Here is a 288358-nt window from a genome sequence, read left to right as displayed (position 1 = left end):
ACATTGATTCTATCAAATCATCTAAACACATTTAGCCTGCATAAACTGCACGTGTTCATTCAATGAGTAGAGCTTTTCTCTTTCTTCAATGCCTCGAGTTTAACGCTTTAATTCAATGAAACAACCTGCATGCATTCATTCATTGATTCATATTTCTATCATTGATTCCAATAATCAAATGCAATTCATTGATTTAATGGTACAATCTTCACTCATTTGTGGAGTGAATTTAACTGCATTCATGCAATTAATGAATCAAACTGCAAACATTCATTCGATGAGGAACATTGCAAGTCCTATTCCAATCAATCTAGCTTTGCCATTCATTCAATGAAAGAAACTGCACGCGTTCATTCATGCAAACTGCATGCATTCATTAAATGAAACGACTGCATGTGTTATTTCAATAATTACAGCTTTTCTTGTGTATTCAATGTCTCGAGATTAGCACTTTCATCCAATGAAACCAACTGCATTCATTCAATCATTGAATCAAACTGAAATCATTGAGTCAATGAATCAAACAGTATAAATGGGTTCAATCAAACAAACTTAACTCATTTACTTCGTGAATCAAACTGCGCCCATTCATTCTATGAAAGTCACTGTATGTCTTAATTAAAATAGTCATTCTAACTACAATTATGAACAAAACTGCCCGTCTTATTTCAATGCGTAGAGCTTCTCTCATTCATTCAATGTGTCAAACTCACCTTTTCATTTAATGAAACAAGCTGCATTCATTGAATCATTGAGTCAAAGTACAATCATTGATTCAATGAATCAAACTATATTCCTTGTTTCAATGGAACAAGCATAACTCACTTAGTTACTGATCCTACTGCACTCATTCATTCAATCAAACAGACTGCACATGATAATTGAGGTACTCTCATTCGTTCCAAGCCACAATCTTAACGCATTGATTCAATCAAACAAACTGCACACATTTTGTCCATGAAACAAACTGATTAAATGAAACAGACTGCACGTGTTCATTCAATGAGTAGAGCTTTTCTCTTTCATTCAATGCCTCGACATTAAAGCTTTAATTCAATATAAAACCTGCATTCATTCATTGATTGATTCATATTCAATCATTGATTCAATGAATCAAATGTACGATTGATTTAATTGTACAAACTTCACTCATTTGTGGAGTAAATTTAACTGCATTCATACAATTAATGAATCAAACTGCAAACATTCATTGCATGAGGAACACTGCAAGTCCTATTTCAATGAATCTAGCTTTTGCTATTCATTCAATGAACGAACAGTCCACGCTTTCATTCAAGGATACAAACTGCATGCATTCATTAAATGAAACAGACTGCACCTGTTAATTCAAAAACTACATCTTTTCTTGTTTATTCAATTCGCGAGTTTAACACTTTCATTCATTGCAACCAACTCCATTGATTCAATCATTGAATCAAACTGCAATCATTGAGTCAATGAATCAAACAGTATTAATGGATTCAATCAAACTTAATTCATCTAATTCGTGAATCAAACTGCACCTATTGATTCAAAGAAATGCACTGTTTGTCGTGATTAAAAGAGTCATTCTAACTACAATCATCAACCAAACTGTCCGCCTTAATTCCATGCGTAGAGCTTCTCTCATTCATTCAATGTGTCAAGCTCACCACTTTCATTTAATGAAACAAGCTGCATTCATTGAATCATTGAGTCAAAGTACAATCATTGATTCAATGAATCAAATTATATTCCTTGTTTCAATGGAACAAGCATAACTCACTTAGTTACTGAATCCTACTGCACTCATTCATTCAATCAAACAGACTGCACATGATAATTGAGGTACTCTCATTCGTTCAAAGCCACAAGCTTAACGCAGTGATTCCATCAAACAAACTGCACACATTTTGTCCATGAAACAAACTGATTAAATGAAACAGACTGCACGTGTTCATTCAATGAGTAGAGCTTTTCTCTTTCATTCAATACCTCGACATTAAAGCTTTAATTCAATTAAACAATCTGCATTCATTCATTCATTGATTCGTACTCAATCATTGATTCAAAGAATCAAATGTACGATTGATTTAATTGTACAAACTTCACTCATTTGTGGAGTAAATTTAACTGCATTCATACAATCAATGAATCAAACTGCAAACATTCTTTGGATGAGGAACACTGCAAGTCCTATTCCAATCAATCTCGCTTTTGCTATTCATTCAATGAACGAACAGTCCACGCTTTCATTCAAGGATACAAACTGCATGCATTCATTAAATGAAACAGACTGCACCTGTTAATTCAATAACTACAGCTTTTCTTGTTAATTCAATTCTCGAGTTTAACACTTTCATTCATTGCAACCAACTCCATTGATTCAATCATTGAATCAAACTGCAATCATTGAGTCAATGAATCAATCAGTATTAATGGATTCAATCAAACTTAATTCATCTACTTCGTGAATCAACCTGCACCTATTGATTCAAAGAAATGCACTGTTTGTCGTGATTAAAAGAGTCATTCTAACTACAATCATCAACCAAACTGTCCGCCTTAATTCCATGCGTAGAGCTTCTCTCATTCATGCAATGTGTCAACTCCTCCATTTTCATTTAATGAAACAAACTGCATTCATTGAATCATTGAATCAAACCTTATTCCTTGTTTCACTAAATAAGTGAGGTATGTTTACTTAGTGAATCCCACTGCACTCATTTATTCAAAACAAAAGACTGCACATGATAATTCCATCAGTACAGGTTCTCTCATTCGTTGAAAGCCACAATCTTAACACATTGATTCTATCAAATCATCTAAACACATTTAGCCTGCATAAACTGCACGTGTTCATTCAATGAGTAGAGCTTTTCTCTTTCTTCAATGCCTCGAGTTTAACGCTTTAATTCAATGAAACAACCTGCATGCATTCATTCATTGATTCATATTTCTATCATTGATTCCAATAATCAAATGCAATTCATTGATTTAATGGTACAATCTTCACTCATTTGTGGAGTGAATTTAACTGCATTCATGCAATTAATGAATCAAACTGCAAACATTCATTCGATGAGGAACATTCCAAGTCCTATTCCAATCAATCTAGCTTTTCCATTCATTCAATGAAAGAAACTGCACGCGTTCATTCATGCAAACTGCATGCATTCATTAAATGAAACGACTGCATGTGTTATTTCAATAATTACAGCTTTTCTTGTGTATTCAATGTCTCGAGATTAGCACTTTCATCCAATGAAACCAACTGCATTCATTCAATCATTGAATCAAACTGAAATCATTGAGTCAATGAATCAAACAGTATAAATGGGTTCAATCAAACAAACTTAACTCATTTACTTCGTGAATCAAACTGCGCCCATTCATTCTATGAAATTCACTGTATGTCTTAATTAAAATAGTCATTCTAACTACAATCATGAACAAAACTGCCCGTCTTATTTCAATGCGTAGAGCTTCTCTCATTCATTCAATGTGTCAAGCTCACCTTTTCATTTAATGAAACAAGCTGCATTCATTGAATCATTGAGTCAAAGTACAATCATTGATTCAATGAATCAAACTATATTCCTTGTTTCAATGGAACAAGCATAACTCACTTAGTTACTGATCCTACTGCACTCATTCATTCAATCAAACAGACTGCACATGATAATTGAGGTACTCTCATTCGTTCAAAGCCACAAGCTTAACGCAGTGATTCCATCAAACAAATTGCACACATTTTGTCCATGAAACAAACTGATTAAATGAAACAGACTGCACGTGTTCATTCAATGAGTAGAGCTTTTCTCTTTCATTCAATACCTCGACATTAAAGCTTTAATTCAATATAAAACCTGCATTCATTCATTCATTGATTCGTACTCAATCATTGATTCAAAGAATCAAATGTACGATTGATTTAATTGTACAAACTTCACTCATTTGTGGAGTAAATTTAACTGCACTCATACAATCAATGAATCAAAGTGCAAACATTCTTTGGATGAGGAACACTGCAAGTCCTATTCCAATCAATCTCGCTTTTGCTATTCATTCAATGAACGAACAGTCCACGCTTTCATTCAAGGATACAAACTGCATGCATTCATTAAATGAAACAGACTGCACCTGTTAATTCAATAACTACAGCTTTTCTTGTTAATTCAATTCTCGAGTTTAGCACTTTCACTCATTGCAACCAACTCCATTGATTCAATCATTGAATCAAACTGCAATCATTGAGTCAATGAATCAATCAGTATTAATGGATTCAATCAAACTTAATTCATCTACTTCGTGAATCAAACTGCACATATTGATTCAAAGAAATGCACTGTTTGTCGTGATTAAAAGAGTCATTCTAACTACAATCATCAACCAAACTGTCCGCCTTAATTCCATGCGTAGAGCTTCTCTCATTCATGCAATGTGTCAACTCCTCCATTTTCATTTAATGAAACAAACTGCATTCATTGAATCATTGAATCAAACCTTATTCCTTGTTTCACTAAATAAGTGAGGTATGTTTACTTAGTGAATCCCACTGCACTCATTTATTCAAAACAAAAGACTGCACATGATAATTCCATCAGTACAGGTTCTCTCATTCGTTGAAAGCCACAATCTTAACACATTGATTCTATCAAATCATCTAAACACATTTAGCCTGCATAAACTGCACGTGTTCATTGAATGAGTAGAGCTTTTCTCTTTCTTCAATGCCTCGAGTTTAACGCTTTAATTCAATGAAACAACCTGCATGCATTCATTCATTGATTCATATTTCTATCATTGATTCCAATAATCAAATGCAATTCATTGATTTAATGGTACAATCTTCACTCATTTGTGGAGTGAATTTAACTGCATTCATGCAATTAATGAATCAAACTGCAAACATTCATTCGATGAGGAACATTGCAAGTCCTATTCCAATCAATCTAGCTTTGCCATTCATTCAATGAAAGAAACTGCACGCGTTCATTCATGCAAACTGCATGCATTCATTAAATGAAACGACTGCATGTGTTATTTCAATAATTACAGCTTTTCTTGTGTATTCAATGTCTCGAGATTAGCACTTTCATCCAATGAAACCAACTGCATTCATTCAATCATTGAATCAAACTGAAATCATTGAGTCAATGAATCAAACAGTATAAATGGGTTCAATCAAACAAACTTAACTCATTTACTTCGTGAATCAAACTGCGCCCATTCATTCTATGAAATTCACTGTATGTCTTAATTAAAATAGTCATTCTAACTACAATCATGAACAAAACTGCGCGTCTTATTTCAATGCGTAGAGCTTCTCTCATTCATTCAATGTGTCAAGCTCACCTTTTCATTTAATGAAACAAGCTGCATTCATTGAATCATTGAGTCAAAGTACAATCATTGATTCAATGAATCAAACTATATTCCTTGTTTCAATGGAACAAGCATAACTCACTTAGTTACTGATCCTACTGCACTCATTCATTCAATCAAACAGACTGCACATGATAATTGAGGTACTCTCATTCGTTCAAAGCCACAAGCTTAACGCAGTGATTCCATCAAACAAATTGCACACATTTTGTCCATGAAACAAACTGATTAAATGAAACAGACTGCACGTGTTCATTCAATGAGTAGAGCTTTTCTCTTTCATTCAATACCTCGACATTAAAGCTTTAATTCAATGAAACAATCTGCATTCATTCATTCATTGATTCGTACTCAATCATTGATTCAAAGAATCAAATGTACGATTGATTTAATTGTACAAACTTCACTCATTTGTGGAGTAAATTTAACTGCACTCATACAATCAATGAATCAAAGTGCAAACATTCTTTGGATGAGGAACACTGCAAGTCCTATTCCAATCAATCTCGCTTTTGCTATTCATTCAATGAACGAACAGTCCACGCTTTCATTCAAGGATACAAACTGCATGCATTCATTAAATGAAACAGACTGCACCTGTTAATTCAATAACTACAGCTTTTCTTGTTAATTCAATTCTCGAGTTTAGCACTTTCACTCATTGCAACCAACTCCATTGATTCAATCATTGAATCAAACTGCAATCATTGAGTCAATGAATCAATCAGTATTAATGGATTCAATCAAACTTAATTCATCTACTTCGTGAATCAAACTGCACATATTGATTCAAAGAAATGCACTGTTTGTCGTGATTAAAAGAGTCATTCTAACTACAATCATCAACCAAACTGTCCGCCTTAATTCCATGCGTAGAGCTTCTCTCATTCATGCAATGTGTCAACTCCTCCATTTTCATTTAATGAAACAAACTGCATTCATTGAATCATTGAATCAAACCTTATTCCTTGTTTCACTAAATAAGTGAGGTATGTTTACTTAGTGAATCCCACTGCACTCATTTATTCAAAACAAAAGACTGCACATGATAATTCCATCAGTACAGGTTCTCTCATTCGTTGAAAGCCACAATCTTAACACATTGATTCTATCAAATCATCTAAACACATTTAGCCTGCATAAACTGCACGTGTTCATTCAATGAGTAGAGCTTTTCTCTTTCTTCAATGCCTCGAGTTTAACGCTTTAATTCAATGAAACAACCTGCATGCATTCATTCATTGATTCATATTTCTATCATTGATTCCAATAATCAAATGCAATTCATTGATTTAATGGTACAATCTTCACTCATTTGTGGAGTGAATTTAACTGCATTCATGCAATTAATGAATCAAACTGCAAACATTCATTCGATGAGGAACATTGCAAGTCCTTTTCCAATCAATCTAGCTTTGCCATTCATTCAATGAAAGAAACTGCACGCGTTCATTCATGCAAACTGCATGCATTCATTAAATGAAACGACTGCATGTGTTATTTCAATAATTACAGCTTTTCTTGTGTATTCAATGTCTCGAGATTAGCACTTTCATCCAATGAAACCAACTGCATTCATTCAATCATTGAATCAAACTGAAATCATTGAGTCAATGAATCAACAGTATAAATGGGTTCAATCAAACAAACTTAACTCATTTACTTCGTGAATCAAACTGCGCCCATTCATTCTATGAAATTCACTGTATGTCTTAATTAAAATAGTCATTCTAACTACAATCATGAACAAAACTGCGCGTCTTATTTCAATGCGTAGAGCTTCTCTCATTCATTCAATGTGTCAAGCTCACCTTTTCATTTAATGAAACAAGCTGCATTCATTGAATCATTGAGTCAAAGTACAATCATTGATTCAATGAATCAAACTATATTCCTTGTTTCAATGGAACAAGCATAACTCACTTAGTTACTGATCCTACTGCACTCATTCATTCAATCAAACAGACTGCACATGATAATTGAGGTACTCTCATTCGTTCAAAGCCACAAGCTTAACGCAGTGATTCCATCAAACAAATTGCACACATTTTGTCCATGAAACAAACTGATTAAATGAAACAGACTGCACGTGTTCATTCAATGAGTAGAGCTTTTCTCTTTCATTCAATACCTCGACATTAAAGCTTTAATTCAATGAAACAATCTGCATTCATTCATTCATTGATTCGTACTCAATCATTGATTCAAAGAATCAAATGTACGATTGATTTAATTGTACAAACTTCACTCATTTGTGGAGTAAATTTAACTGCACTCATACAATCAATGAATCAAAGTGCAAACATTCTTTGGATGAGGAACACTGCAAGTCCTATTCCAATCAATCTCGCTTTTGCTATTCATTCAATGAACGAACAGTCCACGCTTTCATTCAAGGATACAAACTGCATGCATTCATTAAATGAAACAGACTGCACCTGTTAATTCAATAACTACAGCTTTTCTTGTTAATTCAATTCTCGAGTTTAGCACTTTCACTCATTGCAACCAACTCCATTGATTCAATCATTGAATCAAACTGCAATCATTGAGTCAATGAATCAATCAGTATTAATGGATTCAATCAAACTTAATTCATCTACTTCGTGAATCAAACTGCACATATTGATTCAAAGAAATGCACTGTTTGTCGTGATTAAAAGAGTCATTCTAACTACAATCATCAACCAAACTGTCCGCCTTAATTCCATGCGTAGAGCTTCTCTCATTCATGCAATGTGTCAACTCCTCCATTTTCATTTAATGAAACAAACTGCATTCATTGAATCATTGAATCAAACCTTATTCCTTGTTTCACTAAATAAGTGAGGTATGTTTACTTAGTGAATCCCACTGCACTCATTTATTCAAAACAAAAGACTGCACATGATAATTCCATCAGTACAGGTTCTCTCATTCGTTGAAAGCCACAATCTTAACACATTGATTCTATCAAATCATCTAAACACATTTAGCCTGCATAAACTGCACGTGTTCATTCAATGAGTAGAGCTTTTCTCTTTCTTCAATGCCTCGAGTTTAACGCTTTAATTCAATGAAACAACCTGCATGCATTCATTCATTGATTCATATTTCTATCATTGATTCCAATAATCAAATGCAATTCATTGATTTAATGGTACAATCTTCACTCATTTGTGGAGTGAATTTAACTGCATTCATGCAATTAATGAATCAAACTGCAAACATTCATTCGATGAGGAACATTGCAAGTCCTTTTCCAATCAATCTAGCTTTGCCATTCATTCAATGAAAGAAACTGCACGCGTTCATTCATGCAAACTGCATGCATTCATTAAATGAAACGACTGCATGTGTTATTTCAATAATTACAGCTTTTCTTGTGTATTCAATGTCTCGAGATTAGCACTTTCATCCAATGAAACCAACTGCATTCATTCAATCATTGAATCAAACTGAAATCATTGAGTCAATGAATCAAACAGTATAAATGGGTTCAATCAAACAAACTTAACTCATTTACTTCGTGAATCAAACTGCGCCCATTCATTCTATGAAATTCACTGTATGTCTTAATTAAAATAGTCATTCTAACTACAATCATGAACAAAACTGCCCGTCTTATTTCAATGCGTAGAGCTTCTCTCATTCATTCAATGTGTCAAGCTCACCTTTTCATTTAATGAAACAAGCTGCATTCATTGAATCATTGAGTCAAAGTACAATCATTGATTCAATGAATCAAACTATATTCCTTGTTTCAAGCAGTAGGATCACTTAGTTACTGATCCTACTGCACTCATTCATTCAATCAAACAGACTGCACATGATAATTGAGGTACTCTCATTCGTTCAAAGCCACAAGCTTAACGCAGTGATTCCATCAAACAAATTACACACATTTTGTCCATGAAACAAACTGATTAAATGAAACAGACTGCACGTGTTCATTCAATGAGTAGAGCTTTTCTCTTTCATTCAATACCTCGACATTAAAGCTTTAATTCAATGAAACAATCTGCATTCATTCATTCATTGATTCGTACTCAATCATTGATTCAAAGAATCAAATGTACGATTGATTTAATTGTACAAACTTCACTCATTTGTGGAGTAAATTTAACTGCACTCATACAATCAATGAATCAAAGTGCAAACATTCTTTGGATGAGGAACACTGCAAGTCCTATTCCAATCAATCTCGCTTTTGCTATTCATTCAATGAACGAACAGTCCACGCTTTCATTCAAGGATACAAACTGCATGCATTCATTAAATGAAACAGACTGCACCTGTTAATTCAATAACTACAGCTTTTCTTGTTAATTCAATTCTCGAGTTTAGCACTTTCACTCATTGCAACCAACTCCATTGATTCAATCATTGAATCAAACTGCAATCATTGAGTCAATGAATCAATCAGTATTAATGGATTCAATCAAACTTAATTCATCTACTTCGTGAATCAAACTGCACATATTGATTCAAAGAAATGCACTGTTTGTCGTGATTAAAAGAGTCATTCTAACTACAATCATCAACCAAACTGTCCGCCTTAATTCCATGCGTAGAGCTTCTCTCATTCATGCAATGTGTCAACTCCTCCATTTTCATTTAATGAAACAAACTGCATTCATTGAATCATTGAATCAAACCTTATTCCTTGTTTCACTAAATAAGTGAGGTATGTTTACTTAGTGAATCCCACTGCACTCATTTATTCAAAACAAAAGACTGCACATGATAATTCCATCAGTACAGGTTCTCTCATTCGTTGAAAGCCACAATCTTAACACATTGATTCTATCAAATCATCTAAACACATTTAGCCTGCATAAACTGCACGTGTTCATTCAATGAGTAGAGCTTTTCTCTTTCTTCAATGCCTCGAGTTTAACGCTTTAATTCAATGAAACAACCTGCATGCATTCATTCATTGATTCATATTTCTATCATTGATTCCAATAATCAAATGCAATTCATTGATTTAATGGTACAATCTTCACTCATTTGTGGAGTGAATTTAACTGCATTCATGCAATTAATGAATCAAACTGCAAACATTCATTCGATGAGGAACATTGCAAGTCCTTTTCCAATCAATCTAGCTTTGCCATTCATTCAATGAAAGAAACTGCACGCGTTCATTCATGCAAACTGCATGCATTCATTAAATGAAACGACTGCATGTGTTATTTCAATAATTACAGCTTTTCTTGTGTATTCAATGTCTCGAGATTAGCACTTTCATCCAATGAAACCAACTGCATTCATTCAATCATTGAATCAAACTGAAATCATTGAGTCAATGAATCAAACAGTATAAATGGGTTCAATCAAACAAACTTAACTCATTTACTTCGTGAATCAAACTGCGCCCATTCATTCTATGAAATTCACTGTATGTCTTAATTAAAATAGTCATTCTAACTACAATCATGAACAAAACTGCCCGTCTTATTTCAATGCGTAGAGCTTCTCTCATTCATTCAATGTGTCAAGCTCACCTTTTCATTTAATGAAACAAGCTGCATTCATTGAATCATTGAGTCAAAGTACAATCATTGATTCAATGAATCAAACTATATTCCTTGTTTCAAGCAGTAGGATCACTTAGTTACTGATCCTACTGCACTCATTCATTCAATCAAACAGACTGCACATGATAATTGAGGTACTCTCATTCGTTCAAAGCCACAAGCTTAACGCAGTGATTCCATCAAACAAACTGCACACATTTTGTCCATGAAACAAACTGATTAAATGAAACAGACTGCACGTGTTCATTCAATGAGTAGAGCTTTTCTCTTTCATTCAATACCTCGACATTAAAGCTTTAATTCAATGAAACAATCTGCATTCATTCATTGATTGATTCATATTCAATCATTGATTCAATGAATCAAATGTACGATTGATTTAATTGTACAAACTTCACTCATTTGTGGAGTAAATTTAACTGCATTCATACAATTAATGAATCAAACTGCAAACATTCATTGCATGAGGAACACTGCAAGTCCTATTTCAATGAATCTAGCTTTTGCTATTCATTCAATGAACGAACAGTCCACGCTTTCATTCAAGGATACAAACTGCATGCATTCATTAAATGAAACAGACTGCACCTGTTAATTCAAAAACTACATCTTTTCTTGTTTATTCAATTCTCGAGTTTTCCACTTTCATTCATTGCAACCAACTCCATTGATTCAATCATTGAATCAAACTGCAATCATTGAGTCAATGAATCAAACAGTATTAATGGATTCAATCAAACTTAATTCATCTAATTCGTGAATCAAACTGCACCTATTGATTCAAAGAAATGCACTGTTTGTCGTGATTAAAAGAGTCATTCTAACTACAATCATCAACCAAACTGTCCGCCTTAATTCCATGCGTAGAGCTTCTCTCATTCATTCAATGTGTCAAGCTCACCACTTTCATTTAATGAAACAAGCTGCATTCATTGAATCATTGAGTCAAAGTACAATCATTGATTCAATGAATCAAACTATATTCCTTGTTTCAATGGAACAAGCATAACTCACTTAGTTACTGAATCCTACTGCACTCATTCATTCAATCAAACAGACTGCACATGATAATTGAGGTACTCTCATTCGTTCCAAGCCACAAGCTTAACGCAGTGATTCCATCAAACAAACTGCACAAATTTTGTCCATGAAACAAACTGATTAAATGAAACAGACTGCACGTGTTCATTCAATGAGTAGAGCTTTTCTCTTTCATTCAATACCTCGACATTAAAGCTTTAATTCAATTAAACAATCTGCATTCATTCATTCATTGATTCGTACTCAATCATTGATTCAAAGAATCAAATGTACGATTGATTTAATTGTACAAACTTCACTCATTTGTGGAGTAAATTTAACTGCATTCATACAATCAATGAATCAAACTGCAAACATTCTTTGGATGAGGAACACTGCAAGTCCTATTCCAATCAATCTCGCTTTTGCTATTCATTCAATGAACGAACAGTCCACGCTTTCATTCAAGGATACAAACTGCATGCATTCATTAAATGAAACAGACTGCACCTGTTAATTCAATAACTACAGCTTTTCTTGTTAATTCAATTCTCGAGTTTAACACTTTCATTCATTGCAACCAACTCCATTGATTCAATCATTGAATCAAACTGCAATCATTGAGTCAATGAATCAATCAGTATTAATGGATTCAATCAAACTTAATTCATCTACTTCGTGAATCAACCTGCACCTATTGATTCAAAGAAATGCACTGTTTGTCGTGATTAAAAGAGTCATTCTAACTACAATCATCAACCAAACTGTCCGCCTTAATTCCATGCGTAGAGCTTCTCTCATTCATGCAATGTGTCAACTCCTCCATTTTCATTTAATGAAACAAACTGCATTCATTGAATCATTGAATCAAACCTTATTCCTTGTTTCACTAAATAAGTGAGGTATGTTTACTTAGTGAATCCCACTGCACTCATTTATTCAAAACAAAAGACTGCACATGATAATTCCATCAGTACAGGTTCTCTCATTCGTTGAAAGCCACAATCTTAACACATTGATTCTATCAAATCATCTAAACACATTTAGCCTGCATAAACTGCACGTGTTCATTCAATGAGTAGAGCTTTTCTCTTTCTTCAATGCCTCGAGTTTAACGCTTTAATTCAATGAAACAACCAGCATGCATTCATTCATTGATTCATATTTCTATCATTGATTCCAATAATCAAATGCAATTCATTGATTTAATGGTACAATCTTCACTCATTTGTGGAGTGAATTTAACTGCATTCATGCAATTAATGAATCAAACTGCAAACATTCATTCGATGAGGAACATTCCAAGTCCTATTCCAATCAATCTAGCTTTGCCATTCATTCAATGAAAGAAACTGCACGCGTTCATTCATGCAAACTGCATGCATTCATTAAATGAAACGACTGCATGTGTTATTTCAATAATTACAGCTTTTCTTGTGTATTCAATGTCTCGAGATTAGCACTTTCATCCAATGAAACCAACTGCATTCATTCAATCATTGAATCAAACTGAAATCATTGAGTCAATGAATCAAACAGTATAAATGGGTTCAATCAAACAAACTTAACTCATTTACTTCGTGAATCAAACTGCGCCCATTCATTCTATGAAATTCACTGTATGTCTTAATTAAAATAGTCATTCTAACTACAATCATGAACAAAACTGCCCGTCTTATTTCAATGCGTAGAGCTTCTCTCATTCATTCAATGTGTCAAGCTCACCTTTTCATTTAATGAAACAAGCTGCATTCATTGAATCATTGAGTCAAAGTACAATCATTGATTCAATGAATCAAACTAAATTCCTTGTTTCAATGGAACAAGCATAACTCACTTAGTTACTGATCCTACTGCATTCATTCATTCAATCAAACAGACTGCACATGATAATTGAGGTACTCTCATTCGTTCAAAGCCACAAGCTTAACGCAGTGATTCCATCAAACAAATTGCACACATTTTGTCCATGAAACAAACTGATTAAATGAAACAGACTGCACGTGTTCATTCAATGAGTAGAGCTTTTCTCTTTCATTCAATACCTCGACATTAAAGCTTTAATTCAATTAAACAATCTGCATTCATTCATTCATTGATTCGTACTCAATCATTGATTCAAAGAATCAAATGTACGATTGATTTAATTGTACAAACTTCACTCATTTGTGGAGTAAATTTAACTGCACTCATACAATCAATGAATCAAAGTGCAAACATCCTTTGGATGAGGAACACTGCAAGTCCTATTCCAATCAATCTCGCTTTTGCTATTCATTCAATGAACGAACAGTCCACGCTTTCATTCAAGGATACAAACTGCATGCATTCATTAAATGAAACAGACTGCACCTGTTAATTCAATAACTACAGCTTTTCTTGTTAATTCAATTCTCGAGTTTAGCACTTTCACTCATTGCAACCAACTCCATTGATTCAATCATTGAATCAAACTGCAATCATTGAGTCAATGAATCAATCAGTATTAATGGATTCAATCAAACTTAATTCATCTACTTCGTGAATCAAACTGCACATATTGATTCAAAGAAATGCACTGTTTGTCGTGATTAAAAGAGTCATTCTAACTACAATCATCAACCAAACTGTCCGCCTTAATTCCATGCGTAGAGCTTCTCTCATTCATGCAATGTGTCAACTCCTCCATTTTCATTTAATGAAACAAACTGCATTCATTGAATCATTGAATCAAACCTTATTCCTTGTTTCACTAAATAAGTGAGGTATGTTTACTTAGTGAATCCCACTGCACTCATTTATTCAAAACAAAAGACTGCACATGATAATTCCATCAGTACAGGTTCTCTCATTCGTTGAAAGCCACAATCTTAACACATTGATTCTATCAAATCATCTAAACACATTTAGCCTGCATAAACTGCACGTGTTCATTCAATGAGTAGAGCTTTTCTCTTTCTTCAATGCCTCGAGTTTAACGCTTTAATTCAATGAAACAACCTGCATGCATTCATTCATTGATTCATATTTCTATCATTGATTCCAATAATCAAATGCAATTCATTGATTTAATGGTACAATCTTCACTCATTTGTGGAGTGAATTTAACTGCATTCATGCAATTAATGAATCAAACTGCAAACATTCATTCGATGAGGAACATTGCAAGTCCTTTTCCAATCAATCTAGCTTTGCCATTCATTCAATGAAAGAAACTGCACGCGTTCATTCATGCAAACTGCATGCATTCATTAAATGAAACGACTGCATGTGTTATTTCAATAATTACAGCTTTTCTTGTGTATTCAATGTCTCGAGATTAGCACTTTCATCCAATGAAACCAACTGCATTCATTCAATCATTGAATCAAACTGAAATCATTGAGTCAATGAATCAAACAGTATAAATGGGTTCAATCAAACAAACTTAACTCATTTACTTCGTGAATCAAACTGCGCCCATTCATTCTATGAAATTCACTGTATGTCTTAATTAAAATAGTCATTCTAACTACAATCATGAACAAAACTGCCCGTCTTATTTCAATGCGTAGAGCTTCTCTCATTCATTCAATGTGTCAAGCTCACCTTTTCATTTAATGAAACAAGCTGCATTCATTGAATCATTGAGTCAAAGTACAATCATTGATTCAATGAATCAAACTATATTCCTTGTTTCAATGGAACAAGCATAACTCACTTAGTTACTGATCCTACTGCACTCATTCATTCAATCAAACAGACTGCACATGATAATTGAGGTACTCTCATTCGTTCAAAGCCACAAGCTTAACGCAGTGATTCCATCAAACAAATTGCACACATTTTGTCCATGAAACAACCTGATTAAATGAAACAGACTGCACGTGTTCATTCAATGAGTAGAGCTTTTCTCTTTCATTCAATACCTCGACATTAAAGCTTTAATTCAATTAAACAATCTGCATTCATTCATTCATTGATTCGTACTCAATCATTGATTCAAAGAATCAAATGTACGATTGATTTAATTGTACAAACTTCACTCATTTGTGGAGTAAATTTAACTGCACTCATACAATCAATGAATCAAAGTGCAAACATTCTTTGGATGAGGAACACTGCAAGTCCTATTCCAATCAATCTCGCTTTTGCTATTCATTCAATGAACGAACAGTCCACGCTTTCATTCAAGGATACAAACTGCATGCATTCATTAAATGAAACAGACTGCACCTGTTAATTCAATAACTACAGCTTTTCTTGTTAATTCAATTCTCGAGTTTAGCACTTTCACTCATTGCAACCAACTCCATTGATTCAATCATTGAATCAAACTGCAATCATTGAGTCAATGAATCAATCAGTATTAATGGATTCAATCAAACTTAATTCATCTACTTCGTGAATCAAACTGCACATATTGATTCAAAGAAATGCACTGTTTGTCGTGATTAAAAGAGTCATTCTAACTACAATCATCAACCAAACTGTCCGCCTTAATTCCATGCGTAGAGCTTCTCTCATTCATGCAATGTGTCAACTCCTCCATTTTCATTTAATGAAACAAACTGCATTCATTGAATCATTGAATCAAACCTTATTCCTTGTTTCACTAAATAAGTGAGGTATGTTTACTTAGTGAATCCCACTGCACTCATTTATTCAAAACAAAAGACTGCACATGATAATTCCATCAGTACAGGTTCTCTCATTCGTTGAAAGCCACAATCTTAACACATTGATTCTATCAAATCATCTAAACACATTTAGCCTGCATAAACTGCACGTGTTCATTCAATGAGTAGAGCTTTTCTCTTTCTTCAATGCCTCGAGTTTAACGCTTTAATTCAATGAAACAACCTGCATGCATTCATTCATTGATTCATATTTCTATCATTGATTCCAATAATCAAATGCAATTCATTGATTTAATGGTACAATCTTCACTCATTTGTGGAGTGAATTTAACTGCATTCATGCAATTAATGAATCAAACTGCAAACATTCATTCGATGAGGAACATTGCAAGTCCTATTCCAATCAATCTAGCTTTGCCATTCATTCAATGAAAGAAACTGCACGCGTTCATTCATGCAAACTGCATGCATTCATTAAATGAAACGACTGCATGTGTTATTTCAATAATTACAGCTTTTCTTGTGTATTCAATGTCTCGAGATTAGCACTTTCATCCAATGAAACCAACTGCATTCATTCAATCATTGAATCAAACTGAAATCATTGAGTCAATGAATCAAACAGTATAAATGGGTTCAATCAAACAAACTTAACTCATTTACTTCGTGAATCAAACTGCGCCCATTCATTCTATGAAATTCACTGTATGTCTTAATTAAAATAGTCATTCTAACTACAATCATGAACAAAACTGCGCGTCTTATTTCAATGCGTAGAGCTTCTCTCATTCATTCAATGTGTCAAGCTCACCTTTTCATTTAATGAAACAAGCTGCATTCATTGAATCATTGAGTCAAAGTACAATCATTGATTCAATGAATCAAACTATATTCCTTGTTTCAATGGAACAAGCATAACTCACTTAGTTACTGATCCTACTGCACTCATTCATTCAATCAAACAGACTGCACATGATAATTGAGGTACTCTCATTCGTTCAAAGCCACAAGCTTAACGCAGTGATTCCATCAAACAAATTGCACACATTTTGTCCATGAAACAAACTGATTAAATGAAACAGACTGCACGTGTTCATTCAATGAGTAGAGCTTTTCTCTTTCATTCAATACCTCGACATTAAAGCTTTAATTCAATTAAACAATCTGCATTCATTCATTCATTGATTCGTACTCAATCATTGATTCAAAGAATCAAATGTACGATTGATTTAATTGTACAAACTTCACTCATTTGTGGAGTAAATTTAACTGCACTCATACAATCAATGAATCAAAGTGCAAACATTCTTTGGATGAGGAACACTGCAAGTCCTATTCCAATCAATCTCGCTTTTGCTATTCATTCAATGAACGAACAGTCCACGCTTTCATTCAAGGATACAAACTGCATGCATTCATTAAATGAAACAGACTGCACCTGTTAATTCAATAACTACAGCTTTTCTTGTTAATTCAATTCTCGAGTTTAGCACTTTCACTCATTGCAACCAACTCCATTGATTCAATCATTGAATCAAACTGCAATCATTGAGTCAATGAATCAATCAGTATTAATGGATTCAATCAAACTTAATTCATCTACTTCGTGAATCAAACTGCACATATTGATTCAAAGAAATGCACTGTTTGTCGTGATTAAAAGAGTCATTCTAACTACAATCATCAACCAAACTGTCCGCCTTAATTCCATGCGTAGAGCTTCTCTCATTCATGCAATGTGTCAACTCCTCCATTTTCATTTAATGAAACAAACTGCATTCATTGAATCATTGAATCAAACCTTATTCCTTGTTTCACTAAATAAGTGAGGTATGTTTACTTAGTGAATCCCACTGCACTCATTTATTCAAAACAAAAGACTGCACATGATAATTCCATCAGTACAGGTTCTCTCATTCGTTGAAAGCCACAATCTTAACACATTGATTCTATCAAATCATCTAAACACATTTAGCCTGCATAAACTGCACGTGTTCATTCAATGAGTAGAGCTTTTCTCTTTCTTCAATGCCTCGAGTTTAACGCTTTAATTCAATGAAACAACCTGCATGCATTCATTCATTGATTCATATTTCTATCATTGATTCCAATAATCAAATGCAATTCATTGATTTAATGGTACAATCTTCACTCATTTGTGGAGTGAATTTAACTGCATTCATGCAATTAATGAATCAAACTGCAAACATTCATTCGATGAGGAACATTGCAAGTCCTTTTCCAATCAATCTAGCTTTGCCATTCATTCAATGAAAGAAACTGCACGCGTTCATTCATGCAAACTGCATGCATTCATTAAATGAAACGACTGCATGTGTTATTTCAATAATTACAGCTTTTCTTGTGTATTCAATGTCTCGAGATTAGCACTTTCATCCAATGAAACCAACTGCATTCATTCAATCATTGAATCAAACTGAAATCATTGAGTCAATGAATCAAACAGTATAAATGGGTTCAATCAAACAAACTTAACTCATTTACTTCGTGAATCAAACTGCGCCCATTCATTCTATGAAATTCACTGTATGTCTTAATTAAAATAGTCATTCTAACTACAATCATGAACAAAACTGCCCGTCTTATTTCAATGCGTAGAGCTTCTCTCATTCATTCAATGTGTCAAGCTCACCACTTTCATTTAATGAAACAAGCTGCATTCATTGAATCATTGAGTCAAAGTACAATCATTGATTCAATGAATCAAACTATATTCCTTGTTTCAAGCAGTAGGATCACTTAGTTACTGATCCTACTGCACTCATTCATTCAATCAAACAGACTGCACATGATAATTGAGGTACTCTCATTCGTTCAAAGCCACAAGCTTAACGCAGTGATTCCATCAAACAAACTGCACACATTTTGTCCATGAAACAAACTGATTAAATGAAACAGACTGCACGTGTTCATTCAATGAGTAGAGCTTTTCTCTTTCATTCAATACCTCGACATTAAAGCTTTAATTCAATTAAACAATCTGCATTCATTCATTCATTGATTCGTACTCAATCATTGATTCAAAGAATCAAATGTACGATTGATTTAATTGTACAAACTTCACTCATTTGTGGAGTAAATTTAACTGCATTCATACAATCAATGAATCAAACTGCAAACATTCTTTGGATGAGGAACACTGCAAGTCCTATTCCAATCAATCTCGCTTTTGCTATTCATTCAATGAACGAACAGTCCACGCTTTCATTCAAGGATACAAACTGCATGCATTCATTAAATGAAACAGACTTTCACGTGTTAATTCAAAAACTACATCTTTTCTTGTTTATTCAATTCTCGAGTTTAACACTTTCATTCATTGCAACCAACTCCATTGATTCAATCATTGAATCAAACTGCAATCATTGAGTCAATGAATCAATCAGTATTAATGGATTCAATCAAACTTAATTCATCTACTTCGTGAATCAACCTGCACCTATTGATTCAAAGAAATGCACTGTTTGTCGTGATTAAAAGAGTCATTCTAACTACAATCATCAACCAAACTGTCCGCCTTAATTCCATGCGTAGAGCTTCACTCATTCATGCAATGTGTCAACTCCTCCATTTTCATTTAATGAAACAAACTGCATTCATTGAATCATTGAATCAAACCTTATTCCTTGTTTCACTAAATAAGTGAGGTATGTTTACTTAGTGAATCCCACTGCACTCATTTATTCAAAACAAAAGACTGCACATGATAATTCCATCAGTACAGGTTCTCTCATTCGTTGAAAGCCACAATCTTAACACATTGATTCTATCAAATCATCTAAACACATTTAGCCTGCATAAACTGCACGTGTTCATTCAATGAGTAGAGCTTTTCTCTTTCTTCAATGCCTCGAGTTTAACGCTTTAATTCAATGAAACAACCTGCATGCATTCATTCATTGATTCATATTTCTATCATTGATTCCAATAATCAAATGCAATTCATTGATTTAATGGTACAATCTTCACTCATTTGTGGAGTGAATTTAACTGCATTCATGCAATTAATGAATCAAACTGCAAACATTCATTCGATGAGGAACATTGCAAGTCCTTTTCCAATCAATCTAGCTTTGCCATTCATTCAATGAAAGAAACTGCACGCGTTCATTCATGCAAACTGCATGCATTCATTAAATGAAACGACTGCATGTGTTATTTCAATAATTACAGCTTTTCTTGTGTATTCAATGTCTCGAGATTAGCACTTTCATCCAATGAAACCAACTGCATTCATTCAATCATTGAATCAAACTGAAATCATTGAGTCAATGAATCAAACAGTATAAATGGGTTCAATCAAACAAACTTAACTCATTTACTTCGTGAATCAAACTTCGCCCATTCATTCTATGAAATTCACTGTATGTCTTAATTAAAATAGTCATTCTAACTACAATCATGAACAAAACTGCCCGTCTTATTTCAATGCGTAGAGCTTCTCTCATTCATTCAATGTGTCAAGCTCACCTTTTCATTTAATGAAACAAGCTGCATTCATTGAATCATTGAGTCAAAGTACAATCATTGATTCAATGAATCAAACTATATTCCTTGTTTCAATGGAACAAGCATAACTCACTTAGTTACTGATCCTACTGCACTCATTCATTCAATCAAACAGACTGCACATGATAATTGAGGTACTCTCATTCGTTCCAAGCCACAAGCTTAACGCATTGATTCAATCAAACAAACTGCACACATTTTGTCCATGAAACAAACTGATTAAATGAAACAGACTGCACGTGTTCATTCAATGAGTAGAGCTTTTCTCTTTCATTCAATGCCTCGACATTAAAGCTTTAATTCAATATAAAACCTGCATTCATTCATTGATTGATTCATATTCAATCATTGATTCAAAGAATCAAATGTACGATTGATTTAATTGTACAAACTTCACTCATTTGTGGAGTAAATTTAACTGCATTCATACAATTAATGAATCAAACTGCAAACATTCATTGCATGAGGAACACTGCAAGTCCTATTTCAATGAATCTAGCTTTTGCTATTCATTCAATGAACGAACAGTCCACGCTTTCATTCAAGGATACAAACTGCATGCATTCATTAAATGAAACAGACTTTCACGTGTTAATTCAAAAACTACATCTTTTCTTGTTTATTCAATTCTCGAGTTTAACACTTTCATTCATTGCAACCAACTCCATTGATTCAATCATTGAATCAAACCGCAATCATTGAGTCAATGAATCAAACAGTATTAATGGATTCAATCAAACTTAATTCATCTAATTCGTGAATCAAACTGCACCTATTCATTCAAAGAAATGCACTGTTTGTCGTGATTAAAAGAGTCATTCTAACTACAATCATCAACCAAACTGTCCGCCTTAATTCCATGCGTAGAGCTTCTCTCATTCATTCAATGTGTCAAGCTCACCACTTTCATTTAATGAAACAAGCTGCATTCATTGAATCATTGAGTCAAAGTACAATCATTGATTCAATGAATCAAACTATATTCCTTGTTTCAATGGAACAAGCATAACTCACTTAGTTACTGAATCCTACTGCACTCATTCATTCAATCAAACAGACTGCACATGATAATTGAGGTACTCTCATTCGTTCCAAGCCACAAGCTTAACGCAGTGATTCCATCAAACAAACTGCACACATTTTGTCCATGAAACAAACTGATTAAATGAAACAGACTGCACGTGTTCATTCAATGAGTAGAGCTTTTCTCTTTCATTCAATACCTCGACATTAAAGCTTTAATTCAATTAAACAATCTGCATTCATTCATTCATTGATTCGTACTCAATCATTGATTCAAAGAATCAAATGTACGATTGATTTAATTGTACAAACTTCACTCATTTGTGGAGTAAATTTAACTGCATTCATACAATCAATGAATCAAACTGCAAACATTCTTTGGATGAGGAACACTGCAAGTCCTATTCCAATCAATCTCGCTTTTGCTATTCATTCAATGAACGAACAGTCCACGCTTTCATTCAAGGATACAAACTGCATGCATTCATTAAATGAAACAGACTGCACCTGTTAATTCAATAACTACAGCTTTTCTTGTTAATTCAATTCTCGAGTTTAACACTTTCATTCATTGCAACCAACTCCATTGATTCAATCATTGAATCAAACTGCAATCATTGAGTCAATGAATCAATCAGTATTAATGGATTCAATCAAACTTAATTCATCTACTTCGTGAATCAACCTGCACCTATTGATTCAAAGAAATGCACTGTTTGTCGTGATTAAAAGAGTCATTCTAACTACAATCATCAACCAAACTGTCCGCCTTATTCCATGCGTAGAGCTTCACTCATTCATGCAATGTGTCAACTCCTCCATTTTCATTTAATGAAACAAACTGCATTCATTGAATCATTGAATCAAACCTTATTCCTTGTTTCACTAAATAAGTGAGGTATGTTTACTTAGTGAATCCCACTGCACTCATTTATTCAAAACAAAAGACTGCACATGATAATTCCATCAGTACAGGTTCTCTCATTCGTTGAAAGCCACAATCTTAACACATTGATTCTATCAAATCATCTAAACACATTTAGCCTGCATAAACTTCACGTGTTCATTCAATGAGTAGAGCTTTTCTCTTTCTTCAATGCCTCGAGTTTAACGCTTTAATTCAATGAAACAACCTGCATGCATTCATTCATTGATTCATATTTCTATCATTGATTCCAATAATCAAATGCAATTCATTGATTTAATGGTACAATCTTCACTCATTTGTGGAGTGAATTTAACTGCATTCATGCAATTAATGAATCAAACTGCAAACATTCATTCGATGAGGAACATTGCAAGTCCTATTCCAATCAATCTAGCTTTGCCATTCATTCAATGAAAGAAACTGCACGCGTTCATTCATGCAAACTGCATGCATTCATTAAATGAAACGACTGCATGTGTTATTTCAATAATTACAGCTTTTCTTGTGTATTCAATGTCTCGAGATTAGCACTTTCATCCAATGAAACCAACTGCATTCATTCAATCATTGAATCAAACTGAAATCATTGAGTCAATGAATCAAACAGTATAAATGGGTTCAATCAAACAAACTTAACTCATTTACTTCGTGAATCAAACTGCGCCCATTCATTCTATGAAAGTCACTGTATGTCTTAATTAAAATAGTCATTCTAACTACAATTATGAACAAAACTGCCCGTCTTATTTCAATGCGTAGAGCTTCTCTCATTCATTCAATGTGTCAAACTCACCTTTTCATTTAATGAAACAAGCTGCATTCATTGAATCATTGAGTCAAAGTACAATCATTGATTCAATGAATCAAACTATATTCCTTGTTTCAATGGAACAAGCATAACTCACTTAGTTACTGATCCTACTGCACTCATTCATTCAATCAAACAGACTGCACATGATAATTGAGGTACTCTCATTCGTTCCAAGCCACAAGCTTAACGCATTGATTCAATCAAACAAACTGCACACATTTTGTCCATGAAACAAACTGATTAAATGAAACAGACTGCACGTGTTCATTCAATGAGTAGAGCTTTTCTCTTTCATTCAATGCCTCGACATTAAAGCTTTAATTCAATATAAAACCTGCATTCATTCATTGATTGATTCATATTCAATCATTGATTCAATGAATCAAATGTACGATTGATTTAATTGTACAAACTTCACTCATTTGTGGAGTAAATTTAACTGCATTCATACAATTAATGAATCAAACTGCAAACATTCATTGCATGAGGAACACTGCAAGTCCTATTTCAATGAATCTAGCTTTTGCTATTCATTCAATGAACGAACAGTCCACGCTTTCATTCAAGGATACAAACTGCATGCATTCATTAAATGAAACAGACTGCACCTGTTAATTCAAAAACTACATCTTTTCTTGTTTATTCAATTCTCGAGTTTAACACTTTCATTCATTGCAACCAACTCCATTGATTCAATCATTGAATCAAACTGCAATCATTGAGTCAATGAATCAAACAGTATTAATGGATTCAATCAAACTTAATTCATCTAATTCGTGAATCAAACTGCACCTATTGATTCAAAGAAATGCACTGTTTGTCGTGATTAAAAGAGTCATTCTAACTACAATCATCAACCAAACTGTCCGCCTTAATTCCATGCGTAGAGCTTCTCTCATTCATTCAATGTGTCAAGCTCACCACTTTCATTTAATGAAACAAGCTGCATTCATTGAATCATTGAGTCAAAGTACAATCATTGATTCAATGAATCAAACTATATTCCTTGTTTCAATGGAACAAGCATAACTCACTTAGTTACTGAATCCTACTGCACTCATTCATTCAATCAAACAGACTGCACATGATAATTGAGGTACTCTCATTCGTTCAAAGCCACAAGCTTAACGCAGTGATTCCATCAAACAAACTGCACACATTTTGTCCATGAAATAAACTGATTAAATGAAACAGACTGCACGTGTTCATTCAATGAGTAGAGCTTTTCTCTTTCATTCAATACCTCGACATTAAAGCTTTAATTCAATTAAACAATCTGCATTCATTCATTCATTGATTCGTACTCAATCATTGATTCAAAGAATCAAATGTACGATTGATTTAATTGTACAAACTTCACTCATTTGTGGAGTAAATTTAACTGCATTCATACAATCAATGAATCAAACTGCAAACATTCTTTGGATGAGGAACACTGCAAGTCCTATTCCAATCAATCTCGCTTTTGCTATTCATTCAATGAACGAACAGTCCACGCTTTCATTCAAGGATACAAACTGCATGCATTCATTAAATGAAACAGACTGCACCTGTTAATTCAATAACTACAGCTTTTCTTGTTAATTCAATTCTCGAGTTTAACACTTTCATTCATTGCAACCAACTCCATTGATTCAATCATTGAATCAAACTGCAATCATTGAGTCAATGAATCAATCAGTATTAATGGATTCAATCAAACTTAATTCATCTACTTCGTGAATCAACCTGCACCTATTGATTCAAAGAAATGCACTGTTTGTCGTGATTAAAAGAGTCATTCTAACTACAATCATCAACCAAACTGTCCGCCTTAATTCCATGCGTAGAGCTTCTCTCATTCATGCAATGTGTCAACTCCTCCATTTTCATTTAATGAAACAAACTGCATTCATTGAATCATTGAATCAAACCTTATTCCTTGTTTCACTAAATAAGTGAGGTATGTTTACTTAGTGAATCCCACTGCACTCATTTATTCAAAACAAAAGACTGCACATGATAATTCCATCAGTACAGGTTCTCTCATTCGTTGAAAGCCACAATCTTAACACATTGATTCTATCAAATCATCTAAACACATTTAGCCTGCATAAACTGCACGTGTTCATTCAATGAGTAGAGCTTTTCTCTTTCTTCAATGCCTCGAGTTTAACGCTTTAATTCAATGAAACAACCTGCATGCATTCATTCATTGATTCATATTTCTATCATTGATTCCAATAATCAAATGCAATTCATTGATTTAATGGTACAATCTTCACTCATTTGTGGAGTGAATTTAACTGCATTCATGCAATTAATGAATCAAACTGCAAACATTCATTCGATGAGGAACATTCCAAGTCCTATTCCAATCAATCTAGCTTTGCCATTCATTCAATGAAAGAAACTGCACGCGTTCATTCATGCAAACTGCATGCATTCATTAAATGAAACGACTGCATGTGTTATTTCAATAATTACAGCTTTTCTTGTGTATTCAATGTCTCGAGATTAGCACTTTCATCCAATGAAACCAACTGCATTCATTCAATCATTGAATCAAACTGAAATCATTGAGTCAATGAATCAAACAGTATAAATGGGTTCAATCAAACAAACTTAACTCATTTACTTCGTGAATCAAACTGCGCCCATTCATTCTATGAAATTCACTGTATGTCTTAATTAAAATAGTCATTCTAACTACAATCATGAACAAAACTGCCCGTCTTATTTCAATGCGTAGAGCTTCTCTCATTCATTCAATGTGTCAAGCTTACCTTTTCATTTAATGAAACAAGCTGCATTCATTGAATCATTGAGTCAAAGTACAATCATTGATTCAATGAATCAAACTATATTCCTTGTTTCAATGGAACAAGCATAACTCACTTAGTTACTGATCCTACTGCACTCATTCATTCAATCAAACAGACTGCACATGATAATTGAGGTACTCTCATTCGTTCAAAGCCACAAGCTTAACGCAGTGATTCCATCAAACAAATTGCACACATTTTGTCCATGAAACAAACTGATTAAATGAAACAGACTGCACGTGTTCATTCAATGAGTAGAGCTTTTCTCTTTCATTCAATACCTCGACATTAAAGCTTTAATTCAATGAAACAATCTGCATTCATTCATTCATTGATTCGTACTCAATCATTGATTCAAAGAATCAAATGTACGATTGATTTAATTGTACAAACTTCACTCATTTGTGGAGTAAATTTAACTGCACTCATACAATCAATGAATCAAAGTGCAAACATTCTTTGGATGAGGAACACTGCAAGTCCTATTCCAATCAATCTCGCTTTTGCTATTCATTCAATGAACGAACAGTCCACGCTTTCATTCAAGGATACAAACTGCATGCATTCATTAAATGAAACAGACTGCACCTGTTAATTCAATAACTACAGCTTTTCTTGTTAATTCAATTCTCGAGTTTAGCACTTTCACTCATTGCAACCAACTCCATTGATTCAATCATTGAATCAAACTGCAATCATTGAGTCAATGAATCAATCAGTATTAATGGATTCAATCAAACTTAATTCATCTACTTCGTGAATCAAACTGCACCTATTCATTCAAAGAAATGCACTGTTTGTCGTGATTAAAAGAGTCATTCTAACTACAATCATCAACCAAACTGTCCGCCTTAATTCCATGCGTAGAGCTTCTCTCATTCATGCAATGTGTCAACTCCTCCATTTTCATTTAATGAAACAAACTGCATTCATTGAATCATTGAATCAAACCTTATTCCTTGTTTCACTAAATAAGTGAGGTATGTTTACTTAGTGAATCCCACTGCACTCATTTATTCAAAACAAAAGACTGCACATGATAATTCCATCAGTACAGGTTCTCTCATTCGTTGAAAGCCACAATCTTAACACATTGATTCTATCAAATCATCTAAACACATTTAGCCTGCATAAACTGCACGTGTTCATTCAATGAGTAGAGCTTTTCTCTTTCTTCAATGCCTCGAGTTTAACGCTTTAATTCAATGAAACAACCTGCATGCATTCATTCATTGATTCATATTTCTATCATTGATTCCAATAATCAAATGCAATTCATTGATTTAATGGTACAATCTTCACTCATTTGTGGAGTGAATTTAACTGCATTCATGCAATTAATGAATCAAACTGCAAACATTCATTCGATGAGGAACATTCCAAGTCCTATTCCAATCAATCTAGCTTTGCCATTCATTCAATGAAAGAAACTGCACGCGTTCATTCATGCAAACTGCATGCATTCATTAAATGAAACGACTGCATGTGTTATTTCAATAATTACAGCTTTTCTTGTGTATTCAATGTCTCGAGATTAGCACTTTCATCCAATGAAACCAACTGCATTCATTCAATCATTGAATCAAACTGAAATCATTGAGTCAATGAATCAAACAGTATAAATGGGTTCAATCAAACAAACTTAACTCATTTACTTCGTGAATCAAACTGCGCCCATTCATTCTATGAAATTCACTGTCTGTCTTAATTAGAATAGTCATTCTAACTACAATCATGAACAAAACTGCCCGTCTTATTTCAATGCGTAGAGCTTCTCTCATTCATTCAATGTGTCAAGCTCACCTTTTCATTTAATGAAACAAGCTGCATTCATTGAATCATTGAGTCAAAGTACAATCATTGATTCAATGAATCAAACTATATTCCTTGTTTCAATGGAACAAGCATAACTCACTTAGTTACTGATCCTACTGCACTCATTCATTCAATCAAACAGACTGCACATGATAATTGAGGTACTCTCATTCGTTCCAAGCCACAAGCTTAACGCATTGATTCAATCAAACAAACTGCACACATTTTGTCCATGAAACAAACTGATTAAATGAAACAGACTGCACGTGTTCATTCAATGAGTAGAGCTTTTCTCTTTCATTCAATGCCTCGACATTAAAGCTTTAATTCAATATAAAACCTGCATTCATTCATTGATTGATTCATATTCAATCATTGATTCAAAGAATCAAATGTACGATTGATTTAATTGTACAAACTTCACTCATTTGTGGAGTAAATTTAACTGCATTCATACAATTAATGAATCAAACTGCAAACATTCATTGCATGAGGAACACTGCAAGTCCTATTTCAATGAATCTAGCTTTTGCTATTCATTCAATGAACGAACAGTCCACGCTTTCATTCAAGGATACAAACTGCATGCATTCATTAAATGAAACAGACTTGCACGTGTTAATTCAAAAACTACATCTTTTCTTGTTTATTCAATTCTCGAGTTTAACACTTTCATTCATTGCAACCAACTCCATTGATTCAATCATTGAATCAAACTGCAATCATTGAGTCAATGAATCAAACAGTATTAATGGATTCAATCAAACTTAATTCATCTAATTCGTGCATCAAACTGCACCTATTCATTCAAAGAAATGCACTGTTTGTCGTGATTAAAAGAGTCATTCTAACTACAATCATCAACCAAACTGTCCACCTTAATTCCATGCGTAGAGCTTCTCTCATTCATTCAATGTGTCAAGCTCACCACTTTCATTTAATGAAACAAGCTGCATTCATTGAATCATTGAGTCAAAGTACAATCATTGATTCAATGAATCAAACTATATTCCTTGTTTCAATGGAACAAGCATAACTCACTTAGTTACTGAATCCTACTGCACTCATTCATTCAATCAAACAGACTGCACATGATAATTGAGGTACTCTCATTCGTTCAAAGCCACAAGCTTAACGCAGTGATTCCATCAAACAAACTGCACACATTTTGTCCATGAAACAAACTGATTAAATGAAACAGACTGCACGTGTTCATTCAATGAGTAGAGCTTTTCTCTTTCATTCAATACCTCGACATTAAAGCTTTAATTCAATTAAACAATCTGCATTCATTCATTCATTGATTCGTACTCAATCATTGATTCAAAGAATCAAATGTACGATTGATTTAATTGTACAAACTTCACTCATTTGTGGAGTAAATTTAACTGCATTCATACAATCAATGAATCAAACTGCAAACATTCTTTGGATGAGGAACACTGCAAGTCCTATTCCAATCAATCTCGCTTTTGCTATTCATTCAATGAACGAACAGTCCACGCTTTCATTCAAGGATACAAACTGCATGCATTCATTAAATGAAACAGACTTTCACGTGTTAATTCAAAAACTACATCTTTTCTTGTTTATTCAATTCTCGAGTTTAACACTTTCATTCATTGCAACCAACTCCATTGATTCAATCATTGAATCAAACTGCTATCATTGAGTCAATGAATCAATCAGTATTAATGGATTCAATCAAACTTAATTCATCTACTTCGTGAATCAACCTGCACCTATTGATTCAAAGAAATGCACTGTTTGTCGTGATTAAAAGAGTCATTCTAACTACAATCATCAACCAAACTGTCCGCCTTAATTCCATGCGTAGAGCTTCACTCATTCATGCAATGTGTCAACTCCTCCATTTTCATTTAATGAAACAAACTGCATTCATTGAATCATTGAATCAAACCTTATTCCTTGTTTCACTAAATAAGTGAGGTATGTTTACTTAGTGAATCCCACTGCACTCATTTATTCAAAACAAAAGACTGCACATGATAATTCCATCAGTACAGGTTCTCTCATTCGTTGAAAGCCACAATCTTAACACATTGATTCTATCAAATCATCTAAACACATTTAGCCTGCATAAACTTCACGTGTTCATTCAATGAGTAGAGCTTTTCTCTTTCTTCAATGCCTCGAGTTTAACGCTTTAATTCAATGAAACAACCTGCATGCATTCATTCATTGATTCATATTTCTATCATTGATTCCAATAATCAAATGCAATTCATTGATTTAATGGTACAATCTTCACTCATTTGTGGAGTGAATTTAACTGCATTCATGCAATTAATGAATCAAACTGCAAACATTCATTCGATGAGGAACATTGCAAGTCCTATTCCAATCAATCTAGCTTTGCCATTCATTCAATGAAAGAAACTGCACGCGTTCATTCATGCAAACTGCATGCATTCATTAAATGAAACGACTGCATGTGTTATTTCAATAATTACAGCTTTTCTTGTGTATTCAATGTCTCGAGATTAGCACTTTCATCCAATGAAACCAACTGCATTCATTCAATCATTGAATCAAACTGAAATCATTGAGTCAATGAATCAAACAGTATAAATGGGTTCAATCAAACAAACTTAACTCATTTACTTCGTGAATCAAACTGCGCCCATTCATTCTATGAAAGTCACTGTATGTCTTAATTAAAATAGTCATTCTAACTACAATTATGAACAAAACTGCCCGTCTTATTTCAATGCGTAGAGCTTCTCTCATTCATTCAATGTGTCAAACTCACCTTTTCATTTAATGAAACAAGCTGCATTCATTGAATCATTGAGTCAAAGTACAATCATTGATTCAATGAATCAAACTATATTCCTTGTTTCAATGGAACAAGCATAACTCACTTAGTTACTGAATCCTACTGCACTCATTCATTCAATCAAACAGACTGCACATGATAATTGAGGTACTCTCATTCGTTCCAAGCCACAAGCTTAACGCATTGATTCAATCAAACAAACTGCACACATTTTGTCCATGAAACAAACTGATTAAATGAAACAGACTGCACGTGTTCATTCAATGAGTAGAGCTTTTCTCTTTCATTCAATGCCTCGACATTAAAGCTTTAATTCAATATAAAACCTGCATTCATTCATTGATTGATTCATATTCAATCATTGATTCAATGAATCAAATGTACGATTGATTTAATTGTACAAACTTCACTCATTTGTGGAGTAAATTTAACTGCATTCATACAATTAATGAATCAAACTGCAAACATTCATTGCATGAGGAACACTGCAAGTCCTATTTCAATGAATCTAGCTTTTGCTATTCATTCAATGAACGAACAGTCCACGCTTTCATTCAAGGATACAAACTGCATGCATTCATTAAATGAAACAGACTGCACCTGTTAATTCAAAAACTACATCTTTTCTTGTTTATTCAATTCTCGAGTTTAACACTTTCATTCATTGCAACCAACTCCATTGATTCAATCATTGAATCAAACTGCAATCATTGAGTCAATGAATCAAACAGTATTAATGGATTCAATCAAACTTAATTCATCTAATTCGTGAATCAAACTGCACCTATTGATTCAAAGAAATGCACTGTTTGTCGTGATTAAAAGAGTCATTCTAACTACAATCATCAACCAAACTGTCCGCCTTAATTCCATGCGTAGAGCTTCTCTCATTCATTCAATGTGTCAAGCTCACCACTTTCATTTAATGAAACAAGCTGCATTCATTGAATCATTGAGTCAAAGTACAATCATTGATTCAATGAATCAAACTATATTCCTTGTTTCAATGGAACAAGCATAACTCACTTAGTTACTGAATCCTACTGCACTCATTCATTCAATCAAACAGACTGCACATGATAATTGAGGTACTCTCATTCGTTCCAAGCCACAAGCTTAACGCAGTGATTCCATCAAACAAACTGCACACATTTTGTCCATGAAACAAACTGATTAAATGAAACAGACTGCACGTGTTCATTCAATGAGTAGAGCTTTTCTCTTTCATTCAATACCTCGACATTAAAGCTTTAATTCAATTAAACAATCTGCATTCATTCATTCATTGATTCGTACTCAATCATTGATTCAAAGAATCAAATGTACGATTGATTTAATTGTACAAACTTCACTCATTTGTGGAGTAAATTTAACTGCATTCATACAATCAATGAATCAAACTGCAAACATTCTTTGGATGAGGAACACTGCAAGTCCTATTCCAATCAATCTCGCTTTTGCTATTCATTCAATGAACGAACAGTCCACGCTTTCATTCAAGGATACAAACTGCATGCATTCATTAAATGAAACAGACTGCACCTGTTAATTCAATAACTACAGCTTTTCTTGTTAATTCAATTCTCGAGTTTAACACTTTCATTCATTGCAACCAACTCCATTGATTCAATCATTGAATCAAACTGCAATCATTGAGTCAATGAATCAATCAGTATTAATGGATTCAATCAAACTTAATTCATCTACTTCGTGAATCAACCTGCACCTATTGATTCAAAGAAATGCACTGTTTGTCGTGATTAAAAGAGTCATTCTAACTACAATCATCAACCAAACTGTCCGCCTTAATTCCATGCGTAGAGCTTCTCTCATTCATGCAATGTGTCAACTCCTCCATTTTCATTTAATGAAACAAACTGCATTCATTGAATCATTGAATCAAACCTTATTCCTTGTTTCACTAAATAAGTGAGGTATGTTTACTTAGTGAATCCCACTGCACTCATTTATTCAAAACAAAAGACTGCACATGATAATTCCATCAGTACAGGTTCTCTCATTCGTTGAAAGCCACAATCTTAACACATTGATTCTATCAAATCATCTAAACACATTTAGCCTGCATAAACTGCACGTGTTCATTCAATGAGTAGAGCTTTTCTCTTTCTTCAATGCCTCGAGTTTAACGCTTTAATTCAATGAAACAACCAGCATGCATTCATTCATTGATTCATATTTCTATCATTGATTCCAATAATCAAATGCAATTCATTGATTTAATGGTACAATCTTCACTCATTTGTGGAGTGAATTTAACTGCATTCATGCAATTAATGAATCAAACTGCAAACATTCATTCGATGAGGAACATTCCAAGTCCTATTCCAATCAATCTAGCTTTGCCATTCATTCAATGAAAGAAACTGCACGCGTTCATTCATGCAAACTGCATGCATTCATTAAATGAAACGACTGCATGTGTTATTTCAATAATTACAGCTTTTCTTGTGTATTCAATGTCTCGAGATTAGCACTTTCATCCAATGAAACCAACTGCATTCATTCAATCATTGAATCAAACTGAAATCATTGAGTCAATGAATCAAACAGTATAAATGGGTTCAATCAAACAAACTTAACTCATTTACTTCGTGAATCAAACTGCGCCCATTCATTCTATGAAAGTCACTGTATGTCTTAATTAAAATAGTCATTCTAACTACAATCATGAACAAAACTGCCCGTCTTATTTCAATGCGTAGAGCTTCTCTCATTCATTCAATGTGTCAAGCTCACCTTTTCATTTAATGAAACAAGCTGCATTCATTGAATCATTGAGTCAAAGTACAATCATTGATTCAATGAATCAAACTATATTCCTTGTTTCAATGGAACAAGCATAACTCACTTAGTTACTGATCCTACTGCACTCATTCATTCAATCAAACAGACTGCACATGATAATTGAGGTACTCTCATTCGTTCAAAGCCACAAGCTTAACGCAGTGATTCCATCAAACAAATTGCACACATTTTGTCCATGAAACAAACTGATTAAATGAAACAGACTACACGTGTTCATTCAATGAGTAGAGCTTTTCTCTTTCATTCAATACCTCGACATTAAAGCTTTAATTCAATTAAACAATCTGCATTCATTCATTCATTGATTCGTACTCAATCATTGATTCAAAGAATCAAATGTACGATTGATTTAATTGTACAAACTTCACTCATTTGTGGAGTAAATTTAACTGCACTCATACAATCAATGAATCAAAGTGCAAACATTCTTTGGATGAGGAACACTGCAAGTCCTATTCCAATCAATCTCGCTTTTGCTATTCATTCAATGAACGAACAGTCCACGCTTTCATTCAAGGATACAAACTGCATGCATTCATTAAATGAAACAGACTGCACCTGTTAATTCAATAACTACAGCTTTTCTTGTTTATTCAATTCTCGAGTTTAGCACTTTCACTCATTGCAACCAACTCCATTGATTCAATCATTGAATCAAACTGCAATCATTGAGTCAATGAATCAATCAGTATTAATGGATTCAATCAAACTTAATTCATCTACTTCGTGAATCAAACTGCACATATTGATTCAAAGAAATGCACTGTTTGTCGTGATTAAAAGAGTCATTCTAACTACAATCATCAACCAAACTGTCCGCCTTAATTCCATGCGTAGAGCTTCTCTCATTCATGCAATGTGTCAACTCCTCCATTTTCATTTAATGAAACAAACTGCATTCATTGAATCATTGAATCAAACCTTATTCCTTGTTTCACTAAATAAGTGAGGTATGTTTACTTAGTGAATCCCACTGCACTCATTTATTCAAAACAAAAGACTGCACATGATAATTCCATCAGTACAGGTTCTCTCATTCGTTGAAAGCCACAATCTTAACACATTGATTCTATCAAATCATCTAAACACATTTAGCCTGCATAAACTGCACGTGTTCATTCAATGAGTAGAGCTTTTCTCTTTCTTCAATGCCTCGAGTTTAACGCTTTAATTCAATGAAACAACCTGCATGCATTCATTCATTGATTCATATTTCTATCATTGATTCCAATAATCAAATGCAATTCATTGATTTAATGGTACAATCTTCACTCATTTGTGGAGTGAATTTAACTGCATTCATGCAATTAATGAATCAAACTGCAAACATTCATTCGATGAGGAACATTGCAAGTCCTTTTCCAATCAATCTAGCTTTGCCATTCATTCAATGAAAGAAACTGCACGCGTTCATTCATGCAAACTGCATGCATTCATTAAATGAAACGACTGCATGTGTTATTTCAATAATTACAGCTTTTCTTGTGTATTCAATGTCTCGAGATTAGCACTTTCATCCAATGAAACCAACTGCATTCATTCAATCATTGAATCAAACTGAAATCATTGAGTCAATGAATCAAACAGTATAAATGGGTTCAATCAAACAAACTTAACTCATTTACTTCGTGAATCAAACTGCGCCCATTCATTCTATGAAATTCACTGTATGTCTTAATTAAAATAGTCATTCTAACTACAATCATGAACAAAACTGCCCGTCTTATTTCAATGCGTAGAGCTTCTCTCATTCATTCAATGTGTCAAGCTCACCTTTTCATTTAATGAAACAAGCTGCATTCATTGAATCATTGAGTCAAAGTACAATCATTGATTCAATGAATCAAACTATATTCCTTGTTTCAAGCAGTAGGATCACTTAGTTACTGATCCTACTGCACTCATTCATTCAATCAAACAGACTGCACATGATAATTGAGGTACTCTCATTCGTTCAAAGCCACAAGCTTAACGCAGTGATTCCATCAAACAAACTGCACACATTTTGTCCATGAAACAAACTGATTAAATGAAACAGACTGCACGTGTTCATTCAATGAGTAGAGCTTTTCTCTTTCATTCAATACCTCGACATTAAAGCTTTAATTCAATTAAACAATCTGCATTCATTCATTCATTGATTCGTACTCAATCATTGATTCAAAGAATCAAATGTACGATTGATTTAATTGTACAAACTTCACTCATTTGTGGAGTAAATTTAACTGCATTCATACAATCAATGAATCAAACTGCAAACATTCTTTGGATGAGGAACACTGCAAGTCCTATTCCAATCAATCTCGCTTTTGCTATTCATTCAATGAACGAACAGTCCACGCTTTCATTCAAGGATACAAACTGCATGCATTCATTAAATGAAACAGACTTTCACGTGTTAATTCAAAAACTACATCTTTTCTTGTTTATTCAATTCTCGAGTTTAACACTTTCATTCATTGCAACCAACTCCATTGATTCAATCATTGAATCAAACTGCAATCATTGAGTCAATGAATCAATCAGTATTAATGGATTCAATCAAACTTAATTCATCTACTTCGTGAATCAACCTGCACCTATTGATTCAAAGAAATGCACTGTTTGTCGTGATTAAAAGAGTCATTCTAACTACAATCATCAACCAAACTGTCCGCCTTAATTCCATGCGTAGAGCTTCACTCATTCATGCAATGTGTCAACTCCTCCATTTTCATTTAATGAAACAAACTGCATTCATTGAATCATTGAATCAAACCTTATTCCTTGTTTCACTAAATAAGTGAGGTATGTTTACTTAGTGAATCCCACTGCACTCATTTATTCAAAACAAAAGACTGCACATGATAATTCCATCAGTACAGGTTCTCTCATTCGTTGAAAGCCACAATCTTAACACATTGATTCTATCAAATCATCTAAACACATTTAGCCTGCATAAACTGCACGTGTTCATTCAATGAGTAGAGCTTTTCTCTTTCTTCAATGCCTCGAGTTTAACGCTTTAATTCAATGAAACAACCTGCATGCATTCATTCATTGATTCATATTTCTATCATTGATTCCAATAATCAAATGCAATTCATTGATTTAATGGTTCAATCTTCACTCATTTGTGGAGTGAATTTAACTGCATTCATGCAATTAATGAATCAAACTGCAAACATTCATTCGATGAGGAACATTGCAAGTCCTTTTCCAATCAATCTAGCTTTGCCATTCATTCAATGAAAGAAACTGCACGCGTTCATTCATGCAAACTGCATGCATTCATTAAATGAAACGACTGCATGTGTTATTTCAATAATTACAGCTTTTCTTGTGTATTCAATGTCTCGAGATTAGCACTTTCATCCAATGAAACCAACTGCATTCATTCAATCATTGAATCAAACTGAAATCATTGAGTCAATGAATCAAACAGTATAAATGGGTTCAATCAAACAAACTTAACTCATTTACTTCGTGAATCAAACTTCGCCCATTCATTCTATGAAATTCACTGTATGTCTTAATTAAAATAGTCATTCTAACTACAATCATGAACAAAACTGCCCGTCTTATTTCAATGCGTAGAGCTTCTCTCATTCATTCAATGTGTCAAGCTCACCTTTTCATTTAATGAAACAAGCTGCATTCATTGAATCATTGAGTCAAAGTACAATCATTGATTCAATGAATCAAACTATATTCCTTGTTTCAATGGAACAAGCATAACTCACTTAGTTACTGATCCTACTGCACTCATTCATTCAATCAAACAGACTGCACATGATAATTGAGGTACTCTCATTCGTTCCAAGCCACAAGCTTAACGCATTGATTCAATCAAACAAACTGCACACATTTTGTCCATGAAACAAACTGATTAAATGAAACAGACTGCACGTGTTCATTCAATGAGTAGAGCTTTTCTCTTTCATTCAATGCCTCGACATTAAAGCTTTAATTCAATATAAAACCGGCATTCATTCATTGATTGATTCATATTCAATCATTGATTCAAAGAATCAAATGTACGATTGATTTAATTGTACAAACTTCACTCATTTGTGGAGTAAATTTAACTGCATTCATACAATTAATGAATCAAACTGCAAACATTCATTGCATGAGGAACACTGCAAGTCCTATTTCAATGAATCTAGCTTTTGCTATTCATTCAATGAACGAACAGTCCACGCTTTCATTCAAGGATACAAACTGCATGCATTCATTAAATGAAACAGACTTTCACGTGTTAATTCAAAAACTACATCTTTTCTTGTTTATTCAATTCTCGAGTTTAACACTTTCATTCATTGCAACCAACTCCATTGATTCAATCATTGAATCAAACTGCAATCATTGAGTCAATGAATCAATCAGTATTAATGGATTCAATCAAACTTAATTCATCTACTTCGTCAATCAACCTGCACCTATTGATTCAAAGAAATGCACTGTTTGTCGTGATTAAAAGAGTCATTCTAACTACAATCATCAACCAAACTGTCCGCCTTAATTCCATGCGTAGAGCTTCACTCATTCATGCAATGTGTCAACTCCTCCATTTTCATTTAATGAAACAAACTGCATTCATTGAATCATTGAATCAAACCTTATTCCTTGTTTCACTAAATAAGTGAGGTATGTTTACTTAGTGAATCCCACTGCACTCATTTATTCAAAACAAAAGACTGCACATGATAATTCCATCAGTACAGGTTCTCTCATTCGTTGAAAGCCACAATCTTAACACATTGATTCTATCAAATCATCTAAACACATTTAGCCTGCATAAACTGCACGTGTTCATTCAATGAGTAGAGCTTTTCTCTTTCTTCAATGCCTCGAGTTTAACGCTTTAATTCAATGAAACAACCTGCATGCATTCATTCATTGATTCATATTTCTATCATTGATTCCAATAATCAAATGCAATTCATTGATTTAATGGTACAATCTTCACTCATTTGTGGAGTGAATTTAACTGCATTCATGCAATTAATGAATCAAACTGCAAACATTCATTCGATGAGGAACATTGCAAGTCCTTTTCCAATCAATCTAGCTTTGCCATTCATTCAATGAAAGAAACTGCACGCGTTCATTCATGCAAACTGCATGCATTCATTAAATGAAACGACTGCATGTGTTATTTCAATAATTACAGCTTTTCTTGTGTATTCAATGTCTCGAGATTAGCACTTTCATCCAATGAAACCAACTGCATTCATTCAATCATTGAATCAAACTGAAATCATTGAGTCAATGAATCAAACAGTATAAATGGGTTCAATCAAACAAACTTAACTCATTTACTTCGTGAATCAAACTTCGCCCATTCATTCTATGAAATTCACTGTATGTCTTAATTAAAATAGTCATTCTAACTACAATCATGAACAAAACTGCCCGTCTTATTTCAATGCGTAGAGCTTCTCTCATTCATTCAATGTGTCAAGCTCACCTTTTCATTTAATGAAACAAGCTGCATTCATTGAATCATTGAGTCAAAGTACAATCATTGATTCAATGAATCAAACTATATTCCTTGTTTCAATGGAACAAGCATAACTCACTTAGTTACTGATCCTACTGCACTCATTCATTCAATCAAACAGACTGCACATGATAATTGAGGTACTCTCATTCGTTCCAAGCCACAAGCTTAACGCATTGATTCAATCAAACAAACTGCACACATTTTGTCCATGAAACAAACTGATTAAATGAAACAGACTGCACGTGTTCATTCAATGAGTAGAGCTTTTCTCTTTCATTCAATGCCTCGACATTAAAGCTTTAATTCAATATAAAACCTGCATTCATTCATTGATTGATTCATATTCAATCATTGATTCAAAGAATCAAATGTACGATTGATTTAATTGTACAAACTTCACTCATTTGTGGAGTAAATTTAACTGCATTCATACAATTAATGAATCAAACTGCAAACATTCATTGCATGAGGAACACTGCAAGTCCTATTTCAATGAATCTAGCTTTTGCTATTCATTCAATGAACGAACAGTCCACGCTTTCATTCAAGGATACAAACTGCATGCATTCATTAAATGAAACAGACTTTCACGTGTTAATTCAAAAACTACATCTTTTCTTGTTTATTCAATTCTCGAGTTTAACACTTTCATTCATTGCAACCAACTCCATTGATTCAATCATTGAATCAAACTGCAATCATTGAGTCAATGAATCAAACAGTATTAATGGATTCAATCAAACTTAATTCATCTAATTCGTGAATCAAACTGCACCTATTCATTCAAAGAAATGCACTGTTTGTCGTGATTAAAAGAGTCATTCTAACTACAATCATCAACCAAACTGTCCGCCTTAATTCCATGCGTAGAGCTTCTCTCATTCATTCAATGTGTCAAGCTCACCACTTTCATTTAATGAAACAAGCTGCATTCATTGAATCATTGAGTCAAAGTACAATCATTGATTCAATGAATCAAACTATATTCCTTGTTTCAATGGAACAAGCATAACTCACTTAGTTACTGAATCCTACTGCACTCATTCATTCAATCAAACAGACTGCACATGATAATTGAGGTACTCTCATTCGTTCCAAGCCACAAGCTTAACGCAGTGATTCCATCAAACAAACTGCACACATTTTGTCCATGAAACAAACTGATTAAATGAAACAGACTGCACGTGTTCATTCAATGAGTAGAGCTTTTCTCTTTCATTCAATACCTCGACATTAAAGCTTTAATTCAATTAAACAATCTGCATTCATTCATTCATTGATTCGTACTCAATCATTGATTCAAAGAATCAAATGTACGATTGATTTAATTGTACAAACTTCACTCATTTGTGGAGTAAATTTAACTGCATTCATACAATCAATGAATCAAACTGCAAACATTCTTTGGATGAGGAACACTGCAAGTCCTATTCCAATCAATCTCGCTTTTGCTATTCATTCAATGAACGAACAGTCCACGCTTTCATTCAAGGATACAAACTGCATGCATTCATTAAATGAAACAGACTTTCACGTGTTAATTCAAAAACTACATCTTTTCTTGTTTATTCAATTCTCGAGTTTAACACTTTCATTCATTGCAACCAACTCCATTGATTCAATCATTGAATCAAACTGCAATCATTGAGTCAATGAATCAATCAGTATTAATGGATTCAATCAAACTTAATTCATCTACTTCGTGAATCAACCTGCACCTATTGATTCAAAGAAATGCACTGTTTGTCGTGATTAAAAGAGTCATTCTAACTACAATCATCAACCAAACTGTCCGCCTTAATTCCATGCGTAGAGCATCACTCATTCATGCAATGTGTCAACTCCTCCATTTTCATTTAATGAAACAAACTGCATTCATTGAATCATTGAATCAAACCTTATTCCTTGTTTCACTAAATAAGTGAGGTATGTTTACTTAGTGAATCCCACTGCACTCATTTATTCAAAACAAAAGACTGCACATGATAATTCCATCAGTACAGGTTCTCTCATTCGTTGAAAGCCACAATCTTAACACATTGATTCTATCAAATCATCTAAACACATTTAGCCTGCATAAACTTCACGTGTTCATTCAATGAGTAGAGCTTTTCTCTTTCTTCAATGCCTCGAGTTTAACGCTTTAATTCAATGAAACAACCTGCATGCATTCATTCATTGATTCATATTTCTATCATTGATTCCAATAATCAAATGCAATTAATTGATTTAATGGTACAATCTTCACTCATTTGTGGAGTGAATTTAACTGCATTCATGCAATTAATGAATCAAACTGCAAACATTCATTCGATGAGGAACATTGCAAGTCCTATTCCAATCAATCTAGCTTTGCCATTCATTCAATGAAAGAAACTGCACGCGTTCATTCATGCAAACTGCATGCATTCATTAAATGAAACGACTGCATGTGTTATTTCAATAATTACAGCTTTTCTTGTGTATTCAATGTCTCGAGATTAGCACTTTCATCCAATGAAACCAACTGCATTCATTCAATCATTGAATCAAACTGAAATCATTGAGTCAATGAATCAAACAGTATAAATGGGTTCAATCAAACAAACTTAACTCATTTACTTCGTGAATCAAACTGCGCCCATTCATTCTATGAAAGTCACTGTATGTCTTAATTAAAATAGTCATTCTAACTACAATTATGAACAAAACTGCCCGTCTTATTTCAATGCGTAGAGCTTCTCTCATTCATTCAATGTGTCAAACTCACCTTTTCATTTAATGAAACAAGCTGCATTCATTGAATCATTGAGTCAAAGTACAATCATTGATTCAATGAATCAAACTATATTCCTTGTTTCAATGGAACAAGCATAACTCACTTAGTTACTGATCCTACTGCACTCATTCATTCAATCAAACAGACTGCACATGATAATTGAGGTACTCTCATTCGTTCCAAGCCACAAGCTTAACGCATTGATTCAATCAAACAAACTGCACACATTTTGTCCATGAAACAAACTGATTAAATGAAACAGACTGCACGTGTTCATTCAATGAGTAGAGCTTTTCTCTTTCATTCAATGCCTCGACATTAAAGCTTTAATTCAATATAAAACCTGCATTCATTCATTGATTGATTCATATTCAATCATTGATTCAATGAATCAAATGTACGATTGATTTAATTGTACAAACTTCACTCATTTGTGGAGTAAATTTAAATGCATTCATACAATTAATGAATCAAACTGCAAACATTCATTGCATGAGGAACACTGCAAGTCCTATTTCAATGAATCTAGCTTTTGCTATTCATTCAATGAACGAACAGTCCACGCTTTCATTCAAGGATACAAACTGCATGCATTCATTAAATGAAACAGACTGCACCTGTTAATTCAAAAACTACATCTTTTCTTGTTTATTCAATTCTCGAGTTTAACACTTTCATTCATTGCAACCAACTCCATTGATTCAATCATTGAATCAAACTGCAATCATTGAGTCAATGAATCAAACAGTATTAATGGATTCAATCAAACTTAATTCATCTAATTCGTGAATCAAACTGCACCTATTGATTCAAAGAAATGCACTGTTTGTCGTGATTAAAAGAGTCATTCTAACTACAATCATCAACCAAACTGTCCGCCTTAATTCCATGCGTAGAGCTTCTCTCATTCATTCAATGTGTCAAGCTCACCACTTTCATTTAATGAAACAAGCTGCATTCATTGAATCATTGAGTCAAAGTACAATCATTGATTCAATGAATCAAACTATATTCCTTGTTTCAATGGAACAAGCATAACTCACTTAGTTACTGAATCCTACTGCACTCATTCATTCAATCAAACAGACTGCACATGATAATTGAGGTACTCTCATTCGTTCAAAGCCACAAGCTTAACGCAGTGATTCCATCAAACAAACTGCACACATTTTGTCCATGAAATAAACTGATTAAATGAAACAGACTGCACGTGTTCATTCAATGAGTAGAGCTTTTCTCTTTCATTCAATACCTCGACATTAAAGCTTTAATTCAATTAAACAATCTGCATTCATTCATTCATTGATTCGTACTCAATCATTGATTCAAAGAATCAAATGTACGATTGATTTAATTGTACAAACTTCACTCATTTGTGGAGTAAATTTAACTGCATTCATACAATCAATGAATCAAACTGCAAACATTCTTTGGATGAGGAACACTGCAAGTCCTATTCCAATCAATCTCGCTTTTGCTATTCATTCAATGAACGAACAGTCCACGCTTTCATTCAAGGATACAAACTGCATGCATTCATTAAATGAAACAGACTGCACCTGTTAATTCAATAACTACAGCTTTTCTTGTTAATTCAATTCTCGAGTTTAACACTTTCATTCATTGCAACCAACTCCATTGATTCAATCATTGAATCAAACTGCAATCATTGAGTCAATGAATCAATCAGTATTAATGGATTCAATCAAACTTAATTCATCTACTTCGTGAATCAACCTGCACCTATTGATTCAAAGAAATGCACTGTTTGTCGTGATTAAAAGAGTCATTCTAACTACAATCATCAACCAAACTGTCCGCCTTAATTCCATGCGTAGAGCTTCTCTCATTCATGCAATGTGTCAACTCCTCCATTTTCATTTAATGAAACAAACTGCATTCATTGAATCATTGAATCAATCCTTATTCCTTGTTTCACTAAATAAGTGAGGTATGTTTACTTAGTGAATCCCACTGCACTCATTTATTCAAAACAAAAGACTGCACATGATAATTCCATCAGTACAGGTTCTCTCATTCGTTGAAAGCCACAATCTTAACACATTGATTCTATCAAATCATCTAAACACATTTAGCCTGCATAAACTGCACGTGTTCATTCAATGAGTAGAGCTTTTCTCTTTCTTCAATGCCTCGAGTTTAACGCTTTAATTCAATGAAACAACCTGCATGCATTCATTCATTGATTCATATTTCTATCATTGATTCCAATAATCAAATGCAATTCATTGATTTAATGGTACAATCTTCACTCATTTGTGGAGTGAATTTAACTGCATTCATGCAATTAATGAATCAAACTGCAAACATTCATTCGATGAGGAACATTCCAAGTCCTATTCCAATCAATCTAGCTTTGCCATTCATTCAATGAAAGAAACTGCACGCGTTCATTCATGCAAACTGCATGCATTCATTAAATGAAACGACTGCATGTGTTATTTCAATAATTACAGCTTTTCTTGTGTATTCAATGTCTCGAGATTAGCACTTTCATCCAATGAAACCAACTGCATTCATTCAATCATTGAATCAAACTGAAATCATTGAGTCAATGAATCAAACAGTATAAATGGGTTCAATCAAACAAACTTAACTCATTTACTTCGTGAATCAAACTGCGCCCATTCATTCTATGAAATTCACTGTATGTCTTAATTAAAATAGTCATTCTAACTACAATCATGAACAAAACTGCCCGTCTTATTTCAATGCGTAGAGCTTCTCTCATTCATTCAATGTGTCAAGCTCACCTTTTCATTTAATGAAACAAGCTGCATTCATTGAATCATTGAGTCAAAGTACAATCATTGATTCAATGAATCAAACTATATTCCTTGTTTCAATGGAACAAGCATAACTCACTTAGTTACTGATCCTACTGCACTCATTCATTCAATCAAACAGACTGCACATGATAATTGAGGTACTCTCATTCGTTCAAAGCCACAAGCTTAACGCAGTGATTCCATCAAACAAATTGCACACATTTTGTCCATGAAACAAACTGATTAAATGAAACAGACTGCACGTGTTCATTCAATGAGTAGAGCTTTTCTCTTTCATTCAATACCTCGACATTAAAGCTTTAATTCAATGAAACAATCTGCATTCATTCATTCATTGATTCGTACTCAATCATTGATTCAAAGAATCAAATGTACGATTGATTTAATTGTACAAACTTCACTCATTTGTGGAGTAAATTTAACTGCACTCATACAATCAATGAATCAAAGTGCAAACATTCTTTGGATGAGGAACACTGCAAGTCCTATTCCAATCAATCTCGCTTTTGCTATTCATTCAATGAACGAACAGTCCACGCTTTCATTCAAGGATACAAACTGCATGCATTCATTAAATGAAACAGACTGCACCTGTTAATTCAATAACTACAGCTTTTCTTGTTTATTCAATTCTCGAGTTTAGCACTTTCACTCATTGCAACCAACTCCATTGATTCAATCATTGAATCAAACTGCAATCATTGAGTCAATGAATCAATCAGTATTAATGGATTCAATCAAACTTAATTCATCTACTTCGTGAATCAAACTGCACCTATTGATTCAAAGAAATGCACTGTTTGTCGTGATTAAAAGAGTCATTCTAACTACAATCATCAACCAAACTGTCCGACTTAATTCCATGCGTAGAGCTTCTCTCATTCATGCAATGTGTCAACTCCTCCATTTTCATTTAATGAAACAAACTGCATTCATTGAATCATTGAATCAAACCTTATTCCTTGTTTCACTAAATAAGTGAGGTATGTTTACTTAGTGAATCCCACTGCACTCATTTATTCAAAACAAAAGACTGCACATGATAATTCCATCAGTACAGGTTCTCTCATTCGTTGAAAGCCACAATCTTAACACATTGATTCTATCAAATCATCTAAACACATTTAGCCTGCATAAACTGCACGTGTTCATTCAATGAGTAGAGCTTTTCTCTTTCTTCAATGCCTCGAGTTTAACGCTTTAATTCAATGAAACAACCTGCATGCATTCATTCATTGATTCATATTTCTATCATTGATTCCAATAATCAAATGCAATTCATTGATTTAATGGTACAATCTTCACTCATTTGTGGAGTGAATTTAACTGCATTCATGCAATTAATGAATCAAACTGCAAACATTCATTCGATGAGGAACATTCCAAGTCCTATTCCAATCAATCTAGCTTTGCCATTCATTCAATGAAAGAAACTGCACGCGTTCATTCATGCAAACTGCATGCATTCATTAAATGAAACGACTGCATGTGTTATTTCAATAATTACAGCTTTTCTTGTGTATTCAATGTCTCGAGATTAGCACTTTCATCCAATGAAACCAACTGCATTCATTCAATCATTGAATCAAACTGAAATCATTGAGTCAATGAATCAAACAGTATAAATGGGTTCAATCAAACAAACTTAACTCATTTACTTCGTGAATCAAACTGCGCCCATTCATTCTATGAAATTCACTGTCTGTCTTAATTAGAATAGTCATTCTAACTACAATCATGAACAAAACTGCCCGTCTTATTTCAATGCGTAGAGCTTCTCTCATTCATTCAATGTGTCAAGCTCACCTTTTCATTTAATGAAACAAGCTGCATTCATTGAATCATTGAGTCAAAGTACAATCATTGATTCAATGAATCAAACTATATTCCTTGTTTCAATGGAACAAGCATAACTCACTTAGTTACTGATCCTACTGCACTCATTCATTCAATCAAACAGACTGCACATGATAATTGAGGTACTCTCATTCGTTCCAAGCCACAAGCTTAACGCATTGATTCAATCAAACAAACTGCACACATTTTGTCCATGAAACAAACTGATTAAATGAAACAGACTGCACGTGTTCATTCAATGAGTAGAGCTTTTCTCTTTCATTCAATGCCTCGACATTAAAGCTTTAATTCAATATAAAACCTGCATTCATTCATTGATTGATTCATATTCAATCATTGATTCAAAGAATCAAATGTACGATTGATTTAATTGTACAAACTTCACTCATTTGTGGAGTAAATTTAACTGCATTCATACAATTAATGAATCAAACTGCAAACATTCATTGCATGAGGAACACTGCAAGTCCTATTTCAATGAATCTAGCTTTTGCTATTCATTCAATGAACGAACAGTCCACGCTTTCATTCAAGGATACAAACTGCATGCATTCATTAAATGAAACAGACTTGCACGTGTTAATTCAAAAACTACATCTTTTCTTGTTTATTCAATTCTCGAGTTTAACACTTTCATTCATTGCAACCAACTCCATTGATTCAATCATTGAATCAAACTGCAATCATTGAGTCAATGAATCAAACAGTATTAATGGATTCAATCAAACTTAATTCATCTAATTCGTGAATCAAACTGCACCTATTCATTCAAAGAAATGCACTGTTTGTCGTGATTAAAAGAGTCATTCTAACTACAATCATCAACCAAACTGTCCGCCTTAATTCCATGCGTAGAGCTTCTCTCATTCATTCAATGTGTCAAGCTCACCACTTTCATTTAATGAAACAAGCTGCATTCATTGAATCATTGAGTCCAAGTACAATCATTGATTCAATGAATCAAACTATATTCCTTGTTTCAATGGAACAAGCATAACTCACTTAGTTACTGAATCCTACTGCACTCATTCATTCAATCAAACAGACTGCACATGATAATTGAGGTACTCTCATTCGTTCAAAGCCACAAGCTTAACGCAGTGATTCCATCAAACAAACTGCACACATTTTGTCCATGAAACAAACTGATTAAATGAAACAGACTGCACGTGTTCATTCAATGAGTAGAGCTTTTCTCTTTCATTCAATACCTCGACATTAAAGCTTTAATTCAATTAAACAATCTGCATTCATTCATTCATTGATTCGTACTCAATCATTGATTCAAAGAATCAAATGTACGATTGATTTAATTGTACAAACTTCACTCATTTGTGGAGTAAATTTAACTGCATTCATACAATCAATGAATCAAACTGCAAACATTCTTTGGATGAGGAACACTGCAAGTCCTATTCCAATCAATCTCGCTTTTGCTATTCATTCAATGAACGAACAGTCCACGCTTTCATTCAAGGATACAAACTGCATGCATTCATTAAATGAAACAGACTGCACCTGTTAATTCAATAACTACAGCTTTTCTTGTTAATTCAATTCTCGAGTTTAACACTTTCACTCATTGCAACCAACTCCATTGATTCAATCATTGAATCAAACTGCAATCATTGAGTCAATGAATCAATCAGTATTAATGGATTCAATCAAACTTAATTCATCTACTTCGTGAATCAACCTGCACCTATTGATTCAAAGAAATGCACTGTTTGTCGTGATTAAAAGAGTCATTCTAACTACAATCATCAACCAAACTGTCCGCCTTAATTCCATGCGTAGAGCTTCTCTCATTCATGCAATGTGTCAACTCCTCCATTTTCATTTAATGAAACAAACTGCATTCATTTATTCATTGAATCAAACCTTATTCCTTGTTTCACTAAATAAGTGATTTATGTTTATTTAGTGAATCCTACTGCACTCATTTATTCAAAACAAGAGACTGCACATGATAATTCCATCAGTAAAGGTTCTCTCATTCGTTGAAAGCCACAATCTTAACACATTGATTCTATCAAATCATCTAAACACATTTAGCCTGCATAAACTGCACGTGTTCATTCAATGAGTAGAGCTTTTCTCTTTCTTCAATGCCTCGAGTTTAACGCTTTAATTCAATGAAACAACCTGCATGCATTCATTCATTGATTCATATTTCTATCATTGATTCCAATAATCAAATGCAATTCATTGATTTAATGGTACAATCTTCACTCATTTGTGGAGTGAATTTAACTGCATTCATGCAATTAATGAATCAAACTGCAAACATTCATTCGATGAGGAACATTGCAAGTCCTATTCCAATCAATCTAGCTTTGCCATTCATTCAATGAAAGAAACTGCACGCGTTCATTCATGCAAACTGCATGCATTCATTAAATGAAACGACTGCATGTGTTATTTCAATAATTACAGCTTTTCTTGTGTATTCAATGTCTCGAGATTAGCACTTTCATCCAATGAAACCAACTGCATTCATTCAATCATAGAATCAAACTGAAATCATTGAGTCAATGAATCAAACAGTATAAATGGGTTCAATCAAACAAACTTAACTCATTTACTTCGTGAATCAAACTGCGCCCATACATTCTATGAAATTCACTTTATGTCTTAATTAAAATAGTCATTATAACTACAATCATGAACAATGCGTAGAGCTTCTCTCATTCATTCAATGTGTCAAGCTCACCTTTTCATTTAATGAAACAAGTTGCATTCATTGAATCATTGAGTCAATGTACAATCATTGATTCAATGAATCAAACTATATTCCTTGTTTCAATGGAACAAGCATAACTCACTTAGTTACTCATCCTACTGCACTCATTCATTCAATCAAACAGACTGCACATGATAATTGAGGTACTCTCATTCGTTCCAAGCCACAAGCTTAACGCAGTGATTCCATCAAACAAACTGCACACTTTTTGTCCATGAAACAAACTGATTAAATGAAACAGACTGCACGTGTTCATTCAATGAGTAGAGCTTTTCTCTTTCATTCAATGCCTCGACATTAAAGCTTTAATTCAATATAAAACCTGCATTCATTCATTGATTGATTCATATTCAATCATTGATTCAAAGAATCAAATGTACGATTGATTTAATTGTACAAACTTCACTCATTTGTGGAGTAAATTTAACTGCATTCATACAATTAATGAATCAAACTGCAAACATTCATTGCATGAGGAACACTGCAAGTCCTATTTCAATGAATCTAGCTTTTGCTATTCATTCAATGAACGAACAGTCCACGCTTTCATTCAAGGATACAAACTGCATGCATTCATTAAATGAAACAGACTTGCACGTGTTAATTCAAAAACTACATCTTTTCTTGTTTATTCAATTCTCGAATTTAACACTTTCATTCATTGCAACCAACTCCATTGATTCAATCATTGAATCAAACTGCAATCATTGAGTCAATGAATCAAACAGTATTAATGGATTCAATCAAACTTAATTCATCTAATTCGTGAATCAAACTGCACCTATTCATTCAAGGAAATGCACTGTTTGTCGTGATTAAAAGAGTCATTCTAACTACAATCATCAACCAAACTGTCCGCCTTAATTCCATGCGTAGAGCTTCTCTCATTCATTCAATGTGTCAAGCTCACCACTTTCATTTAATGAAACAAGCTGCATTCATTGAATCATTGAGTCAAAGTACAATCATTGATTCAATGAATCAAACTATATTCCTTGTTTCAATGGAACAAGCATAACTCACTTAGTTACTGAATCCTACTGCACTCATTCATTCAATCAAACAGACTGCACATGATAATTGAGGTACTCTCATTCGTTCCAAGCCACAAGCTTAACGCAGTGATTCCATCAAACAAACTGCACACATTTTGTCCATGAAACAAACTGATTAAATGAAACAGACTGCACGTGTTCATTCAATGAGTAGAGCTTTTCTCTTTCATTCAATACCTCGACATTAAAGCTTTAATTCAATTAAACAATCTGCATTCATTCATTCATTGATTCGTACTCAATCATTGATTCAAAGAATCAAATGTACGATTGATTTAATTGTACAAACTTCACTCATTTGTGGAGTAAATTTAACTGCACTCATACAATCAATGAATCAAAGTGCAAACATTCTTTGGATGAGGAACACTGCAAGTCCTATTCCAATCAATCTCGCTTTTGCTATTCATTCAATGAACGAACAGTCCACGCTTTCATTCAAGGATACAAACTGCATGCATTCATTAAATGAAACAGACTGCACCTGTTAATTCAATAACTACAGCTTTTCTTGTTAATTCAATTCTCGAGTTTAGCACTTTCACTCATTGCAACCAACTCCATTGATTCAATCATTGAATCAAACTGCAATCATTGAGTCAATGAATCAATCAGTATTAATGGATTCAATCAAACTTAATTCATCTACTTCGTGAATCAAACTGCACCTATTGATTCAAAGAAATGCACTGTTTGTCGTGATTAAAAGAGTCATTCTAACTACAATCATCAACCAAACTGTCCGACTTAATTCCATGCGTAGAGCTTCTCTCATTCATGCAATGTGTCAACTCCTCCATTTTCATTTAATGAAACAAACTGCATTCATTGAATCATTGAATCAAACCTTATTCCTTGTTTCACTAAATAAGTGAGGTATGTTTACTTAGTGAATCCCACTGCACTCATTTATTCAAAACAAAAGACTGCACATGATAATTCCATCAGTACAGGTTCTCTCATTCGTTGAAAGCCACAATCTTAACACATTGATTCTATCAAATCATCTAAACACATTTAGCCTGCATAAACTGCACGTGTTCATTCAATGAGTAGAGCTTTTCTCTTTCTTCAATGCCTCGAGTTTAACGCTTTAATTCAATGAAACAACCTGCATGCATTCATTCATTGATTCATATTTCTATCATTGATTCCAATAATCAAATGCAATTCATTGATTTAATGGTACAATCTTCACTCATTTGTGGAGTGAATTTAACTGCATTCATGCAATTAATGAATCAAACTGCAAACATTCATTCGATGAGGAACATTGCAAGTCCTATTCCAATCAATCTAGCTTTGCCATTCATTCAATGAAAGAAACTGCACGCGTTCATTCATGCAAACTGCATGCATTCATTAAATGAAACGACTGCATGTGTTATTTCAATAATTACAGCTTTTCTTGTGTATTCAATGTCTCGAGATTAGCACTTTCATCCAATGAAACCAACTGCATTCATTCAATCATTGAATCAAACTGAAATCATTGAGTCAATGAATCAAACAGTATAAATGGGTTCAATCAAACAAACTTAACTCATTTACTTCGTGAATCAAACTGCGCCCATTCATTCTATGAAATTCACTGTCTGTCTTAATTAGAATAGTCATTCTAACTACAATCATGAACAAAACTGCCCGTCTTATTTCAATGCGTAGAGCTTCTCTCATTCATTCAATGTGTCAAGCTCACCTTTTCATTTAATGAAACAAGCTGCATTCATTGAATCATTGAGTCAAAGTACAATCATTGATTCAATGAATCAAACTATATTCCTTCTTTCAATGGAACAAGCATAACTCACTTAGTTACTGATCCTACTGCACTCATTCATTCAATCAAACAGACTGCACATGATAATTGAGGTACTCTCATTCGTTCCAAGCCACAAGCTTAACGCAGAGATTCCATCAAACAAACTGCACACATTTTGTCCATGAAACAGACTGCACGTGTTCATTCAATGAGTAGAGCTTTTCTCTTTCATTCAATGCCTCGACATTAAAGCTTTAATTCAATATAAAACCTGCATTCATTCATTGATTGATTCATATTCAATCATTGATTCAAAGAATCAAATGTACGATTGATTTAATTGTACAAACTTCACTCATTTGTGGAGTAAATTTAACTGCATTCATACAATTAATGAATCAAACTGCAAACATTCATTGCATGAGGAACACTGCAAGTCCTATTTCAATGAATGTAGCTTTTGCTATTCATTCAATGAACGAACAGTCCACGCTTTCATTCAAGGATACAAACTGCATGCATTCATTAAATGAAACAGACTTGCACGTGTTAATTCAAAAACTACATCTTTTCTTGTTTATTCAATTCTCGAGTTTAACACTTTCATTCATTGCAACCAACTCCATTGATTCAATCATTGAATCAAACTGCAATCATTGAGTCAATGAATCAAACAGTATTAATGGATTCAATCAAAATTAATTCATCTAATTCGTGAATCAAACTGCACCTATTCATTCAAAGAAATGCACTGTTTGTCGTGATTAAAAGAGTCATTCTAACTACAATCATCAACCAAACTGTCCGCCTTAATTCCATGCGTAGAGCTTCTCTCATTCATTCAATGTGTCAAGCTCACCTTTTCATTTAATGAAACAAGTTGCATTCATTGAATCATTGAGTCAAAGTACAATCATTGATTCAATGAATCAAACTATATTCCTCGTTTCAATGGAACAAGCATAACTCACTTAGTTACTGAATCCTACTGCACTCATTCATTCAATCAAACAGACTGCACATGATAATTGAGGTACTCTCATTCGTTCCAAGCCACAAGCTTAACGCAGTGATTCCATCAAACAAACTGCACACATTTTGTCCATGAAACAAACTGATTAAATGAAACAGACTGCACGTGTTCATTCAATGAGTAGAGCTTTTTTCTTTCATTCAATGCCTCGACATTAAAGCTTTAATTCAATTAAACAATCTGCATTCATTCATTCATTGATTCGTACTCAATCATTGATTCAAAGAATCAAATGTACGATTGATTTAATTGTACAAACTTCACTCATTTGTGGAGTAAATTTAACTGCATTCATACAATCAATGAATCAAACTGCAAACATTCATTGCATGAGGAACACTGCAAGTCCTATTTCAATGAATCTAGCTTTTGCTATTTATTCAATGAACGAACAGTCCACGCTTTCATTCAAGGATACAAACTGCATGCATTCATTAAATGAAACAGACTGCACCTGTTAATTCAATGACTACAGCTTTGCTTGTTAATTCAATTCTCGAGTTTCACACTTTCACTCATTGCAACCAACTCCATTGATTCAATCATTGAATCAAACTGCAATCATTGAGTCAATGAATCAAACAGTATTAATGGATTCAATCAAACTTAATTCATCTACTTCGTGAATCAAACTGCACCTATTCATTCAAAGAAATGCACTGTTTGTCGTGATTAAAAGAGTCATTCTAACTACAATCATCAACCAAACTGTCCGCCTTAATTCCATGCGTAGAGCTTCTCTCATTCATGCAATGTGTCAACTCCTCCATTTTCATTTAATGAAACAAACTGCATTCATTGAATCATTGAATCAAACCTTATTCCTTGTTTCACTAAATAAGTGAGGTATGTTTACTTAGTGAATCCCACTGCACTCATTTATTCAAAACAAAAGACTGCACATGATAATTCCATCAGTACAGGTTCTCTCATTCGTTGAAAGCCACAATCTTAACACATTGATTCTATCAAATCATCTAAACACATTTAGCCTGCATAAACTGCACGTGTTCATTCAATGAGTAGAGCTTTTCTCTTTCTTCAATGCCTCGAGTTTAACGCTTTAATTCAATGAAACAACCTGCATGCATTCATTCATTGATTCATATTTCTATCATTGATTCCAATAATCAAATGCAATTCATTGATTTAATGGTACAATCTTCACTCATTTGTGGAGTGAATTTAACTGCATTCATGCAATTAATGAATCAAACTGCAAACATTCATTCGATGAGGAACATTGCAAGTCCTATTCCAATCAATCTAGCTTTGCCATTCATTCAATGAAAGAAACTGCACGCGTTCATTCATGCAAACTGCATGCATTCATTAAATGAAACGACTGCATGTGTTATTTCAATAATTACAGCTTTTCTTGTGTATTCAATGTCTCGAGATTAGCACTTTCATCCAATGAAACCAACTGCATTCATTCAATCATTGAATCAAACTGAAATCATTGAGTCAATGAATCAAACAGTATAAATGGGTTCAATCAAACAAACTTAACTCATTTACTTCGTGAATCAAACTGCGCCCATTCATTCTATGAAATTCACTGTATGTCTTAATTAAATAGTCATTCTAACTACAATCATGAACAAAACTGCCCGTCTTATTTCAATGCGTAGAGCTTCTCTCATTCATTCAATGTGTCAAGCTCACCTTTTCATTTAATGAAACAAGCTGAATTCATTGAATCATTGAGTCAAAGTACAATCATTGATTCAATGAATCAAACTATATTCCTTGTTTCAATGGAACAAGCATAACTCACTTAGTTACTGAATCCTACTGCACTCATTCATTCAATCAAACAGACTGCACATGATAATTGAGGTACTCTCATTCGTTCAAAGCCACAAGCTTAACGCAGTGATTCCATCAAACAAACTGCACACATTTTGTCCATGAAACAAACTGATTAAATGAAACAGACTGCACGTGTTCATTCAATGAGTTGAGCTTTTCTCTTTCATTCAATACCTCGACATTAAAGCTTTAATTCAATGAAACAATCTGCATTCATTCATTCATTGATTCGTACTCAATCATTGATTCAAAGAATCAAATGTACGATTGATTTAATTGTACAAACTTCACTCATTTGTGGAGTAAATTTAACTGCATTCATACAATCAATGAATCAAACTGCAAACATTCATTGCATGAGGAACACTGCAAGTCCTATTTCAATGAATCTAGCTTTTGCTATTCATTCAATGAACGAACAGTCCACGCTTACATTCAAGGATACAAACTGCATGCATTCATTAAATGAAACAGACTGCACCTGTTAATTCAATAACTACAGCTTTTCTTGTTAATTCAATTCTCGAGTTTCACACTTTCACTCATTGCAACCAACTCCATTGATTCAATCGTTGAATCAAACTGCAATCATTGAGTCAATGAATCAAACAGTATTAATGGATTCAATCAAACTTAATTCATCTACTTCGTGAATCAAACTGCACCTATTGATTCAAAGAAATGCACTGTTTGTCGTGATTAAAAGAGTCATTCTAACTACAATCATCAACCAAACTGTCCGCCTTAATTCCATGCGTAGAGCTTCTCTCATTCATGCAATGTGTCAACTCCTCCATTTTCATTTAATGAAACAAACTGCATTCATTGAATCATTGAATCAAACCTTATTCCTTGTTTCACTAAATAAGTGAGGTATGTTTACTTAGTGAATCCCACTGCACTCATTTATTCAAAACAAAAGACTGCACATGATAATTCCATCAGTACAGGTTCTCTCATTCGTTGAAAGCCACAATCTTAACACATTGATTCTATCAAATCATCTAAACACATTTAGCCTGCATAAACTGCACGTGTTCATTCAATGAGTAGAGCTTTTCTCTTTCTTCAATGCCTCGAGTTTAACGCTTTAATTCAATGAAACAACCTGCATGCATTCATTCCAATAATCAAATGCAATTCATTGATTTAATGGTACAATCTTCACTCATTTGTGGAGTGAATTTAACTGCATTCATGCAATTAATGAATCAAACTGCAAACATTCATTCGATGAGGAACATTGCAAGTCCTATTCCAATCAATCTAGCTTTGCCATTCATTCAATGAAAGAAACTGCACGCGTTCATTCATGCAAACTGCATGCATTCATTAAATGAAACGACTGCATGTGTTATTTCAATAATTACAGCTTTTCTTGTGTATTCAATGTCTCGAGATTAGCACTTTCATCCAATGAAACCAACTGCATTCATTCAATCATTGAATCAAACTGAAATCATTGAGTCAATGAATCAAACAGTATAAATGGGTTCAATCAAACAAACTTAACTCATTTACTTCGTGAATCAAACTGCGCCCATTCATTCTATGAAATTCACTGTATGTCTTAATTAAAATAGTCATTCTAACTACAATCATGAACAAAACTGCCCGTCTTATTTCAATGCGTAGAGCTTCTCTCATTCATTCAATGTGTCAAGCTCACCTTTTCATTTAATGAAACAAGCTGCATTCATTGAATCATTGAGTCAAAGTACAATCATTGATTCAATGAATCAAACTATATTCCTTGTTTCAATGGAACAAGCATAACTCACTTAGTTACTGATCCTACTGCACTCATTCATTCAATCAAACAGACTGCACATGATAATTGAGGTACTCTCATTCGTTCCAAGCCACAAGCTTAACGCATTGATTCAATCAAACAAACTGCACACATTTTGTCCATGAAACAAACTGATTAAATGAAACAGACTGCACGTGTTCATTCAATGAGTAGAGCTTTTCTCTTTCATTCAATGCCTCGACATTAAAGCTTTAATTCAATATAAAACCTGCATTCATTCATTGATTGATTCATATTCAATCATTGATTCAAAGAATCAAATGTACGATTGATTTAATTGTACAAACCACTGATTTGTGGAGTAAATTTAACTGCATTCATACAATTAATGAATCAAACTGCAAACATTCATTACATGAGGAACACTGCAAGTCCTATTTCAATGAATCTAGCTTTTGCTATTCATTCAATGAACGAACAGTCCACGCTTTCATTCAAGGATAGAAACTGCATGCATTCATTAAATGAAACAGACTTGCACGTGTTAATTCAAAAACTACATCTTTTCTTGTTTATTCAATTCTCGAGTTTAACACTTTCATTCATTGCAACCAACTCCATTGATTCAATCATTGAATCAAACTGCAATCATTGAGTCAATGAATCAAACAGTATTAATGGATTCAATCAAACTTAATTCATCTAATTCGTGAATCAAACTGCACCTATTCATTCAAGGAAATGCACTGTTTGTCGTGATTAAAAGAGTCATTCTAACTACAATCATCAACCAAACTGTCCGCCTTAATTCCATGCGTAGAGCTTCTCTCATTCATTCAATGTGTCAAGCTCACCACTTTCATTTAATGAAACAAGCTGCATTCATTGAATCATTGAGTCAAAGTACAATCATTGATTCAATGAATCAAACTATATTCCTTGTTTCAATGGAACAAGCATAACTCACTTAGTTACTGAATACTATTGCACTCATTCATTCAATCAGACTGCACATGATAATTGAGGTACTCTCATTCGTTCAAAGCCACAAGCTTAACGCAGTGATTCCATCAAACAAACTGCACACATTTTGTCCATGAAACAAACTGATTAAATGAAACAGACTGCACGTGTTCATTCAATGAGTAGAGCTTTTCTCTTTCATTCAATACCTCGACATTAAAGCTTTAATTCAATTAAACAATCTGCATTCATTCATTCATTGATTCGTACTCAATCATTGATTCAAAGAATCAAATGTACGATTGATTTAATTGTACAAACTTCACTCATTTGTGGAGTAAATTTAACTGCATTCATACAATCAATGAATCAAACTGCAAACATTCTTTGGATGAGGAACACTGCAAGTCCTATTTCAATGAATCTAGCTTTTGCTATTCATTCAATGAACGAACAGTCCACGCTTTCATTCAAGGATACAAACTGCATGCATTCATTAAATGAAACAGACTGCACCTGTTAATTCAATAACTACAGCTTTTCTTGTTAATTCAATTCTCGAGTTTCACACTTTCACTCATTGCAACCAACTCCATTGATTCAATCATTGAATCAAACTGCAATCATTGAGTCAATGAATCAAACAGTATTAATGGATTCAATCAAACTTAATTCATCTACTTCGTGAATCAAACTGCACCTATTGATTCAAAGAAATGCACTGTTTGTCGTGATTAAAAGAGTCATTCTAACTACAATCATCAACCAAACTGTCCGCCTTAATTCCATGCGTAGAGCTTCTCTCATTCATTCAATGTGTCAAGCTCACCTTTTCATTTAATGAAACAAGTTGCATTCATTGAATCATTGAGTCAAAGTACAATCATTGATTCAATGAATCAAACTATATTCCTTGTTTCAATGGAACAAGCATAACTCACTTAGTTACTGAATCCAACTGCACTCATTCATTCAATCAAACAGACTGCACATGATAATTGAGGTACTCTCATTCGTTCCAAGCCACAAGCTTAACGCAGTGATTCCATCAAACAAACTGCACACATTTTGTCCATGAAACAAACTGATTGAATGAAACAGACTGCACGTGTTCATTCAACGAGTAGAGCTTTTCTCTTTCATTCAATGCCTCGACATTCAAGCTTTAATTCAATATAAAACCTGCATTCATTCATTGATTGATTCATATTCAATCATTGATTCAAAGAATCAAATGTACGATTGATTTAATTGTACAAACCACTGATTTGTGGATTAAATTTAACTGCATTCATACAATTAATGAATCAAACTGCAAACATTCATTGCATGAGGAAAACTGCAAGTCCTATTTCAATGAATCTAGCTTTTGCTATTCATTCAATGAACGAACAGTCCACGCTTTCATTCAAGGATACAAACTGCATGCATTCATTAAATGAAACAGACTTGCACGTGTTAATTCAAAAACTACATCTTTTCTTGTTTATTCAATTCTCGAGTTTAACACTTTCATTCATTGCAACCAACTCCATTGATTCAATCATTGAATCAAACTGCAATCATTGAGTCAATGAATCAAACAGTATTAATGGTTTCAATCAAACTTAATTCATCTAATTCGTGAATCAAACTGCACCTATTCATTCAAGGAAATGCACTGTTTGTCGTGATTAAAAGAGTCATTCTAACTACAATCATCAACCAAACTGTCCGCCTTAATTCCATGCGTAGAGCTTCTCTCATTCATTCAATGTGTCAAGCTCACCACTTTCATTTAATGAAACAAGCTGCATTCATTGAATCATTGAGTCAAAGTACAATCATTGATTCAATGAATCAAACTATATTCCTTGTTTCAATGGAACAAGCATAACTCACTTAGTTACTGAATACTACTGCACTCATTCATTCAATCAAACAGACTGCTCATGATAATTGAGGTACTCTCATTCGTTCAAAGCCACAAGCTTAACGCAGTGATTCCATCAAACAAACTGCACACATTTTGTCCATGAAACAAACTGATTAAATGAAACAGACTGCACGTGTTCATTCAATGCGTTGAGCTTTTCTCTTTCATTCAATACCTCGACATTAAAGCTTTAATTCAATTAAACAATCTGCATTCATTCATTCATTGATTCGTACTCAATCATTGATTCAAAGAATCAAATGTACGATTGATTTAATTGTACAAACTTCACTCATTTGTGGAGTAAATTTAACTACATTCATACAATCAATGAATCAAACTGCAAACATTCTTTGGATGAGGAACACTGCAAGTCCTATTTCAATGAATCTAGCTTTTGCTATTCATTCAATGAACGAACAGTCCACGCTTTCATTCAAGGATACAAACTGCATTCATTCATTAAATGAAACAGACTGCACCTGTTAATTCAATAACTACAGCTTTTCTTGTTAATTCAATTCTCGAGTTTCACACTTTCACTCATTGCAACCAACTCCATTGATTCAATCATTGAATCAAACTGCAATCATTGAGTCAATGAATCAAACAGTATTAATGGATTCAATCAAACTTAATTCATCTACTTCGTGAATCAAACTGCACCTATTGATTCAAAGAAATGCACTGTTTGTCGTGATTAAAAGAGTCATTCTAACTACAATCATCAACCAAACTGTCCGCCTTAATTCCATGCGTAGAGCTTCTCTCATTCATGCAATGTGTCAACTCCTCCATTTTCATTTAATGAAACAAACTGCATTCATTGAATCATTGAATCAAACCTTATTCCTTGTTTCACTAAATAAGTGAGGTATGTTTACTTAGTGAATCCCACTGCACTCATTTATTCAAAACAAAAGACTGCACATGATAATTCCATCAGTACAGGTTCTCTCATTCGTTGAAAGCCACAATCTTAACACATTGATTCTATCAAATCATCTAAACACATTTAGCCTGCATAAACTGCACGTGTTCATTCAATGAGTAGAGCTTTTCTCTTTCTTCAATGCCTCGAGTTTAACGCTTTAATTCAATGAAACAACCTGCATGCATTCATTCATTGATTCATATTTCTATCATTGATTCCAATAATCAAATGCAATTCATTGATTTAATGGTACAATCTTCACTCATTTGTGGAGTGAATTTAACTGCATTCATGCAATTAATGAATCAAACTGCAAGCATTCATTCGATGAGGAACATTGCTAGTCCTATTCCAATCAATCTAGCTTTGCCATTCATTCAATGAAAGAAACTGCACGCGTTCATTCATGCAAACTGCATGCATTCATTAAATGAAACGACTGCATGTGTTATTTCAATAATTACAGCTTTTCTTGTGTATTCAATGTCTCGAGATTAGCACTTTCATCCAATGAAACCAACTGCATTCATTCAATCATTGAATCAAACTGAAATCATTGAGTCAATGAATCAAACAGTATAAATGGGTTCAATCAAACAAACTTAACTCATTTACTTCGTGAATCAAACTGCGCTCATACATTCTATGAAATTCACTGTATGTCTTAATTAACATAGTCATTCTAACTACAATCATGAACAAAACCACCCGTCTTATTTCAATGCGTAGAGCTTCTCTCATTCATTCAATGTGTCAAGCTCACCTTTTCATTTAATGAAACAAGCTGCATTCATTGAATCATTGAGTCAAAGTACAATCATTGATTCAATGAATCAAACTATATTCCTTGTTTCAATGGAACAAGCATAACTCACTTAGTTACTGATCCTACTGCACTCATTCATTCAATCAAACAGACTGCACATGATAATTGAGGTACTCTCATTCGTTCCAAGCCACAAGCTTAACGCATTGATTCAATCAAACAAACTGCACACATTTTGTCCATGAAACAAACTGCACGTGTTCATTCAATGAGTAGAGCTTTTCTCTTTCATTCAATGCCTCGACATTAAAGCTTTAATTCAATATAAAACCTGCATTCATTCATTGATTGATTCATATTCAATCATTGATTCAAAGAATCAAATGTACGATTGATTTAATTGTACAAACTTCACTCATTTGTGGAGTAAATTTAACTGCATTCATACAATTAATGAATCAAACAGCAAACATTCATTGCATGAGGAACACTGCAAGTCCTATTTCAATGAATCTAGCTTTTGCTATTCATTCAATGAACGAACAGTCCACGCTTTCATTCAAGGATACAAACTGCATGCATTCATTAAATGAAACAGACTTGCACGTGTTAATTCAAAAACTACATCTTTTCTTGTTTATTCAATTCTCGAGTTTAACACTTTCATTCATTGCAACCAACTCCATTGATTCAATCATTGAATCAAACTGCAATCATTGAGTCAATGAATCAAACAGTATTAATGGATTCAATCAAAATTAATTCATCTAATTCGTGAATCAAACTGCACCTATTCATTCAAAGAAATGCACTGTTTGTCGTGATTAAAAGAGTCATTCTAACTACAATCATCAACCAAACTGTCCGCCTTAATTCCATGCGTAGAGCTTCTCTCATTCATTCAATGTGTCAAGCTCACCTTTTCATTTAATGAAACAAGTTGCATTCATTGAATCATTGAGTCAAAGTACAATCATTGATTCAATGAATCAAACTATATTCCTCGTTTCAATGGAACAAGAATAACTCACTTAGTTACTGAATCCTACTGCACTCATTCATTCAATCAAACAGACTGCACATGATAATTGAGGTACTCTCATTCGTTCCAAGCCACAAGCTTAACGCAGTGATTCCATCAAACAAACTGCACACATTTTGTCCATGAAACAAACTGATTAAATGAAACAGACTGCACGTGTTCATTCAATGAGTAGAGCTTTTCTCTTTCATTCAATGCCTCGACATTAAAGCTTTAATTCAATATAAAACCTGCATTCATTCATTGATTGATTCATATTCAATCATTGATTCAAAGAATCAAATGTACGATTGATTTAATTGTACAAACTTCACTCATTTGTGGAGTAAATTTAACTGCATTCATACAATTAATGAATCAAACTGCAAACATTCATTGCATGAGGAACACTGCAAGTCCTATTTCAATGAATCTAGCTTTTGCTATTCATTCAATGAACGAACAGTCCACGCTTTCATTCAAGGATACAAACTGCATGCATTCATTAAATGAAACAGACTTGCACGTGTTAATTCAAAAACTACATCTTTTCTTGTTTATTCAATTCTCGAGTTTAACACTTTCATTCATTGCAACCAACTCCATTGATTCAATCATTGAATCAAACTGCAATCATTGAGTCAATGAATCAAACAGTATTAATGGATTCAATCAAACTTAATTCATCTAATTCGTGAATCAAACTGCACCTATTCATTCAAGGAAATGCACTGTTTGTCGTGATTAAAAGAGTCATTCTAACTACAATCATCAACCAAACTGTCCGCCTTAATTCCATGCGTAGAGCTTCTCTCATTCATTCAATGTGTCAAGCTCACCACTTTCATTTAATGAAACAAGCTGCATTCATTGAATCATTGAGTCAAAGTACAATCATTGATTCAATGAATCAAACTATATTCCTTGTTTCAATGGAACAAGCATAACTCACTTAGTTACTGAATCCTACTGCACTCATTCATTCAATCAAACAGACTGCACATGATAATTGAGGTACTCTCATTCGTTCCAAGCCACAAGCTTAACGCAGTGATTCCATCAAACAAACTGCACACATTTTGTCCATGAAACAAACTGATTAAATGAAACAGACTGCACGTGTTCATTCAATGAGAAGAGCTTTTCTCTTTCATTCAATACCTCGACATTAAAGCTTTAATTCAATTAAACAATCTGCATTCATTCATTCATTGATTCGTACTCAATCATTGATTCAAAGAATCAAATGTACGATTGATTTAATTGTACAAACTTCACTCATTTGTGGAGTAAATTTAACTGCATTCATACAATTAATGAATCAAACTGCAAACATTCATTGCATGAGGAACACTGCAAGTCCTATTTCAATGAATCTAGCTTTTGCTATTCATTCAATGAACGAACAGTCCACGCTTTCATTCAAGGATACAAATTGCATGCATTCATTAAATGAAACAGACTTGCACGTGTTAATTCAAAAACTACATCTTTTCTTGTTTATTCAATTCTCGAGTTTAACACTTTCATTCATTGCAACCAACTCCATTGATTCAATCATTGAATCAAACTGCAATCATTGAGTCAATGAATCAAACAGTATTAATGGATTCAATCAAAATTAATTCATGTAATTCGTGAATCCAACTGCACCTATTCATTCAAAGAAATGCACTGTTTGTCGTGATTAAAAGAGTCATTCTAACTACAATCATCAACCAAACTGTCCGCCTTAATTCCATGCGTAGAGCTTCTCTCATTCATTCAATGTGTCAAGCTCACCTTTTCATTTAATGAAACAAGTTGCATTCATTGAATCATTGAGTCAAAGTACAATCATTGATTCAATGAATCAAACTATATTCCTTGTTTCAATGGAACAAGCATAACTCACTTAGTTACTGAATCCTACTGCACTCATTCATTCAATCAAACAGACTGCACATGATAATTGAGGTACTCTCATTCGTTCCAAGCCACAAGCTTAACGCAATGATTCCATCAAACAAACTGCACACATTTTGTCCATGAAACAAACTGATTAAATGAAACAGACTGCACGTGTTCATTCAACGAGTAGAGCTTTTTTCTTTCATTCAATACCTCGACATTAAAGCTTTAATTCAATTAAACAATCTCCATTCATTCATTGATTGATTCATATTCAATCATTGATTCAAAGAATCAAATGTACGATTGATTTAATTGTACAAACTTCACTCATTTGTGGAGTAAATTTAACTGCATTCATACAATCAATGAATCAAACTGCAAACATTCTTTGGATGAGGAACACTGCAAGTCCTATTTCAATGAATCTAGCTTTTGCTATTCATTCAATGAACGAACAGTCCACGCTTTCATTCAAGGATACAAACTGCATGCATTCATTAAATGAAACAGACTTGCACGTGTTAATTCAAAAACTACATCTTTTCTTGTTTATTCAATTCTCGAGTTTAACACTTTCATTCATTGCAACCAACTCCATTGATTCAATCATTGAATCAAACTGCAATCATTGAGTCAATGAATCAAACAGTATTAATGGATTCAATCAAACTTAATTCATCTAATTCGTGAATCAAACTGCACCTATTCATTCAAGGAAATGCATTGTTTGTCGTGATTAAAAGAGTCATTCTAACTACAATCATCAACCAAACTGTCCGCCTTAATTCCATGCGTAGAGCTTCTCTCATTCATTCAATGTGTCAAGCTCACCACTTTCATTTAATGAAACAAGCTGCATTCATTGAATCATTGAGTCAAAGTACAATCATTGATTCAATGAATCAAACTATATTCCTTGTTTCAATGGAACAAGCATAACTCACTTAGTTACTGAATACTACTGCACTCATTCATTCAATCAAACAGACTGCTCATGATAATTGAGGTACTCTCATTCGTTCAAAGCCACAAGCTTAACGCAGTGATTCCATCAAACAAACTGCACACATTTTGTCCATGAAACAAACTGATTAAATGAAACAGACTGCACGTGTTCATTCAATGAGTAGAGCTTTTCTCTTTCATTCAATACCTCGACATTAAAGCTTTAATTCAATTAAACAATCTGCATTCATTCATTCATTATTTCGTACTCAATCATTGATTCAAAGAATCAAATGTACGATTGATTTAATTGTACAAACTTCACTCATTTGTGGAGTAAATTTAATTGCATTCATACAATCAATGAATCAAACTGCAAACATTCTTTGGATGAGGAACACTGCAAGTCCTATTTCAATGAATCTAGCTTTTGCTATTCATTCAATGAACGAACAGTCCACGCTTTCATTCAAGGATACAAACTGTATGCATTCATTAAATGAAACAGACTGCACCTGTTAATTCAATAACTACAGCTTTTCTTGTTAATTCAATTCTCGAGTTTAACACTTTCACTCATTGCAACCAACTCCATTGATTCAATCATTGAATCAAACTGCAATCATTGAGTCAATGAATCAAACAGTATTAATGGATTCAATCAAACTTAATTCATCTACTTCGTGAATCAAACTGCACCTATTGATTCAAAGAAATGCACTGTTTGTCGTGATTAAAAGAGTCATTCTAACTACAATCATCAACCAAACTGTCCGCCTTAATTCCATGCGTAGAGCTTCTCTCATTCATGCAATGTGTCAACTCCTCCATTTTCATTTAATGAAACAAACTGCATTCATTGAATCATTGAATCAAACCTTATTCCTTGTTTCACTAAATAAGTGAGGTATGTTTACTTAGTGAATCCCACTGCACTCATTTATTCAAAACAAAAGACTGCACATGATAATTCCATCAGTACAGGTTCTCTCATTCGTTGAAAGCCACAATCTTAACACATTGATTCTATCAAATCATCTAAACACATTTAGCCTGCATAAACTGCACGTGTTCATTCAATGAGTAGAGCTTTTCTCTTTCTTCAATGCCTCGAGTTTAACGCTTTAATTCAATGAAACAACCTGCATGCATTCATTCATTGATTCATATTTCTATCATTGATTCCAATAATCAAATGCAATTCATTGATTTAATGGTACAATCTTCACTCATTTGTGGAGTGAATTTAACTGCATTCATGCAATTAATGAATCAAACTGCAAACATTCATTCGATGAGGAACATTGCAAGTCCTATTCCAATCAATCTAGCTTTGCCATTCATTCAATGAAAGAAACTGCACGCGTTCATTCATGCAAACTGCATGCATTCATTAAATGAAACGACTGCATGTGTTATTTCAATAATTACAGCTTTTCTTGTGTATTCAATGTCTCGAGATTAGCACTTTCATCCAATGAAACCAACTGCATTCATTCAATCATTGAATCAAACTGAAATCATTGAGTCAATGAATCAAACAGTATAAATGGGTTCAATCAAACAAACTTAACTCATTTCTTCGTGAATCAAACTGCACCCATTCATTCTATGAAATTCACTGTATGTCTTAATTAAAATAGTCATTCTAACTACAATCATGAACAAAACTGCCCGTCTTATTTCAATGCGTAGAGCTTCTCTCATTCATTCAATGTGTCAAGCTCACCTTTTCATTAAATGAAACAAGCTGCATTCATTGAATCATTGAGTCAAAGTACAATCATTGATTCAATGAATCAAACTATATTCCTTGTTTCAATGGAACAAGCATAACTCACTTAGTTACTGATCCTACTGCACTCATTCATTCAATCAAACAGACTGCACATGATAATTGAGGTACTCTCATTCGTTCCAAGCCACAAGCTTAACGCATTGATTCAATCAAACAAACTGCACACATTTTGTCCATGAAACAAACTGCACGTGTTCATTCAATGAGTAGAGCTTTTCTCTTTCATTCAATGCCTCGACATTAAAGCTTTAATTCAATATAAAACCTGCATTCATTCATTGATTGATTCATATTCAATCATTGATTCAAAGAATCAAATGTACGATTGATTTAATTGTACAAACTTCACTCATTTGTGGAGTAAATTTAACTGCATTCATACAATTAATGAATCAAACTGCAAACATTCATTGCATGAGGAACACTGCAAGTCCTATTTCAATGAATCTAGCTTTTGCTATTCATTCAATGAACGAACAGTCCACGCTTTCATTCAAGGATACAAACTGCATGCATTCATTAAATGAAACAGACTTGCACCTGTTAATTCAAAAACTACATCTTTTCTTGTTTATTCAATTCTCGAGTTTAACACTTTCATTCATTGCAACCAACTCCATTGATTCAATCATTGAATCAAACTGCAATCATTGAGTCAATGAATCAAACAGTATTAATGGATTCAATCAAAATTAATTCATCTAATTCGTGAATCAAACTGCACCTATTCATTCAAAGAAATGCACTGTTTGTCGTGATTAAAAGAGTCATTCTAACTACAATCATCAACCAAACTGTCCGCCTTAATTCCATGCGTAGAGCTTCTCTCATTCATTCAATGTGTCAAGCTCACCTTTCCATTTAATGAAACAAGTTGCATTCATTGAATCATTGAGTCAAAGTACAATCATTGATTCAATGAATCAAACTATATTCCTCGTTTCAATGGAACAAGCATAACTCACTTAGTTACTGAATCCTACTGCACTCATTCATTCAATCAAACAGACTGCACATGATAATTGAGGTACTCTCATTCGTTCCAAGCCACAAGCTTAACGCAGTGATTCCATCAAACAAACTGCACACATTTTGTCCATGAAACAAACTGATTAAATGAAACAGACTGCACGTGTTCATTCAACGAGTAGAGCTTTTCTCTTTCATTCAATGCCTCGACATTAAAGCTTTAATTCAATATAAAACCTGCATTCATTCATTGATTGATTCATATTCAATCATTGATTCAAAGAATCAAATGTACGATTGATTTAATTGTACAAACCACTGATTTGTGGAGTAATTTTAACTGCATTCATACAATTAATGAATCAAACTGCAAACATTCATTGCATGAGGAACACTGCAAGTCCTATTTCAATGAATCTAGCTTTTGCTATTCATTCAATGAACGAACAGTCCACGCTTTCATTCAAGGATACAAACTGCATGCATTCATTAAATGAAACAGACTTGCACGTGTTAATTCAAAAACTACATCTTTTCTTGTTTATTCAATTCTCGAGTTTAACACTTTCATTCATTGCAACCAACTCCATTGATTCAATCATTGAATCAAACTGCAATCATTGAGTAAATGAATCAAACAGTATTAATGGATTTAATCAAACTTAATTCATCTAATTCGTGAATCAAACTGCACCTATTCATTCGAGGAAATGCACTGTTTGTCGTGATTAAAAGAGTCATTCTAACTACAATCATCAACCAAACTGTCCGCCTTAATTCCATGCGTAGAGCTTCTCTCATTCATTCAATGTGTCAAGCTCACCACTTTCATTTAATGAAACAAGCTGCATTCATTGAATCATTGAGTCAAAGTACAATCATTGATTCAATGAATCAAACTATATTCCTTGTTTCAATGGAACAAGCATAACTCACTTAGTTACTGAATACTACTGCACTCATTCATTCAATCAAACAGACTGCTCATGATAATTGAGGTACTCTCATTCGTTCAAAGCCACAAGCTTAACGCAGTGATTCCATCAAACAAACTGCACACATTTTGTCCATGAAACAAACTGATTAAATGAAACAGACTGCACGTGTTCATTCAATGAGTAGAGCTTTTCTCTTTCATTCAATACCTCGACATTAAAGCTTTAATTCAATTAAACAATCTGCATTCATTCATTCATTGATTCGTACTCAATCATTGATTCAAAGAATCAAATGTACGATTGATTTAATTGTACAAACTTCACTCATTTGTGGAGTAAATTTAACTGCATTCATACAATCAATGAATCAAACTGCAAACATTCTTTGGATGAGGAACACTGCAAGTCCTATTTCAATGAATCTAGCTTTTGCTATTCATTCAATGAACGAACAGTCCACGCTTTCATTCAAGGATACAAACTGCATGCATTCATTAAATGAAACAGACTGCACCTGTTAATTCAATAACTACAGCTTTTCTTGTTAATTCAATTCTCGAGTTTCACACTTTCACTCATTGCAACCAACTCCATTGATTCAATCATTGAATCAAACTGCAATCATTGAGTCAATGAATCAAACAGTATTAATGGATTCAATCAAACTTAATTCATCTACTTCGTGAATCAAACTGCACCTATTGATTCAAAGAAATGCACTGTTTGTCGTGATTAAAAGAGTCATTCTAACTACAATCATCAACCAAACTGTCCGCCTTAATTCCATGCGTAGAGCTTCTCTCATTCATGCAATGTGTCAACTCCTCCATTTTCATTTAATGAAACAAACTGCATTCATTGAATCATTGAATCAAACCTTATTCCTTGTTTCACTAAATAAGTGAGGTATGTTTACTTAGTGAATCCCACTGCACTCATTTATTCAAAACAAAAGACTGCACATGATAATTCCATCAGTACAGGTTCTCTCATTCGTTGAAAGCCACAATCTTAACACATTGATTCTATCAAATCATCTAAACACATTTAGCCTGCATAAACTGCACGTGTTCATTCAATGAGTAGAGCTTTTCTCTTTCTTCAATGCCTCGAGTTTAACGCTTTAATTCAATGAAACAACCTGCATGCATTCATTCATTGATTCATATTTCTATCATTGATTCCAATAATCAAATGCAATTCATTGATTTAATGGTACAATCTTCACTCATTTGTGGAGTGAATTTAACTGCATTCATGCAATTAATGAATCAAACTGCAAACATTCATTCGATGAGGAACATTGCAAGTCCTATTCCAATCAATCTAGCTTTGCCATTCATTCAATGAAAGAAACTGCACGCGTTCATTCATGCAAACTGCATGCATTCATTAAATGAAACGACTGCATGTGTTATTTCAATAATTACAGCTTTTCTTGTGTATTCAATGTCTCGAGATTAGCACTTTCATCCAATGAAACCAACTGCATTCATTCAATCATTGAATCAAACTGAAATCATTGAGTCAATGAATCAAACAGTATAAATGGGTTCAATCAAACAAACTTAACTCATTTCTTCGTGAATCAAACTGCACCCATTCATTCTATGAAATTCACTGTATGTCTTAATTAAAATAGTCATTCTAACTACAATCATGAACAAAACTGCCCGTCTTATTTCAATGCGTAGAGCTTCTCTCATTCATTCAATGTGTCAAGCTCACCTTTTCATTTAATGAAACAAGCTGCATTCATTGAATCATTGAGTCAAAGTACAATCATTGATTCAATGAATCAAACTATATTCCTTGTTTCAATGGAACAAGCATAACTCACTTAGTTACTGATCCTACTGCACTCATTCATTCAATCAAACAGACTGCACATGATAATTGAGGTACTCTCATTCGTTCCAAGCCACAAGCTTAACGCATTGATTCAATCAAACAAACTGCACACATTTTGTCCATGAAACAAACTGCACGTGTTCATTCAATGAGTAGAGCTTTTCTCTTTCATTCAATGCCTCGACATTAAAGCTTTAATTCAATATAAAACCTGCATTCATTCATTGATTGATTCATATTCAATCATTGATTCAAAGAATCAAATGTACGATTGATTTAATTGTACAAACTTCACTCATTTGTGGAGTAAATTTAACTGCATTCATACAATTAATGAATCAAACTGCAAACATTCCTTGGATGAGGAACACTGCAAGTCCTATTTCAATGAATCTAGCTTTTGCTATTCATTCAATGAACGAACAGTCCACGCTTTCATTCAAGGATACAAACTGCATGCATTCATTAAATGAAACAGACTTGCACCTGTTAATTCAAAAACTACATCTTTTCTTGTTTATTCAATTCTCGAGTTTAACACTTTCATTCATTGCAACCAACTCCATTGATTCAATCATTGAATCAAACTGCAATCATTGAGTCAATGAATCAAACAGTATTAATGGATTCAATCAAACTTAATTCATCTACTTCGTGAATCAAACTGCACCTATTGATTCAAAGAAATGCACTGTTTGTCGTGATTAAAAGAGTCATTCTAACTACAATCATCAACCAAACTGTCCGCCTTAATTCCATGCGTAGAGCTTCTCTCATTCATGCAATGTGTCAACTCCTCCATTTTCATTTAATGAAACAAACTGCATTCATTGAATCATTGAATCAAACCTTATTCCTTGTTTCACTAAATAAGTGAGGTATGTTTACTTAGTGAATCCCACTGCACTCATTTATTCAAAACAAAAGACTGCACATGATAATTCCATCAGTACAGGTTCTCTCATTCGTTGAAAGCCACAATCTTAACACATTGATTCTATCAAATCATCTAAACACATTTAGCCTGCATAAACTGCACGTGTTCATTCAATGAGTAGAGCTTTTCTCTTTCTTCAATGCCTCGAGTTTAACGCTTTAATTCAATGAAACAACCTGAATGCATTCATTCATTGATTCATATTTCTATCATTGATTCCAATAATCAAATGCAATTCATTGATTTAATGGTACAATCTTCACTCATTTGTGGAGTGAATTTAACTGCATTCATGCAATTAATGAATCAAACTGCAAACATTCATTCGATGAGGAACATTGCAAGTCCTATTCCAATCAATCTAGCTTTGCCATTCATTCAATGAAAGAAACTGCACGCGTTCATTCATGCAAACTGCATGCATTCATTAAATGAAACGACTGCATGTGTTATTTCAATAATTACAGCTTTTCTTGTGTATTCAATGTCTCGAGATTAGCACTTTCATCCAATGAAACCAACTGCATTCATTCAATCATTGAATCAAACTGAAATCATTGAGTCAATGAATCAAACAGTATAAATGGGTTCAATCAAACAAACTTAACTCATTTACTTCGTGAATCAAACTGCGCCCATTCATTCTATGAAATTCACTGTATGTCTTAATTAAAATAGTCATTCTAACTACAATCATGAACAAAACTGCCCGTCTTATTTCAATGCGTAGAGCTTCTCTCATTCATTCAATGTGTCAAGCTCACCTTTTCATTTAATGAAACAAGCTGCATTCATTGAATCATTGAGTCAAAGTACAATCATTGATTCAATGAATCAAACTATATTCCTTGTTTCAATGGAACAAGCATAACTCACTTAGTTACTGATCCTACTGCACTCATTCATTCAATCAAACAGACTGCACATGATAATTGAGGTACTCTCATTCGTTCCAAGCCACAAGCTTAACGCATTGATTCAATCAAACAAACTGCACACATTTTGTCCATGAAACAAACTGCACGTGTTCATTCAATGAGTAGAGCTTTTCTCTTTCATTCAATGCCTCGACATTAAAGCTTTAATTCAATATAAAACCTGCATTCATTCATTGATTGATTCATATTCAATCATTGATTCAAAGAATCAAATGTACGATTGATTTAATTGTACAAACTTCACTCATTTGTGGAGTAAATTTAACTGCATTCATACAATTAATGAATCAAACTGCAAACATTCATTGCATGAGGAACACTGCAAGTCCTATTTCAATGAATCTAGCTTTTGCTATTCATTCAATGAACGAACAGTCCACGCTTTCATTCAAGGATACAAACTGCATGCATTCATTAAATGAAACAGACTTGCACCTGTTAATTCAAAAACTACATCTTTTCTTGTTTATTCAATTCTCGAGTTTAACACTTTCATTCATTGCAACCAACTCCATTGATTCAATCATTGAATCAAACTGCAATCATTGAGTCAATGAATCAAACAGTATTAATGGATTCAATCAAAATTAATTCATCTAATTCGTGAATCAAACTGCACCTATTCATTCAAAGAAATGCACTGTTTGTCGTGATTAAAAGAGTCATTCTAACTACAATCATCAACCAAACTGTCCGCCTTAATTCCATGCGTAGAGCTTCTCTCATTCATTCAATGTGTCAAGCTCACCTTTCCATTTAATGAAACAAGTTGCATTCATTGAATCATTGAGTCAAAGTACAATCATTGATTCAATGAATCAAACTATATTCCTCGTTTCAATGGAACAAGCATAACTCACTTAGTTACTGAATCCTACTGCACTCATTCATTCAATCAAACAGACTGCACATGATAATTGAGGTACTCTCATTCGTTCCAAGCCACAAGCTTAACGCAGTGATTCCATCAAACAAACTGCACACATTTTGTCCATGAAACAAACTGATTAAATGAAACAGACTGCACGTGTTCATTCAACGAGTAGAGCTTTTCTCTTTCATTCAATGCCTCGACATTAAAGCTTTAATTCAATATAAAACCTGCATTCATTCATTGATTGATTCATATTCAATCATTGATTCAAAGAATCAAATGTACGATTGATTTAATTGTACAAACCACTGATTTGTGGAGTAATTTTAACTGCATTCATACAATTAATGAATCAAACTGCAAACATTCATTGCATGAGGAACACTGCAAGTCCTATTTCAATGAATCTAGCTTTTGCTATTCATTCAATGAACGAACAGTCCACGCTTTCATTCAAGGATACAAACTGCATGCATTCATTAAATGAAACAGACTTGCACGTGTTAATTCAAAAACTACATCTTTTCTTGTTTATTCAATTCTCGAGTTTAACACTTTCATTCATTGCAACCAACTCCATTGATTCAATCATTGAATCAAACTGCAATCATTGAGTAAATGAATCAAACAGTATTAATGGATTCAATCAAACTTAATTCATCTAATTCGTGAATCAAACTGCACCTATTCATTCGAGGAAATGCACTGTTTGTCGTGATTAAAAGAGTCATTCTAACTACAATCATCAACCAAACTGTCCGCCTTAATTCCATGCGTAGAGCTTCTCTCATTCATTCAATGTGTCAAGCTCACCACTTTCATTTAATGAAACAAGCTGCATTCATTGAATCATTGAGTCAAAGTACAATCATTGATTCAATGAATCAAACTATATTCCTTGTTTCAATGGAACAAGCATAACTCACTTAGTTACTGAATACTACTGCACTCATTCATTCAATCAAACAGACTGCTCATGATAATTGAGGTACTCTCATTCGTTCAAAGCCACAAGCTTAACGCAGTGATTCCATCAAACAAACTGCACACATTTTGTCCATGAAACAAACTGATTAAATGAAACAGACTGCACGTGTTCATTCAATGAGTAGAGCTTTTCTCTTTCATTCAATACCTCGACATTAAAGCTTTAATTCAATTAAACAATCTGCATTCATTCATTCATTGATTCGTACTCAATCATTGATTCAAAGAATCAAATGTACGATTGATTTAATTGTACAAACTTCACTCATTTGTGGAGTAAATTTAACTGCATTCATACAATCAATGAATCAAACTGCAAACATTCTTTGGATGAGGAACACTGCAAGTCCTATTTCAATGAATCTAGCTTTTGCTATTCATTCAATGAACGAACAGTCCACGCTTTCATTCAAGGATACAAACTGCATGCATTCATTAAATGAAACAGACTGCACCTGTTAATTCAATAACTACAGCTTTTCTTGTTAATTCAATTCTCGAGTTTCACACTTTCACTCATTGCAACCAACTCCATTGATTCAATCATTGAATCAAACTGCAATCATTGAGTCAATGAATCAAACAGTATTAATGGATTCAATCAAACTTAATTCATCTACTTCGTGAATCAAACTGCACCTATTGATTCAAAGAAATGCACTGTTTGTCGTGATTAAAAGAGTCATTCTAACTACAATCATCAACCAAACTGTCCGCCTTAATTCCATGCGTAGAGCTTCTCTCATTCATGCAATGTGTCAACTCCTCCATTTTCATTTAATGAAACAAACTGCATTCATTGAATCATTGAATCAAACCTTATTCCTTGTTTCACTAAATAAGTGAGGTATGTTTACTTAGTGAATCCCACTGCACTCATTTATTCAAAACAAAAGACTGCACATGATAATTCCATCAGTACAGGTTCTCTCATTCGTTGAAAGCCACAATCTTAACACATTGATTCTATCAAATCATCTAAACACATTTAGCCTGCATAAACTGCACGTGTTCATTCAATGAGTAGAGCTTTTCTCTTTCTTCAATGCCTCGAGTTTAACGCTTTAATTCAATGAAACAACCTGCATGCATTCATTCATTGATTCATATTTCTATCATTGATTCCAATAATCAAATGCAATTCATTGATTTAATGGTACAATCTTCACTCATTTGTGGAGTGAATTTAACTGCATTCATGCAATTAATGAATCAAACTGCAAACATTCATTCGATGAGGAACATTGCAAGTCCTATTCCAATCAATCTAGCTTTGCCATTCATTCAATGAAAGAAACTGCACGCGTTCATTCATGCAAACTGCATGCATTCATTAAATGAAACGACTGCATGTGTTATTTCAATAATTACAGCTTTTCTTGTGTATTCAATGTCTCGAGATTAGCACTTTCATCCAATGAAACCAACTGCATTCATTCAATCATTGAATCAAACTGAAATCATTGAGTCAATGAATCAAACAGTATAAATGGGTTCAATCAAACAAACTTAACTCATTTCTTCGTGAATCAAACTGCACCCATTCATTCTATGAAATTCACTGTATGTCTTAATTAAAATAGTCATTCTAACTACAATCATGAACAAAACTGCCCGTCTTATTTCAATGCGTAGAGCTTCTCTCATTCATTCAATGTGTCAAGCTCACCTTTTCATTTAATGAAACAAGCTGCATTCATTGAATCATTGAGTCAAAGTACAATCATTGATTCAATGAATCAAACTATATTCCTTGTTTCAATGGAACAAGCATAACTCACTTAGTTACTGATCCTACTGCACTCATTCATTCAATCAAACAGACTGCACATGATAATTGAGGTACTCTCATTCGTTCCAAGCCACAAGCTTAACGCATTGATTCAATCAAACAAACTGCACACATTTTGTCCATGAAACAAACTGCACGTGTTCATTCAATGAGTAGAGCTTTTCTCTTTCATTCAATGCCTCGACATTAAAGCTTTAATTCAATATAAAACCTGCATTCATTCATTGATTGATTCATATTCAATCATTGATTCAAAGAATCAAATGTACGATTGATTTAATTGTACAAACTTCACTCATTTGTGGAGTAAATTTAACTGCATTCATACAATTAATGAATCAAACTGCAAACATTCCTTGGATGAGGAACACTGCAAGTCCTATTTCAATGAATCTAGCTTTTGCTATTCATTCAATGAACGAACAGTCCACGCTTTCATTCAAGGATACAAACTGCATGCATTCATTAAATGAAACAGACTTGCACCTGTTAATTCAAAAACTACATCTTTTCTTGTTTATTCAATTCTCGAGTTTAACACTTTCATTCATTGCAACCAACTCCATTGATTCAATCATTGAATCAAACTGCAATCATTGAGTCAATGAATCAAACAGTATTAATGGATTCAATCAAAATTAATTCATCTAATTCGTGAATCAAACTGCACCTATTCATTCAAAGAAATGCACTGTTTGTCGTGATTAAAAGAGTCATTCTAACTACAATCATCAACCAAACGGTCCGCCTTAATTCCATGCGTAGAGCTTCTCTCATTCATTCAATGTGTCAAGCTCACCTTTTCATTTAATGAAACAAGTTGCATTCATTGAATCATTGAGTCAAAGTACAATCATTGATTCAATGAATCAAACTATATTCCTTGTTTCAATGGAACAAGCATAACTCACTTAGTTACTGAATCCTATTGCACTCATTCATTCAATCAAACAGACTGCACATGATAATTGAGGTACTCTCATTCGTTCCAAGCCACAAGCTTAACGCAGTGATTCCATCAAACAAACTGCACACATTTTGTCCATGAAACAAACTGATTAAATGAAACAGACTGCACGTGTTCATTCAACGAGTAGAGCTTTTCTCTTTCATTCAATACCTCGACATTAAAGCTTTAATTCAATATAAAACCTGCATTCATTCATTGATTGATTCATATTCAATCATTGATTCAAAGAATCAAATGTACGATTGATTTAATTGTACAAACCACTGATTTGTGGAGTAAATTTAACTGCATTCATACAATTAATGAATCAAACTGCAAACATTCATTGCATGAGGAACACTGCAAGTCCTATTTCAATGAATCTAGCTTTTGCTATTCATTCAATGAACGAACAGTCCACGCTTTCATTCAAGGATACAAACTGCATGCATTCATTAAATGAAACAGACTTGCACGTGTTAATTCAAAAACTACATCTTTTCTTGTTTATTCAATTCTCGAGTTTAACACTTTCATTCATTGCAACCAACTCCATTGATTCAATCATTGAATCAAACTGCAATCATTGAGTAAATGAATCAAACAGTATTAATGGATTCAATCAAACTTAATTCATCTAATTCGTGAATCAAACTGCACCTATTCATTCAAGGAAATGCACTGTTTGTCGTGATTAAAAGAGTCATTCTAACTACAATCATCAACCAAACTGTCCGCCTTAATTCCATGCGTAGAGCTTCTCTCATTCATTCAATGTGTCAAGCTCACCACTTTCATTTAATGAAACAAGTTGCATTCATTGAATCATTGAGTCAAAGTACAATCATTGATTCAATGAATCAAACTATATTCCTTGTTTCAATGGAACAAGCATAACTCACTTAGTTACTGAATACTACTGCACTCATTCATTCAATCAAACAGACTGCTCATGATAATTGAGGTACTCTTATTCGTTCCAAGCCACAAGCTTAACGCAGTGATTCCATCAAACAAACTGCACACATTTTGTCCATGAAACAAACTGATTAAATGAAACAGACTGCACGTGTTCATTCAACGAGTAGAGCTTTTCTCTTTCATTCAATACCTCGACATTAAAGCTTTAATTCAATGAAACAATCTGCATTCATTCATTCATTGATTCATATTCAATCATTGATTCAAAGAATCAAATGTACGATTGATTTAATTGTACAAACTTCACTCATTTGTGGAGTAAATTTAACTGCATTCAAACAATCAATGAATCAAACTGCAAACATTCTTTGGATGAGGAACACTGCAAGTCCTATTTCAATGAATCTAGCTTTTGCTATTCATTCAATGAACGAACAGTCCACGCTTTCATTCAAGGATACAAACTGCATGCATTCATTAAATGAAACAGACTGCACCTGTTAATTCAAAAACTACATCTTTTCTTGTTTATTCAATTCTCGAGTTTAACACTTTCATTCATTGCAACCAACTCCATTGATTCAATCATTGAATCAAACTGCAATCATTGAGTCAATGAATCAAACAGTATTAATGGATTCAATCAAACTTAATTCATCTACTTCGTGAATCAAACTGCACCTATTGATTCAAAGAAATGCACTGTTTGTCGTGATTAAAAGAGTCATTCTAACTCCAATCATCAACCAAACTGTCCGCCTTAATTCCATGCGTAGAGCTTCTCTCATTCATGCAATGTGTCAACTCCTCCATTTTCATTTAATGAAACAAACTGCATTCATTGAATCATTGAATCAAACCTTATTCCTTGTTTCACTAAATAAGTGAGGTATGTTTACTTAGTGAATCCCACTGCACTCATTTATTCAAAACAAAAGACTGCACATGATAATTCCATCAGTACAGGTTCTCTCATTCGTTGAAAGCCACAATCTTAACACATTGATTCTATCAAATCATCTAAACACATTTAGCCTGCATAAACTGCACGTGTTCATTCAATGAGTAGAGCTTTTCTCTTTCTTCAATGCCTCGAGTTTAACGCTTTAATTCAATGAAACAACCTGCATGCATTCATTCATTGATTCATATTTCTATCATTGATTCCAATAATCAAATGCAATTCATTGATTTAATGGTACAATCTTCACTCATTTGTGGAGTGAATTTAACTGCATTCATGCAATTAATTAATCAAACTGCAAACATTCATTCGATGAGGAACATTGCAAGTCCTATTCCAATCAATCTAGCTTTGCCATTCATTCAATGAAAGAAACTGCACGCGTTCATTCATGCAAACTGCATGCATTCATTAAATGAAACGACTGCATGTGTTATTTCAATAATTACAGCTTTTCTTGTGTATTCAATGTCTCGAGATTAGCACTTTCATCCAATGAAACCAACTGCATTCATTCAATCATTGAATCAAACTGAAATCATTGAGTCAATGAATCAAACAGTATAAATGGGTTCAATCAAACAAACTTAACTCATTTACTTCGTGAATCAAACTGCGCCCATTCATTCTATGAAATTCACTGTATGTCTTAATTAAAATAGTCATTCTAACTACAATCATGAACAAAACTGCCCGTCTTATTTCAATGCGTAGAGCTTCTCTCATTCATTCAATGTGTCAAGCTCACCTTTTCATTTAATGAAACAAGCTGCATTCATTGAATCATTGAGTCAAAGTACAATCATTGATTCAATGAATCAAACTATATTCCTTGTTTCAATGGAACAAGCATAACTCACTTAGTTACTGATCCTACTGCACTCATTCATTCAATCAAACAGACTGCACATGATAATTGAGGTACTCTCATTCGTTCCAAGCCACAAGCTTAACGCATTGATTCAATCAAACAAACTGCACACATTTTGTCCATGAAACAAACTGCACGTGTTCATTCAATGAGTAGAGCTTTTCTCTTTCATTCAATGCCTCGACATTAAAGCTTTAATTCAATATAAAACCTGCATTCATTCATTGATTGATTCATATTCAATCATTGATTCAAAGAATCAAATGTACGATTGATTTAATTGTACAAACTTCACTCATTTGTGGAGTAAATTTAACTGCATTCATACAATTAATGAATCAAACTGCAAACATTCATTGCATGAGGAACACTGCAAGTCCTATTTCAATGAATCTAGCTTTTGCTATTCATTCAATGAACGAACAGTCCACGCTTTCATTCAAGGATACAAACTGCATGCATTCATTAAATGAAACAGACTTGCACCTGTTAATTCAAAAACTACATCTTTTCTTGTTTATTCAATTCTCGAGTTTAACACTTTCATTCATTGCAACCAACTCCATTGATTCAATCATTGAATCAAACTGCAATCATTGAGTCAATGAATCAAACAGTATTAATGGATTCAATCAAAATTAATTCATCTAATTCGTGAATCAAACTGCACCTATTCATTCAAAGAAATGCACTGTTTGTCGTGATTAAAAGAGTCATTCTAACTACAATCATCAACCAAACTGTCCGCCTTAATTCCATGCGTAGAGCTTCTCTCATTCATTCAATGTGTCAAGCTCACCTTTCCATTTAATGAAACAAGTTGCATTCATTGAATCATTGAGTCAAAGTACAATCATTGATTCAATGAATCAAACTATATTCCTCGTTTCAATGGAACAAGCATAACTCACTTAGTTACTGAATCCTACTGCACTCATTCATTCAATCAAACAGACTGCACATGATAATTGAGGTACTCTCATTCGTTCCAAGCCACAAGCTTAACGCAGTGATTCCATCAAACAAACTGCACACATTTTGTCCATGAAACAAACTGATTAAATGAAACAGACTGCACGTGTTCATTCAACGAGTAGAGCTTTTCTCTTTCATTCAATGCCTCGACATTAAAGCTTTAATTCAATATAAAACCTGCATTCATTCATTGATTGATTCATATTCAATCATTGATTCAAAGAATCAAATGTACGATTGATTTAATTGTACAAACTTCACTCATTTGTGGAGTAAATTTAACTGCATTCATACAATCAATGAATCAAACTGCAAACATTCTTTGGATGAGGAACACTGCAAGTCCTATTTCAATGAATCTAGCTTTTGCTATTCATTCAATGAACGAACAGTCCACGCTTTCATTCAAGGATACAAACTGCATGCATTCATTAAATGAAACAGACTGCACCTGTTAATTCAATAACTACAGCTTTTCTTGTTAATTCAATTCTCGAGTTTCACACTTTCACTCATTGCAACCAACTCCATTGATTCAATCATTGAATCAAACTGCAATCATTGAGTCAATGAATCAAACAGTATTAATGGATTCAATCAAACTTAATTCATCTACTTCGTGAATCAAACTGCACCTATTGATTCAAAGAAATGCACTGTTTGTCGTGATTAAAAGAGTCATTCTAACTACAATCATCAACCAAACTGTCCGCCTTAATTCCATGCGTAGAGCTTCTCTCATTCATGCAATGTGTCAACTCCTCCATTTTCATTTAATGAAACAAACTGCATTCATTGAATCATTGAATCAAACCTTATTCCTTGTTTCACTAAATAAGTGAGGTATGTTTACTTAGTGAATCCCACTGCACTCATTTATTCAAAACAAAAGACTGCACATGATAATTCCATCAGTACAGGTTCTCTCATTCGTTGAAAGCCACAATCTTAACACATTGATTCTATCAAATCATCTAAACACATTTAGCCTGCATAAACTGCACGTGTTCATTCAATGAGTAGAGCTTTTCTCTTTCTTCAATGCCTCGAGTTTAACGCTTTAATTCAATGAAACAACCTGCATGCATTCATTCATTGATTCATATTTCTATCATTGATTCCAATAATCAAATGCAATTCATTGATTTAATGGTACAATCTTCACTCATTTGTGGAGTGAATTTAACTGCATTCATGCAATTAATGAATCAAACTGCAAACATTCATTCGATGAGGAACATTGCAAGTCCTATTCCAATCAATCTAGCTTTGCCATTCATTCAATGAAAGAAACTGCACGCGTTCATTCATGCAAACTGCATGCATTCATTAAATGAAACGACTGCATGTGTTATTTCAATAATTACAGCTTTTCTTGTGTATTCAATGTCTCGAGATTAGCACTTTCATCCAATGAAACCAACTGCATTCATTCAATCATTGAATCAAACTGAAATCATTGAGTCAATGAATCAAACAGTATAAATGGGTTCAATCAAACAAACTTAACTCATTTCTTCGTGAATCAAACTGCACCCATTCATTCTATGAAATTCACTGTATGTCTTAATTAAAATAGTCATTCTAACTACAATCATGAACAAAACTGCCCGTCTTATTTCAATGCGTAGAGCTTCTCTCATTCATTCAATGTGTCAAGCTCACCTTTTCATTTAATGAAACAAGCTGCATTCATTGAATCATTGAGTCAAAGTACAATCATTGATTCAATGAATCAAACTATATTCCTTGTTTCAATGGAACAAGCATAACTCACTTAGTTACTGATCCTACTGCACTCATTCATTCAATCAAACAGACTGCACATGATAATTGAGGTACTCTCATTCGTTCCAAGCCACAAGCTTAACGCATTGATTCAATCAAACAAACTGCACACATTTTGTCCATGAAACAAACTGCACGTGTTCATTCAATGAGTAGAGCTTTTCTCTTTCATTCAATGCCTCGACATTAAAGCTTTAATTCAATATAAAACCTGCATTCATTCATTGATTGATTCATATTCAATCATTGATTCAAAGAATCAAATGTACGATTGATTTAATTGTACAAACTTCACTCATTTGTGGAGTAAATTTAACTGCATTCATACAATTAATGAATCAAACTGCAAACATTCATTGGATGAGGAACACTGCAAGTCCTATTTCAATGAATCTAGCTTTTGCTATTCATTCAATGAACGAACAGTCCACGCTTTCATTCAAGGATACAAACTGCATGCATTCATTAAATGAAACAGACTTGCACCTGTTAATTCAAAAACTACATCTTTTCTTGTTTATTCAATTCTCGAGTTTAACACTTTCATTCATTGCAACCAACTCCATTGATTCAATCATTGAATCAAACTGCAATCATTGAGTCAATGAATCAAACAGTATTAATGGATTCAATCAAAATTAATTCATCTAATTCGTGAATCAAACTGCACCTATTCATTCAAAGAAATGCACTGTTTGTCGTGATTAAAAGAGTCATTCTAACTACAATCATCAACCAAACTGTCCGCCTTAATTCCATGCGTAGAGCTTCTCTCATTCATTCAATGTGTCAAGCTCACCTTTTCATTTAATGAAACAAGTTGCATTCATTGAATCATTGAGTCAAAGTACAATCATTGATTCAATGAATCAAACTATATTCCTTGTTTCAATGGAACAAGCATAACTCACTTAGTTACTGAATACTACTGCACTCATTCATTCAATCAAACAGACTGCTCATGATAATTGAGGTACTCTTATTCGTTCCAAGCCACAAGCTTAACGCAGTGATTCCATCAAACAAACTGCACACATTTTGTCCATGAAACAAACTGATTAAATGAAACAGACTGCACGTGTTCATTCAACGAGTAGAGCTTTTCTCTTTCATTCAATACCTCGACATTAAAGCTTTAATTCAATGAAACAATCTGCATTCATTCATTGATTGATTCATATTCAATCATTGATTCAAAGAATCAAATGTACGATTGATTTAATTGTACAAACTTCACTCATTTGTGGAGTAAATTTAACTGCATTCAAACAATCAATGAATCAAACTGCAAACATTCTTTGGATGAGGAACACTGCAAGTCCTATTTCAATGAATCTAGCTTTTGCTATTCATTCAATGAACGAACAGTCCACGCTTTCATTCAAGGATACAAACTGCATGCATTCATTAAATGAAACAGACTGCACCTGTTAATTCAATAACTACAGCTTTTCTTGTTAATTCAATTCTCGAGTTTCACACTTTCACTCATTGCAACCAACTCCATTGATTCAATCATTGAATCAAACTGCAATCATTGAGTCAATGAATCAAACAGTATTAATGGATTCAATCAAACGTAATTCATCTACTTCGTGAATCAAACTGCACCTATTGATTCAAAGAAATGCACTGTTTGTCGTGATTAAAAGAGTCATTCTAACTACAATCATCAACCAAACTGTCCGCCTTAATTCCATGCGTTGAGCTTCTCTCATTCATGCAATGTGTCAACTCCTCCATTTTCATTTAATGAAACAAACTGCATTCATTGAATCATTGAATCAAACCTTATTCCTTGTTTCACTAAATAAGTGAGGTATGTTTACTTAGTGAATCCCACTGCACTCATTTATTCAAAACAAAAGACTGCACATGATAATTCCATCAGTACAGGTTCTCTCATTCGTTGAAAGCCACAATCTTAACACATTGATTCTATCAAATCATCCAAACACATTTATCCTGCATAAACTGCACGTGTTCATTCAATGAGTAGAGCTTTTCTCTTTCTTCAATGCCTCGAGTTTAACGCTTTAATTCAATGAAACAACCTGCATGCATTCATTCATTGATTCATATTTCTATCATTGATTCCAATAATCAAATGCAATTCATTGATTTAATGGTACAATCTTCACTCATTTGTGGAGTGAATTTAACTGCATTCATGCAATTAATGAATCAAACTGCAAACATTCATTCGATGAGGAACATTGCAAGTCCTATTCCAATCAATCTAGCTTTGCCATTCATTCAATGAAAGAAACTGCACGCGTTCATTCATGCAAACTGCATGCATTCATTAAATGAAACGACTGCATGTGTTATTTCAATAATTACAGCTTTTCTTGTGTATTCAATGTCTCGAGATTAGCACTGTCATCCAATGAAACCAACTGCATTCATTCAATCATTGAATCAAACTGAAATCATTGAGTCAATGAATCAAACATTATAAATGGGTTCAATCAAACAAACTTAACTCATTTACTTCGTGAATCAAACTGCGCCCATTCATTCTATGAAATTCACTGTATGTCTTAATTAAAATAGTCATTCTAACTACAATCTTGAACAAAACTGCCCGTCTTATTTCAATGCGTAGAGCTTCTCTCATTCATTCAATGTGTCAAGCTCACCTTTTCATTTAATGAAACAAGCTGTATTCATTGAATCATTGAGTCAAAGTACAATCATTGATTCAATGAATCAAACTATATTCCTTGTTTCAATGGAACAAGCATAACTCACTTAGTTACTGATCCTACTGCACTCATTCATTCAATCAAACAGACTGCACATGATAATTGAGGTACTCTCATTCGTTCCAAGCCACAAGCTTAACGCATTGATTCCATCAAACAAACTGCACACATTTTGTCCATGAAACAAACTGCACGTGTTCATTCAATGAGTAGAGCTTTTCTCTTTCATTCAATGCCTCGACATTAAAGCTTTAATTCAATATAAAACCTGCATTCATTCATTGATTGATTCATATTCAATCATTGATTCAAAGAATCAAATGTACGATTGATTTAATTGTACAAACTTCACTCATTTGTGGAGTAAATTTAACTGCATTCATACACTTAATGAATCAAACTGCAAACATTCATTGCATGAGGAACACTGCAAGTCCTATTTCAATGAATCTAGCTTTTGCTATTCATTCAATGAACGAACAGTCCACGCTTTCATTCAAGGATACAAACTGCATGCATTCATTAAATGAAACAGACTTGCACGTGTTAATTCAAAAACTACATCTTTTCTTGTTTATTCAATTCTCGAGTTTAACACTTTCATTCATTGCAACCAACTCCATTGATTCAATCATTGAATCAAACTGCAATCATTGAGTCAATGAATCAAACAGTATTAATGGATTCAATCAAAATTAATTCATCTAATTCGTGAATCAAACTGCACCTATTCATTCAAAGAAATGCACTGTTTGTCGTGATTAAAAGAGTCATTCTAACTACAATCATCAACCAAACTGTCCGCCTTAATTCCATGCGTAGAGCTTCTCTCATTCATTCAATGTGTCAAGCTCACCTTTTCATTTAATGAAACAAGTTGCATTCATTGAATCATTGAGTCAAAGTACAATAATTGATTCAATGAATCAAACTATATTCCTCGTTTCAATGGAACAAGCATAACTCACTTAGTTACTGAATCCTACTGCACTCATTCATTCAATCAAACAGACTGCACATGATAATTGAGGTACTCTCATTCGTTCCAAGCCACAAGCTTAACGCAGTGATTCCATCAAACAAACTGCACACATTTTGTCCATGAAACAAACTGATTAAATGAAACAGACTGCACGTGTTCATTCAACGAGTAGAGCTTTTCTCTTTCATTCAATGCCTCGACATTAAAGCTTTAATTCAATTAAACAATCTGCATTCATTCATTCATTAATTCGTACTCAATCATTGATTCAAAGAATCAAATGTACGATTGATTTAATTGTACAAACTTCACTCATTTGTGGAGTAAATTTAACTGCATTCATACAATCAATGAATCAAACTGCAAACATTCATTGCATGAGGAACACTGCAAGTCCTATTTCAATGAATCTAGCTTTTGCTATTTATTCAATGAACGAACAGTCCACGCTTTCATTCAAGGATACAAACTGCATGCATTCATTAAATGAAACAGACTGCACCTGTTAATTCAATGACTACAGCTTTTCTTGTTAATTCAATTCTCGAGTTTCACACTTTCACTCATTGCAACCAACTCCATTGATTCAATCATTGAATCAAACTGCAATCATTGAGTCAATGAATCAAACAGTATTAATGGATTCAATCAAACTTAATTCATCTACTTCGTGAATCAAACTGCACCTATTCATTCAAAGAAATGCACTGTTTGTCGTGATTAAAAGAGTCATTCTAACTACAATCATCAACCAAACTGTCCGCCTTAATTCCATGCGTAGAGCTTCTCTCATTCATGCAATGTGTCAACTCCTCCATTTTCATTTAATGAAACAAACTGCATTCATTGAATCATTGAATCAAACCTTATTCCTTGTTTCACTAAATAAGTGAGGTATGTTTACTTAGTGAATCCCACTGCACTCATTTATTCAAAACAAAAGACTGCACATGATAATTCCATCAGTACAGGTTCTCTCATTCGTTGAAAGCCACAATCTTAACACATTGATTCTATCAAATCATCTAAACACATTTAGCCTGCATAAACTGCACGTGTTCATTCAATGAGTAGAGCTTTTCTCTTTCTTCAATGCCTCGAGTTTAACGCTTTAATTCAATGAAACAACCTGCATGCATTCATTCATTGATTCATATTTCTATCATTGATTCCAATAATCAAATGCAATTCATTGATTTAATGGTACAATCTTCACTCATTTGTGGAGTGAATTTAACTGCATTCATGCAATTAATGAATCAAACTGCAAACATTCATTCGATGAGGAACATTGCAAGTCCTATTCCAATCAATCTAGCTTTGCCATTCATTCAATGAAAGAAACTGCACGCGTTCATTCATGCAAACTGCATGCATTCATTAAATGAAACGACTGCATGTGTTATTTCAATAATTACAGCTTTTCTTGTGTATTCAATGTCTCGAGATTAGCACTTTCATCCAATGAAACCAACTGCATTCATTCAATCATTGAATCAAACTGAAATCATTGAGTCAATGAATCAAACAGTATAAATGGGTTCAATCAAACAAACTTAACTCATTTACTTCGTGAATCAAACTGCGCCCATTCATTCTATGAAATTCACTGTATGTCTTAATTAAATAGTCATTCTAACTACAATCATGAACAAAACTGCCCGTCTTATTTCAATGCGTAGAGCTTCTCTCATTCATTCAATGTGTCAAGCTCACCTTTTCATTTAATGAAACAAGCTGCATTCATTGAATCATTGAGTCAAAGTACAATCATTGATTCAATGAATCAAACTATATTCCTTGTTTCAATGGAACAAGCATAACTCACTTAGTTACTGAATCCTACTGCACTCATTCATTCAATCAAACAGACTGCACATGATAATTGAGGTACTCTCATTCGTTCAAAGCCACAAGCTTAACGCAGTGATTCCATCAAACAAACTGCACACATTTTGTCCATGAAACAAACTGATTAAATGAAACAGACTGCACGTGTTCATTCAATGAGTTGAGCTTTTCTCTTTCATTCAATACCTCGACATTAAAGCTTTAATTCAATGAAACAATCTGCATTCATTCATTCATTGATTCGTACTCAATCATTGATACAAAGAATCAAATGTACGATTGATTTAATTGTACAAACTTCACTCATTTGTGGAGTAAATTTAACTGCATTCATACAATCAATGAATCAAACTGCAAACATTCATTGCATGAGGAACACTGCAAGTCCTATTTCAATGAATCTAGCTTTTGCTATTCATTCAATGAACGAACAGTCCACGCTTACATTCAAGGATACAAACTGCATGCATTCATTAAATGAAACAGACTGCACCTGTTAATTCAATAACTACAGCTTTTCTTGTTTATTCAATTCTCGAGTTTCACACTTTCACTCATTGCAACCAACTCCATTGATTCAATCGTTGAATCAAACTGCAATCATTGAGTCAATGAATCAATCAGTATTAATGGATTCAATCAAACTTAATTCATCTACTTCGTGAATCAAACTGCACCTATTGATTCAAAGAAATGCACTGTTTGTCGTGATTAAAAGAGTCATTCTAACTACAATCATCAACCAAACTGTCCGCCTTAATTCCATGCGTAGAGCTTCTCTCATTCATGCAATGTGTCAACTCCTCCATTTTCATTTAATGAAACAAACTGCATTCATTGAATCATTGAATCAAACCTTATTCCTTGTTTCACTAAATAAGTGAGGTATGTTTACTTAGTGAATCCCACTGCACTCATTTATTCAAAACAAAAGACTGCACATGATAATTCCATCAGTACAGGTTCTCTCATTCGTTGAAAGCCACAATCTTAACACATTGATTCTATCAAATCATCTAAACACATTTAGCCTGCATAAACTGCACGTGTTCATTCAATGAGTAGAGCTTTTCTCTTTCTTCAATGCCTCGAGTTTAACGCTTTAATTCAATGAAACAACCTGCATGCATTCATTCCAATAATCAAATGCAATTCATTGATTTAATGGTACAATCTTCACTCATTTGTGGAGTGAATTTAACTGCATTCATGCAATTAATGAATCAAACTGCAAACATTCATTCGATGAGGAACATTGCAAGTCCTATTCCAATCAATCTAGCTTTGCCATTCATTCAATGAAAGAAACTGCACGCGTTCATTCATGCAAACTGCATGCATTCATTAAATGAAACGACTGCATGTGTTATTTCAATAATTACAGCTTTTCTTGTGTATTCAATGTCTCGAGATTAGCACTTTCATCCAATGAAACCAACTGCATTCATTCAATCATTGAATCAAACTGAAATCATTGAGTCAATGAATCAAACAGTATAAATGGGTTCAATCAAACAAACTTAACTCATTTACTTCGTGAATCAAACTGCGCCCATTCATTCTATGAAATTCACTGTATGTCTTAATTAAAATAGTCATTCTAACTACAATCATGAACAAAACTGCCCGTCTTATTTCAATGCGTAGAGCTTCTCTCATTCATTCAATGTGTCAAGCTCACCTTTTCATTTAATGAAACAAGCTGCATTCATTGAATCATTGAGTCAAAGTACAATCATTGATTCAATGAATCAAACTATATTCCTTGTTTCAATGGAACAAGCATAACTCACTTAGTTACTGATCCTACTGCACTCATTCATTCAATCAAACAGACTGCACATGATAATTGAGGTACTCTCATTCGTTCCAAGCCACAAGCTTAACGCATTGATTCAATCAAACAAACTGCACACATTTTGTCCATGAAACAAACTGATTAAATGAAACAGACTGCACGTGTTCATTCAATGAGTAGAGCTTTTCTCTTTCATTCAATGCCTCGACATTAAAGCTTTAATTCAATATAAAACCTGCATTCATTCATTGATTGATTCATATTCAATCATTGATTCAAAGAATCAAATGTACGATTGATTTAATTGTACAAACCACTGATTTGTGGAGTAAATTTAACTGCATTCATACAATTAATGAATCAAACTGCAAACATTCATTACATGAGGAACACTGCAAGTCCTATTCCAATCAATCTAGCTTTGCCATTCATTCAATGAAAGAAACTGCACGCGTTCATTCATGCAAACTGCATGCATTCATTAAATGAAACGACTGCATGTGTTATTTCAATAATTACAGCTTTTCTTGTGTATTCAATGTCTCGAGATTAGCACTGTCATCCAATGAAACCAACTGCATTCATTCAATCATTGAATCAAACTGAAATCATTGAGTCAATGAATCAAACAGTATAAATGGGTTCAATCAAACAAACTTAACTCATTTACTTCGTGAATCAAACTGCGCCCATTCATTCTATGAAATTCACTGTATGTCTTAATTAAAATAGTCATTCTAACTACAATCATGAACAAAACTGCCCGTCTTATTTCAATGCGTAGAGCTTCTCTCATTCATTCAATGTGTCAAGCTCACCTTTTCATTTAATGAAACAAGCTGCATTCATTGAATCATTGAGTCAAAGTACAATCATTGATTCAATGATTCAAACTATATTCCTTGTTTCAATGGAACAAGCATAACTCACTTAGTTACTGATCCTACTGCACTCATTCATTCAATCAAACAGACTGCACATGATAATTGAGGTACTCTCATTCGTTCCAAGCCACAAGCTTAACGCATTGATTCAATCAAACAAACTGCACACATTTTGTCCATGAAACAAACTGCACGTGTTCATTCAATGAGTAGAGCTTTTCTCTTTCATTCAATGCCTCGACATTAAAGCTTTAATTCAATATAAAACCTGCATTCATTCATTCATTGATTCATATTCAATCATTGATTCAAAGAATCAAATGTACGATTGATTTAATTGTACAAACTTCACTCATTTGTGGAGTAAATTTAACTGCATTCATACAATTAATGAATCAAACTGCAAACATTCATTGCATGAGGAACACTGCAAGTCCTATTTCAATGAATCTAGCTTTTGCTATTCATTCAATGAACGAACAGTCCACGCTTTCATTCAAGGATACAAACTGCATGCATTCATTAAATGAAACAGACTTGCAGGTGTTAATTCAAAAACTACATCTTTTCTTGTTTATTCAATTCTCGAGTTTAACACTTTCATTCATTGCAACCAACTCCATTGATTCAATCATTGAATCAAACTGCAATCATTGAGTCAATGAATCAAACAGTATTAATGGATTCAATCAAAATTAATTCATCTAATTCGTGAATCAAACTGCACCTATTCATTCAAAGAAATGCACTGTTTGTCGTGATTAAAAGAGTCATTCTAACTACAATCATCAACCAAACTGTCCGCCTTAATTCCATGCGTAGAGCTTCTCTCATTCATTCAATGTGTCAAGCTCACCTTTCCATTTAATGAAACAAGTTGCATTCATTGAATCATTGAGTCAAAGTACAATCATTGATTCAATGAATCAAACTATATTCCTCGTTTCAATGGAACAAGCATAACTCACTTAGTTACTGAATCCTACTGCACTCATTCATTCAATCAAACAGACTGCACATGATAATTGAGGTACTCTCATTCGTTCCAAGCCACAAGCTTAACGCAGTGATTCCATCAAACAAACTGCACACATTTTGTCCATGAAACAAACTGATTAAATGAAACAGACTGCACGTGTTCATTCAACGAGTAGAGCTTTTCTCTTTCATTCAATGCCTCGACATTAAAGCTTTAATTCAATATAAAACCTGCATTCATTCATTGATTGATTCATATTCAATCATTGATTCAAAGAATCAAATGTACGATTGATTTAATTGTACAAACTTCACTCATTTGTGGAGTAAATTTAACTGCATTCATACAATTAATGAATCAAACTGCAAACATTCATTGCATGAGGAACACTGCAAGTCCTATTTCAATGAATCTAGCTTTTGCTATTCATTCAATGAACGAACAGTCCACGCTTTCATTCAAGGATACAAACTGCATGCATTCATTAAATGAAACAGACTTGCACGTGTTAATTCAAAAACCACATCTTTTCTTGTTTATTCAATTCTCGAGTTTAACACTTTCATTCATTGCAACCAACTCCATTGATTCAATCATTGAATCAAACTGCAATCATTGAGTCAATGAATCAAACAGTATTAATGGATTCAATCAAAATTAATTCATCTAATTCGTGAATCAAACTGCACCTATTCATTCAAAGAAATGCACTGTTTGTCGTGATTAAAAGAGTCATTCTAACTACAATCATCAACCAAACTGTCCGCCTTAATTCCATGCGTAGAGCTTCTCTCATTCATTCAATGTGTCAAGCTCACCTTTTCATTTAATGAAACAATTTGCATTCATTGAATCATTGAGTCAAAGTACAATCATTGATTCAATGAATCAAACTATATTCCTCGTTTCAATGGAACAAGCATAACTCACTTAGTTACTGAATCCTACTGCACTCATTCATTCAATCAAACAGACTGCACATGATAATTGAGGTACTCTCATTCGTTCCAAGCCACAAGCTTAACGCAGTGATTCCATCAAACAAACTGCACACATTTTGTCAATGAAACAAACTGATTAAATGAAACAGACTGCACGTGTTCATTCAACGAGTAGAGCTTTTCTCTTTCATTCAATGCCTCGACATTAAAGCTTTAATTCAATATAAAACCTGCATTCATTCATTGATTGATTCATATTCAATCATTGATTCAAAGAATCAAATGTACGATTGATTTAATTGTACAAACCACTGATTTGTGGAGTAAATTTAACTGCATTCATACAATCAATGAATCAAACTGCAAACATTCTTTGGATGAGGAACACTGCAAGTCCTATTTCAATGAATCTAGCTTTTGCTATTCATTCAATGAACGAACAGTCCACGCTTTCATTCAAGGATACAAACTGCATGCATTCATTAAATGAAACAGACTGCACCTGTTAATTCAATAACTACAGCTTTTCTTGTTAATTCAATTCTCGAGTTTCACACTTTCACTCATTGCAACCAACTCCATTGATTCAATCATTGAATCAAACTGCAATCATTGAGTCAATGAATCAAACAGTATTAATGGATTCAATCAAAATTAATTCATCTAATTCGTGAATCAAACTGCACCTATTCATTCAAAGAAATGCACTGTTTGTCGTGATTAAAAGAGTCATTCTAACTACAATCATCAACCAAACTGTCCGCCTTAATTCCATGCGTAGAGCTTCTCTCATTCATTCAATGTGTCAAGCTCACCTTTTCATTTAATGAAACAAGTTGCATTTATTGAATCATTGAGTCAAAGTACAATCATTGATTCAATGAATCAAACTATATTCCTTGTTTCAATGGAACAAGCATAACTCACTTAGTTACTGAATCCTACTGCACTCATTCATTCAATCAAACAGACTGCACATGATAATTGAGGTACTCTCATTCGTTCCAAGCCACAAGCTTAACGCAGTGATTCCATCAAACAAACTGCACACATTTTGTCCATGAAACAAACTGATTAAATGAAACAGACTGCACGTGTTCATTCAACGAGTAGAGCTTTTCTCTTTCATTCAATGCCTCGACATTAAAGCTTTAATTCAATATAAAACCTGCATTCATTCATTGATTGATTCATATTCAATCATTGATTCAAAGAATCAAATGTACGATTGATTTAATTGTACAAACCACTGATTTGTGGAGTAATTTTAACTGCATTCATACAATTAATGAATCAAACTGCAAACATTCATTGCATGAGGAACACTGCAAGTCCTATTTCAATGAATCTAGCTTTTGCTATTCATTCAATGAACGAACAGTCCACGCTTTCATTCAAGGATACAAACTGCATGCATTCATTAAATGAAACAGACTGCACCTGTTAATTCAATAACTACAGCTTTTCTTGTTAATTCAATTCTCGAGTTTCACACTTTCACACATTGCAACCAACTCCATTGATTCAATCATTGAATCAAACTGCAATCATTGAGTCAATGAATCAAACAGTATTAATGGATTCAATCAAACTTAATTCATCTACTTCGTGAATCAAACTGCACCTATTGATTCAAAGAAATGCAGTGTTTGTCGTGATTAAAAGAGTCATTCTAACTACAATCATCAACCAAACTGTCCGCCTTAATTCCATGCGTAGAGCTTCTCTCATTCATGCAATGTGTCAACTCCTCCATTTTCATTTAATGAAACAAACTGCATTCATTGAATCATTGAATCAAACCTTATTCCTTGTTTCACTAAATAAGTGAGGTATGTTTACTTAGTGAATCCCACTGCACTCATTTATTCAAAACAAAAGACTGCACATGATAATTCCATCAGTACAGGTTCTCTCATTCGTTGAAAGCCACAATCTTAACACATTGATTCTATCAAATCATCTAAACACATTTAGCCTGCATAAACTGCACGTGTTCATTCAATGAGTAGAGCTTTTCTCTTTCTTCAATGCCTCGAGTTTAACGTTTTAATTCAATGAAACAACCTGCATGCATTCATTCATTGATTCATATTTCTATCATTGATTCCAATAATCAAATGCAATTCATTGATTTAATGGTACAATCTTCACTCATTTGTGGAGTGAATTTAACTGCATTCATGCAATTAATGAATCAAACTGCAAACATTCATTCGATGAGGAACATTGCAAGTCCTATTCCAATCAATCTAGCTTTGCCATTCATTCAATGAAAGAAACTGCACGCGTTCATTCATGCAAACTGCATGCATTCATTAAATGAAACGACTGCATGTGTTATTTCAATAATTACAGCTTTTCTTGTGTATTCAATGTCTCGAGATTAGCACTGTCATCCAATGAAACCAACTGCATTCATTCAATCATTGAATCAAACTGAAATCATTGAGTCAATGAATCAAACAGTATAAATGGGTTCAATCAAACAAACTTAACTCATTTACTTCGTGAATCAAACTGCGCCCATTCATTCTATGAAATTCACTGTATGTCTTAATTAAAATAGTCATTCTAACTACAATCATGAACAAAACTGCCCGTCTTATTTCAATGCGTAGAGCTTCTCTCATTCATTCAATGTGTCAAGCTCACCTTTTCATTTAATGAAACAAGCTGCATTCATTGAATCATTGAGTCAAAGTACAATCATTGATTCAATGATTCAAACTATATTCCTTGTTTCAATGGAACAAGCATAACTCACTTAGTTACTGATCCTACTGCACTCATTCATTCAATCAAACAGACTGCACATGATAATTGAGGTACTCTCATTCGTTCCAAGCCACAAGCTTAACGCATTGATTCAATCAAACAAACTGCACACATTTTGTCCATGAAACAAACTGCACGTGTTCATTCAATGAGTAGAGCTTTTCTCTTTCATTCAATGCCTCGACATTAAAGCTTTAATTCAATATAAAACCTGCATTCATTCATTGATTGATTCATATTCAATCATTGATTCAAAGAATCAAATGTACGATTGATTTAATTGTACAAACTTCACTCATTTGTGGAGTAAATTTAACTGCATTCATACAATTAATGAATCAAACTGCAAACATTCATTGCATGAGGAACACTGCAAGTCCTATTTCAATGAATCTAGCTTTTGCTATTCATTCAATGAACGAACAGTCCACGCTTTCATTCAAGGATACAAACTGCATGCATTCATTAAATGAAACAGACTTGCACGTGTTAATTCAAAAACTACATCTTTTCTTGTTTATTCAATTCTCGAGTTTAACACTTTCATTCATTGCAACCAACTCCATTGATTCAATCATTGAATCAAACTGCAATCATTGAGTCAATGAATCAAACAGTATTAATGGATTCAATCAAACTTAATTCATCTAATTCGTGAATCAAACTGCACCTATTCATTCAAAGAAATGCACTGTTTGTCGTGATTAAAAGAGTCATTCTAACTACAATCATCAACCAAACTGTCCGCCTTAATTCCATGCGTAGAGCTTCTCTCATTCATTCAATGTGTCAAGCTCACCTTTCCATTTAATGAAACAAGTTGCATTCATTGAATCATTGAGTCAAAGTACAATCATTGATTCAATGAATCAAACTATATTCCTCGTTTCAATGGAACAAGCATAACTCACTTAGTTACTGAATCCTACTGCACTCATTCATTCAATCAAACAGACTGCACATGATAATTGAGGTACTCTCATTCGTTCCAAGCCACAAGCTTAACGCAGTGATTCCATCAAACAAACTGCACACATTTTGTCCATGAAACAAACTGATTAAATGAAACAGACTGCACGTGTTCATTCAACGAGTAGAGCTTTTCTCTTTCATTCAATGCCTCGACATTAAAGCTTTAATTCAATATAAAACCAGCATTCATTCATTGATTGATTCATATTCAATCATTGATTCAAAGAATCAAATGTACGATTGATTTAATTGTACAAACCACTGATTTGTGGAGTAATTTTAACTGCATTCATACAATTAATGAATCAAACTGCAAACATTCATTGCATGAGGAACACTGCAAGTCCTATTTCAATGAATCTAGCTTTTGCTATTCATTCAATGAACGAACAGTCCACGCTTTCATTCAAGGATACAAACTGCATGCATTCATTAAATGAAACAGACTTGCAGGTGTTAATTCAAAAACTACATCTTTTCTTGTTTATTCAATTCTCGAGTTTAACACTTTCATTCATTGCAACCAACTCCATTGATTCAATCATTGAATCAAACTGCAATCATTGAGTCAATGAATCAAACAGTATTAATGGATTCAATCAAAATTAATTCATCTAATTCGTGAATCAAACTGCACCTATTCATTCAAAGAAATGCACTGTTTGTCGTGATTAAAAGAGTCATTCTAACTACAATCATCAACCAAACTGTCCGCCTTAATTCCATGCGTAGAGCTTCTCTCATTCATTCAATGTGTCAAGCTCACCTTTCCATTTAATGAAACAAGTTGCATTCATTGAATCATTGAGTCAAAGTACAATCATTGATTCAATGAATCAAACTATATTCCTCGTTTCAATGGAACAAGCATAACTCACTTAGTTACTGAATCCTACTGCACTCATTCATTCAATCAAACAGACTGCACATGATAATTGAGGTACTCTCATTCGTTCCAAGCCACAAGCTTAACGCAGTGATTCCATCAAACAAACTGCACACATTTTGTCCATGAAACAAACTGATTAAATGAAACAGACTGCACGTGTTCATTCAACGAGTAGAGCTTTTCTCTTTCATTCAATGCCTCGACATTAAAGCTTTAATTCAATATAAAACCTGCATTCATTCATTGATTGATTCATATTCAATCATTGATTCAAAGAATCAAATGTACGATTGATTTAATTGTACAAACCACTGATTTGTGGAGTAATTTTAACTGCATTCATACAATTAATGAATCAAACTGCAAACATTCATTGCATGAGGAACACTGCAAGTCCTATTTCAATGAATCTAGCTTTTGCTATTCATTCAATGAACGAACAGTCCACGCTTTCATTCAAGGATACAAACTGCATGCATTCATTAAATAAAACAGACTTGCACGTGTTAATTCAAAAACTACATCTTTTCTTGTTTATTCAATTCTCGAGTTTAACACTTTCATTCATTGCAACCAACTCCATTGATTCAATCATTGAAGCAAACTGCAATCATTGAGTCAATGAATCAAACCAGTATTAATGGATTCAATCAAACTTAATTCATCTAATTCGTGAATCAAACTGTACCTATTCATTCAAGGAAATGCACTGTTTGTCGTGATTAAAAGAGTCATTCTAACTACAATCATCAACCAAACTGTCCGCCTTAATTCCATGCGTAGAGCTTCTCTCATTCATTCAATGTGTCAAGCTCACCACTTTCATTTAATGAAACAAGCTGCATTCATTGAATCATTGAGTCAAAGTACAATCATTGATTCAATGAATCAAACTATATTCCTTGTTTCAATGGAACAAGCATAACTCACTTAGTTACTGAATACTACTGCACTCATTCATTCAATCAAACAGACTGCACATGATAATTAAGGTACTCTCATTCGTTCCAAGCCACAAGCTTAACGCAGTGATTCCATCAAACAAACTGCACACATTTTGTCCATGAAACAAACTGATTAAATGAAACAGACTGCACGTGTTCATTCAATGAGTAGAGCTTTTCTCTTTCATTCAATACCTCGACATTAAAGCTTTAATTCAATTAAACAATCCGCATTCATTCATTCATTGATTCGTACTCAATCATTGATTCAAAGAATCAAATGTACGATTGATTTAATTGTACAAACTTCACTCATTTGTGGAGTAAATTTAACTGCATTCATACAATTAATGAATCAAACTGCAAACATTCATTGCATGAGGAACACTGCAAGTCCTATTTCAATGAATCTAGCTTTTGCTATTCATTCAATGAACGAACAGTCCACGCTTTCATTTAAGGATACAAACTGCATGCATTCATTAAATGAAACAGACTTGCACGTGTTAATTCAAAAACTACATCTTTTCTTGTTTATTCAATTCTCGAGTTTAACACTTTCATTCATTGCAACCAACTCCATTGATTCAATCATTGAATCAAACTGCAATCATTGAGTCAATGAATCAAACAGTATTAATGGTTTCAATCAAAATTAATTCATCTAATTCGTGAATCAAACTGCACCTATTGATTCAAAGAAATGCACTGTTTGTCGTGATTAAAAGAGTCATTCTAACTACAATCATCAACCAAACTGTCCGCCTTAATTCCATGCGTAGAGCTTCTCTCATTCATGCAATGTGTCAACACCTCCATTTTCATTTAATGAAACAAACTGCATTCATTGAATCATTGAATCAAACCTTATTCCTTGTTTCACTAAATAAGTGAGGTATGTTTATTTAGTGAATCCTACTGCACTCATTTATTCAAAACAAGAGACTGCACATGATAATTCCATCAGTAAAGGTTCTCTCATTCGTTGAAAGCCACAATCTTAACACATTGATTCTATCATATCATCTAAACACATTTAGCCTGCATAAACTGCACGTGTTCATTCAATGAGTAGAGCTTTTCTCTTTCTTCAATGCCTCGAGTTTAACGCTTTAATTCAATGAAACAACCTGCATGCATTCATTCATTGATTCATATTTCTATCATTGATTCCAATAATCAAATGCAATTCATTGATTTAATGGTACAATCTTCACTCATTTGTGGAGTGAATTTAACTGCATTCATGCAATTAATGAATCAAACTGCAAACATTCATTCGATGAGGAACATTGCAAGTCCTATTCCAATCAATCTAGCTTTGCCATTCATTCAATGAAAGAAACTGCACGCGTTCATTCATGCAAACTGCATGCATTCATTAAATGAAACGACTGCATGTGTTATTTCAATAATTACAGCTTTTCTTGTGTATTCAATGTCTCGAGATTAGCACTTTCATCCAATGAAACCAACTGCATTCATTCAATCATTGAATCAAACTGAAATCATTGAGTCAATGAATCAAACAGTATAAATGGGTTCAATCAAACAAACTTAACTCATTTACTTTGTGAATCAAACTGCGCTCATACATTCTATGAAATTCACTGTATGTCTTAATTAACATAGTCATTCTAACTACAATCATGAACAAAACCACCCGTCTTATTTCAATGCGTAGAGCTTCTCTCATTCATTCAATGTGTCAAGCTCACCTTTTCATTTAATGAAACAAGCTGCATTCATTGAATCATTGAGTCAAAGTACAATCATTGATTCAATGAATCAAACTATATTCCTTGTTTCAATGGAACAAGCATAACTCACTTAGTTACTGATCCTACTGCACTCATTCATTCAATCAAACAGACTGCACATGATAATTGAGGTACTCTCATTCGTTCCAAGCCACAAGCTTAACGCATTGATTCAATCAAACAAACTGCACACATTTTGTCCATGAAACAAACTGATTAAATAAAACAGACTGCACGTGTTCATTCAATGAGTAGAGCTTTTCTCTTTCATTCAATGCCTCGACATTAAAGCTTTAATTCAATATAAAACCTGCATTCATTCATTGATTGATTCATATTCAATCATTGATTCAAAGAATCAAATGTACGATTGATTTAATTGTACAAACTTCACTCATATGTGGAGTAAATTTAACTGCATTCATACAATTAATGAATCAAACCGCAAACATTCATTGCATGAGGAACACTGCAAGTCCTATTTCAATGAATCTAGCTTTTGCTATTCATTCAATGAATGAACAGTCCACGCTTTCATTCAAGGATACAAACTGCATGCATTCATTAAATGAAACAGACTTGCACGTGTTAATTCAAAAACTACATCTTTTCTTGTTTATTCAATTCTCGAGTTTAACACTTTCATTCATTGCAACCAACTCCATTGATTCAATCATTGAATCAAACTGCAATCATTGAGTCAATTAATCAAACAGTATTAATGGATTCAATCAAAATTAATTCATCTACTTCGTGAATCAAACTGCACCTATTGATTCAAAGAAATGCACTGTTTGTCGTGATTAAAAGAGTCATTCTAACTACAATCATCAACCAAACTGTCCGCCTTAATTCCATGCGTAGAGCTTCTCTCATTCATGCAATGTGTCAACTCCTCCATTTTCATTTAATGAAACAAACTGCATTCATTGAATCATTGAATCAAACCTTATTCCTTGTTTCACTAAATAAGTGAGGTATGTTTATTTAGTGAATCCTACTGCACTCATTTATTCAAAACAAGAGACTGCACATGATAATTCCATCAGTAAAGGTTCTCTCATTCGTTGAAAGCCACAATCTTAACACATTGATTCTACCAAATCATCTAAACACATTTAACCTGCATAAACTGCACGTGTTCATTCAATGAGTAGAGCGTTTCTCTTTCATTCAATGCCTCGACATTAAAGCTTTAATTCAATATAAAACCTGCATTCATTCATTGATTGATTCATATTCAATCATTGATTCAAAGAATCAAATGTACGATTGATTTAATTGTACAAACTTCACTCATTTGTGGAGTAAATTTAACTGCATTCATACAATTAATGAATCAAACTGCAAACATTCATTGCATGAGGAACACTGCAAGTCCTATTTCAATGAATCTAGCTTTTGCTATTCATTCAATGAACGAACAGTCCACGCTTTCATTCAAGGATACAAACTGCATGCATTCATTAAATGAAACAGACTTGCACGTGTTAATTCAAAAACTACATCTTTTCTTGTTTATTCAATTCTCGAGTTTAACACTTTCATTCATTGCAACCAACTCCATTGATTCAATCATTGAATCAAACTGCAATCATTGAGTCAATGAATCAATCAGTATTAATGGATTCAATCAAACTTAATTCATCTAATTCGTGAATCAAACTGCACCTATTCATTCAAGGAAATGCACTGTTTGTCGTGATTAAAAGAGTCATTCTAACTACAATCATCAACCAAACTGTCCGCCTTAATTCCATGCGTAGAGCTTCTCTCATTCATTCAATGTGTCAAGCTCACCACTTTCATTTAATGAAACAAGCTGCATTCATTGAATCATTGAGTCAAAGTACAATCATTGATTCAATGAATCAAACTATATTCCTTGTTTCAATGGAACAAGCATAACTCACTTAGTTACTGAATCCTACTGCACTCATTCATTCAATCAAACAGACTGCACATGATAATTGAGGTACTCTCATTCGTTCCAAGCCACAAGCTTAACGCAGTGATTCCATCAAACAAACTGCACACATTTTGTCCATGAAACAAACTGATTAAATGAAACAGACTGCACGTGTTCATTCAATGAGTAGAGCTTTTCTCTTTCATTCAATACCTCGACATTAAAGCTTTAATTCAATTAAACAATCTGCATTCATTCATTCATTGATTCGTACTCAATCATTGATTCAAAGAATCAAATGTACGATTGATTTAATTGTACAAACTTCACTCATTTGTGGAGTAAATTTAACTGCATTCATACAATCAATGAATCAAACTGCAAACATTCTTTGGATGAGGAACACTGCAAGTCCTATTCCAATCAATCTCGCTTTTGCTATTCATTCAATGAACGAACAGTCCACGCTTTCATTCAAGGATACAAACTGCATGCATTCATTAAATGAAACAGACTGCACCTGTTAATTCAATAACTACAGCTTTTCTTGTTAATTCAATTCTCGAGTTTAACACTTTCACTCATTGCAACCAACTCCATTGATTCAATCATTGAATCAAACTGCAATCATTGAGTCAATGAATCAATCAGTATTAATGGATTCAATCAAACTTAATTCATCTACTTCGTGAATCAAACTGCACCTATTGATTCAAAGAAATGCACTGTTTGTCGTGATTAAAAGAGTCATTCTAACTACAATCATCAACCAAACTGTCCGCCTTAATTCCATGCGTAGAGCTTCTCTCATTCATGCAATGTGTCAACTCCTCCATTTTCATTTAATGAAACAAACTGCATTCATTGAATCATTGAATCAAAACTTATTCCTTGTTTCACTAAATAAGTGAGGTATGTATATTTAGTGAATCCTACTGCACTCATTTATTCAAAACAAGAGACTGCACATGATAATTCCATCAGTAAAGGTTCTCTCATTCGTTGAAAGCCACATTCTTAACACATTGATTCTATCAAATCATCTAAACACATTTAGCCTGCATAAACTGCACGTGTTCATTCAATGAGTAGAGCTTTTCTCTTTCTTCAATGCCTCGAGTTTAACGCTTTAATTCAATGAAACAACCTGCATGCATTCATTCATTGATTCATATTTCTATCATTGATTCCAATAATCAAATGCAATTCATTGATTTAATGGTACAATCTTCACTCATTTGTGGAGTGAATTTAACTGCATTCATGCAATTAATGAATCAAACTGCAAACATTCATTCGATGAGGAACATTGCAAGTCCTATTCCAATCAATCTAGCTTTGCCATTCATTCAATGAAAGAAACTGCACGGGTTCATTCATGCAAACTGCATGCATTCATTAAATGAAACGACTGCATGTGTTATTTCAATAATTACAGCTTTTCTTGTGTATTCAATGTCTCGAGATTAGCACTTTCATCCAATGAAACCAACTGCATTCATACAATCAATGAATCAAACTGCAAACATTCCTTGGATGAGGAACACTGCAAGTCCTATTTCAATGAATCTAGCTTTTGCTATTCATTCAATGAACGAACAGTCCACGCGTTCATTCAAGGATACAAACTGCATGCATTCATTAAATGAAACAGACTGCACCTGTTAATTCAATAACAAACAGCTTTTCTTGTTTATTCAATTCTCGAGTTTCACACTTTCACTCATTGCAACCAACTCCATTGATTCAATCATTGAATCAAACTGCAATCATTGAGTCAATGAATCAAACAGTATTAATGGATTCAATCAAACTTAATTCATCTACTTCGTGAATCAAACTGCACCTATTGATTCAAAGAAATGCACTGTTTGTCGTGATTAAAAGAGTCATTCTAACTACAATCATCAACCAAACTGTCGGCCTTAATTCCATGCGTAGAGCTTCTCTCATTCATGCAATGTGTCAACTCCTCCATTTTCATTTAATGAAACAAACTGCATTCATTGAATCATTGAATCAAACCTTATTCCTTGTTTCACTAAATAAGTGAGGTATGTTTATTTAGTGAATCCTACTGCACTCATTTATTCAAAACAAGAGACTGCACATGATAATTCCATCAGGAAAGGTTCTCTCATTCGTTGAAAGCCACAATCTTAACACATTGATTCTATCAAATCATCTAAACACATTTAGCCTGCATAAACTGCACGTGTTCATTCAATGAGTAGAGCTTTTCTCTTTCTTCAATGCCTCGAGTTTAACGCTTTAATTCAATGAAACAACCTGCATGCATTCATTCATTGATTCATATTTCTATCATTGATTCCAATAATCAAATGCAATTCATTGATTTAATGGTACAATCTTCACTCATTTGTGGAGTGAATTTAACTGCATTCATGCAATTAATGAATCAAACTGCAAACATTCATTCGATGAGGAACATTGCAAGTCCTATTCCAATCAATCTAGCTTTGCCATTCATTCAATGAAAGAAACTGCACGCGTTCATTCATGCAAACTGCATGCATTCATTAAATGAAACGACTGCATGTGTTATTTCAATAATTACAGCTTTTCTTGTGTATTCAATGTCTCGAGATTAGCACTTTCATCCAATGAAACCAACTGCATTCATTCAATCATTGAATCAAACTGAAATCATTGAGTCAATGAATCAAACAGTATAAATGGGTTCAATCAAACAAACTTAACTCATTTACTTCGTGAATCAAACTGCGCTCATACATTCTATGAAATTCACTGTATGTCTTAATTAAAATAGTCATTCTAACTACAATCATGAACAAAACCACCCGTCTTATTTCAATGCGTAGAGCTTCTCTCATTCATTCAATGTGTCAAGCTCACCTTTTCATTTAATGAAACAAGCTGCATTCATTGAATCATTGAGTCAAAGTACAATCATTGATTCAATGAATCAAACTATATTCCTTGTTTCAATGGAACGAGCATAACTCACTTAGTTACTGATCCTACTGCACTCATTCATTCAATCAAACAGACTGCACATGATAATTGAGGTACTCTCATTCGTTCCAAGCCACAAGCTTAACGCATTGATTCAATCAAACAAACTGCACACATTTTGTCCATGAAACAAACTGATTAAATGAAACAGACTGCACGTGTTCATTCAATGAGTAGAGCTTTTCTCTTTCATTCAATGCCTCGACATTAAAGCTTTAATTCAATATAAAACCTGCATTCATTCATTGATTGATTCATATTCAATCATTGATTCAAAGAATCAAATGTACGATTGATTTAATTGTACAAACTTCACTCATTTGTGGAGTAAATTTAACTGCATTCATACAATTAATGAATCAAACTGCAAACATTCATTGCATGAGGAACACTGCAAGTCCTATTTCAATGAATCTAGCTTTTGCTATTCATTCAATGAACGAACAGTCCACGCTTTCATTCAAGGATACAAACTGCATGCATTCATTAAATGAAACAGACTTGCAGGTGTTAATTCAAAAACTACATCTTTTCTTGTTTATTCAATTCTCGAGTTTAACACTTTCATTCATTGCCACCAACTCCATTGATTCAATCATTGAATCAAACTGCAATCATTGAGTCAATTAATCAAACAGTATTAATGGATTCAATCAAAATTAATTCATCTAATTCGTGAATCAAACTGCACCTATTCATTCAAAGAAATGCACTGTTTGTCGTGATTAAAAGAGTCATTCTAACTACAATCATCAACCAAACTGTCCGCCTTAATTCCATGCGTAGAGCTTCTCTCATTCATTCAATGTGTCAAGCTCACCTTTTCATTTAATGAAACAAGTTGCATTTATTGAATCATTGAGTCAAAGTACAATCATTGATTCAATGAATCAAACTATATTCCTTGTTTCAATGGAACAAGCATAACTCACTTAGTTACTGAATCCTACTGCACTCATTCATTCAATCAAACAGACTGCACATGATAATTGAGGTACTCTCATTCGTTCCAAGCCACAAGCTTAACGCATTGATTCAATCAAACAAACTGCACACATTTTGTCCATGAAACAAACTGATTAAATGAAACAGACTGCACGTGTTCATTCAATGAGTAGAGCTTTTCTCTTTCATTCAATGCCTCGACATTAAAGCTTTAATTCAATATAAAACCTGCATTCATTCATTGATTGATTCATATTCAATCATTGATTCAAAGAATCAAATGTACGATTGATTTAATTGTACAAACTTCACTCATTTGTGGAGTAAATTTAACTGCATTCATACAATTAATGAATCAAACTGCAAACATTCATTGCATGAGGAACACTGCAAGTCCTATTTCAATGAATCTAGCTTTTGCTATTCATTCAATGAACGAACAGTCCACGCTTTCATTCAAGGATACAAACTGCATGCATTCATTAAATGAAACAGACTTGCAGGTGTTAATTCAAAAACTACATCTTTTCTTGTTTATTCAATTCTCGAGTTTAACACTTTCATTCATTGCAACCAACTCCATTGATTCAATCATTGAATCAAACTGCAATCATTGAGTCAATTAATCAAACAGTATTAATGGATTCAATCAAAATTAATTCATCTAATTCGTGAATCAAACTGCACCTATTCATTCAAAGAAATGCACTGTTTGTCGTGATTAAAAGAGTCATTCTAACTACAATCATCAACCAAACTGTCCGCCTTAATTCCATGCGTAGAGCTTCTCTCATTCATTCAATGTGTCAAGCTCACCTTTTCATTTAATGAAACAAGTTGCATTTATTGAATCATTGAGTCAAAGTACAATCATTGATTCAATGAATCAAACTATATTCCTTGTTTCAATGGAACAAGCATAACTCACTTAGTTACTGAATCCTACTGCACTCATTCATTCAATCAAACAGACTGCACATGATAATTGAGGTACTCTCATTCGTTCCAAGCCACAAGCTTAACGCAGTGATTCCATCAAACAAACTGCACACATTTTGTCCATGAAACAAACTGATTAAATGAAACAGACTGCACGTGTTCATTCAATGAGTAGAGCTTTTCTCTTTCATTCAATACCTCGACATTAAAGCTTTAATTCAATTAAACAATCTGCAATCATTCATTCATTGATTCGTACTCAATCATTGATTCAAAGAATCAAATGTACGATTGATTTAATTGTACAAACTTCACTCATTTGTGGAGTAAATTTAACTGCATTCATACAATCAATGAATCAAACTGCAAACATTCTTTGGATGAGGAACACTGCAAGTCCTATTCCAATCAATCTCGCTTTTGCTATTCATTCAATGAACGAACAGTCCACGCTTTCATTCAAGGATACAAACTGCATGCATTCATTAAATGAAACAGACTGCACCTGTTAATTCAATAACTACAGCTTTTCTTGTTAATTCAATTCTCGAGTTTAACACTTTCACTCATTGCAACCAACTCCATTGATTCAATCATTGAATCAAACCGCAATCAGTGAGTCAATGAATCAATCAGTATTAATGGATTCAATCAAACTTAATTCATCTACTTCGTGAATCAAACTGCACCTATTGATTCAAAGAAATGCACTGTTTGTCGTGATTAAAAGAGTCATTCTAACTACAATCATCAACCAAACTGTCCGCCTTAATTCCATGCGTAGAGCTTCTCTCATTCATGCAATGTGTCAACACCTCCATTTTCATTTAATGAAACAAACTGCATTCATTGATTCATTGAATCAAACCTTATTCCTTGTTTCACTAAATAAGTGAGGTATGTTTATTTAGTGAATCCTACTGCACTCATTTATTCAAAACAAGAGACTGCACATGATAATTCCATCAGTAAAGGTTCTCTCATTCGTTGAAAGCCACATTCTTAACACATTGATTCTATCAAATCATCTAAACACATTTAGCCTGCATAAACTGCACGTGTTCATTCAATGAGTAGAGCTTTTCTCTTTCTTCAATGCCTCGAGTTTAACGCTTTAATTCAATGAAACAACCTGCATGCATTCATTCATTGATTCATATTTCTATCATTGATTCCAATAATCAAATGCAATTCATTGATTTAATGGTACAATCTTCACTCATTTGTGGAGTGAATTTAACTGCATTCATGCAATTAATGAATCAAACTGCAAACATTCCTTGGATGAGGAACACTGCAAGTCCTATTTCAATGAATCTAGCTTTTGCTATTCATTCAATGAACGAACAGTCCACGCGTTCATTCAAGGATACAAACTGCATGCATTCATTAAATGAAACAGACTGCACCTGTTAATTCAATAACTACAGCTTTTCTTGTTTATTCAATTCTCGAGTTTCACACTTTCACTCATTGCAACCAACTCCATTGATTCAATCATTGAATCAAACTGCAATCATTGAGTCAATGAATCAAACAGTATTAATGGATTCAATCAAACTTAATTCATCTACTTCGTGAATCAAATTGCACCTATTGATTCAAAGAAATGCACTGTTTGTCGTGATTAAAAGAGTCATTCTAACTACAATCATCAACCAAACTGTCCGCCTTAATTCCATGCGTAGAGCTTCTCTCATTCATGCAATGTGTCAACTCCTCCATTTTCATTTAATGAAACAAACTGCATTCATTGAATCATTGAATCAAACCTTATTCCTTGTTTCACTAAATAAGTGAGGTATGTTTATTTAGTGAAACACATCTAAACACATTTAGCCTGCATAAACTGCACGTGTTCATTCAATGAGTAGAGCTTTTCTCTTTCTTCAATGCCTCGAGTTTAACGCTTTAATTCAATGAAACAACCTGCATGCATTCATTCATTGATTCATATTTCTATCATTGATTCCAATAATCAAATGCAATTCATTGATTTAATGGTACAATCTTCACTCATTTGTGGAGTGAATTTAACTGCATTCGTGCAATTAATGAATCAAACTGCAAACATTCATTCGATGAGGAACATTGCAAGTCCTATTCCAATCAATCTAGCTTTGCCATTCATTCAATGAAAGAAACTGCACGCGTTCATTCATGCAAACTGCATGCATTCATTAAATGAAACGACTGCATGTGTTATTTCAATAATTACAGCTTTTCTTGTGTATTCAATGTCTCGAGATTAGCACTTTCATCCAATGAAACCAACTGCATTCATTCAATCATTGAATCAAACTGAAATCATTGAGTCAATGAATCAAACAGTATAAATGGGTTCAATCAAACAAACTTAACTCATTTACTTCGTGAATCAAACTGCGCTCATACATTCTATGAAATTCACTGTATGTCTTAATTAACATAGTCATTCTAACTACAATCATGAACAAAACCACCCGTCTTATTTCAATGCGTAGAGCTTCTCTCATTCATTCAATGTGTCAAGCTCACCTTTTCATTTAATGAAACAAGCTGCATTCATTGAATCATTGAGTCAAAGTACAATCATTGATTCAATGAATCAAACTATATTCCTTGTTTCAATGGAACAAGCATAACTCACTTAGTTACTGATCCTACTGCACTCATTCATTCAATCAAACAGACTGCACATGATAATTGAGGTACTCTCATTCGTTCCAAGCCACAAGCTTAACGCATTGATTCAATCAAACAAACTGCACACATTTTGTCCATGAAACAAACTGATTAAATAAAACAGACTGCACGTGTTCATTCAATGAGTAGAGCTTTTCTCTTTCATTCAATGCCTCGACATTAAAGCTTTAATTCAATATAAAACCTGCATTCATTCATTGATTGATTCATATTCAATCATTGATTCAAAGAATCAAATGTACGATTGATTTAATTGTACAAACTTCACTCATTTGTGGAGTAAATTTAACTGCATTCATACAATTAATGAATCAAACTGCAAACATTCATTGCATGAGGAACACTGCAAGTCCTATTTCAATGAATCTAGCTTTTGCTATTCATTCAATGAACGAACAGTCCACGCTTTCATTCAAGGATACAAACTGCATGCATTCATTAAATGAAACAGACTTGCAGGTGTTAATTCAAAAACTACATCTTTTCTTGTTTATTCAATTCTCGAGTTTAACACTTTCATTCATTGCAACCAACTCCATTGATTCAATCATTGAATCAAACTGCAATCATTGAGTCAATGAATCAAACAGTATTAATGGATTCAATCAAAATTAATTCATCTACTTCGTGAATCAAACTGCATCTATTGATTCAAAGAAATGCACTGTTTGTCGTGATTAAAAGAGTCATTCTAACTACAATCATCAACCAAACTGTCCGCCTTAATTCCATGCGTAGAGCTTCTCTCATTCATGCAATGTGTCAACTCCTCCATTTTCATTTAATGAAACAAACTGCATTCATTGAATCATTGAATCAAACCTTATTCCTTGTTTCACTAAATAAGTGAGGTATGTTTATTTAGTGAATCCTACTGCACTCATTTATTCAAAACAAGAGACTGCACATGATAATTCCATCAGTAAAGGTTCTCTCATTCGTTGAAAGCCACAATCTTAACACATTGATTCTACCAAATCATCTAAACACATTTAACCTGCATAAACTGCACGTGTTCATTCAATGAGTAGAGCTTTTCTCTTTCTTCAATGTCTCGAGTTTAACGCTTTAATTCAATGAAACAACCTGCATGCATTCATTCATTGATTCATATTTCTATCATTGATTCCAATAATCAAATGCAATTCATTGATTTAATGGTACAATCTTCACTCATTTGTGGAGTGAATTTAACTGCATTCATGCAATTAATGAATCAAACTGCAAACATTCATTCGATGAGACCATTGCAAGTCCTATTCCAATCAATCTAGCTTTGCCATTCATTCAATGAAAGAAACTACACGCGTTCATTCATGCAAACTGCATGCATTCATTAAATGAAACGACTGCATGTGTTATTTCAATAATTACAGCTTTTCTTGTGTATTCAATGTCTCGAGATTAGCACTTTCATCCAATGAAACCAACTGCATTCATACAATCAATGAATCAAACTGCAAACATTCTTTGGATGAGGAACACTGCAAGTCCTATTTCAATGAATCTAGCTTTTGCTATTCATTCAATGAACGAACAGTCCACGCTTTCATTTAAGGATACAAACTGCATGCATTCATTAAATGAAACAGACTGCACCTGTTAATTCAATAACTACAGCTTTTCTTGTTTATTCAATTCTCGAGTTGAACACTTTCATTCATTGCAACCAACTCCATTGATTCAATCATTCAATCAAACTGCAATCATTGAGTCAATGAATCAAACAGTATTAATGGATTCAATCAAACTTAATTCATCTACTTCGTGAATCAAACTGCACCTATTGATTCAAAGAAATGCACTGTTTGTCGTGATTAAAAGAGTCATTCTAACTACAATCATCAACCAAACTGTCCGCCTTAATTCCATGCGTAGAGCTTCTCTCATTCATGCAATGTGTCAACTCCTCCATTTTCATTTAATGAAACAAACTGCATTCATTGAATCATTGAATCAAACCTTATTCCTTGTTTCACTAAATAAGTGAGGTATGTTTATTTAGTGAAACACATCTAAACACATTTAGCCTGCATAAACTGCACGTGTTCATTCAATGAGTAGAGCTTTTCTCTTTCTTCAATGCCTCGAGTTTAACGCTTTAATTCAATGAAACAACCTGCATGCATTCATTCATTGATTCATATTTCTATCATTGATTCCAATAATCAAATGCAATTCATTGATTTAATGGTACAATCTTCACTCATTTGTGGAGTGAATTTAACTGCATTCGTGCAATTAATGAATCAAACTGCAAACATTCATTCGATGAGGAACATTGCAAGTCCTATTCCAATCAATCTAGCTTTGCCATTCATTCAATGAAAGAAACTGCACGCGTTCATTCATGCAAACTGCATGCATTCATTAAATGAAACGACTGCATGTGTTATTTCAATAATTACAGCTTTTCTTGTGTATTCAATGTCTCGAGATTAGCACTTTCATCCAATGAAACCAACTGCATTCATTCAATCATTGAATCAAACTGAAATCATTGAGTCAATGAATCAAACAGTATAAATGGGTTCAATCAAACAAACTTAACTCATTTACTTCGTGAATCAAACTGCGCTCATACATTCTATGAAATTCACTGTATGTCTTAATTAACATAGTCATTCTAACTACAATCATGAACAAAACCACCCGTCTTATTTCAATGCGTAGAGCTTCTCTCATTCATTCAATGTGTCAAGCTCACCTTTTCATTTAATGAAACAAGCTGCATTCATTGAATCATTGAGTCAAAGTACAATCATTGATTCAATGAATCAAACTATATTCCTTGTTTCAATGGAACAAGCATAACTCACTTAGTTACTGATCCTACTGCACTCATTCATTCAATCAAACAGACTGCACATGATAATTGAGGTACTCTCATTCGTTCCAAGCCACAAGCTTAACGCATTGATTCAATCAAACAAACTGCACACATTTTGTCCATGAAACAAACTGATTAAATAAAACAGACTGCACGTGTTCATTCAATGAGTAGAGCTTTTCTCTTTCATTCAAAGCCTCGACATTAAAGCTTTAATTCAATATAAAACCTGCATTCATTCATTGATTGATTCATATTCAATCATTGATTCAAAGAATCAAATGTACGATTGATTTAATTGTACAAACTTCACTCATTTGTGGAGTAAATTTAACTGCATTCATACAATTAATGAATCAAACTGCAAACATTCATTGCATGAGGAACACTGCAAGTCCTATTTCAATGAATCTAGCTTTTGCTATTCATTCAATGAACGAACAGTCTACGCTTTCATTCAAGGATACAAACTGCATGCATTCATTAAATGAAACAGACTTGCAGGTGTTAATTCAAAAACTACATCTTTTCTTGTTTATTCAATTCTCGAGTTTAACACTTTCATTCATTGCAACCAACTCCATTGATTCAATCATTGAATCAAACTGCAATCATTGAGTCAATGAATCAAACAGTATTAATGGATTCAATCAAAATTAATTCATCTACTTCGTGAATCAAACTGCATCTATTGATTCAAAGAAATGCACTGTTTGTCGTGATTAAAAGAGTCATTCTAACTACAATCATCAACCAAACTGTCCGCCTTAATTCCATGCGTAGAGCTTCTCTCATTCATGCAATGTGTCAACTCCTCCATTTTCATTTAATGAAACAAACTGCATTCATTGAATCATTGAATCAAACCTTATTCCTTGTTTCACTAAATAAGTGAGGTATGTTTATTTAGTGAATCCTACTGCACTCATTTATTCAAAACAAGAGACTGCACATGATAATTCCATCAGTAAAGGTTCTCTCATTCGTTGAAAGCCACAATCTTAACACATTGATTCTACCAAATCATCTAAACACATTTAACCTGCATAAACTGCACGTGTTCATTCAATGAGTAGAGCTTTTCTCTTTCTTCAATGCCTCGAGTTTAACGCTTTAATTCAATGAAACAACCTGCATGCATTCATTCATTGATTCATATTTCTATCATTGATTCCAATAATCAAATGCAATTCATTGATTTAATGGTACAATCTTCACTCATTTGTGGAGTGAATTTAACTGCATTCATGCAATTAATGAATCAAACTGCAAACATTCATTCGATGAGACCATTGCAAGTCATATTCCAATCAATCTAGCTTTGCCATTCATTCAATGAAAGAAACTACACGCGTTCATTCATGCAAACTGCATGCATTCATTAAATGAAACGACTGCATGTGTTATTTCAATAATTACAGCTTTTCTTGTGTATTCAATGTCTCGAGATTAGCACTTTCATCCAATGAAACCAACTGCATTCATACAATCAATGAATCAAACTGCAAACATTCTTTGGATGAGGAACACTGCAAGTCCTATTTCAATGAATCTAGCTTTTGCTATTCATTCAATGAACGAACAGTCCACGCTTTCATTTAAGGATACAAACTGCATGCATTCATTAAATGAAACAGACTGCACCTGTTAATTCAATAACTACAGCTTTTCTTGTTTATTCAATTCTCGAGTTGAACACTTTCATTCATTGCAACCAACTCCATTGATTCAATCATTCAATCAAACTGCAATCATTGAGTCAATGAATCAAACAGTATTAATGGATTCAATCAAACTTAATTCATCTACTTCGTGAATCAAACTGCACCTATTGATTCAAAGAAATGCACTGTTTGTCGTGATTAAAAGAGTCATTCTAACTACAATCATCAACCAAACTGTCCGCCTTAATTCCATGCGTAGAGCTTCTCTCATTCATGCAATGTGTCAACTCCTCCATTTTCATTTAATGAAACAAACTGCATTCATTGAATCATTGAATCAAACCTTATTCCTTGTTTCACTAAATAAGTGAGGTATGTTCATTTAGTGAAACACATCTAAACACATTTAGCCTGCATAAACTGCACGTGTTCATTCAATGAGTAGAGCTTTTCTCTTTCTTCAATGCCTCGAGTTTAACGCTTTAATTCAATGAAACAACCTGCATGCATTCATTCATTGATTCATATTTCTATCATTGATTCCAATAATCAAATGCAATTCATTGATTTAATGGTACAATCTTCACTCATTTGTGGAGTGAATTTAACTGCATTCGTGCAATTAATGAATCAAACTGCAAACATTCATTCGATGAGGAACATTGCAAGTCCTATTCCAATCAATCTAGCTTTGCCATTCATTCAATGAAAGAAACTGCACGCGTTCATTCATGCAAACTGCATGCATTCATTAAATGAAACGACTGCATGTGTTATTTCAATAATTACAGCTTTTCTTGTGTATTCAATGTCTCGAGATTAGCACTTTCATCCAATGAAACCAACTGCATTCATTCAATCATTGAATCAAACTGAAATCATTGAGTCAATGAATCAAACAGTATAAATGGGTTCAATCAAACAAACTTAACTCATTTACTTCGTGAATCAAACTGCGCTCATACATTCTATGAAATTCACTGTATGTCTTAATTAACATAGTCATTCTAACTACAATCATGAACAAAACCACCCGTCTTATTTCAATGCGTAGAGCTTCTCTCATTCATTCAATGTGTCAAGCTCACCTTTTCATTTAATGAAACAAGCTGCATTCATTGAATCATTGAGTCAAAGTACAATCATTGATTCAATGAATCAAACTATATTCCTTGTTTCAATGGAACAAGCATAACTCACTTAGTTACTGATCCTACTGCACTCATTCATTCAATCAAACAGACTGCACATGATAATTGAGGTACTCTCATTCGTTCCAAGCCACAAGCTTAACGCATTGATTCAATCAAACAAACTGCACACATTTTGTCCATGAAACAAACTGATTAAATAAAACAGACTGCACGTGTTCATTCAATGAGTAGAGCTTTTCTCTTTCATTCAATGCCTCGACATTAAAGCTTTAATTCAATATAAAACCTGCATTCATTCATTGATTGATTCATATTCAATCATTGATTCAAAGAATCAAATGTACGATTGATTTAATTGTACAAACTTCACTCATTTGTGGAGTAAATTTAACTGCATTCATACAATTAATGAATCAAACTGCAAACATTCATTGCATGAGGAACACTGCAAGTTCTATTTCAATGAATCTAGCTTTTGCTATTCATTCAATGAACGAACAGTCCACGCTTTCATTCAAGGATACAAACTGCATGCATTCATTAAATGAAACAGACTTGCACGTGTTAATTCAAAAACTACATCTTTTCTTGTTTATTCAATTCTCGAGTTTAACACTTTCATTCATTGCAACCAACTCCATTGATTCAATCATTGAATCAAACTGCAATCATTGAGTCAATGAATCAAACAGTATTAATGGATTCAATCAAAATTAATTCATCTACTTCGTGAATCAAACTGCATCTATTGATTAAAAGAAATGCACTGTTTGTCGTGATTAAAAGAGTCATTCTAACTACAATCATCAACCAAACTGTCCGCCTTAATTCCATGCGTAGAGCTTCTCTCATTCATGCAATGTGTCAACTCCTCCATTTTCATTTAATGAAACAAACTGCATTCATTGAATCATTGAATCAAACCTTATTCCTTGTTTCACTAAATAAGTGAGGTATGTTTATTTAGTGAATCCTACTGCACTCATTTATTCAAAACAAGAGACTGCACATGATAATTCCATCAGTAAAGGTTCTCTCATTCGTTGAAAGCCACAATCTTAACACATTGATTCTACCAAATCATCTAAACACATTTAACCTGCATAAACTGCACGTGTTCATTCAATGAGTAGAGCTTTTCTCTTTCTTCAATGCCTCGAGTTTAACGCTTTAATTCAATGAAACAACCTGCATGCATTCATTCATTGATTCATATTTCTATCATTGATTCCAATAATCAAATGCAATTCATTGATTTAATGGTACAATCTTCACTCATTTGTGGAGTGAATTTAACTGCATTCATGCAATTAATGAATCAAACTGCAAACATTCATTCGATGAGACCATTGCAAGTCCTATTCCAATCAATCTAGCTTTGCCATTCATTCAATGAAAGAAACTGCACGCGTTCATTCATGCAAACTGCATGCATTCATTAAATGAAACGACTGCATGTGTTATTTCAATAATTACAGCTTTTCTTGTGTATTCAATGTCTCGAGATTAGCACTTTCATCCAATGAAACCAACTGCATTCATACAATCAATGAATCAAACTGCAAACATTCTTTGGATGAGGAACACTGCAAGTCCTATTTCAATGAATCTAGCTTTTGCTATTCATTCAATGAACGAACAGTCCACGCGTTCATTCAAGGATACAAACTGCATGCATTCATTAAATGAAACAGACTGCACCTGTTAATTCAATAACTACAGCTTTTCTTGTTTATTCAATTCTCGAGTTTCACACTTTCACTCATTGCAACCAACTCCATTGATTCAATCATTGAATCAAACTGCAATCATTGAGTCAATGAATCAAACAGTATTAATGGATTCAATCAAACTTAATTCATCTACTTCGTGAATCAAACTGCACCTATTGATTCAAAGAAATGCACTGTTTGTCGTGATTAAAAGAGTCATTCTAACTACAATCATCAACCAAACTGTCCGCCTTAATTCCATGCGTAGAGCTTCTCTCATTCATGCAATGTGTCAACTCCTCCATTTTCATTTAATGAAACAAACTGCATTCATTGATTCATTGAATCAAACCTTATTCCTTGTTTCACTAAATAAGTGAGGTATGTTTATTTAGTGAATCCTACTGCACTCATTTATTTAAAACAAGAGACTGCACATGATAATTCCATCAGTAAAGGTTCTCTCATTCGTTGAAAGCCACAATCTTAACACATTGATTCTATCAAATCATCTAAACACATTTAGCCTGCATAAACTGCACGTGTTCATTCAATGAGTAGAGCTTTTCTCTTTCTTCAATGCCTCGAGTTTAACGCTTTAATTCAATGAAACAACCTGCATGCATTCATTCATTGATTCATATTTCTATCATTGATTCCAATAATCAAATGCAATTCATTGATTTAATGGTACAATCTTCACTCATTTGTGGAGTGAATTTAACTGCATTCATGCAATTAATGAATCAAACTGCAAACATTCATTCGATGAGGAACATTGCAAGTCCTATTCCAATCAATCTAGCTTTGCCATTCATTCAATGAAAGAAACTGCACGCGTTCATTCATGCAAACTGCATGCATTCATTAAATGAAACGACTGCATGTGTTATTTCAATAATTACAGCTTTTCTTGTGTATTCAATGTCTCGAGATTAGCACTTTCATCCAATGAAACCAACTGCATTCATACAATCAATGAATCAAACTGCAAACATTCCTTGGATGAGGAACACTGCAAGTCCTATTTCAATGAATCTAGCTTTTGCTATTCATTCAATGAACGAACAGTCCACGCGTTCATTCAAGGATACAAACTGCATGCATTCATTAAATGAGACAGACTGCACCTGTTAATTAAATAACTACAGCTTTTCTTGTTTATTCAATTCTCGAGTTTCACACTTTCACTCATTGCAACCAACTTCATTGATTCAATCATTGAATCAAACTGCAATCATTGAGTCAATGAATCAAACAGTATTAATGGATTCAATCAAACTTAATTCATCTACTTCTTGAATCAAACTGCACCTATTGATTCAAAGAAATGCACTGTTTGTCGTGATTAAAAGAGTCATTCTAACTACAATCATCAACCAAACTGTCCGCCTTAATTCCATGCGTAGAGCTTCTCTCATTCATGCAATGTGTCAACTCCTCCATTTTCATTTAATGAAACAAACTGCATTCATTGAATCATTGAATCAAACCTTATTCCTTGTTTCACTAAATAAGTGAGGTATGTTTATTTAGTGAATCCTACTGCACTCATTTATTCAAAACAAGAGACTGCACATGATAATTCCATCAGTAAAGGTTCTCTCATTCGTTGAAAGCCACAATCTTAACACATTGATTCTATCAAATCATCTAAACACATTTAGCCTGCATAAACTGCACGTGTTCATTCAATGAGTAGAGCTTTTCTCTTTCTTCAATGCCTCGAGTTTAACGCTTTAATTCAATGAAACAACCTGCATGCATTCATTCATTGATTCATATTTCTATCATTGATTCCAATAATCAAATGCAATTCATTGATTTAATGGTACAATCTTCACTCATTTGTGGAGTGAATTTAACTGCATTCATGCAATTAATGAATCAAACTGCAAACATTCATTCGATGAGGAACATTGCAAGTCCTATTCCAATCAATCTAGCTTTGCCATTCATTCAATGAAAGAAACTGCACGCGTTCATTCATGCAAACTGCATGCATTCATTAAATGAAACGACTGCATGTGTTATTTCAATAATTACAGCTTTTCTTGTGTATTCAATGTCTCGAGATTAGCACTTTCATCCAATGAAACCAACTGCATTTATTCAATCATTGAATCAAACTGAAATCATTGAGTCAATGAATCAAACAGTATAAATGGGTTCAATCAAACAAACTTAACTCATTTACTTCGTGAATCAAACTGCGCTCATACATTCTATGAAATTCACTGTATATCTTAATTAAAATAGTCATTCTAACTACAATCATGAACAAAACCACCCGTCTTATTTCAATGCGTAGAGCTTCTCTCATTCATTCAATGTGTCAAGCTCACCTTTTCATTTAATGAAACAAGCTGCATTCATTGAATCATTGAGTCAAAGTACAATCATTGATTCAATGAATCAAACTATATTCCTTGTTTCAATGGAACAAGCATAACTCACTTAGTTACTGATCCTACTGCACTCATTCATTCAATCAAACAGACTGCACATGATAATTGAGGTACTCTCATTCGTTCCAAGCCACAAGCTTAACGCATTGATTCAATCAAACAAACTGCACACATTTTGTCCATGAAACAAACTGATTAAATGAAACAGACTGCACGTGTTCATTCAATGAGTAGAGCTTTTCTCTTTCATTCAATGCCTCGACATTAAAGCTTTAATTCAATATAAAACCTGCATTCATTCATTGATTGATTCATATTCAATCATTGATTCAAAGAATCAAATGTACGATTGATTTAATTGTACAAACTTCACTCATTTGTGGAGTAAATTTAACTGCATTCATACAATTAATGAATCAAACTGCAAACATTCATTGCATGAGGAACACTGCAAGTCCTATTTCAATGAATCTAGCTTTTGCTATTCATTCAATGAACGAACAGTCCACGCTTTCATTCAAGGATACAAACTGCATGCATTCATTAAATGAAACAGACTTGCACGTGTTAATTCAAAAACTACATCTTTTCTTGTTTATTCAATTCTCGATTTTAACACTTTCATTCATTGCAACCAACTCCATTGATTCAATCATTGAATCAAACTGCAATCATTGAGTCAATGAATCAAACAGTATTAATGGATTCAATCAAAATTAATTCATCTAATTCGTGAATCAAACTGCACCTATTCATTCAAAGAAATGCACTGTTTGTCGTGATTAAAAGAGTCATTCTAACTACAATCATCAACCAAACTGTCCGCCTTAATTCCATGCGTAGAGCTTCTCTCATTCATTCAATGTGTCAAGCTCACCTTTTCATTTAATGAAACAAGTTGCATTCATTGAATCATTGAGTCAAAGTACAATCATTGATTCAATGAATCAAACTATATTCCTTGTTTCAATGGAACAAGCATAACTCACTTAGTTACTGAATCCTACTGCACTCATTCATTCAATCAAACAGACTGCACATGATAATTGAGGTACTCTCATTCGTTCCAAGCCACAAGCTTAACGCAGTGATTCCATCAAACAAACTGCACACATTTTGTCAATGAAACAAACTGATTAAATGAAACAGACTGCACGTGTTCATTCAATGAGTAGAGCTTTTCTCTTTCATTCAATGCCTCGACATTAAAGCTTTAATTCAATATAAAACCTGCATTCATTCATTGATTGATTCGTACTCAATCATTGATTCAAAGAATCAAATGTACGATTGATTTAATTGTACAAACTTCACTCATTTGTGGAGTAAATTTAACTGCATTCATACAATTAATGAATCAAACTGCAAACATTCATTGCATGAGGAACACTGCAAGTCCTATTTCAATGAATCTAGCTTTTGCTATTCATTCAATGAACGAACAGTCCACGCTTTCATTCAAGGATAGAAACTGCATGCATTCATTAAATGAAACAGACTTGCACATGTTAATTCAAAAACTACATCTTTTCTTGTTTATTCAATTCTCGAGTTTAACACTTTCATTCATTGCAACCAACTCCATTGATTCAATCATTGAATCAAACTGCAATCATTGAGTCAATGAATCAAACAGTATTAATGGATTCAATCAAACTTAATTCATCTAATTCGTGAATCAAACTGCACCTATTCATTCAAGGAAATGCACTGTTTGTCGTGATTAAAAGAGTCATTCTAACTACAATCATCAAACAAACTGCCCGCCTTAATTCCATGCGTAGAGCTTCTCTCATTCATTCAATGTGTCAAGCTCACCACTTTCATTTAATGAAACAAGCTGCATTCATTGAATCATTGAGTCAAAGTACAATCATTGATTCAATGAATCAAACTATATTCCTTGTTTCAATGGAACAAGCATAACTCACTTAGTTACTGAATCCTACTGCACTCATTCATTCAATCAAACAGACTGCACATGAAAATTGAGGTACTCTCATTCGTTCCAAGCCACAAGCTTAACGCAGTGATTCCATCAAACAAACTGCACACATTTTGTCCATGAAACAAACTGATTAAATGAAACAGACTGCACGTGTTCATTCAATGAGTAGAGCTTTTCTCTTTCATTCAATACCTCGACATTAAAGCTTTAATTCAATTAAACAATCTGCATTCATTCATTCATTGATTCGTACTCAATCATTGATTCAAAGAATCAAATGTACGATTGATTTAATTGTACAAACTTCACTCATTTGTGGAGTAAATTTAACTGCATTCATACAATCAATGAATCAAACTGCAAACATTCTTTGGATGAGGAACACTGCAAGTCCTATTCCAATCAATCTCGCTTTTGCTATTCATTCAATGAACGAACAGTCCACGCTTTCGTTCAAGGGTACAAACTGCATGCATTCATTAAATGAAACAGACTGCACCTGTTAATTCAATAACTACAGCTTTTCTTGTTAATTCAATTCTCGAGTTTAACACTTTCACTCATTGCAACCAACTCCATTGATTCAATCATTGAATCAAACTGCAATCATTGAGTCAATGAATCAATCAGTATTAATGGATTCAATCAAACTTAATTCATCTACTTCGTGAATCAAACTGCACCTATTGATTCAAAGAAATGCACTGTTTGTCGTGATTAAAAGAGTCATTCTAACTACAATCATCAACCAAACTGTCCGCCTTAATTCCATGCGTAGAGCTTCTCTCATTCATGCAATGTGTCAACTCCTCCATTTTCATTTAATGAAACAAACTGCATTCATTGAATCAATGAATCAAACCTTATTCCTTGTTTCACTAAATAAGTGAGGTATGTTTATTTAGTGAATCCTACTGCACTCATTTATTCAAAACAAGAGACTGCACATGATAATTCCATCAGTAAAGGTTCTCTCATTCGTTGAAAGCCACAATCTTAACACATTGATTCTATCAAATCATCTAAACACATTTAGCCTGCATAAACTGCACGTGTTCATTCAATGAGTAGAGCTTTTCTCTTTCTTCAATGCCTCGAGTTTAACGCTTTAATTCAATGAAACAACCTGCATGCATTCATTCATTGATTCATATTTCTATCATTGATTCCAATAATCAAATGCAATTCATTGATTTAATGGTACAATCTTCACTCATTTGTGGAGTGAATTTAACTGCATTCATGCAATTAATGAATCAAACTGCAAACATTCATTCGATGAGGAACATTGCAAGTCCTATTCCAATCAATCTAGCTTTGCCATTCATTCAATGAAAGAAACTGCACGCGTTCATTCATGCAAACTGCATGCATTCATTAAATGAAACGACTGCATGTGTTATTTCAATAATTACAGCTTTTCTTGTGTATTCAATGTCTCGAGATTAGCACTTTCATCCAATGAAACCAACTGCATTTATTCAATCATTGAATCAAACTGAAATCATTGAGTCAATGAATCAAACAGTATAAATGGGTTCAATCAAACAAACTTAACTCATTTACTTCGTGAATCAAACTGCGCTCATACATTCTATGAAATTCACTGTATATCTTAATTAAAATAGTCATTCTAACTACAATCATGAACAAAACCACCCGTCTTATTTCAATGCGTAGAGCTTCTCTCATTCATTCAATGTGTCAAGCTCACCTTTTCATTTAATGAAACAAGCTGCATTCATTGAATCATTGAGTCAAAGTACAATCATTGATTCAATGAATCAAACTATATTCCTTGTTTCAATGGAACAAGCATAACTCACTTAGTTACTGATCCTACTGCACTCATTCATTCAATCAAACAGACTGCACATGATAATTGAGGTACTCTCATTCGTTCCAAGCCACAAGCTTAACGCATTGATTCAATCAAACAAACTGCACACATTTTGTCCATGAAACAAACTGATTAAATGAAACAGACTGCACGTGTTCATTCAATGAGTAGAGCTTTTCTCTTTCATTCAATGCCTCGACATTAAAGCTTTAATTCAATATAAAACCTGCATTCATTCATTGATTGATTCATATTCAATCATTGATTCAAAGAATCAAATGTACGATTGATTTAATTGTACAAACTTCACTCATTTGTGGAGTAAATTTAACTGCATTCATACAATTAATGAATCAAACTGCAAACATTCATTGCATGAGGAACACTGCAAGTCCTATTTCAATGAATCTAGCTTTTGCTATTCATTCAATGAACGAACAGTCCACGCTTTCATTCAAGGATACAAACTGCATGCATTCATTAAATGAAACAGACTTGCACGTGTTAATTCAAAAACTACATCTTTTCTTGTTTATTCAATTCTCGATTTTAACACTTTCATTCATTGCAACCAACTCCATTGATTCAATCATTGAATCAAACTGCAATCATTGAGTCAATGAATCAAACAGTATTAATGGATTCAATCAAAATTAATTCATCTAATTCGTGAATCAAACTGCACCTATTCATTCAAAGAAATGCACTGTTTGTCGTGATTAAAAGAGTCATTCTAACTACAATCATCAACCAAACTGTCCGCCTTAATTCCATGCGTAGAGCTTCTCTCATTCATTCAATGTGTCAAGCTCACCTTTTCATTTAATGAAACAAGTTGCATTCATTGAATCATTGAGTCAAAGTACAATCATTGATTCAATGAATCAAACTATATTCCTTGTTTCAATGGAACAAGCATAACTCACTTAGTTACTGAATCCTACTGCACTCATTCATTCAATCAAACAGACTGCACATGATAATTGAGGTACTCTCATTCGTTCCAAGCCACAAGCTTAACGCAGTGATTCCATCAAACAAACTGCACACATTTTGTCAATGAAACAAACTGATTAAATGAAACAGACTGCACGTGTTCATTCAATGAGTAGAGCTTTTCTCTTTCATTCAATGCCTCGACATTAAAGCTTTAATTCAATATAAAACCTGCATTCATTCATTGATTGATTCATATTCAATCATTGATTCAAAGAATCAAATGTACGATTGATTTAATTGTACAAACTTCACTCATTTGTGGAGTAAATTTAACTGCATTCATACAATTAATGAATCAAACTGCAAACATTCATTGCATGAGGAACACTGCAAGTCCTATTTCAATGAATCTAGCTTTTGCTATTCATTCAATGAACGAACAGTCCACGCTTTCATTCAAGGATAGAAACTGCATGCATTCATTAAATGAAACAGACTTGCACGTGTTAATTCAAAAACTACATCTTTTCTTGTTTATTCAATTCTCGAGTTTAACACTTTCATTCATTGCAACCAACTCCATTGATTCAATCATTGAATCAAACTGCAATCATTGAGTCAATGAATCAAACAGTATTAATGGATTCAATCAAACTTAATTCATCTAATTCGTGAATCAAACTGCACCTATTCATTCAAGGAAATGCACTGTTTGTCGTGATTAAAAGAGTCATTCTAACTACAATCATCAAACAAACTGCCCGCCTTAATTCCATGCGTAGAGCTTCTCTCATTCATTCAATGTGTCAAGCTCACCTTTTCATTTAATGAAACAAGCTGCATTCATTGAATCATTGAGTCAAAGTACAATCATTGATTCAATGAATCAAACTATATTCCTTGTTTCAATGGAACAAGCATAACTCACTTAGTTACTGAATCCTACTGCACTCATTCATTCAATCAAACAGACTGCACATGATAATTGAGGTACTCTCATTCGTTCCAAGCCACAAGCTTAACGCAGTGATTCCATCAAACAAACTGCACACATTTTGTCCATGAAACAAACTGATTAAATGAAACAGACTGCACGTGTTCATTCAATGAGTAGAGCTTTTCTCTTTCATTCAATACCTCGACATTAAAGCTTTAATTCAATTAAACAATCTGCATTCATTCATTCATTGATTCGTACTCAATCATTGATTCAAAGAATCAAATGTACGATTGATTTAATTGTACAAACTTCACTCATTTGTGGAGTAAATTTAACTGCATTCATACAATCAATGAATCAAACTGCAAACATTCTTTGGATGAGGAACACTGCAAGTCCTATTCCAATCAATCTCGCTTTTGCTATTCATTCAATGAACGAACAGTCCACGCTTTCGTTCAAGGATACAAACTGCATGCATTCATTAAATGAAACAGACTGCACCTGTTAATTCAATAACTACAGCTTTTCTTGTTAATTCAATTCTCGAGTTTAACACTTTCACTCATTGCAACCAACTCCATTGATTCAATCATTGAATCAAACTGCAATCATTGAGTCAATGAATCAATCAGTATTAATGGATTCAATCAAACTTAATTCATCTACTTCGTGAATCAAACTGCACCTATTGATTCAAAGAAATGCACTGTTTGTCGTGATTAAAAGAGTCATTCTAACTACAATCATCAACCAAACTGTCCGCCTTAATTCCATGCGTAGAGCTTCTCTCATTCATGCAATGTGTCAACTCCTCCATTTTCATTTAATGAAACAAACTGCATTCATTGATTCATTGAATCAAACCTTATTCCTTGTTTCACTAAATAAGTGAGGTATGTTTATTTAGTGAATCCTACTGCACTCATTTATTCAAAACAAGAGACTGCACATGATAATTCCATCAGTAAAGGTTCTCTCATTCGTTGAAAGCCACAATCTTAACACATTGATTCTATCAAATCATCTAAACACATTTAGCCTGCATAAACTGCACGTGTTCATTCAATGAGTAGAGCTTTTCTCTTTCTTCAATGCCTCGAGTTTAACGCTTTAATTCAATGAAACAACCTGCATGCATTCATTCATTGATTCATATTTCTATCATTGATTCCAATAATCAAATGCAATTCATTGATTTAATGGTACAATCTTCACTCATTTGTGGAGTGAATTTAACTGCATTCATGCAATTAATGAATCAAACTGCAAACATTCATTCGATGAGGAACATTGCAAGTCCTATTCCAATCAATCTAGCTTTGCCATTCATTCAATGAAAGAAACTGCACGCGTTCATTCATGCAAACTGCATGCATTCATTAAATGAAACGACTGCATGTGTTATTTCAATAATTACAGCTTTTCTTGTGTATTCAATGTCTCGAGATTAGCACTTTCATCCAATGAAACCAACTGCATTCATACAATCAATGAATCAAACTGCAAACATTCCTTGGATGAGGAACACTGCAAGTCCTATTTCAATGAATCTAGCTTTTGCTATTCATTCAATGAACGAACAGTCCACGCGTTCATTCAAGGATACAAACTGCATGCATTCATTAAATGAAACAGACTGCACCTGTTAATTCAATAACTACAGCTTTTCTTGTTTATTCAATTCTCGAGTTTCACACTTTCACTCATTGCAACCAACTCCATTGATTCAATCATTGAATCAAACTGCAATCATTGAGTCAATGAATCAAACAGTATTAATGGATTCAATCAAACTTAATTCATCTACTTCGTGAATCAAACTGCACCTATTGATTCAAAGAAATGCACTGTTTGTCTTGATTAAAAGAGTCATTCTAACTACAATCATCAACCAAACTGTCCGCCTTAATTCCATGCGTAGAGCTTCTCTCATTCATGCAATGTGTCAACTCCTCCATTTTCATTTAATGAAACAAACTGCATTCATTGAATCATTGAATCAAACCTTATTCCTTGTTTCACTAAATAAGTGAGGTATGTTTATTTAGTGAATCCTACTGCACTCATTTATTCAAAACAAGAGACTGCACATGATAATTCCATCAGTAAAGGTTCTCTCATTCGTTGAAAGCCACAATCTTAACACATTGATTCTATCAAATCATCTAAACACATTTAGCCTGCATAAACTGCACGTGTTCATTCAATGAGTAGAGCTTTTCTCTTTCTTCAATGCCTCGAGTTTAACGCTTTAATTCAATGAAACAACCTGCATGCATTCATTCATTGATTCATATTTCTATCATTGATTCCAATAATCAAATGCAATTCATTGATTTAATGGTACAATCTTCACTCATTTGTGGAGTGAATTTAACTGCATTCATGCAATTAATGAATCAAACTGCAAACATTCATTCGATGAGGAACATTGCAAGTCCTATTCCAATCAATCTAGCTTTGCCATTCATTCAATGAAAGAAACTGCACGCGTTCATTCATGCAAACTGCATGCATTCATTAAATGAAACGACTGCATGTGTTATTTCAATAATTACAGCTTTTCTTGTGTATTCAATGTCTCGAGATTAGCACTTTCATCCAATGAAACCAACTGCATTCATACAATCAATGAATCAAACTGCAAACATTCCTTGGATGAGGAACACTGCAAGTCCTATTTCAATGAATCTAGCTTTTGCTATTCATTCAATGAACGAACAGTCCACGCGTTCATTCAAGGATACAAACTGCATGCATTCATTAAATGAAACAGACTGCACCTGTTAATTCAATAACTACAGCTTTTCTTGTTTATTCAATTCTCGAGTTTCACACTTTCACTCATTGCAACCAACTCCATTGATTCAATCATTGAATCAAACTGCAATCATTGAGTCAATGAATCAAACAGTATTAATGGATTCAATCAAACTTAATTCATCTACTTCGTGAATCAAACTGCACCTATTGATTCAAAGAAATGCACTGTTTGTCTTGATTAAAAGAGTCATTCTAACTACAATCATCAACCAAACTGTCCGCCTTAATTCCATGCGTAGAGCTTCTCTCATTCATGCAATGTGTCAACTCCTCCATTTTCATTTAATGAAACAAACTGCATTCATTGAATCATTGAATCAAACCTTATTCCTTGTTTCACTAAATAAGTGAGGTATGTTTATTTAGTGAATCCTACTGCACTCATTTATTCAAAACAAGAGACTGCACATGATAATTCCATCAGTAAAGGTTCTCTCATTCGTTGAAAGCCACAATCTTAACACATTGATTCTATCAAATCATCTAAACACATTTAGCCTGCATAAACTGCACGTGTTCATTCAATGAGTAGAGCTTTTCTCTTTCTTCAATGCCTCGAGTTTAACGCTTTAATTCAATGAAACAACCTGCATGCATTCATTCATTGATTCATATTTCTATCATTGATTCCAATAATCAAATGCAATTCATTGATTTAATGGTACAATCTTCACTCATTTGTGGAGTGAATTTAACTGCATTCATGCAATTAATGAATCAAACTGCAAACATTCATTCGATGAGGAACATTGCAAGTCCTATTCCAATCAATCTAGCTTTGCCATTCATTCAATGAAAGAAACTGCACGCGTTCATTCATGCAAACTGCATGCATTCATTAAATGAAACGACTGCATGTGTTATTTCAATAATTACAGCTTTTCTTGTGTATTCAATGTCTCGAGATTAGCACTTTCATCCAATGAAACCAACTGCATTCATACAATCAATGAATCAAACTGCAAACATTCCTTGGATGAGGAACACTGCAAGTCCTATTTCAATGAATCTAGCTTTTGCTATTCATTCAATGAACGAACAGTCCACGCGTTCATTCAAGGATACAAACTGCATGCATTCATTAAATGAAACAGACTGCACCTGTTAATTCAATAACTACAGCTTTTCTTGTTTATTCAATTCTCGAGTTTCACACTTTCACTCATTGCAACCAACTCCATTGATTCAATCATTGAATCAAACTGCAATCATTGAGTCAATGAATCAAACAGTATTAATGGATTCAATCAAACTTAATTCATCTACTTCGTGAATCAAACTGCACCTATTGATTCAAAGAAATGCACTGTTTGTCGTGATTAAAAGAGTCATTCTAACTACAATCATCAACCAAACTGTCCGCCTTAATTCCATGCGTAGAGCTTCTCTCATTCATGCAATGTGTCAACTCCTCCATTTTCATTTAATGAAACAAACTGCATTCATTGAATCATTGAATCAAACCTTATTCCTTGTTTCACTAAATAAGTGAGGTATGTTTATTTAGTGAATCCTACTGCACTCATTTATTCAAAACAAGAGACTGCACATGATAATTCCATCAGTAAAGGTTCTCTCATTCGTTGAAAGCCACAATCTTAACACATTGATTCTATCAAATCATCTAAACACATTTAGCCTGCATAAACTGCACGTGTTCATTCAATGAGTAGAGCTTTTCTCTTTCTTCAATGCCTCGAGTTTAACGCTTTAATTCAATGAAACAACCTGCATGCATTCATTCATTGATTCATATTTCTATCATTGATTCCAATAATCAAATGCAATTCATTGATTTAATGGTACAATCTTCACTCATTTGTGGAGTGAATTTAACTGCATTCATGCAATTAATGAATCAAACTGCAAACATTCATTCGATGAGGAACATTGCAAGTCCTATTCCAATCAATCTAGCTTTGCCATTCATTCAATGAAAGAAACTACACGCGTTCATTCATGCAAACTGCATGCATTCATTAAATGAAACGACTGCATGTGTTATTTCAATAATTACAGCTTTTCTTGTGTATTCAATGTCTCGAGATTAGCACTTTCATCCAATGAAACCAACTGCATTTATTCAATCATTGAATCAAACTGAAATCATTGAGTCAATGAATCAAACAGTATAAATGGGTTCAATCAAACAAACTTAACTCATTTACTTCGTGAATCAAACTGCGCTCATACATTCTATGAAATTCACTGTATGTCTTAATTAAAATAGTCATTCTAACTACAATCATGAACAAAACCACCCGTCTTATTTCAATGCGTAGAGCTTCCCTCATTCATTCAATGTGTCAAGCTCACCTTTTCATTTAATGAAACAAGCTGCATTCATTGAATCATTGAGTCAAAGTACAATCATTGATTCAATGAATCAAACTATATTCCTTGTTTCAATGGAACAAGCATAACTCACTTAGTTACTGATCCTACTGCACTCATTCATTCAATCAAACAGACTGCACATGATAATTGAGGTACTCTCATTCGTTCCAAGCCACAAGCTTAACGCATTGATTCAATCAAACAAACTGCACACATTTTGTCCATGAAACAAACTGATTAAATGAAACAGACTGCACGTGTTCATTCAATGAGTAGAGCTTTTCTCTTTCATTCAATGCCTCGACATTAAAGCTTTAATTCAATATAAAACCTGCATTCATTCATTGATTGATTCATATTCAATCATTGATTCAAAGAATCAAATGTACGATTGATTTAATTGTACAAACTTCACTCATTTGTGGAGTAAATTTAACTGCATTCATACAATTAATGAATCAAACTGCAAACATTCATTGCATGAGGAACACTGCAAGTCCTATTTCAATGAATCTAGCTTTTGCTATTCATTCAATGAACGAACAGTCCACGCTTTCATTCAAGGATACAAACTGCATGCATTCATTAAATGAAACAGACTTGCACGTGTTAATTCAAAAACTACATCTTTTCTTGTTTATTCAATTCTCGAGTTTAACACTTTCATTCATTGCAACCAACTCCATTGATTCAATCATTGAATCAAACTGCAATCATTGAGTCAATGAATCAAACAGTATTAATGGATTCAATCAAAATTAATTCATCTAATTCGTGAATCAAACTGCACCTATTCATTCAAAGAAATGCACTGTTTGTCGTGATTAAAAGAGTCATTCTAAATACAATCATCAACCAAACTGTCCGCCTTAATTCCATGCGTAGAGCTTCTCTCATTCATTCAATGTGTCAAGCTCACCTTTTCATTTAATGAAACAAGTTGCATTCATTGAATCATTGAGTCAAAGTACAATCATTGATTCAATGAATCAAACTATATTCCTTGTTTCAATGGAACAAGCATAACTCACTTAGTTACTGAATCCTACTGCACTCATTCATTCAATCAAACAGACTGCACATGATAATTGAGGTACTCTCATTCGTTCCAAGCCACAAGCTTAACGCAGTGATTCCATCAAACAAACTGCACACATTTTGTCAATGAAACAAACTGATTAAATGAAACAGACTGCACGTGTTCATTCAATGAGTAGAGCTTTTCTCTTTCATTCAATGCCTCGACATTAAAGCTTTAATTCAATATAAAACCTGCATTCATTCATTGATTGATTCATATTCAATCATTGATTCAAAGAATCAAATGTACGATTGATTTAATTGTACAAACTTCACTCATTTGTGGAGTAAATTTAACTGCATTCATACAATTAATGAATCAAACTGCAAACATTCATTGCATGAGGAACACTGCAAGTCCTATTTCAATGAATCTAGCTTTTGCTATTCATTCAATGAACGAACAGTCCACGCTTTCATTCAAGGATACAAACTGCATGCATTCATTAAATGAAACAGACTTGCACGTGTTAATTCAAAAACTACATCTTTTCTTGTTTATTCAATTCTCGAGTTTAACACTTTCATTCATTGCAACCAACTCCATTGATTCAATCATTGAATCAAACTGCAATCATTGAGTCAATGAATCAAACAGTATTAATGGATTCAATCAAACTTAATTCATCTAATTCGTGAATCAAACTGCACCTATTCATTCAAGGAAATGCACTGTTTGTCGTGATTAAAAGAGTCATTCTAACTACAATCATCAACCAAACTGTCCGCCTTAATTCCATGCGTAGAGCTTCTCTCATTCATTCAATGTGTCAAGCTCACCACTTTCATTTAATGAAACAAGCTGCATTCATTGAATCATTGAGTCAAAGTACAATCATTGATTCAATGAATCAAACTATATTCCTTGTTTCAATGGAACAAGCATAACTCACTTAGTTACTGAATCCTACTGCACTCATTCATTCAATCAAACAGACTGCACATGATAATTGAGGTACTCTCATTCGTTCCAAGCCACAAGCTTAACGCAGTGATTCCATCAAACAAACTGCACACATTTTGTCCATGAAACAAACTGATTAAATGAAACAGACTGCACGTGTTCATTCAATGAGTAGAGCTTTTCTCTTTCATTCAATACCTCGACATTAAAGCTTTAATTCAATTAAACAATCTGCATTCATTCATTCATTGATTCGTACTCAATCATTGATTCAAAGAATCAAATGTACGATTGATTTAATTGTACAAACTTCACTCATTTGTGGAGTAAATTTAACTGCATTCATACAATCAATGAATCAAACTGCAAACATTCTTTGGATGAGGAACACTGCAAGTCCTATTCCAATCAATCTCGCTTTTGCTATTCATTCAATGAACGAACAGTCCACGCTTTCATTCAAGGATACAAACTGCATGCATTCATTAAATGAAACAGACTGCACCTGTTAATTCAATAACTACAGCTTTTCTTGTTAATTCAATTCTCGAGTTTAACACTTTCACTCATTGCAACCAACTCCATTGATTCAATCATTGAATCAAACTGCAATCATTGAGTCAATGAATCAATCAGTATTAATGGATTCAATCAAACTTAATTCATCTACTTCGTGAATCAAACTGCACCTATTGATTCAAAGAAATGCACTGTTTGTCGTGATTAAAAGAGTCATTCTAACTACAATCATCAACCAAACTGTCCGCCTTAATTCCATGCGTAGAGCTTCTCTCATTCATGCAATGTGTCAACTCCTCCATTTTCATTTAATGAAACAAACTGCATTCATTTATTCATTGAATCAAACCTTATTCCTTGTTTCACTAAATAAGTGAGGTATGTTTATTTAGTGAATCCTACTGCACTCATTTATTCAAAACAAGAGACTGCACATGATAATTCCATCAGTAAAGGTTCTCGCATTCGTTGAAAGCCACATTCTTAACACATTGATTCTATCAAATCATCTAAACACATTTAGCCTGCATAAACTGCACGTGTTCATTCAATGAGTAGAGCTTTTCTCTTTCTTCAATGCCTCGAGTTTAACGCTTTAATTCAATGAAACAACCTGCATGCATTCATTCATTGATTCATATTTCTATCATTGATTCCAATAATCAAATGCAATTCATGATTTAATGGTACAATCTTCACTCATTTGTGGAGTGAATTTAACTGCATTCATGCAATTAATGAATCAAACTGCAAACATTCATTCGATGAGGAACATTGCAAGTCCTATTCCAATCAATCTAGCTTTGCCATTCATTCAATGAAAGAAACTGCACGCGTTCATTCATGCAAACTGCATGCATTCATTAAATGAAACGACTGCATGTGTTATTTCAATAATTACAGCTTTTCTTGTGTATTCAATGTCTCGAGATTAGCACTTTCATCCAATGAAACCAACTGCATTCATACAATCAATGAATCAAACTGCAAACATTCCTTGGATGAGGAACACTGCAAGTCCTATTTCAATGAATCTAGCTTTTGCTATTCATTCAATGAACGAACAGTCCACGCGTTCATTCAAGGATACAAACTACATGCATTCATTAAATGAAACAGACTGCACCTGTTAATTCAATAACTACAGCTTTTCTTGTTTATTCAATTCTCGAGTTTCACACTTTCACTCATTGCAACCAACTCCATTGATTCAATCATTGAATCAAACTGCAATCATTGAGTCAATGAATCAAACAGTATTAATGGATTCAATCAAACTTAATTCATCTACTTCATGAATCAAACTGCACCTATTGATTCAAAGAAATGCACTGTTTGTCGTGATTAAAAGAGTCATTCTAACTACAATCATCAACCAAACTGTCCGCCTTAATTCCATGCGTAGAGCTTCTCTCATTCATGCAATGTGTCAACTCCTCCATTTTCATTTAATGAAACAAACTGCATTCATTGAATCATTGAATCAAACCTTATTCCTTGTTTCACTAAATAAGTGAGGTATGTTTATTTAGTGAATCCTACTGCACTCATTTATTCAAAACAAGAGACTGCACATGATAATTCCATCAGTAAAGGTTCTCTCATTCGTTGAAAGCCACAATCTTAACACATTGATTCTATCAAATCATCTAAACACATTTAGCCTGCATAAACTGCACGTGTTCATTCAATGAGTAGAGCTTTTCTCTTTCTTCAATGCCTCGAGTTTAACGCTTTAATTCAATGAAACAACCTGCATGCATTCATTCATTGATTCATATTTCTATCATTGATTCCAATAATCAAATGCAATTCATTGATTTAATGGTACAATCTTCACTCATTTGTGGAGTGAATTTAACTGCATTCATGCAATTAATGAATCAAACTGCAAACATTCATTCGATGAGGAACATTGCAAGTCCTATTCCAATCAATCTAGCTTTGCCATTCATTCAATGAAAGAAACTGCACGCGTTCATTCATGCAAACTGCATGCATTCATTAAATGAAACGACTGCATGTGTTATTTCAATAATTACAGCTTTTCTTGTGTATTCAATGTCTCGAGATTAGCACTTTCATCCAATGAAACCAACTGCATTCATACAATCAATGAATCAAACTGCAAACATTCCTTGGATGAGGAACACTGCAAGTCCTATTTCCATGAATCTAGCTTTTGCTATTCATTCAATGAACGAACAGTCCACGCGTTCATTCAAGGATACAAACTGCATGCATTCATTAAATGAAACAGACTGCACCTGTTAATTCAATAACTACAGCTTTTCTTGTTTATTCAATTCTCGAGTTTCACACTTTCACTCATTGCAACCAACTCCATTGATTCAATCATTGAATCAAACTGCAATCATTGAGTCAATGAATCAAACAGTATTAATGGATTCAATCAAACTTAATTCATCTACTTCGTGAATCAAACTGCACCTATTGATTCAAAGAAATGCACTGTTTGTCGTGATTAAAAGAGTCATTCTAACTACAATCATCAACCAAACTGTCCGCCTTAATTCCATGCGTAGAGCTTCTCTCATTCATGCAATGTGTCAACTCCTCCATTTTCATTTAATGAAACAAACTGCATTCATTGAATCATTGAATCAAACCTTATTCCTTGTTTCACTAAATAAGTGAGGTATGTTTATTTAGTGAATCCTACTGCACTCATTTATTCAAAACAAGAGACTGCACATGATAATTCCATCAGTAAAGGTTCTCTCATTCGTTGAAAGCCACAATCTTAACACATTGATTCTATCAAATCATCTAAACACATTTAGCCTGCATAAACTGCACGTGTTCATTCAATGAGTAGAGCTTTTCTCTTTCTTCAATGCCTCGAGTTTAACGCTTTAATTCAATGAAACAACCTGCATGCATTCATTCATTGATTCATATTTCTATCATTGATTCCAATAATCAAATGCAATTCATTGATTTAATGGTACAATCTTCACTCATTTGTGGAGTGAATTTAACTGCATTCATGCAATTAATGAATCAAACTGCAAACATTCATTCGATGAGGAACATTGCAAGTCCTATTCCAATCAATCTAGCTTTGCCATTCATTCAATGAAAGAAACTGCACGCGTTCATTCATGCAAACTGCATGCATTCATTAAATGAAACGACTGCATGTGTTATTTCAATAATTACAGCTTTTCTTGTGTATTCAATGTCTCGAGATTAGCACTTTCATCCAATGAAACCAACTGCATTTATTCAATCATTGAATCAAACTGAAATCATTGAGTCAATGAATCAAACAGTATAAATGGGTTCAATCAAACAAACTTAACTCATTTACTTCGTGAATCAAACTGCGCTCATACATTCTATGAAATTCACTGTATGTCTTAATTAAAATAGTCATTCTAACTACAATCATGAACAAAACCACCCGTCTTATTTCAATGCGTAGAGCTTCTCTCATTCATTCAATGTGTCAAGCTCACCTTTTCATTTAATGAAACAAGCTGCATTCATTGAATCATTGAGTCAAAGTACAATCATTGATTCAATGAATCAAACTATATTCCTTGTTTCAATGGAACAAGCATAACTCACTTAGTTACTGATCCTACTGCACTCATTCATTCAATCAAACAGACTGCACATGATAATTGAGGTACTCTCATTCGTTCCAAGCCACAAGCTTAACGCATTGATTCAATCAAACAAACTGCACACATTTTGTCCATGAAACAAACTGATTAAATGAAACAGACTGCACGTGTTCATTCAATGAGTAGAGCGTTTCTCTTTCATTCAATGCCTCGACATTAAAGCTTTAATTCAATATAAAACCTGCATTCATTCATTGATTGATTCATATTCAATCATTGATTCAAAGAATCAAATGTACGATTGATTTAATTGTACAAACTTCACTCATTTGTGGAGTTAATTTAACTGCATTCATACAATTAATGAATCAAACTGCAAACATTCATTGCATGAGGAACACTGCAAGTCCTATTTCAATGAATCTAGCTTTTGCTATTCATTCAATGAACGAACAGTCCACGCTTTCATTCAAGGATACAAACTGCATGCATTCATTAAATGAAACAGACTTGCACGTGTTAATTCAAAAACTACATCTTTTCTTGTTTATTCAATTCTCGAGTTTAACACTTTCATTCATTGCAACCAACTCCATTGATTCAATCATTGAATCAAACTGCAATCATTGAGTCAATGAATCAAACAGTATTAATGGATTCAATCAAACTTAATTCATCTAATTCGTGAATCAAACTGCACCTATTCATTCAAAGAAATGCACTGTTTGTCGTGATTAAAAGAGTCATTCTAACTACAATCATCAACCAAACTGTCCGCCTTAATTCCATGCGTAGAGCTTCTCTCATTCATTCAATGTGTCAAGCTCACCTTTTCATTTAATGAAACAAGCTGCATTCATTGAATCATTGAGTCAAAGTACAATCATTGATTCAATGAATCAAACTATATTCCTTGTTTCAATGGAACAAGCATAACTCACTTAGTTACTGAATCCTACTGCACTCATTCATTCAATCAAACAGACTGCACATGATAATTGAGGTACTCTCATTCGTTCAAAGCCACAAGCTTAACGCAGTGATTCCATCAAACAAACTGCACACATTTTGTCCATGAAACAAACTGATTAAATGAAACAGACTGCACGTGTTCATTCAATGAGTAGAGCTTTTCTCTTTCATTCAATACCTCGACATTAAAGCTTTAATTCAATTAAACAATCTGCATTCATTCATTCATTGATTCGTACTCAATCATTGATTCAAAGAATCAAATGTACGATTGATTTAATTGTACAAACTTCACTCATTTGTGGAGTAAATTTAACTGCATTCATACAATCAATGAATCAAACTGCAAACATTCTTTGGATGAGGAACACTGCAAGTCCTATTCCAATCAATCTCGCTTTTGCTATTCATTCAATGAACGAACAGTCCACGCTTTCGTTCAAGGATACAAACTGCATGCATTCATTAAATGAAACAGACTGCACCTGTTAATTCAATAACTACAGCTTTTCTTGTTAATTCAATTCTCGAGTTTAACACTTTCACTCATTGCAACCAACTCCATTGATTCAATCATTGAATCAAACTGCAATCATTGAGTCAATGAATCAATCAGTATTAATGGATTCAATCAAACTTAATTCATCTACTTCGTGAATCAAACTGCACCTATTGATTCAAAGAAATGCACTGTTTGTCGTGATTAAAAGAGTCATTCTAACTACAATCATCAACCAAACTGTCCGCCTTAATTCCATGCGTAGAGCTTCTCTCATTCATGCAATGTGTCAACTCCTCCATTTTCATTTAATGAAACAAACTGCATTCATTGATTCATTGAATCAAACCTTATTCCTTGTTTCACTAAATAAGTGAGGTATGTTTATTTAGTGAATCCTACTGCACTCATTTATTCAAAACAAGAGACTGCACATGATAATTCCATCAGTAAAGGTTCTCTCATTCGTTGAAAGCCACAATCTTAACACATTGATTCTATCAAATCATCTAAACACATTTAGCCTGCATAAACTGCACGTGTTCATTCAATGAGTAGAGCTTTTCTCTTTCTTCAATGCCTCGAGTTTAACGCTTTAATTCAATGAAACAACCTGCATGCATTCATTCATTGATTCATATTTCCATCATTGATTCCAATAATCAAATGCAATTCATTGATTTAATGGTACAATCTTCACTCATTTGTGGAGTGAATTTAACTGCATTCATGCAATTAATGAATCAAACTGCAAACATTCATTCGATGAGGAACATTGCAAGTCCTATTCCAATCAATCTAGCTTTGCCATTCATTCAATGAAAGAAACTGCACGCGTTCATTCATGCAAACTGCATGCATTCATTAAATGAAACGACTGCATGTGTTATTTCAATAATTACAGCTTTTCTTGTGTATTCAATGTCTCGAGATTAGCACTTTCATCCAATGAAACCAACTGCATTTATTCAATCATTGAATCAAACTGAAATCATTGAGTCAATGAATCAAACAGTATAAATGGGTTCAATCAAACAAACTTAACTCATTTACTTCGTGAATCAAACTGCGCTCATACATTCTATGAAATTCACTGTATGTCTTAATTAAAATAGTCATTCTAACTACAATCATGAACAAAACCACCCGTCTTATTTCAATGCGTAGAGCTTCTCTCATTCATTCAATGTGTCAAGCTCACCTTTTCATTTAATGAAACAAGCTGCATTCATTGAATCATTGAGTCAAAGTACAATCATTGATTCAATGAATCAAACTATATTCCTTGTTTCAATGGAACAAGCATAACTCACTTAGTTACTGATCCTACTGCACTCATTCATTCAATCAAACAGACTGCACATGATAATTGAGGTACTCTCATTCGTTCCAAGCCACAAGCTTAACGCATTGATTCAATCAAACAAACTGCACACATTTTGTCCATGAAACAAACTGATTAAATGAAACAGACTGCACGTGTTCATTCAATGAGTAGAGCGTTTCTCTTTCATTCAATGCCTCGACATTAAAGCTTTAATTCAATATAAAACCTGCATTCATTCATTGATTGATTCATATTCAATCATTGATTCAAAGAATCAAATGTACGATTGATTTAATTGTACAAACTTCACTCATTTGTGGAGTTAATTTAACTGCATTCATACAATTAATGAATCAAACTGCAAACATTCATTGCATGAGGAACACTGCAAGTCCTATTTCAATGAATCTAGCTTTTGCTATTCATTCAATGAACGAACAGTCCACGCTTTCATTCAAGGATACAAACTGCATGCATTCATTAAATGAAACAGACTTGCACGTGTTAATTCAAAAACTACATCTTTTCTTGTTTATTCAATTCTCGAGTTTAACACTTTCATTCATTGCAACCAACTCCATTGATTCAATCATTGACTCAAACTGCAATCATTGAGTCAATGAATCAAACAGTATTAATGGATTCAATCAAACTTAATTCATCTAATTCGTGAATCAAACTGCACCTATTCATTCAAGGAAATGCACTGTTTGTCGTGATTAAAAGAGTCATTCTAACTACAATCATCAACCAAACTGTCCGCCTTAATTCCATGCGTAGAGCTTCTCTCATTCATTCAATGTGTCAAGCTCACCACTTTCATTTAATGAAACAAGCTGCATTCATTGAATCATTGAGTCAAAGTACAATCATTGATTCAATGAATCAAACTATATTCCTTGTTTCAATGGTTCAAGCATAACTCACTTAGTTACTGAATCCTACTGCACTCATTCATTCAATCAAACAGACTGCACATGATAATTGAGGTACTCTCATTCGTTCCAAGCCACAAGCTTAACGCAGTGATTCCATCAAACAAACTGCACACATTTTGTCCATGAAACAAACTGATTAAATGAAACAGACTGCACGTGTTCATTCAATGAGTAGAGCTTTTCTCTTTCATTCAATACCTCGACATTAAAGCTTTAATTCAATTAAACAATCTGCATTCATTCATTCATTGATTCGTACTCAATCATTGATTCAAAGAATCAAATGTACGATTGATTTAATTGTACAAACTTCACTCATTTGTGGAGTAAATTTAACTGCATTCATACAATCAATGAATCAAACTGCAAACATTCTTTGGATGAGGAACACTGCAAGTCCTATTCCAATCAATCTCGCTTTTGCTATTCATTCAATGAACGAACAGTCCACGCTTTCATTCAAGGATACAAACTGCATGCATTCATTAAATGAAACAGACTGCACCTGTTAATTCAATAACTACAGCTTTTCTTGTTTATTCAATTCTCGAGTTTAACACTTTCACTCATTGCAACCAACTCCATTGATTCAATCATTGAATCAAACTGCAATCATTGAGTCAATGAATCAATCAGTATTAATGGATTCAATCAAACTTAATTCATCTACTTCGTGAATCAAACTGCACCTATTGATTCAAAGAAATGCACTGTTTGTCGTGATTAAAAGAGTCATTCTAACTACAATCATCAACCAAACTGTCCGCCTTAATTCCATGCGTAGAGCTTCTCTCATTCATGCAATGTGTCAACTCCTCCATTTTCATTTAATGAAACAAACTGCATTCATTGATTCATTGAATCAAACCTTATTCCTTGTTTCACTAAATAAGTGAGGTATGTTTATTTAGTGAATCCTACTGCACTCATTTATTCAAAACAAGAGACTGCACATGATAATTGCATCAGTAAAGGTTCTCTCATTCGTTGAAAGCCACAATCTTAACACATTGATACTATCAAATCATCTAAACACATTTAGCCTGCATAAACTGCACGTGTTCATTCAATGAGTAGAGCTTTTCTCTTTCTTCAATGCCTCGAGTTTAACGCTTTAATTCAATGAAACAACCTGCATGCATTCATTCATTGATTCATATTTCTATCATTGATTCCAATAATCAAATGCAATTCATTGATTTAATGGTACAATCTTCACTCATTTGTGGAGTGAATTTAACTGCATTCGTGCAATTAATGAATCAAACTGCAAACATTCATTCGATGAGGAACATTGCAAGTCCTATTCCAATCAATCTAGCTTTGCCATTCATTCAATGAAAGAAACTGCACGCGTTCATTCATGCAAACTGCATGCATTCATTAAATGAAACGACTGCATGTGTTATTTCAATAATTACAGCTTTTCTTGTGTATTCAATGTCTCGAGATTAGCAGTTTCATCCAATGAAACCAACTGCATTCATACAATCAATGAATCAAACTGCAAACATTCCTTGGATGAGGAACTTTGCAAGTCCTATTTCAATGAATCTAGCTTTTGCTATTCATTCAATGAACGAACAGTCCACGCGTTCATTCAAGGATACAAACTGCATGCATTCATTAAATGAAACAGACTGCACCTGTTAATTCAATAACTACAGCTTTTCTTGTTTATTCAATTCTCGAGTTTCACACTTTCACTCATTGCAACCAACTCCATTGATTCAATCATTGAATCAAACTGCAATCATTGAGTCAATGAATCAAACAGTATTAATGGATTCAATCAAACTTAATTCATCTACTTCGTGAATCAAACTGCACCTATTGATTCAAAGAAATGCACTGTTTGTCGTGATTAAAAGAGTCATTCTAACGACAATCATCAACCAAACTGTCCGCCTTAATTCCATGCGTAGAGCTTCTCTCATTCATGCAATGTGTCAACTCCTCCATTTTCATTTAATGAAACAAACTGCATTCATTGAATCATTGAATCAAACCTTATTCCTTGTTTCACTAAATAAGTGAGGTATGTTTATTTAGTGAATCCTACTGCACTCATTTATTCAAAACAAGAGACTGCACATGATAATTCCATCAGTAAAGGTTCTCTCATTCGTTGAAAGCCACAATCTTAACACATTGATTCTATCAAATCATCTAAACACATTTAGCCTGCATAAACTGCACGTGTTCATTCAATGAGTAGAGCTTTTCTCTTTCTTCAATGCCTCGAGTTTAACGCTTTAATTCAATGAAACAACCTGCATGCATTCATTCATTGATTCATATTTCTATCATTGATTCCAATAATCAAATGCAATTCATTGATTTAATGGTACAATCTTCACTCATTTGTGAAGTGAATTTAACTGCATTCATGCAATTAATGAATCAAACTGCAAACATTCATTCGATGAGGAACATTGCAAGTCCTATTCCAATCAATCTAGCTTTGCCATTCATTCAATGAAAGAAACTACACGCGTTCATTCATGCAAACTGCATGCATTCATTAAATGAAACGACTGCATGTGTTATTTCAATAATTACAGCTTTTCTTGTGTATTCAATGTCTCGAGATTAGCAGTTTCATCCAATGAAACCAACTGCATTCATACAATCAATGAATCAAACTGCAAACATTCCTTGGATGAGGAACACTGCAAGTCCTATTTCAATGAATCTAGCTTTTGCTATTCATTCAATGAACGAACAGTCCACGCGTTCATTCAAGGATACAAACTGCATGCATTCATTAAATGAAACAGACTGCACCTGTTAATTCAATAACTACAGCTTTTCTTGTTTATTCAATTCTCGAGTTTCACACTTTCACTCATTGCAACCAACTCCATTGATTCAATCATTGAATCAAACTGCAATCATTGAGTCAATGAATCAAACAGTATTAATGGATTCAATCAAACTTAATTCATCTACTTCGTGAATCAAACTGCACCTATTGATTCAAAGAAATGCACTGTTTGTCGTGATTAAAAGAGTCATTCTAACTACAATCATCAACCAAACTGTCCGCCTTAATTCCATGCGTAGAGCTTCTCTCATTCATGCAATGTGTCAACTCCTCCATTTTCATTTAATGAAACAAACTGCATTCATTGAATCATTGAATCAAACCTTATTCCTTGTTTCACTAAATAAGTGAGGTATGTTTATTTAGTGAATCCTACTGCACTCATTTATTCAAAACAAGAGACTGCACATGATAATTCCATCAGTAAAGGTTCTCTCATTCGTTGAAAGCCACAATCTTAACACATTGATTCTATCAAATCATCTAAACACATTTAGCCTGCATAAACTGCACGTGTTCATTCAATGAGTAGAGCTTTTCTCTTTCTTCAATGCCTCGAGTTTAACGCTTTAATTCAATGAAACAACCTGCATGCATTCATTCATTGATTCATATTTCTATCATTGATTCCAATAATCAAATGCAATTCATTGATTTAATGGTACAATCTTCACTCATTTGTGGAGTGAATTTAACTGCATTCATGCAATTAATGAATCAAACTGCAAACATTCATTCGATGAGGAACATTGCAAGTCCTATTCCAATCAATCTAGCTTTGCCATTCATTCAATGAAAGAAACTACACGCGTTCATTCATGCAAACTGCATGCATTCATTAAATGAAACGACTGCATGTGTTATTTCAATAATTACAGCTTTTCTTGTGTATTCAATGTCTCGAGATTAGCACTTTCATCCAATGAAACCAACTGCATTTATTCAATCATTGAATCAAACTGAAATCATTGAGTCAATGAATCAAACAGTATAAATGGGTTCAATCAAACAAACTTAACTCATTTACTTCGTGAATCAAACTGCGCTCATACATTCTATGAAATTCACTGTATGTCTTAATTAAAATAGTCATTCTAACTACAATCATGAACAAAACCACCCGTCTTATTTCAATGCGTAGAGCTTCCCTCATTCATTCAATGTGTCAAGCTCACCTTTTCATTTAATGAAACAAGCTGCATTCATTGAATCATTGAGTCAAAGTACAATCATTGATTCAATGAATCAAACTATATTCCTTGTTTCAATGGAACAAGCATAACTCACTTAGTTACTGATCCTACTGCACTCATTCATTCAATCAAACAGACTGCACATGATAATTGAGGTACTCTCATTCGTTCCAAGCCACAAGCTTAACGCATTGATTCAATCAAACAAACTGCACACATTTTGTCCATGAAACAAACTGATTAAATGAAACAGACTGCACGTGTTCATTCAATGAGTAGAGCTTTTCTCTTTCATTCAATGCCTCGACATTAAAGCTTTAATTCAATATAAAACCTGCATTCATTCATTGATTGATTCATATTCAATCATTGATTCAAAGAATCAAATGTACGATTGATTTAATTGTACAAACTTCACTCATTTGTGGAGTAAATTTAACTGCATTCATACAATTAATGAATCAAACTGCAAACATTCATTGCATGAGGAACACTGCAAGTCCTATTTCAATGAATCTAGCTTTTGCTATTCATTCAATGAACGAACAGTCCACGCTTTCATTCAAGGATACAAACTGCATGCATTCATTAAATGAAACAGACTTGCACGTGTTAATTCAAAAACTACATCTTTTCTTGTTTATTCAATTCTCGAGTTTAACACTTTCATTCATTGCAACCAACTCCATTGATTCAATCATTGAATCAAACTGCAATCATTGAGTCAATGAATCAAACAGTATTAATGGATTCAATCAAAATTAATTCATCTAATTCGTGAATCAAACTGCACCTATTCATTCAAAGAAATGCACTGTTTGTCGTGATTAAAAGAGTCATTCTAAATACAATCATCAACCAAACTGTCCGCCTTAATTCCATGCGTAGAGCTTCTCTCATTCATTCAATGTGTCAAGCTCACCTTTTCATTTAATGAAACAAGTTGCATTCATTGAATCATTGAGTCAAAGTACAATCATTGATTCAATGAATCAAACTATATTCCTTGTTTCAATGGAACAAGCATAACTCACTTAGTTACTGAATCCTACTGCACTCATTCATTCAATCAAACAGACTGCACATGATAATTGAGGTACTCTCATTCGTTCCAAGCCACAAGCTTAACGCAGTGATTCCATCAAACAAACTGCACACATTTTGTCAATGAAACAAACTGATTAAATGAAACAGACTGCACGTGTTCATTCAATGAGTAGAGCTTTTCTCTTTCATTCAATGCCTCGACATTAAAGCTTTAATTCAATATAAAACCTGCATTCATTCATTGATTGATTCATATTCAATCATTGATTCAAAGAATCAAATGTACGATTGATTTAATTGTACAAACTTCACTCATTTGTGGAGTAAATTTAACTGCATTCATACAATTAATGAATCAAACTGCAAACATTCATTGCATGAGGAACACTGCAAGTCCTATTTCAATGAATCTAGCTTTTGCTATTCATTCAATGAACGAACAGTCCACGCTTTCATTCAAGGATACAAACTGCATGCATTCATTAAATGAAACAGACTTGCACGTGTTAATTCAAAAACTACATCTTTTCTTGTTTATTCAATTCTCGAGTTTAACACTTTCATTCATTGCAACCAACTCCATTGATTCAATCATTGAATCAAACTGCAATCATTGAGTCAATGAATCAAACAGTATTAATGGATTCAATCAAACTTAATTCATCTAATTCGTGAATCAAACTGCACCTATTCATTCAAGGAAATGCACTGTTTGTCGTGATTAAAAGAGTCATTCTAACTACAATCATCAACCAAACTGTCCGCCTTAATTCCATGCGTAGAGCTTCTCTCATTCATTCAATGTGTCAAGCTCACCACTTTCATTTAATGAAACAAGCTGCATTCATTGAATCATTGAGTCAAAGTACAATCATTGATTCAATGAATCAAACTATATTCCTTGTTTCAATGGAACAAGCATAACTCACTTAGTTATTGAATCCTACTGCACTCATTCATTCAATCAAACAGACTGCACATGATAATTGAGGTACTCTCATTCGTTCCAAGCCACAAGCTTAACGCAGTGATTCCATCAAACAAACTGCACACATTTTGTCCATGAAACAAACTGATTAAATGAAACAGACTGCACGTGTTCATTCAATGAGTAGAGCTTTTCTCTTTCATTCAATACCTCGACATTAAAGCTTTAATTCAATTAAACAATCTGCATTCATTCATTCATTGATTCGTACTCAATCATTGATTCAAAGAATCAAATGTACGATTGATTTAATTGTACAAACTTCACTCATTTGTGGAGTAAATTTAACTGCATTCATACAATCAATGAATCAAACTGCAAACATTCTTTGGATGAGGAACACTGCAAGTCCTATTCCAATCAATCTCGCTTTTGCTATTCATTCAATGAACGAACAGTCCACGCTTTCATTCAAGGATACAAACTGCATGCATTCATTAAATGAAACAGACTGCACCTGTTAATTCAATAACTACAGCTTTTCTTGTTAATTCAATTCTCGAGTTTAACACTTTCACTCATTGCAACCAACTCCATTGATTCAATCATTGAATCAAACTGCAATCATTGAGTCAATGAATCAATCAGTATTAATGGATTCAATCAAACTTAATTCATCTACTTCGTGAATCAAACTGCACCTATTGATTCAAAGAAATGCACTGTTTGTCGTGATTAAAAGAGTCATTCTAACTACAATCATCAACCAAACTGTCCGCCTTAATTCCATGCGTAGAGCTTCTCTCATTCATGCAATGTGTCAACTCCTCCATTTTCATTTAATGAAACAAACTGCATTCATTTATTCATTGAATCAAACCTTATTCCTTGTTTCACTAAATAAGTGAGGTATGTTTATTTAGTGAATCCTACTGCACTCATTTATTCAAAACAAGAGACTGCACATGATAATTCCATCAGTAAAGGTTCTCTCATTCGTTGAAAGCCACATTCTTAACACATTGATTCTATCAAATCATCTAAACACATTTAGCCTGCATAAACTGCACGTGTTCATTCAATGAGTAGAGCTTTTCTCTTTCTTCAATGCCTCGAGTTTAACGCTTTAATTCAATGAAACAACCTGCATGCATTCATTCATTGATTCATATTTCTCTCATTGATTCCAATAATCAAATGCAATTCATGATTTAATGGTACAATCTTCACTCATTTGTGGAGTGAATTTAACTGCATTCATGCAATTAATGAATCAAACTGCAAACATTCATTCGATGAGGAACATTCCAAGTCCTATTCCAATCAATCTAGCTTTGCCATTCATTCAATGAAAGAAACTGCACGCGTTCATTCATGCAAACTGCATGCATTCATTAAATGAAACGACTGCATGTGTTATTTCAATAATTACAGCTTTTCTTGTGTATTCAATGTCTCGAGATTAGCACTTTCATCCAATGAAACCAACTGCATTCATACAATCAATGAATCAAACTGCAAACATTCCTTGGATGAGGAACACTGCAAGTCCTATTTCAATGAATCTAGCTTTTGCTATTCATTCAATGAACGAACAGTCCACGCGTTCATTCAAGGATACAAACTGCATGCATTCATTAAATGAAACAGACTGCACCTGTTAATTCAATAACTACAGCTTTTCTTGTTTATTCAATTCTCGAGTTTCACACTTTCACTCATTGCAACCAACTCCATTGATTCAATCATTGAATCAAACTGCAATCATTGAGTCAATGAATCAAACAGTATTAATGGATTCAATCAAACTTAATTCATCTACTTCGTGAATCAAACTGCACCTATTGATTCAAAGAAATGCACTGTTTGTCGTGATTAAAAGAGTCATTCTAACGACAATCATCAACCAAACTGTCCGCCTTAATTCCATGCGTAGAGCTTCTCTCATTCATGCAATGTGTCAACTCCTCCATTTTCATTTAATGAAACAAACTGCATTCATTGAATCATTGAATCAAACCTTATTCCTTGTTTCACTAAATAAGTGAGGTATGTTTATTTAGTGAATCCTACTGCACTCATTTATTCAAAACAAGAGACTGCACATGATAATTCCATCAGTAAAGGTTCTCTCATTCGTTGAAAGCCACAATCTTAACACATTGATTCTATCAAATCATCTAAACACATTTAGCCTGCATAAACTGCACGTGTTCATTCAATGAGTAGAGCTTTTCTCTTTCTTCAATGCCTCGAGTTTAACGCTTTAATTCAATGAAACAACCTGCATGCATTCATTCATTGATTCATATTTCTATCATTGATTCCAATAATCAAATGCAATTCATTGATTTAATGGTACAATCTTCACTCATTTGTGGAGTGAATTTAACTGCATTCATGCAATTAATGAATCAAACTGCAAACATTCATTCGATGAGGAACATTGCAAGTCCTATTCCAATCAATCTAGCTTTGCCATTCATTCAATGAAAGAAACTGCACGCGTTCATTCATGCAAACTGCATGCATTCATTAAATGAAACGACTGCATGTGTTATTTCAATAATTACAGCTTTTCTTGTGTATTCAATGTCTCGAGATTAGCACTTTCATCCAATGAAACCAACTGCATTTATTCAATCATTGAATCAAACTGAAATCATTGAGTCAATGAATCAAACAGTATAAATGGGTTCAATCAAACAAACTTAACTCATTTACTTCGTGAATCAAACTGCGCTCATACATTCTATGAAATTCACTGTATGTCTTAATTAAAATAGTCATTCTAACTACAATCATGAACAAAACCACCCGTCTTATTTCAATGCGTAGAGCTTCTCTCATTCATTCAATGTGTCAAGCTCACCTTTTCATTTAATGAAACAAGCTGCATTCATTGAATCATTGAGTCAAAGTACAATCATTGATTCAATGAATCAAACTATATTCCTTGTTTCAATGGAACAAGCATAACTCACTTAGTTACTGATCCTACTGCACTCATTCATTCAATCAAACAGACTGCACATGATAATTGAGGTACTCTCATTCGTTCCAAGCCACAAGCTTAACGCATTGATTCAATCAAACAAACTGCACACATTTTGTCCATGAAACAAACTGATTAAATGAAACAGACTGCACGTGTTCATTCAATGAGTAGAGCTTTTCTCTTTCATTCAATGCCTCGACATTAAAGCTTTAATTCAATATAAAACCTGCATTCATTCATTGATTGATTCATATTCAATCATTGATTCAAAGAATCAAATGTACGATTGATTTAATTGTACAAACTTCACTCATTTGTGGAGTAAATGTAACTGCATTCATACAATTAATGAATCAAACTGCAAACATTCATTGCATGAGGAACACTGCAAGTCCTATTTCAATGAATCTAGCTTTTGCTATTCATTCAATGAACGAACAGTCCACGCTTTCATTCAAGGATACAAACTGCATGCATTCATTAAATGAAACAGACTTGCACGTGTTAATTCAAAAACTACATCTTTTCTTGTTTATTCAATTCTCGAGTTTAACACTTTCATTCATTGCAACCAACTCCATTGATTCAATCATTGACTCAAACTGCAATCATTGAGTCAATGAATCAAACAGTATTAATGGATTCAATCAAACTTAATTCATCTAATTCGTGAATCAAACTGCACCTATTCATTCAAGGAAATGCACTGTTTGTCGTGATTAAAAGAGTCATTCTAACTACAATCATCAACCAAACTGTCCGCCTTAATTCCATGCGTAGAGCTTCTCTCATTCATTCAATGTGTCAAGCTCACCACTTTCATTTAATGAAACAAGCTGCATTCATTGAATCATTGAGTCAAAGTACAATCATTGATTCAATGAATCAAACTATATTCCTTGTTTCAATGGAACAAGCATAACTCACTTAGTTAATGAATCCTACTGCACTCATTCATTCAATCAAACAGACTGCACATGATAATTGAGGTACTCTCATTCGTTCCAAGCCACAAGCTTAACGCAGTGATTCCATCAGACAAACTGCACACATTTTGTCCATGAAACAAACTGATTAAATGAAACAGACTGCACGTGTTCATTCAATGAGTAGAGCTTTTCTCTTTCATTCAATACCTCGACATTAAAGCTTTAATTCAATTAAACAATCTGCATTCATTCATTCATTGATTCGTACTCAATCATTGATTCAAAGAATCAAATGAACGATTGATTTAATTGTACAAACTTCACTCATTTGTGGAGTAAATTAAATGCATTCATACAATCAATGAATCAAACTGCAAACATTCTTTGGATGAGGAACACTGCAAGTCCTATTCCAATCAATCTCGCTTTTGCTATTCATTCAATGAACGAACAGTCCACGCTTTCATTCAAGGATACAAACTGCATGCATTCATTAAATGAAACAGACTGCACCTGTTAATTCAATAACTACAGCTTTTCTTGTTAATTCAATTCTCGAGTTTAACACTTTCACTCATTGCAACCAACTCCATTGATTCAATCATTGAATCAAACTGCAATCATTGAGTCAATGAATCAATCAGTATTAATGGATTCAATCAAACTTAATTCATCTACTTCGTGAATCAAACTGCACCTATTGATTCAAAGAAATGCACTGTTTGTCGTGATTAAAAGAGTCATTCTAACTACAATCATCAACCAAACTGTCCGCCTTAATTCCATGCGTAGAGCTTCTCTCATTCATGCAATGTGTCAACTCCTCCATTTTCATTTAATGAAACAAACTGCATTCATTGATTCATTGAATCAAACCTTATTCCTTGTTTCACTAAATAAGTGAGGTATGTTTATTTAGTGAATCCTACTGCACTCATTTATTCAAAACAAGAGACTGCACATGATAATTCCATCAGTAAAGGTTCTCTCATTCGTTGAAAGCCACATTCTTAACACATTGATTCTATCAAATCATCTAAACACATTTAGCCTGCATAAACTGCACGTGTTCATTCAATGAGTAGAGCTTTTCTCTTTCTTCAATGCCTCGAGTTTAACGCTTTAATTCAATGAAACAACCTGCATGCATTCATTCATTGATTCATATTTCTATCATTGATTCCAATAATCAAAATCAATTCATTGATTTAATGGTACAATCTTCACTCATTTGTGGAGTGAATTTAACTGCATTCATGCAATTAATGAATCAAACTGCAAACATTCATTCGATGAGGAACATTCCAAGTCCTATTCCAATCAATCTAGCTTTGCCATTCATTCAATGAAAGAAACTGCACGCGTTCATTCATGCAAACTGCATGCATTCATTAAATGAAACGACTGCATGTGTTATTTCAATAATTACAGCTTTTCTTGTGTATTCAATGTCTCGAGATTAGCACTTTCATCCAATGAAACCAACTGCATTCATACAATCAATGAATCAAACTGCAAACATTCCTTGGATGAGGAACACTGCAAGTCCTATTTCAATGAATCTAGCTTTTGCTATTCATTCAATGAACGAACAGTCCACGCGTTCATTCAAGGATACAAACTGCATGCATTCATTAAATGAAACAGACTGCACCTGTTAATTCAATAACTACAGCTTTTCTTGTTTATTCAATTCTCGAGTTTCACACTTTCACTCATTGCAACCAACTCCATTGATTCAATCATTGAATCAAACTGCAATCATTGAGTCAATGAATCAAACAGTATTAATGGATTCAATCAAACTTAATTCATCTACTTCGTGAATCAAACTGCACCTATTGATTCAAAGAAATGCACTGTTTGTCGTGATTAAAAGAGTCATTCTAACGACAATCATCAACCAAACTGTCCGCCTTAATTCCATGCGTAGAGCTTCTCTCATTCATGCAATGTGTCAACTCCTCCATTTTCATTTAATGAAACAAACTGCATTCATTGAATCATTGAATCAAACCTTATTCCTTGTTTCACTAAATAAGTGAGGTATGTTTATTTAGTGAATCCTACTGCACTCATTTATTCAAAACAAGAGACTGCACATGATAATTCCATCAGTAAAGGTTCTCTCATTCGTTGAAAGCCACAATCTTAACACATTGATTCTATCAAATCATCTAAACACATTTAGCCTGCATAAACTGCACGTGTTCATTCAATGAGTAGAGCTTTTCTCTTTCTTCAATGCCTCGAGTTTAACGCTTTAATTCAATGAAACAACCTGCATGCATTCATTCATTGATTCATATTTCTATCATTGATTCCAATAATCAAAATCAATTCATTGATTTAATGGTACAATCTTCACTCATTTGTGGAGTGAATTTAACTGCATTCATGCAATTAATGAATCAAACTGCAAACATTCATTCGATGAGGAACATTCCAAGTCCTATTCCAATCAATCTAGCTTTGCCATTCATTCAATGAAAGAAACTGCACGCGTTCATTCATGCAAACTGCATGCATTCATTAAATGAAACGACTGCATGTGTTATTTCAATAATTACAGCTTTTCTTGTGTATTCAATGTCTCGAGATTAGCACTTTCATCCAATGAAACCAACTGCATTCATACAATCAATGAATCAAACTGCAAACATTCCTTGGATGAGGAACACTGCAAGTCCTATTTCAATGAATCTAGCTTTTGCTATTCATTCAATGAACGAACAGTCCACGCGTTCATTCAAGGATACAAACTGCATGCATTCATTAAATGAAACAGACTGCACCTGTTAATTCAATAACTACAGCTTTTCTTGTTTATTCAATTCTCGAGTTTCACACTTTCACTCATTGCAACCAACTCCATTGATTCAATCATTGAATCAAACTGCAATCATTGAGTCAATGAATCAAACAGTATTAATGGATTCAATCAAACTTAATTCATCTACTTCGTGAATCAAACTGCACCTATTGATTCAAAGAAATGCACTGTTTGTCGTGATTAAAAGAGTCATTCTAACGACAATCATCAACCAAACTGTCCGCCTTAATTCCATGCGTAGAGCTTCTCTCATTCATGCAATGTGTCAACTCCTCCATTTTCATTTAATGAAACAAACTGCATTCATTGAATCATTGAATCAAACCTTATTCCTTGTTTCACTAAATAAGTGAGGTATGTTTATTTAGTGAATCCTACTGCACTCATTTATTCAAAACAAGAGACTGCACATGATAATTCCATCAGTAAAGGTTCTCTCATTCGTTGAAAGCCACAATCTTAACACATTGATTCTATCAAATCATCTAAACACATTTAGCCTGCATAAACTGCACGTGTTCATTCAATGAGTAGAGCTTTTCTCTTTCTTCAATGCCTCGAGTTTAACGCTTTAATTCAATGAAACAACCTGCATGCATTCATTCATTGATTCATATTTCTATCATTGATTCCAATAATCAAATGCAATTCATTGATTTAATGGTACAATCTTCACTCATTTGTGGAGTGAATTTAACTGCATTCATGCAATTAATGAATCAAACTGCAAACATTCATTCGATGAGGAACATTGCAAGTCCTATTCCAATCAATCTAGCTTTGCCATTCATTCAATGAAAGAAACTGCACGCGTTCATTCATGCAAACTGCATGCATTCATTAAATGAAACGACTGCATGTGTTATTTCAATAATTACAGCTTTTCTTGTGTATTCAATGTCTCGAGATTAGCACTTTCATCCAATGAAACCAACTGCATTTATTCAATCATTGAATCAAACTGAAATCATTGAGTCAATGAATCAAACAGTATAAATGGGTTCAATCAAACAAACTTAACTCATTTACTTCGTGAATCAAACTGCGCTCATACATTCTATGAAATTCACTGTATGTCTTAATTAAAATAGTCATTCTAACTACAATCATGAACAAAACCACCCGTCTTATTTCAATGCGTAGAGCTTCTCTCATTCATTCAATGTGTCAAGCTCACCTTTTCATTTAATGAAACAAGCTGCATTCATTGAATCATTGAGTCAAAGTACAATCATTGATTCAATGAATCAAACTATATTCCTTGTTTCAATGGAACAAGCATAACTCACTTAGTTACTGATCCTACTGCACTCATTCATTCAATCAAACAGACTGCACATGATAATTGAGGTACTCTCATTCGTTCCAAGCCACAAGCTTAACGCATTGATTCAATCAAACAAACTGCACACATTTTGTCCATGAAACAAACTGATTAAATGAAACAGACTGCACGTGTTCATTCAATGAGTAGAGCTTTTCTCTTTCATTCAATGCCTCGACATTAAAGCTTTAATTCAATATAAAACCTGCATTCATTCATTGATTGATTCATATTCAATCATTGATTCAAAGAATCAAATGTACGATTGATTTAATTGTACAAACTTCACTCATTTGTGGAGTAAATGTAACTGCATTCATACAATTAATGAATCAAACTGCAAACATTCATTGCATGAGGAACACTGCAAGTCCTATTTCAATGAATCTAGCTTTTGCTATTCATTCAATGAACGAACAGTCCACGCTTTCATTCAAGGATACAAACTGCATGCATTCATTAAATGAAACAGACTTGCACGTGTTAATTCAAAAACTACATCTTTTCTTGTTTATTCAATTCTCGAGTTTAACACTTTCATTCATTGCAACCAACTCCATTGATTCAATCATTGACTCAAACTGCAATCATTGAGTCAATGAATCAAACAGTATTAATGGATTCAATCAAACTTAATTCATCTAATTCGTGAATCAAACTGCACCTATTCATTCAAGGAAATGCACTGTTTGTCGTGATTAAAAGAGTCATTCTAACTACAATCATCAACCAAACTGTCCGCCTTAATTCCATGCGTAGAGCTTCTCTCATTCATTCAATGTGTCAAGCTCACCACTTTCATTTAATGAAACAAGCTGCATTCATTGAATCATTGAGTCAAAGTACAATCATTGATTCAATGAATCAAACTATATTCCTTGTTTCAATGGAACAAGCATAACTCACTTAGTTAATGAATCCTACTGCACTCATTCATTCAATCAAACAGACTGCACATGATAATTGAGGTACTCTCATTCGTTCCAAGCCACAAGCTTAACGCAGTGATTCCATCAGACAAACTGCACACATTTTGTCCATGAAACAAACTGATTAAATGAAACAGACTGCACGTGTTCATTCAATGAGTAGAGCTTTTCTCTTTCATTCAATACCTCGACATTAAAGCTTTAATTCAATTAAACAATCTGCATTCATTCATTCATTGATTCGTACTCAATCATTGATTCAAAGAATCAAATGAACGATTGATTTAATTGTACAAACTTCACTCATTTGTGGAGTAAATTAAATGCATTCATACAATCAATGAATCAAACTGCAAACATTCTTTGGATGAGGAACACTGCAAGTCCTATTCCAATCAATCTCGCTTTTGCTATTCATTCAATGAACGAACAGTCCACGCTTTCATTCAAGGATACAAACTGCATGCATTCATTAAATGAAACAGACTGCACCTGTTAATTCAATAACTACAGCTTTTCTTGTTAATTCAATTCTCGAGTTTAACACTTTCACTCATTGCAACCAACTCCATTGATTCAATCATTGAATCAAACTGCAATCATTGAGTCAATGAATCAATCAGTATTAATGGATTCAATCAAACTTAATTCATCTACTTCGTGAATCAAACTGCACCTATTGATTCAAAGAAATGCACTGTTTGTCGTGATTAAAAGAGTCATTCTAACTACAATCATCAACCAAACTGTCCGCCTTAATTCCATGCGTAGAGCTTCTCTCATTCATGCAATGTGTCAACTCCTCCATTTTCATTTAATGAAACAAACTGCATTCATTGATTCATTGAATCAAACCTTATTCCTTGTTTCACTAAATAAGTGAGGTATGTTTATTTAGTGAATCCTACTGCACTCATTTATTCAAAACAAGAGACTGCACATGATAATTCCATCAGTAAAGGTTCTCTCATTCGTTGAAAGCCACATTCTTAACACATTGATTCTATCAAATCATCTAAACACATTTAGCCTGCATAAACTGCACGTGTTCATTCAATGAGTAGAGCTTTTCTCTTTCTTCAATGCCTCGAGTTTAACGCTTTAATTCAATGAAACAACCTGCATGCATTCATTCATTGATTCATATTTCTATCATTGATTCCAATAATCAAAATCAATTCATTGATTTAATGGTACAATCTTCACTCATTTGTGGAGTGAATTTAACTGCATTCATGCAATTAATGAATCAAACTGCAAACATTCATTCGATGAGGAACATTCCAAGTCCTATTCCAATCAATCTAGCTTTGCCATTCATTCAATGAAAGAAACTGCACGCGTTCATTCATGCAAACTGCATGCATTCATTAAATGAAACGACTGCATGTGTTATTTCAATAATTACAGCTTTTCTTGTGTATTCAATGTCTCGAGATTAGCACTTTCATCCAATGAAACCAACTGCATTCATACAATCAATGAATCAAACTGCAAACATTCCTTGGATGAGGAACACTGCAAGTCCTATTTCAATGAATCTAGCTTTTGCTATTCATTCAATGAACGAACAGTCCACGCGTACATTCAAGGATACAAACTGCATGCATTCATTAAATGAAACAGACTGCACCTGTTAATTCAATAACTACAGCTTTTCTTGTTTATTCAATTCTCGAGTTTCACACTTTCACTCATTGCAACCAACTCCATTGATTCAATCATTGAATCAAACTGCAATCATTGAGTCAATGAATCAAACAGTATTAATGGATTCAATCAAACTTAATTCATCTACTTCGTGAATCAAACTGCACCTATTGATTCAAAGAAATGCACTGTTTGTCGTGATTAAAAGAGTCATTCTAACTACAATCATCAACCAAACTGTCCGCCTTAATTCCATGCGTAGAGCTTCTCTCATTCATGCAATGTGTCAACTCCTCCATTTTCATTTAATGAAACAAACTGCATTCATTGAATCATTGAATCAAACCTTATTCCTTGTTTCACTAAATAAGTGAGGTATGTTTATTTAGTGAATCCTACTGCACTCATTTATTCAAAACAAGAGACTGCACATGATAATTCCATCAGTAAAGGTTCTCTCATTCGTTGAAAGCCACAATCTTAACACATTGATTCTATCAAATCATCAAAACACATTTAGCCTGCATAAACTGCACGTGTTCATTCAATGAGTAGAGCTTTTCTCTTTCTTCAATGCCTCGAGTTTAACGCTTTAATTCAATGAAACAACCTGCATGCATTCATTCATTGATTCATATTTCTATCATTGATTCCAATAATCAAATGCAATTCATTGATTTAATGGTACAATCTTCACTCATTTGTGGAGTGAATTTAACTGCATTCATGCAATTAATGAATCAAACTGCAAACATTCATTCGATGAGGAACATTGCAAGTCCTATTCCAATCAATCTAGCTTTGCCATTCATTCAATGAAAGAAACTGCACGCGTTCATTCATGCAAACTGCATGCATTCATTAAATGAAACGACTGCATGTGTTATTTCAATAATTACAGCTTTTCTTGTGTATTCAATGTCTCGAGATTAGCACTTTCATCCAATGAAACCAACTGCATTCATTCAATCATTGAATCAAACTGAAATCATTGAGTCAATGAATCAAACAGTATAAATGGGTTCAATCAAACAAACTTAACTCATTTACTTCGTGAATCAAACTGCGCTCATACATTCTATGAAATTCACTGTATGTCTTAATTAAAATAGTCATTCTAACTACAATCATGAACAAAACCACCCGTCTTATTTCAATGCGTAGAGCTTCTCTCATTCATTCAATGTGTCAAGCTCACCTTTTCATTTAATGAAATAAGCTGCATTCATTGAATCATTGAGTCAAAGTACAATCATTGATTCAATGAATCAAACTATATTCCTTGTTTCAATGGAACAAGCATAACTCACTTAGTTACTGATCCTACTGCACTCATTCATTCAATCAAACAGACTGCACATGATAATTGAGGTACTCTCATTCGTTCCAAGCCACAAGCTTAACGCATTGATTCAATCAAACAAACTGCACACATTTTGTCCATGAAACAAACTGATTAAATGAAACAGACTGCACGTGTTCATTCAATGAGCAGAGCTTTTCTCTTTCATTCAATGCCTCGACATTAAAGCTTTAATTCAATATAAAACCTGCATTCATTCATTGATTGATTCATATTCAATCATTGATTCAAAGAATCAAATGTACGATTGATTTAATTGTACAAACTTCACTCATTTGTGGAGTAAATTTAACTGCATTCATACAATTAATGAATCAAACTGCAAACATTCATTGCATGAGGAACACTGCAAGTCCTATTTCAATGAATCTAGCTTTTGCTATTCATTCAATGAACGAACAGTCCACGCTTTCATTCAAGGATACAAACTGCATGCATTCATTAAATGAAACAGACTTGCACGTGTTAATTCAAAAACTACATCTTTTCTTGTTTATTCAATTCTCGAGTTTAACACTTTCATTCAATGCAACCAACTCCATTGATTCAATCATTGAATCAAACTGCAATCATTGAGTCAATGAATCGAACAGTATTAATGGATTCAATCAAAATTAATTCATCTAATTCGTGAATCAAACTGCAACAATTCATTCAAAGAAATGCACTGTTTGTCGTGATTAAAAGAGTCATTCTAACTACAATCATCAACCAAACTGTCCGCCTTAATTCCATGCGTAGAGCTTCTCTCATTCATTCAATGTGTCAAGCTCACCTTTTCATTTAATGAAACAAGTTGCATTCATTGAGTCAAAGTACAATCATTGATTCAATGAATCAAACTATATTCCTTGTTTCAATGGAACAAGCATAACTCACTTAGTTACTGAATCCTACTGCACTCATTCATTCAATCAAACAGACTGCACATGATAATTGAGGTACTCTCATTCGTTCCAAGCCACAAGCTTAACGCAGTGATTCCATCAAACAAACTGCACACATTTTGTCAATGAAACAAACTGATTAAATGAAACAGACTGCACGTGTTCATTCAATGAGTAGAGTTTTTCTCTTTCATTCAATGCCTCGACATTAAAGCTTTAATTCAATATAAAACCTGCATTCATTCATTGATTGATTCATATTCAATCATTGATTCAAAGAATCAAATGTACGATTGATTTAATTGTACAAACTTCACTCATTTGTGGAGTAAATTTAACTGCATTCATACAATTAATGAATCAAACTGCAAACATTCATTGCATGAGGAACACTGCAAGTCCTATTTCAATGAATCTAGCTTTTGCTATTCATTCAATGAACGAACAGTCCACGCTTTCATTCAAGGATACAAACTGCATGCATTCATTAAATGAAACAGACTTGCACGTGTTAATTCAAAAACTACATCTTTTCTTGTTTATTCAATTCTCGAGTTTAACACTTTCATTCATTGCAACCAACTCCATTGATTCAATCATTGAATCAAACTGCAATCATTGAGTCAATGAATCAAACAGTATTAATGGATTCAATCAAACTTAATTCATCTAATTCGTGAATCAAACTGCACCTATTCATTCAAGGAAATGCACTGTTTGTCGTGATTAAAAGAGTCATTCTAACTACAATCATCAACCAAACTGTCCGCCTTAATTCCATGCGTAGAGCTTCTCTCATTCATTCAATGTGTCAAGCTCACCTTTTCATTTAATGAAATAAGCTGCATTCATTGAATCATTGAGTCAAAGTACAATCATTGATTCAATGAATCAAACTATATTCCTTGTTTCAATGGAACAAGCATAACTCACTTAGTTATTGAATCCTACTGCACTCATTCATTCAATCAAACAGACTGCACATGATAATTGAGGTACTCTCATTCGTTCCAAGCCACAAGCTTAACGCAGTGATTCCATCAAACAAACTGCACACATTTTGTCCATGAAACAAACTGATTAAATGAAACAGACTGCACGTGTTCATTCAATGAGTAGAGCTTTTCTCTTTCATTCAATACCTCGACATTAAAGCTTTAATTCAATTAAACAATCTGCATTCATTCATTCATTGATTCGTACTCAATCATTGATTCAAAGAATCAAATGTACGATTGATTTAATTGTACAAACTTCACTCATTTGTGGAGTAAATTTAACTGCATTCATACAATCAATGAATCAAACTGCAAACATTCTTTGGATGAGGAACACTGCAAGTCCTATTCCAATCAATCTCGCTTTTGCTATTCATTCAATGAACGAACAGTCCACGCTTTCATTCAAGGATACAAACTGCATGCATTCATTAAATGAAACAGACTGCACCTGTTAATTCAATAACTACAGCTTTTCTTGTTAATTCAATTCTCGAGTTTAACACTTTCACTCATTGCAACCAACTCCATTGATTCAATCATTGAATCAAACTGCAATCATTGAGTCAATGAATCAATCAGTATTAATGGATTCAATCAAACTTAATTCATCTACTTCGTGAATCAAACTGCACCTATTGATTCAAAGAAATGCACTGTTTGTCGTGATTAAAAGAGTCATTCTAACTACAATCATCAACCAAACTGTCCGCCTTAATTCCATGCGTAGAGCTTCTCTCATTCATGCAATGTGTCAACTCCTCCATTTTCATTTAATGAAACAAACTGCATTCATTTATTCATTGAATCAAACCTTATTCCTTGTTTCACTAAATAAGTGAGGTATGTTTATTTAGTGAATCCTACTGCACTCATTTATTCAAAACAAGAGACTGCACATGATAATTCCATCAGTAAAGGTTCTCTCATTCGTTGAAAGCCACATTCTTAACACATTGATTCTATCAAATCATCTAAACACATTTAGCCTGCATAAACTGCACGTGTTCATTCAATGAGTAGAGCTTTTCTCTTTCTTCAATGCCTCGAGTTTAACGCTTTAATTCAATGAAACAACCTGCATGCATTCATTCATTGATTCATATTTCTCTCATTGATTCCAATAATCAAATGCAATTCATGATTTAATGGTACAATCTTCACTCATTTGTGGAGTGAATTTAACTGCATTCATGCAATTAATGAATCAAACTGCAAACATTCATTCGATGAGGAACATTGCAAGTCCTATTCCAATCAATCTAGCTTTGCCATTCATTCAATGAAAGAAACTGCACGCGTTCATTCATGCAAACTGCATGCATTCATTAAATGAAACGACTGCATGTGTTATTTCAATAATTACAGCTTTTCTTGTGTATTCAATGTCTCGAGATTAGCACTTTCATCCAATGAAACCAACTGCATTCATACAATCAATGAATCAAACTGCAAACATTCCTTGGATGAGGAACACTGCAAGTCCTATTTCAATGAATCTAGCTTTTGCTATTCATTCAATGAACGAACAGTCCACGCGTTCATTCAAGGATACAAACTGCATGCATTCATTAAATGAAACAGACTGCACCTGTTAATTCAATAACTACAGCTTTTCTTGTTTATTCAATTCTCGAGTTTCACACTTTCACTCATTGCAACCAACTCCATTGATTCAATCATTGAATCAAACTGCAATCATTGAGTCAATGAATCAAACAGTATTAATGGATTCAATCAAACTTAATTCATCTACTTCGTGAATCAAACTGCACCTATTCATTCAAAGAAATGCACTGTTTGTCGTGATTAAAAGAGTCATTCTAACGACAATCATCAACCAAACTGTCCGCCTTAATTCCATGCGTAGAGCTTCTCTCATTCATGCAATGTGTCAACTCCTCCATTTTCATTTAATGAAACAAACTGCATTCATTGAATCATTGAATCAAACCTTATTCCTTGTTTCACTAAATAAGTGAGGTATGTTTATTTAGTGAATCCTACTGCACTCATTTATTCAAAACAAGAGACTGCACATGATAATTCCATCAGTAAAGGTTCTCTCATTCGTTGAAAGCCACAATCTTAACACATTGATTCTATCAAATCATCTAAACACATTTAGCCTGCATAAACTGCACGTGTTCATTCAATGAGTAGAGCTTTTCTCTTTCTTCAATGCCTCGAGTTTAACGCTTTAATTCAATGAAACAACCTGCATGCATTCATTCATTGATTCATATTTCTATCATTGATTCCAATAATCAAATGCAATTCATTGATTTAATGGTACAATCTTCACTCATTTGTGGAGTGAATTTAACTGCATTCATGCAATTAATGAATCAAACTGCAAACATTCATTCGATGAGGAACATTGCAAGTCCTATTCCAATCAATCTAGCTTTGCCATTCATTCAATGAAAGAAACTGCACGCGTTCATTCATGCAAACTGCATGCATTCATTAAATGAAACGACTGCATGTGTTATTTCAATAATTACAGCTTTTCTTGTGTATTCAATGTCTCGAGATTAGCACTTTCATCCAATGAAACCAACTGCATTTATTCAATCATTGAATCAAACTGAAATCATTGAGTCAATGAATCAAACAGTATAAATGGGTTCAATCAAACAAACTTAACTCATTTACTTCGTGAATCAAACTGCGCTCATACATTCTATGAAATTCACTGTATGTCTTAATTAAAATAGTCATTCTAACTACAATCATGAACAAAACCACCCGTCTTATTTCAATGCGTAGAGCTTCTCTCATTCATTCAATGTGTCAAGCTCACCTTTTCATTTAATGAAACACGCTGCATTCATTGAATCATTGAGTCAAAGTACAATCATTGATTCAATGAATCAAACTATATTCCTTGTTTCAATGGAACAAGCATAACTCACTTAGTTACTGATCCTACTGCACTCATTCATTCAATCAAACAGACTGCACATGATAATTGAGGTACTCTCATTCGTTCCAAGCCACAAGCTTAACGCATTGATTCAATCAAACAAACTGCACACATTTTGTCCATGAAACAAACTGATTAAATGAAACAGACTGCACGTGTTCATTCAATGAGTAGAGCTTTTCTCTTTCATTCAATGCCTCGACATTAAAGCTTTAATTCAATATAAAACCTGCATTCATTCATTGATTGATTCATATTCAATCATTGATTCAAAGAATCAAATGTACGATTGATTTAATTGTACAAACTTCACTCATTTGTGGAGTAAATGTAACTGCATTCATACAATTAATGAATCAAACTGCAAACATTCATTGCATGAGGAACACTGCAAGTCCTATTTCAATGAATCTAGCTTTTGCTATTCATTCAATGAACGAACAGTCCACGCTTTCATTCAAGGATACAAACTGCATGCATTCATTAAATGAAACAGACTTGCACGTGTTAATTCAAAAACTACATCTTTTCTTGTTTATTCAATTCTCGAGTTTAACACTTTCATTCATTGCAACCAACTCCATTGATTCAATCATTGACTCAAACTGCAATCATTGAGTCAATGAATCAAACAGTATTAATGGATTCAATCAAACTTAATTCATCTAATTCGTGAATCAAACTGCACCTATTCATTCAAGGAAATGCACTGTTTGTCGTGATTAAAAGAGTCATTCTAACTACAATCATCAACCAAACTGTCCGCCTTAATTCCATGCGTAGAGCTTCTCTCATTCATTCAATGTGTCAAGCTCACCACTTTCATTTAATGAAACAAGCTGCATTCATTGAATCATTGAGTCAAAGTACAATCATTGATTCAATGAATCAAACTATATTCCTTGTTTCAATGGAACAAGCATAACTCACTTAGTTACTGATCCTACTGCACTCATTCATTCAATCAAACAGACTGCACATGATAATTGAGGTACTCTCATTCGTTCCAAGCCACAAGCTTAACGCAGTGATTCCATCAAACAAACTGCACACATTTTGTCCATGAAACAAACTGATTAAATGAAACAGACTGCACGTGTTCATTCAATGAGTAGAGCTTTTCTCTTTCATTCAATACCTCGACATTAAAGCTTTAATTCAATTAAACAATCTGCATTCATTCATTCATTGATTCGTACTCAATCATTGATTCAAAGAATCAAATGAACGATTGATTTAATTGTACAAACTTCACTCATTTGTGGAGTAAATTAAATGCATTCATACAATCAATGAATCAAACTGCAAACATTCTTTGGATGAGGAACACTGCAAGTCCTATTCCAATCAATCTCGCTTTTGCTATTCATTCAATGAACGAACAGTCCACGCTTTCATTCAAGGATACAAACTGCATGCATTCATTAAATGAAACAGACTGCACCTGTTAATTCAATAACTACAGCTTTTCTTGTTAATTCAATTCTCGAGTTTAACACTTTCACTCATTGCAACCAACTCCATTGATTCAATCATTGAATCAAACTGCAATCATTGAGTCAATGAATCAATCAGTATTAATGGATTCAATCAAACTTAATTCATCTACTTCGTGAATCAAACTGCACCTATTGATTCAAAGAAATGCACTGTTTGTCGTGATTAAAAGAGTCATTCTAACTACAATCATCAACCAAACTGTCCGCCTTAATTCCATGCGTAGAGCTTCTCTCATTCATGCAATGTGTCAACTCCTCCATTTTCATTTAATGAAACAAACTGCATTCATTGATTCATTGAATCAAACCTTATTCCTTGTTTCACTAAATAAGTGAGGTATGTTTATTTAGTGAATCCTACTGCACTCATTTATTCAAAACAAGAGACTGCACATGATAATTCCATCAGTAAAGGTTCTCTCATTCGTTGAAAGCCACATTCTTAACACATTGATTCTATCAAATCATCTAAACACATTTAGCCTGCATAAACTGCACGTGTTCATTCAATGAGTAGAGCTTTTCTCTTTCTTCAATGCCTCGAGTTTAACGCTTTAATTCAATGAAACAACCTGCATGCATTCATTCATTGATTCATATTTCTATCATTGATTCCAATAATCAAAATCAATTCATTGATTTAATGGTACAATCTTCACTCATTTGTGGAGTGAATTTAACTGCATTCATGCAATTAATGAATCAAACTGCAAACATTCATTCGATGAGGAACATTCCAAGTCCTATTCCAATCAATCTAGCTTTGCCATTCATTCAATGAAAGAAACTGCACGCGTTCATTCATGCAAACTGCATGCATTCATTAAATGAAACGACTGCATGTGTTATTTCAATAATTACAGCTTTTCTTGTGTATTCAATGTCTCGAGATTAGCACTTTCATCCAATGAAACCAACTGCATTCATACAATCAATGAATCAAACTGCAAACATTCCTTGGATGAGGAACACTGCAAGTCCTATTTCAATGAATCTAGCTTTTGCTATTCATTCAATGAACGAACAGTCCACGCGTACATTCAAGGATACAAACTGCATGCATTCATTAAATGAAACAGACTGCACCTGTTAATTCAATAACTACAGCTTTTCTTGTTTATTCAATTCTCGAGTTTCACACTTTCACTCATTGCAACCAACTCCATTGATTCAATCATTGAATCAAACTGCAATCATTGAGTCAATGAATCAAACAGTATTAATGGATTCAATCAAACTTAATTCATCTACTTCGTGAATCAAACTGCACCTATTGATTCAAAGAAATGCACTGTTTGTCGTGATTAAAAGAGTCATTCTAACTACAATCATCAACCAAACTGTCCGCCTTAATTCCATGCGTAGAGCTTCTCTCATTCATGCAATGTGTCAACTCCTCCATTTTCATTTAATGAAACAAACTGCATTCATTGAATCATTGAATCAAACCTTATTCCTTGTTTCACTAAATAAGTGAGGTATGTTTATTTAGTGAATCCTACTGCACTCATTTATTCAAAACAAGAGACTGCACATGATAATTCCATCAGTAAAGGTTCTCTCATTCGTTGAAAGCCACAATCTTAACACATTGATTCTATCAAATCATCAAAACACATTTAGCCTGCATAAACTGCACGTGTTCATTCAATGAGTAGAGCTTTTCTCTTTCTTCAATGCCTCGAGTTTAACGCTTTAATTCAATGAAACAACCTGCATGCATTCATTCATTGATTCATATTTCTATCATTGATTCCAATAATCAAATGCAATTCATTGATTTAATGGTACAATCTTCACTCATTTGTGGAGTGAATTTAACTGCATTCATGCAATTAATGAATCAAACTGCAAACATTCATTCGATGAGGAACATTGCAAGTCCTATTCCAATCAATCTAGCTTTGCCATTCATTCAATGAAAGAAACTGCACGCGTTCATTCATGCAAACTGCATGCATTCATTAAATGAAACGACTGCATGTGTTATTTCAATAATTACAGCTTTTCTTGTGTATTCAATGTCTCGAGATTAGCACTTTCATCCAATGAAACCAACTGCATTCATTCAATCATTGAATCAAACTGAAATCATTGAGTCAATGAATCAAACAGTATAAATGGGTTCAATCAAACAAACTTAACTCATTTACTTCGTGAATCAAACTGCGCTCATACATTCTATGAAATTCACTGTATGTCTTAATTAAAATAGTCATTCTAACTACAATCATGAACAAAACCACCCGTCTTATTTCAATGCGTAGAGCTTCTCTCATTCATTCAATGTGTCAAGCTCACCTTTTCATTTAATGAAATAAGCTGCATTCATTGAATCATTGAGTCAAAGTACAATCATTGATTCAATGAATCAAACTATATTCCTTGTTTCAATGGAACAAGCATAACTCACTTAGTTACTGATCCTACTGCACTCATTCATTCAATCAAACAGACTGCACATGATAATTGAGGTACTCTCATTCGTTCCAAGCCACAAGCTTAACGCATTGATTCAATCAAACAAACTGCACACATTTTGTCCATGAAACAAACTGATTAAATGAAACAGACTGCACGTGTTCATTCAATGAGCAGAGCTTTTCTCTTTCATTCAATGCCTCGACATTAAAGCTTTAATTCAATATAAAACCTGCATTCATTCATTGATTGATTCATATTCAATCATTGATTCAAAGAATCAAATGTACGATTGATTTAATTGTACAAACTTCACTCATTTGTGGAGTAAATTTAACTGCATTCATACAATTAATGAATCAAACTGCAAACATTCATTGCATGAGGAACACTGCAAGTCCTATTTCAATGAATCTAGCTTTTGCTATTCATTCAATGAACGAACAGTCCACGCTTTCATTCAAGGATACAAACTGCATGCATTCATTAAATGAAACAGACTTGCACGTGTTAATTCAAAAACTACATCTTTTCTTGTTTATTCAATTCTCGAGTTTAACACTTTCATTCAATGCAACCAACTCCATTGATTCAATCATTGAATCAAACTGCAATCATTGAGTCAATGAATCGAACAGTATTAATGGATTCAATCAAAATTAATTCATCTAATTCGTGAATCAAACTGCAACAATTCATTCAAAGAAATGCACTGTTTGTCGTGATTAAAAGAGTCATTCTAACTACAATCATCAACCAAACTGTCCGCCTTAATTCCATGCGTAGAGCTTCTCTCATTCATTCAATGTGTCAAGCTCACCTTTTCATTTAATGAAACAAGTTGCATTCATTGAGTCAAAGTACAATCATTGATTCAATGAATCAAACTATATTCCTTGTTTCAATGGAACAAGCATAACTCACTTAGTTACTGAATCCTACTGCACTCATTCATTCAATCAAACAGACTGCACATGATAATTGAGGTACTCTCATTCGTTCCAAGCCACAAGCTTAACGCAGTGATTCCATCAAACAAACTGCACACATTTTGTCAATGAAACAAACTGATTAAATGAAACAGACTGCACGTGTTCATTCAATGAGTAGAGTTTTTCTCTTTCATTCAATGCCTCGACATTAAAGCTTTAATTCAATATAAAACCTTCATTCATTCATTGATTGATTCATATTCAATCATTGATTCAAAGAATCAAATGTACGATTGATTTAATTGTACAAACTTCACTCATTTGTGGAGTAAATTTAGCTGCATTCATACAATTAATGAATCAAACTGCAAACATTCATTGCATGAGGAACACTGCAAGTCCTATTTCAATGAATCTAGCTTTTGCTATTCATTCAATGAACGAACAGTCCACGCTTTCATTCAAGGATACAAACTGCATGCATTCATTAAATGAAACAGACTTGCACGTGTTAATTCAAAAACTACATCTTTTCTTGTTTATTCAATTCTCGAGTTTAACACTTTCATTCATTGCAACCAACTCCATTGATTCAATCATTGAATCAAACTGCAATCATTGAGTCAATGAATCAAACAGTATTAATGGATTCAATCAAACTTAATTCATCTAATTCGTCAATCAAACTGCACCTATTCATTCAAAGAAATGCACTGTTTGTCGTGATTAAAAGAGTCATTCTAACTACAATCATCAACCAAACTGTCCGCCTTAATTCCATGCGTAGAGCTTCTCTCATTCATTCAATGTGTCAAGCTCACCACTTTCATTTAATGAAACAAGCTGCATTCATTGAATCATTGAGTCAAAGTACAATCATTGATTCAATGAATCAAACTATATTCCTTGTTTCAATGGAACAAGCATAACTCACTTAGTTACTGAATCCTACTGCACTCATTCATTCAATCAAACAGACTGCACATGATAATTGAGGTACTCTCATTCGTTCAAAGCCACAAGCTTAACGCAGTGATTCCATCAAACAAACTGCACACATTTTGTCCATGAAACAAACTGATTAAATGAAACAGACTGCACGTGTTCATTCAATGAGTAGAGCTTTTCTCTTTCATTCAATACCTCGACATTAAAGCTTTAATTCAATGAAACAATCTGCATTCATTCATTCATTGATTCGTACTCAATCATTGATTCAAAGAATCAAATGTACGATTGATTTAATTGTACAAACTTCACTCATTTGTGGAGTAAATTTAACTGCATTCATACAATCAATGAATCAAACTGCAAACATTCTTTGGATGAGGAACACTGCAAGTCCTATTCCAATCAATCTCGCTTTTTCTATTCATTCAATGAACGAACAGTCCACGCTTTCATTCAAGGATACAAACTGCATGCATTCATTAAATGAAACAGACTGCACCTGTTAATTCAATAACGACAGCTTTTCTTGTTAATTCAATTCTCGAGTTTAACACTTTCACTGATTGCAACCAACTCCATTGATTCAATCATTGAATCAAACTGCAATCATTGAGTCAATGAATCAAACAGTATTAATGGATTCAATCAAACTTAATTCATCTACTTCGTGAATCAAACTGCACCTATTGATTCAAAGAAATGCACTGTTTGTCGTGATTAAAAGAGTCATTCTAACTACAATCATCAACCAAACTGTCCGCCTTAATTCCATGCGTAGAGCTTCTCTCATTCATGCAATGTGTCAACTCCTCCATTTTCATTTAATGAAACAAACTGCATTCATTGAATCATTGAATCAAACCTTATTCCTTGTTTCACTAAATAAGTGAGGTATGTTTATTTAGTGAATCCTACTGCACTCATTTATTCAAAACAAGAGACTGCACATGATAATTCCATCAGTAAAGGTTCTCTCATTCGTTGAAAGCCACAATCTTAACACATTGATTCTATCAAATCATCTAAACACATTTAGCCTGCATAAACTGCACGTGTTCATTCAATGAGTAGAGCTTTTCTCTTTCTTCAATGCCTCGAGTTTAACGCTTTAATTCAATGAAACAACATGCATGCATTCATTCATTGATTCATATTTCTATCATTGATTCCAATAATCAAATGCAATTCATTGATTTAATGGTACAATCTTCACTCATTTGTGGAGTGAATTTAACTGCATTCATGCAATTAATGAATCAAACTGCAAACATTCATTCGATGAGGAACATTGCAAGTCCTATTCCAATCAATCTAGCTTTGCCATTCATTCAATGAAAGAAACTGCACGCGTTCATTCATGCAAACTGCATGCATTCATTAAATGAAACGACTGCATGTGTTATTTCAATAATTACAGCTTTTCTTGTGTATTCAATGTCTCGAGATTAGCACTTTCATCCAATGAAACCAACTGCATTCATTCAATCATTGAATCAAACTGAAATCATTGAGTCAATGAATCAAACAATATAAATGGGTTCAATCAAACAAACTTAACTCATTTACTTCGTGAATCAAACTGCGCTCATACATTCTATGAAATTCACTGTATGTCTTAATTAAAATAGTCATTCTAACTACAATCATGAACAAAACCACCCGTCTTATTTCAATGCGTAGAGCTTCTCTCATTCATTCAATGTGTCAAGCTCACCTTTCATTTAATGAAACAAGCTGCATTCATTGAATCATTGAGTCAAAGTACAATCATTGATTCAATGAATCAAACTATATTCCTTGTTTCAATGGAACAAGCATAACTCACTTAGTTACTGATCCTACTGCACTCATTCATTCAATCAAACAGACTGCACATGATAATTGAGGTACTCTCATTCGTTCCAAGCCACAAGCTTAACGCAGTGATTCCATCAAACATTCTGCACACATTTTGTCCATGAAACAAACTGATTAAATGAAACAGACTGCACGTGTTCATTCAATGAGTAGAGCTTTTCTCTTTCATTCAATGCCTCGACATTAAAGCTTTAATTCAATATAAAACCTGCATTCATTCATTGATTGATTCATATTCAATCATTGATTCAAAGAATCAAATGTACGATTGATTTAATTGTACAAACTTCACTCATTTGTGGAGTAAATTTAACTGCATTCATACAATTAATGAATCAAACTGCAAACATTCATTGCATGAGGAACACTGCAAGTCCTATTTCAATGAATCCAGCTTTTGCTATTCATTCAATGAACGAACAGTCCACGCTTTCATTCAAGGATACAAACTGCATGCATTCATTAAATGAAACAGACTTGCACGTGTTAATTCAAAAACTACATCTTTTCTTGTTTATTCAATTCTCGAGTTTAACACTTTCATTCATTGCAACCAACTCCATTGATTCAATCATTGAATCAAACTGCAATCATTGAGTCAATGAATCAAACAGTATTAATGGATTCAATCAAAATTAATTCATCTAATTCGTGAATCAAACTGCACCTATTCATTCAAAGAAATGCACTGTTTGTCGTGATTAAAAGAGTCATTCTAACTACAATCATCAACCAAACTGTCCGCCTTAATTCCATGCGTAGAGCTTCTCTCATTCATTCAATGTGTCAAGCTCACCTTTTCATTTAATGAAACAAGTTGCATTCATTGAATCATTGAGTCAAAGTACAATCATTGATTCAATGAATCAAACTATATTCCTTGTTTCAATGGAACAAGCATAACTCACTTAGTTACTGAATCCTACTGCACTCATTCATTCAATCAAACAGACTGCACATGATAATTGAGGTACTCTCATTCGTTCCAAGCCACAAGCTTAACGCAGTGATTCCATCAAACAAACTGCACACATTTTGTCCATGAAACAAACTGATTAAATGAAACAGACTGCACGTGTTCATTCAATGAGTAGAGCTTTTCTCTTTCATTCAATGCCTCGACATTAAAGCTTTAATTCAATATAAAACCTGCATTCATTCATTGATTGATTCATATTCAATCATTGATTCAAAGAATCAAATGTACGATTGATTTAATTGTACAAACTTCACTCATTTGTGGAGTAAATTTAACTGCATTCATACAATTAATGAATCAAACTGCAAACATTCATTGCATGAGGAACACTGCAAGTCCTATTTCAATGAATCTAGCTTTTGCTATTCATTCAATGAACGAACAGTCCACGCTTTCATTCAAGGATACAAACTGCATGCATTCATTAAGTGAAACAGACTTGCACGTGTTAATTCAAAAACTACATCTTTTCTTGTTTATTCAATTCTCGAGTTTAACCCTTTCATTCATTGCAACCAACTCCATTGATTCAATCATTGAATCAAACTGCAATCATTGAGTCAATGAATCAAACAGTATTAATGGATTCAATCAAAATTAATTCATCTAATTCGTGAATCAAACTGCACCTATTCATTCAAAGAAATGCACTGTTTGTCGTGATTAAAAGAGTCATTCTAACTACAATCATCAACCAAACTGTCCGCCTTAATTCCATGCGTAGAGCTTCTCTCATTCATTCAATGTGTCAAGCTCACCTTTTCATTTAATGAAACAAGTTGCATTCATTGAATCATTGAGTCAAAGTACAATCATTGATTCAATGAATCAAACTATATTCCTTGTTTCAATGGAACAAGCATTAGTTACTGAATCCTACTGCACTCATTCATTCAATCAAACAGACTGCACATGATAATTGAGGTACTCTCATTCGTTCCAAGCCACAAGCTTAACGCAGTGATTCCATCAAACAAACTGCACACATTTTGTCCATGAAACAAACTGATTAAATGAAACAGACTGCACGTGTTCATTCAATGAGTAGAGCTTTTCTCTTTCATTCAATACCTCGAAATTAAAGCTTTAATTCAATTAAACAATCTGCATTCATTCATTCATTGATTCGTACTCAATCATTGATTCAAAGAATCAAATGTACGATTGATTTAATTGTACAAACTTCACTCATTTGTGGAGTAAATTTAACTGCATTCATACAATCAATGAATCAAACTGCAAACATTCTTTGGATGAGGAACACTGCAAGTCCTATTCCAATCAATCTCGCTTTTGCTATTCATTCAATGAACGAACAGTCCACGCTTTCATTCAAGGATACAAACTGCATGCATTCATTAAATGAAACAGACTGCACCTGTTAATTCAATAACTACAGCTTTTCTTGTTAATTCAATTCTCGAGTTTAACACTTTCACTCATTGCAACCAACTCCATTGATTCAATCATTGAATCAAACTGCAATCATTGAGTCAATGAATCAATCAGTATTAATGGATTCAATCAAACTTAATTCATCTACTTCGTGAATCAAACTGCACCTATTGATTCAAAGAAATGCACTGTTTGTCGTGATTAAAAGAGTCATTCTAACTACAATCATCAACCAAACTGTCCGTCTTAATTCCATGCGTAGAGCTTCTTTCATTCATTCAATGTGTCAAGCTCACCGTTTCATTTAATGAAACAAGTTGCATTCATTGAATCATTGAGTCAAAGTACAATCATTGATTCAATGAATCAAACTATATTCCTTGTTTCAATGGAACAAGCATAACTCACTTAGTTACTGATCCTACTGCACTCATTCATTCAATCAAACAGACTGCACATGATAATTGAGGTACTCTCATTCGTTCCAAGCCACAAGCTTAACGCATTGATTCAATCAAACAAACTGCACACATTTTGTCCATGAAACAAACTGATTAAATGAAACAGACTGCACGTGTTCATTCAATGAGTAGAGCTTTTCTCTTTCATTCAATGCCTCGACATTAAAGCTTTAATTCAATATAAAACCTGCATTCATTCATTGATTGATTCATATTCAATCATTGATTCAAAGAATCAAATGTACGATTGATTTAATTGTACAAACCTCACTCATTTGTGGAGTAAATTTAACTGCATTCATACAATTAATGAATCAAACTGCAAACATTCATTGCATGAGGAACACTGCAAGTCCTATTTCAATGAATCTAGCTTTTGCTATTCATTCAATGAACGAACAGTCCACGCTTTCATTCAAGGATACAAACTGCATGCATTCATTAAATGAAACAGACTTGCACGTGTTAATTCAAAAACTACATCTTTTCTTGTTTATTCAATTCTCGAGTTTAACACTTTCGTTCATTGCAACCAACTCCATTGATTCAATCATTGAATCAAACTGCAATCATTGAGTCAATGAATCAAACAGTATTAATGGATTCAATCAAACTTAATTCATCTACTTCGTGAATCAAACTGCACCTATTCATTCAAAGAAATGCACTGTTTGTCGTGATTAAAAGAGTCATTCTAACTACAATCATCAACCAAACTGTCCGCCTTAATTCCATGCGTAGAGCTTCTCTCATTCATTCAATGTGTCAAGCTCACCTTTTCATTTAATGAAACAAGTTGCATTCATTGAATCATTGAGTCAAAGTACAATCATTGATTCAATGAATCAAACTATATTCCTTGTTTCAATGGAACAAGCATAACTCACTTAGTTACTGAATCCAACTGCACTCAGTCATTCAATCAAACAGACTGCACATGATAATTGAGGTACTCTCATTCGTTCCAAGCCACAAGCTTAACGCAGTGATTCCATCAAACAAACTGCACACATTTTGTCCATGAAACAAACTGATTAAATGAAACAGACTGCACGTGTTCATTCAATGAGTAGAGCTTTTCTCTTTCATTCAGTACCTCGACATTAAAGCTTTAATTCAATTAAACAATCTGCATTCATTCATTCATTGATTCGTACTCAATCATTGATTCAAAGAATCAAATGTACGATTGATTTAATTGTACAAACTTCACTCATTTGTGGAGTACATTTAACTGCATTCATACAATCAATGAATCAAACTGCAAACATTCTTTGGATGAGGAACACTGCAAGTCCTATTCTAATCAATCTCGCTTTTGCTATTCATTCAATGAACGAACAGTCCACGCTTTCATTCAAGGATACAAACTGCATGCATTCATTAAATGAAACAGACTGCACCTGTTAATTCAATAACTACATCTTTTCTTGTTAATTCAATTCTCGAGTTTAACACTTTCACTCATTGCAACCAACTCCATTGATTCAATCATTGAATCAAACTGCAATCATTGAGTCAATGAATCAATCAGTATTAATGGATTCAATCAAACTTAATTCATCTACTTCGTGAATCAAACTGCACCTATTGATTCAAAGAAATGCACTGTTTGTCGTGATTAAAAGAGTCATTCTAACTACAATCATCAACCAAACTGTCCGCCTTAATTCCATGCGTAGAGCTTCTCTCATTCATTCAATGTGTCAAGCTCACCGTTTCATTTAATGAAACAAGTTGCATTCATTGAATCATTGAGTCAAAGTACAATCATTGATTCAATGAATCAAACTATATTCCTTGTTTCAATGGAACAAGCATAACTCACTTAGTTACTGAATCCTACTGCACTCATTCATTCAATCAAACAGACTGCACATGATAATTGAGGTACTCTCATTCGTTCCAAGCCACAAGCTTAACGCAGTGATTCCATCAAACAAACTGCACACATTTTGTCCATGAAACAAACTGATTAAATGAAACAGACTGCACGTGTTCATTCAATGAGTAGAGCTTTTCTCTTTCATTCAATGCCTCGACATTAAAGCTTTAATTCAATATAAAACCTGCATTCATTCATTGATTGACTCATATTCAATCATTGATTCAAAGAATCAAATGTACGATTGATTTAATTGTACAAACTTCACTCATTTGTGGAGTAAATTTAACTGCATTCATACAATTAATGAATCAAACTGCAAACATTCATTGCATGAGGAACACTGCAAGTCCTATTTCAATGAATCTAGCTTTTGCTATTCATTCAATGAACGAACAGTCCACGCTTTCATTCAAGGATACAAACTGCATGCATTCATTAAATGAAACAGACTTGCACGTGTTAATTCAAAAACTACATCTTTTCTTGTTTATTCAATTCTCGAGTTTAACACTTTCATTCATTGCAACCAACTCCATTGATTCAATCATTGAATCAAACTGCAATCATTGAGTCAATGAATCAAACAGTATTAATGGATTCAATCAAAATTAATTCATCTAATTCGTGAATCAAACTGCACCTATTGATTCAAAGAAATGCACTGTTTGTCGTGATTAAAAGAGTCATTCTAACTACAATCATCAACCAAACTGTCCGCCTTAATTCCATGCGTAGAGCTTCTCTCATTCATTCAATGTGTCAAGCTCACCACTTTCATTTAATGAAACAAGCTGCATTCATTGAATCATTGAGTCAAAGTACAATCATTGATTCAATGAATCAAACTATATTCCTTGTTTCAATGGAACAAGCATAACTCACTTAGTTACTGATCCTACTGCACTCATTCATTCAATCAAACAGACTGCACATGATAATTGAGGTACTCTCATTCGTTCCAAGCTACAAGCTTAACGCATTGATTCAATCAAACAAACTGCACACATTTTGTCCATGAAACAAACTGATTAAATGAAACAGACTGCACGTGTTCATTCAATGAGTAGAGCTTTTCTCTTTCATTCAATGCCTCGACATTAAAGCTTTAATTCAATATAAAACCTGCATTCATTCATTGATTGATTCATATTCAATCATTGATTCAAAGAATCAAATGTACGATTGATTTAATTGTACAAACTTCACTCATTTGTGGAGTAAATTTAACTGCATTCATACAATTAATGAATCAAACTGCAAACATTCATTGCATGAGGAACACTGCAAGTCCTATTTCAATGAATCTAGCTTTTGCTATTCATTCAATGAACGAACAGTCCACGCTTTCATTCAAGGATACAAACTGCATGCATTCATTAAATGAAACAGACTTGCACGTGTTAATTCAAAAACTACATCTTTTCTTGTTTATTCAATTCTCGAGTTTAACACTTTCATTCATTGCAACCAACTCCATTGATTCAATCATTGAATCAAACTGCAATCATTGAGTCAATGAATCAAACAGTATTAATGGATTCAATCAAACTTAATTCATCTAATTCGTGAATCAAACTGCACCTATTCATTCAAAGAAATGCACTGTTTGTCGTGATTAAAAGAGTCATTCTAACTACAATCATCAACCAAACTGTCCGCCTTAATTCAATGCGTAGAGCTTCTCTCATTCATTCAATGTGTCAAGCTCACCTTTTCATTTAATGAAACAAGTTGCATTCATTGAATCATTGAGTCAAAGTACAATCATTGATTCAATGAATCAAACTATATTCCTTGTTTCAATGGAACAAGCATAACTCACTTAGTTACTGAATCCTACTGCACTCATTCATTCAATCAAACAGACTGCACATGATAATTGAGGTACTCTCATTCGTTCCAAGCCACAAGCTTAACGCAGTGATTCCATCAAACAAACTGCACACATTGTGTCCATGAAACAAACTGATTAAATGAAACAGACTGCACGTGTTCATTCAATGAGTTGAGCTTTTCTCTTTCATTCAATACCTCGACATTAAAGCTTTAATTCAATTAAACAATCTGCATTCATTCATTCATTGATTCGTACTCAATCATTGATTCAAAGAATCAAATGTACGATTGATTTAATTGTACAAACTTCACTCATTTGTGGAGTAAATTTAACTGCATTCATACAATCAATGAATCAAACTGCAAACATTCTTTGGATGAGGAACACTGCAAGTCCTATTCCAATCAATCTCGCTTTTGCTATTCATTCAATGAACGAACAGTCCACGCTTTCATTCAAGGATACAAACTGCATGCATTCATTAAATGAAACAGACTGCACCTGTTAATTCAATAACTACAGCTTTTCTTGTTAATTCAATTCTCGAATTTAACACTTTCACTCATTGCAACCAACTCCATTGATTCAATCATTGAATCAAACTGCAATCATTGAGTCAATGAATCAATCAGTATTAATGGATTCAATTAAACTTAATTCATCTACTTCGTGAATCAAACTGCACCTATTGATTCAAAGAAATGCACTGTTTGTCGTGATTAAAAGAGTCATTCTAACTACAATCATCAACCAAACTGTCCGCCTTAATTCCATGCGTAGAGCTTCTCTCATTCATTCAATGTGTCAAGCTCACCGTTTCATTTAATGAAACAAGTTGCATTCATTGAATCATTGAGTCAAAGTACAATCATTGATTCAATGAATCAAACTATATTCCTTGTTTCAATGGAACAAGCATAACTCACTTAGTTACTGAATCCTACTGCACTCATTCATTCAATCAAACAGACTGCACATGATAATTGAGGTACTCTCATTCGTTCCAAGCCACAAGCTTAACGCAGTGATTCCATCAAACAAACTGCACACATTTTGTCCATGAAACAAACTGATTAAATGAAACAGACTGCACGTGTTCATTCAATGAGTAGAGCTTTTCTCTTCCATTCAATGCCTCGACATTAAAGCTTTAATTCAATATAAACCTGCATTCATTCATTGATTGATTCATATTCAATCATTGATTCAAAGAATCAAATGTACGATTGATTTAATTGTACAAACTTCACTCATTTGTGGAGTAAATTTAACTGCATTCATACAATTAATGAATCAAACTGCAAACATTCATTGCAAGAGGAACACTGCAAGTCCTATTTCAATGAATCTAGCTTTTGCTATTCATTCAATGAACGAACAGTCCACGCTTTCATTCAAGGATACAAACTGCATGCATTCATTAAATGAAACAGACTTGCACGTGTTAATTCAAAAACTACATCTTTTCTTGTTTATTCAATTCTCGAGTTTAACACTTTCATTCATTGCAACCAACTCCATTGATTCAATCATTGAATCAAACTGCAATCATTGAGTCAATGAATCAAACAGTATTAATGGATTCAATCAAACTTAATTCATCTAATTCGTGAATCAAACTGCACCTATTGATTCAAAGAAATGCACTGTTTGTCGTGATTAAAAGAGTCATTCTAACTACAATCATCAACCAAACTGTCTGCCTTAATTCCATGCGTAGAGCTTCTCTCATTCATTCAATGTGTCAAGCTCACCTTTTCATTTAATGAAACAAACTGCATTCATTGAATCATTGAATCAAACCTTATTCCTTGTTTCACTAAATAAGTGAGGTATGTTTATTTAGTGAATCCTACTGCACTCATTTATTCAAAACAAGAGACTGCACATGATAATTCCATCAGTAAAGGTTCTCTCATTCGTTGAAAGCCACAATCTTAACACATTGATTCTATCAAATCATCTAAACACATTTAGCCTGCATAAACTGCACGTGTTCATTCAATGAGTAGAGCTTTTCTCTTTCTTCAATGCCTCGAGTTTAACGCTTTAATTCAATGAAACAACCTGCATGCATTCATTCATTGATTCATATTTCTATCATTGATTCCAATAATCAAATGCAATTCATTGATTTAATGGTACAATCTTCACTCATTTGTGGAGTGAATTTAACTGCATTCATGCAATTAATGAATCAAACTGCAAACATTCATTCGATGAGGAACATTGCAAGTCCTATTCCAATCAATCTAGCTTTGCCATTCATTCAATGAAAGAAACTGCACGCGTTCATTCATGCAAACTGCATGCATTCATTAAATGAAACGACTGCATGTGTTATTTCAATAATTACAGCTTTTCTTGTGTATTCAATGTCTCGAGATTAGCACTTTCATCCAATGAAACCAACTGCATTCATTCAATCATTGAATCAAACTGAAATCATTGAGTCAATGAATCAAACAGTATAAATGGGTTCAATCAAACAAACTTAACTCATTTACTTCGTGAATCAAACTGCGCCCATACATTCTATGAAATTCACTGTATGTCTTAATTAAAATAGTCATTCTAACTACAATCATGAACAAAACCACCCGTCTTATTTCAATGCGTAGAGCTTCTCTCATTCATTCAATGTGTCAAGCTCACCTTTTCATTTAATGAAACAAGCTGCATTCATTGAATCATTGAGTCAAAGTACAATCATTGATTCAATGAATCAAACTATATTCCTTGTTTCAATGGAACAAGCATTACTCACTTAGTTACTGAATCCTACTGCACTCATTAATTCAATCAAACAGACTGCACATGATAATTGAGGTACTCTCATTCGTTCCAAGCCACAAGCTTAACGCATTGATTCAATCAAACAAACTGCACACATTTTGTCCATGAAACAAACTGATTAAATGAAACAGACTGCACGTGTTCATTCAATGAGTTGAGCTTTTCTCTTTCATTCAATGCCTCGACATTAAAGCTTTAATTCCATATAAAACCTGCATTCATTCATTGATTGATTCGTATTCAATCATTGATTCAAAGAATCAAATGTACGATTGATTTAATTGTACAAACTTCACTCATTTGTGGAGTAAATTTAACTGCATTCATACAATTAATGAATCAAACTGCAAACATTCATTGCATGAGGAACACTGCAAGTCCTATTTCAATGAATCTAGCTTTTGCTATTCATTCAATGAACGAACAGTCCACGCTTTCATTCAAGGATACAAACTGCATGCATTCATTAAATGAAACAGACTTGCACGTGTTAATTCAAAAACTACATCTTTTCTTGTTTATTCAATTCTCGAGTTTAACACTTTCATTCATTGCAACCAACTCCATTGATTCAATCATTGAATCAAACTGCAATCATTGAGTCAATGAATCAAACAGTATTAATGGATTCAATCAAACTTAATTCATCTAATTCGTGAATCAAACTGCACCTATTGATTCAAAGAAATGCACTGTTTGTCGTGATTAAAAGAGTCATTCTAACTATAATCATCAACCAAACTGTCCGCCTTAATTCCATGCGTAGAGCTTCTCTCATTCATGCAATGTGTCAACTCCTCCATTTTCATTTAATGAAACAAACTGCATTCATTGAATCATTGAATCAAACCTTATTCCTTGTTTCACTAAATAAGTGAGGTATGTTTACTTAGTGAATCCTACTGCACTCATTTATTCAAAACAAAAGACTGCACATGATAATTCCATCAGTACAGGTTCTCACATTCGTTGAAAGCCACAATCTTAACACATTGATTCTATCAAATCATCTAAACACATTTAGCCTGCATAAACTGCACGTGTTCATTCAATGAGTAGAGCTTTTCTCTTTCTTCAATGCCTCGAGTTTAACGCTTTAATTCAATGAAACAACCTGCATGCATTCATTCATTGATTCATATTTCTATCATTGATTCCAATAATCAAATGCAATTCATTGATTTAATGGTACAATCTTCACTCATTTGTGGAGTGAATTTAACTGCATTCATGCAATTAATGAATCAAACTGCAAACATTCATTCGATGAGGAACATTGCAAGTCCTATTCCAATCAATCTAGCTTTGCCATTCATTCAATGAAAGAAACTGCACGCGTTCATTCATGCAAACTGCATGCATTCATTAAATGAAACGACTGCATGTGTTATTTCAATAATTACAGCTTTTCTTGTGTATTCAATGTCTCGAGATTAGCACTTTCATCCAATGAAACCAACTGCATTCATTCAATCATTGAATCAAACTGAAATCATTCAGTCAATGAATCAAACAGTATAAATGGGTTCAATCAAACAAACTTAACTCATTTACTTCGTGAATCAAACTGCGCCCATTCATTCTATGAAATTCACTGTATGTCTTAATTAAAATAGTCATTCTAACTACAATCATGAACAAAACTGCCCGTCTTATTTCAATGCGTAGAGCTTCTCTCATTCATTCAATGTGTCAAGCTCACCTTTTCATTTAATGAATCAAGCTGCATTCATTGAATCATTGAGTCAAAGTACAATCATTGATTCAATGAATCAAACTATATTCCTTGTTTCAATGGAACAAGCATAACTCACTTAGTTACTGATCCTACTGCACTCATTCATTCAATCAAACAGACTGCACATGATAATTGAGGTACTCTCATTCGTTCCAAGCCACAAGCTTAACGCATTGATTCAATCAAACAAACTGCACACATTTTGTCCATGAAACAAACTGATTAAATGAAACAGACTGCACGTGTTCATTCAATGAGTAGAGCTTTTCTCTTTCATTCAATGCCTCGAAATTAAAGCTTTAATTCAATATAAAACCTGCATTCATTCATTGATTGATTCATATTCAATCATTGATTCAAAGAATCAAATGTACGATTGATTTAATTGTACAAACTTCACTCATTTGTGGAGTAAATTTAACTGCATTCATACAATTAATGAATCAAACTGCAAACATTCATTGCATGAGGAACACTGCAAGTCCTATTTCAATGAATCTAGCTTTTGCTATTCATTCAATGAACGAACAGTCCACGCTTTCATTCAAGGATACAAACTGCATGCATTCATTCATTGATTCATATTTCTATCATTGATTCCAATAATCAAATGCAATTCATTGATTTAATGGTACAAACTTCACTCATTTGTGGAGTGAATTTAACTGCATTCTTGCAATTAATGAATCAAACTGCAAACATTCATTCGATGAGGAACATTGCAAGTCCTATTCCAATCAATCTAGCTTTGCCATTCATTCAATGAAAGAAACTGTACGCGTTCATTCATGCAAACTGCATGCATTCATTAAATGAAACGACTGCATGTGTTATTTCAATAATTACAGCTTTTCTTGTGTATTCAATGTCTCGAGATTAGCACTTTCATCCAATGAAACCAACTGCATTCATACAATCAATGAATCAAACTGCAAACATTCTTTGGATGAGGAACACTGCAAGTCCTATTTCAATGAATCTAGCTTTTGCTATTCATTCAATGAACGAACAGTCCACGCTTTCATTCAAGGATACAAACTGCATGCATTCATTAAATGAAACAGACTGCACCTGTTAATTCAATAACTACAGCTTTTCTTGTTAATTCAATTCTCGAGTTTAACACTTTCATTCATTGCAACCAACTCCATTGATTCAATCATTGAATCAAACTGCAATCATTGAGTCAATGAATCAAACAGTATTAATGGATTCAATCAAACTTAATTCATCTAATTCGTGAATCAAACTGCACCTATTCATTCAAGGAAATGCACTGTTTGTCGTGATTAAAAGAGTCATTCTAACTATAATCATCAACCAAACTGTCCGCCTTAATTCCATGCGTAGAGCTTCTCTCATTCATTCAATGTGTCAAGCTCACCACTTTCATTTAATGAAACAAGCTGCATTCATTGAATCATTGAGTCAAAGTACAATCATTGATTCAATGAATCAAACTATATTCCTTGTTTCAATGGAACAAGCATAACTCACTTAGTTACTGAATACTACTGCACTTATTCATTCAATCAAACAGACTGCACATGATAATTGAGGTACTCTCATTCGTTCAAAGCCACAAGCTTAACGCAGTGATTCCATCAAACAAACTGCACACATTTTGTCCATGAAACAAACTGATTAAATGAAACAGACTGCACGTGTTCATTCAATGAGTTGAGCTTTTCTCTTTCATTCAATACCTCGACATTAAAGCTTTAATTCAATGAAACAATCTGCATTCATTCATTCATTGATTCGTACTCAATCATTGTTTCAAAGAATCAAATGTACGATTGATTTAATTGTACAAACTTCACTCATTTGTGGAGTAAAATTAACTGCATTCATACAATCAATGAATCAAACTGCAAACATTCTTTGGATGAGGAACACTGCAAGTCCTATTTCAATGCATCTAGCTTTTGCTATTCATTCAATGAACGAACAGTCCACGCTTTCATTCTAGGATACAAACTGCATGCATTCATTAAATGAAACAGACTGCACCTGTTAATTCAATAACGACAGCTTTTCTTGTTAATTCAATTCTCGAGTTTCACACTTTCACTCATTGCAACCAACTCCATTGATTCAATCATTGAATCAAACTGCAATCATTGAGTCAATGAATCAAACAGTATTAATGGATTCAATCAAACTTAATTCATCTACTTCGTGAATCAAACTGCACCTATTGATTCAAAGAAATGCACTGTTTGTCGTGATTAAAAGAGTCATTCTAACTACAATCATCAACCAAACTGTCCGCCTTAATTCCATGCGTAGAGCTTCTCTCATTCATGCAACGTGTCAACTCCTCCATTTTCATTTAATGAAACATACTGCATTCATTGAATCATTGAATCAAACCTTATTCCTTGTTTCACTAAATAAGTGAGTAATGTTTACTTAGTGAATCCTACTGCACTCATTTATTCAAAACAAAAGACTGCACATGATAATTCCATCAGTACAGGTTCTCTCATTCGTTGAAAGCCACAATCTTAACACATTGATTCTTTCAAATCATCTAAACACATTTAGCCTGCATAAACTGCACGTTTTCATTCAATGAGTAGAGCTTTTCTCTTTCTTCAATGCCTCGAGTTTAACGCTTTAATTCAATGAAACAACCTGCATGCATTCATTCATTGATTCATATTTCTATCATTGATTCCAATAATCAAATGCAATTCATTGATTTAATGGTACAATCTTCACTCATTTGTGGAGTGAATTTAACTGCATTCATGCAATTAATGAATCAAACTGCAAACATTCATTCGATGAGGAACATTGCAAGTCCTATTCCAATCAATCTAGCTTTGCCATTCATTCAATGAAAGAAACTGCACGCGTTCATTCATGCAAACTGCATGCATTCATTAAATGAAACGACTGCATGTGTTATTTCAATAATTACAGCTTTTCTTGTGTATTCAATGTCTCGAGATTAGCACTTTCATCCAATGAAACCAACTGCATTCATTCAATCATTGAATCAAACTGAAATCATTGATTTAATGAATCAAACAGTATAAATGGGTTCAATCAAACAAACTTAACTCATTTACTTCTTGAATCAAACTGCGCCCATACATTCTATGAAATTAACTGTATGTCTTAATTAAAATAGTCATTCTAACTACAATCATGAACAATGCGTAGAGCTTCTCTCATTCATTCAATGTGTCAAGCTCACCTTTTCATTTAATGAAACAAGTTGCATTCATTGAATCATTGAGTCAAAGTACAATCATTGATTCAATGAATCAAACTATATTCCTTGTTTCAATGGAACAAGCATAACTCACTTAGTTACTGAATCCTACTGCACTCATTCATTCAATCAAACAGACTGCACATGATAATTGAGGTACTCTCATTCGTTCCAAGCCACAAGCTTAACGCAGTGATTCCAACAAACAAACTGCACACATTTTGTCCATGAAACAAACTGATTAAATGAAACAGACTGCACGTGTTCATTCAATGAGTAGAGCTTTTCTCTTTCATTCAATGCCTCGACATTAAAGCTTTAATTCAATATAAAACCTGCATTCATTCATTGATTGATTCATATTCAATCATTAATTCAAAGAATCAAATGTACGATTGATTTAATTGTACAAACTTCACTCATTTGTGGAGTAAATTTAACTGCATTCATACAATTAATGAATCAAACTGCAAACATTCATTGCATGAGGAAAACTGCAAGTCCTATTTCAATGAATCTAGCTTTTGCTATTCATTCAATGAACGAACAGTCCACGCTTTCATTCAAGGATACAAACTGCATGCATTCATTAAATGAAAACGACTGCACGTGTTAATTCTAAAACTACATCTTTTCTTGTTTATTCAATTCTCGAGTTTAACACTTTCATTCATTGCAACCAACTACATTGATTCAATCATTGAATCAAACTGCAATCATTGAGTCAATGAATCAAACAGTATTAATGGATTCAATCAAACTTAATTCATCTAATTCGTGAATCAAACTGCACCTATTCATTCAAAGAAATGCACTGTATGTCGTGATTAAAAGAGTCATTCTAACTACAATCATCAACCAAACTGTCCGCCTTAATTCCATGCGTAGAGCTTCTCTCATTCATGTCAAGTCCTCCATTTTCATTTAATGAAACAAACTGCATTCATTGAATCATTGAATCAAACCTTATTCCTTGTTTCACTAAATAAGTGAGCTATGTTTATTTAGTGAATCCTACTGCACTCATTTATTCAAAACAAGAGACTGCACATGATAATTCCATCAGTAAAGGTTCTCTCATTCGTTGAAAGCCACAATCTTAACACATTGATTCTATCAAATCATCTAAACACATTTAGCCTGCATAAACTGCACGTGTTCATTCAATGAGTAGAGTTTTTCTCTTTCTTCAATGCCTCGAGTTTAACGCTTTAATTCAATGAAACAACCTGCATGCATTCATTCATTGATTCATATTTCTATCATTGATTCCAATAATCAAATGCAATTCATTGATTTAATGGTACAATCTTCACTCATTTGTGGAGTGAATTTAACTGCATTCATGCAATTAATGAATCAAACTGCAAACATTCATTCGATGAGGAACATTGCAAGTCCTATTCCAATCAATCTAGCTTTGCCATTCATTCAATGAAAGAAACTGCACGCGTTCATTCATGCAAACTGCATGCATTCATTAAATGAAACGACTGCATGTGTTATTTCAATAATTACAGCTTTTCTTGTGTATTCAATGTCTCGAGATTAGCACTTTCATCCAATGAAACCAACTGCATTCATTCAATCATTGAATCAAACTGAAATCATTGAGTCAATGAATCAAACAGTATAAATGGGTTCAATCAAACAAACTTAACTCATTTACTTCGTGAATCAAACTGCGCCCATTCATTCTATGAAATTCACTGTATGTCTTAATTAAAATAGTCATTCTAACTACAATCATGAACAAAACCACCCGTCTTATTTCAATGCGTAGAGCTTCTCTCATTCATTCAATGTGTCAAGCTCACCTTTTCATTTAATGAAACAAGCTGCATTCATTGAATCATTGAGTCAAAGTACAATCATTGATTCAATGAATCAAACGATATTCCTTGTTTCAATGGAACAAGCATAACTCACTTAGTTACTGATCCTACTGCACTCATTCATTCAATCAAACAGACTGCACATGATAATTGAGGTACTCTCATTCGTTCCAAGCCACAAGCTTAACGCATTGATTCAATCAAACAAACTGCACACATTTTGTCCATGAAACAAACTGATTAAATGAAACAGACTGCACGTGTTCATTCAATGAGTAGAGCTTTTCTCTTTCATTCAATGCCTCGACATTAAAGCTTTAATTCAATATAAAACCTGCATTCATTCATTGATTGATTCATATTCAATCATTGATTCAAAGAATCAAATGTACGATTGATTTAATTGTACAAACTTCACTCATTTGTGGAGTAAATTTAACTGCATTCATACAATTAATGAATCAAACTGCAAACATTCATTGCATGAGGAACACTGCAAGTCCTATTTCAATCAATCTAGCTTTTGCTATTCATTCAATGAACGAACAGTCCACGCTTTCATTCAAGGATACAAACTGCATGCATTCATTAAATGAAACAGACTTGCACGTGTTAATTCAAAAACTACATCTTTTCTTGTTTATTCAATTCTCGAGTTTAACACTTTCATTCATTGCAACCAACTCCATTGATTCAATCATTGAATCAAACTGCAATCATTGAGTCAATGAATCAAACAGTATTAATGGATTCAATCAAACTTAATTCATCTAATTCGTGAATCAAACTGCACCTATTCATTCAAAGAAATGCACTGTTTGTCGTGATTAAAAGAGTCATTCTAACTACAATCATCAACCAAACTGTCCGCCTTAATTCCATGCGTAGAGCTTCTCTCATTCATTCAATGTGTCAAGCTCACCACTTTCATTTAATGAAACAAGCTGCATTCATTGAATCATTGAGTCAAAGTACAATCATTGATTCAATGAATCAAACTATATTCCTTGTTTCAATGCAACAAGCATAACTCACTTAGTTACTGAATCCTACTGCACTCATTCATTCAATCAAACAGACTGCACATGATAATTGAGGTACTCTCATTCGTTCAAAGCCACAAGCTTAACGCAGTGATTCCATCAAACAAACTGCACACATTTTGTCCATGAAACAAACTGATTAAATGAAACAGACTGCACGTGTTCATTCAATGAGTAGAGCTTTTCTCTTTCATTCAATACCTCGACATTAAAGCTTTAATTCAATGAAACAATCTGCATTCATTCATTCATTGATTCGTACTCAATCATTGATTCAAAGAATCAAATGTACGATTGATTTAATTGTACAAACTTCACTCATTTGTGGAGTAAATTTAACTGCATTCATACAATCAATGAATCAAACTGCAAACATTCTTTGGATGAGGAACACTGCAAGTCCTATTCCAATCAATCTCGCTTTTGCTATTCATTCAATGAACGAACAGTCCACGCTTTCATTCAAGGATACAAACTGCATGCATTCATTAAATGAAACAGACTGCACCTGTTAATTCAATAACTACAGCTTTTCTTGTTAATTCAATTCTCGAGTTTAACACTTTCACTCATTGCAACCAACTCCATTGATTCAATCATTGAATCAAACTGCAATCATTGAGTCAATGAATCAATCAGTATTAATGGATTCAATCAAACTTAATTCATCTACTTCGTGAATCAAACTGCACCTATTGATTCAAAGAAATGCACTGTTTGTCGTGATTAAAAGAGTCATTCTAACTACAATCATCAACCAAACTGTCCGCCTTAATTCCATGCGTAGAGCTTCTCTCATTCATGCAATGTGTCAACTCCTCCATTTTCATTTAATGAAACAAACTGCATTCATTGAATCATTGAATCAAACCTTATTCCTTGTTTCACTAAATAAGTGAGGTATGTTTACTTAGTGAATCCCACTGCACTCATTTATTCAAAACAAAAGACTGCACATGATAATTCCATCAGTACAGGTTCTCTCATTCGTTGAAAGCCACAATCTTAACACATTGATTCTATCAAATCATCTAAACACATTTAGCCTGCATAAACTGCACGTGTTCATTCAATGAGTAGAGCTTTTCTCTTTCTTCAATTGCACGAGTTTAACGCTTTAATTCAATGAAACAACCTGCATGCATTCATTCATTGATTCATATTTCTATCATTGATTCCAATAATCAAATGCAATTCATTGATTTAATGGTACAATCTTCACTCATTTGTGGAGTGAATTTAACTGCATTCATGCAATTAATGAATCAAACTGCAAACATTCATTCGATGAGGAACATTGCAAGTCCTATTCCAATCAATCTAGCTTTGCCATTCATTCAATGAAAGAAACTACACGCGTTCATTCATGCAAACTGCATGCATTCATTAAATGAAACGACTGCATGTGTTATTTCAATAATTACAGCTTTTCTTGTGTATTCAATGTCTCGAGATTAGCACTTTCATCCAATGAAACCAACTGCATTCATTCAATCATTGAATCAAACTGAAATCATTGAGTCAATGAATCAAACAGTATAAATGGGTTCAATCAAACAAACTTAACTCATTTACTTCGTGAATCAAACTGCGCCCATTCATTCTATGAAATTCACTGTATGTCTTAATTAAAATAGTCATTCTAACTACAATCATGAACAAAACTGCCCGTCTTATTTCAATGCGTAGAGCTTCTCTCATTCATTCAATGTGTCAAGCTCACCTTTTCATTTAATGAAACAAGCTGCATTCATTGAATCATTGAGTCAAAGTACAATCATTGATTCAATGAATCAAACTATATTCCTTGTTTCAATGGAACAAGCATAACTCACTTAGTTACTGATCCTACTGCACTCATTCATTCAATCAAACAGACTGCACATGATAATTGAGGTACTCTCATTCGTTCCAAGCCACAAGCTTAACGCAGTGATTCCATCAAACAAACTGCACACATTTTGTCCATGAAACAAACTGATTAAATGAAGCAGACTGCACGTGTTCATTCAATGAGTAGAGCTTTTCTCTTTCATTCAATGCCTCGACATTAAAGCTTTAATTCAATATAAAACCTGCATTCATTCATTGATTGATTCATATTCAATCATTGATTCAAAGAATCAAATGTACGATTGATTTAATTGTACAAACTTCACTCATTTGTGGAGTAAATTTAACTGCATTCATACAATTAATGAATCAAACTGCAAACATTCATTCGATGAGGAACATTGCAAGTCCTATTCCAATCAATCTAGCTTTGCCATTCATTCAATGAAAGAAACTGCACGCTTTCATTCAAGGATACAAACTGCATGCATTCATTAAATGAAACAGACTTGCACGTGTTAATTCAAAAACTACATCTTTTCTTGTTTATTCAATTCTCGAGTTTAACACTTTCATTCATTGCAACCAACTCCATTGATTCAATCATTGAATCAAACTGCAATCATTGAGTCAATGAATCAAACAGCATTAATGGATTCAATCTAAATTAATTCATCTAATTCGTGAATCAAACTGCACCTATTCATTCAAAGAAATGCACTGTTTGTCGTGATTAAAAGAGTCATTCTAACTACAATCATCAACCAAACTGTCCGCCTTAATTCCATGCGTAGAGCTTCTCTCATTCATTCAATGTGTCAAGCTCACCTTTTCATTTAATGAAACAAGTTGCATTCATTGAATCATTGAGTCAAAGTACAGTCATTGATTCAATGAATCAAACTATATTCCTTGTTTCAATGGAACAAGCATAACTCACTTAGTTACTGAATCCTACTGCACTCATTCATTCAATCAAACAGACTGCACATGATAATTGAGGTACTCTCATTCGTTCCAAGCCACAAGCTTAACGCAGTGATTCCATCAAACAAACTGCACACATTTTGTCCATGAAACAAACTGATTAAATGAAACAGACTGCACGTGTTCATTCAATGAGTAGAGCTTTTCTCTTTCATTCAATGCCTCGACATTAAAGCTTTAATTCAATATAAAACCTGCATTCATTCATTGATTGATTCATATTCAATCATTGATTCAAAGAATCAAATGTACGATTGATTTAATTGTACAAACTTCACTGATTTGTGGAGTAAATTTAACTGCATTCATACAATTAATGAATCAAACTGCAAACATTCATTGCAAGAGGAACACTGCAAGTCCTATTTCAATGAATCTAGCTTTTGCTATTCATTCAATGAACGAACAGTCCACGCTTTCATTCAAGGATACAAACTGCATGCATTCATTAAATGAAACAGACTTGCCCGTGTTAATTCAAAAACTACATCTTTTCTTGTTTATTCAATTCTCGAGTTTAACACTTTCATTCATTGCAACCAACTCCATTGATTCAATTATTGAATCAAACTGCAATCATTGAGTCAATGAATCAAACAGTATTAATGGATTCAATCAAACTTAATTCATCTACTTCGTGAATCAAACTGCACCTATTCATTCAAAGAAATGCACTGTTTGTCGTGATTAAAAGAGTCATTCTAACTACAATCATCAAACAAACTGTCCGCCTTAATTCCATGCGTAGAGCTTCTCTCATTCATTCAATGTGTCAAGCTCACCTTTTCATTTAATGAAACAAGTTGCATTCATTGAATCATTGAGTCAAAGTACAATCATTGATTCAATGAATCAAACTATATTCCTTGTTTCAATGGAACAAGCATAACTCACTTAGTTACTGAATCCTACTGCACTCATTCATTCAATCAAACAGACTGCACATGATAATTGAGGTACTCTCATTCGTTCAAAGCCACAAGCTTAACGCAGTGATTCCATCAAACAAACTGCACACATTTTGTCCATGAAACAAACTGATTAAATGAAACAGACTGCACGTGTTCATTCAATGAGTAGAGCTTTTCTCTTTCATTCAATATCTCGACATTAAAGCTTTAATTCAATTAAACAATCTGCATTCATTCATTCATTGATTCGTACTCAATCATTGATTCAAAGAATCAAATGTACGATTGATTTAATTGTACAAACTTCACTCATTTGTGGAGTAAATTTAACTGCATTCATACAATCAATGAATCAAACTGCAAACATTCTTTGGATGAGGAACACTGCAAGTCCTATTCCAATCAATCTCGCTTTCGCTATTCATTCAATGAACGAACAGTCCACGCTTTCATTCAAGGATACAAACTGCATGCATTCATTAAATGAAACAGACTGCACCTGTTAATTCAATAACTACAGCTTTTCTTGTTAATTCAATTCTCGAGTTTCACACTTTCACTCATTGCAACCAACTCCATTGATTCAATCATTGAATCAAACTGCAATAATTGAGTCAATGAATCAAACAGTATTAATGGATTCAATCAAACTTAATTCATCTACTTCGTGAATCAAACTGCACCTATTGATTCAAAGAAATGCACTGTTTGTCGTGATTAAAAGAGTCATTCTAATACAATCATCAACCAAACTGTCCGCCTTAATTCCATGCGTAGAGCTTCTCTCATTCATGCAATGTGTCAACTCCTCCATTTTCATTTAATGAAACAAACTGCATTCATTGAATCATTGAATCAAACCTTATTCCTTGTTTCACTAAATAAGTGAGGTATGTTTACTTAGTGAATCCCACTGCACTCATTTATTCAAAACAAAAGACTGCACATGATAATTCCATCAGTACAGGTTCGCTCATTCGTTGAAAGCCACAATCTTAACACATTGATTCTATCAAATCATCTAAACACATTTAGCCTGCATAAACTGCACGTGTTCATTCAATGAGTAGAGCTTTTCTCTTTCTTCAATGCCTCGAGTTTAACGCTTTAATTCAATGAAACAACCTGCATGCATTCATTCATTGATTCATATTTCTATCATTGATTCCAATAATCAAATGCAATTCATTGATTTAATGGTACAATCTTCACTCATTTGTGGAGTGAATTTAACTGCATTCATGCAATTAATGAATCAAACTGCAAACATTCATTCGATGAGGAACATTGCAAGTCCTATTCCAATCAATCTAGCTTTGCCATTCATTCAATGAAAGAAACTGCACGCGTTCATTCATGCAAACTGCATGCATTCATTAAATGAAACAGACTTGCACGTGTTAATTCAAAAACTACATCTTTTCTTGTTTATTCAATTCTCGAGTTTAACACTTTCATTCATTGCAACCAACTCCATTGATTCAATCATTGAATCAAACTGCAATCATTGAGTCAATGAATCAAACAGTATTAATGGATTCAATCAAAATTAATTCATCTAATTCGTGAATCAAACTGCACCTATTCATTCAAAGAAATGCACTGTTTGTCGAGATTAAAAGAGTCATTCTAACTACAATCATCAATCAAACTTTCCGCCTTAATTCCATGCGTAGAGCTTCTCTCATTCATTCAATGTGTCAAGCTCACCTTTTCATTTAATGAAACAAGTTGCATTCATTGAATCATTGAGTCAAAGTACAATCATTGATTCAATGAATCAAACTATATTCCTTGTTTCAATGGAACAAGCATAACTCACTTAGTTACTGAATCCTACTGCACTCATTCATTCAATCAAACAGACTGCACATGATAATTGAGGTACTCTCATTCGTTCAAAGCCACAAGCTTAACGCAGTGATTCCATCAAACAAACTGCACACATTTTGTCCATGAAACAAACTGATTAAATGAAACAGACTGCACGTGTTCATTCAATGAGTAGAGCTTTTCTCTTTCATTCAATACCTCGACATTAAAGCTTTAATTCAATTAAACAATCTGCATTCATTCATGCATTGATTCGTACTCAATCATTGATTCAAAGAATCAAATGTACGATTGATTTAATTGTACAAACTTCACTCATTTGTGGAGTAAATTTAACTGCATTCATACAATCAATGAATCAAACTGCAAACATTCTTTGGATGAGGAACACTGCAAGTCCTATTCCAATCAATCTCGCTTTCGCTAGACATTCAATGAACGAACAGGCCACGCTTTCATTCAAGGATACAAACTGCATGCATTCATTAAATGAAACAGACTGCACCTGTTAATTCAATAACTACAGCTTTTCTTGTTAATTCAATTCTCGAGTTTAACACTTTCATTCATTGCAACCAACTCCATTGATTCAATCATTGAATCAAACTGCAATAATTGAGTCAATGAATCAAACAGTATTAATGGATTCAATCAAACTTAATTCATCTACTTCGTGAATCAAACTGCACCTATTGATTCAAAGAAATGCACTGTTTGTCGTGATTAAAAGAGTCATTCTAATACAATCATCAACCAAACTGTCCGCCTTAATTCCATGCGTAGAGCTTCTCTCATTCATGCAATGTGTCAACTCCTCCATTTTCATTTAATGAAACAAACTGCATTCATTGAATCATTGAATCAAACCTTATTCCTTGTTTCACTAAATAAGTGAGGTATGTTTACTTAGTGAATCCCACTGCACTCATTTATTCAAAACAAAAGACTGCACATGATAATTCCATCAGTACAGGTTCGCTCATTCGTTGAAAGCCACAATCTTAACACATTGATTCTATCAAATCATCTAAACACATTTAGCCTGCATAAACTGCACGTGTTCATTCAATGAGTAGAGCTTTTCTCTTTCTTCAATGCCTCGAGTTTAACGCTTTAATTCAATGAAACAACCTGCATGCATTCATTCATTGATTCATATTTCTATCATTGATTCCAATAATCAAATGCAATTCATTGATTTAATGGTACAATCTTCACTCATTTGTGGAGTGAATTTAACTGCATTCATACAATTAATGAATCAAACTGCAAACATTCATTGCATGAGGAACACTGCAAGTCCTATTTCAATCAATCTAGCTTTTGCTATTCATTCAATGAACGAACAGTCCACGCTTTCATTCAAGGATACAATCTGCATGCATTCATTAAATGAAACAGACTTGCACGTGTTAATTCAAAAACTACATCTTTTCTTGTTTATTCAATTCTCGAGTTTAACACTTTCATTCATTGCAACCAACTCCATTGATTCAATCATTGAATCAAACTGCAATCATTGAGTCAATGAATCAAACAGTATAAATGGATTCAATCAAACAAACTTAACTCATTTACTTCGTGAATCAAACTGCGCCCATTCATTCTATGAAATTCACTGTATGTCTTAATTAAAATAGTCATTCTAACTACAATCATGAACAAAACTGCCCGTCTTATTTCAATGCGTAGAGCTTCTCTCATTCATTCAATGTGTCAAGCTCACCTTTTCATTTAATGAAACAAGCTGCATTCATTGAATCATTGAGTCAAAGTACAATCATTGATTCAATGAATCAAACTATATTCCTTGTTTCAATGGAACAAGCACAACTCACTTAGTTACTGAATCCTACTGCACTCATTCATTCAATCAAACAGACTGCACATGATAATTGAGGTACTCTCATTCGTTCCAAGCCACAAGCTTAACGCAGTGATTCCATCAAACAAACTGCACACATTTTGTCCATAAAACAAACTGATTAAATGAAACAGACTGCACGTGTTCATTCAATGAGTAGAGCTTTTCTCTTTCATTCAATACCTCGACATTAAAGCTTTAATTCAATTAAATAATCTGCATTCATTCATTCATTGATTCGTACTCAATCATTGATTCAAAGAATCAAATGTACGATTGATTTAATTGTACAAACTTCACTCATTTGTGGAGTAAATTTAATTGCATTCATACAATCAATGAATCAAACTGCAAACATTCTTTGGATGAGGAACACTGCAAGTCCTATTCCAATCAATCTCGCTTTTGCTATTCATTCAATGAACGAACAGTCCACGCTTTCATTCAAGGATACAAACTGCATGCATTCATTAAATGAAACAGACTGCACCTGTTAATTCAATAACTACAGCTTTTCTTGTTAATTCAATTCTCGAGTTTAACACTTTCACTCATTGCAACCAACTCCATTGATTCAATCATTGAATCAAACTGCAATCATTGAGTCAATGAATCAATCAGTATTAATGGATTCAATCAAACTTAATTCATCTACTTCGTGAATCAAACTGCACCTATTGATTCAAAGAAATGCACTGTTTGTCGTGATTAAAAGAGTCATTCTAACTACAATCATCAACCAAACTGTCCGCCTTAATTCCATGCGTAGAGCTTCTCTCATTCATGCAATGTGTCAACTCCTCCATTTTCATGTAATGAAACAAACTGCATTCATTGAATCATTGAATCAAACCTTATTCCTTGTTTCACTAAATAAGTGAGGTATGTTTACTTAGTGAATCCCACTGCACTCATTTATTCAAAACAAAAGACTGCACATGATAATTCCATCAGTACAGGTTCTCTCATTCGTTGAAAGCCACAATCTTAACACATTGATTCTATCAAATCATCTAAACACATTTAGCCTGCATAAACTGCACGTGTTCATTCAATGAGTAGAGCTTTTCTCTTTCTTCAATTGCACGAGTTTAACGCTTTAATTCAATGAAACAACCTGCATGCATTCATTCATTGATTCATATTTCTATCATTGATTCCAATAATCAAATGCAATTCATTGATTTAATGGTACAATCTTCACTCATTTGTGGAGTGAATTTAACTGCATTCATGCAATTAATGAATCAAACTGCAAACATTCATTCGATGAGGAACATTGCAAGTCCTATTCCAATCAATCTAGCTTTGCCATTCATTCAATGAAAGAAACTACACGCGTTCATTCATGCAAACTGCATGCATTCATTAAATGAAACGACTGCATGTGTTATTTCAATAATTACAGCTTTTCTTGTGTATTCAATGTCTCGAGATTAGCACTTTCATCCAATGAAACCAACTGCATTCATTCAATCATTGAATCAAACTGAAATCATTGAGTCAATGAATCAAACAGTATAAATGGGTTCAATCAAACAAACTTAACTCATTTACTTCGTGAATCAAACTGCGCCCATTCATTCTATGAAATTCACTGTATGTCTTAATTAAAATAGTCATTCTAACTACAATCATGAACAAAACTGCCCGTCTTATTTCAATGCGTAGAGCTTCTCTCATTCATTCAATGTGTCAAGCTCACCTTTTCATTTAATGAAACAAGCTGCATTCATTGAATCATTGAGTCAAAGTACAATCATTGATTCAATGAATCAAACTATATTCCTTGTTTCAATGGAACAAGCATAACTCACTTAGTTACTGATCCTACTGCACTCATTCATTCAATCAAACAGACTGCACATGATAATTGAGGTACTCTCATTCGTTCCAAGCCACAAGCTTAACGCAGTGATTCCATCAAACAAACTGCACACATTTTGTCCATGAAACAAACTGATTAAATGAAGCAGACTGCACGTGTTCATTCAATGAGTAGAGCTTTTCTCTTTCATTCAATGCCTCGACATTAAAGCTTTAATTCAATATAAAACCTGCATTCATTCATTGATTGATTCATATTCAATCATTGATTCAAAGAATCAAATGTACGATTGATTTAATTGTACAAACTTCACTCATTTGTGGAGTAAATTTAACTGCATTCATACAATTAATGAATCAAACTGCAAACATTCATTCGATGAGGAACATTGCAAGTCCTATTCCAATCAATCTAGCTTTGCCATTCATTCAATGAAAGAAACTGCACGCTTTCATTCAAGGATACAAACTGCATGCATTCATTAAATGAAACAGACTTGCACGTGTTAATTCAAAAACTACATCTTTTCTTGTTTATTCAATTCTCGAGTTTAACACTTTCATTCATTGCAACCAACTCCATTGATTCAATCATTGAATCAAACTGCAATCATTGAGTCAATGAATCAAACAGCATTAATGGATTCAATCTAAATTAATTCATCTAATTCGTGAATCAAACTGCACCTATTCATTCAAAGAAATGCACTGTTTGTCGTGATTAAAAGAGTCATTCTAACTACAATCATCAACCAAACTGTCCGCCTTAATTCCATGCGTAGAGCTTCTCTCATTCATTCAATGTGTCAAGCTCACCTTTTCATTTAATGAAACAAGTTGCATTCATTGAATCATTGAGTCAAAGTACAGTCATTGATTCAATGAATCAAACTATATTCCTTGTTTCAATGGAACAAGCATAACTCACTTAGTTACTGAATCCTACTGCACTCATTCATTCAATCAAACAGACTGCACATGATAATTGAGGTACTCTCATTCGTTCCAAGCCACAAGCTTAACGCAGTGATTCCATCAAACAAACTGCACACATTTTGTCCATGAAACAAACTGATTAAATGAAACAGACTGCACGTGTTCATTCAATGAGTAGAGCTTTTCTCTTTCATTCAATGCCTCGACATTAAAGCTTTAATTCAATATAAAACCTGCATTCATTCATTGATTGATTCATATTCAATCATTGATTCAAAGAATCAAATGTACGATTGATTTAATTGTACAAACTTCACTGATTTGTGGAGTAAATTTAACTGCATTCATACAATTAATGAATCAAACTGCAAACATTCATTGCAAGAGGAACACTGCAAGTCCTATTTCAATGAATCTAGCTTTTGCTATTCATTCAATGAACGAACAGTCCACGCTTTCATTCAAGGATACAAACTGCATGCATTCATTAAATGAAACAGACTTGCCCGTGTTAATTCAAAAACTACATCTTTTCTTGTTTATTCAATTCTCGAGTTTAACACTTTCATTCATTGCAACCAACTCCATTGATTCAATTATTGAATCAAACTGCAATCATTGAGTCAATGAATCAAACAGTATTAATGGATTCAATCAAACTTAATTCATCTACTTCGTGAATCAAACTGCACCTATTCATTCAAAGAAATGCACTGTTTGTCGTGATTAAAAGAGTCATTCTAACTACAATCATCAAACAAACTGTCCGCCTTAATTCCATGCGTAGAGCTTCTCTCATTCATTCAATGTGTCAAGCTCACCTTTTCATTTAATGAAACAAGTTGCATTCATTGAATCATTGAGTCAAAGTACAATCATTGATTCAATGAATCAAACTATATTCCTTGTTTCAATGGAACAAGCATAACTCACTTAGTTACTGAATCCTACTGCACTCATTCATTCAATCAAACAGACTGCACATGATAATTGAGGTACTCTCATTCGTTCCAAGCCACAAGCTTAACGCAGTGATTCCATCAAACAAACTGCACACATTTTGTCCATGAAACAAACTGATTAAATGAAACAGACTGCACGTGTTCATTCAATGAGTAGAGCTTTTCTCTTTCATTCAATACCTCGACATTAAAGCTTTAATTCAATTAAACAATCTGCATTCATTCATTCATTGATTCGTACTCAATCATTGATTCAAAGAATCAAATGTACGATTGATTTAATTGTACAAACTTCACTCATTTGTGGAGTAAATTTAACTGCATTCATACAATCAATGAATCAAACTGCAAACATTCTTTGGATGAGGAACACTGCAAGTCCTATTCCAATCAATCTCGCTTTCGCTATTCATTCAATGAACGAACAGTCCACGCTTTCATTCAAGGATACAAACTGCATGCATTCATTAAATGAAACAGACTGCACCTGTTAATTCAATAACTACAGCTTTTCTTGTTAATTCAATTCTCGAGTTTCACACTTTCACTCATTGCAACCAACTCCATTGATTCAATCATTGAATCAAACTGCAATAATTGAGTCAATGAATCAAACAGTATTAATGGATTCAATCAAACTTAATTCATCTACTTCGTGAATCAAACTGCACCTATTGATTCAAAGAAATGCACTGTTTGTCGTGATTAAAAGAGTCATTCTAATACAATCATCAACCAAACTGTCCGCCTTAATTCCATGCGTAGAGCTTCTCTCATTCATGCAATGTGTCAACTCCTCCATTTTCATTTAATGAAACAAACTGCATTCATTGAATCATTGAATCAAACCTTATTCCTTGTTTCACTAAATAAGTGAGGTATGTTTACTTAGTGAATCCCACTGCACTCATTTATTCAAAACAAAAGACTGCACATGATAATTCCATCAGTACAGGTTCGCTCATTCGTTGAAAGCCACAATCTTAACACATTGATTCTATCAAATCATCTAAACACATTTAGCCTGCATAAACTGCACGTGTTCATTCAATGAGTAGAGCTTTTCTCTTTCTTCAATGCCTCGAGTTTAACGCTTTAATTCAATGAAACAACCTGCATGCATTCATTCATTGATTCATATTTCTATCATTGATTCCAATAATCAAATGCAATTCATTGATTTAATGGTACAATCTTCACTCATTTGTGGAGTGAATTTAACTGCATTCATGCAATTAATGAATCAAACTGCAAACATTCATTCGATGAGGAACATTGCAAGTCCTATTCCAATCAATCTAGCTTTGCCATTCATTCAATGAAAGAAACTGCACGCGTTCATTCATGCAAACTGCATGCATTCATTAAATGAAACAGACTTGCACGTGTTAATTCAAAAACTACATCTTTTCTTGTTTATTCAATTCTCGAGTTTAACACTTTCATTCATTGCAACCAACTCCATTGATTCAATCATTGAATCAAACTGCAATCATTGAGTCAATGAATCAAACAGTATTAATGGATTCAATCAAAATTAATTCATCTAATTCGTGAATCAAACTGCACCTATTCATTCAAAGAAATGCACTGTTTGTCGAGATTAAAAGAGTCATTCTAACTACAATCATCAATCAAACTTTCCGCCTTAATTCCATGCGTAGAGCTTCTCTCATTCATTCAATGTGTCAAGCTCACCTTTTCATTTAATGAAACAAGTTGCATTCATTGAATCATTGAGTCAAAGTACAATCATTGATTCAATGAATCAAACTATATTCCTTGTTTCAATGGAACAAGCATAACTCACTTAGTTACTGAATCCTACTGCACTCATTCATTCAATCAAACAGACTGCACATGATAATTGAGGTACTCTCATTCGTTCAAAGCCACAAGCTTAACGCAGTGATTCCATCAAACAAACTGCACACATTTTGTCCATGAAACAAACTGATTAAATGAAACAGACTGCACGTGTTCATTCAATGAGTAGAGCTTTTCTCTTTCATTCAATACCTCGACATTAAAGCTTTAATTCAATTAAACAATCTGCATTCATTCATGCATTGATTCGTACTCAATCATTGATTCAAAGAATCAAATGTACGATTGATTTAATTGTACAAACTTCACTCATTTGTGGAGTAAATTTAACTGCATTCATACAATCAATGAATCAAACTGCAAACATTCTTTGGATGAGGAACACTGCAAGTCCTATTCCAATCAATCTCGCTTTCGCTAGACATTCAATGAACGAACAGGCCACGCTTTCATTCAAGGATACAAACTGCATGCATTCATTAAATGAAACAGACTGCACCTGTTAATTCAATAACTACAGCTTTTCTTGTTAATTCAATTCTCGAGTTTAACACTTTCATTCATTGCAACCAACTCCATTGATTCAATCATTGAATCAAACTGCAATAATTGAGTCAATGAATCAAACAGTATTAATGGATTCAATCAAACTTAATTCATCTACTTCGTGAATCAAACTGCACCTATTGATTCAAAGAAATGCACTGTTTGTCGTGATTAAAAGAGTCATTCTAATACAATCATCAACCAAACTGTCCGCCTTAATTCCATGCGTAGAGCTTCTCTCATTCATGCAATGTGTCAACTCCTCCATTTTCATTTAATGAAACAAACTGCATTCATTGAATCATTGAATCAAACCTTATTCCTTGTTTCACTAAATAAGTGAGGTATGTTTACTTAGTGAATCCCACTGCACTCATTTATTCAAAACAAAAGACTGCACATGATAATTCCATCAGTACAGGTTCGCTCATTCGTTGAAAGCCACAATCTTAACACATTGATTCTATCAAATCATCTAAACACATTTAGCCTGCATAAACTGCACGTGTTCATTCAATGAGTAGAGCTTTTCTCTTTCTTCAATGCCTCGAGTTTAACGCTTTAATTCAATGAAACAACCTGCATGCATTCATTCATTGATTCATATTTCTATCATTGATTCCAATAATCAAATGCAATTCATTGATTTAATGGTACAATCTTCACTCATTTGTGGAGTGAATTTAACTGCATTCATACAATTAATGAATCAAACTGCAAACATTCATTGCATGAGGAACACTGCAAGTCCTATTTCAATCAATCTAGCTTTTGCTATTCATTCAATGAACGAACAGTCCACGCTTTCATTCAAGGATACAATCTGCATGCATTCATTAAATGAAACAGACTTGCACGTGTTAATTCAAAAACGACATCTTTTCTTGTTTATTCAATTCTCGAGTTTAACACTTTCATTCATTGCAACCAACTCCATTGATTCAATCATTGAATCAAACTGCAATCATTGAGTCAATGAATCAAACAGTATAAATGGATTCAATCAAACAAACTTAACTCATTTACTTCGTGAATCAAACTGCGCCCATTCATTCTATGAAATTCACTGTATGTCTTAATTAAAATAGTCATTCTAACTACAATCATGAACAAAACTGCCCGTCTTATTTCAATGCGTAGAGCTTCTCTCATTCATTCAATGTGTCAAGCTCACCTTTTCATTTAATGAAACAAGCTGCATTCATTGAATCATTGAGTCAAAGTACAATCATTGATTCAATGAATCAAACTATATTCCTTGTTTCAATGGAACAAGCACAACTCACTTAGTTACTGAATCCTACTGCACTCATTCATTCAATCAAACAGACTGCACATGATAATTGAGGTACTCTCATTCGTTCCAAGCCACAAGCTTAACGCAGTGATTCCATCAAACAAACTGCACACATTTTGTCCATAAAACAAACTGATTAAATGAAACAGACTGCACGTGTTCATTCAATGAGTAGAGCTTTTCTCTTTCATTCAATACCTCGACATTAAAGCTTTAATTCAATTAAATAATCTGCATTCATTCATTCATTGATTCGTACTCAATCATTGATTCAAAGAATCAAATGTACGATTGATTTAATTGTACAAACTTCACTCATTTGTGGAGTAAATTTAATTGCATTCATACAATCAATGAATCAAACTGCAAACATTCTTTGGATGAGGAACACTGCAAGTCCTATTCCAATCAATCTCGCTTTTGCTATTCATTCAATGAACGAACAGTCCACGCTTTCATTCAAGGATACAAACTGCATGCATTCATTAAATGAAACAGACTGCACCTGTTAATTCAATAACTACAGCTTTTCTTGTTAATTCAATTCTCGAGTTTAACACTTTCACTCATTGCAACCAACTCCATTGATTCAATCATTGAATCAAACTGCAATCATTGAGTCAATGAATCAATCAGTATTAATGGATTCAATCAAACTTAATTCATCTACTTCGTGAATCAAACTGCACCTATTGATTCAAAGAAATGCACTGTTTGTCGTGATTAAAAGAGTCATTCTAACTACAATCATCAACCAAACTGTCCGCCTTAATTCCATGCGTAGAGCTTCTCTCATTCATGCAATGTGTCAACTCCTCCATTTTCATGTAATGAAACAAACTGCATTCATTGAATCATTGAATCAAACCTTATTCCTTGTTTCACTAAATAAGTGAGGTATGTTTACTTAGTGAATCCCACTGCACTCATTTATTCAAAACAAAAGACTGCACATGATAATTCCATCAGTACAGGTTCTCTCATTCGTTGAAAGCCACAATCTTAACACATTGATTCTATCAAATCATCTAAACACATTTAGCCTGCATAAACTGCACGTGTTCATTCAATGAGTAGAGCTTTTCTCTTTCTTCAATGCCTCGAGTTTAACGCTTTAATTCAATGAAACAACCTGCATGCATTCATTCATTGATTCATATTTCTATCATTGATTCCAATAATCAAATGCAATTCATTGATTTAATGGTACAATCTTCACTCATTTGTGGAGTGAATTTAACTGCATTCATGCAATTAATGAATCAAACTGCAAACATTCATTCGATGAGGAACATTGCAAGTCCTATTCCAATCAATCTAGCTTTGCCATTCATTCAATGAAAGAAACTGCACGCGTTCATTCATGCAAACTGCATGCATTCATTAAATGAAACGACTGCATGTGTTATTTCAATAATTACAGCTTTTCTTGTGTATTCAATGTCTCGAGATTAGCACTTTCATCCAATGAAACCAACTGCATTCATTCAATCATTGAATCAAACTGAAATCATTGAGTCAATGAATCAAACAGTATAAATGGGTTCAATCAAACAAACTTAACTCATTTACTTCGTGAATCAAACTGCGCCCATTCATTCTATGAAATTCACTGTATGTCTTAATTAAAATAGTCATTCTAACTACAATCATGAACTAAACTGCCCGTCTTATTTCCATGCGTAGAGCTTCTCTCATTCATTCAATGTGTCAAGCTCACCACTTTCATTTAATGAAACAAGCTGCATTCATTGAATCATTGAGTCAAAGTACAATCATTGATTCAATGAATCAAACTATATTCCTTGTTTCAATGGAACAAGCATAACTCACTTAGTTACTGAATCCTACTGCACTCATTCATTCAATCAAACAGACTGCACATGATAATTGAGGTACTCTCATTCGTTCAAAGCCACAAGCTTAACGCAGTGATTCCATCAAACAAACTGCACACATTTTGTCCATGAAACAAACTGATTAAATGAAACAGACTGCACGTGTTCATTCAATGAGTAGAGCTTTTCTCTTTCATTCAATACCTCGACATTAAAGCTTTAATTCAATTAAACAATCTGCATTCATTCATTCATTGATTTGTACTCAATCATTGATTCAAAGAATCAAATGTACGATTGATTTAATTGTACAAACTTCACTCATTTGTGGAGTAAATTTAACTGCATTCATACAATCAATGAATCAAACTGCAAACATTCTTTGGATGAGGAACACTGCAAGTCCTATTCCAATCAATCTCGCTTTTGCTATTCATTCAATGAACGAACAGTCCACGCTTTCATTCAAGGATACAAACTGCATGCATTCATTAAATGAAACAGACTGCACCTGTTAATTCAATATCTACAGCTTTTCTTGTTAATTCAATTCTCGAGTTTAACACTTTCACTCATTGCAACCAACTCCATTGATTCAATCATTGAATCAAACTGCAATCATTGAGTCAATGAATCAAACAGTATTAATGGATTCAATCAAACTTAATTCATCTACTTCGTGAATCAAACTGCACCTATTGATTCAAAGAAATGCACTGTTTGTCGTGATTAAAAGAGTCATTCTAACTACAATCATCAACCAAACTGTCCGCCTTAATTCCATGCGTAGAGCTTCTCTCATTCATGCAATGTGTCAACTCCTCCATTTTCATTTAATGAAACAAACTGCATTCATTGATTCATTGAATCAAACCTTATTCCTTGTTTCACTAAATAAGTGAGGTATGTTTATTTAGTGAATCCTACTGCACTCATTTATTCAAAACAAGAGACTGCACATGATAATTCCATCAGTAAAGGTTCTCTCATTCGTTGAAAGCCACAATCTTAACACATTGATTCTATCAAATCATCTAAACACATTTAGCCTGCATAAACTGCACGTGTTCATTCAATGAGTAGAGCTTTTCTCTTTCTTCAATGCCTCGAGTTTAACGCTTTAATTCAATGAAACAACCTGCATGCATTCATTCATTGATTCATATTTCTATCATTGATTCCAATAATCAAATGCAATTCATTGATTTAATGGTACAATCTTCACTCATTTGTGGAGTGAATTTAACTGCATTCATGCAATTAATGAATCAAACTGCAAACATTCATTCGATGAGGAACATTGCAAGTCCTATTCCAATCAATCTAGCTTTGCCATTCATTCAATGAAAGAAACTGCACGCGTTCATTCATGCAAACTGCATGCATTCATTAAATGAAACGACTGCATGTGTTATTTCAATAATTACAGCTTTTCTTGTGTATTCAATGTCTCGAGATTAGCACTTTCATCCAATGAAACCAACTGCATTCATACAATCAATGAATCAAACTGCAAACATTCCTTGGATGAGGAACACTGCAAGTCCTGTTTCAATGAATCTAGCTTTTGCTATTCATTCAATGAACGAACAGTCCACGCTTTCATTCAAGGATACAAACTGCATGCATTCATTAAATGAAACAGACTGCACCTGTTATTTCAATAACTAGAGCTTTTCTTGTTTATTCAATTCTCGAGTTTAACACTTTCACTCATTGCAACCAACTCCATTGATTCAATCATTGAATCAAACTGCAATCATTGAGTCAATGAATCAAACAGTATTAATGGATTCAATCAAACTTAATTCATCTACTTCGTGAATCAAACTGCACCTATTGATTCAAAGAAATGCACTGTTTGTCGTGATTAAAAGAGTCATTCTAACTACAATCATCAACCAAACTGTCCGCCTTAATTCCATGCGTAGAGCTTCTCTCATTCATGCAATGTGTCAACTCCTCCATTTTCATTTAATGAAACAAACTGCATTCATTGATTCATTGAATCAAACCTTATTCCTTGTTTCACTAAATAAGTGAGGTATGTTTATTTAGTGAATCCTACTGCACTCATTTATTCAAAACAAGAGACTGCACATGATAATTCCATCAGTAAAGGTTCTCTCATTCGTTGAAAGCCACAATCTTAACACATTGATTCTATCAAATCATCTAAACACATTTAGCCTGCATAAACTGCACGTGTTCATTCAATGAGTAGAGCTTTTCTCTTTCTTCAATGCCTCGAGTTTAACGCTTTAATTCAATGAAACAACCTGCATGCATTCATTCATTGATTCATATTTCTATCATTGATTCCAATAATCAAATGCAATTCATTGATTTAATGGTACAATCTTCACTCATTTGTGGAGTGAATTTAACTGCATTCATGCAATTAATGAATCAAACTGCAAACATTCATTCGATGAGGAACATTGCAAGTCCTATTCCAATCAATCTAGCTTTGCCATTCATTCAATGAAAGAAACTGCGCGCGTTCATTCATGCAAACTGCATGCATTCATTAAATGAAACGACTGCATGTGTTATTTCAATAATTACAGCTTTTCTTGTGTATTCAATGTCTCGAGATTAGCACTTTCATCCAATGAAACCAACTGCATTCATTCAATCATTGAATCAAACTGAAATCATTGAGTCAATGAATCAAACAGTATAAATGGGTTCAATCAAACAAACTTAACTCATTTACTTCGTGAATCAAACTGCGCCCATTCATTCTATGAAATTCACTGTATGTCTTAATTAAAATAGTCATTCTAACTACAATCATGAACAAAACCACCCGTCTTATTTCAATGCGTAGAGCTTCTCTCATTCATTCAATGTGTCAAGCTCACCTTTTCATTTAATGAAACAAGCTGCATTCATTGAATCATTGAGTCAAAGTACAATCATTGATTCAATGAATCAAACTATATTCCTTGTTTCAATGGAACAAGCATAACTCACTTAGTTACTGAATCCTACTGCACTCATTCATTCAATCAAACAGACTGCACATGATAATTGAGGTACTCTCATTCGTTCCAAGCCACAAGCTTAACGCAGTGATTCCATCAAACAAACTGCACACATTTTGTCCATGAAACAAACTGATTAAATGAAACAGACTGCACGTGTTCATTCAATGAGTAGAGCTTTTCTCTTTCATTCAATGCCTCGACATTAAAGCTTTAATTCAATATAAAACCTGCATTCATTCATTGATTGATTCATATTCAATCATTGATTCAAAGAATCAAATGTACGATTGATTTAATTGTACAAACTTCACTCATTTGTGGAGTAAATTTAACTGCATTCATACAATTAATGAATCAAACTGCAAACATTCATTGCATGAGGAACACTGCAAGTCCTGTTTCAATGAATCTAGCTTTTGCTATTCATTCAATGAACGAACAGTCCACGCTTTCATTCAAGGATACAAACTGCACGCATTCATTAAATGAAACAGACTTGCACGTGTTAATTCAAAAACTACATCTTTTCTTGTTTATTCAATTCTCGAGTTTAACACTTTCATTCATTGCAACCAACTCCATTGATTCAATCATTGAATCAAACTGCAATCATTGAGTCAATGAATCAAACAGTATTAATGGATTCAATCAAACTTAATTCATCTAATTCGTGAATCAAACTGCACCTATTCATTCAAGGAAATGCACTGTTTGTCGTGATTAAAAGAGTCATTCTAACTACAATCATCAACCAAACTGTCCGCCTTAATTCCATGCGTAGAGCTTCTCTCATTCATTCAATGTGTCAAGCTCACCACTTTCATTTAATGAAACAAGCTGCATTCATTGAATCATTGAGTCAAAGTACAATCATTGATTCAATGAATCAAACTATATTCCTTGTTTCAATGGAACAAGCATAACTCACTTAGTTACTGAATCCTACTGCACTCATTCATTCAATCAAACAGACTGCACATGATAATTGAGGTACTCTCATTCGTTCCAAGCCACAAGTTTAACGCAGTGATTCCATCAAACAAACTGCACACATTTGTCCATGAAACAAACTGATTAAATGAAACAGACTGCACGTGTTCATTCAATGAGTAGAGCTTTTCTCTTTCATTCAATACCTCGACATTAAAGCTTTAATTCAATATAAAACCTGCATTCATTCATTGATTGATTCATATTCAATCATTGATTCAAAGAATCAAATGTACGATTGATTTAATTGTACAAACTTCACTCATTTGTGGAGTAAATTTAACTGCATTCATACAATTAATGAATCAAACTGCAAACATTCATTGCATGAGGAACACTGCAAGTCCTATTTCAATGAATCTAGCTTTTGCTATTCATTCAATGAACGAACAGTCCACGCTTTCATTCAAGGATACAAACTGCATGCATTCATTAAATGAAACAGACTTGCACGTGTTAATTCAAAAACTACATCTTTTCTTGTTTATTCAATTCTCGAGTTTAACACTTTCATTCATTGCAACCAACTCCATTGATTCAATCATTGAATCAAACTGCAATCATTGAGTCAATGAATCAAACAGTATTAATGGATTCAATCAAAATTAATTCATCTAATTCGTGAATCAAACTGCACCTATTCATTCAAAGAAATGCACTGTTTGTCGTGATTAAAAGAGTCATTCTAACTACAATCATCAACCAAACTGTCCGCCTTAATTCCATGCGTAGAGCTTCTCTCATTCATTCAAAGTGTCAAGTTCACCACTTTCATTTAATGAAACAAGCTGCATTCATTGAATCATTGAGTCAAAGTACAATCATTGATTCAATGAATCAAACTATATTCCTTGTTTCAATGGAACAAGCATAACTCACTTAGTTACTGAATCCTACTGCACTCATTCATTCAATCAAACAGACTGCACATGATAATTGAGGTACTCTCATTCGTTCCAAGCCACAAGCTTAACGCAGTGATTCCATCAAACAAACTGCACACATTTTGTCCATGAAACAAACTGATTAAATGAAACAGACTGCACGTGTTCATTCAATGAGTAGAGCTTTTCTCTTTCATTCAATACCTCGACATTAAAGCTTTAATTCAATTAAACAATCTGCATTCATTCATTCATTGATTCGTACTCAATCATTGATTCAAAGAATCAAATGTACGATTGATTTAATTGTACAAACTTCACTCATTTGTGGAGTAAATTTAACTGCATTCATACAATCAATGAATCAAACTGCAAACATTCTTTGGATGAGGAACACTGCAAGTCCTATTCCAATCAATCTCACTTTTGCTATTCATTCAATGAACGAACAGTCCACGCTTTCATTCAAGGATACAAACTGCATGCATTCATTAAATGAAACAGACTGCACCTGTTAATTCAATAACTACAGCTTTTCTTGTTAATTCAATTCTCGAGTTTAACACTTTCACTCATTGCAACCAACTCCATTGATTCAATCATTGAATCAAACTGCAATCATTGAGTCAATGAATCAATCAGTATTAATGGATTCAATCAAACTTAATTCATCTACTTCGTGAATCAAACTGCACCTATTGATTCAAAGAAATGCACTGTTTGTCGTGATTAAAAGAGTCATTCTAACTACAATCATCAACCAAACTGTCCGCCTTAATTCCATGCGTAGAGCTTCTCTCATTCATGCAATGTGTCAACTCCTCCATTTTCATTTAATGAAACAAACTGCATTCATTGATTCATTGAATCAAACCTTATTCCTTGTTTCACTAAATAAGTGAGGTATGTTTATTTAGTGAATCCTACTGCACTCATTTATTCAAAACAAGAGACTGCACATGATAATTCCATCAGTAAAGGTTCTCTCATTCGTTGAAAGCCACAATCTTAACACATTGATTCTATCAAATCATCTAAACACATTTAGCCTGCATAAACTTCACGTGTTCATTCAATGAGTAGAGCTTTTCTCTTTCTTCAAAGACTCGAGTTTAACGCTTTAATTCAATGAAACAACCTGCATGCATTCATTCATTGATTCATATTTCTATCATTGATTCCAATAATCAAATGCAATTCATTGATTTAATGGTACAATCTTCACTCATTTGTGGAATGAATTTAACTGCATTCATGCAATTAATGAATCAAACTGCAAACATTCATTCGATGAGGAACATTGCAAGTCCTATTCCAATCAATCTAGCTTTGCCATTCATTCAATGAAAGAAACTGCACGCGTTCATTCATGCAAACTGCATGCATTCATTAAATGAAACGACTGCATGTGTTATTTCAATAATTACAGCTTTTCTTGTGTATTCAATGTCTCGAGATTAGCACTTTCATCCAATGAAACCAACTGCATTCATACAATCAATGAATCAAACTGCAAACATTCCTTGGATGAGGAACACTGCAAGTCCTGTTTCAAATAATCTAGCTTTTGCTATTCATTCAATGAACGAACAGTCCACGCTTTCATTCAAGGATACAAACTGCATGCATTCATTAAATGAAACAGACTGCACCTGTTATTTCAATAACTAGAGCTTTTCTTGTTTATTCAATTCTCGAGTTTAACACTTTCACTCATTGCAACCAACTCCATTGATTCAATCATTGAATCAAACTGCAATCATTGAGTCAATGAATCAAACAGTATTAATGGATTCAATCAAACTTAATTCATCTACTTCGTGAATCAAACTGCACCTATTGATTCAAAGAAATGCACTGTTTGTCGTGATTAAAAGAGTCATTCTAACTACAATCATCAACCAAACTGTCCGCCTTAATTCCATGCGTAGAGCTTCTCTCATTCATGCAATGTGTCAACTCCTCCATTTTCATTTAATGAAACAAACTGCATTCATTGATTCATTGAATCAAACCTTATTCCTTGTTTCACTAAATAAGTGAGGTATGTTTATTTAGTGAATCCTACTGCACTCATTTATTCAAAACAAGAGACTGCACATGATAATTCCATCAGTAAAGGTTCTCTCATTCGTTGAAAGCCACAATCTTAACACATTGATTCTATCAAATCATCTAAACACATTTAGCCTGCATAAACTGCACGTGTTCATTCAATGAGTAGAGCTTTTCTCTTTCTTCAATGCCTCGAGTTTAACGCTTTAATTCAATGAAACAACCTGCATGCATTCATTCATTGATTCATATTTCTATCATTGATTCCAATAATCAAATGCAATTCATTGATTTAATGGTACAATCGTCACTCATTTGTGGAGTGAATTTAACTGCATTCATGCAATTAATGAATCAAACTGCAAACATTCATTCGATGAGGAACATTGCAAGTCCTATTCCAATCAATCTAGCTTTGCCATTCATTCAATGAAAGAAACTACACGCGTTCATTCATGCAAACTGCATGCATTTATTAAATGAAACGACTGCATGTGTTATTTCAATAATTACAGCTTTTCTTGTGTATTCAATGTCTCGAGATTAGCACTTTCATCCAATGAAACCAATTGCATTCATACAATCAATGAATCAAACTGCAAACATTCTTTAGATGAGGAACACTGCAAGTCCTATTTCAATGAATCTAGCTTTTGCTATTCATTCAATGAACGAACAGTCCACGCGTTCATTCAAGGATACAAACTGCATGCATTCAATAAATGAAACAGACTGCACCTGTTAATTCAAGAACTACAGCTTTTCTTGTTTATTCAATTCTCGAGTTTAACACTTTCATTCATTGCAACCAACTCCATTGATTCAATCAGTGAATCAAACAGCAATCATTGAGTCAATGAATCAAACAGTATTAATGGATTCAATCAAACTTAATTCATCTACTTCGTGAATCAAGCTGCACCTATTGATTCAAAGAAATGCACTGTTTGTCGTGATTAAAAGAGTCATTCTAACTACAATCATCAACCAAACTGTCCGCCTTAATTCCATGCGTAGAGCTTCTCTCATTCATGCAATGTGTCAACTCCTCCATTTTCATTTAATGAAACAAACTGCATTCATTGAATCATTGAATCAAACCTTATTCCTTGTTTCACTAAATAAGTGAGGTATGTTTACTTAGTGAATCCTACTGCACTCATTTATTCAAAACAAGAGACTGCACATGATAATTCCATCAGTAAAGGTTCTCTCATTCGTTGAAAGCCACAATCTTAACACATTGATTCTATCAAATCATCTAAACACATTTAGCCTGCATAAACTGCACGTGTTCATTCAATGAGTAGAGCTTTTCTCTTTCTTCAATGCCTCGAGTTTAACGCTTTAATTCAATGAAACAACCTGCATGCATTCATTCATTGATTCATATTTCTATCATTGATTCCAATAATCAAATGCAATTCATTGATTTAATGGTACAATCTTCACTCATTTGTGGAGTGAATTTAACTGCATTCATGCAATTAATGAATCAAACTGCAAACATTCATTCGATGAGGAACATTGCAAGTCCTATTCCAATCAATCTAGCTTTGCCATTCATTCAATGAAAGAAACTGCGCGCGTTCATTCATGCAAACTGCATGCATTCATTAAATGAAACGACTGCATGTGTTATTTCAATAATTACAGCTTTTCTTGTGTATTCAATGTCTCGAGATTAGCACTTTCATCCAATGAAACCAACTGCATTCATTCAATCATTGAATCAAACTGAAATCATTGAGTCAATGAATCAAACAGTATAAATGGGTTCAATCAAACAAAATTAACTCATTTACTTCGTGAATCAAACTGCGCTCATACATTCTATGAAATTCACTGTATGTCTTAATTAAAATAGTCATTCTAACTACAATCATGAACAAAACCACCCGTCTTATTTCCATGCGTAGAGCTTCTCTCATTCATTCAATGTGTCAAGCTCACCTTTTCATTTAATGAAACAAGCTGCATTCATTGAATCATTGAGTCAAAGTACAATCATTGATTCAATGAATCAAACTATATTCCTTGTTTCAATGGAACAAGCATAACTCACTTAGTTACTGAATCCTACTGCACTCATTCATTCAATCAAACAGACTGCACATGATAATTGAGGTACTCTCATTCGTTCCAAGCCACAAGCTTAACGCAGTGATTCCATCAAACAATCTGCACACATTTTGTCCATAAAACAAACTGATTAAATGAAACAGACTGCACGTGTTCATTCAATGAGTAGAGCTTTTCTCTTTCATTCAATACCTCGACATTAAAGCTTTAATTCAATTAAACAATCTGCATTCATTCATTCATTGATTCGTACTCAATCATTGATTCAAAGAATCAAATGTACGATTGATTTAATTGTACAAACTTCACTCATTTGTGGAGTAAATTTAACTGCATTCATACAATCAATGAATCAAACTGCAAACATTCTTTGGATGAGGAACACTGCAAGTCCTATTCCAATCAATCTCGCTTTTGCTAATCATTCAATGAACGAACAGTCCACGCTTTCATTCAAGGATACAAACTGCATGCATTCATTAAATGAAACAGACTGCACCTGTTAATTCAATAACTACAGCTTTTCTTGTTAATTCAATTCTCGAGTTTAACACTTTCACTCATTGCAACCAACTCCATTGATTCAATCATTGAATCAAACTGCAATCATTGAGTCAATGAATCAATCAGTATTAATGGATTCAATCAAACTTAATTCATCTACTTCGTGAATCAAACTGCACCTATTGATTCAAAGAAATGCACTGTTTGTCGTGATTAAAAGAGTCATTCTAACTACAATCATCAACCAAACTGTCCGCCTTAATTCCATGCGTAGAGCTTCTCTCATTCATGCAATGTGTCAACTCCTCCATTTTCATTTAATGAAACAAACTGCATTCATTGATTCATTGAATCAAACCTTATTCCTTGTTTCACTAAATAAGTGAGGTATGTTTATTTAGTGAATCCTACTGCACTCATTTATTCAAAACAAGAGACTGCACATGATAATTCCATCAGTAAAGGTTCTCTCATTCGTTGAAAGCCACAATCTTAACACATTGATTCTATCAAATCATCTAAACACATTTAGCCTGCATAAACTTCACGTGTTCATTCAATGAGTAGAGCTTTTCTCTTTCTTCAAAGACTCGAGTTTAACGCTTTAATTCAATGAAACAACCTGCATGCATTCATTCATTGATTCATATTTCTATCATTGATTCCAATAATCAAATGCAATTCATTGATTTAATGGTACAATCTTCACTCATTTGTGGAATGAATTTAACTGCATTCATGCAATTAATGAATCAAACTGCAAACATTCATTCGATGAGGAACATTGCAAGTCCTATTCCAATCAATCTAGCTTTGCCATTCATTCAATGAAAGAAACTGCACGCGTTCATTCATGCAAACTGCATGCATTCATTAAATGAAACGACTGCATGTGTTATTTCAATAATTACAGCTTTTCTTGTGTATTCAATGTCTCGAGATTAGCACTTTCATCCAATGAAACCAACTGCATTCATACAATCAATGAATCAAACTGCAAACATTCCTTGGATGAGGAACACTGCAAGTCCTGTTTCAATGAATCTAGCTTTTGCTATTCATTCAATGAACGAACAGTCCACGCTTTCATTCAAGGATACAAACTGCATGCATTCATTAAATGAAACAGACTGCACCTGTTATTTCAATAACTAGAGCTTTTCTTGTTTATTCAATTCTCGAGTTTAACACTTTCACTCATTGCAACCAACTCCATTGATTCAATCATTGAATCAAACTGCAATCATTGAGTCAATGAATCAAACAGTATTAATGGATTCAATCAAACTTAATTCATCTACTTCGTGAATCAAACTGCACCTATTGATTCAAAGAAATGCACTGTTTGTCGTGATTAAAAGAGTCATTCTAACTACAATCATCAACCAAACTGTCCGCCTTAATTCCATGCGTAGAGCTTCTCTCATTCATGCAATGTGTCAACTCCTCCATTTTCATTTAATGAAACAAACTGCATTCATTGATTCATTGAATCAAACCTTATTCCTTGTTTCACTAAATAAGTGAGGTATGTTTATTTAGTGAATCCTACTGCACTCATTTATTCAAAACAAGAGACTGCACATGATAATTCCATCAGTAAAGGTTCTCTCATTCGTTGAAAGCCACAATCTTAACACATTGATTCTATCAAATCATCTAAACACATTTAGCCTGCATAAACTGCACGTGTTCATTCAATGAGTAGAGCTTTTCTCTTTCTTCAATGCCTCGAGTTTAACGCTTTAATTCAATGAAACAACCTGCATGCATTCATTCATTGATTCATATTTCTATCATTGATTCCAATAATCAAATGCAATTCATTGATTTAATGGTACAATCTTCACTCATTTGTGGAGTGAATTTAACTGCATTCATGCAATTAATGAATCAAACTGCAAACATTCATTCGATGAGGAACATTGCAAGTCCTATTCCAATCAATCTAGCTTTGCCATTCATTCAATGAAAGAAACTGCGCGCGTTCATTCATGCAAACTGCATGCATTCATTAAATGAAACGACTGCATGTGTTATTTCAATAATTACAGCTTTTCTTGTGTATTCAATGTCTCGAGATTAGCACTTTCATCCAATGAAACCAACTGCATTCATTCAATCATTGAATCAAACTGAAATCATTGAGTCAATGAATCAAACAGTATAAATGGGTTCAATCAAACAAACTTAACTCATTTACTTCGTGAATCAAACTGCGCCCATTCATTCTATGAAATTCACTGTATGTCTTAATTAAAATAGTCATTCTAACTACAATCATGAACAAAACCACCCGTCTTATTTCAATGCGTAGAGCTTCTCTCATTCATTCAATGTGTCAAGCTCACCTTTTCATTTAATGAAACAAGCTGCATTCATTGAATCATTGAGTCAAAGTACAATCATTGATTCAATGAATCAAACTATATTCCTTGTTTCAATGGAACAAACATAACTCACTTAGTTACTGAATCCTACTGCACTCATTCATTCAATCAAACAGACTGCACATGATAATTGAGGTACTCTCATTCGTTCCAAGCCACAAGCTTAACGCAGTGATTCCATCAAACAAACTGCACACATTTTGTCCATGAAACAAACTGATTAAATGAAACAGACTGCACGTGTTCATTCAATGAGTAGAGCTTTTCTCTTTCATTCAATGCCTCGACATTAAAGCTTTAATTCAATATAAAACCTGCATTCATTCATTGATTGATTCATATTCAATCATTGATTCAAAGAATCAAATGTACGATTGATTTAATTGTACAAACTTCACTCATTTGTGGAGTAAATTTAACTGCATTCATACAATTAATGAATCAAACTGCAAACATTCATTGCATGAGGAACACTGCAAGTCCTGTTTCAATGAATCTAGCTTTTGCTATTCATTCAATGAACGAACAGTCCACGCTTTCATTCAAGGATACAAACTGCATGCATTCATTAAATGAAACAGACTTGCACGTGTTAATTCAAAAACTACATCTTTTCTTGTTTATTCAATTCTCGAGTTTAACACTTTCATTCATTGCAACCAACTCCATTGATTCAATCATTGAATCAAACTGCAATCATTGAGTCAATGAATCAAACAGTATTAATGGATTCAATCAAACTTAATTCATCTAATTCGTGAATCAAACTGCACCTATTCATTCAAGGAAATGCACTGTTTGTCGTGATTAAAAGAGTCATTCTAACTACAATCATCAACCAAACTGTCCGCCTTAATTCCATGCGTAGAGCTTCTCTCATTCATTCAATGTGTCAAGCTCACCACTTTCATTTAATGAAACAAGCTGCATTCATTGAATCATTGAGTCAAAGTACAATCATTGATTCAATGAATCAAACTATATTCCTTGTTTCAATGGAACAAGCATAACTCACTTAGTTACTGAATCCTACTGCACTCATTCATTCAATCAAACAGACTGCACATGATAATTGAGGTACTCTCATTCGTTCCAAGCCACAAGCTTAACGCAGTGATTCCATCAAACAAACTGCACACATTTGTCCATGAAACAAACTGATTAAATGAAACAGACTGCACGTGTTCATTCAATGAGTAGAGCTTTTCTCTTTCATTCAATACCTCGACATTAAAGCTTTAATTCAATATAAAACCTGCATTCATTCATTGATTGATTCATATTCAATCATTGATTCAAAGAATCAAATGTACGATTGATTTAATTGTACAAACTTCACTCATTTGTGGAGTAAATTTAACTGCATTCATACAATTAATGAATCAAACTGCAAACATTCATTGCATGAGGAACACTGCAAGTCCTATTTCAATGAATCTAGCTTTTGCTATTCATTCAATGAACGAACAGTCCACGCTTTCATTCAAGGATACAAACTGCATGCATTCATTAAATGAAACAGACTTGCACGTGTTAATTCAAAAACTACATCTTTTCTTGTTTATTCAATTCTCGAGTTTAACACTTTCATTCATTGCAACCAACTCCATTGATTCAATCATTGAATCAAACTGCAATCATTGAGTCAATGAATCAAACAGTATTAATGGATTCAATCAAAATTAATTCATCTACTTCGTGAATCAAACTGCACCTATTGATTCAAAGAAATGCACTGTTTGTCGTGATTAAAAGAGTCATTCTAACTACAATCATCAACCAAACTGTCCGCCTTAATTCCATGCGTAGAGCTTCTCTCATTCATTCAATGTGTCAAGCTCACCACTTTCATTTAATGAAACAAGCTGCATTCATTGAATCATTGAGTCAAAGTACAATCATTGATTCAATGAATCAAACTATATTCCTTGTTTCAATGGAACAAGCATAACTCACTTAGTTACTGATCCTACTGCACTCATTCATTCAATCAAACAGACTGCACATGATAATTGAGGTACTCTCATTCGTTCCAAGCCACAAGCTTAACGCATTGATTCAATCAAACAACTGCACACATTTTGTCCATGAAACAAACTGATTAAATGAAACAGACTGCACGTGTTCATTCAATGAGTAGAGCTTTTCTCTTTCATTCAATGCCTCGACATTAAAGCTTTAATTCAATATAAAACCTGCATTCATTGATTGATTGATTCATATTCAATCATTGATTCAAAGAATCAAATGTACGATTGATTTAATTGTACAAACTTCACTCATTTGTGGAGTAAATTTAACTGCATTCATACAATTAATGAATCAAACTGAAAACATTCATTGCATGAGGAACACTGCAAGTCCTATTTCAATGAATCTAGCTTTTGCTATTCATTCAATGAACGAACAGTCCACGCTTTCATTCAAGGATACAAACTGCATGCATTCATTAAATGAAACAGACTTGCACGTGTTAATTCAAAAACTACATCTTTTCTTGTTTATTCAATTCTCGAGTTTAACACTTTCATTCATTGCAACCAACTCCATTGATTCAATCATTGAATCAAACTGCAATCATTGAGTCAATGAATCAAACAGTATTAATGGATTCAATCAAACTTAATTCATTTAATTCGTGAATCAAACTGCACCTATTGATTCAAAGAAATGCACTGTTTGTCGTGATTAAAAGAGTCATTCTAACTACAATCATCAACCAAACTGTCCGCCTTAATTCCATGCGTAGAGCTTCTCTCATTCATTCAATGTGTCAAGCTCACCACTTTCATTCAATGAAACAAGCTGCATTCATTGAATCATTGAGTCAAAGTACAATCATTGATTCAATGAATCAAACTATATTCCTTGTTTCAATGGAACAAGCATAACTCACTTAGTTACTGATCCTACTGCACTCATTCATTCAATCAAACAGACTGCACATGATAATTGAGGTACTCTCATTCGTTCCAAGCCACAAGCTTAACGCAGTGATTCCATCAAACAAACTGCACACATTTTGTCCATGAAACAAACTGATTAAATGAAACAGACTGCACGTGTTCATTCAATGAGTAGAGCTTTTCTCTTTCATTCAATGCCTCGACATTAAAGCTTTAATTCAATATAAAACCTGCATTCATTCATTGATTGATTCATATTCAATCATTGATTCAAAGAATCAAATGTACGATTGATTTAATTGTACAAACTTCACTCATTTGTGGAGTAAATTTAACTGCATTCATACAATTAATGAATCAAACTGCAAACATTCATTGCATGAGAAACACTGCAAGTCCTATTTCAATGAATCTAGCTTTTGCTATTCATTCAATGAACGAACAGTCCACGCTTTCATTCAAGGATACAAACTGCATGCATTCATTAAATGAAAACGACTGCACCTGTTAATTCAATAACTACAGCTTTTCTTGTTTATTCAATTCTCGAGTTTAACACTTTCATTCATTGCAACCAACTCCATTGATTCAATCATTGAATCAAACTGCAATCATTGAGTCAATGAATCAAACAGTATTCATGGATTCAATCAAACTTAATTCATCTACTTCGTGAATCAAACTGCACCTATTCATTCAAAGAAATGCACTGTATGTCGTGATTAAAAGAGTCATTCTAACTACAATCATCAACCAAACTGTCCGCCTTAATTCCATGCGTAGAGCTTCTCTCATTCATGCAATGTATCAACTCCTCCATTTTCATTTAATGAAACAAACAGCATTCATTGAATCATTGAATCAAACCTTATTCCTTGTTTCACTAAATAAGTGAGGTATGTTTATTTAGTGAATCCTACTGCACTCATTTATTCAAAACAAGAGACTGCACATGATAATTCCATCAGTAAAGGTTCTCTCATTCGTTGAAAGCCACAATCTTAACACATTGATTCTATCAAATCATCTAAACACATTTAGCCTGCATAAACTGCACGTGTTCATTCAATGAGTAGAGCTTTTCTCTTTCTTCAATGCCTCGAGTTTAACGCTTTAATTCAATGAAACAACCTGCATGCATTCATTCATTGATTCATATTTCTATCATTGATTCCAATAATCAAATGCAATTCATTGATTTAATGGTACAATCTTCACTCATTTGTGGAGTGAATTTAACTGCATTCATGCAATTAATTAATCAAACTGCAAACATTCATTCGATGAGGAACATTGCAAGTCCTATTCCAATCAATCTAGCTTTGCCATTCATTCAATGAAAGAAACTGCACGCGTTCATTCATGCAAACTGCATGCATTCATTAAATGAAACGACTGCATGTGTTATTTCAATAATTACAGCTTTTCTTGTGTATTCAATGTCTCGAGATTAGCACTTTCATCCAATGAAACCAACTGCATTCATTCAATCATTGAATCAAACTGAAATCATTGAGTCAATGAATCAAACAGTATAAATGGGTTCAATCAAACAAACTTAACTCATTTACTTCGTGAATCAAACTGCGCCCATTCATTCTATGAAATTCACTGTATGTCTTAATTAAAATAGTCATTCTAACTACAATCATGAACAAAACTGCCCGTCTTATTTCAATGCGTAGAGCTTCTCTCATTCATTCAATGTGTCAAGCTCACCTTTTCATTTAATGAAACAAGCTGCATTCATTGAATCATTGAGTCAAAGTACAATCATTGATTCAATGAATCAAACTATATTCCTTGTTTCAATGGAACAAGCATAACTCACTTAGTTACTGATCCTACTGCACTCATTCATTCAATCAAACAGACTGCACATGATAATTGAGGTACTCTCATTCGTTCCAAGCCACAAGCTTAACGCAGTGATTCCATCAAACAAACTGCACACATTTTGTCCATGAAACAAACTGATTAAATGAAACAGACTGCACGTGTTCATTCAATGAGTAGAGCTTTTCTCTTTCATTCAATGCCTCGACATTAAAGCTTTAATTCAATATAAAACCTGCATTCATTCATTGATTGATTCATATTCAATCATTGATTCAAAGAATCAAATGTACGATTGATTTAATTGTACAAACTTCACTCATTTGTGGAGTAAATTTAACTGCATTCATACAATTAATGAATCAAACTGCAAACATTCATTGCATGAGGAACACTGCAAGTCCTATTTCAATGAATCTAGCTTTTGCTATTCATTCAATGAACGAACAGTCCACGCTTTCATTCAAGGATACAAACTGCATGCATTCATTAAATGAAACAGACTTGCACGTGTTAATTCAAAAACTACATCTTTTCTTGTTTATTCAATTCTCGAGTTTAACACTTTCATTCATTGCAACCAACTCCATTGATTCAATCATTGAATCAAACTGCAATCATTGAGTCAATGAATCAAACAGTATTAATGGATTCAATCAAAATTAATTCATCTAATTCGTGAATCAAACTGCACCTATTCATTCAAAGAAATGCACTGTTTGTCGTGATTAAAAGAGTCATTCTAACTACAATCATCAACCAAACTGTCCGCCTTAATTCCATGCGTAGAGCTTCTCTCATTCATTCAATGTGTCAAGCTCACCTTTTCATTTAATGAAACAAGTTGCATTCATTGAATCATTGAGTCAAAGTACAATCATTGATTCAATGAATCAAACTATATTCCTTGTTTCAATGGAACAAGCATAACTCACTTAGTTACTGAATCCTACTGCACTCATTCATTCAATCAAACAGACTGCACATGATAATTGAGGTACTCTCATTCGTTCCAAGCCACAAGCTTAACGCAGTGATTCCATCAAACAAACTGCACACATTTTGTCCATGAAACAAACTGATTAAATGAAACAGACTGCACGTGTTCATTCAACGAGTAGAGCTTTTCTCTTTCATTCAATGCCTCGACATTAAAGCTTTAATTCAATATAAAACCTGCATTCATTAATTGATTGATTCATATTCAATCATTGATTCAAAGAATCAAATGTACGATTGATTTAATTGTACAAACCACTGATTTGTGGAGTAAATTTAACTGCATTCATACAATTAATGAATCAAACTGCAAACATTCATTGCATGAGGAACACTGCAAGTCCTATTTCAATGAATCTAGCTTTTGTTATTCATTCAATGAACGAACAGTCCACGCTTTCATTCAAGGATACAAACTGCATGCATTCATTAAATGAAACAGACTTGCACGTGTTAATTCAAAAACTACATCTTTTCTTGTTAATTCAATTCTCGAGTTTCACACTTTCACTCATTGCAACCAACTCCATTGATTCAATCATTGAATCAAACTGCAATCATTGAGTCAATGAATCAAACAGTATTAATGGATTCAATCAAACTTAATTCATCTAATTCGTGAATCAAACTGCACCTATTCATTCAAGGAAATGCACTGTTTGTCGTGATTAAAAGAGTCATTCTAACTACAATCATCAACCAAACTGTCCGCCTTAATTCCATGCGTAGAGCTTCTCTCATTCATTCAATGTGTCAAGCTCACCACTTTCATTTAATGAAACAAGCTGCATTCATTGAATCATTGAGTCAAAGTACAATCATTGATTCAATGAATCAAACTATATTCCTTGTTTCAATGGAACAAGCATAACTCACTTAGTTACTGAATACTACTGCACTCATTCATTCAATCAAACAGACTGCACATGATAATTGAGGTACTCTCATTCGTTCCAAGCCACAAGCTTAACGCAGTGATTCCATCAAACAAACTGCACACATTTTGTCCATGAAACAAACTGATTAAATGAAACAGACTGCACGTGTTCATTCAATGAGTTGAGCTTTTCTCTTTCATTCAATACCTCGACATTAAAGCTTTAATTCAATGAAACAATCTGCATTCATTCATTCATTGATTCGTACTCAATCATTGATTCAAAGAATCAACTGTACGATTGATTTAATTGTACAAACTTCACTCATTTGTGGAGTAAATTTAACTGCATTCATACAATCAATGAATCAAACTGCAAACATTCTTTGGATGAGGAACACTGCAAGTCCTATTTCAATGAATCTAGCTTTTGCTATTCATTCAATGAACGAACAGTCCACGCTTTCATTCAAGGATACAAACTGCATGCATTCATTAAATGAAACAGACTGCACCTGTTAATTCAATAACTACAGCTTTTCTTGTTAATTCAATTCTCGAGTTTCACACTTTCACTCATTGCAACCAACTCCATTGATTCAATCATTGAATCAAACTGCAATCATTGAGTCAATGAATCAAACAGTATTAATGGATTCAATCAAACTTAATTCATCTACTTCGTGAATCAAACTGCACCTATTGATTCAAAGAAATGCACTGCTTGTCGTGATTAAAAGAGTCATTCTAACTACAATCATCAACCAAACTGTCCGCCTTAATTCCATGCGTAGAGCTTCTCTCATTCATGCAATGTGTCAACTCCTCCATTTTCATTTAATGAAACAAACTGCATTCATTGAATCATTGAATCAAACCTTATTCCTTGTTTCACTAAATAAGTGAGGTATGTTTATTTAGTGAATCCTACTGCACTCATTTATTCAAAACAAGAGACTGCACATGATAATTCCATCAGTAAAGGTTCTCTCATTCGTTCAAAGCCACAATCTTAACACATTGATTCTATCAAATCATCTAAACACATTTAGCCTGCATAAACTGCACGTGTTCTTTCAATGAGTAGAGCTTTTCTCTTTCTTCAATGCCTCGAGTTTAACGCTTTAATTCAATGAAACAACCTGCATGCATTCATTCATTGATTCATATTTCTATCATTGATTCCAATAATCAAATGCAATTCATTGATTTAATGGTACAATCTTCACTCATTTGTGGAGTGAATTTAACTGCATTCATGCAATTAATGAATCAAACTGCAAACATTCATTCGATGAGGAACATTGCAAGTCCTATTCCAATCAATCTAGCTTTGCCATTCATTCAATGAAAGAAACTGCACGCGTTCATTCATGCAAACTGCATGCATTCATTAAATGAAACGACTGCATGTGTTATTTCAATAATTACAGCTTTTCTTGTGTATTCAATGTCTCGAGATTAGCACTTTCATCCAATGAAACCAACTGCATTCATTCAATCATTGAATCAAACTGAAATCATTGAGTCAATGAATCAAACAGCATAAATGGGTTCAATCAAACAAACTGAACTCATTTACTTCGTGAATCAAACTGCGCCCATACATTCTATGAAATTCACTGTATGTCTTAATTATAATAGTCATTATAACTACAATCATGAACAATGCGTAGAGCTTCTCTCATTCATTCAATGTGTCAAGCTCACCTTTTCATTTAATGAAACAAGCTGCATTCATTGAATCATTGAGTCAAAGTACAATCATTGATTCAATGAATCAAACTATATTCCTTGTTTCAATGGAACAAGCATAACTCACTTAGTTACTGAATACTACTGCACTCATTCATTCAATCAAACAGACTGAATCAAATCAAATCAATCAAACAATGTTCCTCGACATTAATTCAATATAAAACCTGCATTCATTCATTGATTGATTCATATTCAATCATTGATTCAAAGAATCAAATGTACGATTGATTTAATTGTACAAACTTCACTCATTTGTGGAGTAAATTTAACTGCATTCATACAATTAATGAATCAAACTGCAAACATTCATTGCATGAGGAACACTGCAAGTCCTATTTCAATGAATCTAGCTTTTGCTATTCATTCAATGAACGAACAGTCCACGCTTTCATTCAAGGATACAAACTGCATGCATTCATTAAATGAAACAGACTTGCACGTGTTAATTCAAAAACTACATCTTTTCTTGTTTATTCAATTCTCGAGTTTAACACTTTCATTCATTGCAACCAACTCCATTGATTCAATCATTGAATCAAACTGCAATCATTGAGTCAATGAATCAAACAGTATTAATGGATTCAATCAAACTTAATTCATCTACTTCGTGAATCAAACTGCACCTATTGATTCAAAGAAATGCACTGTTTGTCGTGATTAAAAGAGTCATTCTAACTACAATCATCAACCAAACTGTCCGCCTTAATTCCATGCGTAGAGCTTCTCTCATTCATGCAATGTGTCAACTCCTCCATTTTCATTTAATGAAACAAACTGCATTCATTGAATCATTGAATCAAACCTTATTCCTTGTTTCACTAAATAAGTGAGGTATGTTTACTTAGTGAATCCCACTGCACTCATTTATTCAAAACAAAAGACTGCACATGATAATTCCATCAGTACAGGTTCTCTCATTCGTTGAAAGCCACAATCTTAACACATTGATTCTATCAAATCATCTAAACACATTTAGCCTGCATAAACTGCACGTGTTCATTCAATGAGTAGAGCTTTTCTCTTTCTTCAATGCCTCGAGTTTAACGCTTTAATTCAATGAAACAACCTGCATGCATTCATTCATTGATTCATATTTCTATCATTGATTCCAATAATCAAATGCAATTCATTGATTTAATGGTACAATCTTCACTCATTTGTGGAGTGAATTTAACTGCATTCATGCAATTAATGAATCAAACTGCACACATTCATTCGATGAGGAACATTGCAAGTCCTATTCCAATCAATCTAGCTTTGCCATTCATTCAATGAAAGAAACTGCACGCGTTCATTCATGCAAACTGCATGCATTCATTAAATGAAACGACTGCATGTGTTATTTCAATAATTACAGCTTTTCTTGTGTATTCAATGTCTCGAGATTAGCACTTTCATCCAATGAAACCAACTGCATTCATTCAATCATTGAATCAAACTGAAATCATTGAGTCAATGAATCAAACAGTATAAATGGGTTCAATCAAACAAACTTAACTCATTTACTTCGTGAATCAAACTGCGCCCATTCATTCTATGAAATTCACTGTATGTCTTAATTAAAATAGTCATTCTAACTACAATCATGAACAAAACTGCCCGTCTTATTTCAATGCGTAGAGCTTCTCTCATTCATTCAATGTGTCAAGCTCACCTTTTCATTTAATGAAACAAGCTGCATTCATTGAATCATTGAGTCAAAGTACAATCATTGATTCAATGAATCAAACTATATTCCTTGTTTCAATGGAACAAGCATAACTCACTTAGTTACTGATCCTACTGCACTCATTCATTCAATCAAACAGACTGCACATGATAATTGAGGTACTCTCATTCGTTCCAAGCCACAAGCTTAACGCATTGATTCAATCAAACAAACTGCACACATTTTGTCCATGAAACAAACTGCACGTGTTCATTCAATGAGTAGAGCTTTTCTCTTTCATTCAATGCCTCGACATTAAAGCTTTAATTCAATATAAAACCTGCATTCATTCATTGATTGATTCATATTCAATCATTGATTCAAAGAATCAAATGTACGATTGATTTAATTGTACAAACTTCACTCATTTGTGGAGTAAATTTAACTGCATTCATACAATTAATGAATCAAACTGCAAACATTCATTGCATGAGGAACACTGCAAGTCCTATTTCAATGAATCTAGCTTTTGCTATTCATTCAATGAACGAACAGTCCACGCTTTCATTCAAGGATACAAACTGCATGCATTCATTAAATGAAACAGACTTGCACGTGTTAATTCAAAAACTACATCTTTTCTTGTTTATTCAATTCTCGAGTTTAACACTTTCATTCATTGCAACCAACTCCATTGATTCAATCATTGAATCAAACTGCAATCATTGAGTCAATGAATCAAACAGTATTAATGGATTCAATCAAAATTAATTCATCTAATTCGTGAATCAAACTGCACCTATTGATTCAAAGAAATGCACTGTTTGTCGTGATTAAAAGAGTCATTCTAACTACAATCATCAACCAAACTGTCCGCCTTAATTCCATGCGTAGAGCATCTCTCATTCATTCAATGTGTCAAGCTCACCTTTTCATTTAATGAAACAAGTTGCATTCATTGAATCATTGAGTCAAAGTACAATCATTGATTCAATGAATCAAACTATATTCCTTGTTTCAATGGAACAAGCATAACTCACTTAGTTACTGAATACTACTGCACTCATTCATTCAATCAAACAGACTGCTCATGATAATTGAGGTACTCTCATTCGTTTAAAGCCACAAGCTTAACGCAGTGATTCCATCAAACAAACTGCACACATTTTGTCCATGAAACAAACTGATTAAATGAAACAGACTGCACGTGTTCATTCAATGAATAGAGCTTTTCTCTTTCATTCAATACCTCGACATTAAAGCTTTAATTCAATTAAACAATCTGCATTCATTCATTCATTGATTCGTACTCAATCATTGATTCAAAGAATCAAATGTACGATTGATTTAATTGTACAAACTTCACTCATTTGTGGAGTAAATTTAACTGCATTCATACAATCAATGAATCAAACTGCAAACATTCTTTGGATGAGGAACACTGCAAGTCCTATTTCAATGAATCTAGCTTTTGCTATTCATTCAATGAACGAACAGTCCACGCGTTAATTCAAGGATACAAACTGCATGCATTCATTAAATGAAACAGACTGCACCTGTTAATTCAATAACTACAGCTTTTCTTGTTTATTCAATTCTCGAGTTTCACACTTTCACTCATTGCAACCAACTCCATTGATTCAATCATTGAATCAAACTGCAATCATTGAGTCAATGAATCAAACAGTATTAATGGATTCAATCAAACTTAATTCATCTACTTCGTGAATCAAACTGCACCTATTGATTCAAAGAAATGCACTGTTTGTCGTGATTAAAAGAGTCATTCTAACTACAATCATCAACCAAACTGTCCGCCTTAATTCCATGCGTAGAGCTTCTCTCATTCATGCAATGTGTCAACTCCTCCATTTTCATTTAATGAAACAAACTGCATTCATTGAATCATTGAATCAAACCTTATTCCTTGTTTCACTAAATAAGTGAGGTATGTTTATTTAGTGAATCCTACTGCACTCATTTATTCAAAACAAGAGACTGCACATGATAATTCCATCAGTAAAGGTTCTCTCATTCGTTGAAAGCCACAATCTTAACACATTGATTCTATCAAATCATCTAAACACATTTAGCCTGCATAAACTGCACGTGTTCATTCAATGAGTAGAGCTTTTCTCTTTCTTCAATGCCTCGAGTTTAACGCTTTAATTCAATGAAACAACCTGCATGCATTCATTCATTGATTCATATTTCTATCATTGATTCCAATAATCAAATGCAATTCATTGATTTAATGGTACAATCTTCACTCATTTGTGGAGTGAATTTAACTGCATTCATGCAATTAATGAATCAAACTGCAAACATTCATTCGATGAGGAACATTGCAAGTCCTATTCCAATCAATCTAGCTTTGCCATTCATTCAATGAAAGAAACTGCACGCGTTCATTCATGCAAACTGCATGCATTCATTAAATGAAACGACTGCATGTGTTATTTCAATAATTACAGCTTTTCTTGTGTATTCAATGTCTCGAGATTAGCACTTTCATCCAATGAAACCAACTGCATTCATTCAATCATTGAATCAAACTGAAATCATTGAGTCAATGAATCAAACAGTATAAATGGGTTCAATCAAACAAACTGAACTCATTTACTTCGTGAATCAAACTGCGCCCATACATTCTATGAAATTCACTGTATGTCTTAATTAAAATAGTCATTATAACTACAATCATGAACAATGCGTAGAGCTTCTCTCATTCATTCAATGTGTCAAGCTCACCTTTTCATTTAATGAAACAAGCTGCATTCATTGAATCATTGAGTCAAAGTACAATCATTGATTCAATGAATCAAACTATATTCCTTGTTTCAATGGAACAAGCATAACTCACTTAGTTACTGAATACTACTGCACTCATTCATTCAATCAAACAGACTGAATCAAATCAAATCAATCAAACAATGTTCCTCGACATTAATTCAATATAAAACCTGCATTCATTCATTGATTGATTCATATTCAATCATTGATTCAAAGAATCAAATGTACGATTGATTTAATTGTACAAACTTCACTCATTTGTGGAGTAAATTTAACTGCATTCATACAATTAATGAATCAAACTGCAAACATTCATTGCATGAGGAACACTGCAAGTCCTATTTCAATGAATCTAGCTTTTGCTATTCATTCAATGAACGAACAGTCCACGCTTTCATTCAAGGATACAAACTGCATGCATTCATTAAATGAAACAGACTTGCACGTGTTAATTCAAAAACTACATCTTTTCTTGTTTATTCAATTCTCGAGTTTAACACTTTCATTCATTGCAACCAACTCCATTGATTCAATCATTGAATCAAACTGCAATCATTGAGTCAATGAATCAAACAGTATTAATGGATTCAATCAAACTTAATTCATCTACTTCGTGAATCAAACTGCACCTATTCATTCAAGGAAATGCACTGTTTGTCGTGATTAAAAGAGTCATTCTAACTACAATCATCAACCAAACTGTCCGCCTTAATTCCATGCGTAGAGCTTCTCTCATTCATTCAATGTGTCAAGCTCACCACTTTCATTTAATGAAACAAGCTGCATTCATTGAATCATTGAGTCAAAGTACAATCATTGATTCAATGAATCAAACTATATTCCTTGTTTCAATGGAACAAGCATAACTCACTTAGTTACTGAATACTACTGCACTCATTCATTCAATCAAACAGACTGCTCATGATAATTGAGGTACTCTCATTCGTTCAAAGCCACAAGCTTAACGCAGTGATTCCATCAAACAAACTGCACACATTTTGTCCATGAAACAAACTGATTAAATGAAACAGACTGCACGTGTTCATTCAATGAATAGAGCTTTTCTCTTTCATTCAATACCTCGACATTAAAGCTTTAATTCAATTAAACAATCTGCATTCATTCATTCATTGATTCGTACTCAATCATTGATTCAAAGAATCAAATGTACGATTGATTTAATTGTACAAACTTCACTCATTTGTGGAGTAAATTTAACTGCATTCATACAATCAATGAATCAAACTGCAAACATTCTTTGGATGAGGAACACTGCAAGTCCTATTTCAATGAATCTAGCTTTTGCTATTCATTCAATGAACGAACAGTCCACGCGTTAATTCAAGGATACAAACTGCATGCATTCATTAAATGAAACAGACTGCACCTGTTAATTCAATAACTACAGCTTTTCTTGTTTATTCAATTCTCGAGTTTCACACTTTCACTCATTGCAACCAACTCCATTGATTCAATCATTGAATCAAACTGCAATCATTGAGTCAATGAATCAAACAGTATTAATGGATTCAATCAAACTTAATTCATCTACTTCGTGAATCAAACTGCACCTATTGATTCAAAGAAATGCACTGTTTGTCGTGATTAAAAGAGTCATTCTAACTACAATCATCAACCAAACTGTCCGCCTTAATTCCATGCGTAGAGCTTCTCTCATTCATGCAATGTGTCAACTCCTCCATTTTCATTTAATGAAACAAACTGCATTCATTGAATCATTGAATCAAACCTTATTCCTTGTTTCACTAAATAAGTGAGGTATGTTTATTTAGTGAATCCTACTGCACTCATTTATTGAAAACAAGAGACTGCACATGATAATTCCATCAGTAAAGGTTCTCTCATTCGTTGAAAGCCACAATCTTAACACATTGATTCTATCAAATCATCTAAACACATTTAGCCTGCATAAACTGCACGTGTTCATTCAATGAGTAGAGCTTTTCTCTTTCTTCAATGCCTCGAGTTTAACGCTTTAATTCAATGAAACAACCTGCATGCATTCATTCATTGATTCATATTTCTATCATTGATTCCAATAATCAAATGCAATTCATTGATTTAATGGTACAATCTTCACTCATTTGTGGAGTGAATTTAACTGCATTCATGCAATTAATGAATCAAACTGCAAACATTCATTCGATGAGGAACATTGCAAGTCCTATTCCAATCAATCTAGCTTTGCCATTCATTCAATGAAAGAAACTGCACGCGTTCATTCATGCAAACTGCATGCATTCATTAAATGAAACTACTGCATGTGTTATTTCAATAATTACAGCTTTTCTTGTGTATTCAATGTCTCGAGATTAGCACTTTCATCCAATGAAACCAACTGCATTCATTCAATCATTGAATCAAACTGAAATCATTGAGTCAATGAATCAAACAGCATAAATGGGTTCAATCAAACAAACTGAACTCATTTACTTCGTGAATCAAACTGCGCCCATACATTCTATGAAATTCACTGTATGTCTTAATTAAAATAGTCATTATAACTACAATCATGAACAATGCGTAGAGCTTCTCTCATTCATTCAATGTGTCAAGCTCACCTTTTCATTTAATGAAACAAGCTGCATTCATTGAATCATTGAGTCAAAGTACAATCATTGATTCAATGAATCAAACTATATTCCTTGTTTCAATGGAACAAGCATAACTCACTTAGTTACTGAATACTACTGCACTCATTCATTCAATCAAACAGACTGAATCAAATCAAATCAATCAAACAATGTTCCTCGACATTAATTCAATATAAAACCTGCATTCATTCATTGATTGATTCATATTCAATCATTGATTCAAAGAATCAAATGTACGATTGATTTAATTGTACAAACTTCACTCATTTGTGGAGTAAATTTAACTGCATTCATACAATTAATGAATCAAACTGCAAACATTCATTGCATGAGGAACACTGCAAGTCCTATTTCAATGAATCTAGCTTTTGCTATTCATTCAATGAACGAACAGTCCACGCTTTCATTCAAGGATACAAACTGCATGCATTCATTAAATGAAACAGACTTGCACGTGTTAATTCAAAAACTACATCTTTTCTTGTTTATTCAATTCTCGAGTTAAACACTTTCATTCATTGCAACCAACTCCATTGATTCAATCATTGAATCAAACTGCAATCATTGAGTCAATGAATCAAACAGTATTAATGGATTCAATCAAACTTAATTCATCTACTTCGTGAATCAAACTGCACCTATTCATTCAAGGAAATGCACTGTTTGTCGTGATTAAAAGAGTCATTCTAACTACAATCATCAACCAAACTGTCCGCCTTAATTCCATGCGTAGAGCTTCTCTCATTCATTCAATGTGTCAAGCTCACCACTTTCATTTAATGAAACAAGCTGCATTCATTGAATCATTGAGTCAAAGTACAATCATTGATTCAATGAATCAAACTATATTCCTTGTTTCAATGGAACAAGCATAACTCACTTAGTTCCTGAATACTACTGCACTCATTCATTCAATCAAACAGACTGCTCATGATAATTGAGGTACTCTCATTCGTTCAAAGCCACAAGCTTAACGCAGTGATTCCATCAAACAAACTGCACACATTTTGTCCATGAAACAAACTGATTAAATGAAACAGACTGCACGTGTTCATTCAATGAATAGAGCTTTTCTCTTTCATTCAATACCTCGACATTAAAGCTTTAATTCAATTAAACAATCTGCATTCATTCATTCATTGATTCGTACTCAATCATTGATTCAAAGAATCAAATGTACGATTGATTTAATTGTACAAACTTCACTCATTTGTGGAGTAAATTTAACTGCATTCATACAATCAATGAATCAAACTGCAAACATTCTTTGGATGAGGAACACTGCAAGTCCTATTTCAATGAATCTAGCTTTTGCTATTCATTCAATGAACGAACAGTCCACGCGTTAATTCAAGGATACAAACTGCATGCATTCATTAAATGAAACAGACTGCACCTGTTAATTCAATAACTACAGCTTTTCTTGTTTATTCAATTCTCGAGTTTCACACTTTCACTCATTGCAACCAACTCCATTGATTCAATCATTGAATCAAACTGCAATCATTGAGTCAATGAATCAAACAGTATTAATGGATTCAATCAAACTTAATTCATCTACTTCGTGAATCAAACTGCACCTATTGATTCAAAGAAATGCACTGTTTGTAGTGATTAAAAGAGTCATTCTAACTACAATCATCAACCAAACTGTCCGCCTTAATTCCATGCGTAGAGCTTCTCTCATTCATGCAATGTGTCAACTTCTCCATTTTCATTTAATGAAACAAACTGCATTCATTGAATCATTGAATCAAACCTTATTCCTTGTTTCACTAAATAAGTGAGTCATGTTTATTTAGTGAATCCTACTGCACTCATTTATTCAAAACAAGAGACTGCACATGATAATTCCATCAGTAAAGGTTCTCTCATTCGTTGAAAGCCACAATCTTAACACATTGATTCTATCAAATCATCTAAACACATTTAGCCTGCATAAACTGCACGTGTTCATTCAATGAGTAGAGCTTTTCTCTTTCTTCAATGCCTCGAGTTTAACGCTTTAATTCAATGAAACAACCTGCATGCATTCATTCATTGATTCATATTTCTATCATTGATTCCAATAATCAAATGCAATTCATTGATTTAATGGTACAATCTTCACTCATTTGTGGAGTGAATTTAACTGCATTCATGCAATTAATGAATCAAACTGCAAACATTCATTCGATGAGGAACATTGCAAGTCCTATTCCAATCAATCTAGCTTTGCCATTCATTCAATGAAAGAAACTGCACGCGTTCATTCATGCAAACTGCATGCATTCATTAAATGAAACGACTGCATGTGTTATTTCAATAATTACAGCTTTTCTTGTGTATTCAATGTCTCGAGATTAGCACTTTCATCCAATGAAACCAACTGCATTCATTCAATCATTGAATCAAACTGAAATCATTGAGTCAATGGATCAAACAGCATAAATGGGTTCAATCAAACAAACTGAACTCATTTACTTCGTGAATCAAACTGCGCCCATACATTCTATGAAATTCACTGTATGTCTTAATTAAAATAGTCATTATAACTACAATCATGAACAATGCGTAGAGCTTCTCTCATTCATTCAATGTGTCAAGCTCACCTTTTCATTTAATGAAACAAGCTGCATTCATTGAATCATTGAGTCAAAGTACAATCATTGATTCAATGAATCAAACTATATTCCTTGTTTCAATGGAACAAGCATAACTCACTTAGTTACTGAATACTACTGCACTCATTCATTCAATCAAACAGACTGAATCAAATCAAATCAATCAAACAATGTTCCTCGACATTAATTCAATATAAAACCTGCATTCATTCATTGATTGATTCATATTCAATCATTGATTCAAAGAATCAAATGTACGATTGATTTAATTGTACAAACTTCACTCATTTGTGGAGTAAATTTAACTGCATTCATACAATTAATGAATCAAACTGCAAACATTCATTGCATGAGGAACACTGCAAGTCCTATTTCAATGAATCTAGCTTTTGCTATTCATTCAATGAACGAACAGTCCACGCTTTCATTCAAGGATACAAACTGCATGCATTCATTAAATGAAACAGACTTGCACGTGTTAATTCAAAAACTACATCTTTTCTTGTTTATTCAATTCTCGAGTTAAACACTTTCATTCATTGCAACCAACTCCATTGATTCAATCATTGAATCAAACTGCAATCATTGAGTCAATGAATCAAACAGTATTAATGGATTCAATCAAACTTAATTCATCTACTTCGTGAATCAAACTGCACCTATTCATTCAAGGAAATGCACTGTTTGTCGTGATTAAAAGAGTCATTCTAACTACAATCATCAACCAAACTGTCCGCCTTAATTCCATGCGTAGAGCTTCTCTCATTCATTCAATGTGTCAAGCTCACCACTTTCATTTAATGAAACAAGCTGCATTCATTGAATCATTGAGTCAAAGTACAATCATTGATTCAATGAATCAAACTATATTCCTTGTTTCAATGGAACAAGCATAACTCACTTAGTTACTGAATACTACTGCACTCATTCATTCAATCAAACAGACTGCACATGATAATTGAGGTACTCTCATTCGTTCAAAGCCACAAGCTTAACGCAGTGATTCCATCAAACAAACTGCACACATTTTGTCCATGAAACAAACTGATTAAATGAAACAGACTGCACGTGTTCATTCAATGAGTTGAGCTTTTCTCTTTCATTCAATACCTCGACATTAAAGCTTTAATTCAATGAAACAATCTGCATTCATTCATTCATTGATTCGTACTCAATCATTGATTCAAAGAATCAACTGTACGATTGATTTAATTGTACAAACTTCACTCATTTGTGGAGTAAATTTAACTGCATTCATACAATCAATGAATCAAACTGCAAACATTCTTTGGATGAGGAACACTGCAAGTCCTATTTCAATGAATCTAGCTTTTGCTATTCATTCAATGAACGAACAGTCAACGCTTTCATTCAAGGATACAAACTGCATGCATTCATTAAATGAAACAGACTGCACCTGTTAATTCAATAACTACAGCTTTTCTTGTTAATTCAATTCTCGAGTTTCACACTTTCACTCATTGCAACCAACTCCATTGATTCAATCATTGAATCAAACTGCAATCATTGAGTCAATGAATCAAACAGTATTAATGGATTCAATCAAACTTAATTCATCTACTTCGTGAATCAAACTGCACCTATTCATTCAAGGAAATGCACTGTTTGTCGTGATTAAAAGAGTCATTCTAACTACAATCATCAACCAAACTGTCCGCCTTAATTCCATGCGTAGAGCTTCTCTCATTCATTCAATGTGTCAAGCTCACCACTTTCATTTAATGAAACAAGCTGCATTCATTGAATCATTGAGTCAAAGTACAATCATTGATTCAATGAATCAAACTATATTCCTTGTTTCAATGGAACAAGCATAACTCACTTAGTTACTGAATACTACTGCACTCATTCATTCAATCAAACAGACTGCTCATGATAATTGAGGTACTCTCATTCGTTCAAAGCCACAAGCTTAACGCAGTGATTCCATCAAACAAACTGCACACATTTTGTCCATGAAACAAACTGATTAAATGAAACAGACTGCACGTGTTCATTCAATGAATAGAGCTTTTCTCTTTCATTCAATACCTCGACATTAAAGCTTTAATTCAATTAAACAATCTGCATTCATTCATTCATTGATTCGTACTCAATCATTGATTCAAAGAATCAAATGTACGATTGATTTAATTGTACAAACTTCACTCATTTGTGGAGTAAATTTAACAGCATTCATACAATCAATGAATCAAACTGCAAACATTCTTTGGATGAGGAACACTGCAAGTCCTATTTCAATGAATCTAGCTTTTGCTATTCATTCAATGAACGAACAGTCCACGCGTTAATTCAAGGATACAAACTGCATGCATTCATTAAATGAAACAGACTGCACCTGTTAATTCAATAACTACAGCTTTTCTTGTTAATTCAATTCTCGAGTTTCACACTTTCACTCATTGCAACCAACTCCATTGATTCAATCATTGAATCAAACTGCAATCATTGAGTCAATGAATCAAACAGTATTAATGGATTCAATCAAACTTAATTCATCTACTTCGTGAATCAAACTGCACCTATTGATTCAAAGAAATGCACTGTTTGTCGTGATTAAAAGAGTCATTCTAACTACAATCATCAACCAAACTGTCCGCCTTAATTCCATGCGTAGAGCTTCTCTCATTCATGCAATGTGTCAACTCCTCCATTTTCATTTAATGAAACAAACTGCATTCATTGAATCATTGAATCAAACCTTATTCCTTGTTTCACTAAATAAGTGAGGTATGTTTATTTAGTGAATCCCACTGCACTTATTTATTCAAAACAAAAGACTGCACATGATAATTCCATCAGTACAGGTTCTCTCATTCGTTGAAAGCCACAATCTTAACACATTGATTCTATCAAATCATCTAAACACATTTAGCCTGCATAAACTGCACGTGTTCATTCAATGAGTAGAGCTTTTCTCTTTCTTCAATGCCTCGAGTTTAACGCTTTAATTCAATGAAACAACCTGCATGCATTCATTCATTGATTCATATTTCTATCATTGATTCCAATAATCAAATGCAATTCATTGATTTAATGGTACAATCTTCACTCATTTGTGGAGTGAATTTAACTGCATTCATGCAATTAATGAATCAAACTGCAAACATTCATTCGATGAGGAACATTGCAAGTCCTATTCCAATCAATCTAGCTTTGCCATTCATTCAATGAAAGAAACTGCACGCGTTCATTCATGCAAACTGCATGCATTCATTAAATGAAACGACTGCATGTGTTATTTCAATAATTACAGCTTTTCTTGTGTATTCAATGTCTCGAGATTAGCACTTTCATCCAATGAAACCAACTGCATTCATTCAATTATTGAATCAAACTGAAATCATTGAGTCAATGAATCAAACAGTATAAATGGGTTCAATCAAACAAACTTAACTCATTTACTTCGTGAATCAAACTGCGCCCATTCATTCTATGAAATTCACTGTATGTCTTAATTAAAATAGTCATTCTAACTACAATCATGAACAAAACTGCCCGTCTTATTTCAATGCGTAGAGCTTCTCTCATTCATTCAATGTGTCAAGCTCACCTTTTCATTTAATGAAACAAGCTGCATTCATTGAATCATTGAGTCAAAGTACAATCATTGATTCAATGAATCAAACTATATTCCTTGTTTCAATGGAACAAGCATAACTCACTTAGTTACTGATCCTACTGCACTCATTCATTCAATCAAACAGACTGCACATGATAATTGAGGTACTCTCATTCGTTCCAAGCCACAAGCTTAACGCATTGATTCAATCAAACAAACTGCACACATTTTGTCCATGAAACAAACTGATTAAATGAAACAGACTGCACGTGTTCATTCAATGAGTAGAGCTTTTCTCTTTCATTCAATGCCTCGACATTAAAGCTTTAATTCAATATAAAACCTGCATTCATTCATTGATTGATTCATATTCAATCATTGATTCAAAGAATCAAATGTACGATTGATTTAATTGTACAAACTTCACTCATTTGTGGAGTAAATGTAACTGCATTCATACAATTAATGAATCAAACTGCAAACATTCATTGCATGAGGAACACTGCAAGTCCTATTTCAATGAATCTAGCTTTTGCTATTCATTCAATGAACGAACAGTCCACGCTTTCAATCAAAGGTTACAAACTGCATGCATTCATTAAATGAAACAGACTTGCACGTGTTAATTCAAAAACTACATCTTTTCTTGTTTATTCAATTCTCGAGTTTAACACTTTCATTCATTGCAACCAACTCCATTGATTCAATCATTGAATCAAACTGCAATCATTGAGTCAATGAATCAAACAGTATTAATGGATTCAATCAAAATTAATTCATCTAATTCGTGAATCAAACTGCACCTATTCATTCAAAGAAATGCACTGTTTGTCGTGATTAAAAGAGTCATTCTAACTACAATCATCAACCAAACTGCCCGCCTTAATTCCATGCGTAGAGCTTCTCTCATTCATTCAATGTGTCAAGCTCACCTTTTCATTTAATGAAACAAGTTGCATTCATTGAATCATTGAGTCAAAGTACAATCATTGATTCAATGAATCAAACTATATTCCTTGTTTCAATGGAACAAGCATAACTCACTTAGTTACTGAATCCTACTGCACTCATTCATTCAATCAAACAGACTGCACATGATAATTGAGGTACTCTCATTCGTTCCAAGCCACAAGCTTAACGCATTTCATTCCATCAAACAAACTGCACACATTTTGTCCATGAAACAAACTGATTAAATGAAACAGACTGCACGTGTTCATTCAACGAGTAGAGCTTTTCTCTTTCATTCAATGCCTCGACATTAAAGCTTTAATTCAATATAAAACCTGCATTCATTCATTGATTGATTCATATTCAATCATTGATTCAAAGAATCAAATGTACGATTGATTTAATTGTACAAACCACTGATTTGTGGAGTAAATTTAACTGCATTCATACAATTAATGAATCAAACTGCAAACATTCATTGCATGAGGAACACTGCAAGTCCTATTTCAATGAATCTAGCTTTTGCTATTCATTCAATGAACGAACAGTCCACGCTTTCATTCAAGGATACAAACTGCATGCATTCATTAAATGAAACAGACTGCACCTGTTAATTCAATAACTACAGCTTTTCTTGTTAATTCAATTCTCGAGTTTCACACTTTCACTCATTGCAACCAACTCCATTGATTCAATCATTGAATCAAACTGCAATCATTGAGTCAATGAATCAAACAGTATTAATGGATTCAATCAAACTTAATTCATCTACTTCGTGAATCAAACTGCACCTATTGATTCAAAGAAATGCACTGTTTGTCGTGATTAAAAGAGTCATTCTAACTACAATCATCAACCAAACTGTCCGCCTTAATTCCATGCGTAGAGCTTCTCTCATTCATGCAATGTGTCAACTTCTCCATTTTCATTTAATGAAACAAACTGCATTCATTGAATCATTGAATCAAACCTTATTCCTTGTTTCACTAAATAAGTGAGGTATGTTTACTTAGTGAATCCCACTGCACTCATTTATTCAAAACAAAAGACTGCACATGATAATTCCATCAGTACAGGTTCTCTCATTCGTTGAAAGCCACAATCTTAACACATTGATTCTATCAAATCATCTAAACACATTTAGCCTGCATAAACTGCACGTGTTCATTCAATGAGTAGAGCTTTTCTCTTTCTTCAATGCCTCGAGTTTAACGCTTTAATTCAATGAAACAACCTGCATGCATTCATTCATTGATTCATATTTCTATCATTGATTCCAATAATCAAATGCAATTCATTGATTTAATGGTACAATCTTCACTCATTTGTGGAGTGAATTTAACTGCATTCATGCAATTAATTAATCAAACTGCAAACATTCATTCGATGAGGAACATTGCAAGTCCTATTCCAATCAATCTAGCTTTGCCATTCATTCAATGAAAGAAACTGCACGCGTTCATTCATGCAAACTGCATGCATTCATTAAATGAAACGACTGCATGTGTTATTTCAATAATTACAGCTTTTCTTGTGTATTCAATGTCTCGAGATTAGCACTTTCATCCAATGAAACCAACTGCATGCATTCAATCATTGAATCAAACTGAAATCATTGAGTCAATGAATCAAACAGTATAAATGGGTTCAATCAAACAAACTTAACTCATTTACTTCGTGAATCAAACTGCGCCCATTCATTCTATGAAATTCACTGTATGTCTTAATTAAAATAGTCTTTCTAACTACAATCATGAACAAAACTGCCCGTCTTATTTCAATGCGTAGAGCTTCTCTCATTCATTCAATGTGTCAAGCTCACCTTTTCATTTAATGAAACAAGCTGCATTCATTGAATCATTGAGTCAAAGTACAATCATTGATTCAATGAATCAAACTATATTCCTTGTTTCAATGGAACAAGCATAACTCACTTAGTTACTGATCCTACTGCACTCATTCATTCAATCAAACAGACTGCACATGATAATTGAGGTACTCTCATTCGTTCCAAGCCACAAGCTTAACGCATTGATTCAATCAAACAAACTGCACACATTTTGTCCATGAAACAAACTGCACGTGTTCATTCAACGAGTAGAGCTTTTCTCTTTCATTCAATGCCTCGACATTAAAGCTTTAATTCAATATAAAACCTGCATTCATTCATTGATTGATTCATATTCAATCATTGATTCAAAGAATCAAATGTACGATTGATTTAATTGTACAAACTTCACTCATTTGTGGAGTAAATTTAACTGCATTCATACAATTAATGAATCAAACTGCAAACATTCATTGCATGAGGAACACTGCAAGTCCTATTTCAATGAATCTAGCTTTTGCTATTCATTCAATGAACGAACAGTCCACGCTTTCATTCAAGGATACAAACTGCATGCATTCATTAAATGAAACAGACTTGCACGTGTTAATTCAAAAACTACATCTTTTCTTGTTTATTCAATTCTCGAGTTTAACACTTTCATTCATTGCAACCAACTCCATTGATTCAATCATTGAATCAAACTGCAATCATTGAGTCAATGAATCAAACAGTATTAATGGATTCAATCAAAATTAATTCATCTAATTCGTGAATCAAACTGCACCTATTCATTCAAAGAAATGCAAAGTTTGTCGTGATTAAAAGAGTCATTCTAACTACAATCATCAACCAAACTGTCCGCCTTAATTCCATGCGTAGAGCTTCTCTCATTCATTCAATGTGTCAAGCTCACCTTTCCATTTAATGAAACAAGTTGCATTCATTGAATCATTGAGTCAAAGTACAATCATTGATTCAATGAATCAAACTATATTCCTCGTTTCAATGGAACAAGCATAACTCACTTAGTTACTGAATCCTACTGCACTCATTCATTCAATCAAACAGACTGCACATGATAATTGAGGTACTCTCATTCGTTCCAAGCCACAAGCTTAACGCAGTGATTCCATCAAACAAACTGCACACATTTTGTCCATGAAACAAACTGATTAAATGAAACAGACTGCACGTGTTCATTCAATGAGTAGAGCTTTTCTCTTTCATTCAATGCCTCGACATTAAAGCTTTAATTCAATATAAAACCTGCATTCATTAATTGATTGATTCATATTCAATCATTGATTCAAAGAATCAAATGTACGATTGATTTAATTGTACAAACTTCACTCATTTGTGGAGTAAATTTAACTGCATTCATACAATTAATGAATCAAACTGCAAACATTCATTGCATGAGGAACACTGCAAGTCCTATTTCAATGAATCTAGCTTTTGCTATTCATTCAATGAACGAACAGTCCACGCTTTCATTCAAGGATACAAACTGCATGCATTCATTAAATGAAACAGACTTGCACGTGTTAATTCAAAAACTACATCTTTTCTTGTTTATTCAATTCTCGAGTTTAACACTTTCATTCATTGCAACCAACTCCATTGATTCAATCATTGAATCAAACTGCAATCATTGAGTCAATGAATCAAACAGTATTAATGGATTCAATCAAACTTAATTCATCTAATTCGTGAATCAAACTGCACCTATTCATTCAAGGAAATGCACTGTTTGTCGTGATTAAAAGAGTCATTCTAACTACAATCATCAACCAAACTGTCCGCCTTAATTCCATGCGTAGAGCTTCTCTCATTCATTCAATGTGTCAAGCTCACCACTTTCATTTAATGAAACAAGCTGCATTCATTGAATCATTGAGTCAAAGTACAATCATTGATTCAATGAATCAAACTATATTCCTCGTTTCAATGGAACAAGCATAACTCACTTAGTTACTGAATCCTACTGCACTCATTCATTCAATCAAACAGACTGCACATGATAATTGAGGTACTCTCATTCGTTCAAAGCCACAAGCTTAACGCAGTGATTCCATCAAAAAACTGCACACATTTTGTCCATGAAACAAACTGATTAAATGAAACAGACTGCACGTGTTCATTCAATGAGTAGAGCTTTTCTCTTTCATTCAATACCTCGACATTAAAGCTTTAATTCAATTAAACAATCTGCATTCATTCATTCATTGATTCGTACTCAATCATTGATTCAAAGAATCAAATGTACGATTGATTTAATTGTACAAACTTCACTCATTTGTGGAGTAAATTTAACTGCATTCATACAATCAATGAATCAAACTGCAAACATTCTTTGGATGAGGAACACTGCAAGTCCTATTTCAATGAATCTAGCTTTTGCTATTCATTCAATGAACGAACAGTCCACGCTTTCATTCAAGGATACAAACTGCATGCATTCATTAAATCAAACAGACTGCACCTGTTAATTCAATAACTACAGCTTTTCTTGTTAATTCAATTCTCGAGTTTCACACTTTCACTCATTGCAACCAACTCCATTGATTCAATCATTGAATCAAACTGCAATCATTGAGTCAATGAATCAAACAGTATTAATGGATTCAATCAAACTTAATTCATCTACTTCGTGAATCAAACTGCACCTATTGATTCAAAGAAATGCACTGTTTGTCGTGATTAAAAGAGTCATTCTAACTACAATCATCAACCAAACTGTCCGCCTTAATTCCATGCGTAGAGCTTCTCTCATTCATGCAATGTGTCAACTTCTCCATTTTCATTTAATGAAACAAACTGCATTCATTGAATCATTGAATCAAACCTTATTCCTTGTTTCACTAAATAAGTGAGGTATGTTTACTTAGTGAATCCCACTGCACTCATTTATTCAAAACAAAAGACTGCACATGATAATTCCATCAGTACAGGTTCTCTCATTCGTTGAAAGCCACAATCTTAACACATTGATTCTATCAAATCATCTAAACACATTTAGCCTGCATAAACTGCACGTGTTCATTCAATGAGTAGAGCTTTTCTCTTTCTTCAATGCCTCGAGTTTAACGCTTTAATTCAATGAAACAACCTGCATGCATTCATTCATTGATTCATATTTCTATCATTGATTCCAATAATCAAATGCAATTCATTGATTTAATGGTACAATCTTCACTCATTTGTGGAGTGAATTTAACTGCATTCATGCAATTAATTAATCAAACTGCAAACATTCATTCGATGAGGAACATTGCAAGTCCTATTCCAATCAATCTAGCTTTGCCATTCATTCAATGAAAGAAACTGCACGCGTTCATTCATGCAAACTGCATGCATTCATTAAATGAAACGACTGCATGTGTTATTTCAATAATTACAGCTTTTCTTGTGTATTCAATGTCTCGAGATTAGCACTTTCATCCAATGAAACCAACTGCATTCATTCAATCATTGAATCAAACTGAAATCATTGAGTCAATGAATCAAACAGTATAAATGGGTTCAATCAAACAAACTTAACTCATTTACTTCGTGAATCAAACTGCGCCCATTCATTCTATGAAATTCACTGTATGTCTTAATTAAAATAGTCTTTCTAACTACAATCATGAACAAAACTGCCCGTCTTATTTCAATGCGTAGAGCTTCTCTCATTCATTCAATGTGTCAAGCTCACCTTTCCATTTAATGAAACAAGCTGCATTCATTGAATCATTGAGTCAAAGTACAATCATTGATTCAATGAATCAAACTATATTCCTTGTTTCAATGGAACAAGCATAACTCACTTAGTTACTGATCCTACTGCACTCATTCATTCAATCAAACAGACTGCACATGATAATTGAGGTACTCTCATTCGTTCGAAGCCACAAGCTTAACGCATTGATTCAATCAAACAAACTGCACACATTTTGTCCATGAAACAAACTGCACGTGTTCTTTCAACGAGTAGAGCTTTTCTCTTTCATTCAATGCCTCGACATTAAAGCTTTAATTCAATATAAAACCTGCATTCATTCATTGATTGATTCATATTCAATCATTGATTCAATGAATCAAATGTACGATTGATTTAATTGTACAAACTTCACTCATTTGTGGAGTAAATTTAACTGCATTCATACAATTAATGAATCAAACTGCAAACATTCATTGCATGAGGAACACTGCAAGTCCTATTTCAATGAATCTAGCTTTTGCTATTCATTCAATGAACGAACAGTCCACGCTTTCATTCAAGGATACAAACTGCATGCATTCATTAAATGAAACAGACTTGCACGTGTTAATTCAAAAACTACATCTTTTCTTGTTTATTCAATTCTCGAGTTTAACACTTTCATTCATTGCAACCAACTCCATTGATTCAATCATTGAATCAAACTGCAATCATTGAGTCAATGAATCAAACAGTATTAATGGATTCAATCAAAATTAATTCATCTAATTCGTGAATCAAACTGCACCTATTCATTCAAAGAAATGCAAAGTTTGTCGTGATTAAAAGAGTCATTCTAACTACAATCATCAACCAAACTGTCCGCCTTAATTCCATGCGTAGAGCTTCTCTCATTCATTCAATGTGTCAAGCTCACCTTTCCATTTAATGAAACAAGTTGCATTCATTGAATCATTGAGTCAAAGTACAATCATTGATTCAATGAATCAAACTATATTCCTCGTTTCAATGGAACAAGCATAACTCACTTAGTTACTGAATCCTACTGCACTCATTCATTCAATCAAACAGACTGCACATGATAATTGAGGTACTCTCATTCGTTCCAAGCCACAAGCTTAACGCAGTGATTCCATCAAACAAACTGCACACATTTTGTCCATGAAACAAACTGATTAAATGAAACAGACTGCACGTGTTCATTCAATGAGTAGAGCTTTTCTCTTTCATTCAATGCCTCGACATTAAAGCTTTAATTCAATACAAAACCTGCATTCATTAATTGATTGATTCATATTCAATCATTGATTCAAAGAATCAAATGTACGATTGATTTAATTGTACAAACGTCACTCATTTGTGGAGTAAATTTAACTGCATTCATACAATTAATGAATCAAACTGCAAACATTCATTGCATGAGGAACACTGCAAGTCCTATTTCAATGAATCTAGCTTTTGCTATTCATTCAATGAACGAACAGTCCACGCTTTCATTCAAGGATACAAACTGCATGCATTCATTAAATGAAACAGACTTGCACGTGTTAATTCAAAAACTACATCTTTTCTTGTTTATTCAATTCTCGAGTTTAACACTTTCATTCATTGCAACCAACTCCATTGATTCAATCATTGAATCAAACTGCAATCATTGAGTCAATGAATCAAACAGTATTAATGGATTCAATCAAACTTAATTCATCTAATTCGTGAATCAAACTGCACCTATTCATTCAAGGAAATGCATTGTTTGTCGTGATTAAAAGAGTCATTCTAACTACAATCATCAACCAAACTGTCCGCCTTAATTCCATGCGTAGAGCTTCTCTCATTCATTCAATGTGTCAAGCTCACCACTTTCATTTAATGAAACAAGCTGCATTCATTGAATCATTGAGTCAAAGTACAATCATTGATTCAATGAATCAAACTATATTCCTTGTTTCAATGGAACAAGCATAACTCACTTAGTTACTGAATCCTACTGCACTCATTCATTCAATCAAACAGACTGCACATGATAATTGAGGTACTCTCATTCGTTCAAAGCCACAAGCTTAACGCAGTGATTCCATCAAACAAACTGCACACATTTTGTCCATGAAACAAACTGATTAAATGAAACAGACTGCACGTGTTCATTCAATGAGTAGAGCTTTTCTCTTTCATTCAATGCCTCGACATTAAAGCTTTAATTCAATATATAACCTGCATTCATTCATTGATTGATTCATATTCAATCATTGATTCAAAGAATCAAATGTACGATTGATTTAATTGTACAAACTTCACTCATTTGTGGAGTAAATTTAACTGCATTCATACAATTAATGAATCAAACTGCAAACATTCATTGCATGAGAAACACTGCAAGTCCTATTTCAATGAATCTAGCTTTTGCTATTCATTCAATGAACGAACAATCCACGCTTTCATTCAAGGATACAAACAGCATGCATTCATTAAATGAAAACGACTGCACGTGTTAATTCAAAAACTACATCTTTTCTTGTTTATCAATTCTCGAGTTTAACACTTTCATTCATTGCAACCAACTCCATTGATTCAATCATTGAATCAAACTGCAATCATTGAGTCAATGAATCAAACAGTATTAATGGATTCAATCAAACTTAATTCATCTAATTCGTGAATCAAACTGCACCTATTCATTCAAAGAAATGCACTGTATGTCGTGATTAAAAGAGTCATTCTAACTACAATCATCAACCAAACTGTCCGCCTTAATTCCATGCGTAGAGCTTCTCTCATTCATGTCAACTCCTCCATTTTCATTTAATGAAACAAACTGCATTCATTGATTCATTGAATCAAACCTTATTCCTTGTTTCACTAAATAAGTGAGGTATGTTTATTTAGTGAATCCTACTGCACTCATTTATTCAAAACAAGAGACTGCACATGATAATTCCATCAGTAAAGGTTCTCTCATTCGTTGAAAGCCACAATCTTAACACATTGATTCTATCAAATCATCTAAACACATTTAGCCTGCATAAACTGCACGTGTTCATTCAATGAGTAGAGCTTTTCTCTTTCTTCAATGCCTCGAGTTTAACGCTTTAATTCAATGAAACAACCTGCATGCATTCATTCATTGATTCATATTTCTATCATTGATTCCAATAATCAAATGCAATTCATTGATTTAATGGTACAATCTTCACTCATTTGTGGAGTGAATTTAACTGCATTCATGCAATTAATTAATCAAACTGCAAACATTCATTCGATGAGGAACATTGCAAGTCCTATTCCAATCAATCTAGCTTTGCCATTCATTCAATGAAAGAAACTGCACGCGTTCATTCATGCAAACTGCATGCATTCATTAAATGAAACGACTGCATGTGTTATTTCAATAATTACAGCTTTTCTTGTGTATTCAATGTCTCGAGATTAGCACTTTCATCCAATGAAACCAACTGCATTCATTCAATCATTGAATCAAACTGAAATCATTGAGTCAATGAATCAAACAGTATAAATGGGTTCAATCAAACAAACTGAACTCATTTACTTCGTGAATCAAACTGCGCCCATACATTCTATGAAATTCACTGTATGTCTTAATTAAAATAGTCATTATAACTACAATCATGAACAATGCGTAGAGCTTCTCTCATTCATTCAATGTGTCAAGCTCACCTTTTCATTTAATGAAACAAGTTGCATTCATTGAATCATTGAGTCAAAGTACAATCATTGATTCAATGAATCAAACTATATTCCTTGTTTCAATGGAACAAGCATAACTCACTTAGTTACTGATCCTACTGCACTCATTCATTCAATCAAACAGACTGCACATGATAATTGAGGTACTCTCATTCGTTCCAAGCCACAAGCTTAACGCATTGATTCAATCAAACAAACTGCACACATTTTGTCCATGAAACAAACTGATTAAATGAAACAGACTGCACGTGTTCATTCAATGAGTAGAGCTTTTCTCTTTCATTCAATGCCTCGACATTAAAGCTTTAATTCAATATAAAACCTGCATTCATTCATTGATTGATTCATATTCAATCATTGATTCAAAGAATCAAATGTACGATTGATTTAATTGTACAAACTTCACTCATTTGTGGAGTAAATTTAACTGCATTCATACAATTAATGAATCAAACTGCAAACATTCATTGCATGAGGAACACTGCAAGTCCTATTTCAATGAATCTAGCTTTTGCTATTCATTCAATGAACGAACAGTCCACGCTTTCATTCAAGGATACAAACTGCATGCATTCATTAAATGAAAACGACTGCACGTGTTAATTCAAAAACTACATCTTTTCTTGTTTATTCAATTCTCGAGTTTAACACTTTCATTCATTGCAACCAACTCCATTGATTCAATCATTGAATCAAACTGCAATCATTGAGTCAATGAATCAAACAGTATTAATGGATTCAATCAAACTTAATTCATCTAATTCGTGAATCAAACTGCACCTATTCATTCAAAGAAATGCACTGTATGTCGTGATTAAAAGAGTCATTCTAACTACAATCATCAACCAAACTGTCCGCCTTAATTCCATGCGTAGAGCTTCTCTCATTCATGTCAACTCCTCCATTTTCATTTAATGAAACAAACTGCATTCATTGAATCATTGAATCAAACCTTATTCCTTGTTTCACTAAATAAGTGAGGTATGTTTATTTAGTGAATCCTACTGCACTCATTTATTCAAAACAAGAGACTGCACATGATAATTCCATCAGTAAAGGTTCTCTCATTCGTTGAAAGCCACAATCTTAACACATTGATTCTATCAAATCATCTAAACACATTTAGCCTGCATAAACTGCACGTGTTCATTCAATGAGTAGAGCTTTTCTCTTTCTTCAATGCCTCGAGTTTAACGCTTTAATTCAATGAAACAACCTGCATGCATTCATTCATTGATTCATATTTCTATCATTGATTCCAATAATCAAATGCAATTCATTGATTTAATGGTACAATCTTCACTCATTTGTGGAGTGAATTTAACTGCATTCATGCAATTAATGAATCAAACTGCAAACATTCATTCGATGAGGAACATTGCAAGTCCTATTCCAATCAATCTAGCTTTGCCATTCATTCAATGAAAGAAACTGCACGCGTTCATTCATGCAAACTGCATGCATTCATTAAATGAAACGACTGCATGTGTTATTTCAATAATTACAGCTTTTCTTGTGTATTCAATGTCTCGAGATTAGCACTTTCATCCAATGAAACCAACTGCATTCATTCAATCATTGAATCAAACTGAAATCATTGAGTCAATGAATCAAACAGTATAAATGGGTTCAATCAAACAAACTTAACTCATTTACTTCGTGAATCAAACTGCGCCCATACATTCTATGAAATTCACTGCATGTCTTAATTAAAATAGTCATTCTAACTACAATCATGAACAATGCGTAGAGCTTCTCTCATTCATTCAATGTGTCAAGCTCACCTTTTCATTTAATGAAACAAGTTGCATTCATTGAATCATTGAGTCAAAGTACAATCATTGATTCAATGAATCAAACTATATTCCTTGTTTCAATGGAACAAGCATAACTCACTTAGTTACTGAATCCTACTGCACTCATTCATTCAATCAAACAGACTGCACATGATAATTGAGGTACTCTCATTCGTTCCAAGCCACAAGCTTAATGCAGTGATTCCATCAAACAAACTGCACACATTTTGTCCATGAAACAAACTGATTAAATGAAACAGACTGCACGTGTTCATTCAATGAGTAGAGCTTTTCTCTTTCATTCAATGCCTCGACATTAAAGCTTTAATTCAATATAAAACCTGCATTCATTCATTGATTGATTCATATTCAATCATTGATTCAAAGAATCAAATGTACGATTGATTTAATTGTACAAACTTCACTCATTTGTGGAGTAAATTTAACTGCATTCATACAATTAATGAATCAAACTGCAAACATTCATTGCATGAGGAACACTGCAAGTCCTATTTCAATGAATCTAGCTTTTGCTATTCATTCAATGAACGAACAGTCCACGCTTTCATTCAAGGATACAAACTGCATGCATTCATTAAATGAAACAGACTTGCACGTGTTAATTCAAAAACTACATCTTTTCTTGTTTATTCAATTCTCGAGTTTAACACTTTCATTCATTGCAACCAACTCCATTGATTCAATCATTGAATCAAACTGCAATCATTGAGTCAATGAATCAAACAGTATTAATGGATTCAATCAAAATTAATTCATCTAATTCGTGAATCAAACTGCACCTATTCATTCAAAGAAATGCAAAGTTTGTCGTGATTAAAAGAGTCATTCTAACTACAATCATCAACCAAACTGTCCGCCTTAATTCCATGCGTAGAGCTTCTCTCATTCATTCAATGTGTCAAGCTCACCTTTCCATTTAATGAAACAAGTTGCATTCATTGAATCATTGAGTCAAAGTACAATCATTGATTCAATGAATCAAACTATATTCCTCGTTTCAATGGAACAAGCATAACTCACTTAGTTACTGAATCCTACTGCACTCATTCATTCAATCAAACAGACTGCACATGATAATTGAGGTACTCTCATTCGTTCCAAGCCACAAGCTTAACGCAGTGATTCCATCAAACAAACTGCACACATTTTGTCCATGAAACAAACTGATTAAATGAAACAGACTGCACGTGTTCATTCAATGAGTAGAGCTTTTCTCTTTCATTCAATGCCTCGACATTAAAGCTTTAATTCAATATAAAACCTGCATTCATTCATTGATTGATTCATATTCAATCATTGATTCAAAGAATCAAATGTACGATTGATTTAATTGTACAAACGTCACTCATTTGTGGAGTAAATTTAACTGCATTCATACAATTAATGAATCAAACTGCAAACATTCATTGCATGAGGAACACTGCAAGTCCTATTTCACTGAATCTAGCTTTTGCTATTCATTCAATGAACGAACAGTCCACGCTTTCATTCAAGGATACAAACTGCATGCATTCATTAAATGAAACAGACTTGCACGTGTTAATTCAAAAACTACATCTTTTCTTGTTTATTCAATTCTCGAGTTTAACACTTTCATTCATTGCAACCAACTCCATTGATTCAATCATTGAATCAAACTGCAATCATTGAGTCAATGAATCAAACAGTATTAATGGATTCAATCAAACTTAATTCATCTAATTCGTGAATCAAACTGCACCTATTCATTCAAGGAAATGCATTGTTTGTCGTGATTAAAAGAGTCATTCTAACTACAATCATCAACCAAACTGTCCGCCTTAATTCCATGCGTAGAGCTTCTCTCATTCATTCAATGTGTCAAGCTCACCACTTTCATTTAATGAAACAAGCTGCATTCATTGAATCATTGAGTCAAAGTACAATCATTGATTCAATGAATCAAACTATATTCCTTGTTTCAATGGAACAAGCATAACTCACTTAGTTACTGAATCCTACTGCACTCATTCATTCAATCAAACAGACTGCACATGATAATTGAGGTACTCTCATTCGTTCCAAGCCACAAGCTTAACGCAGTGATTCCATCAAACAAACTGCACACATTTTGTCCATGAAACAAACTGATTAAATGAAACAGACTGCACGTGTTCATTCAATGAGTAGAGCTTTTCTCTTTCATTCAATGCCTCGACATTAAAGCTTTAATTCAATATAAAACCTGCATTCATTCATTGATTGATTCATATTCAATCATTGATTCAAAGAATCAAATGTACGATTGATTTAATTGTACAAACGTCACTCATTTGTGGAGTAAATTTAACTGCATTCATACAATTAATGAATCAAACTGCAAACATTCATTGCATGAGGAACACTGCAAGTCCTATTTCACTGAATCTAGCTTTTGCTATTCATTCAATGAACGAACAGTCCACGCTTTCATTCAAGGATACAAACTGCATGCATTCATTAAATGAAACAGACTTGCACGTGTTAATTCAAAAACTACATCTTTTCTTGTTTATTCAATTCTCGAGTTTAACACTTTCATTCATTGCAACCAACTCCATTGATTCAATCATTGAATCAAACTGCAATCATTGAGTCAATGAATCAAACAGTATTAATGGATTCAATCAAACTTAATTCATCTAATTCGTGAATCAAACTGCACCTATTCATTCAAGGAAATGCATTGTTTGTCGTGATTAAAAGAGTCATTCTAACTACAATCATCAACCAAACTGTCCGCCTTAATTCCATGCGTAGAGCTTCTCTCATTCATTCAATGTGTCAAGCTCACCACTTTCATTTAATGAAACAAGCTGCATTCATTGAATCATTGAGTCGAAGTACAATCATTGATTCAATGAATCAAACTATATTCCTTGTTTCAATGGAACAAGCATAACTCACTTAGTTACTGAATCCTACTGCACTCATTCATTCAATCAAACAGACTGCACATGATAATTGAGGTACTCTCATTCGTTCCAAGCCACAAGCTTAACGCAGTGATTCCATCAAACAAACTGCACACATTTTGTCCATGAAACAAACTGATTAAATGAAACAGACTGCACGTGTTCATTCAATGAGTAGAGCTTTTCTCTTTCATTCAATGCCTCGACATTAAAGCTTTAATTCAATATAAAACCTGCATTCATTCATTGATTGATTCATATTCAATCATTGATTCAAAGAATCAAATGTACGATTGATTTAATTGTACAAACTTCACTCATTTGTGGAGTAAATTTAACTGCATTCATACAATTAATGAATCAAACTGCAAACATTCATTGCATGAGAAACACTGCAAGTCCTATTTCAATGAATCTAGCTTTTGCTATTCATTCAATGAACGAACAGTCCACGCTTTCATTCAAGGATACAAACTGCATGCATTCATTAAATGAAAACGACTGCACGTGTTAATTCAAAAACTACATCTTTTCTTGTTTATTCAATTCTCGAGTTTAACACTTTCATTCATTGCAACCAACTCCATTGATTCAATCATTGAATCAAACTGCAATCATTGAGTCAATGAATCAAACAGTATTAATGGATTCAATCAAACTTAATTCATCTAATTCGTGAATCAAACTGCACCTATTCATTCAAAGAAATGCACTGTATGTCGTGATTAAAAGAGTCATTCTAACTACAATCATCAACCAAACTGTCCGCCTTAATTCCATGCGTAGAGCTTCTCTCATTCATGTCAACTCCTGCATTTTCATTTAATGAAACAAACTGCATTCTTTGAATCATTGAATCAAACCTTATTCCTTGTTTCACTAAATAAGTGAGGTATGTTTATTTAGTGAATCCTACTGCACTCATTTATTCAAAACAAGAGACTGCACATGATAATTCCATCAGTAAAGGTTCTCTCATTCGTTGAAAGCCACAATCTTAACACATTGATTCTATCAAATCATCTAAACACATTTAGCCTGCATAAACTGCACGTGTTCATTCAATGAGTAGAGCTTTTCTCTTTCTTCAATGCCTCGAGTTTAACGCTTTAATTCAATGAAACAACCTGCATGCATTCATTCATTGATTCATATTTCTATCATTGATTCCAATAATCAAATGCAATTCATTGATTTAATGGTACAATCTTCACTCATTTGTGGAGTGAATTTAACTGCATTCATGCAATTAATTAATCAAACTGCAAACATTCATTCGATGAGGAACATTGCAAGTCCTATTCCAATCAATCTAGCTTTGCCATTCATTCAATGAAAGAAACTGCACGCGTTCATTCATGCAAACTGCATGCATTCATTAAATGAAACGACTGCATGTTATTTCAATAATTACAGCTTTTCTTGTGTATTCAATGTCTCGAGATTAGCACTTTCATCCAATGAAACCAACTGCATTCATTCAATCATTGAATCAAACTGAAATCATTGAGTCAATGAATCAAACAGTATAAATGGGTTCAATCAAACAAACTGAACTCATTTACTTCGTGAATCAAACTGCGCCCATACATTCTATGAAATTCACTGTATGTCTTAATTAAAATAGTCATTATAACTACAATCATGAACAATGCGTAGAGCTTCTCTCATTCATTCAATGTGTCAAGCTCACCTTTTCATTTAATGAAACAAGTTGCATTCATTGAATCATTGAGTCAAAGTACAATCATTGATTCAATGAATCAAACTATATTCCTTGTTTCAATGGAACAAGCATAACTCACTTAGTTACTGATCCTACTGCACTCATTCATTCAATCAAACAGACTGCACATGATAATTGAGGTACTCTCATTCGTTCCAAGCCACAAGCTTAACGCATTGATTCAATCAAACAAACTGCACACATTTTGTCCATGAAACAAACTGATTAAATGAAACAGACTGCACGTGTTCATTCAATGAGTAGAGCTTTTCTCTTTCATTCAATGCCTCGACATTAAAGCTTTAATTCAATATAAAACCTGCATTCATTCATTGATTGATTCATATTCAATCATTGATTCAAAGAATCAAATGTACGATTGATTTAATTGTACAAACTTCACTCATTTGTGGAGTAAATTTAACTGCATTCATACAATCAATGAATCAAACTGCAAACATTCATTGCATGAGGAACACTGCAAGTCCTATTTCAATGAATCTAGCTTTTGCTATTCATTCAATGAACGAACAGTCCACGCTTTCATTCAAGGATACAAACTGCATGCATTCATTAAATGAAACAGACTTGCACGTGTTAATTCAAAAACTACATCTTTTCTTGTTTATTCAATTCTCGAGTTTAACACTTTCATTCATTGCAACCAACTCCATTGATTCAATCATTGAATCAAACTGCAATCATTGAGTCAATGAATCAAACAGTATTAATGGATTCAATCAAACTTAATTCATCTAATTCGTGAATCAAACTGCACCTATTCATTCAAGGAAATGCACTGTTTGTCGTGATTAAAAGAGTCATTCTAACTACAATCATCAACCAAACTGTCCGCCTTAATTCCATGCGTAGAGCTTCTCTCATTCATTCAATGTGTCAAGCTCACCACTTTCATTTAATGAAACAAGCTGCATTCATTGAATCATTGAGTCAAAGTACAATCATTGATTCAATGAATCAAACTATATTCCTCGTTTCAATGGAACAAGCATAACTCACTTAGTTACTGAATCCTACTGCACTCATTCATTCAATCAAACAGACTGCACATGATAATTGAGGTACTCTCATTCGTTCAAAGCCACAAGCTTAACGCAGTGATTCCATCAAAAAACTGCACACATTTTGTCCATGAAACAAACTGATTAAATGAAACAGACTGCACGTGTTCATTCAATGAGTAGAGCTTTTCTCTTTCATTCAATACCTCGACATTAAAGCTTTAATTCAATTAAACAATCTGCATTCATTCATTCATTGATTCGTACTCAATCATTGATTCAAAGAATCAAATGTACGATTGATTTAATTGTACAAACTTCACTCATTTGTGGAGTAAATTTAACTGCATTCATACAATCAATGAATCAAACTGCAAACATTCTTTGGATGAGGAACACTGCAAGTCCTATTTCAATGAATCTAGCTTTTGCTATTCATTCAATGAACGAACAGTCCACGCTTTCATTCAAGGATACAAACTGCATGCATTCATTAAATCAAACAGACTGCACCTGTTAATTCAATAACTACAGCTTTTCTTGTTAATTCAATTCTCGAGTTTCACACTTTCACTCATTGCAACCAACTCCATTGATTCAATCATTGAATCAAACTGCAATCATTGAGTCAATGAATCAAACAGTATTAATGGATTCAATCAAACTTAATTCATCTACTTCGTGAATCAAACTGCACCTATTGATTCAAAGAAATGCACTGTTTGTCGTGATTAAAAGAGTCATTCTAACTACAATCATCAACCAAACTGTCCGCCTTAATTCCATGCGTAGAGCTTCTCTCATTCATGCAATGTGTCAACTTCTCCATTTTCATTTAATGAAACAAACTGCATTCATTGAATCATTGAATCAAACCTTATTCCTTGTTTCACTAAATAAGTGAGGTATGTTTACTTAGTGAATCCCACTGCACTCATTTATTCAAAACAAAAGACTGCACATGATAATTCCATCAGTACAGGTTCTCTCATTCGTTGAAAGCCACAATCTTAACACATTGATTCTATCAAATCATCTAAACACATTTAGCCTGCATAAACTGCACGTGTTCATTCAATGAGTAGAGCTTTTCTCTTTCTTCAATGCCTCGAGTTTAACGCTTTAATTCAATGAAACAACCTGCATGCATTCATTCATTGATTCATATTTCTATCATTGATTCCAATAATCAAATGCAATTCATTGATTTAATGGTACAATCTTCACTCATTTGTGGAGTGAATTTAACTGCATTCATGCAATTAATTAATCAAACTGCAAACATTCATTCGATGAGGAACATTGCAAGTCCTATTCCAATCAATCTAGCTTTGCCATTCATTTAATGAAAGAAACTGCACGCGTTCATTCATGCAAACTGCATGCATTCATTAAATGAAACGACTGCATGTGTTATTTCAATAATTACAGCTTTTCTTGTGTATTCAATGTCTCGAGATTAGCACTTTCATCCAATGAAACCAACTGCATTCATTCAATCATTGAATCAAACTGAAATCATTGAGTCAATGAATCAAACAGTATAAATGGGTTCAATCAAACAAACTTAACTCATTTACTTCGTGAATCAAACTGCGCCCATTCATTCTATGAAATTCACTGTATGTCTTAATTAAAATAGTCTTTCTAACTACAATCATGAACAAAACTGCCCGTCTTATTTCAATGCGTAGAGCTTCTCTCATTCATTCAATGTGTCAAGCTCACCTTTCCATTTAATGAAACAAGCTGCATTCATTGAATCATTGAGTCAAAGTACAATCATTGATTCAATGAATCAAACTATATTCCTTGTTTCAATGGAACAAGCATAACTCACTTAGTTACTGATCCTACTGCACTCATTCATTCAATCAAACAGACTGCACATGATAATTGAGGTACTCTCATTCGTTCGAAGCCACAAGCTTAACGCATTGATTCAATCAAACAAACTGCACACATTTTGTCCATGAAACAAACTGCACGTGTTCATTCAACGAGTAGAGCTTTTCTCTTTCATTCAATGCCTCGACATTAAAGCTTTAATTCAATATAAAACCTGCATTCATTCATTGATTGATTCATATTCAATCATTGATTCAATGAATCAAATGTACGATTGATTTAATTGTACAAACTTCACTCATTTGTGGAGTAAATTTAACTGCATTCATACAATTAATGAATCAAACTGCAAACATTCATTGCATGAGGAACACTGCAAGTCCTATTTCAATGAATCTAGCTTTTGCTATTCATTCAATGAACGAACAGTCCACGCTTTCATTCAAGGATACAAACTGCATGCATTCATTAAATGAAACAGACTTGCACGTGTTAATTCAAAAACTACATCTTTTCTTGTTTATTCAATTCTCGAGTTTAACACTTTCATTCATTGCAAGCAACTCCATTGATTCAATCATTGAATCAAACTGCAATCATTGAGTCAATGAATCAAACAGTATTAATGGATTCAATCAAAATTAATTCATCTAATTCGTGAATCAAACTGCACCTATTCATTCAAAGAAATGCAAAGTTTGTCGTGATTAAAAGAGTCATTCTAACTACAATCATCAACCAAACTGTCCGCCTTAATTCCATGCGTAGAGCTTCTCTCATTCATTCAATGTGTCAAGCTCACCTTTCCATTTAATGAAACAAGTTGCATTCATTGAATCATTGAGTCAAAGTACAATCATTGATTCAATGAATCAAACTATATTCCTCGTTTCAATGGAACAAGCATAACTCACTTAGTTACTGAATCCTACTGCACTCATTCATTCAATCAAACAGACTGCACATGATAATTGAGGTACTCTCATTCGTTCAAAGCCACAAGCTTAACGCAGTGATTCCATCAAACAAACTGCACACATTTTGTCCATGAAACAAACTGATTAAATGAAACAGACTGCACGTGTTCATTCAATGAGTAGAGCTTTTCTCTTTCATTCAATGCCTCGACATTAAAGCTTTAATTCAATATATAACCTGCATTCATTCATTGATTGATTCATATTCAATCATTGATTCAAAGAATCAAATGTACGATTGATTTAATTGTACAAACTTCACTCATTTGTGGAGTAAATTTAACTGCATTCATACAATTAATGAATCAAACTGCAAACATTCATTGCATGAGAAACACTGCAAGTCCTATTTCAATGAATCTAGCTTTTGCTATTCATTCAATGAACGAACAGTCCACGCTTTCATTCAAGGATACAAACAGCATGCATTCATTAAATGAAAACGACTGCACGTGTTAATTCAAAAACTACATCTTTTCTTGTTTATCAATTCTCGAGTTTAACACTTTCATTCATTGCAACCAACTCCATTGATTCAATCATTGAATCAAACTGCAATCATTGAGTCAATGAATCAAACAGTATTAATGGATTCAATCAAACTTAATTCATCTAATTCGTGAATCAAACTGCACCTATTCATTCAAAGAAATGCACTGTATGTCGTGATTAAAAGAGTCATTCTAACTACAATCATCAACCAAACTGTCCGCCTTAATTCCATGCGTAGAGCTTCTCTCATTCATGTCAACTCCTCCATTTTCATTTAATGAAACAAACTGCATTCATTGATTCATTGAATCAAACCTTATTCCTTGTTTCACTAAATAAGTGAGGTATGTTTATTTAGTGAATCCTACTGCACTCATTTATTCAAAACAAGAGACTGCACATGATAATTCCATCAGTAAAGGTTCTCTCATTCGTTGAAAGCCACAATCTTAACACATTGATTCTATCAAATCATCTAAACACATTTAGCCTGCATAAACTGCACGTGTTCATTCAATGAGTAGAGCTTTTCTCTTTCTTCAATGCCTCGAGTTTAACGCTTTAATTCAATGAAACAACCTGCATGCATTCATTCATTGATTCATATTTCTATCATTGATTCCAATAATCAAATGCAATTCATTGATTTAATGGTACAATCTTCACTCATTTGTGGAGTGAATTTAACTGCATTCATGCAATTAATTAATCAAACTGCAAACATTCATTCGATGAGGAACATTGCAAGTCCTATTCCAATCAATCTAGCTTTGCCATTCATTCAATGAAAGAAACTGCACGCGTTCATTCATGCAAACTGCATGCATTCATTAAATGAAACGACTGCATGTGTTATTTCAATAATTACAGCTTTTCTTGTGTATTCAATGTCTCGAGATTAGCACTTTCATCCAATGAAACCAACTGCATTCATTCAATCATTGAATCAAACTGAAATCATTGAGTCAATGAATCAAACAGTATAAATGGGTTCAATCAAACAAACTGAACTCATTTACTTCGTGAATCAAACTGCGCCCATACATTCTATGAAATTCACTGTATGTCTTAATTAAAATAGTCATTATAACTACAATCATGAACAATGCGTAGAGCTTCTCTCATTCATTCAATGTGTCAAGCTCACCTTTTCATTTAATGAAACAAGTTGCATTCATTGAATCATTGAGTCAAAGTACAATCATTGATTCAATGAATCAAACTATATTCCTTGTTTCAATGGAACAAGCATAACTCACTTAGTTACTGATCCTACTGCACTCATTCATTCAATCAAACAGACTGCACATGATAATTGAGGTACTCTCATTCGTTCCAAGCCACAAGCTTAACGCATTGATTCAATCAAACAAACTGCACACATTTTGTCCATGAAACAAACTGATTAAATGAAACAGACTGCACGTGTTCATTCAATGAGTAGAGCTTTTCTCTTTCATTCAATGCCTCGACATTAAAGCTTTAATTCAATATAAAACCTGCATTCATTCATTGATTGATTCATATTCAATCATTGATTCAAAGAATCAAATGTACGATTGATTTAATTGTACAAACTTCACTCATTTGTGGAGTAAATTTAACTGCATTCATACAATTAATGAATCAAACTGCAAACATTCATTGCATGAGGAACACTGCAAGTCCTATTTCAATGAATCTAGCTTTTGCTATTCATTCAATGAACGAACAGTCCACGCTTTCATTCAAGGATACAAACTGCATGCATTCATTAAATGAAAACGACTGCACGTGTTAATTCAAAAACTACATCTTTTCTTGTTTATTCAATTCTCGAGTTTAACACTTTCATTCATTGCAACCAACTCCATTGATTCAATCATTGAATCAAACTGCAATCATTGAGTCAATGAATCAAACAGTATTAATGGATTCAATCAAACTTAATTCATCTAATTCGTGAATCAAACTGCACCTATTCATTCAAAGAAATGCACTGTATGTCGTGATTAAAAGAGTCATTCTAACTACAATCATCAACCAAACTGTCCGCCTTAATTCCATGCGTAGAGCTTCTCTCATTCATGTCAACTCCTCCATTTTCATTTAATGAAACAAACTGCATTCATTGAATCATTGAATCAAACCTTATTCCTTGTTTCACTAAATAAGTGAGGTCTGTTTATTTAGTGAATCCTACTGCACTCATTTATTCAAAACAAGAGACTGCACATGATAATTCCATCAGTAAAGGTTCTCTCATTCGTTGAAAGCCACAATCTTAACACATTGATTCTATCAAATCATCTAAACACATTTAGCCTGCATAAACTGCACGTGTTCATTCAATGAGTAGAGCTTTTCTCTTTCTTCAATGCCTCGAGTTTAACGCTTTAATTCAATGAAACAACCTGCATGCATTCATTCATTGATTCATATTTCTATCATTGATTCCAATAATCAAATGCAATTCATTGATTTAATGGTACAATCTTCACTCATTTTTGGAGTGAATTTAACTGCATTCATGCAATTAATGAATCAAACTGCAAACATTCATTCGATGAGGAACATTGCAAGTCCTATTCCAATCAATCTAGCTTTGCCATTCATTCAATGAAAGAAACTGCACGCGTTCATTCATGCAAACTGCATGCATTCATTAAATGAAACGACTGCATGTGTTATTTCAATAATTACAGCTTTTCTTGTGTATTCAATGTCTCGAGATTAGCACTTTCATCCAATGAAACCAACTGCATTCATTCAATCATTGAATCAAACTGAAATCATTGAGTCAATGAATCAAACAGTATAAATGGGTTCAATCAAACAAACTTAACTCATTTACTTCGTGAATCAAACTGCGCCCATACATTCTATGAAATTCACTGCATGTCTTAATTAAAATAGTCATTCTAACTACAATCATGAACAATGCGTAGAGCTTCTCTCATTCATTCAATGTGTCAAGCTCACCTTTTCATTTAATGAAACAAGTTGCATTCATTGAATCATTGAGTCAAAGTACAATCATTGATTCAATGAATCAAACTATATTCCTTGTTTCAATGGAACAAGCATAACTCACTTAGTTACTGAATCCTACTGCACTCATTCATTCAATCAAACAGACTGCACATGATAATTGAGGTACTCTCATTCGTTCCAAGCCACAAGCTTAATGCAGTGATTCCATCAAACAAACTGCACACATTTTGTCCATGAAACAAACTGATTAAATGAAACAGACTGCACGTGTTCATTCAATGAGTAGAGCTTTTCTCTTTCATTCAATGCCTCGACATTAAAGCTTTAATTCAATATAAAACCTGCATTCATTCATTGATTGATTCATATTCAATCATTGATTCAAAGAATCAAATGTACGATTGATTTAATTGTACAAACTTCACTCATTTGTGGAGTAAATTTAACTGCATTCATACAATTAATGAATCAAACTGCAAACATTCATTGCATGAGGAACACTGCAAGTCCTATTTCAATGAATCTAGCTTTTGCTATTCATTCAATGAACGAACAGTCCACGCTTTCATTCAAGGATACAAACTGCATGCATTCATTAAATGAAACAGACTTGCACGTGTTAATTCAAAAACTACATCTTTTCTTGTTTATTCAATTCTCGAGTTTAACACTTTCATTCATTGCAACCAACTCCATTGATTCAATCATTGAATCAAACTGCAATCATTGAGTCAATGAATCAAACAGTATTAATGGATTCAATCAAAATTAATTCATCTAATTCGTGAATCAAACTGCACCTATTCATTCAAAGAAATGCAAAGTTTGTCGTGATTAAAAGAGTCATTCTAACTACAATCATCAACCAAACTGTCCGCCTTAATTCCATGCGTAGAGCTTCTCTCATTCATTCAATGTGTCAAGCTCACCTTTCCATTTAATGAAACAAGTTGCATTCATTGAATCATTGAGTCAAAGTACAATCATTGATTCAATGAATCAAACTATATTCCTCGTTTCAATGGAACAAGCATAACTCACTTAGTTACTGAATCCTACTGCACTCATTCATTCAATCAAACAGACTGCACATGATAATTGAGGTACTCTCATTCGTTCCAAGCCACAAGCTTAACGCAGTGATTCCATCAAACAAACTGCACACATTTTGTCCATGAAACAAACTGATTAAATGAAACAGACTGCACGTGTTCATTCAATGAGTAGAGCTTTTCTCTTTCATTCAATGCCTCGACATTAAAGCTTTAATTCAATATAAAACCTGCATTCATTCATTGATTGATTCATATTCAATCATTGATTCAAAGAATCAAATGTACGATTGATTTAATTGTACAAACGTCACTCATTTGTGGAGTAAATTTAACTGCATTCATACAATTAATGAATCAAACTGCAAACATTCATTGCATGAGGAACACTGCAAGTCCTATTTCACTGAATCTAGCTTTTGCTATTCATTCAATGAACGAACAGTCCACGCTTTCATTCAAGGATACAAACTGCATGCATTCATTAAATGAAACAGACTTGCACGTGTTAATTCAAAAACTACATCTTTTCTTGTTTATTCAATTCTCGAGTTTAACACTTTCATTCATTGCAACCAACTCCATTGATTCAATCATTGAATCAAACTGCAATCATTGAGTCAATGAATCAAACAGTATTAATGGATTCAATCAAACTTAATTCATCTAATTCGTGAATCAAACTGCACCTATTCATTCAAGGAAATGCATTGTTTGTCGTGATTAAAAGAGTCATTCTAACTACAATCATCAACCAAACTGTCCGCCTTAATTCCATGCGTAGAGCTTCTCTCATTCATTCAATGTGTCAAGCTCACCACTTTCATTTAATGAAACAAGCTGCATTCATTGAATCATTGAGTCAAAGTACAATCATTGATTCAATGAATCAAACTATATTCCTTGTTTCAATGGAACAAGCATAACTCACTTAGTTACTGAATCCTACTGCACTCATTCATTCAATCAAACAGACTGCACATGATAATTGAGGTACTCTCATTCGTTCCAAGCCACAAGCTTAACGCAGTGATTCCATCAAACAAACTGCACACATTTTGTCCATGAAACAAACTGATTAAATGAAACAGACTGCACGTGTTCATTCAATGAGTAGAGCTTTTCTCTTTCATTCAATGCCTCGACATTAAAGCTTTAATTCAATATAAAACCTGCATTCATTCATTGATTGATTCATATTCAATCATTGATTCAAAGAATCAAATGTACGATTGATTTAATTGTACAAACGTCACTCATTTGTGGAGTAAATTTAACTGCATTCATACAATTAATGAATCAAACTGCAAACATTCATTGCATGAGGAACACTGCAAGTCCTATTTCACTGAATCTAGCTTTTGCTATTCATTCAATGAACGAACAGTCCACGGTTTCATTCAAGGATACAAACTGCATGCATTCATTAAATGAAACAGACTTGCACGTGTTAATTCAAAAACTACATCTTTTCTTGTTTATTCAATTCTCGAGTTTAACACTTTCATTCATTGCAACCAACTCCATTGATTCAATCATTGAATCAAACTGCAATCATTGAGTCAATGAATCAAACAGTATTAATGGATTCAATCAAACTTAATTCATCTAATTCGTGAATCAAACTGCACCTATTCATTCAAGGAAATGCATTGTTTGTCGTGATTAAAAGAGTCATTCTAACTACAATCATCAACCAAACTGTCCGCCTTAATTCCATGCGTAGAGCTTCTCTCATTCATTCAATGTGTCAAGCTCACCACTTTCATTTAATGAAACAAGCTGCATTCATTGAATCATTGAGTCGAAGTACAATCATTGATTCAATGAATCAAACTATATTCCTTGTTTCAATGGAACAAGCATAACTCACTTAGTTACTGAATCCTACTGCACTCATTCATTCAATCAAACAGACTGCACATGATAATTGAGGTACTCTCATTCGTTCCAAGCCACAAGCTTAACGCAGTGATTCCATCAAACAAACTGCACACATTTTGTCCATGAAACAAACTGATTAAATGAAACAGACTGCACGTGTTCATTCAATGAGTAGAGCTTTTCTCTTTCATTCAATGCCTCGACATTAAAGCTTTAATTCAATATAAAACCTGCATTCATTCATTGATTGATTCATATTCAATCATTGATTCAAAGAATCAAATGTACGATTGATTTAATTGTACAAACGTCACTCATTTGTGGAGTAAATTTAACTGCATTCATACAATTAATGAATCAAACTGCAAACATTCATTGCATGAGAAACACTGCAAGTCCTATTTCAATGAATCTAGCTTTTGCTATTCATTCAATGAACGAACAGTCCACGCTTTCATTCAAGGATACAAACTGCATGCATTCATTAAATGAAAACGACTGCACGTGTTAATTCAAAAACTACATCTTTTCTTGTTTATTCAATTCTCGAGTTTAACACTTTCATTCATTGCAACCAACTCCATTGATTCAATCATTGAATCAAACTGCAATCATTGAGTCAATGAATCAAACAGTATTAATGGATTCAATCAAACTTAATTCATCTAATTCGTGAATCAAACTGCACCTATTCATTCAAAGAAATGCACTGTATGTCGTGATTAAAAGAGTCATTCTAACTACAATCATCAACCAAACTGTCCGCCTTAATTCCATGCGTAGAGCTTCTCTCATTCATGTCAACTCCTGCATTTTCATTTAATGAAACAAACTGCATTCTTTGAATCATTGAATCAAACCTTATTCCTTGTTTCACTAAATAAGTGAGGTATGTTTATTTAGTGAATCCTACTGCACTCATTTATTCAAAACAAGAGACTGCACATGATAATTCCATCAGTAAAGGTTCTCTCATTCGTTGAAAGCCACAATCTTAACACATTGATTCTATCAAATCATCTAAACACATTTAGCCTGCATAAACTGCACGTGTTCATTCAATGAGTAGAGCTTTTCTCTTTCTTCAATGCCTCGAGTTTAACGCTTTAATTCAATGAAACAACCTGCATGCATTCATTCATTGATTCATATTTCTATCATTGATTCCAATAATCAAATGCAATTCATTGATTTAATGGTACAATCTTCACTCATTTGTGGAGTGAATTTAACTGCATTCATGCAATTAATTAATCAAACTGCAAACATTCATTCGATGAGGAACATTGCAAGTCCTATTCCAATCAATCTAGCTTTGCCATTCATTCAATGAAAGAAACTGCACGCGTTCATTCATGCAAACTGCATGCATTCATTAAATGAAACGACTGCATGTGTTATTTCAATAATTACAGCTTTTCTTGTGTATTCAATGTCTCGAGATTAGCACTTTCATCCAATGAAACCAACTGCATTCATTCAATCATTGAATCAAACTGAAATCATTGAGTCAATGAATCAAACAGTATAAATGGGTTCAATCAAACAAACTGAACTCATTTACTTCGTGAATCAAACTGCGCCCATACATTCTATGAAATTCACTGTATGTCTTAATTAAAATAGTCATTATAACTACAATCATGAACAATGCGTAGAGCTTCTCTCATTCATTCAATGTGTCAAGCTCACCTTTTCATTTAATGAAACAAGTTGCATTCATTGAATCATTGAGTCAAAGTACAATCATTGATTCAATGAATCAAACTATATTCCTTGTTTCAATGGAACAAGCATAACTCACTTAGTTACTGATCCTACTGCACTCATTCATTCAATCAAACAGACTGCACATGATAATTGAGGTACTCTCATTCGTTCCAAGCCACAAGCTTAACGCATTGATTCAATCAAACAAACTGCACACATTTTGTCCATGAAACAAACTGATTAAATGAAACAGACTGCACGTGTTCATTCAATGAGTAGAGCTTTTCTCGACATTAAAGCTTTAATTCAATATAAAACCTGCATTCATTCATTGATTGATTCATATTCAATCATTGATTCAAAGAATCAAATGTACGATTGATTTAATTGTACAAACTTCACTCATTTGTGGAGTAAATTTAACTGCATTCATACAATCAATGAATCAAACTGCAAACATTCATTGCATGAGGAACACTGCAAGTCCTATTTCAATGAATCTAGCTTTTGCTATTCATTCAATGAACGAACAGTCCACGCTTTCATTCAAGGATACAAACTGCATGCATTCATTAAATGAAAACGACTGCACGTGTTAATTCAAAAACTACATCTTTTCTTGTTTATTCAATTCTCGACTTTAACACTTTCATTCATTGCAACCAACTCCATTGATTCAATCATTGAATCAAACTGCAATCATTGAGTCAATGAATCAAACAGTATTAATGGATTCAATCAAACTTAATTCATCTAATTCGTGAATCAAACTGCACCTATTCATTCAAAGAAATGCACTGTATGTCGTGATTAAAAGAGTCATTCTAACTACAATCATCAACCAAACTGTCGGCCTTAATTCCATGCGTAGAGCTTCTCTCATTCATGTCAACTCCTGCATTTTCATTTCATGAAACAAACTGCATTCATTGAATCATTGAATCAAACCTTATTCCTTGTTTCACTAAATAAGTGAGGTATGTTTATTTAGTGAATCCTACTGCACTCATTTATTCAAAACAAGAGACTGCACATGATAATTCCATCAGTAAAGGTTCTCTCATTCGTTGAAAGCCACAATCTTAACACATTGATTCTATCAAATCATCTGAACACATTTAGCCTGCATAAACTGCACGTGTTCATTCAATGAGTAGAGCTTTTCTCTTTCTTCAATGCCTCGAGTTTAACGCTTTAATTCAATGAAACAACCTGCATGCATTCATTCATTGATTCATATTTCTATCATTGATTCCAATAATCAAATGCAATTCATTGATTTAATGGTACAATCTTCACTCATTTGTGGAGTGAATTTAACTGCATTCATGCAATTAATTAATCAAACTGCAAACATTCATTCGATGAGGAACATTGCAAGTCCTATTCCAATCAATCTAGCTTTGCCATTCATTCAATGAAAGAAACTGCACGCGTTCATTCATGCAAACTGCATGCATTCATTAAATGAAACGACTGCATGTGTTATTTCAATAATTACAGCTTTTCTTGTGTATTCAATGTCTCGAGATTAGCACTTTCATCCAATGAAATCAACTGCATTCATTCAATCATTGAATCAAACTGAAATCGTTGAGTCAATGAATCAAACAGTATAAATGGGTTCAATCAAACAAACTGAACTCATTTACTTCGTGAATCAAACTGCGCCCATACATTCTATGAAATTCACTGTATGTCTTAATTAAAATAGTCATTATAACTACAATCATGAACAATGCGTAGAGCTTCTCTCATTCATTCAATGTGTCAAGCTCACCTTTTCATTTAATGAAACAAGTTGCATTCATTGAATCATTGAGTCAAAGTACAATCATTGATTCAATGAATCAAACTATATTCCTTGTTTCAATGGAACAAGCATAACTCACTTAGTTACAGATCCTACTGCTCTCATTCATTCAATCAAACAGACTGCACATGATAATTGAGGTACTCTCATTCGTTCCAAGCCACAAGCTTAACGCATTGATTCAATCAAACAAACTGCACACATTTTGTCCATGAAACAAACTGATTAAATGAAACAGACTGCACGTGTTCATTCAATGAGTAGAGCTTTTCTCTTTCATTCAATGCCTCGACATTAAAGCTTTAATTCAATATAAAACCTGCATTCATTCATTGATTGATTCATATTCAATCATTGATTCAAAGAATCAAATGTACGATTGATTTAATTGTACAAACTTCACTCATTTGTGGAGTAAATTTAACTGCATTCATACAATTAATGAATCAAACTGCAAACATTCATTGCATGATGAACACTGCAAGTCCTATTTCAACGAATCTAGCTTTTGCTATTCATTCAATGAACGAACAGTCCACGCTTTCATTCAAGGATACAAACTGCATGCATTCATTAAATGAAACAGACTTGCACGTGTTAATTCAAAAACTACATCTTTTCTTGTTTATTCAATTCTCGAGTTTAACACTTTCATTCATTGCAACCAACTCCATTGATTCAATCATTGAATCAAACTGCAATCATTGAGTCAATGAATCAAACAGTATTAATGGATTCAATCAAAATTAATTCATCTAATTAGTGAATCAAACTGCACCTATTCATTCAAAGAAATGCACTGTTTGTCGTGATTAAAAGAGTCATTCTAACTACAATCATCAACCAAACTGTCCGCCTTAATTCCATGCGTAGAGCTTCTCTCATTCATTCAATGTGTCAAGCTCACCACTTTCATTTAATGAAACAAGCTGCATTCATTGAATCATTGAGTCAAAGTACAATCATTGATTCAATGAATCAAACTATATTCCTTGTTTCAATGGAACAAGCATAACTCACTTAGTTACTGAATCCTACTGCACTCATTCATTCAATCAAACAGACTGCACATGATAATTGAGGTACTCTCATTCGTTCCAAGCCACAAGCTTAACGCAGTGATTCCATCAAACAAACTGCACACATTTTGTCCATGAAACAAACTGATTAAATGAAACAGACTGCACGTGTTCATTCAATGAGTAGAGCTTTTCTCTTTCATTCAATACCTCGACATTAAAGCTTTAATTCAATTAAACAATCTGCATTCATTCATTCATTGATTCGTACTCAATCATTGATTCAAAGAATCAAATGTACGATTGATTTAATTGTACAAACTTCACTCATTTGTGGAGTAAATTTAACTGCATTCATACAATCAATGAATCAAACTGCAAACATTCTTTGGATGAGGAACACTGCAAGTCCTATTCCAATCAATCTCGCTTTTGCTATTCATTCAATAAACGAACAGTCCACGCTTTCATTCAAGGATACAAACTGCATGCATTCATTAAATGAAACAGACTGCACCTGTTAATTCAATAACTACAGCTTTTCTTGTTAATTCAATTCTCGAGTTTAACACTTTCACTCATTGCAACCAACTCCATTGATTCAATCATTGAATCAAACTGCAATCATTGAGTCAATGAATCAATCAGTATTAATGGATTCAATCAAACTTAATTCATCTACTTCGTGAATCAAACTGCACCTATTGATTCAAAGAAATGCACTGTTTGTCGTGATTAAAAGAGTCATTCTAACTACAATCATCAACCAAACTGTCCGCCTTAATTCCATGCGTAGAGCTTCTCTCATTCATGCAATGTGTCAACTCCTCCATTTTCATTTAATGAAACAAACTGCATTCATTGATTCATTGAATCAAACCTTATTCCTTGTTTCACTAAATAAGTGAGGTATGTTTATTTAGTGAATCCTACTGCACTCATTTATTCAAAACAAGAGACTGCACATGATAATTCCATCAGTAAAGGTTCTCTCATTCGTTGAAAGCCACAATCTTAACACATTGATTCTATCAAATCATCTAAACACATTTAGCCTGCATAAACTGCACGTGTTCATTCAATGAGTAGAGCTTTTCTCTTTCTTCAATGCCTCGAGTTTAACGCTTTAATTCAATGAAACAACCTGCATGCATTCATTCATTGATTCATAGTTCTATCATTGATTCCAATAATCAAATGCAATTCATTGATTTAATGGTACAATCTTCACTCATTTGTGGAGTGAATTTAACTGCATTCATGCAATTAATGAATCAAACTGCAAACATTCATTCGATGAGGAACATTGCAAGTCCTATTCCAATCAATCTAGCTTTGCCATTCATTCAATGAAAGAAACTGCACGCGTTCATTCATGCAAACTGCATGCATTCATTAAATGAAACGACTGCGTGTTATTTCAATAATTACAGCTTTTCTTGTGTATTCAATGTCTCGAGATTAGCACTTTCATCCAATGAAATCAACTGCATTCATTCAATCATTGAATCAAACTGAAATCATTGAGTCAATGAATCAAACAGTATAAATGGGTTCAATCAAACAAACTGAACTCATTTACTTCGTGAATCAAACTGCGCCCATACATTCTATGAAATTCACTGTATGTCTTAATTAAAATAGTCATTATAACTACAATCATGAACAATGCGTAGAGCTTCTCTCATTCATTCAATGTGTCAAGCTCACCTTTTTATTTAATGAAACAAGTTGCATTCATTGAATCATTGAGTCAAAGTACAATCATTGATTCAATGAATCAAACTATATTCCTTGTTTCAATGGAACAAGCATAACTCACTTAGTTACTGATCCTACTGCACTCATTCATTCAATCAAACAGACTGCACATGATAATTGAGGTACTCTCATTCGTTCCAAGCCACAAGCTTAACGCATTGATTCAATCAAACAAACTGCACACATTTTGTCCATGAAACAAACTGATTAAATGAAACAGACTGCACGTGTTCATTCAATGAGTAGAGCTTTTCTCTTTCATTCAATGCCTCGACATTAAAGCTTTAATTCAATATAAAACCTGCATTCATTCATTGATTGATTCATATTCAATCATTGATTCAAAGAATCAAATGTACGATTGATTTAATTGTACAAACTTCACTCATTTGTGGAGTAAATTTAACTGCATTCATACAATTAATGAATCAAACTGCAAACATTCATTGCATGAGGAACACTGCAAGTCCTATTTCAATGAATCTAGCTTTTGCTATTCATTCAATGAACGAACAGTCCACGCTTTCATTCAAGGATACAAACTGCATGCATTCATTAAATGAAAACGACTGCACGTGTTAATTCAAAAACTACATCTTTTCTTGTTTATTCAATTCTCGACTTTAACACTTTCATTCATTGCAACCAACTCCATTGATTCAATCATTGAATCAAACTGCAATCATTGAGTCAATGAATCAAACAGTATTAATGGATTCAATCAAACTTAATTCATCTAATTCGTGAATCAAACTGCACCTATTCATTCAAAGAAATGCACTGTATGTCGTGATTAAAAGAGTCATTCTAACTACAATCATCAACCAAACTGTCCGCCTTAATTCCATGCGTAGAGCTTCTCTCATTCATGTCAACTCCTCCATTTTCATTTAATGAAACAAACTGCATTCATTGAATCATTGAATCAAACCTTATTCCTTGTTTCACTAAATAAGTGAGGTATGTTTATTTAGTGAATCCTACTGCACTCATTTATTCAAAACAAGAGACTGCACATGATAATTCCATCAGTAAAGGTTCTCTCATTCGTTGAAAGCCACAATCTTAACACATTGATTCTATCAAATCATCTAAACACATTTAGCCTGCATAAACTGCACGTGTTCATTCAATGAGTAGAGCTTTTCTCTTTCTTCAATGCCTCGAGTTTAACGCTTTAATTCAATGAAACAACCTGCATGCATTCATTCATTGATTCATATTTCTATCATTGATTCCAATAATCAAATGCAATTCATTGATTTAATGGTACAATCTTCACTCATTTGTGTAGTGAATTTAACTGCATTCATGCAATTAATGAATCAAACTGCAAACATTCATTCGATGAGGAACATTGCAAGTCCTATTCCAATCAATCTAGCTTTGCCATTCATTCAATGAAAGAAACTGCACGCGTTCATTCATGCAAACTGCATGCATTCATTAAATGAAACGACTGCATGTGTTATTTCAATAATTACAGCTTTTCTTGTGTATTCAATGTCTCGAGATTAGCACTTTCATCCAATGAAACCAACTGTATTCATTCAATCATTGAATCAAACTGAAATCATTGAGTCAATGAATCAAACAGTATAAATGGGTTCAATCAAACAAACTGAACTCATTTACTTCGTGAATCAAACTGCGCCCATACATTCTATGAAATTCACTGTATGTCTTAATTAAAATAGTCATTATAACTACAATCATGAACAATGCGTAGAGCTTCTCTCATTCATTCAATGTGTCAAGCTCACCTTTTCATTTAATGAAACAAGTTGCATTCATTGAATCATTGAGTCAAAGTACAATCATTGATTCAATGAATCAAACTATATTCCTTGTTTCAATGGAACAAGCATAACTCACTTAGTTACTGATCCTACTGCACTCATTCATTCAATCAAACAGACTGCACATGATAATTGAGGTACTCTCATTCGTTCCAAGCCACAAGCTTAACGCATTGATTCAATCAAACAAACTGCACACATTTTGTCCATGAAACAAACTGATTAAATGAAACAGACTGCACGTGTTCATTCAATGAGTAGAGCTTTTCTCTTTCATTCAATGCCTCGACATTAAAGCTTTAATTCAATATAAAACCTGCATTCATTCATTGATTGATTCATATTCAATCATTGATTCAAAGAATCAAATGTACGATTGATTTAATTGTACAAACTTCACTCATTTGTGGAGTAAATTTAACTGCATTCATACAATTAATGAATCAAACTGCAAACATTCATTGCATGAGGAACACTGCAAGTCCTATTTCAATGAATCTAGCTTTTGCTATTCATTCAATGAACGAACAGTCCACGCTTTCATTCAAGGATACAAACTGCATGCATTCATTAAATGAAACAGACTTGCACGTGTTAATTCAAAAACTACATCTTTTCTTGTTTATTCAATTCTCGACTTTAACACTTTCATTCATTGCAACCAACTCCATTGATTCAATCATTGAATCAAACTGCAATCATTGAGTCAATGAATCAAACAGTATTAATGGATTCAATCAAACTTAATTCATCTAATTCGTGAATCAAACTGCACCTATTCATTCAAAGAAATGCACTGTATGTCGTGATTAAAAGAGTCATTCTAACTACAATCATCAACCAAACTGTCCGCCTTAATTCCATGCGTAGAGCTTCTCTCATTCATGTCAACTCCTCCATTTTCATTTAATGAAACAAACTACATTCATTGAATCATTGAATCAAACCTTATTCCTTGTTTCACTAAATAAGTGAGGTATGTTTATTTAGTGAATCCTACTGCACTCATTTATTCAAAACAAGAGACTGCACATGATAATTCCATCAGTAAAGGTTCTCTCATTCGTTGAAAGCCACAATCTTAACACATTGATTCTATCAAATCATCTAAACACATTTAGCCTGCATAAACTGCACGTGTTCATTCAATGAGTAGAGCTTTTCTCTTTCTTCAATGCCTCGAGTTTAACGCTTTAATTCAATGAAACAACCTGCATGCATTCATTCATTGATTCATATTTCTATCATTGATTCCAATAATCAAATGCAATTCATTGATTTAATGGTACAATCTTCACTCATTTGTGGAGTGAATTTAACTGCATTCATGCAATTAATGAATCAAACTGCAAACATTCATTCGATGAGGAACATTGCAAGTCCTATTCCAATCAATCTAGCTTTGCCATTCATTCAATGAAAGAAACTGCACGCGTTCATTCATGCAAACTGCATGCATTCATTAAATGAAACGACTGCATGTGTTATTTCAATAATTACAGCTTTTCTTGTGTATTCAATGTCTCGAGATTAGCACTTTCATCCAATGAAACCAACTGTATTCATTCAATCATTGAATCAAACTGAAATCATTGAGTCAATGAATCAAACAGTATAAATGGGTTCAATCAAACAAACTGAACTCATTTACTTCGTGAATCAAACTGCGCCCATACATTCTATGAAATTCACTGTATGTCTTAATTAAAATAGTCATTATAACTACAATCATGAAGAATGCGTAGAGCTTCTCTCATTCATTCAATGTGTCAAGCTCACCTTTTCATTTAATGAAACAAGTTGCATTCATTGAATCATTGAGTCAAAGTACAATCATTGATTCAATGAATCAAACTATATTCCTTGTTTCAATGGAACAAGCATAACTCACTTAGTTACTGATCCTACTGCACTCATTCATTCAATCAAACAGACTGCACATGATAATTGAGGTACTCTCATTCGTTCCAAGCCACAAGCTTAACGCATTGATTCAATCAAACAAACTGCACACATTTTGTCCATGAAACAAACTGATTAAATGAAACAGACTGCACGTGTTCATTCAATGAGTAGAGCTTTTCTCTTTCATTCAATGCCTCGACATTAAAGCTTTAATTCAATATAAAACCTGCATTCATTCATTGATTGATTCATATTCAATCATTGATTCAAAGAATCAAATGTACGATTGATTTAATTGTACAAACTTCACTCATTTGTGGAGTAAATTTAACTGCATTCATACAATTAATGAATCAAACTGCAAACATTCATTGCATGAGGAACACTGCAAGTCCTATTTCAATGAATCTAGCTTTTGCTATTCATTCAATGAACGAACAGTCCACGCTTTCATTCAAGGATACAAACTGCATGCATTCATTAAATGAAACAGACTTGCACGTGTTAATTCAAAAACTACATCTTTTCTTGTTTATTCAATTCTCGAGTTTAACACTTTCATTCATTGCAACCAACTCCATTGATTCAATCATTGAATCAAACTGCAATCATTGAGTCAATGAATCAAACAGTATTAATGGATTCAATCAAAATTAATTCATCTAATTCGTGAATCAAACTGCACCTATTCATTCAAGGAAATGCACTGTTTGTCGTGATTAAAAGAGTCATTCTAACTACAATCATCAACCAAACTGTCCGCCTTAATTCCATGCGTAGAGCTTCTCTCATTCATTCAATGTGTCAAGCTCACCACTTTCATTTAATGAAACAAGCTGCATTCATTGAATCATTGAGTCAAAGTACAATCATTGATTCAATGAATCAAACTATATTCCTTGTTTCAATGGAACAAGCATAACTCACTTAGTTACTGAATCCTACTGCACTCATTCATTCAATCAAACAGACTGCACATGATAATTGAGGTACTCTCATTCGTTCCAAGCCACAAGCTTAACGCAGTGATTCCATCAAACAAACTGCACACATTTTGTCCATGAAACAAACTGATTAAATGAAACAGACTGCACGTGTTCATTCAATGAGTAGAGCTTTTCTCTTTCATTCAATACCTCGACATTAAAGCTTTAATTCAATTAAACAATCTGCATTCATTCATTCATTGATTCGTACTCAATCATTGATTCAAAGAATCAAATGTACGATTGATTTAATTGTACAAACTTCACTCATTTGTGGAGTAAATTTAACTGCATTCATACAATCAATGAATCAAACTGCAAACATTCTTTGGATGAGGAACACTGCAAGTCCTATTCCAATCAATCTCGCTTTTGCTATTCATTCAATGAACGAACAGTCCACGCTTTCATTCAAGGATACAAACTGCATGCATTCATTAAATGAAACAGACTGCACCTGTTAATTCAATAACTACAGCTTTTCTTGTTTATTCAATTCTCGAGTTTAACACTTTCACTCATTGCAACCAACTCCATTGATTCAATCATTGAATCAAACTGCAATCATTGAGTCAATGAATCAATCAGTATTAATGGATTCAATCAAACTTAATTCATCTACTTCGTGAATCAAACTGCACCTATTGATTCAAAGAAATGCACTGTTTGTCGTGATTAAAAGAGTCATTCTAACTACAATCATCAACCAAACTGTCCGCCTTAATTCCATGCGTAGAGCTTCTCTCATTCATGCAATGTGTCAACTCCTCCATTTTCATTTAATGAAACAAACTGCATTCATTGATTCATTGAATCAAACCTTATTCCTTGTTTCACTAAATAAGTGAGGTATGTTTATTTAGTGAATCCTACTGCACTCATTTATTCAAAACAAGAGACTGCACATGATAATTCCATCAGTAAAGGTTCTCTCATTCGTTGAAAGCCACAATCTTAACACATTGATTCTATCAAATCATCGAAACACATTTAGCCTGCATAAACTGCACGTGTTCATTCAATGAGTAGAGCTTTTCTCTTTCTTCAATGCCTCGAGTTTAACGCTTTAATTCAATGAAACAACCTGCATGCATTCATTCATTGATTCATATTTCTATCATTGATTCCAATAATCAAATGCAATTCATTGATTTAATGGTACAATCTTCACTCATTTGTGGAGTGAATTTAACTGCATTCATGCAATTAATGAATCAAACTGCAAACATTCTTTCGATGAGGAACATTGCAAGTCCTATTCCAATCAATCTAGCTTTGCCATTCATTCAATGAAAGAAACTGCACGCGTTCATTCATGCAAACTGCATGCATTCATTAAATGAAACGACTGCATGTGTTACTTCAATAATTACAGCTTTTCTTGTGTATTCAATGTCTCGAGATTAGCACTTTCATCCAATGAAACCAACTGCATTCATACAATCAATGAATCAAACTGCAAACATTCTTTGGATGAGGAACACTGCAAGTCCTATTTCAATGAATCTAGCTTTTGCTATTCATTCAATGAACGAACAGTCCACGCGTTCATTCAAGGATACAAACTGCATGCATTCATTAAATGAAACAGACTGCACCTGTTAATTCAATAACTACAGCTTTTCTTGTTTATTCAATTCTCGAGTTTCACACTTTCACTCATTGCAACCAACTCCATTGATTCAATCATTGAATCCAACTGCAATCATTGAGTCAATGAATCAATCAGTATTAATGGATTCAATCAAACTTAATTCATCTACTTCGTGAATCAAACTGCACCTATTGATTCAAAGAAATGCACTGTTTGTCGTGATTAAAAGAGTCATTCTAACTACAATCATCAACCAAACTGTCTGCCTTAATTCCATGCGTAGAGCTTCTCTCATTCATGCAATGTGTCAACTCCTCCATTTTCATTTAATGAAACAAACTGCATTCATTGAATCATTGAATCAAACCTTATTCCTTGTTTCACTAAATAAGAGAGGTATGTTTATTTAGTGAATCCTACTGCACTCATTTATTCAAAACAAGAGACTGCACATGATAATTCCATCAGTAAAGGTTCTCTCATTCGTTGAAAGCCACAATCTTAACACATTGATTCTATCAAATCATCTAAACACATTTAGCCTGCATAAACTGCACGTGTTCATTCAATGAGTAGAGCTTTTCTCTTTCTTCAATGCCTCGAGTTTAACGCTTTAATTCAATGAAACAACCTGCATGCATTCATTCATTGATTCATATTTCTATCATTGATTCCAATAATCAAATGCAATTCATTGATTTAATGGTACAATCTTCACTCATTTGTGGAGTGAATTTAACTGCATTCATGCAATTAATGAATCAAACTGCAAACATTCATTCGATGAGGAACATTGCAAGTCCTATTCCAATCAATCTAGCTTTGCCATTCATTCAATGAAAGAAACTGCACGCGTTCATTCATGCAAACTGCATGCATTCATTAAATGAAACGACTGCATGTGTTATTTCAATAATTACAGCTTTTCTTGTGTATTCAATGTCTCGAGATTAGCACTTTCATCCAATGAAACCAACTGCATTCATTCAATCATTGAATCAAACTGAAATCATTGAGTCAATGAATCAAACAGTATAAATGGGTTCAATCAAACAAACTTAACTCATTTACTTCGTGAATCAAACTGCGCTCATACATTCTATGAAATTCACTGTATGTCTTAATTAAAATAGTCATTCTAACTACAATCATGAACAAAACCACCCGTCTTATTTCAATGCGTAGAGCTTCTCTCATTCATTCACTGTGTCAAGCTCACCTTTTCATTTAATGAAACAAGCTGCATTCATTGAATCATTGAGTCAAAGTACAATCATTGATTCAATGAATCAAACTATATTCCTTGTTTCAATGGAACAAGCATAACTCACTTAGTTACTGATCCTACTGCACTCATTCATTCAATCAAACAGACTGCACATGATAATTGAGGTACTCTCATTCGTTCCAAGCCACAAGCTTAACGCATTGATTCAATCAAACAAACTGCACACATTTTGTCCATGAAACAAACTGATTAAATGAAACAGACTGCACGTGTTCATTCAATGAGTAGAGCTTTTCTCTTTCATTCAATGCCTCGACATTAAAGCTTTAATTCAATATAAAACCTGCATTCATTCATTGATTGATTCATATTCAATCATTGATTCAAAGAATCAAATGTACGATTGATTTAATTGTACAAACTTCACTCATTTGTGGAGTAAATTTAACTGCATTCATACAATTAATGAATCAAACTGCAAACATTCATTGCATGAGGAACACTGCAAGTCCTATTTCAATGAATCTAGCTTTTGCTATTCATTCAATGAACGAACAGTCCACGCTTTCATTCAAGGATACAAACTGCATGCATTCATTAAATGAAACAGACTTGCACGTGTTAATTCAAAAACTACATCTTTTCTTGTTTATTCAATTCTCGAGTTTAACACTTTCATTCATTGCAACCAACTCCATTGATTCAATCATTGAATCAAACTGCAATCATTGAGTCAATGAATCAAACAGTATTAATGGATTCAATCAAAATTAATTCATCTAATTCGTGAATCAAACTGCACCTATTGATTCAAAGAAATGCACTGTTTGTCGTGATTAAAAGAGTCATTCTAACTACAATCATCAACCAAACTGTCCGCCTTAATTCCATGCGTAGAGCTTCTCTCATTCATTCAATGTGTCAAGCTCACCTTTTCATTTAATGAAACAAGTTGCATTCGTTGAATCATTGAGTCAAAGTACAATCATTGATTCAATGAATCAAACTATATTCCTTGTTTCAATGGAACAAGCATAACTCACTTAGTTACTGAATCCTACTGCACTCATTCATTCAATCAAACAGACTGCACATGATAATTGAGGTACTCTCATTCGTTCCAAGCCACAAGCTTAACGCAGTGATTCCATCAAACAAACTGCACACATTTTGTCCATGAAACAAACTGATTAAATGAAACAGACTGCACGTGTTCATTCAATGAGTAGAGCTTTTCTCTTTCATTCAATACCTCGACATTAAAGCTTTAATTCAATTAAACAATCTGCATTCATTCATTCATTGATTCGTACTCAATCATTGATTCAAAGAATCAAATGTACGATTGATTTAATTGTACAAACTTCACTCATTTGTGGAGTAAATTTAACTGCATTCATACAATCAATGAATCAAACTGCAAACATTCATTGCATGAGGAACACTGCAAGTCCTATTCCAATCAATCTAGCTTTGCCATTCATTCAATGAAAGAAACTGCACGCGTTCATTCATGCAAACTGCATGCATTCGTTAAATGAAACGACTGCATGTGTTATTTCAATAATTACAGCTTTTCTTGTGTATTCAATGTCTCGAGATTAGCACTTTCATCCAATGAAACCAACTGCATTCATACAATCAATGAATCAAACTGCAAACATTCCTTGGATGAGGAACACTGCAAGTCCTATTTCAATGAATCTAGCTTTTGCTATTCATTCAATGAACGAACAGTCCACGCGTTCATTCAAGGATACAAACTGCATGCATTCATTAAATGAAACAGACTGCACCTGTTAATTCAATAACTACAGCTTTTCTTGTTTATTCAATTCTCGAGTTTCACACTTTCACTCATTGCAACCAACTCCATTGATTCAATCATTGAATCAAACTGCAATCATTGAGTCAATGAATCAAACAGTATTAATGGATTCAATCAAACTTAATTCATCTACTTCGTGAATCAAACTGCACCTATTGATTCAAAGAAATGCACTGTTTGTCGTGATTAAAAGAGTCATTCTAACTACAATCATCAACCAAACTGTCCGCCTTAATTCCATGCGTAGAGCTTCTCTCATTCATGCAATGTGTCAACTCCTCCATTTTCATTTAATGAAACAAACTGCATTCATTGAATCATTGAGTCAAACCTTATTCCTTGTTTCACTAAATAAGTGAGGTATGTTTATTTAGTGAATCCTACTGCACTCATTTATTCAAAACAAGAGACTGCACATGATAATTCCATCAGTAAAGGTTCTCTCATTCGTTGAAAGCCACAATCTTAACACATTGATTCTATCAAATCATCGAAACACATTTAGCCTGCATAAACTGCACGTGTTCATTCAATGAGTAGAGCTTTTCTCTTTCTTCAATGCCTCGAGTTAAACGCTTTAATTCAATGAAACAACCTGCATGCATTCATTCATTGATTCATATTTCTATCATTGATTCCAATAATCAAATGCAATTCATTGATTTAATGGTACAATCCTCACTCATTTGTGGAGTGAATTTAACTGCATTCATGCAATTAATGAATCAAACTGCAAACATTCATTCGATGAGGAACATTGCAAGTCCTATTCCAATCAATCTAGCTTTGCCATTCATTCAATGAAAGAAACTGCACGCGTTCATTCATGCAAACTGCATGCATTCATTAAATGAAACGACTGCATGTGTTATTTCAATAATTACAGCTTTTCTTGTGTATTCAATGTCTCGAGATTAGCACTTTCATCCAATGAAACCAACTGCATTCATTCAATCATTGAATCAAACTGAAATCATTGAGTCAATGAATCAAACAGTATAAATGGGTTCAATCAAACAAAATTAACTCATTTACTTCGTCAATCAAACTGCGCTCATACATTCTATGAAATTCACTGTATGTCTTAATTAAAATAGTCATTCTAACTACAATCATGAACAAAACCACCCGTCTTATTTCAATGCATAGAGCTTCTCTCATTCATTCAATGTGTCAAGCTCACCTTTTCATTTAATGAAACAAGCTGCATTCATTGAATCATTGAGTCAAAGTACAATCATTGATTCAATGAATCAAACTATATTCCTTGTTTCAATGGAACAAGCATAACTCACTTAGTTACTGATCCTACTGCACTCATTCATTCAATCAAACAGACTGCACATGATAATTGAGGTACTCTCATTCGTTCCAAGCCACAAGCTTAACGCATTGATTCAATCAAACAAACTGCACACATTTTGTCCATGAAACAAACTGATTAAATGAAACAGACTGCACGTGTTCATTCAATGAGTAGAGCTTTTCTCTTTCATTCAATGCCTCGACATTAAAGCTTTAATTCAATATAAAACCTGCATTCATTCATTGATTGATTCATATTCAATCATTGATTCAAAGAATCAAATGTACGATTGATTTAATTGTACAAACTTCACTCATTTGTGGAGTAAATTTAACTGCATTCATACAATTAATGAATCAAACTGCAAACATTCATTGCATGAGGAACACTGCAACTCCTATTTCAATGAATCTAGCTTTTGCTATTCATTCAATGAACGAAAAGTCCACGCTTTCATTCAAGGATACAAACTGCATGCATTCATTAAATGAAACAGACTTGCACGTGTTAATTCAAAAACTACATCTTTTCTTGTTTATTCAATTCTCGAGTTTAACACTTTCATTCATTGCAACCAACTCCATTGATTCAATCATTGAATCAAACTGCAATCATTGAGTCAATGAATCAAACAGTTTTAATGGATTCAATCAAAATTAATTCATCTAATTCGTGAATCAAACTGCACCTATTCATTCAAAGAAATGCACTGTTTGTCGTGATTAAAAGAGTCATTCTAACTACAATCCTCAACCAAACTGTCCGCCTTAATTCCATGCGTAGAGCTTCTCTCATTCATTCAATGTGTCAAGCTCACCTTTTCATTTAATGAAACAAGTTGCATTCATTGAATCATTGAGTCAAAGTACAATCATTGATTCAATGAATCAAACTATATTCCTTGTTTCAATGGAACAAGCATAACTCACTTAGTTACTGAATCCTACTGCACTCATTCATTCAATCAAACAGACTGCACATGATAATTGAGGTACTCTCATTCGTTCCAAGCCACAAGCTTAACGCAGTGATTCCATCAAACAAACTGCACACATTTTGTCCATGAAACAAACTGATTAAATGAAACAGACTGCACGTGTTCATTCAATGAGTAGAGCTTTTCTCTTTCATTCAATGCCTCGACATTAAAGCTTTAATTCAATATAAAACCTGCATTCATTCATTGATTGATTCATATTCAATCATTGATTCAAAGAATCAAATGTACGATTGATTTAATTGTACAAACTTCACTCATTTGTGGAGTAAATTTAACTGCATTCATACAATTAATGAATCAAACTGCAAACATTCATTGCATGAGGAACACTGCAAGTCCTATTTCAATGAATCTAGCTTTTGCTATTCATTCAATGAACGAACAGTCCACGCTTTCATTCAAGGATACAAACTGCATGCATTCATTAAATGAAACAGACTTGCACGTGTTAATTCAAAAACTACATCTTTTCTTGTTTATTCAATTCTCGAGTTTAACACTTTCATTCATTGCAACCAACTCCATTGATTCAATCATTGAATCAAACTGCAATCATTGAGTCAATGAATCAAACAGTATTAATGGATTCAATCAAACTTAATTCATCTAATTCGTGAATCAAACTGCACCTATTCATTCAAGGAAATGCACTGTTTGTCGTGATTAAAAGAGTCATTCTAACTACAATCATCAACCAAACTGTCCGCCTTAATTCCATGCGTAGAGCTTCTCTCATTCATGCAATGTGTCAACTCCTCCATTTTCATTTAATGAAACAAGCTGCATCCATTGAATCATTGAATCAAACCTTATTCCTTGTTTCACTAAATAACTGAGGTATGTTTATTTAGTGAATCCTACTGCACTCATTTATTCAAAACAAGAGACTGCACATGATAATTCCATCAGTAAAGGTTCTCTCATTCGTTGAAAGCCACATTCTTAACACATTGATTCTATCAAATCATCTAAACACATTTAGCCTGCATAAACTGCACGTGTTCATTCAATGAGTAGAGCTTTTCTCTTTCTTCAATGCCTCGAGTTTAACGCTTTAATTCAATGAAACAACCTGCATGCATTCATTCATTGATTCATATTTCTATCATTGATTCCAATAATCAAATGTAATTCATTGATTTAATGGTACAATCTTCACTCATTTGTGGAGTGAATTTAACTGCATTCATGCAATTAATGAATCAAACTGCAAACATTCATTCGATGAGGAACATTGCAAGTCCTATTCCAATCAATCTAGCTTTGCCATTCATTCAATGAAAGAAACTGCACGCGTTCATTCATGCAAACTGCATGCATTCATTAAATGAAACGACTGCATGTGTTATTTCAATAATTACAGCTTTTCTTGTGTATTCAATGTCTCGAGATTAGCACTTTCATCCAATGAAACCAACTGCATTCATACAATCAATGAATCAAACTGCAAACATTCCTTGGATGAGGAACACTGCAAGTCCTATTTCAATGAATCTGGCTTTTGCTATTCATTCAATGAACGAACAGTCCACGCGTTCATTCAAGGATACAAACTGCATGCATTCATTAAATGAAACAGACTGCACCTGTTAATTCAATAACTACAGCTTTTCTTGTTTATTCAATTCTCGAGTTTCACACTTTCACTCATTGCAACCAACTCCATTGATTCAATCATTGAATCAAACTGCAATCATTGAATCAATGAATCAAACAGTATTAATGGATTCAATCAAACTTAATTCATCTACTTCGTGAATCAAACTGCACCTATTGATTCAAAGAAATGCACTGTTTGTCGTGATTAAAAGAGTCATTCTAACTACAATCATCAACCAAGCTGTCCGCCTTAATTCCATGCGTAGAGCTTCTCTCATTCATGCAATGTGTCAACTCCTCCATTTTCATTTAATGAAACAAACTGCATTCATTGATTCATTGAATCAAACCTTATTCCTTGTTTCACTAAATAACTGAGGTATGTTTATTTAGTGAATCCTACTGCACTCATTTGTTCAAAACAAGAGACTGCACATGATAATTCCATCAGTAAAGGTTCTCTCATTCGTTGAAAGCCACATTCTTAACACATTGATTCTATCAAATCATCTAAACACATTTAGCCTGCATAAACTGCACGTGTTCATTCAATAAGTAGAGCTTTTCTCTTTCTTCAATGCCTCGAGTTTAACGCTTTAATTCAATGAAACAACCTGCATGCATTCATTCATTGATTCATATTTCTATCATTGATTCCAATAATCAAATGTAATTCATTGATTTAATGGTACAATCTTCACTCATTTGTGGAGTGAATTTAACTGCATTCATGCAATTAATGAATCAAACTGCAAACATTCATTCGATGAGGAACATTGCAAGTCCTATTCCAATCAATCTAGCTTTGCCATTCATTCAATGAAAGAAACTGCACGCGTTCATTCATGCAAACTGCATGCATTCATTAAATGAAACGACTGCATGTGTTATTTCAATAATTACAGCTTTTCTTGTGTATTCAATGTCTCGAGATTAGCACTTTCATCCAATGAAACCAACTGCATTCATACAATCAATGAATCAAACTGCAAACATTCCTTGAATGAGGAACACTGCAAGTCCTATTTCAATGAATCTAGCTTTTGCTATTCATTCAATGAACGAACAGTCCACGCGTTCATTCAAGGATACAAACTGCATGCATTCATTAAATGAAACAGACTGCACCTGTTAATTCAATAACTACAGCTTTTCTTGTTTATTCAATTCTCGAGTTTCACACTTTCACTCATTGCAACCAACTCCATTGATTCAATCATTGAATCAAACTGCAATCATTGAGTCAATGAATCAAACAGTATTAATGGATTCAATCAAACTTAATTCATCTACTTCGTGAATCAAACTGCACCTATTGATTCAAAGAAATGCACTGTTTGTCGTGATTAAAAGAGTCATTCTAACTACAATCATCAACCAAACTGTCCGCCTTAATTCCATGCGTAGAGCTTCTCTCATTCATGCAATGTGTCAACTCCTCCATTTTCATTTAATGAAACAAACTGCATTCATTGAATCATTGAATCAAACCTTATTCCTTGTTTCACTAAATAAGTGAGGTATGTTTATTTAGTGAATCCTACTGCACTCATTTATTCAAAACAAGAGACTGCACATGATAATTCCATCAGTAAAGGTTCTCTCATTCGTTGAAAGCCACAATCTTAACACATTGATTCTATCAAATCATCTAAACACATTTAGCCTGCATAAACTGCACGTGTTCATTCAATGAGTAGAGCTTTTCTCTTTCTTCAATGCCTCGAGTTAAACGCTTTAATTCAATGAAACAACCTGCATGCATTCATTCATTGATTCATATTTCTATCATTGATTCCAATAATCAAATGCAATTCATTGATTTAATGGTACAATCCTCACTCATTTGTGGAGTGAATTTAACTGCATTCATGCAATTAATGAATCAAACTGCAAACATTCATTCGATGAGGAACATTGCAAGTCCTATTCCAATCAATCTAGCTTTGCCATTCATTCAATGAAAGAAACTGCACGCGTTCATTCATGCAAACTGCATGCATTCATTAAATGAAACGACTGCATGTGTTATTTCAATAATTACAGCTTTTCTTGTGTATTCAATGTCTCGAGATTAGCACTTTCATCCAATGAAACCAACTGCATTCATTCAATCATTGAATCAAACTGAAATCATTGAGTCAATGAATCAAACAGTATAAATGGGTTCAATCAAACAAAATTAACTCATTTACTTCGTCAATCAAACTGCGCTCATACATTCTATGAAATTCACTGTATGTCTTAATTAAAATAGTCATTCTAACTACAATCATGAACAAAACCACCCGTCTTATTTCAATGCATAGAGCTTCTCTCATTCATTCAATGTGTCAAGCTCACCTTTTCATTTAATGAAACAAGCTGCATTCATTGAATCATTGAGTCAAAGTACAATCATTGATTCAATGAATCAAACTATATTCCTTGTTTCAATGGAACAAGCATAACTCACTTAGTTACTGATCCTACTGCACTCATTCATTCAATCAAACAGACTGCACATGATAATTGAGGTACTCTCATTCGTTCCAAGCCACAAGCTTAACGCATTGATTCAATCAAACAAACTGCACACATTTTGTCCATGAAACAAACTGATTAAATGAAACAGACTGCACGTGTTCATTCAATGAGTAGAGCTTTTCTCTTTCATTCAATGCCTCGACATTAAAGCTTTAATTCAATATAAAACCTGCATTCATTCATTGATTGATTCATATTCAATCATTGATTCAAAGAATCAAATGTACGATTGATTTAATTGTACAAACTTCACTCATTTGTGGAGTAAATTTAACTGCATTCATACAATTAATGAATCAAACTGCAAACATTCATTGCATGAGGAACACTGCAAGTCCTATTTCAATGAATCTAGCTTTTGCTATTCATTCAATGAACGAAAAGTCCACGCTTTCATTCAAGGATACAAACTGCATGCATTCATTAAATGAAACAGACTTGCACGTGTTAATTCAAAAACTACATCTTTTCTTGTTTATTCAATTCTCGAGTTTAACACTTTCATTCATTGCAACCAACTCCATTGATTCAATCATTGAATCAAACTGCAATCATTGAGTCAATGAATCAAACAGTTTTAATGGATTCAATCAAAATTAATTCATCTAATTCGTGAATCAAACTGCACCTATTCATTCAAAGAAATGCACTGTTTGTCGTGATTAAAAGAGTCATTCTAACTACAATCCTCAACCAAACTGTCCGCCTTAATTCCATGCGTAGAGCTTCTCTCATTCATTCAATGTGTCAAGCTCACCTTTTCATTTAATGAAACAAGTTGCATTCATTGAATCATTGAGTCAAAGTACAATCATTGATTCAATGAATCAAACTATATTCCTTGTTTCAATGGAACAAGCATAACTCACTTAGTTACTGAATCCTACTGCACTCATTCATTCAATCAAACAGACTGCACATGATAATTGAGGTACTCTCATTCGTTCCAAGCCACAAGCTTAACGCAGTGATTCCATCAAACAAACTGCACACATTTTGTCCATGAAACAAACTGATTAAATGAAA

This window comes from Chiloscyllium punctatum, unplaced genomic scaffold (assembly GCF_047496795.1).
Source record: "Chiloscyllium punctatum isolate Juve2018m unplaced genomic scaffold, sChiPun1.3 scaffold_72, whole genome shotgun sequence".
NCBI lineage: Eukaryota > Metazoa > Chordata > Chondrichthyes > Orectolobiformes > Hemiscylliidae > Chiloscyllium > Chiloscyllium punctatum.
This window is presented reverse-complemented; position numbering follows the sequence as displayed.